Below are 288358 nucleotides of genomic sequence, written 5' to 3' on the forward strand. Positions count from 1 at the left end.
ACTCAGAGTTTAGCCTGTCTTAGAAAGATATCAAGTGCTCCCCTCCAACTCTCTTACCTACCGCTTCACCCTCCCCTTCCACGCCCATAAGATCAATGAGATTATGCACATAATAAAGGACTTGGGGCCCGGAGCTCAGGGCCAATGAATTCCCATGCTTGGGTTGGTCCCCTGGACCCATGCTGTAAATTCTGCTCTGTGTCTCCGCCTTTGTTTCCTTTTCTCGATCCCTCATCACCACTGGGACTAAAGGCTCCCATGTACAGGGTGGGGCTGGTACCCAACACAGACAGCCAAATCATGAGTCAACTCCCATTCACAATTGCCACGAAGAGAATTAAATACCTAGGAATACAACTTACAAGGGATGTGAAGGACCTCTTCAAGGAGAACTGCAAACCACTGCTCAAGGAAATAAGAGAGGACACAAACAAATGGAAAAATATTCCACGCTCACCAATAGGAAGAATCGACACTGTGAAAATGGCCAGACTGCCCAAAGTAATTTATAGATTCAGTGCTATCCTCATCAAGCTACCATTGACTTTCTTCACAGAATTAGGAAAAACGACTTTAAATTTCATATGAAATCAAAAAAGAGCCGAGATAGCCAAGATAATCATAAGTAAAAAGAATAAAGCTGGAGGCATCACACCACCTGACTTCAAACTATACTACAAGGCTACAGTAATCAAAAGAGCATGGTACTGGAACCAAAACAGACACATACACAAATGGAACAGAACAGAGGGCTTGGAAATAATGCCACAAGTCTACAACCATCTGATCTTTGACAAATCTGACAAAAACAAGCAATGGGGAAAGGATTCCCTATTAAATAAATGGTGTTAGGAAAACTGGCTAGCCATATGCAGAAAACTGAAACTGGACCCCTTCCTTACACCTTATATAAAAATTAACTCAAAATGGATTAAAGACTTAAATTAAATGTAAGACCTAAAACCATAAATACCCTAGAAGAAAACCTAGGCAATAACATTCAGGACACAGGCATGGGCAAAGACTTCATGACTCAAACACCAAAAGCAATGACAGCAAAAGCCAAAATTGACCAATGGGATTTAATTAAACTAAAGAGCTTCTGCACAGCAAAATAAACTTTTATCGGAGTGAACAGGTAACCTACAGAGTGGGAGAAAAATTTTGCAATTTATCCATCTGACAAATGGCTAATCTCCAGAATCTACAAGGAACTTAAACAAATTTACAAGAAAAAAACAACCCCATCAAAAAGTGGGAGAAGGATATGAACAGACACTTCTCAAAAGAAGACATTTATGGGGCCCAACAAACATATGAAAAAAAGCTCATCAACACTGGTCATTAGAGAAATGCAAATCAAAACCACATTGAGAGACCATCAGTTAGAATGGTGATCAGTGCCGGGCGTGGTGGCTCACGCCTATAATCCCAGCACTTTGGGAGGCTGAGGCGGGTGGATCACTAGGTAAAGAGATCGAGACCATCCTGGTCAACATGGTGAAACCCTATCTCTACTAAAAATACAAAAATTAGCTGGGCACGGTGGAGCATGCCTGTAATTCCAGCTACTCAGAAGTCTGAGGCAGGAGAATTGCCTGAACCCAGGAGGCGGAGGTTGCGGTGAGCCGAGATCGCGCCATTGCACTCCAGCCTGGGTAACAAGAGCGAAACTCCGTCTCAAAAAAAAAAAAAAAAAAAAAAGAATGGTGATCAGTTAGAATGGTGATCATTAAACAGTCAGGAAACAAATGCTGGAGAATACGTGGAGAAATAAAAACAAATGCTGGAGAATATGTGGAGAAATAGAAACAAATAAAAAAGTCAGGAAACAACAAATGCTGGAGAAGATGTGGAGAAATGGAACGCTTTTAAACTGTTGGTGGGAGTGTAAATTAGTTCAACCATTGTGGAAGACAGTGTGATGATTCCTCAAGGGATCTAGAACCAGAAATACCATTTGACCCAGCAATCCCATTACTGGATATAGACCCAAAGGATTATAAATCATTCTACTATAAAGATGCATGCACACATATGTTTATTGCAGCACTATTCGCAATAGCAAAGACTTGGAACCAACCCGAATGCTCATCAATGATAGACTGGATAAAGAAAATGTGGTACATATACACCATGGGATACTATGCAGCCGTAAAAAGGAATGAGTTCATGTCCTTTGTAAGGACATGGATGAAGCTGGAAACTATCATTTCCAGGAAACTAACACAGGAATGGAAAACCAAACACCGCATGTTCTCACTCATAAGTGGGAGTTGAACAATGAGAACACATGGACACAGGGAGGGGAACATCAGACACTGGGGCCTGTTGGCAGGGGGCTAGGGGAGGGATAGCGTTAGGAGAAATACCTAATGTAGATGACGGGTTGATGGGTGCAGCAAACCACCATGGCACGTGTATACCTATGTAACAAACCTGCACGTTCTGCACATGTATCCCAGAACTTAAAGTACAATAATAATAAAAAAGAATGAGATCATTTCTTTTGCTAGAACATGGTTGGAGCTGGAGGCCATTATCCTAGTCAAACTAACACAGAAAACCAAATACCACATGTTCTCACTTATAAGTGGGAGCTAAACACTGAGTACACATGGACACAGGGAAGGGAACAATAAATACCAAGGCCTACTTGAGGGTGAAGGGTGGGAAGAGGGTGAGGGTCTGAAAAACGGCCTGTTGAATACTGTGCTTATCACCTGGGTAAGGAAATAATCTGTACACCAAATGCCCGCAACATGCAATTTACCTGCACGTGTACCCCTGAACCTAAAATAAATGTTGGAAATAATAAATAATAAATAAAATCAGTGATAGGGAAACAGAAAAAAATTGCAGAGGACTTGAATAGACATTTCTCTAAAGATGCTATACAGATGGCCAATAAGTATGCGGAAAGATGCTCAACATTACTAATCAATAAAGAAATGCAAATAAAAACCACAATGAAGCCGGGCGTGGTGGCTCACGCCTGTAATCCAAGCACTTTGGAGGCCAAGGCGGGAGGATCACCTGAGGTCAGGAGTTCAAAACCAGCCTGACCAACATGGTGAAACCCGTCTTAAAAAACAAACAAACAAAAACCACAATGAAATATCACCTTGCACCATTAGCATGGCTATCAAAAAACAGAAAATAACAAGTGTTAGTGAGGATGTGGAGAAATTAGAGCCCTCATTCACTGTTAGTGGGATTGTAAAATAGTGTTTCTGCTATGGGAAACAGACGGAAGTTCCTCAAAAAACTAAAAATAGAATGATCCAGTAATTGCACTATTGGGTATATATTCAAAAAGATTGAAAGAGGAGTCTTGAAGAGATATTTACACACCCATGTTCATAGCAACATTATACACGATTCCAGGAGGTGGAAGCAACCCAAATGTTCATTGACAGATGAGTAAACAAAATGCGGTGTACACACACACATCCCCACACACACACACTCCCACACGCCCACACACGCCCACACACGCCCACACACACCCATACACAGACATACACACCCACACCCCCACACACCACACACCCCCCACACCCACACCCACACACACCCCCCCACACACACCCACACACAGACACACACCCACACACCCACACCCAGATACACACCCCCACACCCCCACACACCACACCCCCACCCACACCCACACCCACCCACCCACCCACACACACACACAGACACACACACCCACACACACCCACACACACCCCCACACACGCACACCCCCCCCACACCCACACACACAGAAATATTATTCACATGCTACAACGTGGATGAACATTGAGGACATTAAAATAAACTAGTAACAAAAACACAAATACTGTATGATTCCACTTATATGAAATACCTGAAGTAATTTAATTTATAGAGACAGAAAGTAGAATGTGGCTACCAGGGGCTGGGAAAAGGAGGGAAAGGTGAGTTGTTGTTTAATGGGTACAGAGTTTCAGAACTGCAAGATGAAAAAGTTTTGGAGAGCTGTTTCTCTGTTTTACAACAACGTAAAAAAAAATAAAACAGTACTGGACTGTAAAGTTAAAAATAGTTACACTGGTAAATTTAATGTCCTATATACATCTTTTTTTTTTTGAGATGGAGTTTCACTCTTGTCACCCATGCTGGAGTGCAATGGTGTGATCTTGGCTTACTGCAACCTCTGCCTCCTGGGTTCAAGCGATTCTCCTGCCTCAGCCTCCCCACATAGCTGGGATTACAGGCGTGCAGCACCATACCCGGCTAATTTTTGTACTTTTAGTAGAGATGGTGTTTCACCATGTTGGCCAGGCTCGTCTCAAACTGTTGACCTCAGCTGATCTGCCTGCCTCAGCCTCTCAAAGTGCTGGGATTGCAGGCATAAGCCACCATGCCTGGCCATATATACATCTATATTTTTTGACCACAATAAAAAAGAAAAATATCAATTGACCATATACATGAGAGGCTAATTCTCAGCTCTTAAAAAAAGACTGTTAAAAACAGTGTATACATTATACATAGAAAGACATTTAGAATAGTGACAGTAACTTGTAATTGATTGCCAATATTCTGGATCTTATATAGGATAGCAGATGTTTATTAAATAAATAATAAGAGGGTCAATGATGACAATGAGTTACAAAATAAGGGTTATGCTTAGTTCAAAATCTGTGTGATTGAAGTTCATTAAATTTTTTTTAAAAAAGAGGACTGGGTTGGTTCCAAGTCTTTCCTGTTGTGAACAGAACCATGGCAAGTGTATACCTATGTAACAAACCTGCACGTTCTGCACATGTACCCCAGAACTTAAAGAATAATAATAATAATAATAATAATAAAAGAGGACTGGGTGCAGTGGCTCACACCTGTAATCCTAGAACTTTGGGAGGCTGAGGTGGGAGAATCACCTGAGGCCAGGAGTTCAAGACCAGCTTGAGCAACATAGAAAGACCCTGTCAAAGAAAAAAGAAAAAAAAAGAAAGGAAGGAAATGAAAAAATATATACACTGATGCATTAGTGTAGTTATCTCTGACTGGAACCTTAAGGTAATTGTATCTCTTTATTATATTTTAAACCAGATTTTCTAATTTGTCTGCAACTGTATATTATATAATGAGGTAATAATGAAAGTCAATATCATAAGATTTAAGATAAAAAATACTCGATGTTAACAACAGGGAAGCCTTACTTTCTTAAATAAACAAAAGATGTGCTGGCCAATTATGTTCTTTTGTAACACTGATTCCATGTAGAATACAGCCAAAACATTTCTGTGAACAATGGATAAATTCTATTAGGTTTGACTCATTTCACCTATGCCAGGCCACTTTTGCAAAAATACTTGGAGAAAATGCCAAGTTGTTTTTCAAATATTATGCAAAAAGAAGGAAAGCGGTTTCCTCAACTACTAGGAAATTAGTATCAAGCCATTAGGCAAATCTTTTTCTTGATTGTAAGGTGTTATTTATATATAGAGGCATTTGAATGTACCTACTTTTTTAGGGAAAGGAGAAGTTCTAAATGTTATTTATTTTGAATAAAGGAGACCTGTGGATATAACTATAATAATTTAAAATTTCCAAATTTTTTTTTTTTTTTTTTTTTTTTTTTTTTTTTTTTGAGACGGAGTTTCGCTCGTTACCCAGGCTGGAGTGCAATGGCACGATCTCGGCTCACCGCAACCTCCGCCTCCTGGGTTCAGGCAATTCTCCCGCTTCAGCCTCCCAAGTAGCTGGGACTACAGACACGCGCCACCATGCCCAGCTAATTTTTGTATTTTTAGTAGAGACGGGGTTTCACCATGTTGACCAGGATGGTCTCTATCTCTTGACCTTGTGATCCACCCGCCTCGGCCTCCCAAAGTGCTGGGATTACAGGCGTGAGCCACCGCGCCCGGACAAAGGTTATTTTAAAACAGTGAAATTGTTCTGACATTGTATTCTCTTGTATTCCCCAGCATTTTCCCAAGCATTGTATTTTGATGTCACTGCTTGCATCAGTGGCTGTCCTTCTTTCCAGATTGTAAGCTCAGTAAGAGTAGGGATGATATTTGTCTTATTGGCACATAATAGGAAATTAATATTTAATGTAAGAATGTATAAATGGAGCACAGCGAGACTCTATCTCTACAAAAAAATTTTTAAAAAAATAGTCGGAGGCGCGCCGGGCGCAGTGGCTCACGCCTGTAATCTCAACACTTTGGGAGGCCGAGGTGGGCGGATCACCTGAGGTCGGGAGTTCAAGACCAGCCTGACCAACATGTTGAAACCCTGTCTTTAAAAAAAAAAAAAAAAAATAGTTGGAGGCTAGACATGGTGACTCATGCCTGTAATCCCAGCACTTTGGGAGGTCAAGGCAGGTGGATCACTTGAGCCCAGGAGTTTGAGATTAGCCTGGGCAACATGGCAAAACCTCATTTCTACAAAAAATTAAAAATTAGCCAAGCATGGTGGTACATGCCTGTAGTCCCAGCTACTTCAGAAGCTGAGGTAAAAGGATCACTTGAGCCCAGGAGGCAGAGGTTGCAGTGAGCCCAGATCACACCACTGCATTCTAGTTTGGGCAACAGAGCGAGACCCCATCTCCAAAAAAAAAAAAGTGTATAAATGAATTAATGGATGGAGAGCTCATTAAAGCGTAGGAGTTTTCATTTAAGACTTGAGGTATAGGGCTGGCCATGGTGGCTCACGCCTGTAATCCCAGCACTTTGGGAGGCCGAGGCAGTCAGATCACTTGAGGTCAGGAGTTCGAGACCAGCCTGGCCAACATGGTGAAACCCCATCTCTACTAAAAATACAAAAATTAGGCAGCGTGGTGGTGGGCGCCTGTAATCCCAGCTGTTTGAGAGGCTGAGGCAGGAGAATCGCTTGAACCTGGGAGGTGGAAGTTGCAGTGAGCTGAGAACATGCCACTGCACTCCAGCCTGGGCGACTGAGTGAGACTCTGTCTCAAAAAAAAAAAAAAAAAAAAAGATGTTTATGGTGAAATGTTTAAGTTTGTATTTGACACTAATCAGTTCCAATAAATGAAATACCAATCTAAGGATATACTACTAAAAGTACCTACCAGATGCAAGAATATCAAGAAAAGTGGCAGATAAACTATGATATTATAATCATAAAAATTCAGAGCTGGGAGGGATCTTAGAACATTGAAAAGCCAAATCCTGGCCGGGCATGGTGGCTCCTGCCTGTAATTCCAGCCCTTTGGGAGGCTGAGGCGGGCGGATCACCTGAGGCCAAAAAAATTAGCTGGGTGTGGTGGTGCATGCCTGTAATCCCAGCTACTCCAGAGGCTGAGGCAGGAGAATTGCTTGAACATGGGAGGTGGAGGTTGCAGTGAGCTGAGATCACACCATTGCACCCCAGCTTGGGCAACAAGAGCAAAACTTCAACTCAAAACAAAAAACAAAACAAAAAAATAAGAAAAATGAAATCCTTCATTGTGTAGATAAATATATTGAAGGCAATACAATTTATATAACTTATAAGATCACACAGTTATTGGCGGAACTAGACCCTGAGCCAGATCTCCTGATTTGCTGGTCAAATTCTCTTTCCTGTAGACTCAAAAAAAAAAAAAAAGATTGGCTATTACTTATATCCAGAAAAAGAAAAAAAGGATCAGCATATTCTTTGAACATGTTGGTCCAGATTTCTTCTTCAGCCACAAAGACCAACAAAAATGTGGGATTATGAATGGCATTTTAAAAGAAAAGGATGTAAGAGCCACACCTGGAACACTGTATATACAGTTCTGTCTCCTTACCTGAGAAAAGATACACTATAGCCAGAGGAGCCACAGGAGGAAATGAAACTGATCTGAGAACTGGAAGGATCCAGAATAGAATGACAGCATTCTGCTGTTTCAGTCGGAGATGTTCAAAGAAAATGCAGTAGTTGGGTCAGCACCGAAACCTTTTGAAGTTGTCACCTAGAAGAACATCAGACCCTTCCACAAAATAGCCCTGGATGCCATTGTCACATGTTCTACCATAAACTAAATGACCCTTAAGACTGATCGGGTCTTATAACTCGTATGACCTTATTTACACATGTCTTTGTCTTGTCATCACCAACTCTACTTTGTCCCCAGAAGTACCGCTTAAAGAGAGGCGGAAGTGAGAACCTAGCTGTTTTCGCTGGTGACCATTAGTGATGCTGCAGGTGTCAACAGGATGACAGCTGTCTGGAGACACTCTAGTATTGATCATTTCATTTCAAATCTTGGATTGGTACAGACGAGACACACCTTCCCCTTAATCATAACTATCAACTACTGATGCATTTTATTCATTTTCTCCTTTTGGCATACATGGCAGTTTTATGCCTATGAATATTTTCCTGTTGAAGTATATTTTGATTTATAATAACAATGGAGGAAACTTTTTTTTATAATAGCGTTAGAGCATTCAAAGGATGTTTTGTGCGTGCCAAAATAAACAAATGAATTATGCCCTTGTTTCACATCTTTTTTTTTTGAGACAGAGTCTTGCTCTGTTGCCAGGCTGGAGCACAGTGGCGCAGTCTTGGCTCATTGCAACCTCCGCCTCCCGGGTTCCAGCGATTCTTCCGCCTCAGCTTCCCAAGTATCTGGGACTACAGGCGCGTGCCAAATGCCTCGCTAATTTTTGTATTTTTAGTAGAGACAGGGTTTCACCGTGTTGGCCAGGATAGTCTTGATCTCTTGACCTCGTGATCCACCTGCCTCGGCCTCCCAAAGTGCTGGGATTACAGGCGTGAGCCACCACGCCCGGCCTTGTTTCACATCTTTAGTATGTTCTAATTTTTGTTTGAAGTTAACAGATTTCGGTCTTCAGCTTTCTTTTCTGTAAGTTTATTTCTTCTTTAATCTTCTCTTTCGTGTTTAGCTTTTGATATTCTCTTTTTCCAAAATTGTTTACATGCTAATATTCATTTTCACATTTATTTGCAAGCTTAAATGTTTTTACATTATTAATATGTACACTTTTTGTTAGATAGTGAAAACTGACTCAACTCTTCTACTAGTCAGCAGTTTTTCTAAAACAACTTTGCAAATATGAAAGTTAAAAGCTAAATAATAACACTAAACTGCTCATAATGATGATCTCTAAGGGAGAGGATTAAAGGGAACTTTCTCATTCAATACAAAATGGTCTGTCCAGGCAGTGGCTCATGTCTGTAATCCCAGCACTTTGGGAGGCCCAGGTGGGAGAATAGCTTGAAGCCAAGAGTTTGAGACCAGGCTGTTCAACATAGTGAGACCCCATCCCCACAAAAATTAAACAAACAAACAAACAAAACTATCTGGGCACACAGTGTGAACCTGTAATCCCAACTACTTGGGAGAATGAGGCAGGAGAATTGCCTGAGCCCAGGAGTTTAAGGTTGCAGTGAGGTATGATTATGCTGCTGTACTCCAACCTGGATGATAGAGCGAGACCCTGTCTCAAAACAATTTCTGCATTACTTAGTTTTTATACCAAACATCTATAACTTTTTATGGTAAAAAGCAATTATGATAAATTACTAGGGGTCTGCTTTTAACTTGAACTAGTATAACTCCTTCAGGCAATAAACTGAAAAAAGTTATTAATATTAAACATGAGATGTTCATCAATAGAAAGCTAACATCAATAAATACGCTTCTCAATGTAAACAGGTCTCTGAGGACGTCTCCCAAGATAGCAGAACACTGTTCGTTTCCTTGTAAGAGATAATTTGCTACACGAACACTAGGTCACTACAGAGAAGCATTTCTTTTTTCTTTTTGTTTTGTTTTTTTTGTGTGTGTGTGGATGTGCTTTTACACAATAGAGAAGCATTTTTAAGGGTGAGATTCACAGAACGTTAATTTTGCTGCTTGGCACTGGACACGCTAGAAAGAAGTGGTTTGGTAAATTTGGTAAAACATGGTCTAAACCAAGGTAAATGCGTTTGTATCACTAATACTTCTTAGGCTAATGCACTGACACACATTGTGACTGATAAGTTAAAGTGGGAATGGAGCGTAGTACGTAGGTTTTTCCAAACTCATTTGTTTCTCGTGCCCTAGTAACCTTTTTCCTCCCAGGACCACTGGTCCAAGGAGCACATTTTGGGAAACGCTGGTTTAGGGAGTTCAGGAAAGAGTTCTTTCCCTACTGAAGGATAAAGAAGGGTCCTCGCCTTCTCATTACAGGATTTATCCGTATCTGCTCACATCGCTTTTGAGCCAAATCTAAATTAATTAAAGAATGGATTTGTCAAATATGAAACTAACCTTACATTTTTTGAGTAAACAAAATTTGATTGTGATGATTTATCCTTTTTATGTATTGCTAGATTTGGCTTGTTAAAATCGTGTTCAGAATTTTTGCATTTTGACTGGGTGCAGTGGCTCACACTGGTAACCCTGCACTTTGGAGGCTGAAGTGGGAGGAACGCTTGAGTCCGGGAGTTCAAGATCAGCTTGGGCAACATAATGAGCCCCTCATCTCTGAAAACTAAACTAAAATAAAAATAACGTTTACAGTCTATGCTCATGGGAGAGATTGGCCTTTATGTTCCATTCTCGTAATATGTCGTCAGGTTTTGGTATTAAAGTTGCCCTGATCTCATAACTTGAGTTGTGAAATGTTTCATCTCCTCTCCGGTAGAGTCTGTGTAATCTTGGCATTAACTCTCCTTTGAATGTTTAGTTGAATTCACTGGCAAAAGTATTAGGGCCTGGAATTTTATTTTGTTGTATTTTATTTCATTGGAAACTTTTCCATTTTGGAGTTCATTTCTGTGAAAGGAATCAGACTCCATTCAGTATGAGGGGCAAAACCCCACAGTCTTGCCAGCAATAAATGGAGCTCTTAGTTGGTCACCAATGGGAAAAATGCAGAGCTCTGCCAGCTTGAGAATGAGGTTCTTGTTCAAAGCAAATGGTGGAGCATACCACCGTAGAGACACCAGTGACTGCACACCAGAGATGCCGATTCTGCCATTTAAATCCGGACAAGTTACTGGGGGGAAAAAACTGAACCACCATTAAAAATAGAAAACAGAGCCGGGCGTGGTGGCTCACACCTATAATCCCAGCACTTTGGGAGGCCGAGATGGGTGGATCATGAGGTCAAGAGATCGAGACCATCCTGGTCAACATGGTGAAACCCCGTCTCTACTAAAAATACAAAAAAATTAGCTGGGCATGGTGGCGTGTGCCTGTAATCCCAGCTACTCAGGAGGCTGAGGCAGGAGAATTGCCTGAACCCAGGAGGCGGAGGTTGAGGTGAGCCGAGATCACGCCATTGCACTCCAGCCTGGGTAACAAGAGAGAAACTCCGTCTCAAAAAAAAAAAAAAAAAAAGAAAAGAAAATAGAAAACAGAACTCAGAGTTGCTATATCACCTAAAACGTTCAGTTTTTTACCAGAAATTACTAGACATGCAAAAACCAGGACAGTATGATCCACATACAGGGGAAAAGCACTTCGTAACTGAGTGGGCTCAGATTTTGTTTTTATAGGCAAACACTTCAAAGCAGCTATTATAAATATGTTCAAATAATTTTTTTTTTTTGAGATGGAGTCTCGCTCTGTTGCCCGGCCTGGAATGTAGTGGTGCAGTTTTGACTCACTGCAACATTCACCTCCCAGGTTCGAGCAATTTTCCTGCCTCAGCCTCCCAAGTAGCTGGGACTACAAGTGCATACCACCATGCTGGGCTAATTTTTGTATTTTTAATAGAAACAGGGTTTTGCCATGTTGGCCAGGCTGGTCTTGAACTCCTGGCCTCAGGTGATCCACCCATCTCAGCCTCCCAAAGTGCTGCGATTATAGGTGTGAGCCACCTCACACAGCCAAAGAGAAAAATCTCAAAAGCAGCAAGAGAGGCCGGGCGTGGTGGCTCAGCCTGTAATCCAAGCACTTGGAGGCCAAGGCAGGCAGATCACCTGAGGTTGGGAGTTCAAGACCAGCCTGACCAACATGGTGAAACCCCGTCTTTAAAAAAAAAAAAAGCAGCAAGAGAAAAATGACTCATCACATTTAGGGAAATGATAGCTAATAGCCAACTTCTCATTAGAAGCAATGGAAGCCGGAAAGACATAGTCAAAGTGCTGTAAACAAAACAGTCTTTCAACTAAAAATTCTGTATCCAACAAAACCATTTTTTTAAAAAAAGGAAGTTAAAATAAACACATTACCAGATAAGCAAAAACTGAGAGAATATGTTGCTAGCAGATCAATATACTGCTGACAGATCTATCACAGATTGTGAAAATATATAAAAAAGCAAGATGGCTGGGCACGGTGGCTCACGCCTGTAATCCTAGCATTTTGGGAGGCCAAGGCAGATGGATCACCTGAGGTCATGAGTTCAAGCCCAGCCTGGCCAACATGGTGAAACCCTGTCTCTAATAAAAATACAAAATTAGCTGAGTGTGGTAGTGCATGCCTATATTTCAGCTACTTGGGAGGCTGGGGCAGGAGAATCACTTGAACCTGGGAGGCAGAGGTGTTACAGTGAGTTGAGATCATGCCATTGCACTCCAAGCTGGGCAACAAGAGTGAAACTCTGTCTCAAAAAAAAAAAAAAGCAAAATTCAATTATATGCTGTCCACCAAAAGACATACTATACATTCATAGGCATAAACAGGTTAAAATTAAAAGACAGAAAATAATATACTATGCACACAGTAATCATAAAAGAACTGAAGCGGCTATTTTAATGTCAGACAAAACAGGCTTTAGGACATATTAGAGACAAGGACATTTCATTGCTAGAGACAAATAGAGACATCTCATAATGAAAAAGGATCAATATATAAAAATAACAATTATAAATATATATGTATCTAACAAACCCCAAAATACATGAAGTAAAAAACCTGACACAATTAAAAAGAAAAACAGACAATCCACTTCACCCTCAGTATCTGGTGGCCAAGAGACGTGCCTCAAAGACCTTCACATACAAGGAACAATGTAATTGACCAAGATCCCAGCTAGTGCACTCTGAGATCAACTGCTTCATTTGCTTCCTGGCCATGCTTCCCCTAGGCTACTGTCAGCCAGTGACTGCATGTAGGTGGAATGCTAAAGCAGCCTCATACCTGGGAGGTACGGGGCTCTTTGGATGTCAAGAACTTTGACTCGAGGACAGCAGCTTTGCTGAAACTTTCTTATTCTGCATAGTAGTCTAGGGTGCTTCTACCCAACCTTGCTTCTCTCTCCTTCATTCAGGTTTAGGCTTGTATTGTAGTCTGATGACTTCTCCAGTTCCTTCTCTAATTTTTCTCATGATCATTTCACCTAATGAAATCTTTGTATACTTAATGTCATCTTGGTGTCTGCTTCTTAAAAGGTCCAGACTAACACAAATGTTTCCAGGAGTGATCTAAGGAAATAGGCAGTAAGATGGGAACTTGGCTCACTTAGGACTAGCTCACCTGCTGCCCAGCAAATGGAAAGGATGCTGTCCTCGTAGTGAAGTGGGGCATGGCAGAAGGCAGAGGCTCAGCTGCTAAAGATTTCACTAGTGGTAATGTGGATGCATCCGTTGAGGGGAGTGCTGATGGAAGGGTATGCTGTAGCAGGTACAATTTTTCAGGCCTTTCAAAAATATGGAGAAACAAGGCTTTCAAGGACAGTGGAGTTGGCTGATTGCTGCTAAGTTGTAGTGATACAACTACATAAGGATAATGAGAGACTGAGGACACTTAACAATTGGCCAGCATGGTGGCTCACACCTGTAATCTCGGCACTTTGGGGGGTCAAAGCAGGCAGATCCCCTGAGGTCAGGAGTTCAAGACCAGCCTGGCCAATATGGTGAAACCCTGTCTCTACTAAAAGTACAAAAAAAAAAAAAAAAATTAGGCGTCATGGCATGCACCTGTAATCCCAACTACTTGGGAGGCTGAGGCAGGAGAATAGCTTGAACCTTGTAGGTGGAGATTGCAGTGAGCCAAGATGGTGCCATTGCATTCCAGCCTGGGCAACACAGCGAAACTCCATCTTTTTTTTTTTTTTTTTTAAAGACAGGGTTTCACCATGTTGGCCAGGCTGGTCTTGAACTCCTGACCTCAGGTGATCCACCCGCCTCGGCCTCCCAAAGTGCTGAGATTACAGGCGTGAGCCACCACACCCGGCCATGAGACTCCATCTCAAACAAAAAAACGAAACAACGAATAAGTTAATTGTTTTTTTTTTTTTTTTTTTTTTGAGACGGAGTTTCGCTTGTTACCCAGGCTGGAGTGCAATGGTGCGATCTCAGCTCACCGCAACCTCCGCCTCCTGGGTTCAGGCAATTTTCCTGCCTCAGCCTCCTGAGTAGCTGGGATTACAGGCACGCGCCACCACGCCCAGCTAATTTTTTGTATTAGTAGAGACAGGGTTTCACCTTGTTGACCAGGATGGTCTCGATCTCTTGACCTCGTGATCCACCCGTCTCGGCCTCCCAAAGTGCTGGGATTACAGGCTTGAGCCACCATGCCCGGCCAAGTTAATTGTTAAGTGTGAGATTCAGAACCTGTGGGGTTACTTAGAAAGAGGCCCTTATCTCTTCCAGTAGAAGGGCAGGCACATTTGAGCAGCAGGCTGAAGACTTAATATTTGGAGTCTTAGAGCTCCATAGCTTTTGCATTGCTCAGCCAAAGCAGTAGTGAAGATCAGGTCTTAGTGATGAAAACCTGAGATCCGAAGATATGGGTGAAAAGCTTTTGAACAGTCTGGCCTCTGTAACCACTGTGCCCCTGGACCCTCTGGGCTTACAGAGGTAGCTTGTCTTTCTTTCCTTCTTTCTTTTTTTTTTTATTTTAGATGGAGTCTCGCTCTGTCGCCCAGGCTGGAGTGCACTGGCGCAATCTCAGCTCACTGCAACCTCTGCCTCCCAGGTTCAAGCAATACTCCTGCCTCAGCCTCCTGAGTAGCTGCGATTTTAGATGTGTGTCACCATGCCCAGCTAATTTTTATATTTTTACTTGAGATGGGATTTCACCATGTTGGCCAGGCTGGTCTCGAACTCCTGACCTCAGGTGATTCACCAACCTTGACCTCCCAAAGTGCTGGGAGTACAGGCGTGAGCCACTATGCCCGGCCCGTTATCTTTCTAAATAAGAGCTAACACTTGCCAGGTGCGATGGCTCACGCCTGTAATCCCAGCACTTTGGGAGGCCAAAGTGGGCAGATCATGAGGTCAAGAGACACAGAGACCATCCTGGCTAATGTGGTGAAACCGCGTCTCTACTAAAAATACAAAACTTAGCTGGGCGTGGTGGTGCATGCCTGGAGTCCCAGCTACTTGGGAGGCTGAGGCAGGAGAATCATTTGAACCTAGGAGGTGGAGGTTGCAGTGAGCCAAGATCACACCATTGCACTCCAGCCTGGGCAACAAGAGTGAGACACCATCTCAAAAAAAAGTAAGAGCTAACACTTTGGCTAATGCTCTGGCTGTGCTGGAAATAGGTGCCCTCCTCTGAAGCTGCCCTTACCCCTACCTCCTCTTCTGCCTACCAGGCTGATAACTGGGGCTGTCCTGGGCCTGATAAAGGAGAAAAGAGACTATGTACTTAGAAAAATCGCAAGACTTAGGAGGAGTAAGGGGAGTGTTCCTGGGATTAGCATTTGAGGGTGTTTAATCAACAATGTCAGAATGGAAGACTAGATAAGCAAGAATTCACTGATGTGGAGGCACTTTCTTCTTTTTTTTTTTTTTTTTTGAGACAGAGTTTCACTCTCGTTACCCAGGCTGGAGTGCAATGACGTGATCTCGGCTCACCGCAACCTCCGCCTCCTGGATTCAGGCAATTCTCCTGCCTCAGCCTCCCAAGTAGCTGGGATTACAGGCACGCGCCACCATGCCCAGCTGATTTTTTGTATTTTTAGTAGAGACAGGGTTTCACCATGTTGGTCAGGCTGGTCTTGAACTCTCGACCTGAGATGATCCACCCGCCTTGGCGTCCAAAGTGCTTGGATTAAAAACTTGAGCCACCACGCCCGGCCTGTGGAGGCACTTTCTCAGGACAAAGATTTTTTTTTTTTCTTTGACACAGAGTCTCTCTCTGTTGCCAGGTGCCAGGCTGGAGTGCAATGGCGTGATCTTGGCTCATTGCAACCTCTGCCTCCCGGGTTCAAGCAATTCTCCTGCCTCAGCCTCCCAAGTAGCTGGGACTACAGGGGTGCGCCACCACCCACAGCTATTTTTTGTATTTTTTAGTAGAGACAGGGTTTCACCATGTTGGCCAGGATGGTCTTGATCTCCTGACCTCATGATCCGCCCGCCTCAGCCTCCCAAAGTGCTGGGATTATAGGCGTGAGCCACCACGCCCGGCCAGGACAAAAGATTTAATATTCTACCAGGAACTCCAGGAGATGGGGCAAACTTGTTACAAGGATTTAAGAAGCCTGGAAAAAATAATGGCCAAGTCTCAGAGAGGTAGAAATACCTGGCTTGCCCTGACAAACCACAGAGGAAGGTGGGCATGCTGAAAATGGTATGTAAGCCAAGACGGCCGGTCAGAAAATTCTGTTCCTTTAGAAGGTCTAGAGGACACACTGCTGAAGCCGTCAGGAATGAGCTGGAAGAGAGGTACCACTGACCCTAAGAAATCTGGTGGTGGCTCTCCTCTGCAGGCCAGGGCTGATTTAAGAGAAGAGGTCACAGAGTTGGGTTCTTTTGACATCCACTGGAATGACGGGGCCCAAAGTAGTAGAAGTATGTGCCTTAAGAAACCGAATGGTGAAATAAGACTTTGTGTTGTTGTTAATGATGATAATGTCATTAAATCAGTTATTTGTTACACATTCTGAAAGTTGAATTAAAAATGAAATCTGGTCTTCCGGGGACGTTGCGTGCAGGCATTCAGAATGGTCCATCGTTTGACATACCGACGTAGGCTTTCCTACAATACCGCCTCTAACAAAACTAGGCTGTCCCGGACCCCTGGTAATAGAATTGTTTACCTTTATACCAAGAAGTTTGGGAAAGCACCAGAATCAGCATGTGGCGTGTGCCCAGGCAGGCTTCGAGGGCTTCGTGCTGTAAGACCTAAAGTTCTTATGAGATTGTCCAAGTCAAAGAAACATGTCAGCAGGGCTTATGGTGGTTCCATGTGTGCTAAATGTGTTCGTGACAGGATCAAGCGTGCTTTCCTTATCAAGGAGCAGAAAATCGTTGTGCAAGTGTTGAAGGCGCAAGCACAGAGTCAGAAAGCTAAATAAAAAATGAAACTTTGAGTAATAAAAATGAAAAGACTTGCAAAAAAAAAAAATGAAATCTGGAAAGAAAAATGGGAATAATCTCTACAGGAGGTGTTTAACTTTTGACCAGAGGTGATTAAGTTATTATTCATTTAAAAACAAGGGGTTCTTTTATTCTATTGTATTCTTATTATAATTTAATGTCATATTGAATTTATACTTTCTTGTATTCTACTTTATACACTTCTACTCTGGGGCTAGGAAAAATGCTGCTGAATGATGACCTAGAGCTTTTATTCAGAAGTTAATCAAGATGATTATGTTCTCTTGGCTAAAATAGCTTAAAATTTAAAATGCTATATTCCTTTAAAAAATTTTTAACCCTTTAACCTCTTTTCTGTCTTAAGATACAAAATATATCTGTGTATATTTACAGATATAGATATACAGATATACACATATATAAACATACATGTATATGAAATATATATATGCGTGTGTATATATATAGCACTTTGAGAGGATATGTGTATCTACACACACACACACACACACACACACACACACAAGTACAAAGGCCAGGCATCGTGGCTCACCTTTGATCCCAGAGCTTTGGGAGGATCACTTGATGCCAGGAGTTCAAAACCAGCCTGTGCAACATAGCAAGATCCTGTCTGTACAAAAAATAAAAAAAAAATTACTGAGCATGGTGGTGCATGCCTGTAGTCCTAGCTACTCAGGGGTCTGAGGCAGGAGGACTGCTTGAGACCAGGAGTTTGAGGTTACAATAAGCTATGATCACACTACTGCACTTCAGTCTGAGTAACAGAGTGAGACCCTGTCTGTTAAAAAAAAAAAAAAAAAAAAAAAGAAGAAAGGAAAAGACATAGGCTGGGTATAGTGGTTCACATCTGTAATCTCAGCACTCTGGGAGGCTGAGGTAGACAGATTGCTTGAGTCTAGGGGTTCGAGATCAGCCTAGGCAACATGGCAAAACCCCACCTCTACAAAAAATACAAAAATCAGCCAGGTGTGGAGGCACTCAACTGTAGTCCCAGCCACTTGCAATGCTGAGGTGGGAGGATCGCTTGAGTCCAGGAGGTGGAGGCTGCAGTGAGCTGACATCGAACTACTGCACCCCTGCCTGGGTGACATAGCAAGACCCCATCTCAAAAAAAAAGATATATATTAGATATATACATCGACATAGATGTAGATGTAGATACACACATAATAAATCTTATTTCTCTAGTTCCAATGACCTAACCAACTGAAGATCTTGCAGATTATCTCACGGGAGGCATCCAGGAATGAAACCAGTCTCTTCCACCACCCTGAAAAGAGAACTCGCTTAACTGACTCCCTCTTCATTTCATGGTCTTTCCAGTTACAGCAGGGTTTCTTAATCGGGGATCTTTGGAGTTCTCCATGAACGGGTTTCTTGAGGTCTCTGGACCCTTTCGAGTTTCTCAACAATCTGTCTTGTGCAAACGCAGCGTTTTCCTGGGGAGTCTGTTGCTTCTGTTTGTTTTTCAGTGTCTCTGACTAAAAATATTTCTGAAACACTAGAGTTCATCACTGGAAGCCTTAGGCCTCCTTGCCACCGGGAACAGCTATAATTTCATTCTGAAGGAAAACCGAACTAATCTTCTCTCCTAATGACCTGGGGAGAGTTTACTTCGAGACACCAAAGTAACTTTTAACATACCATGAACACTGAGCAAAAACCCAATCCACCTCATCTCATTTGGCTTCCAACGTCATTCGGCACCTCAGCCCATCATCTTGAGGAAAGTCAAACCTGCCATCCTTGGCCACCAGTTCAAATACAAACCAGTAGACGAAATGTAACTACTTCTCTGACAATGATGCCTCCAGCAGTCCCATCCTCTGCTTCTCCTCTTGACAATCACCGGCTCTGAGACTACGGTGAGGCAAAGTGGGCGCCCAGGATATGAAGGAGCTGCTCCTTTTTAAGGCCCGCCCAGCACTTGTACTTGCTCAACCCAAGAGTCGGAGCTTCCTCACTTTGCACCCTAGGCACATCCCTTGTCTCACCCTAATCCCAGCTCTATATCACCGACTATAATGCATCCATTATGACGTGATGGAAAGAGCGTGAGTCACAGGAGGAGGGAAGAGGTAGCAGTAGATTATTCGAAGAGACAGTAACCTACGAACTAGAGAAAATGAAGGACGTCACTGCAGAAAAGTGGGATAGCAAGGATTTAGTCTGGTGACAGGAAAATAAGTAAAGGGTCAGATATGGGTCTAGGTGAAAGGACAAAGCCAAACAGGTTAGAACATGGTGATAAAACACGGATTCTGGGGCCTGCTCTTATCAGATGCTGGTAGCTGGCGGGGCAAGACAACAGAATTCTTGACTTTATTTCAGCCTATTTTCAAAGAATCACATTAGCAAGTGTCCTGTTATGGGGAAGGGAGAGAAAAATCAGAAAATCTCTATAGAACTCAAATGTGTATGTTAATTTTTTCAATTCTGTGAAGGCTTCTTAAGAGATTTCTGAAGTTGGGCCAACTATAATTTAAGGACCCTTGAATGACTACTATCTTAGCTGAGAGAGGGTGTATGTTAACTTCGACAAATTAATAACCTACATTTGCATAATGTCTTACAGGTTACAAAGTTCTCTGATGCCATCTTTTTAAATCTCAGTCATTTCTCTATGCTTTTGCCCATTTCTGTTCCCATTTCCTAAAACTCTTTCTTGTAGGCTGGGTGTGGTGGCTCACACCTGTAATCCAAGCACTTTGGAGGCCAAGGCGGGCGGATCACCTGAGGTCGGGAGTTCAAGACCAGCCTGACCAACATGGTGAAACCCCGTCTTTATTTTTTATTTTTTTATTTTATTTTTTGACAGATAAACAGTTTTTTTATTCTTCTTCCTCCTCCTCCTCCTCCTCCTCCTCTTCCTCATCTTCCTTTTCCACTTTTTTCCGGCCAACTTTAGCGGGACCCTTTGCACCATCAAACTTTCCTTTCGACTTATAGTCAGCAACATCCTTCTCATACTTCTCCTTCAGCTTTGCCGCCTTAGTGATGTAAGGCTGCTTTTCGCTGTCATTTAGGTTATTCCACATCTCACCCAGCTTTTTTGCCACGTCTCCAATAGAGATGCCAGGGTTTGTGGATTTGATCTTGGGGCGGAATTCTGAGCAGAACAGGAAGAAGTCAGACAGTGGCCTTTTAGGGGCATTAGGATCCTTCTTGTTCTTGCCTCCCTTAGCTGGTCCATAATCCTTCATTTCCCGATCACAGCGCACTTTATCCGCCTTTGCCATTTCATCAAATTTAGATTGCTCTTTCCCGGACATTGTCTTCCACCTCTCAGAGCATTCCTTGGAAAATTCTGCAAAACTGACAGGGACCTCTGGGTTTTTCTTCTTATGTTCTTCTCTGCACGTCTGCACAAAGAAGGCATAAGCAGACATCTTGCCCTTTGGTTTCTTAGGGTCACCTTTAGCCATCCTGTATTGTTCGCTAGTCTGGGCAGTGCAGGGCACGACGCGCTGCTCAGCGCTCCCCAGCCTCACGCTAGCTGCCTCCACGAGAGCCCAACCCCGTCTTTAAAACGAACAAACAAACAAACAAACAAAAAACTCTTTCTTCTAGCCTTCTGGTTGACATCTATTTTTTTAAATCTCACTCTGTCCCCTAGGCTGGAGTGCAGTGGCGTGATCTTGACTCAATGCAACCTCTGCCTCCCAGGTTCAAGCCGTTCTCTCCCTCAGCCTCTCAAGAAGCTGGGATTACAGGCGCCTGCAACCACGCCCAGCTAATTTTTGTATTTTTAATTGAGATAGTGTTTCACCATCTTGGCCAGGCTGGTATTGAACTCCTCACCTTGTGATCCACCCACCTTGGCCTCCCAAAGTGCTAGGATTACAGGTGTCAGCCACCATGCCTTGCCAATACCTATTTTTTTTTATAAACAGCTTTATTAAGCTATAATTCACATACCATACAATTCACCAATTTAAATTGTACAATTAAATGGTTTTTACTGTATTCAAAGTTGTACAACTATTATGACAATTTTAAAACATTTCCTTCACCCCAAAAGAAATCCTGGACCCATTAGCAATCACTCTGCATTTCCCCCACTAACCTCCCTAGCCACAGGCAACCACAAATTTACATTGGATGGACTCTGTAGATTTGCCTATTCTAGACATTAACTTTCAATTTTTATTTGAAAATGTCCAGCCTGGTGTGGTGGCTCACACCTGTAAGCCCAGCACTTTGGGAGGCCAAGGTGGGAGGATCACTTGAGCCCAGAAGTTCAAGACCAGTCTGGGCAACATGGCAAAACCCTATCTCTACAAAAAATACAAAAATTACCCGGGCGTGGTGGCACACGCCTGTACTCCCAGCTACTCGGAAAGTGAGGTGGGAGGATCACTTTGGCGTGGGGAGGTCAATGCTGCAAGTGAGCCATGATCATGCCACTGCATTCCAGCCTGAGTAACAGCGTGAGACCGTTTCAAAAAGAAAAAAAAAGAAAGGGCCCTTGGGGACTAGGAATTTTTACTTATAGAACCCCTGACCCCTAAATAGTGGACATCTGTGATAAATCAGAGAGCTGTGACAGAAACAGGAGGGGAAGGGAAATAGTATTTATTTAACTACTGCGATGTGATAATGTGTATCATTATTTTTACAACCATCCTATGAGTCAGGTATCATTTACCAGTTGAAGAAACTGAGGTTTATAGAAATTACGTAACCTGGCCTGGTACGATGGCTCATGTCTATAATCCTAGCACTTTGGGAAGCTGAGGCGGGCAGATCGCTTGAGCTCGCGAGTTCGAGACCAGTTAGGGCAACGTGGTGAAACCCCATCTCTACCAAAAGTACAAAAATTAGCCGGGTGTGGTGGCTGGCGCCTGTAGTCCCAGCTACTTTGGGGGTCAGGCAGGAAGATTGCTTGAGCCCAGGAGGTGGCAGTTGCAGTGAGCCAAAATAGCACCACTGCATTATAGTCTGGATGACAGAATAAGACTTTGTCTCAAAAAAAAAAAGATATTATGTATGTAACCTGTCAAAGGCTATAGAGTTAGTAACAAAGCAAGATTATAAACCTTTGTTTTCTGACTACGGCTTATTCACCTTCTTTGCACCAGAACAGTGGTTCTCAAACTTGGGTGGCAATGAGAATCACGTGGAAGGCTTATAAAACACAGAATGTGGAGCTCTACACAGAGAGTTCCTGATTTACTAGTTCTGGGGTGGTGCTTAAGCGTTTGCATTCCCAGATGCTGCTGCGGCCGGTGTGAGACTGCCCTACGTCGAGCTGCCTAACAGTACCTGAGAATGTAATTGATTAAGGTCACAGAGCTGGATGTGACTGATTAAGGTCAGAGAGTTTTAACATCATCCAGTCGTCTTTTCAGAACAGTACTTATAATCTGACAAAGCAATTGCTGATTGCTAAAAGGTGGAAAGTAATTAGAAAGGTAATACAGAGAACAAAAATGCTTCGGATACATGATGAAGTGTGATCACATCTATTTTTCTGGCTAAGGAATGAGATAAACAGAGAATTAATCATAGTGCATGAAGCACCTGGAGTTAGGAGTTAGAACATTTCAGTTGGGTGCAAAATGTAGTGTTCCTCGTCTAGTTCAAAACTATGGCTACTTAAGGGAAGAAGGCAGGCAGACAAAGGGCTGTCAACAGCAATGTCTCTTATTGTTCTTTGGCTACAGCTGCAGTTGCATACTCATGCTGACTTCATCCCCAAATGTTAACTAGGCCAGAACTTGATCAGACTGAAATCTGTAAAAGGAAAAAAAAAATCACAGATACCAAGAAAATGTATTTCCTTGAATCTGTTCTAACTCTGAATTTTGTTAAAAACATTCGATTTTGTTTTTTTGTAGTGGGAGGGGAAGGACAGCTTGAAATCACTTAATTCAGAATCTGCAGTGTAATTGTTATGGTAGGCTCAAATGTGATTTGAACATCCCTAGCTATGGGATTTGGTGACCAAGCTCCCAAGAGAGGATGACACAGCACAGGGAATAGCACAGGCAGCTTGCCTTGCTTTATAGGGGGCAGCGACGTGAAAGTCCTTGTTGAGGTCACTGGAGCTGAGAGTACTCTTCATAATTTAAATGGACACGGGTAATTTCCTTATATGTAGGCAAGCCACCCCTAGGGATAGGAAAGAGAAAGAAAAATAGGGAGTACAGAGTGCAGATGTCTGTCCTCTGCTAATTAGGCCTTACCTTTATATAGAATGATTTGATTTTTTCAGAGCACTTTCATGTATATTAACTCATGCACAGAGGTCAAATATTGTTATTATTAAACAAAGTACAGAGAAGTGTGGAAAGTTAGCTCAGTTAATGAATTAGCTCAACCAGGTAACAGATGTATTAGGATTAGATGGAGATAGTCACTCCGGAATGCCAAGAAAACAAAACATTCAGAAATAAGCGTAGTAACCATATTAATACAATCAAGGGAACACTGCCTTTCCTTCCAAAGTGATGGAAATGAAGTTTACTTGTTGGTGTCTTCTTACTTCCATATTCATTCATTTGTTCATTCATTTATCATGTATTAAATATTTCCTACTTGCTTGTCATTCTGCTCAGTGGGCCTGGAGGATGTAGAAATGAGACATTATGTCTCTTCATTTATTACAGCCTTACAAGTTGCCAGAAACTGTTCTAGGTGTTAAGGATATAGTAATTAAAACAAAACAAAACAAAACAAAAAAACAAGAAATATGTAAGCCAGTGTGGAGTAAGTCAATTAAAATTAGCAAAGCAAAAGGAAGTAAGTCCTATAAGAAAAATGCCTTGATGGATAGAGGGAAGGGTAGATGACCCTTTTTTAATCCATCAATTAAAATTAACAAAGCAAAAGGAAATGTCTTATAAGAAAAATACCTTGATGGATAGAGGGATGGGTAGTTATGTTTTAAAGCAAGTATATATATATTACAACGTTAATGATAGAGTGTAGGTGGTGGGTATATTGGTGTTTGCTGTAAATTCTTTCAACTGTGCTCGAAAATTTTTATAATAAAATATTATGGAGGAAACACTATAGGAATGATAAAGAAGGTGGAGATTTGAGAAACGTTTATGAAAGACATGGCATTCTTTTTTTTTTTTTTTTTTAAGAGATAGGTTGTAATCTGTCATAAGATTAGAAAGAAAAAAAAAAAGAGGTTAGTAGAGGGGTGTGATGGCATGACCACTGCTTCAACCTTGAACTCCTGGGCTCAAGTGATCCTTCTGCCTCAGCCTCTGGTGTAGCTGGGACTACAGGTGTGCACCACCATGCCCAGCTAATTTTTGTACTTTTTGTGGAGGTGGGGGTCTCATTATGTTGCCCAGGTTGGTCTTGAACTCTTAGCCTCAAGTGATACTCACTCTTCTACCTCCCAAAATGTTGGGATTACAGGTGTGAGCCACCGCACTGGCCTTTGGCATTGTTTTATCCTCTTCTCCTTAACTACCTAATATCCCCTTGCTAACCCTTAGTTGTAGATCCAACTTCCAAATTCCAGTGGGATATAAAGAATTCTACAAAAGCCCATGAGGACGAAGAAATCTATCTAGTAGAGAAAAGACCTTTTGAAGAAGAGGCTAACTCTAGGACCAACCGAAACTCATCCACTCCATAGCTATTTGGCAAGACACCCCTTTAGGAAACTTTACCCAAATGCCTGCTTCTGGGTACCAGGTAGTGGCCACTCTCCCTATCTTTGTTTCCTGTCTGCTGCTACCGAGTTTGATGTCAGATGGTGACATAAAATACAGTCACCCCTAAACATACGCGGAGGGACCCATCCCAGGACAGCCTGCATTGTTACCAAACCCACGCACAAAGTCCCATAGTCAGCTCTGGGGCACCCGCATAAATGCTGTATTTTCCAACTGCCTTTGGTTCAGAAAAAAGCCGCATAAAAATGAACCTCACAGGTTGATACTGTTCAAGTATCAACTGCCATTTAAAAGTGAAAAAAAGTTTGTGTTTTCTGGTATCCTCTTTGTTTGTTTTTGTTTTTTTGACACCGGGTCTGGCTCTGTTGACCAGGCTAAAGTGCAGTGGAGTCATCACGGCTCATTGCAGCCTGGATTTCCCTGGCTTGAGAGAAAATTATTTTTTTAACATAATTTTCAATTTAAGATAATTTACTAAGTTTCTAAAGATAATGCTATTGACATCAATTCTGTTTTAGATTGTAGGCCCCATCAGCTCGTTGATACCGGTCCCAAGTTCACAGAAGAGCCTGGAAGTTACTAGGCGAGTTCTGCCTCTCTCAGGTGTCCCAGCAAAACTTCTCTTCCCAGTTTCAGCTCTTTCGAGACCTTTTCTCTTCAAACACTAATACAGGGCCTAGACTGTGCCAGCACTATTCTCAACACGTTACATATAATAATTCATTTAATTCTCACAAAAATCCTGAGATGTAATTGCCATTATTATTCCCATTTAACCGATGAGAACACTGAAGCACAGAGAGATTAAGTAACTTGCTCAGGGACCTGGATGTGAATGCAGAAATCTGGCTACAGAGGTGGAGTCTGACAGTGCCTTTCTAAGTCACTAATTGCCAATGTCTGGAAAACCGGTTCAATCGAAGATATTAATGATCAAAATGTCATTATGTTTTCAGATACTCTAACTCCACAGGAAGCTCAGTGTATGGGATTTGAGATACTGTGCTTTAGAAGGGCGCTGCTTTTCCAAGGGAGGGCACTTTTCAGAGAGCCCCTCAAATTGCCCTTCTCTAGAGTCGCACGAGGACAGGCCTGCTAAAAACGATGGCGCTGGGGGGTTTCCAAGACAGGAAATATCTAAAGCCAGCGGCTGACATATTATCTTGGCGAATGGGAGAAGGGAAAAAAAACCCTCATTTTCTGGATACACAAGTTTTTAGCCTGGATAATGGATAATGACTTTAACTCTGTTCCACCCTAATCTTCCAAGCTTGTTCAAATTTTGCTTCTCAGACCTGGGCGATTCCTTCTTATTTAATCTGCCTATTCATCTCTTCAAGCTTTTTATCCCTTCCCAAATAGGTGGTAGGTAGCATACCAAATTAAAACACAGAACACCCCGTTTCTTTCTCCCAGGGTCCGCCAGGGCGCGTCGGAGAAAGGGTTAACCCGCTGGGTGAGAGGGAGGGTCGGGCTCACACCTTTCGCAGCGACCTCGGGCGGCGGCGGCGGTGGCGGCGGGGCCCGGGAGGGGCGGAGGCTGGGGCCAGACGCCTCGCCGCCTCCGCCTCGGCGAATAGCAGCGCGCTGTCCGCCCGGATTGGAGCAGCAGCATCACGCTGACCTCCGCCTGGGATGTAAACCGGGCCGGCCGCTGCGGGCAAAGGAAGGCTCTCGGCTCCTCTGGGAGACCCAGCCCCATCACTGGGCTCCGAGCTGCTCGCAGGCGAGCGGCTGCGGCCTCGGCCCCGGCGGCGCCCAGCGGCGGCTGCGGGAAGCGGAGGGAGCCCGACGCGGGCGCGGGCGGGGAGCGTGCGTCCGTTCGCACAGGCAGCGGGAGGAGGGGCGGCGCGAACCATGGCCGGGGACAGCGAGCAGACCCTGCAGAACCACCAGCAGCCCAACGGCGGCGAGCCCTTCCTCATCGGCGTCAGCGGGGGAACGGCCAGCGGCAAGGTACGGCGGGGCCCCGAGCCGCGCTCCCCTCCCGGCTCCGGTTCCCGGGCGGCGCGTGTGGCCGGCGGCCGCGGGCCGTGTCAGTTGCCGCAGCCACCGCGTGGCCGGCGCGCCTCCGCTCCCGGCCGCGCTCCAGCGCCCAGTGCGCCCTGCGCGGCCCGGGGGCGCTGCGGCGGGGGAGGCCGGATACTCGGGCCGTTGAGGTTCCGGGGGTCCGCGCGCGATCGCGGGGCCGGAGCGCTTCCCTCGCTCTCCTCCCCCGGCGTTAGTAACTCGTGGCCCGGGTCCTGTGGGGGAAGGGCGGGGTGAGCGGGTGCTTATTGTTTTCCAAGTCCAGCGTTGGGGAGAGGGCTTTCCGCAGGACCCCTACGAACCCCTGATGGACGCCCCCTCCCGGTCTGGCACAGACAGGCTCGCCCCGCGGCGCAGCCCGGTGCCAAGGGCGGAGCGAGCCGGGAAGCGCGGCCGGGAGGCGAGGGTGGCGGGAACGCGCGAGGCGGCGTCCCGGGGAAGGGGAGCCCGGTTTGGGGCTGCACGCGAGGGCTGAGGATTACGGGGGTTTCCGGGTGAAAGCCTGAGGCGAATAGGTGCCGTGACATCCATGAAACGCGAATACGGGGGCTTCTGTTCTTGAAGGTTGTGAGAGGAGACGCGGTCGGCTGCAGTGAGAAAGTTGCGCTGGCTCCGTGCTTTCCGGCGTCCGAGACTGGGGTTCACGGAAGGGGTCCGACTCTCTGAGGAGCCGGTTTCCTTTGTTTTATCAGCGAGGCGAGGCGAGACGAGGGAAATGACTTCCTGGCTTTACCCGGGGCTGCTTCTGCAGGTGGAGGAGGGTGGGGTCCTCCCAGCGGCTCTTTCTTCGCTCCCTTAACAACCTTTGAGATGTGGCTGCTGGTTTCTCCCACCGTTGAACACCCTCCAAGTTCATCTGGAGCGCGGGTTCCTCGAGGGAGCCCGCGAGCCGGGCGCTGGTTTGCAGACGCAGGAGGATGCTTCCCGCGGCTGCTTGTCGCCATGAGGAAGGAGCCACGAGGTTTTCGCTCCAGAGCCGACCTGTCTGTAGCCCCTCCTCCATTTTGGTTTCACATTTTTTCCTCCAGGTCTGGACTGCTGTAGCGCAGAGAGCCCAGACTTGGCGGCTCACTGTGGAACTTCTTTATTGATTAAGTCAATCTTGTCTCTGCCTCCCAGGGTTAGGAATCGGCCTGCTTTAGGTCCGGAAGTTTATGTTCTGTGTGCTCCCTGGTTGAAGGCTTTTTTAAAAAAATTGTAATTTTTGAACGTGTTTTTTTTTTTTTTTTTTTTTTTTTTTTTTTTTTGTGAGACGGAGTTTCGCTCTTGTTACCCAGGCTGGAGTGCAATGGCGCGATCTCGGCTCACCGCAACCTCCGCCTCCTGGGTTCAGGCAGTTCTCCTGCCTCAGCCTCCTGAGTAGCTGGGATTACAGGCACGCGCCACCGTGCCCAGCTAATTTTTGTATTTTTAGTAGAGACGGGGTTTCACCGTGTTGACCAGGATGGTCTTGATCTCTTGACCTCGTGATCCACCCGCCTCGGCCTCCCAAAGTGCTGGGATTACAGGCGTGAGCCACCGCGCCCGGCGAACGTGTTCTTTACTGTCACTTATACTAGTAATTCAAAGCAAAAGCAGAACGTTAGCCCTTTCAGGAAGTTTTACCTGTTCTTTTAGAATTATTCTTGCCCTTCGCTTTGCCTTGGCATATTCCTGTTGCATTGGGAGCATTTTTTTTTTGTCCATGGCTGTTTTCCCAGCCCTCCTAGCACAGTGCCTGCCTGGCATGTAGTGGGGTCCAAATTTTAAGCTGAAGTCCAGTCCTCCTAGGTGGGGAGGAGGCTTAAACTTGCATAGGAGCTTTTAGACACAAAATGACCTTGGTAATCATCTAAATAATTTAGTTACCACGAGAGTGAAAACTGAGACCCTAAAAGGTGAATAACTTTATTCCTGTGTGTTTCTCAGTCGTCACCTGTTCTAACTTGATGATTAGTAGAAGCTTTTGGTGTTACTTGGGTAAAGTGTGGGATGGGAGGTAGTAGTCAGCCAATATGGGAGTAGCTAATTCTCTGCTGTCTCTATTTTTCGTCCGGAGGAAGAGTGCAGAAACTCCCAAGAAAGGAAGGGTCTGTTTTTTTGCCGTTTTCAAAGCATGTTGTACTTTTTTATTTATTAATTTAATTTTTTTGAGACAAGGTCTCGCATTTCCACCCAGCCCAGAGTAAGTGGCGAGGTCACGGCTCACTGCAGCCTCAGCCTCAGCCTGGAGTAACTGGGACTACAGGCTGGCACTACCACGACTGGCTAATTTTTTTTTTTTTTTGAGTCATAGTCTTGCTCTGTTGCCCAGGATGGAGTGCAGTGGTGTGATCTCAACTCACTGCAACCTCCGCCTCCTGGTTTCAAGCAATTCTCCTGCTTCAGCCTCCGTAGTAGCTGGGATTACAGGCGCGCGCCACCACGCCCAGCTAATTTTTGTATTTTTAATAGAGGCGGGGTTTCACCATGTTGGCCAGGATGGTCTTGATGTCTTGACCTCGTGATCCCCCGTCTCCACCTCCTAAAGTGCTGGGATTACAGGTGTAAGCCACAACACCCAGCCTTTTTTTTTTTTTTTTTTTTTTGATATAGGGTCTCAATCTGTTGCCCAAGCTGGAGTGCCGTGGTGCGGTCTTGGCTTACTGCACCTTCTGCCTTTCAGGCTCAAATGATCCTCCCACTTCAGCCTCCAGAGTAGCTGAGACTACAGGCATGCACCACTATGCCCAACTAATTTTTGTATTTTTTGTAGAGAAGGAGTTTTGCCATGTTGCTAGGCTGATCTTGAATGCTTAGACTCAAGTGATCCTCCTGCCTCTGCCTCCCTAAGTACTGGGATTACTGGTGTGAGACACCACCTGGGCTGGCTTTTTAATTTTTATCTTTTGTGGAAACTAAGTCACTATGTTGCCCAGGCTTGTTTGTACATTTTTGACATATGAGTGATTGATAGTTTGTTATCCTTTAAGATTATTGATGTTTTTGTCATTAAAAAAGTCCAAGACCGGGCCTGGTGGCTCACGCCTGTAATCCCAGCATTTTGGGAGACAGGAGGATTGCACGAGTCTGGGAGTTTGAGACCAACCTGGGCAACATAGAGGGACCCTGTTTGTATAAAATGAAAATTGTGGTGGGTTGAGAAAGTTATTTTGACCTTTGCTAAAAACCAGATTCTCAGCTTGGGCAACATTGTGAGACTCGTTCTCTACAAAAAAATGAAAAAATTATCCAGGTGCGGTGGTGCATGCCTAGAGGCTGAGGTGGAGGAATTCCTTGAGCATGGGAGGTTGAGGCTGCAGTGAGCTGTGATTGTGCCGCTGCACTCCAACTTGGGTGACACAGCAAAACTGTCTCAAACAAAAATGAGAAAAGATTATGGCTGGGTATGGTGGCTCACATCTAGTTCCAGCACTTTGGGAGGCCAAGACAGGAGGATGGCTTCAAAACCAGCCTGGGTAACAGAGAGACCCCGTTTCTACCAACAATAAAAATTAGCCATGCATGCTGGTTTGTGCCACCAGCTACTCAGGAGGCTGAGGCAGAAGGATGTCTTGAGCCTAGGACTTGGAGGCTGCAGTGAGCTTTGATGGTGTCACTGTACTCCAGACTGGGCAACATAGCAAGACCCCATCTCAAAACCAAACCCAACCAGATTCTCATATTCCCTCCTAAAGGACAGGTCTAGAGATAACACTAAAAGGGGGAAAAACCCAGGCTAAACTTTATCTGTATACATATCTGTGACTTTTAGGTGCCGTTCTGTTTCCTTTTCATCTTTGCCTGTTCCTTGTTCTTGTGACCTCTTCATTGGACAATTAAAATAGCCTCTGAATCTGCTCCTTTATACTGCTATCAGAGTGGTCTTCCTTAGGAATAGCTCTGGTTGTAGCATTTTCCTTTTCAGAAACCTTGGGTAACTAACTCCCCATTGCTCAGTACAGGTCAAAAACTTCAGCACAGTACAAATCCCCTTAGCCCCTGAACATGATCCCAGGCTATTTATTATTGTTATTATTTTATTTTATTTTTGAGATGGAGTCTTGCTTTATTCCAGGCTGCAGTGCAGTGGCATGATCTTGGCTCACTGCAACCTCTGCCTCCCGAGTTCAAGTGATTCCTCTGCCTCAGCCTCCCGAGTAGCTGGGACTACAGGCGCCTGACACCACGCCTGGCTAAGTTTTTGTATTTTAGTAGAGATGGGGTTTCACCATGTTGGCCAGGATGCCCAACCTCATGATCCGCCCGCCTCAGCCTCCCAAAGTGCTAGGATTACAGGCGTTTGCCACCGCGCTTGACCTATTATTTTTGTTTTATTTTTTGTTGAGATGGAGTCTCACTTTCACCCAGGCTGGAGTTCAGTGGTGCCATCTTGGCTTACTGAAACCTCCACCTCCTGAGTTGAAGCGATTCTCCTGCCTCAGCCTCTTGGATAGCTGGGATTACAGGCATGTGCCACCAGGTCTGGCTAAATTTTTTTGTAGTTTTAGTAGAGATGGGGGTTTCACTGTGTTGGCCAGGCTGGTCTTGAACTCCTGACCTCAGGTGATCTTCCTGCCTCGGTCTCCCAAAGTGTTGGGATTACAGGCATGAGCCGCTGTGCTTGGCCTTATTTTTCTATACAGCCAAGTGCACATGGACCATCTTACTGAACTGCCTTCACACAGTTTTGCAAAGTGGTCTTCTCTTTGGAATGGCCTTTAGTCCTTCCAAAGGCTCAGCTCTGTTAATACTTCTCCGGAAGGAGCTTTGTTACCCATTTCCTTAGTGAGAATTACTTTTTTCTAGGCTGGGCGTGGTGGCTCACGCCTATAATCCCAGCACTTTGGGAGGCCGAGGCGGGTGGGTCACGAGGTCAAGAGATCGAGACCATCCCGGTCAACAAGGTGAAACCCCATCTCTACTAAAAATACAAAAATTAGCCGGGCACGGTGGCATGTGCCTGTAATCCCAGCTACTCAGGAGGCTGAGGCAGGAGAATTGCCTGAACCCAGGATGCGGAGGTTGTGGTGAGCCGAGATCGCGCCATTGCACTCCAGCCTGGGTAACAAGAGCGAAACTCCGTCTCAAAAAAAAAAAAAAAGAGAATTACTTTTTTCTTTCTTCGGGTTCCACAGACTTACCATACCTTGCTTATTTTTTGACAGCTTCTTCCGTCAGCTTATGTGTTTACTGTTTATAAATTGTTGCCACATAAGGCTGGGGGAACTTCTGACTTAGTGATAAGACTGGGATTGGGATCTCGTTTTTTTTGTTGTTTTTTATTTTTGAGACAGTCTTGCTCTGTCACCCAGGCTGGAGTGCAAGGGCGCGACCTCAGCTTACTGCAATCTCTGCCTCCCAAGTTCAGGCTTCTCCTGCGTCAGCCTCCTGAGTAGCTGGGATTATAGATGCTCACTACAATGTCTGGCTGATTTTTGTATTTTTAGTAGAGATGGGGTTTCACCATGTTGGCTGGTCTTGAACTCCTGACCTCCCAAAGTGCTGGGATTACAGGCGTGAGCCACTGCACCTGGTGTTGTTTTTCTCCTTTTTAAAAATCTGTGCCTGTTTTGAATTTTCTCCACAAGCAGTGGCCTCTTCGTGTGAGTATTTTTAGGGAGGCTGGGCTGTGTGTAGTACAGGACGGGAGAGGAAAGGGGACTGCTACCTCAGGGCAGCTTGGCCATGAGTCAGCATCTGCTTTTGGAGTGCTTCAGAATGTGCTCAGGACCCATGCTGGCTCTCACTGTCCTGTTCCTGGAACCTCGCTTGCCATCCCCATCCAGCCAGATCACGTATTCCACACCTTCCCGTCAGGTGCTCCTGGAACTGTGGGGGCTGGTTTGGTCCTTCTGCTGTTTTTCTCAGAGCTGGCATTGTGTGTTTTCTGTCACCTCAAACTGCTGCCATGGCCGGGAAGGCCTGGTGTGATCTGGCCCTTCTGACCTCCTTCCCTTTCCCCCTTGCTCTGGCTAGCCCAGCCACACCCACTCTTGGCATGGCAGGTTTTCCCTCAGCCAAGGACGTCCGCACTTGGTGTCTGCTCTGCCTGAAACTCTCCTGCTGGTTCACTGAGCCATGCCTAGCATGATGTCTGGTAGAATGAAGAAGAAACCCTGGGTCCTGCTGCCTCCAGTAGTTCCTCTCCCGCTGCCTTTCCTCAGGCCGCATTTCTTCTTTGTTCCTTGAGTGTCTTTGAAGCATGGTTTCTGATGCTTGCTCTGTCGGGTCAGCTACCAGTTCACTACATAGCATTTGCTTTCATGTCATTTCTTTGTCAAGTCTTGCTTTTATGAGGTTCTGTGATGGAGACGGATTGTGTTTGGGAATGTCACTGCTGAAGACCTGAACTTTGTTGTTAGTGGGCGCTGTGCTGGTGCTGCTGGAACTCCTTAAGGTCTCTAAATCTTAGATTTGTATTTCAATTTTTAAAAATCAACAAAAAGGTCGGGCACGGTGGCTCACGCCTGTAATCCTAGCTCTTTGGGAGGCCGAGGTGGGTGGATCACCTGAGGTCAGGAGTTCAAGACCAGCCTGGCCATCATGGTGAAACCCCATCTTTAAAAAATAAAAATAAAAATAAAATAAAAAATCAACAAAAAAGGATTGAGGGTATACTCCTATTCTATGTGTCTATGCATATGTCTGTGTGCTGTCTTGTCCATTAAACCATTTTAATCATTAAGCTGATTTATCATGAGCATTTGATCCTTTCATCATATATATAAAATATGTAAGCATAACCCACATATAATTATGACATACAAAGTAGGAATAAAAAATGAGAAAAATGAAATGTTTAGAAACATAATTTCTTTAATGATATAAAATCTTTTGTTACTAAAATATTATTTGTGATTGAAGTTTGAAAGAGGTTTTATTTTTTATTATTTATTTATTTATTTTTAATATAGACGGGGTTTCACTGTGTTGGCCAGGATAGTCTTGATCTCTTGACCTTGTGATCTACCTGCCTCGGCCTCCCAAAGTGCTGGGATTACAGGCGTGAGCCACTGCGCCCGGCCGTAAGAGGTTTTATTTTTAAAAATCTTGTTTAATGTGGTGGCTCATGCCTGTAATCCAAGCACTTTGGAGGCCAAGGCAGGCGGATCACCTGAGGTCGGGAGTTCAAGACCAACCTGACTAACATGGTGAAACCCCGTCTTAAAAGAAAAAAAAAAAATCTTGTTTAATACTTGGTGATTCTTGGATGACCTTGGTGGCAGTAGTTTTGGTGATCGTTCATGATTGAAGGTTTTGTTCTAAATTTAGTCTTCTGAATTTTTATTTAATGGTTATCATGTTTGAAAAAGGTACCCCATGAAGAGATCCAAGTAGAAGAAAGTCATCGTTTTGCAGTACTTACTGAAGCATGATATTCCCATCCTCCAATTATGCTATGACTTTTCTTTAAAATGAGCTAGAAAATTTTCATTTTTTGTTGTCCATCAGTTATTTTTTGCAAACCAGGGTGCTACATTTAAAGTTTAACTAGTATATTCAAAACCCATTGGAAATCTTCATTTGAAATATTTTAAAATAGATTAAAAATATAATTTCTATTTGCAAGTTTTTACAAGTTTCTGTTTATGATTTTTATAGGTACACATTTTTTGACAACAAAGTTGCTTAACAATAGAAACATTTTCAAATATCTTTTCAAAATAATTTAAAATAAATATATATTTTTTTCAATCTTACCTAAAACTTTAATCCTGCACAAAATAGCAAATCAAAACTTTTTTTTTTTTTTTTTTTTTTTTTGAGATGGGTCTCACTTTGTTGGCCTAAGTACAGTGGTGCAATCATGGCTCACTGCAACCTCCGTCTCCCTGGCTCAAGCCATCCTTCCACCTCAGTCTCCCGAGTAGCCGGGACTACAGGTGGGTGCCACTGTGCCTGGCTAATTTTTGTATTTTTTGTAGAGACAGTTTCACCATGTTGCCCAGGCTGGTCTCTGACTCCTGAACTGAAACAATCCACCTGCGTTGGCCTCCCAACATGCTGGGATTACAGGCCTGGGCCACTTTGCCTGGCCCAAAACTTTTAAGAAGTGAAATATTTCCTTATGAGTAACTAATTGCAAAATTTACATGAAAATTCAGAGGAAAATACAGGACTTCTTAAATGGTGAAATGAAAGTTATATCAGTTGTTAGCTATTGACAAAAAATACATTCAGTTTACATGTATTAAAGAGTAAAAGTCTTGTAGACTTTTACTGAGAATTCATGTAGAGAAAGCCAAAGTATTTACAATCATAAAAGAACCATTAGTAGGCTGGGCAGTGGCTCACGCTGGTAATGCTCGCACTTTGGGAGGCTGAGAGTGGAAGATTGCTTGAGCCTAGCAGTTCAAGACCAGACTGCGCAGCATAGTGAGACTCCATCTCTACCAAAAAAAAATAGTAGAAACATTACCCGGTCTCTTGGTGGCATGCACTTGTAGTCCCAGCTACTTCAGCTACTTCAGAGGCTCAAGTGGGAGGATTGCCTGCACCCGGAGAGGTCAAGGCTGGAGTGAGGTTTGATCCCACCATTGCAATCCCACTTGGGCGATAGAGCAAGACCCTATCTCAGAAAGAAACAAAAAAAGTACCATTAGTAGACAATTTGATATAATAACCTGAAAAATAGGAAGAACCATGTAAAGCCCTCCAGCATTAGGCTTTCAGGCGTTACAAGCGGTGATTTGGTTAGGTACGGGGACAATGCTTCTAAATGTATGCTTGAGAATTTTGAACAATGAGAGAAGGTGACAACTCTGAAAAAATCAGTTTGCTTTGCCAACTCACTATTAGCAATACTCTTTCTGTAACATGGATTTTTTTCTTTTATTTGTTTTTAAAGCAGTTGTTTTTACTTGGTGTCTCCCTGTGAAAGAAACTACAGGAAAAGTGTCAGTATTTCTGTGAACATCCGCACTTAAACTTCAGTACTGTATGGGGCAGGTGACCAGCAAGCAGCACCTTTTCTTCCTGTCCCATGTGGTCTTTGGTAAGAATTTTGCCTGGTACATATATAGCAGAAACATAAGAATTTTGTGTGGGTTGTAGAGTTGTGCTTCCTTCTTTATTCAGCCCATAGGTATGCTACTTGGTCTAATATTTTTACCTTTTTTTTGTGGCTGGCTAGCAAGGAGCAGGGGCTGTTTTGTCATGTCAGCTAGCATGCTCTGCTTTCCTTGTCTGTCGTCTAGAAGTCCTGTTCTGTGTCTCTGGGATTGCTTTTCCTTGGGAGTGGAGATGAGCGCTGTCTTTGACCTTTGCAGGCTTCTAGTCTCCTAGGCTGTCTAGAGAAAGCTGGTGGTAGAATGGGCTGATAAGAGTGCTGATTTTGGACTATGGTCTAAAAGACATTTTTACATTCATAACCACTAAGAGAATTTGGAGAATCTTCATCCCATTTTGCACATGTGTATGTTTTTATATGTTATAAAACATTTTTTATATATTATAAAATACATAATTATGTATATGTTATATATATATACATGCATATATAAAAAAAGATATACATGTGCAAAATGGGATGAAGAATTCTCTGTAATTCTCTTATATATTATAAAATATAATATATAATTATATATTTATATGTAATTTACATATTTATAATTCATATGTGTTATATGTATATTTAATTAGTTATTATTATTATTATTCTTGATTTAATTAGTTATTATTATTATTTTTTTAGAGACTGTGTCTCACTGTGTTGCCCAGGCTGGCCTTGAATTCCTGGCCTCAAGCAGTCCTCCTGTCTTGGCCTCCCCAAGTGCTGGGACAACCGGCATGAGCCACTGCACTGGGCCCCATCACATATTTTTGAAGTCAGTTTTTTTCATTATAAGTAAAGTGTTGAAAAGGAAGTAATTTCTGATATATTGTAAATATACCCTTAAAAACAATTGTTTTATTATTTTTTTTAATGTATCTGATGGGTTCTAAATACTGTAATAATGTGACCATTGTCATACATTTTTTTTTTTATTTTTTCCCCCCGAGATGGAGTTTCACTCTTGTTACCCAGGCTGGAGTGCAATGGCACGATCTCGGCTCACCGCAGCCTCCGCCTCCTGGGTTCAGGCAATTCTCCTGCCTCAGCCTCCTGAGTAGCTGGGATTATAGCCATGCGCCACCATGCCCAGCTAATTTTTTGTATTTTTAGTAGAGACGGGGTTTCACCGTGTTGACCAGGATGGTCTCGATCTCTTGACCTCGTGATCCATCCGCCTCGGCCTCCCAAAGTGCTGGGATTACAGGCGTGAGCCACCGCGCCCGGTCCTGTCATACATTTTAAAACATATAGATGAACAAGATTTTGAGTCAGAAATGTTCATTTTTCTTTTTTCCTCAATCATATTTCAGTTCCACTTCCCTGCAAAACATTAATTTAATTAATTTATTTTTATGCTTGAAAACATTTTATTGGTCATTCTATTATACGTGACAAAAGTATACATTAAAATTTTATTTCGTGTTCTCATGAATCTAAGTATTTCTTTTGGATTGCATTACTGCTGTACTTATTAGTATAAAATTCCTCAAAACAAATGGATGTATTATACATTTTTTTTGAAGAAAGCATTTTGGTGAGATAGAGCCTTCCACCCCCAATTATTTCATGATTCTGTGGATAATTAGTATTTAATGCTAGAATAAGATTTTTCATTTGTATAATTGTCTAAGCTTTAAGGAATGCTGTTGACATAAATCAGTAGATGGCAATGCAAAGAATATTGTTATATCAAGGTCACTCAAGACCCAGTTTTTGCCTTTGAAATTATATGTCAAAATGCAGGGATTTTTATCAGTCAACTAGCTTGCCATTCATTTCCTCTAGTTTTGTAGAAAGCAGGAAAACCAGAAACCTCCAGACTTGTAAAAGGAACTCTTATTCAGTCATTAAGTCGTACATCTTCCAGTATCAGCACTAGTATTTTAGATCACCTTTTTGCATGGATTCAGGATGGGAGGGGTGATGGGCCTTTATTTTGCAAAGTGGGAGAAGCCTGATTGTGAAAGGGTCTCCTTGCCCTCATGTGGCTTGGGAAGCTTTTATGTACCCTAGTTTGAAGACAACGGATTTAGGTAGCTTGGTGTCTCAGTCTGTGTTGTGCTGCTATAGCAGAGTACCTGATAATGAACAGAAGTTTATTTCTCACAGTTCTGCAGGCTAAGAAGTCCAAAGCTGAGGGTCTGACACCTGGCCTTTTTGCTGTGTCATGGCCGTCCCAAGAGGAGAGGAGGGAGAGAGAAAGTGAGTGTCCTTGTGCATAAGAGGTTCAAACTCACCCTTTTATAAGGAACCCACCCCTGAGATAATGAATCTGCTCCACAATAGTGGTGTTAATCCAGCTCATGAGGGCGATGCCTCAGGGATCCAAACACCTCCCATCAGGCCCCACTTCCCAACACTGACACATTGGGCATCAAGTTTCCAACACGTGAACTTTGGAGGATACTTTCAAACCACAGCACTTGTGTTCCAGCCCACTGTTGCCACTTGTTAAGTACCTGTATATTCATCTACAGAAGAGGGTCCTTACAGCCTGTACCTTCTCACATTCTGTAACTAGCTTTGAGTATCCTGTAATTGTTACCACTGATCACACAAAGTACTTCTTGAATCTGAACCTGTGTAAGTGGTAGGCATTTGTAAGCTCTCTTTGGTGGGGCTCTGAAAGACTGACATACCCTGCCATTTGCCAACATTCTTCTCAACTGGATACCAGTTAGATTTCCTGAAGGTCTGGGGACCCTGTGTGACTTCCTGTCACTTTTAAGCCTTTGCAGATGCTGCTCTTTTGCTCTTTTTGGGTGTTCCTCTTCTGTGTTGCTAAAGCATCCTAAACAGTCCTAAGTTACAGAATTTTTGTGTCCCCTCCCTCTGTGGTCTTTGCTTGTTTAGTCTCTTCTCTAGACTAAGCTCTCAGGATCAGGGACTTTGTTTTACCTCACTATTGCATGGTCCAAAAACAGGAAGGATGAGTTTCTCAAATGTTGGTTGAATAACCAAATACTAAGGATTTTTTTTCAAACTCCTTGTATCATAGGAATCTCAACACGTCCAATATTGAACTCCTCATCTCACCCCTTAAACTTGCTGAGTCATCAGCCTTCACCATCTCAGTTGGTGACAACTACATCTTTCTAGTTGCTCAGGCCTGAAGCCTTGGGGTTATCCTTGACTAATCTTTCTTTCTTTTGTAGTCTCTCAGGCTGTCTAGAGAGAGCTTATGAAGAATGAGCTGGTAAGAGTGCTGACTTTGGACTGTGGTCTTCAAACATGTTGTATTCGTAATTGCTAAGTCACTTGGATCCGGTCCATTAAGAAATCCTGTAGGCCCCACCTTCACAACATACCTGCAGTCTGAGCACTTTTCCACTGCTTTGCTTCTGCCCTGTCCGGGTTGCCATCATCTTGGTTGCATCATTGCAGTTGTCTGCTGACCCATCTCCGTCTAACTTCTTTGTATACACATTCTATTCTCATAACAGCCACAGTGATCCTGTTAAAGGGAAAGTTGGATAGGCCGGGCATGGTGGCTCATGCCTGTAATCCCGGCACTTTGGGAGGCCAAGGAAGGTGGATCAGGAGGTTAGGACTTTGAGACCAGCTTGGCCAAGATGGTGAAACCCCGTCTGTACTAAAACTACAAAAATTAGCCAGGCATGATGGTGAGTGCCTGTAATTCTAAGCTATTTGGGAGACTGAGGCAGGAGAATCCCTTGAACCCGGGAGGCGGAGGTTGCAGTGAGCTGAGCTTGCGCCATTGCACTCTAGCCTGGAAAACAGAGCAAGACTCTGAAACCAAGACTCCAACTCAAAAAAAAAAAGTTGGATAATTCCCTGCTTTGATATAGCAATGGCTTCCCGTTTTACTCCTAGTAAATTAAGTCTGTAACAAGATCGGGAGGGCCCTACAGATGGGTCCTTTGCACTGGCTGTTCATTCTACCAGGGCATCTCTTGATATCAGTGTAATTAACCATCTTCCCTATTTCAAGTGTTGCTCAGCCTCATGACAACTCTATTTAAAATTGTACACGTTAGACACTCAGATATCTGTTGAATGTTTGAAGTATGAGTTACTTTGCTCAGTTACCACTTCTAATGCTAGTTTTAGCATTAAACCTGTTGCTGGGGGATGTAGAGAGCTGTCTGTTTGCTGTTCACATTTGTATTTCCTCTTGGGTTCCTATCACCTGAATAAGATTTGCTGGCACACTGGCAGTCACAGAGCTTGGTGTAAGTGTGCATGCTAGATGTCTTAGATGCCTATTTAGTGGTACATTAAAAAAAATCAGGCTGGGCGCAGTGGCTCATGCCTGTAATCCTAGCACTTTGGGAGGCTGAGGTGGGTGAATCACTTGAGGTCAGGAGTTCAAGACCAGCCTATATGGTGAAACCCCATCTCTACTAAAAATACAAAAATTAGCCAGGTGTGGTGGCAGGTGCCTATAGTCTCAGCTATTCGGGAGGCTGAGACAGGAGAACTGCTTGAACCTCCAGCGGAGGCTGCAGTGAGCTGAGATCACGCCACTACAATCCAGCCTGGGTAACACGGCAAGTCTTGGGGTCTGCGGCAGGGGGTCGGGGCGGGGGAAGGCTGGCCAACGAGCCTCTGGACAGCACAACTGCACAGAACTGGAATCACAGTACCGGCAAGTGACTTTTGCCCACTGCATAAGCATTGCCATGTGTATACCTCTGCACACAGTTTATTGTTTAATCCTAACACTTCTCTACACCAGACATTATCTCCTTTTCACAGATGTAGGAATAGGTTCTGAAGAAACAGATTAAAAGTGGCAGAGCAGGATGTTAACACAAGCCTGGCTGACTCCAACACCCACATGCTCCACTCCATCAAGCTGCCTGGGCTTAGCTCAACAAGGAAGCATTTTCTGAACAAACCAGGGGTTCTCAATCCTAACTTGAAGTGGAGACATTTTAAAGCTTCAATTCGATCACACCCCAAACACCTTAAATTCCACCAAGACCCAGCAAGCAGGGCCTCATGGCAGGCCTAGGACTGAGGTCTTCCTCGAAGATGCCTCCAAAACACAAGCTTTTCCACCTTAACAATGGATGTCTCCAGAAATAAAATGGCCAATCTGATGCCCACTTCAGCTTGTGTCCTCCCTCTGCAGTCAGACAAGGAGGGCTCACTCAGCTTGCATTTCCTTCCTGAGAGTATTTGCTACTCTTGTTCAAACACTATGTATCACTCAGTATTCTATTCCTTCTGCTCTCAAATGTTTTAGTTTCTCTACAAAAGGAGGTAGAGAAAAATGTAACCACTGACTAATGAAACAAGCCTATCTCATTTCAACAACAACAAAAAAAGCATTGAGTTAAACAAAATAGGTGACAGTTCCTTAAGAGCTTGACAATAAGAATTTAAAGTTAAAAGTAAGTCACTTTGATTTTTTTCTTTTTTCTTTTTTGATATGAAGTCTAGCTCTGTCACCCAGGCTGGAGTGCAGTAGCAGGATCTCAGCTCACTCGTGCTGGAGTGCAGATCTCTGCCTCTCAGTTTCAAGCAGTTCTCCTGCCTCAGCCTCCCGAGTAGCTGGGACAACAGGTGCATGCTACCATGCCTGTCTAATTTTTGTATTTGTAGTAGAGATGGGGTTTCACCATGTTGGCCAGGCTGGACTTGAACTCCCACTTCGAGTGATCCACCTGCCTTGGCCTCCTGAAGTGCCGGGATTACAGGCATGAGCCACTGTGCCTGGCCTGGCCAGCCTTTAAAAATGTTTTAAAATAGTTATTCACTGATTTTAATAGACAAATGAAAATATATTTATGGTGCGCACATTAATGTTTTGATGTATTTATACATTGTGAATGGTTAAATCAGGCTAATTAGCATATCTGTTACCTCACTTAGTCATTTTTTTGTGGTGAGAACACTTGAATTCTTTTCTTTTGGCAATTTTCAAGTAGTGTGGTGCAGTCAATCCCTTGAGCTTGTCCCTCCAGTGTATCTTTGGCCAATCTTGCTGTCCAGTTCTAGCCAGCACTGCTGCCTGGCACCTGTACCTGACAGGGTCCAGGAATGGAGGCGCTGATAGTGATAAGGAGCCTTTATAACTGACCATTGTGAGTTATTACGTCTTTGCTGAAAAGGCCCACAACTAGTCAGATATTAGGCACCTTCTTCCTGGGTCGACCTTTGAAGTTTCTAATTCTTGTGTTACCAGCTTGTTGTAGGCCTTAGCTATCTATACTTTTCTGTAGTTAAGTTGTGCCTTTTTCCCAAAAGAGTTAAAGTCTCTTCGTTTTGTAATAGGTAGTTAGGGGGAGAAAAAGCAGTTTATTAGCATCTTATAAAAAAAAAATTCTAATTACAAATGGAACACCTAGCAAAATGTATAAATTATTAATGTGTATGGTTCAATGAATTATCATATGATCAACATAGATTATTCCCAAAACCACAGAAAGCCCTCCCCACCCATCGCTACCTCTCCTATCAACTGTTTCTTGTTAACCTACTAGAGGCAAGGTAGTGTTTCACCATTACCTTTGTGACTCTAGTAACTTAACCTTGTACAGGAGATATATATATGTGTGTGTGTGTGTGTGTGTGTATATATATATAAAATGAACATAAAAATCTTCGTGAGTGGCTGGGTGCGGTGGCTCACACCTATAATCCCAGCACTTTGGGAGGCTGAGATGCGTGGATCACAAGGTCAAGAGATCGAGACCATCCTGGTCAAAAAGGTGAAACCCCGTCTCTACTAAAAATACAAAAATTAGCCGGGCACGGTGGCATGTGCCTGTAATCCCAGCTACTCAGGAGGCTGAGGCAGGAGAATTGCCTGAACCCAGGAGGCGGAGGTTGTGGTGAGCCGAGATCACGCCATTGCACTCCAGCCTGGGCAACAAGAGCAAAACTCCGTCTCAAAAAAAAAAAAAAAAAAAAAAAAATCTTGATGAGCCTAGCAAAACCCTACTATTTCTTTAATCCAGGTCACAAAGGGCACCTTTTTTTTGTTTTTTATTTTTTAATTCTTCACATGTCCTTGAATTAAAATTGCAGCTTTTGAAGCTTCCACTCCTTCCTGCTCCTGAAAGAGAAGGTTCATGTCTTTGTTCATTCAGTCATTCATTCAGTAAATATGTATTGATTACTTACAGTGTGTCAGACACCTGTGAGGTGCTGGGAACATAGCAGTGCATTAGAGAAAGGCCCTGACATCAGGGAGCTTGTATGTCTAGGTCTGACTCGTGTTAACCCAGCGCCCAATGTCATACCGGCCACATGGTAGGTATTTAAGTGTCTGCCAAACTGAATTAAGTAATACTCCTTTTACTGTTTCCTGTAGCCGCCATTCTCTTGTTAAGTTGTTTACACCTGACTTCTAGATTCCAGGATTCTGGAGTGTCCATTATCCCTCTTGTGTCCCCAGTCTTGTGCACAGGGAGGGCTTCAGTCTGATTGTTGAAGGTATGCTAAGTACCAAATAAATGCTGCGGTCATCGAGTGCTGTCGCCGGTCAGGAGGAGTCGGAAAGTGTTAATGACTATGCCAGAGCTTTTCTTGCTAAAGTCGCTCTCAGTCACATAGTCTCTACGTCCAGTTCAGGCTGTAGATCCTTTACCTCTGCTGTTCTGTAACGCGCGACGTGCCCCTGTGCTCTGGGAAGCTGTTCTTGGCTTCGCTGCTCTGGGCTCCTGGCTTTCTTCACTCGCACTATTCTTCTCAGTCATCTCTGGGCTCTTTTCTGCCTGTGGCCATGTCATGCCTCAGAATCCCTTTCTTGGTTCACTGGTTTTCTCCTTCTCCATATTCTGTATTCTCCATTTGTCAATGATTCGCAGGTTGGTTATTTCCTGCCTTGAGTCCTGTCCTGGGCTTCTTTCTTATTTATTCAGCAGTCACTGGGCATTTCCACATCATGTTCTTAACTGATGTTTATCCAGAATGAGACTCCTAACAGTACCCTGCCTCCTTCTGTTTCCAGCCACGGAGCTGCTGCTCTACCTGTATTTTCTCTCCACACAGATGCAGAAGACAGAAACCTTACAATCATCTCTGTTACTCCCGAGCTTCCACATTCTCCCACATCTATCCTGGTGCAGTCAATCTTACTTTCTTCCTTTCTGAATCTTCAGAAATTCTTCAGAATTCTTCAGAATCTTCCTTTCTGAATTTCTCTTGAAATCATTTCTCCTCCCAGTCTGCATCCGTCATTTCTCGCCTGTGTAACTCTCCACTGACTGATTTCCCAGCTGCCAATCTGGACCACCTCCAAAACATTCTCCACATTGCTGCTAGAGTGATCTTTTAAAAATGCAACTCCACTGCCGCCTGTCTGTCCCCTGCGTTCTTCAGTAACTCTTCTTTGCCTTCAGTCTTGCCGTCATCCTTTTCTCCCAGCTGAGCCATAGGAGGCTTAGTCCCCCCAGCCTTGCTTCCCGTCATTATCTCTCTGCCATTCGGGTCTTCCCCTCCCGGAGCTGTCAGCACTTCCAGTTCCCAGCCCTTGAGAGCTGACCTCCACATCTCTGCACGTGTTGCTGCTGCTGCTTCTGATCCGCCTCTTTTGTGTGGTCACTTTCCCTCATCCTTCAAAGACCCCTTCAGCTGGCACTTCCTCTAGGAAGTGTTCTGTCAGTTCACTGCCATCTGAATTGTGGTTTGCATCCGGTGTTTGTCTTCCTCTGATACCTTGTGTTGCTGTCTTCCCGGTACACTGAGTTTTAAGGTCACTGTCTTTATCTGTGTCCATTGTGCCTAGAATATTGTAGCTGCTTAAACGTGCTTGAGTGAATGTATTCAAGTCTGTTTTTTTCGAAACCATGATTGTGAGATTGGGTTACCTGGGAGTTCATCTGGGTCTTTTTTTGTTTCTCATTCTCATATCAGAATTTAAGATTTGAAAATTTAATCTCACATGTATAGTTCTGGGAAAAGTCATCTTTAAATGAACCCTACATTTGCAGCAAAAATTAGGGACATGATGGAGTTTCAAGAAGTCGTTAGGCCACAGGTTTTTTGAGGGATGGCACAGGCTTTTAACTTATTAGAAAGGCCAACTTTCGGTTGGGCTTGGTGGCCCATGCCTGTAATCCCAGCACTTTAGGAAGTCAGGGCAGGAGGATCGTTTGAGGCAAGGAGTTTGAGACCAGCCTGTGCAACATAGTAGGATCCCCATCTCTACAAAAAATAAGTAGTAAGCCAGGTGTGGTGGCATGCACCTGTAGTTCGAGCTACTCAGAAGACTGAGCTGGGAGGATCTGTGGAGCCCAGGAATTTGAGGGTGACAGTTGGAGAGACCCTATCTCTAAAAAAGAGAATAACCCTTATCATGTTTTGCCACTTTTTATTCTTAATCAGAAGTAACACATGTTCTTGTAAAATGTTGGTATGATACTAATGGAGTGCCTGCTGCACATCTTGATTCCACTGCCTTATTTTCTTATATCACCGATACCATCTGAAATAATTTTGCATGTGTTTATTGTTTATCTCTTTTCACTGCATTTCTTTTGGTAAGAGCTAATACTGCCCGAGCACCAACTATATACTGAGTGCTATTGTGAGTGTTTTATTTGTATTAATGCCTTTATTTCCTCTCACAGCCCCTTAAGGTAAGGTACTATAATTATCCCCAGTTTCAACATGGGGAGACTGCAGCAGCAAGGTGTTAAGTATCCACTGTGCTGTAGCAGAGTGCCAGGTAGGGCTGGCATTTAAACTCCTGGCTTCAGAGTCCAAAAAACCTACTCTGCTCTGTTGTGTCTCACTGCAAGCCTGAAGGGCACGTGTGCCTCCTCCTGCAGTGCCGGCACCTAGAACGGCTCCTTCCTGCTAGTTGGCATCCAGTGTGGATGAACACGAGGTATTCCAAGAGGAAGTAAAAATAAAATCTTTCAGCACCTGTGGTGCTGTGATAGAATAAGAAATACATATTTGATCTCTATCCCCTCATTCCTGGCATAGAGCTCCTAAAACCCTTGTGGATAGGGGCACTAGGGGAATCTCTTGTTCTAATATGTTTCTGGCACAGCACCTAAAACTTTTGTAATTTCCTGCGTGATAACAGAGCTCCTAAATCCCTTGGAATTTTCTGGGTGATAATAGAGCTCTTAAATCCCTTAGAATTTCCCAGGTAATAGGAGCATCTTTTGTTCTAACAAGGTAACTCTGGTGGGCTCCTGGATAGCCGGGATGGCGGTTGCCAGGGAAACAACCATGTGATTATGGTGTTAGAACTGGCATCTCTATGCCCCTGACCTCTGGGGAGGAGAGAGGGAGAGGGGGGTTTAAAGGTCGAGCTGATCACTAGTGTCAGCAATGTGATCAATGATGTATATGTAATGAAGTTTCCATAAAAACCCAAAAGGACAGTATTTGAATGAGCAGCCAGGTAGCAGAACAGGTAGAGTTTCCTGGAGGGTGACTGCCTCCAGAGGGTGTGGAAGCTTCGCACCCTCCCCACGTGGCTTGCCCTTTGCGTCTTTTTAATATGGCTGTTCCTCTGTTTCCTTTGTAATCTTTATAATAAATTATAAGTTGTTCCCTTTATAATAAGTGGGTAAACATAATAAATAAGTGTTTCTTTGAGTTCAGTGAGCCACGCTAGCAAATTAATTGAACCTAAGGAGGGGTCATGAGAACCCTGATTTAAAAGCCTTTGTTAGAAGCACAGGTCACAGCCTGGGACCTGGCATGGCATTTGAAGTGCGGGGCAATCTTGGGGACTGAGCCCTAAACCTATGGGATGTGGTGCTCTCTCCAGGTAGATCGTGTCAGAATTGAATTACAGGACACCCAGCTGGTATCTGCTGGCGAACTGAGTGATTGCTGGTGAGGAGAAATCCTCACATGTTTTGGTGACCAGAGTTGAATATTCTCTGCATAATAGAGGGTGGGAAAGGCACGTTTTTTTCCTGTATCTTCTCACTCTTCCTCAGAGGTTAGTTGCTATAATTTGTTTCCTCATAAAGCTTTTTCTTTTCAATTACAAATATATATGCACAGATGTAATACTTACAAAATGAATGTTACCTCTCTTGGGAAACAGACTTTTTTTCTTCGCAGCTCTTTAGAGAGCATGTCCCTTGAGATGTGACATTATTTTAGCTGTGTAACAATTAACTGGATCTGAGTTGTTTTTCATCAGCTAAGTATCAGTCTCCTGGAGACATGGGAAATACTTTATTCTCAGCAGCAGTATTGTGAAGGGGGGCGCCTCTGCAGACGGCAGCTGCCATCCATTTTCTGTTTGTTGATTGATTGAGACTCAATTTATTTATTTATTTATTTTGTTTTTTGAGACTCAATTTATGTTCGTTGATTGATTGATTGAGACTCAGGGTCTTGCTCTGTTGCCCAGGCTGGAGTGCATTGGCATGATCCCTGCTCACTGCAGCCTCAACCTGCTGGACTCAAGCAATCCTCCTGCCTCAGCCTCCTGAGTTGCTGGGACCATATTAGTGTGCCACCATACCCAGCTAATTTAAAAATTCTTTTAAATTCACCCAGGCTGATCTCAAACTCTGCACTCCAGTGATCCTCCAGCCTCGGCCCCACAAAGTGCTGTTGGGGTTACAGGTATGAGCCACAGCTCCCAGCATTCTTTGCATTCACACTGGATGTCATGCCTGCAAAGAAAGTTGACCAGGTACAGTGGCTCATGCTTGTAATTCCAGTGCTTTGGGAGGCCAAGGTAGGATGATCCCAGGAGTTCAGACCAACCTGAGCAACACAGTGAGACCTTGTCTCTACTGAAAATTAAAAATAAATAAATAGATAACAAATAATTAGCTGAGTGTGGCACCTGTAGCCTAGCAAGCTACACTGGAGACTGAGGTGGGAGGATCACTTGAGCCCAGTAGTTTGAGGTTACAGTGAGCTGTGATTGTGCCACTGTGCTTCTGCCTTGGCAGTAGAGTGAGACTTTGTTTTTAAAAAAGCAGCTTAACATTTTAAAATGTATTTAATGTCCCTGGGTTCCTACAAGTTCCTATGGGTATGGGATTTTGACTGTGGTCTTTTTCTAGTTTGTATAACTGTGCCGATAAGAAAAAAGAGACTGGAAGTTGGTCAAGTCTTATCTTTCCTTCCCTTCCCCTCCAGTGGTAGCAGACAGTTTCCCTGTAGGGCACGAGTTTTTAGATTAGCCTGGGATCCATGGATAGGCTTCAAAAGGGCTATCTGTCTTCTAAAACTACCCGTAGAATTTTGTTAAGTGTACATTTCACTGGGGAGAGTGTTTCATGCCAGATCCCAGGATGAGGATAAACGTGAGCCCTTTTTGATATAGGAATATTCTCGTCTAACTGGCAACAAGGATCCTGGAAGCTGACTTGATTTAGGGATTAGAACGTGTTTTTCCTTTTTATTCCTAGTTCCAGAAAATGATACCAGTGGGAATAAAATGAGAGAGGGCAGTTTGGACTGTTCCTCACTGAAGCACAGGGGTTCACATTCATCAGGTGGAGGTATGGGCTCAGCCTGTATACGGGGGCACCTGTTCAGTTTCAGTCTTACATTGTGGTATGACAGCAATGTCATGACTGCCTTTGCCCCCTTGTGAGCCTTGTGTCATGTAGAGCGGAGATATCTCACATCCTCGTTTAACTGGCCATTTTTGTTTTCAGATGCTGTGCTGTGAAGCGTCTGTGTGCATGTATGTTGTTAACGATTTAACATATAAATTACTACTTTGGTAAAAGTTAAAAGGCATATGTATAAGAAGACAAATTACACTCAGTGCTGCCACTTCCCCTGAAATGATATCGGGCAGTTACTTGCTATGTGTCAATTTTCCTCATCTGTAAAAGGGATACCAAAATAGTACCTGCCTGTGTGGTGAGAATTGTAAAGATTACATAAAATAATATAGAAAAGGCAACTGAAAAGTTTTCTGGTATATGGAAAATAGACAGTAACTGTTATCTCTTATGATGGTGGTGGTGGTGTTGATAATAATAATGACACTAGCAAGGCCTGTAATCAAAAATCAGTAGTCCTTCTTCACCCCATCCCATTTTTTAGAAACAACCACTTTTAAATCCTCTAGCTATTTCTTTTGTTTATCTCCATATTTCAAAAAAAATTACATTTACTCTACTGTTTTTTAATGTGCTTCACCCTCCAACCCTATGTTAATTAAGCTTCTGTATTGACTTTCTCTTTTAGAAGATCAGATCAGGTTTTTATTTTTTTCTAGAGACAGGATCTCACTATGTCACCCAGGCTGCAGTGCAGTGGCTGTTCACAGACACCATCATAGCACACTGCATCCTTGAACTTCTGGCCTCAAGCGATCCTCCTGCTTCATCCTCCAGAGTAGCTGGGACTACAGGCATATGCCACCATTCCTGACTTGAGGATTAGGGTTTGTTTGTTCGTTTGTTTTTGAGATTGAGTCTTGCTCTGTCAGACTGGAGTGCAGTAGCGTGCTCTCAGCTCACCATAACCTCTGCCTCCTGGGTTCAGGGTTTCACCATGTTGGCCAGGCTGGTCTTGAACTCCTAACCTCAAGTGATCCGCCCGCCTTGGCCTCCCAAAGTGCTGGGATTACAGGTGTGAGCCACTGAAGATTAGGTTTTAACTGACACCTCCATCTCTACATTTTTCTTCATCTTCTGATGTAATTATATCAAGTTTTGGTTAAATTGACATTTAGTGTTAACATAATGATCACATGAACATTTTAACTGCTAATCTGAGTTGAAAGAGTTGGGTGAAATATTGTTTATTGGCTTTAATTATGAGTGAAGTTAAAGGTTGTCATGTAGTTGTGGTTTATTTACGTTTATTTTATGACTTGCTCGTTTTCCTCAGGTGCTCAGTTTGTTGGTTTGTACAAGTAGCCTGGACTCTTAGAAAGTATTGGTGGAGGTTAAACTTCTTGAAGAAACGTTGAGCTTTTGCCCGACATGGTGACTCGTGCCTGTGATCCCGGCACTTTGGGAGGTCAGGGCAATAGCACTGCTTGAGGCCAGGAGTTTGAGACCAGCCTGGCCAATATGGTGAAACTCCATCTCTACTAAAATACAAAAATTAGCCAGGTGTGTTGGCATGTGTCTGTAATCCCAGCTATCGAGGAGGCTGAGGCAGGAGAATCGCTTGAACCCACTGAGGTGGAGGTTGCACTGACCTGGGGTGATGCCACTGCACTGTAGCCTGGGTGACAAAGTGAGACTCTGAAACCAACCAGAAAACACCAAAAAACCCCTGAGCTTTAGATACATAGATGAAGAGTTTGGAGTAGAAACGGATGATGACTATTTATCTGCGTCAGTTTTTGATGCTATCTACCCTTCGCGTCTTTATTCTTAGGTTGTCATCTGTGGGTAGAAAGCCCTAACTTTCTACCCATAGAAATAAGCTCACCACATTTCAGAAAATCTGGTGGGTCACAGGAAAGCACTCAGATGGGACAACCTAGTTGGATTTGGTACAAAATGAGCCAGATGTGAGAAAAGGCAAATTGCTGTGATTATGAAAGGTAAGAATGATGGAGCTGTGTGGTGGCTCAGGCCTGTAATCTCAATTTGGGAGGGTGAGGTGGGGAGGATTGCTTGAGGCCAGGAGTTTGAGATCAGCTTGGGCAACAAAGTGAAACCCCATTTCTTAAAAAAAAAAAAAAGGATATTAGGGAAGAGCAGAGATTTCTTAGAAGTGCACTTAACGAAAGGATTAGGCTGATCTAATAATGGAATGTCAGCACTGATTTAGTTTTACTTGGTACAGTTTACCTGGAGTTGGGGAGGGCCGAGCATAAGGACAAAGGGGGAGTTGTGGTTTTGTGGATCTCAGGTGTTTACCAACGAACCAGATGGAGGTGGTCAGGTGATGGAGGGCCTCTGCTCTGAGAGCCTAAATGAGAGGCAAAACATTGTCTGTGTAGCGCGTGGCACAACCCTGGGCTCTGATCTGGGAAGGAGTGGACTCAGTACCAAAGCAGATTTCTCTGTGGGGCTGCAGTTAATGAAATCGTCCTGAAGCAAGCCTGGTCTAGGGCGTTCTGGCCTCCAGGACTGAGAGGAACGGTGGCAGGGCAGTGGGCCAGAGGTGAAGCGAGATGAGGAAGGCCAAGGCTTTTCTCCCGAGAAAGCCAGAGCTAGGGCACTAACTATAGTTTTACACAATGCTGACTTCCAGCCTGCAGAGAGAAACATGAAATTTGTGCTTAAAACAGAGTTCCTTTTTCCATTTTTGGCTCTACACTTTTTGTGTTGGGAGTTAGGAACCAGTTTTGGAGCGTGATTGTAGTCAGGGAATCTGGAAAACCTGTGAGAATGGAAAAGCTCGTTTTAGAAAAGTCTGTCTCTTGGAATGAGCAGCAAAGGGTTTTCTTGCTCAGGGTAGTTTTCCTTTCTGTTCTTGGTGTGGTGCCTGACTCCACATTTTTTCACCCAGCTCTTAAACAGGTTTTGCTGAGTAGCTACAGGCAAATCATCTTGTCTGTAACTGAGGTGTAGTTAATAACACCTGTTATTCGGAGAGTGACTGGCTTGACAGATAAGAAAGAGTTTGAACTAGAGTGACCCAGAAATGGTATGAAATAGTGAGAAGAACCTGAGATTGCTACGTGTCCCAGAGAAGACACCTTCCTTATATCTAAGTTAAGGAGACTGAATTAAAACAGCCTATGTTGATTAAAAAAAATTTTTTTTTTTATTTTAAAATTTTTCTTAGAGACAAGGTCTTGCTCTATTGCTCAGGCTGGAGTACAGTGGCGTGATCACAGCTCTCTGCAGCCTTGAACTCCTGGGCTGAAACTGTCCTTCCATCTCAACCTCTCAACAGCTGTAGCTGGAACTACAGGGTGCATGCCACCACATTCGACTGATTTTTAAATTTCTTTGTAGATAATGGGTCTTGCTATGTTGCCTGGACTCCTGGGCTCAAGTGATCCTTCCACTTTGCCCTCCCAAAGTGCTGGGATTATGGTGTGAGCCATTGCACCCAGCCTGATCAGCCTGTGAAGTCCCCTCCAGGTCATACAAGGTGAATCTTGGGAAGGCAGACTGGAGATTCCGCTCCCCCTGTTATCTCTGTCTCATCTTGGAGCTGGCCCAGTGCACCTGGGTGTCTCTGAGATCATGTGCCCCTGGGGGCAGCAGTAGTGAGAAAGACGGTTGTGAAAGGCACATTGTCATGATGGTTTTTCTCTCTGTGGTTTTTCCTTCTTTCCTGGCTTCGCCCACAAACAGATTCTCAGCTTCTTGCCTTTGTCTTAGTTTCTTTTGAACATTTATTTGGAAGCTCTCATTTTGTGCCCATATCTTTTTTCCTGGATCTGGATGTGGTTCATAGGAGTGATCTCAGGCCAACCTGAGTACCTGGTGTAGATCGTCTGGCTGATTTGACATTCTGAAAGGCCTCCTCATCACCTGATGAGAATCAGAGTCAAGCTGATAAAGCTACTGTTGGCTGCTACTGTGCGTGCCACTCCCCTACGTCTGCAATATTTATTAAAAGGTAACCCTCTCAGGGCTCAAGGCTTGATGCCGCTTATGTTTTTTATTTCTTAAAAAGAAACAAAATGGGATCCATGTGCAGAACTTGCAGGTTTGCTACATAGGTGCATGTGTGCCATGGTGGTTTGCTGCACCTATTGACCCATCCTCTAAGTTCCCTCCCCTCATCCTCACCTCCAACAGGCCCTGGTGTGTGTTGTTTTCTCTCTGCATCCACTTGTTCTCGTGGTTCAACCTGCACTTATAAGTGAGAACATGTGGTATTTGATTTTCTGTTCCTGTGTTAGTTTGCTGAGGATAATGGCTTCCAGCTGTCCCTGCAAAGGACACGATCTCATTCCTTTTTGTGGCTGCATAGTATTCTATGGTGTATATGTACCACATTTTCTTTATCTAGTCTATCATTGATGGGCATTTGGGTTAGTTACATGTCTCTGCTATTGTAAATAGTGCTGCAGTGAACGTATGTGTGCTTTATAGTAGAATGATTTATAATCCTTTGGGTGTATATACAGTAGTGGAATTGCTGGGTCAAATGGTATTTCTTGTTCTAGATCCTTGAGGAATCACCTTACTGTCTTCTACAATGGTTGAACTAATTGCAACAAAAGGCAAAATTGACAAATGGGATCTAATTAAACTAAAGAGCTTCTGCACAGCAAAAGAAACTATCATCAGCATGAACAGGCAACCTACAGAATGGGAGAAAAATTTTGCAGTTTACCCATCTGACAAAGGTCTAATACCTAGAATTTACAAAGGAACTTAAACAAATTTACAAGATAAAAAAAACCATCAAAAAGTGGACAAAGGATATGAACAGACACTTCTTGAAAGAAGACATTTATGTGACCAACATATGAAAAAAAGCTCAACATCGCTGGTCATTAGAGAAACGCAAATCAAAACCACAGTGAGATACCATCTCATGCCAGTCAGAATGGCAATTATTAAAAAGTCAGGAAACAGTAAATGCTGGCGATGCTGTGGAGAAATCGGAATGCTTTTACATTGTTGGTAGGAATGTAAATCAGTGCTTATGGTTTTTAAAAGACTTCCAGAGCAGGGAACCCGTACATTTAGTCCCATAGAACACATCCCTTTACCTGCCTCTTAGCATTTCATCTATCCTTTATATATGTAATTCCTCCTGGAGTTGAGACAGGAGGTGGCTTGTTACGTGTGTAGAAAAGAGAAAGAATGGGTGGGTATGTGGACAAACAGCACCGGGAAATGGATGGCATTGGAAGTGCTGCCACAGCTCTGTGGAAATTACTTGGATATTACGGTTAGTGGATAGTCATACATCTCTCAAATATCAAAGAGTAGTCTTCCCGTAAGGGTTATTGTTCCCGAGTTTATCCCTCTCTTGGTGCCCTGGCTCTGGTTTGCCCCTTTGGTTGCTTGTCATGTGAATATCAAGGCCTGATTCTACCTCCGTGTGAGTTCCAAGGGGCTGCCTTCCAGCGGAGTTTTGCAGAATCATATGTGTCGTAGAGAACAGGTTTTAATGCTGGGCTGCTGTTAGGCTTTAGGGCTAATGCAGAGAGGCCCCAGAAAGAGCTGAACCTACTGGTGAGGTCTCTTACAAATCTAATTAGAGGTAGGGGAAATTTGGGTGCTGGGAAGAGCAGATCATCTCCATGATTTTAATGCCCACCTTTATTTGCAAAGTGAAAGGAGAAATATATTACCCTACTGCATTTCCTACCCTTCACATGTCAGCATATTTGATTTTTTTTGTTTTCATTTAAAAAAATGCCAAAAAATGTTAAATATGCCAAATATTTATTTTTTTAAAAAGTAGGCCAAGTATTATGTTTTTCTGCTAAATCTAGTAGGTTCTCTCTTACTCACCTTCTCTCCAACCAGGTGTTTAAAGAAAGAATCCTTTATCCAGAAGGGAATTTTAAACCTCAGGGTTAAGTTCTTCTGCTTGACCTCAGTGCTTCCCTCACTGAATGTCATCCTTAGCCAGAATGTATTTTTTTTTTTTTTTTTTTTTAAAGACAGGGTTTCACCATGTTGGCCAGGCTGGTCTTGAACTCCTGACCTCAGGTGATCCGCCTGCCTTGGCCTCCCAAAGTGCTGAGATTACAGGCGTGAGCCACCATGCCCGGCCTCTTTCTTTTATATATATATATCTATATATATATTTTTAATAATAGAGATGGGGTTTTACCATGTTGGCCAGGATGGTCTTGATCTCCTGACCTCGTGATCCACCCGCCTCAGCCTCCCAAAGTGCTGGGATTACAGGCGTGAGCCACCATGCCCGGCCTCTTTCTTATATATATATATATATTTTTTTAATAATAGAGACGAGGTTTCACCATGTTGACCAGGATGGTCTCGATCTCCTGACCTTGTGATCCACCCGCCTCAGCCTCCCAAAGTGCTGGCATTACAGGCGTGAGCCACCGCGCCCGGCCGCCAGAATGTATTTCATAGCGTACGTCCTCTTTACTCCTTCTGTCCTTTGATGCTTTATGACCCATGAAAATAATGAAAAGTATTTGTTTCGGCCCCTAGTATTACCAGGTTTAGGTACTATTGCTATCCTGCATCTTTTTCATTCTTATCTCTGCACTATAATTCTATTTCCTTCTTGACTATTTCACTACTGGAGACAAGTGAGTTATCTTCCCAGGAACTCGTAACTCGCTCTAAGTATAAGGCTGTGGATAGACACTCAAGGGCTTTTGGAATGTTGACTCGTGGGAGCAGCTGCATTTTGTTACTGGAGTATAAAGACTTCATCTTTTAAGGTTTCTTTCTGAACAGTTTTAGATTCTTGGATGCTGAATGTTCACCAGCTCTTCCAACTAGATCTGTGCAGTCAGAATTCCATGCTCTTTGGGAAGTCTGAGAAAGTTAAGGTGCCATTCCTGTCTCCTCATTTTGGGGTTCAGATTGTGAGACAAAATGCCTGTTGAGACTTCCTGGGAGCATAGGAAGCATTGGAGCAGTGGACTCTGAAGTGGCTTCAACAGGCACCTCAGAGCACAGCGGCAGGCTGAGAATGTCTGTGTGATCCCACACAAAAGGACTGTCTGGGCCTTGGAAGCCACTCCTGCTTGTGTGTTACCTCCTGCTGCTGGACGTGTGTGTGGCGTTAGGTGTTGCCACAGCATGGGGGGAAATGGAGAACAAATGGTGTCTGCTCCTTGGATATCAGTTAACCTCATTCAGATGATTCTAAGGTGTCCTACTGGGAAGTAAACCGATTTCCCTGGTTTCGCTGTAGAACCTGATTGCTCACATATGGCAGAGAACCGACACATAGCATAAGGCGCCAATTGCCAGCCTGACCAGGGGAGTAGGGAACTGGGTCCCACTTCCGTAGCGCCCCCAACCCTGTCTTCTAGAGTTAGACTGCGCGTTGCTAACTAGGCTTCCTTTTTTTTTTTCTTTTGGATCTCTTTAGATTAGAAAAAATCTGTGTTTGACTTTCCTATGTTTGTTCTGATTTCATTCAGTCCTTCACTCTGAAGCAGCTCCCCCACTCTCCCCACTTAGCGCCCGTCTAACTTCACCATATCTTTTCTAGTCCATAAATACTACCTTCCATCCTTTATTCTGGTCCTCGAACTCTTTCCTTTATGCTTCTGTTTTTCCTGCCAATCCCCAACTCATACAGAACCCTACTGTAGGAGAACATAACTGAGAAGCATTTAACTGCGTTTGAATAATTAAATAAATTCCCATACGAAGGTGCAGTTAATAATTTTCTGGATACTTTGTACACATGACACTGAAAAGAGGTACAGAGTCTATAAAATAGCTCACTGGGGGAAAATTACCATTGCTACATTTTCAGCCTTAAATCGTAAGGAGTGCAGATGGTTAGCCAGCCTGTGTTTCTCCCACCCACCTTCGTTTTAAACTGTCCTACCCTGGAGAGATGGATGCTTATAAAGTAAACGAAGAATACTTTCCTTTACCTCTCGGATGACATAGATTGTGATTGACAGGGTCCAGGTAGCTCTTAGTATGTGAAGGGGAGTTATAATGTGTTAGACTTTCTTGATTCATTCTGTAAACACCTATTCCTAGTTCTTGTCTGAATCTGCATTTATTTTGCAGCAAAGATGTCCCCAAATAAGGTGCTTATATATAGCAACAGATTCTACTTCCTTACATCTTGTTTCAGAACAGCTCACACAGTTTTTTAAACACATTTCAATGGGCGCAGAATCCATCGTGGTAGGAAGTAAAACTGATTTTACATGTATATTCGGTCACTTCCCAGTTTTTTCATTTTTTTTTCCTCGCAAGCTCCTTTTGTCCGGGCTGACTGAGACCCGCATAACATCTCAGCCAGCTGAGTTGGACATTTCTGGGGTTTTTGTTAGTGTCTAAATCTATGCAGAACAGTAGAACATATGTGCTACTTGAATCTTGCTGTGCATGAGCTGCTGGAAGTCACTGTCTGACTGGTGTGTAGAAGCTGGGGCTACCTGTGATGGGGAACATGAATATTTGAGAAGGGCAGGTGGATGGGTGGGGATGAGAGCCAGCCTGGCTCCATGGAGAACTGGAACCCTGTTTGCTTGTCCTGGCCAATGTGAAAACCTTGGGAAAAGTTGCAGAGTAGAGAAGTCAAAATACACTGAATCTGTTCTCTGTTTGGCCTTTTTATGCCCTGGTGCAAATTGACTAACCTGTGGTTTTTGATCGTCTCTGTCCAGTGGTTGGGAATCTGTCCTGTCTATAGCATCTGAGTGTTGTGAGAATAAAATGTGAAAATAGGTATGAGAAAATATTTATAAACCATAAAGAACTCCCCATAATAAAGTGATGTGTGTCTTCCAGTGTAGAAGGTTTTACCTTTTCTATATCTGTATATATAAAACACGTATTTATCACATATTATAAGACACACATGTCTGTACTTAGATGATAAAACTAAACCCCGGAAATGAAGGTGTCTTTCCAAGCTCACACAGCTAATCAGTGGCACATCCAGTACGTGAATCTTCTCTTTGAATTCTGGTGTTTACTAAGCTGACTGGGGCTCCTTGAAGCAGTAGCCAAATTATGGTACCAAGTACCATCTGATACATTAGTTTATTCAGCAAACATTAAGTGCCTGTTGTATCCCCAGTTCCTGGCATTTCAGGTGTTAGTTAGGTGAGTTTTGTTTGTCGTTAAAATTCTGCCGCCCCTCCCTCCCCCAATAAGTAACTAACTTTTTATGAGCTTCAGAGGCATTTAGCTTTAAAAAAAAAATCTTCCTTCCTTGCAGTGAGCCGAGATCTTGCCACTACACTCCAGCCTGGTGCCTGGCGACAGAGTGAGACTCTGTCTCAAAAAAAAAAAAAAAAAAATCTTCCTCCCTTTTTTTAACCACACTACCCTTGGTTCCTAGTCTAAAATTTTTAGTTGACATTCCTATGTGTATTTATCTTGCAATTGGCCAGAGGGTTATCTATTAGGGAAAGAGATTTTGAATGATTTCAGTAAGTGAACTAGGAGTTATGACCCCGATTATATTAAGTTGCTTATGTTTAGTTTTCCAGGAGATGATTTAATTGTTAACTTTCCTACATCAGTCTTGGGCTTATCTAGCGAGAGCTGGAAAGCTTTAATAGATAAGTTTATTGAAACACACTTCCAGAGTCAAATGTCACTCTTGGCAGCCACAAATGTCAACTGGGACAAGTATTCGGAGCCTGAGAATTAAGGATATGTGTTAACTATGGCCCTCCTAGGGCCCCAGGGTTTTTTTTTTTTTTTTCTTTTACAAACATGTTGACACAGATGAGACTTAGAAGGCAGGCATACATGTGCCTTGCCTTCATTCTCTGCAGAGAGAATGTTTTCAGGGGCTTGGGAGAGTTTTTGGACTCGGAGAGGACGCACAGTCACTAGAATCTTCACACCTGCCTTCTCAAGTGATCTTGAGTCAGCCACAGTCTAATGGGGTAGATGGTATTATTCACCCCTCCTTTGTCACGTATGAACATGACAAAACTAAGAGAGGAAGTACCTTCCCCAAGCATGTGCAGGTGGTCAGTGGCACATCCAGTACTTGAACCCTTTTCTCTCTGAATCATACTTTCAACTAAGCTGATCAGGGTCCACTGAAGAAGTGAGTGACTTATAGTACTAAGTACCGTCTGATACATTAATTTATTCAGCAAACATCTCTAGTACCTGGCCTTGCAAAGATGAGTCAGGCAGTAGACAGATAACTGACATAACCCAGACAGTGCAGTTGCATAAGTGGCATGATATGGAGTGCAGAGTACTTTGGGAACACCCATGAGGGAGCCACAGTTGCTTGGGGTGGCAAGTTGGAAGAGGCAAATGACAGGAGGTAATGACTGAGCTGGAGGGATGAACAGGAGTTAGCCAGATTGCAAAGGGGGTGCGGGCATGTGCAGGGTGGCATTTCCAGACAGAATCGGAGGGCTTGGAACAGCAATATGTGCTCACACTCGGTATGTAGCAGGAGCAAGAGGCAGGAACAGCAGTTTGAGGCCAGGTTGACAGCGCTGTGTGCCAAGCGAAGCGTTCGAATGATGTTCTGTTGCCGCTGTATACCTCATGTCCTTCCCCTGCAGCTCTAGCTGACATCTGTCATTCTACCCTACTCCCTTTCTCCCTTTTACCCCTTTCAATGTTTGCTTTAAGCTGTCAGTGTTTGCTGCACCCCATACAAGGTCAAATGACCCCACCAGCGCTGATCTGAATACTAGGAGAGATTTCTCTGTATCTGCTGGAGGGATTGAAAGAATTGGTACGGAAAGAGTTTTGTGGATCATGACATAAAATTACTACTTTGAGGAAGAGGAATAAGCATGGTAGTAGGATTGGAGAAAGGTTTTTTGTTTTTTTTTCCTTTCGGACATTACAAAAACTCATGGGTTCAGGATATACCAGTGGTGTGAATAAGGCGGATGTTTGAAGACCCCCCATCCCCGGCATGTATTGAGTTTATAGCCACTGTGCAAGATGCACCTTAAAGATTGATAGTTCATGCACTTTTTTTTTTTTGAGACTGAGTTTCACTCTTGTTACCCAGGCTGGAGTGCAATGGCGCGACCTCGGCTCATCGCAACCTCCGCCTCCTGGGTTCAGGCAATTCTCCTGCCTCAGCCTCCTGAGTAGCTGGGATTACAGGCGTGCGCCACCATGCCCAGCTAATTTTTTGTATTTTTAGTAGAGACGGGGTTTCACCATGTTGACCAGGATGGTCTCGATCTCTTGACCTCGTGATCCACCTGCCTCGGCCTCCCAAAGTGCTGGGATTACAGGCGTGAGCCACCGCGCCTGGCCGTTCATGCACTTTTATCCTGAGGTGTGAGGTATGAGACCTCTGTTATAGGGGAGAGAATGGAGGCTCAGAGAAGTTAAATAACCTGCCTGAAGTTGCTCAGCCAGTAAGATATGGAACCAAGGATTCGCATGTGGGCCTGCCAAGCTCTTCCTCCATGCCCAATGCCTCCCATGTGTGTAGGTGGGTCTGTCAGTACTGCCCTGGGCATCTGGCAGAGCAAACCCTACATTAGCTGGGTTTGCTGACAGGTGATCAGACAAGCAGCCAGCTGCTCTGATGGGCCTGGGAACTTGTCCCTGAAGAGAATGGCCAAGTCCAGGAAGGTTGTGCCGGGTCACGAAGCAGAAGTGTCTGGACATGTCATGCAGTCTGCTGAGCCAGCAGTGCCCACTTCATATCCCTTTCTGTAGGTCCCCTGTGTTGACTCCCTGCCTGGTACTCATCCCTTAGCCCAGGAGAGGCCCCATTGGAGGAGGGAGATTTTCAGCAACTTCTGGACCCCATGCCATAGGAACTTCCCGTTTCCAGTCTCTGAGATGTTTGCAGTGACCTGGCCCAGGGTCATTGCAAGAACGAAGATGGAATGCTGATGGGGCAAGGTTGACAGGGAAGCCAGGCATTCCAGCTGTGTTCAAAGCAGCCACAATTGATGTGGGAGCAGGTCCCATTTTATGTATTTATCATTCTGAGGCCTTCAAGAACTGTTTTGTTAGCCACATGAGTGTTGAAAGGGCTGCGTAAACCAGGAATCAAATTCTATGGATTGACATCTGCTGGATATATCCTCTGCTGGGATTGCTACAACATGTTTAATAACCGTGTGTTTTGAAGAATGTTAAAGATAAGACAGTTCACTGCGTTGCAACGTTTATGACACAGGGAGTGGAGGCCTGTAATTAAATTACATAAAAAGGCCATGCTTTCCAAGTGTACTTGGAACTTCTGGGGGCAGGTGTTCTGAGTGGGTGCATCGTCTCATTTTCCCCTGTGGAGGCGGCTGCTGGCAACCTGGGGATGGAGGTTGACACCCTTTGTTACCACTGAAGTTTCCGGATGTCTAGAGGAGGACTCTTTCCCCGGCTCACTCCACCCTCCAGTCCAGAGCTGTTGTCTCCTTCCTATGCTGGGAGACTCGCTTCCTATGCTGGTGTCTGAGTTGGTTAACCTTAACTGAACGTCTTAACTGAACTTTCCTTGTTATATGTATTCCAGCTCTCGGTGAAGTGACATTCTGCCCTCTGGGCCCAGATCCCTGAACCTTCCCCTGCATTTCAGACCGAAATAGCACCCTGTCAGAAAGATCAGTGGGGCTGAGCACTGTGGCTCACATCTGTAATCCCAGCACTTTGGGAGGCCAAGGAGGGTGGATCACTTTAGCCCAGGAGTTCGAGAAGATCCTAGGCAACATGGTAAAACTCTTGTCTTTGCAAAAAAAAGCCCACAAAAAATTAGCAGGGTGTGGTGGTGCACGCCTGTGGTCCCAGCTACTGAGCAGGGAGGAGTGCAGGGAAGCTGAGGTAGGAGAGGATCCACTTGAGCCCAGCAGGTCGAGGCTGAAGTAAGTCATTAGTGAGCCCCTGTCTCAAAAAAGATCAGTGGGTTGGAAGTGAAAGTCCCTTCCCAAACTCAACTCTGGGGAAGAAGCTTTTGCCTTCTCTGGCCCTCCCCTGCCCACTTTGTCCACCCTGCCTTGCCCATCACAGCAGGCCTCCTGTTCCACGGCAGTTCCCTCCCCGCTAGTCTCCTTGTGGGTGACCAGTCCTTACTCTTCTTTGGATTTTGTGTCAGGACTCACAGCTTGAAGAAGGCACAAGCCACCGTCATATGTTGCTATAGTTCAGACCTCTGGACGTTGCTCAATCCCCTATCCTTGCCTTAACTCCATGCACACAGTTACACTGTGGGGCAGATTTGAGATGCTCGGCTTGTGTTCCGCAGCTTGTTTTCAGGCTGTGTTGATCACACCCGCCTGCTGCCTTTCAGAATCACCTTCTTAGTTCCCCGCCCTGTGCAACCTTGTCTTGAAGGCCACACACCACACCTTTGGAGCTGCCCTCTTCCTTCCTGTTAAAGCCTTCCTTGCTTTTCCACTGTTGACCAAAGCAGAAGGGTCTATGACCTAGGAGTATAATCCATCTCCCTGCAGTTGTGTGTGATGTTTGTGCGGAATGAATTTTTTGTTTTTCTGAGACAGGGTCTGCACTGCCAGAATGCAGTGGAGCAATCGCAGCTCACTGCAGCTTCAACCCCTGAAGCTCAGGTGATTCTCCCACCTCAGCCTCCCACGTAGCTGGGACTACAGGTACACACCACCATACCTGGCTAGTTTTTTTGTATTTTTAGTAGAGACGGGGTTTTGCCATGTTGGGCAGGCTGGTCTGGAACTCCTGATTTCAAGTGATCCATCTGCTTCAGCCTCGCAAAGTTCTGGGATTACAGGTGTGAGCCACTGCACCCAGCCCCAGAATGAATTCTTAACCTTATCTCTTATCTATTTGCATTTTTTTTTTTGAGACAGAGACAGAGTTTCCCTCTTGTTGCTCAGGCTGGAGTGCAATGGTATGATCTTGGCTCATGGCAACCTCCGCCTGCCGGGTTCAAGCAATTCTCCTGCTTCAGACTCCCGACTAGCTGGGATTACAGGCATGTGCCATATTGCCAGCTAATTTTTGTATTTTTAGCCGAGATGGGGTTTCACCATGTTGGCTGGGCTGGTCTTGAACTCCTGACTTCAGGTGATCCCCCGGCGTCGGCCTTCCAAAGTGCTGGGATTACAGGCATGCGCCACTGTGCTCAGCCTATTCTCTATTCTTTTTTTTTTTTGAGACGGAGTTTTGCTCTTGTTACCCAGGCTGGAGTGCAATGGTGCGATCTCAGCTCACTGCAACCTCCGCCTCCCGGGTTCAAGCAATTCTCCTGCCTCAGCCTCCCAAGTAGCTGGGACTACAGGCGCGCGCCACCATGCCCAGCTAATTTTTGTATTTTTAGTAGAGATGTTGACCAGGATGGTCTCGATCTCTTGACCTCGTGATCCACCTGCCTCGGCCTCCCAAAGTACTGGGATTATAGGCGTGAGCCACCGCGCCCGGCCAGCCTGTTCTCTATTCTTGACTCCCTTGTTTCTGTTATAATCCTTCGAGCTGTGGTTGTCAACTCCAAGAGAGTAGGGACCAAATCTGCATGATTTGCCTAAAATAATTTATAACTTTACTGGGAGTAAGTTTAATGCTTGAAACTGCTTTGTTGAGAAAAAGAAAAGAAAGCAACTGTGTTATCTGTTCAGTCTGCTATAATAAAATAACTTAGCCTGGGTAATTTATAAACAACAGGAATTTATAGCTCACAATTCTGGAGTCTACGAAGCTCAAGTTCAAGGCACCAGTAGATTCAGTGTCTGGTGGGAGCCCATTCTCTGCTTTATAGTTAAAGCCTTTTATGATCTTCACATGGTAGAAACAGCAAAAGGGCTCCCCCAAGTCTCTTTGAAAAGGGAACTAATTCCATTCATGAGGGCTGAGCCTTTATGACCTAATCACTGGCTCCACCTCTTAATGCTATTTTCTTTTTCTTTTTTTTTTTTTTAAGTTGGAGCCTCGCTCTGTCTCCCAGGCTGGAGTGCAGTGGTGCAGTCTCGGCTCACTGCAACCTCTGCCTCCTGGGTTCAAGCAACTCTCCTGCCTCAGCCTCCTGAGTAGCTGGGACTATAGGCGCATGCCACCACGCCCAACTAATTTTTGTATTTTTAGTAGAGACAGGGTTTCATTACGTTGGCCAGGTTGGTCTTGAACTCCTGACCTTGTGATCCACCTGGCCTCTGCCTCCCAAAGTGCTGGGATTACAGGTGGGAGCCACCATGTCTGGCCAATGCTATTGTTTTGTGGATTAAGTTTCAACACAGGAATTTTAGGGGGACACAGGCATGCCAGCCTTAGCAGCAACTTGTCATATAATTTGTATTCTAAAAGCAGTAAAACTAAATAGCTCTGGTTTATTGACTGTTTACTACATGCCTATTAAGATTGGCATCCCCTACTTGGCCATTTTACAGATGAAGGAACTCAGGTTAAAGGAGGTTAACAACCTTGTCCAAGGTCAGATAGCACATCTGCGGTGGCTCACGCCTGTAATCCCAGTACTTTGGGAGGCCAAGGCGGGCAGATCACCTGAGGTCAGGAGTTGGAGACCAGCCTGGCCAACATGGTGAAACCCCATCTCTTAAAAAAAAAAAAATACTTGCCGATTTCATGATAACACTTTAGTAATTTCAGCAAATTGTGTTATCATTTTTAGTTAACTGATAATTAGCTGTCAGTCCTTGGAAGGTAGAAGGGGTTCTGATGGAAGCCCTCACCATTTTTTATTCTTTCATGACTTCCACTTGAACGTCCTTACTTATTGAAATAAAAACCCTAAATCCTCTCTTCACCCTTGGTAGAAGGGTGATAAATTATCCTTGCTAAATACTTGACTGAAACCATTAGTCGTCTGGTTTGGGTCTCATCAATCTCTTTGTTCATATGCACAGTCTCTCTTAATCTCTGTTTTCCCTTTCTTTAGAGAACCGAGTGTCAGATAATAAACTTCTCTGAAGCTAATTTCTTCACCCCTGCCCTGGAATGTCTCTTCATGCTGCATTTTAAACAAGTGAAGAGCAAAGTTGCTCTTGCTAAGGCAGCCAGGGTCAGAACAGGTGCTGCTCCCAGATCAGAAAACATCTGTAAGGTGTGGTCTGGCCCACTCTTGATGTGGGAACAGGGCAGAGGCGAATGGAGATGACGGGAGCCCCTTTGGTGTAAAAACCCTGTCCTCCTGGAACCTCAGGGTTAGCAGTGTTTCACATAGCCCGTCTGAAGTGCCAGTACTTGGGAAAACTTAAGAGAGAGATGTTTAGAAAGTATTTCAAGCACTGCTTCGTGTCCTTAAGAAACAGTAAATGGCCTGCTGCAGGCTGATCTGATGTCAGCTTTTGACTTCCGTATGGTACGTAGCACATCGGGTGGAGTGGTACATCAGCCAGCTGCAGCCCTGCCTCCACTGACGTTAGAGCCAGCCAGATGAGTTCTGGTTTCAGCTCACGGGTCTTATGTCATTGCCAAGGGACCTTTACAAGACACTTAACCCTTAGTTCCCTCTTGTAAATGACAATTTAAGAAAGTGCCTGACACACAGAGAGAGGCCGTCAACAAATGTTAGATACCTTCCCTTTCACTTCTTTTTTTATGGTTTCTGAAATCTGGAAAAGAAGCTTGTTAGATTTGTGTGCAGAAATAAATAATAGGACTTCCCCGTGTAGAAAAGAAAAACTTTATTTAATTTAGGGATTGTGACAGGCGTTTGGCTACTTAGAGATCATTCTGACTGTCTGGTTCTCACCTGTCCCCAGCCAGATGGGGAACATAGGAAGCATATTATGTGTGAGCCTGTGAGTCCAGAGAAAAGAGATAGACAGCTATTGTGATGTCCAGTCAGAGGACACTGTCTTCTCCAGTGCCAGGTGCCAGATGTGCTAAAGATCTACTTTGCAGATTCACCCTGAGAAGGATTTATACACTCGAGGGCTCTTCTCTGGAGACACACAGAAAATTAGCAAGGCAGAGAGGTTCAGAGTCAAGAAGTCTGCACAGAGTGGGCAGGTTGTGTGTTGGAGAATGAGCCATGTTGGCCATTTGTTGTGAATGGCGTGAGGAAAAACGCTTCAGAAACAGGCTTTCTGGATCTGCAGGCAACAGCATTTTCGATGTTCTTTTTTACTTCAGTTTTAGATTTGCAGCAGTATTATTTCCTGATTTTGTGAAGCAGATCTTCAGTGTTTCATCAGCAGCAATGCTGGGAACCTAATCCTCACCCATTTGTCTGGGAAAATGTGTTCCCAGTGCTGCACGGTGAGTGAGCTTTTCGATGGCAGTGTGTAAGTTGGGTACTGCCCGTAGGGCATTTTGTAAAGAAGGGAACATTCTTTTGAAACCAAGGACTTCTTAGAGATAAAGGGAGTTGTCATTGGAACCAGATGCTAAAAAACATGCTTGAAATTAGTTTTGATTTTACCTCAGTACAGTTGAGCCGGAATAACCCCCAGCAGGGTGTCCTAGCAATACAGAATATTAGTAGTAGACCCATGGAGATTATCTAGTGGTTCCTGATTGCGAGTTTACATACTGATTTGGTCTGTGATGAAAATTACATTCTCTGAAATTTATATAGAAAGCGTATATTATGTATCATTTATATAATGTCTTTGTTAAATATGGCAGTCGTCTTATGTGTTTTATAAAAAGTCATGTAGTTTTTAGTAGTTCCTGCCTTAGTTTTCTTTTTCTTTTGAGATGGAATTTTGCTTTACAATCTTGGCTCACTGCAACCTCTGCCTCTTGGGTTCGAGTGATTCTTCTCCCTCAGCTTCCCAAGTAGCTGGGACTACAGGCACCCACCACCATGCCTGGCTAATTTTTATATTTTTAGTAAAGACAGGGTTTCGCCGTGTTAGTCAGGCTGGTCTCGAACTCTTGACCTCAGGTGATCTGCCCGCCTTGGTCTCCCAAAGTGCTGGGATTATAGGCACTTTGGTGAGCCACCACGCCTGGCCGGGTCCTGCCTCGTTTTTCAGTATCCAGGTACATGACTCCACATATCAGAGTCCTAGATCTGCCACCTCTTTGTGCCTTCTTTGGCTTTTGTGGTGGTCACACCCGGGGTGCCAAATGAGACTAGATTTTTAAAAAATGACATTTCAGAAACAAACATTTTATTAATTATTTTTATAGGTACCAGTATATTGTGTGTGGGGTTCATTATGCTTGAGCTTTATTATTGGGTATATAAAAAGTAATTAGAATAGTATAAAGAAGAAAAAAATGACTGATACTTTCATGACCCAGACCTAATCATTAACTAACAGTTAACACTGTTATATTTCTTTCCAAACTTTTTAAAATATATGTATGGAACTTACATATATAAGTAAGGTTTTGGACAAAAAGGTTTTGGACAAAATTGAAATTTTAGTTTTATTTATTTTAATTTTAATTTTTTAGAGACAGTTTTATTCTTTCACTCAGACTGGAGTTCAACGGCATGATCATAGTTCACTGCAACCCTGAACTCCTGGACTTAAGTGATCCTTCTGCCTCAGCCTCCTGAGTGTGCAGGACTACAGGGATGAGCCACCATCCCTGGCTAATTTTTATTTTTTCTACTTTTTGTAGAGATGAGGGTCTCACTATATTGCCCAGATTCGTCTTGAACTCCTGGCCTCAGTTGATCCTCCATTCCCAAAGTATTGGGATTACAGGCGTGAGCCACCATGTCTGGCCAAAATTATTTTATACACACACACATACACACACACACACACACACACTCTTTTGATAACTTACCGTATCCTGGACATCTTCCATGTTACCAAATATTATTTTCATACCTGTCCTTTGGTAGCTGTCCACATCACATCATGTGTGTAGCTGTCCACATCACATCATGTGTGTAGCTGTCCACATCACATCATATGTGTAGCTGTACATATCACATCATATGTGTAGCTGTACACATCACATCATATGTGTAGTGGCACATATCACATCACATGTGTAGCTGTACATATCACATCATATGTGTAGCTGTCCACATCACATCACATGTGTAGTTGTCCACATCACATCACGTGTGTAGTTGTCCACATCACTTCATGTGTGTAGTTGTCCACATCACTTCATGTGTGTAGTTGTCCACATCACATCATGTGTGTAGCTGTCCACATCACATGTGTGTAGTTGTACATATCACATCATGTGTGTAGCTGTCCACATCACATCATGTGTGTAGCTGTCCACATCATGTGTGTAGCTGTCCACATCACATCATGTGTGTAGCTGTACATATCACATGTGTAGCTGTCCACATCACATCATGTGTGTAGTTGTACATATCACCTCATATGTGTAGCTCCACATCACATGTGTGTAGCTGTCCACATCACATGTGTGTAGCTGTCCACATCACATCATATGTGTAGTACATATCACATCATATGTGTAGCTGTCCACATCACATGTGTGTAGCTGTACATATCACATCATATGTGTAGCTGTCCACATCACATCATGTGTGTAGCTCCACATCACATCATATGTGTAGCTGTCCACATCACATCATGTGTGTAGTACATATCACATCATGTGTAGCTCCACATCACATCATGTGTGTAGCTGTACATATCACATCATGTGTGTAGCTGTCCACATCACATCATGTGTGTAGCTGTACGTATCACATCATGTGTGTAGCTCCACATCACATCATGTGTGTAGCTGTACGTATCACATCATGTGTGTAGCTGTCCACATCACATCATGTGTGTAGCTCCACATCACATGTGTAGCTGTCCACATCACATCATGTGTGTAGTTGTACATATCACATATGTGTAGCTCCACATCACATGCGTGTAGCTGTCAACATCACATCATGTGTGTAGTTGTACATATCACATATGTGTAGCTCCACATCACATCATGTGTGTAGCTGTCCACATCACATCATGTGTGTAGCTGTACATATCACATCATATGTGTAGCTGTCTACATCACATCACGTGTGTAGTTGTACATATCACATCACGTGTGTAGCTGTCCACATCACATCACATGTGTAGCTGTTCACATCACATCATATGTGTAGCTGTCCACATCACATCATCACATCATATGTGTAGCTGTCCACATCACATCATGTGTGTAGTATGACCAATGATGGGTCATCCCGTCACTGGTGACCATGTAGGTTGTTAATCCACTTTGTTCAATGACAGACATTTTCCTAAGTTAATTTTTTGTTCTTCTTTAATTATTTTCTTAGGAGAAATTCCTAGAAGTGGAATTGATTGGTTAAAAGGCCAGATGTTTTTTATATTCTTGCCAAACCGGTGTGCAGAATTCTTGGTGCTTGCTGTTGGCAGCACTGTGAGTAGTTTACCAGGTGCAGTGTGGTGCAGGGGCGAGGGGTGACGGTACTGAAAGGCCCTCCCACCCCCTGCAAAGCATGGCGAGTGCAGCAGCGAGATCTGGGTTCACTGAACACGGAACCAGGAAGACAGTCATTCCCAGCATCTTTGACATTGCTTTTTTTGTTGTTCTTTGCCAACTCAATTATATTTATTCCTTTTTAAAAAAATGTACAAAGATAGACTTCCTGTATTATATTGCCTTTTTAAACGTCTTTCCTGCACAAAAATAGAGCTACTGACAGACTGTCCATTCCATTTCAATAGGATGCTCTTTGAGCAAAGCAAAGCCGGTACCATGAGGAGAAAGTAAAGGAGGCCTGAGATACGCATGCCCCTGATCGTAGCCAAGCTCTCAGATGACAGAGCGCGGAAGAGCGTAGCCGGGGCCAGCCGGGGGGTGGGGTGCGGGCAGGCTAACTAGGATAACCACATTTGTAACGACCAATTACCCAATTACAGAAAAATACTCGCTCAATGAGACTTTGCTTTCATTAACAGTGACAGAACTCAGGCCAGTTCTTTTGATTCTAAAAAAGTGTGAGATCAAACCCGATGCTTACCACCTGCTTAGCAGAAAGATCTAATCCCCTTTCATGAACCAGTTATTTGGTGTGTGGCTGGAAACGAAGGAAGGGCTGCCTACAACTGAGTGCTGGGCTAGGTAGTATGGGGAATAGAGGAAGGAAGAAAGGGAGGGGCAGGGAGCAAAGGTACTTTCAGGGAGCAGTATTTTAAGTCTTCCTGGAAGAGGAAGTTAACTGGGAGATTGGAGTATATGCTGTGCTCTGAGCATATACCGGGAAGTAAATACCTCTTAGGAGGCTGGCTTGAAGTTGGCAATTAGTAATGCAAGCTATTGATTTTTTTTAAAAAGTATTTGTTAAGAGCGAATTGATTTCTATAAATGTGAGAATGGCTGTAGGACAAGGTCTCGCCTGCCCAATTGTGGTTTCAGGTGCTACTTTTCAGCACTTTGAACCTGGAGGACATCTTGGTTTTAGAGACTCTACCTGAAAAATGTGACTTAGGTTCAATGTACTTTTATTGAGGACTTAGCACTGGAATAAGTATACACAGATTAATAACATAAGATCCCTACCCTTGATGTATTCAGTTTAGTGGCAGTGAGAGGAATAATGAAATAAATAGATAAGTTTATTATTGTGGCAAAATATATATAACATAAAATTTATTTTCAGGTTTACAGTTCTGTGGCACACTCACATTGCTGTACAGCCATCAACCAGCATTTGTTTCTAAAGCTGTTTCCCTCTTCTCTAACTTAAATTCTGTATCTGTTAAACATTAACTCCCCCTCCTCCCCAGGCCCTGGCAACCACCATTCTACATTCTGACTCAGAATTAAGACTATTCTAGGTACTTTTTAGTTGAGCAGAATCACATGTATTTGCCTTTTTGTGATTGGCTAATTTTACTTAACATTATAATTCCTCAAGACTCATCATACTGTATTGCATGTCGGAATTGTCTTTTGAAGGCTACATATCATTGTATGTATATATCCATTCATTTATCATGGACATTGGGTTGCTTTCACCTTTTGACTATTGTGAATAACGCTGTTATGAGTGTACAAATACATGCATACCTTGGAGATACTGTGGGTTCAGTTGTAGACCATGGCAGTAAAGTGAATATTGTAATAAAGTGTCACACAATTTTTCTTTCCCAGTGCATATAAAAGTTATGTTTACACTGTACTGTAGTCAGTTGAGTATTGTAGCATTATGTCTAAAAAAATTGCAGACATTAATTTAAAAATGCTTTATTGCTAAAAATCATAGAGACCTTAATTTAAAAATGCTTTATTGCTAATGGTCATCTGAGCCTTCAGCAGGTCGTAATCTTTTTGCTGGTGGATTGTCTTGCCTCGATATTAATGCCAGCTGACTGATTATGGTGGTGGTTGCTGAAGGCTAGGGTGGCTGTTGCAATTTCTTAACATCAACAGTGGAGTTTGCCACGTTGATTGACTCTTCCTTTCATGAACGATTTCTCTGTTTCGTGTGATGCTGTTTGATGGTATTTTGCCCATGGTCAAACTTCTTTCAAAGTGGGTGTCAATTTTACCATTTGACCCAGCAATTTTAAAAAAAATTAAAAATTAAAACAAAATCCAAGTCAGTCCTCTTTAACCCTGCCCCTGCTTTATCAACTAAGTTTATGGAATATTCTAAATCCTTTGTAACCGTTTCAACAATACTCACAGCATCTTCAGCCGTAGATTCCATCTCAAGAAACTACTTTCATAAGAAGAAACTTGTTCATCCAGAAGAAGAAACTCTTTGGCCAGGCGCGATAGCTCATACCTGTAATCCCCGCACTTTGGGAGGCCAAGGCGGGCAGATCACCTGAGATTGGGAGTTTGAGACCAGCCTGACCAACATGGAGAAACCCCGTGTCTACTAAAAATACAAAATTAGCTGGGCATGGTAGTGCATGCCTGTAATCCCAGCCACTCGGGAGGCTGAGGCAGGAGAATTGCTTGAAGCTGGGAGGCAGAGGTTTCAATGAGCTGAGATCGTGCCTCCAACCTGGACAATGAGAACGAAACTCTGTCTCAAGAAAAAAAAAAAAAGAAGAAACTCTTTATCTATTCAAATTTTATGATGAGATTGCAACAATTCAGTCACATCTTCAGGTTCCACTTCTAATTCTAGTTCTCTTGCTATTTTCACTACATCTGTGGTGACTTACTCCACTGAAGTCTTGAATCCCTCAACATCATCCATGAGGCTTGGAATCTGCTTCTTCCAAATTCCTGTTAATGTTGATATTTTCACCTCCTCCCATGAATCACAAATGTTGTTAATGACACCTAGAATGGTGAATCCTTTCTAGAAGGTTTTCAGTTTACTTTGCCCAGATCCACCAGACGCATCACTATGGCAGCTGTAGCCTCAGGAATTGTATTTCTTTTCTTTTTTTTTTTGAGACAGAGTCTCACTCTGTTGCCAGGCTCCAGGCTGGAGTGCAATGGCACTATCTTGGCTCACTGCAACCTTCGCCTCCCGGGTTCAAGCAATTCTGCCTCAGCCTCCTGAGTAGCTGGGATTACAGGTGTATGCCACCACGCCCAGCTAATTTTTGTATTTTTAGTAGAGACGGGGCTTCACCATGTTCACCAGGATGGTCTCAATCTCTTGACCTTGTGATCCGCCCTCCTTGGCCTCCCAAAGTGCTGGGATTACAGGTGTGAGCCACTGCACCCGGCCACAAATTGTATTTCTTAAATAATAATTTGAAAGTCAGAATCACTCTTTGATCCATGGGCTGTAGAAGGGATGCTGTGTAGGCAGTCATGAGAACAGCAATCTCCTTGTACGTCTTCATCAGAGCTCTTGGGTGACTAGGTGCATTGCTGATGAGCAGCAATATTTTGAAAGGAGTCTTTTTTTCTGAGCAATAGGTCTCAGCAATGGGATTAAAATATTCAGTAAACCATACTAAAATGAGATGTGCTGCCATACTGGCTTTATTGTTTCATTTACAGAGCACAGGCAGAGTAGATGGATAGAGCATATAAGAGCCCTAGGATTTTTGGAATGGGAAATGAGCATTGGCTTCAATTTAAAGTCACCAGCTGCATTAGCCTCTCACGAGAGTCATCCTGTCCTTTGAAGCTTTGAAGTCAGGCATTGACTTCTCTAGCTGTGAAAGTCCTAGATGGCATCTTATTTAATAGAAGGCTATTTCTTCTGCATTGAAAATATCTGTAGTGTAACTACCTTCATCAATATTTTTTTTTTTTTTTTTTTTTTTTTGGAGACGGAGTTTCGCTCTTGTTACCCAGGCTAGAGTGCAATGGTGCGATCTCGGCTCACCGCAACCTCCGCCTCCTGGGTTCAGGCAATTCTCCTGCCTCAGCCTCCTGAGTAGCTGGGATTACAGGCACGCACCACCACGCCCAGCTAATTTTTTGTATTTTTAGTAGAGACGGGGTTTCACCATGTTGACCAGAATGGTCTCGATCTCTTGACCTCGTGATCCACCTGCCTCGGCCTCCCAAAGTGCTGGGATTACAGGTGTGAGCCACCGCGCCCGGCCTCATCAATATTTTTAGCTAGATCTTCTGGATAACTCGCTACAGCTTCTACATCAGCACTTGCTGTTTCATCTGGCACAATACGTTAGGGATACCGTTTCTTAATCAGCCTCATGTTCCAGCCTCTCTTAGCCTCAGACTTTTCTTGTGTGGCTTCCTCACCTCTCTCAGCCTTCATAGGATTGAAGAGAGTTATGGCCTTGCTCTGGATTAGGCTTTGGTTCAAGGAAATGTTGTGGCTGGTTTGATTTTCTATCCAGACCACCCAAACTTTCTCTGTATCAGTAATGAGGCTATTTTCCTTTCTTATCATTCATGTGTTCACTGCAGTGGTACTTTTAATTGCTTTCATGAACTTTTTCTTTGCAGTCACATCTTGGCTGACTCTTCGGCATAAGAGGCCTAGCTTTTGTCCTGTCTTGGCTTTCAACATGGCTTCCTCACTAAGCTTAGTTATTTCTAGCCATTGATTTAAAGTTAGAGACATGTGACTCTTTTACTTGAACACTTAGAGGCCATTGTAGGGTATTAATGGGCCTGACTTCAATATTGTTCTGTCTCAGGAAATAATAGGGAGGCCCAAGGAGAGGGAGACAGATGGTGGAAAGTCAGTGGAACAGTCAGAACATACACATTAATGGATTAAATTTGCTGTTTTATATGGGCGTGGTTGGTGGTACCCCAGAACAATAATAGTAATGTCAAAGATCACTGATCACAGATCACCTTAACATATATTATAATAATGAAAAAGTTTGAGATATTGTGAAAATTACCAACAAGTGAGCACATGCTGTTGGAAAAATGGTAGTAACGACTTGCTTCACGCAGGGTTGCCACAGACCTTCAATTTGTAAAAAAGCATAGTATCTGTGAAGCACAATAAAGTGAGGTATGCCTGTGTCTACTTGAGTTTCTACTTTCAGTTCTTTTGGGTTCATCCCCACAAATGGTACTGCTGGGTCATATGGTAATTCTACATTTAGTTTTTTGAGGAGTTCCTATATTGTTTTCCCCAGCGGCTATACCAGTTCATGTTTCCTGCCGACAGTGCAGAAGGATTCCTTCTCCTCGCATGCTTGCTAACGCTTGTTCTTCCCTGTTTCTTTCTTAAAAAAATAATTGCCATCCTAATGAGTATGAAAGAGAATCTCATCATGGGTTTTTTTTTTTTTCTTTTCTTTTTTGAGGAGATGCGGTCTTGCTCTGTCACAGGCTGGAGTGCAGTGTCGTGATCATAGCTCACTGCAGGCTTTAGCGATCCTCCACCTCAGCCTGGGGTTATAGTGCTGGGATTATAGGCATAAGCCACCACTAGCTAGTTTTTAGAAACTTTTTTGTGGGGGTCTTGCAATATTGCCCAAGCTATTCTTGAATTCTCAGCCTCAAGTAGTCCTCCTGCCTTGGCCTCCCAAAGCACAGGAATTGTATTATAGGTTGAGCCACTGTGCCCAGCAAAAGTTTTACATTTTGATGAAGTCCATCTTATCTATTTTTCCTTTTGTTGCCTGTGCTTTTGGTATTACATCTAAGAAATCATTGCCAAATCCAAAGTCATGGCTTTATTTTTATATTTTCTTCTAAGACTTAGAGTTTTAGCTCTTAAGTTTAGGTATTTGATATGTTTTGAGGTTTTTTTTTTTTTTTTTAATGTATAAGGTAAGGAAAGGTCCAACGTCATCTTTTTTTTGTTTTTGCATATGAATGTCCAGTTTTCCCAGTACCATTTGGACAGTAATTTTAATATGTGAATGAAGATACTTCTGCTCACAGGGATTTTTGAGCCTCAGTGTCTGGCTACGGGGTTCTGCTTTCATAAATAAGAGGAAGAGATTCAAGCCCCTCGCTCCATTATGGGTAGACAGCACACAGGGAGCTTCCCTGAGGGAACTTTGTGTTACTTTCTGTGTACTGTTTCCTAGAAATCTGTAGGAACCATTTCCAGTGACATGGAAGGAGGTTATCAAGGTAGGATTAGAAACATGTATTTATTGTGCTGCTTCACATTCTGTCTTCAGTTATATGTTATTATTTTACACAAGGCTTCATTGGACAAAAATTCCTTATTAGTCTTTTTTTTGAGAAAAACTTCAGCTCTGTCGCCCAGGCTGGAGTGCAATGGCGTGATCTTGACTCACTGCAACCTCCGCCTCCCGGGTTCAAGCCATTCTCCTGCCTCAGCCTCCCAAGTAGCTGGGTTTACAGGCATGTGCCACCATGCCTGGCTAATTTTTGTATTTTTAGTAGAGACAGAGTTTCACCATGTTGGCCAGGCTGGTCTTGACTGCCTGGCCTCAAGTGATGCCCGCCTCGGCCTCCCAAAGTGCTGGGATTACAGGCATGAGCCACCACGCCTGGCCCCTGTTGGTCTTCAGTATGGTGTGAATTGTGTGTGTGTGTGGGTGCGCATTTGCTTATTGTAGCTATTTCTCATGGTATGGAAGAAATATTTCACACTCTTAACAGGATACCCTGCATGAGGTGGGAAAATAAACCTTGTGTTTTAAAGAAAAGTAGTTTAGCAAATGGCCTTCATCTGTGATGTACTCCAGACTTGCTGCCACTTCTTGCTCTTCCAACTGTGCCACAGGCCTAATCCCTTGGCATGTGTGCAGCTGTAGGCTGGGGGGTTGAAAGCAGATCCTGTGTGTCTTTCCTGGTGAACTCCACAGGGACACAGCTGCAGGTCTTTCTGTAACGCTCTGTATATGCACAGGAAGTCCCTTATAACCCACCCCGTTAGATCTCGTTTCCTTTCCGTTATTGGCCTTCTGTGCTCCCTGGTTGTCAGCCTGGCCTGCCTTGTCAGGGTTCAAGGAGCTACTGGATTGGTGCCGTCTTGTGATCTGCCTTTGATGTGTTTGGGATCTTAGGAGTTGAAGGCAAAGAAAAGAAAGGAAGCACGAGCCTTCAAAGAGTAAGGAAGGCATGAAACTGAGAAGGTAACATAGGGAAGTTAAAAAAAAAAATCTTTGGATGAGGAAATTGTTTCTGAATATAACGTGATAAAAAGCATAATAGTTAATCAGTTGAACTGCATCAATAAAAGTTTCTTTGCAAAACACTACTTAAAAAGACAGTTGGCCGGGCGCGGTGCCTCACGCCTGTAATCCCAGCACTTTGGGAGGCTGAGGCGGGTAGATCATGAGGTCAGGAGTTTGAGACCAGCCTGGCCAACATAATGAAACCTGGTCTCTACTAAAAATACAAACATTAGCTGGGCATGGTGGTGCGTGCCTGTAGCCCCAGCTACTTGGGAGAATTGGTTGAACCCAGGAGGCAGAGGTTGCAGTGAGCTGAGACCGTGCCACTGCACTCCAGTGTGGGTGACAAAGTGAGACTTTGTCTCAAAAGAAAAAACAAACAAACAAACAAAAAACAAAAAAAGACAGTTAACTGGAAAGAATGTGTGATGCAAATGAGAAATGGCTAGTTTTCTTAATATATAAAGAGCTTTTATACGTCAGTAAGAGATAAAAGACCAGTAACTCAACAGAGAAGTGAGGTTAGGATATCAACAAACCAGTTTCAGAAAAACAGAAGCCTTTTAGGCATATACATAATCTTTTTTTTCTTTTTTGCTAGCTGCTCTAGGCAGTTTATTCTTTATTTATTTATTTATTTTGAGACAGAATTTCGCTCTTGTTGCCCAGGCTGGAGTGCAATGGCATGATCTTGGCTCACTGCAACCTCTGCATACTGGGTTCAAGCAATTCTCCTGCCTCAGCCTCCCAAGTAGCTAGGATTACAGGCATACACCACCATGCCTGGCTAATTTTGTATTTTTAGTAGAGACAAGGTTTCACCATGTTGGTCAGGCTGGTCTTGAACTCCTGAACTCAGGTGATCTGCCTGCCTCAGCCTCCCAAAGTGCTGGGATTACAGGCGTGAGCCACCGCGCCCGGCTGCCAGTTTTATTTTTTATTTTTATTTCTTTGAGACAGAGTCTTGCTCTTGTCCTGCAGACTGGAGTACAGTGGTGCGATCTTAGCTCACTGCAGACTCCACCTCCCAGGGTCAAGCAGTTCTGCCTCAGCCTCCCAATGCCCAGCTAATTTTTATATTACTACTTTTTTGTATTATCTACTTTTTTTGTATTGTCTAGTTTTGTATCTCTACTAAAAAGTAGAGACAGGATTTCTCCATGTTGGCCTGGCTCGTCTTGAACTTCTGGTCTCAGCTGATCTGCCCACATTGGCTTCTCAAAGTGCTGGGATTACAGGCGTAAGCCACTGTGCCTGGCCCTCTTTAAAGCATATAAAAGATGTTTACCCCCAATTAAAATAGGAAGGCAAATCATTACCAATACTTGCAATCCTCCGTAACCTTAATTTCATGCATCCCATTCTCTGAGGACAAACTTCTATATTATGAATTTACTTCTCTACTACCTTTATTGTAAAAACAAAAGAGACAGGGGTAGGTGGGAACTTGAATCTTGCCCTGGTAAGCGCTGATTCTCCGTGCTCCGTAATCACCTGGGGCTTTTCCTGGGCCACCCAGCCTGCTTCTTCAGGGAATGCTTTGTGATTTGATTGTTGATAGATGTTGTGCTGGACCCATGTTGACTCCATAAGGGATGGCACCATGTTTGAGAGACTGAAGAAAAGACCCGGAGATACCGAGAGACATGGGGTTGTTGGGGGGATTCACGTACAGAGCTGTTCAGTGACGGCGGGCTGGGCAGGAAGCTTGCTGCTGCCGTTTGTAAAAAACATGTATTTTCATTTAGTGTCCTCCACCTGGCAGCCTCCCAAAACAGATGTTCTCCATCCCCTGGAGATAGGCCAGGCGTTTGGATGTCTTTCACAGATGAAGAATGAATCTCCAGGTTGGCCACTCTTGGATTTCTCAGCTTGGAACTCCAAACCCACACTCTTCTTAGACCATAGGGTCATTCTCGGGGTGTGCTTCAGTTATAGCTGTCAGGTGCCTCTGCCATACAACAGAAAGGTCTTTTCTTACATGAGAATTCTTTTCTTCCATCTGTAGGGTGTTAAATGGAAGATTTTTTTTCTTTACCAAGGCATTGCAGCTGGTCGGGCATTCTCAGGGAGGGTGCTGTTCTTTGCCCTGGCATTTTCTTAGGTGGCCGTGGCAGGAACGGCAACTCTAAGGAAGTGGATGCGTTTTCCTGGAACATGATACATTATCACTAGTGTGTTGTTTTAATTGTGTATTGTGGTTTAATAATATGATAATGTAGTTTTATGCAGTTTTATAGAAGGGAGGAAAATGTGGGCATGAATTAATGATGAAGTTTTCAACTGAGTTACCAAAAAAAAAAAAAAGGAAAGAAATAAAAGGCTTCCAATGGACTTTCCTGGAAAGATTTGTGTAAATGAAAATTTGGTGGATCTTAAAGAAGAGAATAATTTTTATTGAACATGTAGTTTGTGCTAGGCACTATCTTATGCATGTAGCTTATTAACACTTAGGCCCATTTGTGGAATGGATATGGTTACCTGCTGTTTAAAACAAAGATGCATGCCAGTGTTCTAAGAGGTTGAGCTGCCTGAGATATCACTGGTGTGGTAGAGTCAGGAATCAAGCCAGGTCCTGTGTGCCCAGCCTGATTCTAAGGGACTATGTAGGGAAAGTCTCTGAAACCACGTTTTTCCCCTACTCTCACACCACAGCAGTTAACACAGAAGACTTCTGTGACCAACTGTGCTGAGAAGGGTGGATTTCCTCACACAGCAAGGCACAGACACCAGCTGAGTGTCTTCAGTTTACTTCCTACACTATTTACCTGGAGATAGTGTCAAATCCCACAGGTTGGAAGCTCTGTCTAAGACTGCCCCTGCCCCCTGCAGACATGAGTTGCAAACCTGAGCCTCTGGAACTTCTGACTGGCTTCAAGTTAAGCTTCCCATAACCCCCTCTTTGGATTAGATAAATTTGTCGGAATGGCTCACAGACCTCAGGGAAACGCTTGTGTTTACTGGTTTATTATAAAGGATATTTTGCAAAGGCCACAGAGATGCATAGGGCCAGGCATGGGGGAAGAGGTGAGGAGTTTCCAAGCCCTCCCTGGTGTGCCGCCCTCCAGGAACCTCCAGGTGCTCAACTCTCTGGAAGCTCCCTGCACCCAGTCCTCTTGGGTTTTTTGGAAGCGTTCCTTCCTACAGAGCTTAGCCCTCTCAGGGGAGGGTTTGAGACCCACAATCTGAAAGGTGGGGAAAGATTAGATTCCTGCCTCAGACCAGGGGAAAGGAAGGCAGGAAAGAGATTCTGTTTCCTGAGGCCTAACACACCCAACATTATCACAAAAGACTGTAACAAGGGCTGTGGGAGTTATGAACCAGGAACCGTGGTTGAAAACCATCATAAATCGTAACACCACAAGGACCCACATTTTGCCTTTTAGGACATTGTAGTAGGTGGGTAGTTTTTATCTGGCTTGCTTTTTGAAGTCCATCTTGCCCAGAAATTTACTGGGCGTTTCTATGGAAACACAAGACCTCTCTTAAATGGCACTTTCACACATCTGCAGCCTAATAATCGCTACTCATTTTGAAGATCCTGAAGCACACCACTTGATCTGGAAGTGACTTCTTAGTCACCAAGGAAACAGTAGATTGTGCTCAGGATAGTTTTCCTTTTAAGTTGAGTCTAGTAAGTATGATAAATTATCAACCAGGATATTTGGTGAGGTAGACACACCTATATTCCAGATAGCAACAGTTTACTATCAGAGCAAACAGAACACACCGGGAAAAATTCTGCAGGACAAATTTATAAAATGAAATGATACATTTTTATGGCCTATATCCTCTGCAAGGAGATAAAAACAGTGTATGTACAGGAGTATACATAAATAAAAGTTGAAGAAAGTACAACCTCTGTGATTTAAAAAAAAGAAATTGAATATACTCATTTAAAACGTGACAGGTATATTAGTTTTCTATGGCTACAGTAACAAATTACTATAATCTTGATGACTTAAAATGACAGAAATTCATTCTCTTACGGTGCTGGAGGCTGTAAGCCTGAAATTTAGGTGTGGGCAGCTTTGGCCCCCTCTGGAAGATCTGAGGGAGACCCATGCCTGCATCCTGTCTCCCAGCGTCTGCCGCCATTCCTTGCATCACCTCAGTCTCTGCTTTCACCTTTGCATGGCTTTCCCTCGTGTCTCTGTGTTTTCACCTTTTCTGTTTCTTAGAAGGACACGTGTCACTGGGTTTAGGGCCCACCCTACTTCAGGGTAATCTCATCTCAAGAGCCTTAACTTAATTGTGTCTATGAAGATCTTTTTTCCAAATAAGGTCACATTTTGAGGTTGGAGGGAGTTAGAACATGATTGTAATTTTAAGGGGCAACAATGTAACCCACTTACAGCTTGTCCTCTGGCTCCCCAAGATTTGTCCTGTGTGCAGAATGCATTCACCTCATTACAATTAATTATTATCACTGCTTTGTGAGGAAAAATTAAGAATTTTGAAAGGCGGGAGGCTAAATTTCTGGGATAAATAAAAAGACAAATGGCAGAAGATGGATGGTCGCTAATTTTTTTTTTTTAGATAAACATTTTGTTTTGAGATAGGAGTAGGTTCCCAAAGACTTGTAAGAAATAATGCAGAGAGATCCCAAGTTACAGAAGACACCAGAATGTTGACATTGATACAGTGAAGATACAGAACATTTCCATCACTGCTGCCATTTTGCTGTTTATTACCCACCCTGGATTTCCTGCCCCCAACCTTCCCTTACCTTAGTCCACTACGAATCTGTTCCACGATTTTATATAAATACAACCATACTGTATGTAACTTTTTGGAATTGCCCTATTTTACTCAGCACAGTTCTCTGGAGATTCATGCAGATTGTTTTGTGTATTAACAGTTGTTCCTTTTTATTGCTGAGTAATAGTCCGTTTTATGGATATACCATAGTTTATCCATTGGCCTAATGAAGGACATCTGGGTGGTTTCCAATTTTCAGCTCTAACAAAGCTTCTGTAAACATTTGTGTATATTTTTGTGTGACTGTGTTTCATTTCTGTGGGATGAGTGTCCAGGAATACAATTGCTGGATCATATGGTGGTTCTGTTGCATGTTTATTATTTTTTTAATATGCTTTTTTTTAAAGACCAGTTTTAGGTTCCCAGCAAAACTGAGCAAAAGATAGAGATTTCTCTGATTTCCCCTTGGCCCCACACATGTACAACCTCCCCCATTATCAACACCACCCATCAGAGAGGTACTTTGGTGACAATCATGAACCTACATTGTCACATCATCATTAACAAGTTCATAGCTGACATTAGCGTTCCCTCTTGCTGGTGTACATTTGGTGGGTTTGGACAAATGTATGATGACATGTTATCTACCATTTGTAGTATCTACAGAATAGTTTCACTGCCCTGAAAAATGCTCTGCACTCTGCCTGTTCATCCCTGCCTTCCCCCAACCCCTGGCAACCACTGATCTTTTTGTTGTCCTCATAGTTTTGCCTTTTTTTTTTTTTGAGACGGAGTTTCGCTCTTTGTTACCCAGGCTGGAGTGCAATGGCGCAATCTCGGCTCACCGCAACCTCCGCCTCCTGGGTTCAGGCAATTCTCCTGCCTCAGCCTCCTGAGTAGCTGGAATTACAGGCACCCGCCACCGTGCCCGGCTAATTTTTTTTGTATTTTTAGTAGAGACAGGGTTTCACCATGTTGACCAGGATGGTCTCTATCTCTTGACCTTGTGATCCACCCGCCTCGGCCTCCCAAAGTGCTGGGATTACAGGCATGAGCCACTGCGCCCGGCCAGTTTTGCCTTTTTTAGAATGTCATGACCTTTTCAGATTAGCTTCTTTCACTTAGCAGTATGCATTTAAGGTTTCTTAATGTTGTTCCATGGCTTGTTAGCTCATTTCTCTTTAGCACCGAGTCACATTCCATTGTCTGATATACTGTAATTTATTCATTCACCTACTGCAGTATGTCTTAGTTGCTTGCTCCAAGATTTGGCAGTCATGAATAAGGCTTCTCTAAATAGCATGTGCAGGTTTTTGTGTGAACCTAAATTTTAAACTCCTTTGGGTAAATACCAAGGAACATGGGTACTGGATTGTATAGTAAGACTGTTTGGTTTTATAGGAAACTGCCAAAGTCTTCCAAAGTGGCTACACCATTTTGCAGTCCCACCAGCAATGAGTGAGAGTTCCTGTTGCCCCTCATCCTTGTCAGCACTTGGTGTTGTCTGTGTTGTACATTTTGGCCATTCTAATAGGCATGTAGTGGTACCTTGTTCTGATCTTTTCATATGCTTATATGTCATCTGTATGTCTTTGGTGAAGTGTCTGTTAAGGTCTTTAGACCATTTTTTTGGTCAGGTTTAAGAGTTTGTGTTTTTATTTTTTGGTGTATTTTGGATAACAACCTCTTATCAGGCATGCCTTTTGCAAATATATTCTCCCGGTCTGTAGCGTGTTGTCATTCTCTTGGCTGGGTCTTTTGCAGAGCAGATCACCATGCCTGGCTTCAGGTTCATTTTTCTGGTCAGTGGATGTCCAGTTGCTTCAGCACCATTTCTTGAAAAGGCTGTCCTCTTCTATTGAATTGCTCTGCTTCTTGTCTTATCAGTTATTCATATTTGTGTGGGTCTGAAATAAGAGTTTGGCCCTTATCTACTGATAGTTGTGTCGGTTTCACAAATTAATAAAAGAAAATTATTGTATTCATAGGATGTTTGCTTTTTATTTTTTATTTATGATGATGATTATTTTTGTCAGTAGTAGATTAGCCCTGAAAATTTATGATGACTTCCAGTGTGATGAACTTATTCCTCTTTATCCAATAACATGATCTGTGTGGCTTTGAGAGTTCTTTTCTCTTTTTTGATTCTCGAAGGAGTTTTGAGGCCCCGGAGATGGTGGTGATGAATGATGAATTCAGCAAGACTTAGAAGGGAACAGTCAAGGGGTTTGAGACAGACAGTAGAGAACTTGAACCCCTTTCTTCAACTGCTACGAGAAATAAATAGTAAGTTTAGTTTTCAAAGACTGAAAGAGACTCTCAAAAAGGAAGGGAAGTGGACTCTTGGTGTTGCCTTCTCTTTCCTCCCCCTGTTGCTCTGTATTTGGGCATTAAATGTGGGTGCTGGAGAAGAAATGAAGAAATAAAAAAAATCTTGATAACTAGACAGTCCGATTTCTGATTTTACAGTTTGGATAAGGATTACTGGATGGAAGAGGTAGCTAAAATATATTTTGTACAACAAAGCACTGTTGTGCTGTTACATCCACATTAAATGTTTACTCATGTGTGGCCTTCAGTTTGGAAAGATTCCGTAGAGTATCCAACTGGCATTTTTGTGCTCTCTTGTTCTCTTCAGTTTTTTAAAAACGGAGGAAAGTCAGCTTTTGTTTTGTGTCTCATACCCAGAAGGACTCCAGTTCTTTCAGTCCAAAATTTCTGTAATAAGCATATTATCTTTGCTCAGTACACCAGTCCCTAGCAAGTGGGTGGGTTTTGGTGTGTCACCCAGGACAAGGGGCCCAGTTTGTTGTTTTTCTCTATCTCAATTTGCTCAGAGAGTAAAAGGGGAAAGAAATAGACCTAGCCTCACTTGCAGCCACAAGTCAGTCTAGTGAATCTTCCAGCGGGTCTCCTCTTTGCTTCCACCTCTTGGAGAGGGCTTATAAGCAGCAGTTCAGCAAAGTTAGCAACAAGCCTAGATCCATTCAGTTTTTTTGGTGCCTGTGTGTGTGTGTGTTTGTGTGTGAGATGCCTTTTGTGTTTGTCCTGTGGGGACAAATACAACATAGGATCCATAGAGTCCATATTCAGGCTTAGAATAAAGGCTGAAATTAATCACTGTTCTATGTGGAATGATTTTAATTCGGTTGTGAGGGATTCATTGCCCCTTGAATCTCAAGCATAGCCTTGTTTTGTCTTTGCTTGGTGGTAGCTGTTAACCAGGCCCTGGGTGAGCCTAGAACTTGGTCTCGCATGAGCCGTGTAGACACCTCTCTGCCTTTTTGTCTAAGATGATGTAGAAGGCCGGGTGTGGTGGCTCATGCCTGTAATCCCGGCACTTTGGGAGGCCAAGATGGGTAGATGACTCGAGGTCAGGAGTTCGAGACCAGCCTGGCCAACATGTTGAAACCCCATCTCTACTAAAAATACAAAAAATTTGCTGGGTGTGGTGGCCCGTGCCTGTAGTCCCAGCTACTTGTGATGCTGAGGCAGGAAATTTGCTTGAACCTGGGAAGCAGAGGTTGCAGTGAGCCAAGATTGCACCATTGCACTCCAGCCTGGGTGACAGAGTGAGACTCTGTTTCAATAAAATAATAATAAAAAAAAAGATGATGTAGAAGAACTTTATAAGTTCTCATTTTTGGCCAATTTGCCTTCCAGATTTTTCCCCTCATGTTTACCTGTATCTTTTACATGGTTATAGGTATTCTCTCTTGTCCTCATATACATTTGCTCAGGGTTTTTTTTTTTTTCCTATCTCAATTGATTTCACAGTAAGTTTATTACTTGGGAATAGGGTAGAAATGTTGATTCTTACTGTACTGCTTTTTAAAATGGGTTCACCAGTTCACAGCACAACGGCCAGCATGCATGTACCAGTTTTGATGTTGTGGTAAGGTTTTTTAAACAGTTAGTCTGCTTCTCTCTATCTCTCTCTCTCTCTCTGTCTCTCTGTCTCTGTCTCTCTCCCCCCAACCCCTCTTTCTCTCTTTCCCTCTCTCTCTCTTTCCCTCTCTCTCCTCTCTTTCCTTCTCTCTTCTCCCTCCCTCCCTTCCTCCCCCCTCCCTTCCTTCCTTTTTTTTTTTTCCAGAGTCTCGCTCTGTCTCCCAGGCTGGAGTGTAGTTGTGGGATTTCCAGGCTGGAATACAGTGGCGCAATCTCTGCTTGCTGCAACCTTCACCTTGTGGGTTCAAGCAATTCTCGTGCCTCAGCCTCGCGAGTAGCTGGGATTACAGGCATGCGCCACCACACCCAGCTAATTTTTTGTATTTTTAGTAGAGACGGGGTTTCACCATGTTGGCCAGGGTGGTCTCGATCTCCTGACCTCGTGATCTGCCTGCCTCGGCCTCCCAAAGTGCTGGGATTACTGGCGTGAGCCACCGCGCCCGGCCTGGTCCACTCATTTCTGTTCTCAAAAGCACCTATGTGAGCTTATGTTTCCTAGAGGATTAATCCCAGTCCCCTTAAGCATGGACTTAGACACCATTTTCCACCAAAGAATGAGTTACAGCAGATCAAAAGTGGCTTGTCTTTCTTTTAATAAAATATCAAAAACATTAACTTCTAAGGAAGCCAACGAACGTGGTTTGCAGAGCCCCCCGAGGAGTAAATTACAGAGACTTGCTGATAATGTTTTGTTCCTAGCGGTTCCTATATATTCAGTATACATATGTTGACACTACACCCCTGCTTGTAGGGTTATTGTGGCTCTTTTTCTATCAGAGCAGCATGTGTGGTGGCGAAGGGCCTGCGTCCTGAAGCCAGCCCGCCTGACTTTGAAGACAGGCTCATCTGTTTTTCAGACATTTGACTTTGGTCCGAGTCACTTAATCTGCTTCTCTGACTCAGCTTCTTCTTATGTAAAATAGGGATAATAAGAACAGTCGCTTCATAGAGTTGATTTGAGGATTAAACATAACTGAGTATGTGTAAAGCCCTTAGAATAGTCCCTGGGATATAGCATGTTCTGTGTTCTAACTATTATTATCATCACTCAGTTAATTGAACCACTTAATTTCCAAGTGCTGGTGAGTCTAAAAAGCAGAGCCAAACATGTAATTACATGAACCCAGAATTGAATTTTTAAAATGTCTTTTCTAGTAATAGAGCTTAATGAGATTGGCACATCAGGGAAAAGTCCTGGGAATTTGTGTATGTTGGTGACGGTTGATCAACCAGATTTCTCAGATGCAGTCTGCATCTGCATCTTCCTAGGCTGGACTACCTTTGCGGCACCAGGAGATGGATCAAGAATTAAAACCGGGAGCTTTTATTGTGGGGAATCTTTCATCTTCTACCGTTAAGAGGCTTTTGGGTTTCCCTCTCTGAGGTACTACTTTTTCTATGGAGAGCTTGGTCTGTGGGACAAACAGGTGTTGAAAGGAAGAAGAAATACCTCTGGGGTAAATAAACACCTGGAGGCTGGCAGGTGACAGAGCAGTGTCTGGGGACACTTGTTCAGGCGAATGTTCATCACCCTACCCTTTAAAACTCCATGGAAATGATGTGGCTGATAAGTTATTTGTGGTTCCTGTGATGATTAAAGCAGCCCGTTAGACCAGGACAGAGGATCTCCTCAGCTTTCAAGAGAACGTTTCTACCAAGAGCCACATACTAAGGTGTGCTGGTTATGTGGTTGTTGACATCAGTATTAGTATCACTTCTGTTGAAAGTGACACTAAAACAGGGTTTAAATAAAGTTTACCTCATTGTTTCAGAAAGTTTGTGTTGCTGTAACAAAATACCTGATGCTGTGCAATTTATGAAGAACACAAATTTATTTCTCACAATTCCAGAGGCCAGGAAGTCCAACATCAAGGTGCTGGCAGGGTTGGAGTCTGGTGAGGGCTGCTGTCTGCTTCCAAGGCTGCTCCTGGTTGCTGCATCCTCTGGAGGGGACAAATGCAGTGTCCTCACATGGCAGAAGAGCAGAGGAGAATGAATCCACTCTCTGAAGCCCTTTCATAAGGGCCCTCATCCCATCCACGAGGGCTTCGACCTCATAGCTTAATCACCTCCTAAAGGCCCGCCTTCTAATACAATAACATTGGCAGTTAAGTTTCAGCATTTCAGCCTGTGAATTTTGGGGGGACACATTCAGACCTTAGCACTCACTCTTAATGCCTCTCAGGTCTGATCATTTGAATCTTGGGCTTGTATTTAGCTGCTCTCACATCCTTAGCATGATAGCAGTGTTGCCAGGTGGCTGCTTGAGCTCCAGCTATCAGGTCTTCATTTGAGTCAACAGGAGGGAATGTCAGAAGAGGGAACAGTTGCATGGTCATGAGGAACTGCAAGGGAGGCTGAAAATGCAGTCTGTGTGCCCAGCTAAAATTCAAGGGCTGATGGCTTGAGCCCAGGAGTTTGAGGCTGCAGTAAGCTAAGATCGCATGACTTCAAAAAAGATTTCTGATAAATTTGGGAGACAGACATTTGGGAGACACCCCCCCTGCCGCCCCCCGCCTCAGGTGCCTGAGAATAAAAGCTTAATACCACTATTTGTCCTTGTGCTCCAAAAGCTCTTAGGTTATTTGATTGACCCATGGCAGCTTTTTGGTACTGGAGAGGCTTATTAGCAATTTAGTGAGTTTCTAATGTAGATCCTGTGTGTGTTGGGTGGGTGGGTGGTGGTGATTGTGTTGTAGCTAGGAGCATCTAGTCAGCAATGCATGGGTTTTGGGGCCATCATGACTTCAAAAATAAATGGCCTTGCAGATATTCCGGGGAAGCATTTGAGTGACACCTCTCTACTGGGCCAAATGGTCAGTTGGATTGGAAGTTCAGCCAGCAGGTTTGAACCTTGTTCTTAGTTTAAACCAGGGCAAATTACTGGTGCTTTGGCTTCCTAATGCCTGTAAATTAGAGCTTCTGAGCCACGTGGGAAGTAGCCCCTACCCGCAGAGGAGTGATGTAATGTCTGGGGGCTACGGTGGTTTTTTTCCTTTGAGATGGACACAGTATAAGCTGGTGGTGATGCTTACTTAATGACAGCTACTGCCAGGAGTGATTGACGTGATGCACACGACACACGTAGTCCCGGAGCCAAGGAGCTAGAGGGGTCTTCCTACTTGAGGAAGCCAAGCACGTGGTCTTCAGGTCCTCTTCTCTGCCGTGATCATCAGTGTGCGTCCCCTGGAGCTGATCGGCTCTGGTGTCTAAGTTTTCCTTCCTCTGAGCAGCCCTCGCTGTGATTCTGAAGCAGCATATCCAGAGTGTTACAACAGACATCTTGATGGGATTCAAAAATATTGGGTAGCATGGTTATCTGGTCTTCTTCTATAAGGTCGACTGTGAGATGTGCCAGCTCATTCCTGTAGGGACACACCCAGCCCGATGCCCTCCCGAGGGCTGAGCTGCTCTGAGCTGTCCAGGCTTGGGCTCTGTCAGGTTCTGAGCAATGAAGCATGGTGGGGGGTACATGACGAAGAGGCGACAGAGCTGATTGCCCTGCTTGTTTTCTTTTACTCATCCAGCGGTCTTGGAACAGGACAAGAGGATCTTCTGCATTAGATCCTGGAAGATACACACTAGAAATAGCACAGTAAGATTGGATCTAGGCTGTCAGAGCCACCTCCAGAGTGAGAGCGGTTTTAGAGAAATACCCTTTCTATGGCAATACAGGAACGTGTGCTGGCTCAGCAGCTGCCTTTTTGGAAACTGTCAGCTGAAGGGGCCTGTTGCTGAACTGTTCACTCCTACTGGGGCTTCCCAAATGGGAAGTCTCTGCGAAAGGAGTTCATGGTTCAGCGTGTCTAGTGGACTCTGGCTCCTAACAGCTGGATTCTTTTGAACACAATAAACATTTCTAGAACAGATTTTTTTGGTGGGCTTTTAGCTTCCTTTTAATAGGCACATCACTTGCCTGCCTTTAGTTCTATGAAGTTCAGCGTAAATGTTGACTTTGATGATGCAGTGGACTAAACAGTGTTATTTCTCATCAGTTTCCTCCCTGTCTCCTTCCGTTGTCATCATTCTCCAGAGGTAGAGTACATTTATGGAGAACATTGCGGGTGGATGCCAAAGCGGCTAAGTTCTGAAACAGTGAAAAGAACCGTGCAGTGGGAGTTAGACCTCTGGTTTGAGACTCAGTGTCGGGACTGAGCAAATCATTTAACTTGATCAATTTTTTTTTTCTTTTCTTTTCTTCTTCTTTCTTTTTTGAGGTGGAGTCTTGTTCTGTTGCTAGCCTGGAGTGCAGGGGAGTGATCTCAGCTCACTGCAGCTTCTGACCCCCCGCCCCAAGTCCAAATGATTCTCCTGCCTCAGCCTCCCGAGTAGTATCTAGGACTACCGGTACACACCACCATGCCCAGCTAATGTTTGTGTTTTTAGTGATACGGGGTTTCACCATATTGGCCAGGACGGTCTTGATCTCTTGATCTCGTGATCCGCCCGCTTCAGCCTTCCAGAGTGCTGGGATTACAGGTGTGAGCCACCTCACCTGCCCTTAACTTGATCAATTTTTTAAGCTTCAGTTTCCTCATTAGGAAAAAAGAAGACAATGTAATACCTTGTTGTAATGGAATTAAATGAGGTAATGTCTTCAGAATGCTATATAAGTAAAGAGATTGTGAATCACCTTCACAATTCTTCTTCCATAGAGTGTTTTTTTTTTTTTCCTTTCTAAAGATACCTTGTGTTGACCTTCGCTTAACTTTGTATTTGGACAACAGCCCACAGTCCTAGCAGACCTCTAACCCTCCCGACTCTAATTTGAGTAGTGTGTTAGAAGTGGCAGGGACAGAATATATTCTGGATTCATTGCACTAAATACGGAGATATTATACAAAATGAAGCTGAACTCATGCTTCAATGGCCAGTGTCAATTTGCCTGTGAGACAGCACCATGCAGCTGCAGCCACTAAGTGGCCAGGTGCTGGGGATGGACGACTGGAGTGGGAATCCCGGCTCCATCCAACTTCGCTTTGCCTCCGTGTTTGAATCAGTGGCGTGGGTATGATAACTCCCATCACATAAGCATGTAGTATGCAAATGAGATCATTTTAAAGTGCTGAGCCCCGTACCTAGCACATAGAAAGAAATGAGGCTTTTTGAACTGGCAACTAAGAAACCACTTTTCCATGGGGATTCAGAAATTGATCAACTCTTCAGGATTTTCAGAGCTTTGGGCACTCCCAATAATGAAGTCTGGCCAGATGTGGAATCTTTACAGGACTATAAGAATACATTTCCCAAGTGGAAACCAGGAAGCCTAGCATCCCATGTCAAAAACTTAGATGAAAATGGCTTGGATTTGCTCTCAAAAATGTTAATCTACGATCCAGCCAAAAGAATTTCTGGCAAAATGGCACTGAATCATCCATATTTTCATGATTTGGACAATCAGATTAAGAAGATGTAGCTTTCTGACAAAAAGTTTCCACATCTTATATCAAGAACAGATAGTTGTGTTTTTATTGTTAACTCTGTCTATTTTTGTCTTATATATTTCTCTGTTGTCAAACTTAAGCTGTACTTCATTTTCTAATTTCAAAAATATAACTTAAAATGTAAATATTCTATATGAATTTAAATATAATTCTGTATATGTGTTTAGGTCTCACTGTACCAATTATTTGTTACTATAATAAAACTATAATATTGATGTCAGGAAAAAAAAAAAAAGAAAGAAATGAGGCTTTTATTATAGTAATAATAATTTTTAATTGTGGTAAAATACACATAAAATTTACCATTGTAACGATCTTTAAGTGTACGTGTCAGTGGTGTTGAGTATATTCATGTTATTGGATGACCAAATTCCAGAACCCTTTCACTGTATAAAATAGAATAAAACAGAAACTCTGTCCATTCAACAACTCTTCATTTACCTCTCCCCTCAGCCCCTGGCAACCGCCATTTAACTTTCTGAATTTGACTGCATAGTGGAATCATATGGTTTTTGCCTTTTTGTGACTACTAATATAATTACTAAGTCTTAGCCTATTGAACAGTTGTACCCTTTCCCATTTTAGATTTTTGTAGGCTCAGGATTGCCTCCCTTCTCAAACCCTGGTTATTAGTGGATTCTTTCTCTTTCTTTTCTTTTTTTTTTCCTCTCTTGATTTTTAGAGATAGAGTCTTGCTCTCTTGCCCAGACTGGAGTGCAGTGGCATGATATGGCTCACTGCAACCTTGATCTTCAGGGCTCAAGCAGTTCTCCCGCCTTACTTAGCCTGCCACGTGCAGCTGGGACTACAGGCACAAACACCATGCCTGGGTAATTTTTGAAATTTTTTAGAGGTGGAGTCCCACAATGTTGCCCAGGCTGGTCTTGAACTACTGGGCTCAAGTGATCCTCCTGCCCAGCCTCTCAAGTCACTGGGATTACAGGTGCATGCCACTGTGCCCACTGAGTCCATGCCTAAGTGCCCAGCTCCTTATTCTTAAGGAGCAAGATGACACCTCAAAGCTCCATTTCATCCTTTTGAAGAGAGGGGCAGGATTGTGCAAAAGGAGAACACAGAAATTATAGTGAAAGAGATAGAGTGAGCATTAAGTAATCGAACAACCGTTTATTCAGGCAGAGTAGAGTCTCTTTGTGGAGCTTCTCCTTCCCTCCCTGCCTTCTTCCTCACCACGTAAAAATTCAAACCTGCACAACAGTAGAGAGGATGACAGAGCCAAACCCTGCGTACCTGTTAGCCAGATTCAACAGTTAGCTGAATTTTCGGGGGCCCATTTCTAACATGGCCCGGGAGGAAGAAAATGCCTGAAAAACCCAGATTGTCCTAGAGGCAGGTGTTTCTTTGCTTACTTGTGCAGTTTGATTTATCTCCTGCCTGATAAAGGGCTTCTTCTGCCTCGGGACTTCTCACCATCTCAGGTTGAGGTAAAACGCCAGGACTCTATGATTGTAGGCAAGTTACTTAACTCGGTTTCTTCGTGTATGATGCACGTGTGGCTTCTACAGTGGTCCTAGTGGGGCGTCTGGCACACGGCCTGCTGCCCTGTCAGCGGTGGTGGTGTGTTTGTGGAAGGGAAGGGTCACCAGCCAGGTCCTTGAAAACACGGGACTGAGACATGCCGGTGTGGATCAGCAAAATTAGGCACACTGTGTCATTGATGAAGGATTGGGACGAGCACTGATTTTCTAGACTTGCACCTACTGTTCGTTCATTATCGCATTTTACTGGCCATTGTACGGGTTCTCTCCTAGATTGTGCTGGGTTAAGGGAAACAGTTGTTTATTTGCAAAATTAGCTGGTGTAACTTTTTAATATGCTTTTTTGATGGTGATGGGATTGCTATTTACATTAAAAACATTTTATGGGTTTTAAGTGTAAATAAAAATATCACAATTTGAATAACTGGATAGATAATATACATGTGGCTTCATGAATCACTTTTTTGTTTTTCTTTGGAATTCTAGAAGGAATTCCATCTACTAATTAAGGCTATAGACTTTACCCTCCTAGAACTTTAGGATGTAAGAAACAGATAGATGCCTGGGAAGAAAAGGAAATTGCGGGCCTGTAGATGTTTAAAAACTTTCAGTTTATAATTGCATAGAGCCTTTGATCCCCCCTCCCACCCTGCCCCATCCATCTGTAGCACCCAGAGAGCCTTTGGTTTTGTTACAACATTTTCACTTTTGAGTCTAGTTTATCTTATGAAAGCTTTACCTTCCTGTGATATTTTGGGGCGTGAGAGGGTCTGTGGTCCCGAAGTCCAGAGTAGTTTTAAATGTTTTTCTGCATTAGTATGCAAAAGTGTCATGAAAGCAAAATGAATTGTTTGCAGATAATTGAGTCAAAATATTATTGTTCCTCCAAAGGTCCTTACTTGTATGTCACAACTTGAATAACAGGACCTAGTTTGCAAAACTGTTTAGTTTGCATTGACTTGTGCAACAGGAATGGCCAGTTTTCCTTATGCTCAGGGCAATCAAACACAACCTTATAAGAATTGTAACTTTAAAAGATTTCATGAATTTTTTTTGTTGTTGTTGTAAAATTCAGTTTGTGAAATAAGTTCAATAGTAAAACTTCTAAGATTGAGTCATCAAATGTTTAAATGTGCTATTTTCTTTTCTGTCTCTGCTTTTTTTAGGGGGGTAGATACAGTCTCACTGTGTCACCCAGCCTGGAATGCATGGGGTGATCTCAGCTCACTGCAACCTCCATGTCCTGGGGTCAAGCGATTTTCCTCCCTCAGCCTCCTAAGTAGCTGGGACTACAGGCATATGCCACCATGCCCGGCTAATTTTTGTATTTTTAGTAGAGGCAGGGTTTCACCGTGTTGGCCAGGCTGGTCTCGAACTCCTGACTGCAGGTGATCCATCCACCTTGGCCTCTTTTTATTTACTTATTTTTTTTTATTTTTATTTTACTTTAGGTGCATACTATATCTGACGTTTCTCCCATGTTATCCCTCTCCACCCTCCCCGCTGTCTCTCCCTTACCCACCCTCAGCTGCCCTCAGTGTGTGATGCTTCTCTCCCTGAGTCCACGTGTTCTCTCATCCACCTTGGCCTCTTAAAGTGCGGGATTATAAGCCTGAGCCAGCGTGCCTGGCCTAAATATGCTGTTTGTCATCTCTATTATTAGGTCAGCTGGGGTTTTTTGTTGTTGTTTTGAGATGGGATCTTGCCGTGTTGCCCAAGTTGGTCTCAAATTCCTGACCTCAAGCAGTCTATCCCCCTTAGCCTCCCAAAGTGCTGGGATTACAGGCGTGAGTCACTGCCTGGCAGGTCAACCAGTTTCATTAGAAGACTTGGGTTATGTCTTCTACAGTTTACATAATATAGATTTTTTTTAATTTTTAAATTAATCTTTGTATCAAATGAAAAAAGAAATCAGTTATTTGGTAAATAAACAACCCTTCACTACCTCATTCTGTTGAATGCACTTGTTTCATAACTTTCCTTTTACAAAGCATACGTGTTATTGAAAGAAAAAAGGGGCAGATAGGTGTATTACTATTTTTTTTCTTTTTTTAAGTTTTAGGATACCTGTGTTACTAACAACACACACAAAGCATGTAGGTTTGAGTTCATTTGGAATCGGCTTCTCCACTCTTAGTTGGGATACCCCTAAGTTGTTGTGGATGTCGGTGGCGATTGTGTTCCTTGTCACCGTATGTGGTGGCACACATTTGTGAACAGGCCACCTGGTTTACTGTAGGTGTGGAGAAGTCCATGGCTGTGAACTGGAGCAAAAGTAACCAAGAGAAGTAAGATTAACGCTGTGAGCGTAGCCTTCCTGCTAACTGGCAGAGCTTTCTGGCCATGGTTTTTGGTTCCATTGATATAAAGAGATGTGCAAGGACTGAGTGGTGCTCCATGGGTGTGCAGTCACCTTGTGATTCCAAGGCCCTGTGACCGCTCAGCACATCATCACTGGGCCCTCATTCATTCCACTTTCTGCTGCCACTTTTTTTTGTCTGTCTGTACTAGGACGCAGGCAGGATCCGTTAGCCCTACCTTCACGAGTGGCTTTGGAAAAAGCTCTTCGGGAGAAGGAGGTGGTGTGTGCTGCCCACCTGCCCTCACCATCACTGCAAATAGTTGAGAGTAGTAAGGTGTGTTAAGGGAAGGGAGGACGGAACTTTTGGGATCCCAAGACTTCTCTGTCACAGGCATGTCAGGCGGACTCTTCTCCCTTGGCCTTTTTTTTTTTTTAATTTAACTTTTAAGTTCAGGGTTTGTAACTTGTGTCATGGGAGTTTGTTGTACAGATGATTTCATCACTCATGTATTAAGCCTAGTTCCCATTAGTTATTCTTTGTGATCCTCTGCTTCCTCCCACCTGCCACCTCCAGCAGGCCCCAGTGTGTGGTGCTCCCCTCCCCGTGGCCATGCGTTCTCATCATTTAGCTCCCACTGATAAGTGAGAATGTGCAGTGTTTGGTTTTCTTTTCCTGCGTTAGTTTGCTAAGGATAGTGTCCTCCAGCTCCATCCATGTTCCTGCATAAGACACGATCTCGTTCTTTTTATGGCTTCATCCCTTAGCCCTTTAACTCATCGTGCACGGCAGCTGCCTTTGGATTCTCCTTCTGGAGCCCCTTCTTGAAGGTCGTGCATCAGCTTGCTTACTCTGGGGACTTCCTCTGCACCACACATGCCCTTTCTCTTACTCCTGGACGCTCTCTTCTCTCCTCACAGTCTTCCGTGTGTGCTAAGATCGTGCAGCTCCTGGGGCAGAATGAGGTGGACTATCGCCAGAAGCAAGTGGTCATCCTGAGTCAGGATAGCTTCTACCGTGTCCTCACCTCGGAGCAGAAGGCCAAAGCCCTGAAGGGCCAGTTCAACTTTGACCACCCGGGTGAGTCAGGCTGTTGAAGGGGTGTGTATGTGTATTGGGGTGGGGGGAGTATTTTTTTCTGCCATGAGGAAGTTGCATAACCTCTTGGAATCTTGTTTCCATCTAGAATGCAGGGACTTGATAACTACCTTGCAGTGTTATTGTGGGGCTTACGTGAAAGAAGGAATTTTCAAATGCTTCATGTAGCATTTGGCTCATTAAATACTGATTGAATCTGTATCTGAACCAGGGTGATTTTGTATGAGCCTGGGACTCAAGATGGGCCAGACATGAGGTTGAACTTAGAGAGCTGGTTCTTCTGCTGCTTCTGATCTGAGGCAGCCCCGTCAGACCCTCCTCCCCACGTGTACATCTGTGCTCAACCCACTCTCTGGCAGAGAGGGAGGTGGAGGGGCAGGGTGGCTGCCAGAATGGTTTTTGCTCTGCAGCCCCAGGTCAGCACATGCTCCTTTAGCTGGCTTCGGTTTCTTATCATTGTTAGAAGCAAACCTTGGCATGGTGGCTATTGTATGCCCTCCGCCAGTCATGGGTATGCTGTCCAGGTTAGCATGTGCCAATCCTGGGATGATACCAGCTAAACTTGGACAGGGGAGAGACCTGTCTGAAGTCAGGGGTGGGATGTCAAAGAAGAAACAGAAAGAAATCTGTTTGTTGGAACTCATTCATACGTCTCATTTTGAGATACAGGGAGCTTCCATTCTGCTTTGGGTAGAAATTCAGCTTTTTAGGGAGCCAGTGTGATTATCTTTAAAGTGTGATGTGCCCATGTACATGTTTATGACGATGCCCTGTGGATGATTATAGGAGATACTGTTTTAAAATTGAGAAACTTTTTAACGATTTGATATTTTTCAGATGCCTTTGACAATGAACTCATTCTCAAAACACTCAAAGAAATCACTGAAGGGAAAACAGTCCAGATCCCTGTGTATGACTTTGTCTCCCACTCCCGGTAAGTGCGCTGTTCTGGGCCAGGGATGGCACCCACGGCTCCCCAAAGCCTCCCTGGTCAGCACTGAGACCTCCTTCCTCACCTCTTGCACTTCAGACCTCTGTCCTACCCTTGCCCAATGCCATTGCAGCCAGTCAGTGGCGGGCGTGGTGGCAGCAGCGTGTGCTGTGGGATTGCACAGGTTGGGGAGTTCATCTGGGCGCTTCCTGGAACAGTCCTGTCATCACGATTCCTTAACTCTGAACGATGGGTTTGTTATTTGAGCTTGAGGGATGTGCATCTGATCCACATTCCAGTGGCTGTTGTTCCTGGAACAAGATGTAAGGGGAGGGGTAGAGGAAGGGAAGGAAGAAGAATGAATAAAACTGTTCTTCCTGCTCTCCTGGTTTACTTGGGATTGGACAATGTGGAGAGGCGTGAGGTCACCAGAGCCTGATCTCAGAATTAACCAAGTGCTCCAGAAAGCTTCTTCGTGGAAACATAGCAGTCCTTTCCAGTGAAGCCTGCATTTTAGTGCTCCTGATTAGGAATAGAGGAGCGGCCATGCTTCCACCTCACCCTGCTTCCTCCTGAGTGGTGGGAATGGGCTCCTAGAGGACTGCACTCCTGCTGGCCAGACCCCAAGCTCCTTCAGAGCTGCGCAGAGCGTCTCAGTCCTGAACGTAGAACACACATCTTCCCATGGGTCTGAGTTAGAGAGCGCGGTGAAGACTTGGTTGAAGGACGAAGATGAGAGAGAGAATGAGCATCCGTGTGTGTTCACTGAGGTGCAGAGGGGGCTATTCTGGTGCTTACCTCCATGCCTCACCAGAATCTTCTGAAACACTTCCTTCAATGGGCCAGGTTCTCCTGTGTAGGAGAGTCAGAGGTCAGGATGCTATCCTCACACCTCCGAGTGTCAGTCTGTTTTCTTAATCCAACCACTGCAGATCATGGAGGAATGAAGGGGTTTAGTATAATATTTGGAGCTTATACAAACATTGGGGCTGGGAAAGTGAAGACCTGGAAGTTTGTAGCGGGAGAATCAGACAAAGTAGTCCCCACTGACTCCAGCCTGAGGCACTGGAGCAGAAGCTGGGGTTCATGGAGAAGTCCAAGGAACCGCCATGTGTGGATTTGCAGCCAAATTCTGGGAGCTTGTGGACTGTTGGCAAAGTTTTCCCGTCTCATTATTATGATCTCCCAAATATTGTGGCTTTTGCTTCACGCTCACCTTCTAAGTTTCTCGTTGGTGCAATAAGCTGGAAGCACATAGGGAAGGAGGTTCTGAGAATTGCAGTTCTCCCTGGGGGAGGTAGTGGTGGGGTCACATTGACAAAAGACGTGTGAAGAATTAAAATGCAGCATGATGGCTAAGACAGGGCCTGCAGAAGAATGTAAAACAGGAAGAGCAGGCTGTCTGGAGGAGGTGATATTTAAGCTTTAGATAGGAAAGGATAAGTTGTTTGGAAAAGGGATTTCCAGGGTGCTGGGTAGGGAAGCATTTCAGGACTAGGCATGGATTAGCTTGGTGGGGGCCCTGCGGTGGAGAGGTGTGGAGGGACGGGCGTGGGTGTGGGGGAAGGTAGGCAGGCCTCAGGTCATGAGGGGCCATAGGCGGCTGGGCCAGACACACGGGCATTTGGCAGTAGGGAGCTACAGATGGCTCTGCTGTGGTAGTAGGAAGGACATTGTGGTGGCTGGAGGAGACAGGATCTGCAGTGCCATTTGTGAAGAAGCCTTTGGAATAGCCCCAGTGAGAGACTGATAAGGGCCTGAAAGAAGGCAGTGGGACTGAGCCTGGTTGACAGGAGCCAGGGCCTGACCAGTGCTGTCTAGGAATAGAGGAGGGAAGTTGAATACCTCATGCAGCATGAGTTCCATCAAGTTCATGTGCTAACAAAAGAAAATCCTGGTAGAATTCCCAATGCAGACATGTTTCACGTTTCCTCCTGATTTATCTCATATATTTTAAAACCTTATTCTTTAGTGGCTCAAAGCTTCTGTCTTGAGAAACTTTCCCTGATCACCCTAGACCATAGCCACCCCCTTCCCACTTCCCTGTAAATCTTAAGGGCCACTTAATTGGACATCAAGCCATTCTGGGTTAACTGATTCCATCGCACCCATAGGCATTTGGTACAAATAAAAATTTGTTGGGCTGAAATGAAGAAGACATTTATTTGTTGCAGTTACCCTCCTCTCAGCATCCTTTTCCCCATAAGCCAAATGAGATGGTTAGACTGGGTTGTCTCAAATGGTCTAATTGGCTAGCTTCTTTTTGGGACTTTTCAGCCAGACGCTAAATTCCCAAGTGGTATATTATGCCAGGTATGACTCCTTGCACATTTTGGACTAGTAGTTGCTCAATAAATTTGTTGTTGCTTTTTAAAAACTCTGAGCTGTTATGAAAGTTTTTCCTATGCAGACCTACACGTGGACTTGGGAAATGATTAACTGTAACTTCTTAAGGCACCACCAACAAATTAGGCAGCTAATTTTCTCTTTCCGACGGAAAACCAGTTTTCCTTTTTAGTATTTATCAACTAGGCATCGTAAAATGCTCCTAATACCTAGTGTCGGTACAGGTTGAACATCCCTAGTCCCAAAATCCAAAATCTAAAATGCTTCAAAATCTGAAAGTCTTTGAGTGCCAGTGTGATGTTCAAAGGAAATGCTCATTGGAGAATTTCAGATTTTGGATTTTCATTTTAGGGATGCTCATTGTAGATCCTCTCTTCTCCTGCCATATTAGGGATAATGCCCTAAATATAATGCAAATTTTCCAAAATCTGGAAAAAAATCCAAAATTCAAAAATCCTAAACACTTTGGGTCCTAAGCATTTTATATAAGGGTTACTCAGCCTGTATATGCAAACTTAGCACAGCCATTGTGTTCTCTGTCAGCGTGTTTTTTCAAGTGGAATCTCACACAGACATTCAGGTTATTTTTGGACAGAGCCCTCCCCACCCTCCTTGGCGTAGGGTGGTTACCTAGGGTGGCTCACTAGTTCACTTACCCACTGGTTCTGTTTTCTATCCATTTCCCTTCTGAATTTTTCCAGGCTGCCTTCTTATCCACAGTGGGCACACCATTTTCTGGCAGCTGACATTCCTCTAGACTGGTGCTTCTCCATCCTGGCTGCATGTTAGAAATATCTTGGGAGCTTCTAAATAGTATTGGAGTTCTACTTCCACTTCATACTCGTTAAATCAGAGCTCCTGGGGGGTAGGGTCCAGGTAGGGATATTTTTATAAGCATCCCAGATGGTTCTGATATGCATTTCAGCTATACCACAATTCTAGAGCATTTCCTAATCCTGGTCATTTTCTCCCGTCTTCCCTGCTCCATATTCTGCCAGTCGCTAGCTACCCCAACAGTGCCTGCCTGAAAACTCATACACAAGCCCAGTGGTCCAAGCTAAGAAGACATCAGGGAGTGTTTACGGGAAGGAGTTTGAGCGGCACCCCGTTTAGCTGGCCGCTGATGGAACTACTGTTTTAAGAGACTTTATTTTATTTGGTTTGCCAGTATGCTAGTCAGGGTAAGTGAAAACCTTGCAGTGATGATAGTTACTCTGTTTTCAGGGAATTTGGAGCAAGAGACAGTTGGTGACGTGTAAGGTGGGCATAGGACAGAATAAAAAACCAGAATACAGTGAAAGATGCAGCAGGGCAAAGCGGAACACTAGCAGGCCCATCTGTGAAAGCCCATCGCCTAACTGTTGAGCAGCGTCTCACCACTCTTGCTTTTTGAAGAGTCATGTTGGCCGGACTTGGTAGCCCATGCCTGTAATCCTAGCACTTTGGAAGGCTGAGGTGGGTGGGTGGCATGAGTCTAAGAGTTAGAGACCAGCCTGGGCAACTTGGTGAAACCCTGTTTCTGCTAAAAATACAAAAACTAGCCAGGTGTGGTGGTGGGCATCTGTAGTCCCAGATACTTAGGGTCTGAGGCGGGAGGATAGCTTCAGTCTGGGAAGTTGAGGCTGCAGTGAGCCAAGATCACATCACTGCACTCCAGCCTCCTGGATGACAAAGTGAGACCTTGTCTCAAAAAAAAAAAAAAGAAAAAGGAAAGCAAAATCATGTTTATAATTAGTGTCTGCCCTAGGCTTCCAAACCACGTGGGTTAGGTGAATGAGGTCATGCATATTCCCGCTTCGTTGATGAGGAAGAGCAGCCCTAGGGAGCTCAGAATTGACCTGTGGCCACTCTATTGGTTTGGGTGGGGTAGAGCCAGATCAGACAGACATCGGGATTCTGTATCCTCCTTCCCCAAACTTTTATTTCGCTCCTTCCCTTCCCTCTTCTGTCCTTTCCTCCCTCCTTTCAGTTGCCTCAGGACTGGAGGGGAGGGAGTGGGGTTGTTGAGAGAAAACTGTGAGTTTCTGTTTTTTAAAGTTCAGAGTGTTAGGTTCCATAAATGCCAGGCATGAGAGCATTCCTGGAGACGCCTTCAGAGAGAAAAAGAAATCACGTCTGCTTTTGTCTGCCTTTATTCTTCATTCAACAGCAGGGTGTTTTTAATTCCAAGGAGAAGGACGTCTGCCCTGTGTTTCTGTTTCATGGTGAAAGCTCAGAAGAAGTGGTCAAAGGAGACCTTTGTCCCAGCCGTGATCACCCTTGGCCCTTTGGTGGTGGTCTGAGGGCTGTGTAAGGCTGTGTTAGCTGAGTCTCTAGTCCCTGCTTGAAGTCTGTGGGGGCAAGGAGCCCAGAACCCAGCCCAGCCAGATGTTCTGGCCCTTGTTCTCTGTTCCTTGTTAGCCCCTGCCTGGCATGGCCCATTATCTGCTCTGTGCTTTGCAGGAAGGAGGAGACAGTTACTGTCTATCCCGCAGACGTGGTGCTCTTTGAAGGGATCCTGGCCTTCTACTCCCAGGAGGTACGAGACCTGTTCCAGATGAAGCTTTTTGTGGATACAGATGCGGACACCCGGCTCTCCCGCAGAGGTGCGTTCTAAAAGCTCCAGGTGGCCCTGTTGGCGGCCACCTTGAGGACAGGGGAGCTGGGAGCCTGTGACAGGACCCACCCCCGAGTCTGAAGCCCATGCCTTCCCTGACGCAGCTGTGTGTCGCATGGTCCAGTCCAGCTGCGTCAGTCCAGCCCCAGGATATCCTGCTGCCCAGACACTTGGTGACATTTGAGAAGGGATTAGTCACTTACTGTTTGGGATAATGAAAGGCTTGTGAGGTCACAGAGACCAAATAAGACGTGGACATCTGGTTTTGCTGGGAAAAGTTTGATTAAATGCTTAATGCCTTGCGATTTTTTTCACAAGACATCAAAATCAAGATGCTCTGACTTGGGGAACTGAGGACAGGACCCCCTGTGCCTGAAGTGCTGGGTAGCTCATCCCGTCAGCCTGCTTCTCTAGCCCTTCATTTTCGGCAGGTCTTATGGAGGCATTACCACTTTCTCCAGTCAGCTCAGGAGGGAAGTCAGCTGTGCCCTTCGGAAGCCCTACTGAGCGTGGGCCTGCCTGTGCTAAGGCCCTGTGCCTGTGTGCTGAAGACACAGCGGGTCCCCTTGGTAGACGAGCCCAGCCTGTGAACTGAGCTCTGCAGGGCACTGAGCAGAGTTTGCTTCCACCGGGAGAGATTGGAAGGCGTCATGGAGGAGGAGGGGTTGGGACTTAGATGTGGTAGGTGGGGTGACGACGTAGGCGACCCACGAAGGTACACAGTGCAGATGCAGACAGTGGCTTGTTCAGAGCGTGGAAGCAACCTGGAGTGTGCAGAGGGTTATACAGAGAGATACTAGAAAGCAGCCTGGAGTGTGGTTTTAGAGACCGAGACCTCCGGTCTGGCTCTGGGTGGGCAAGGGAGAGCTACTGTGAGGTTCTGAGCAAGGCAAGTGACGTGGCCACCGTTCTGTGTTGGACACTGGTTCTGACAGAGGACATGTCAGTGAAGCCTGCAGCTTTTACCACTCTTTGGAGACCGCTCTGCTGATCTAGACAAGAGGCAGGGCTGTGGTCCTTAGGTGGGTGGCAGAGGAAGCAGAATTGAGGTGAGAAGAGTATTAGCAGAGTTAGAGTCGATAGCATGGAGCAAGGGCAGTGGGTGGGGGTGACTGAATAGAGGAGTGAAAGGGGAGAAGCTTTGAGTCTCCGTTGTGTGAAAGAGGCAGGGAGACACAGGAAATGACAAGGTCAGTGCCTAGTTACAGGACACATTATTGACAGATTAAGATTTTTATAAACTCTGTCTGGGGTGGTGGCTCACGCCTGTAATCCCAGCACTTTGGGAGGCTGAGGCAGGTGGATCATGGGGTCAGGAGTTCAAGACCAGCCTGGCCAACATGGTGAAACCTTGTCTCTGCTAAAAATACAAAAGTTAGCCGGTGTGGTGGCGGGCACCTGTAATCTCAGCTACTCGGGAGGCTGAGGCAGAGAACTGCTTGAACCCGGGAGGCAGAGGTTGCAGTGAGCTGAAATCGCGCCACTGTACTCCAGCATGGGCGACAGAGCGAGACTCCATCTCAAAAAAAAAAAAGGTTTTATAAGCTCTATCCCGGAGCCCTCTGACTTGAAAGTCTGGATAATTTTTCTTTTAGGTTCATGAAATAGATCTGTAGTTTATCGCATTTAGCACTGTCATTGTAAGAACTGTATTAATTGGACCAGTAGAATCTACAGAAACAAGTCCTGAGTTTGGCCCTTCTAAGTAGTTATGGATAGTCAGTGGAAACTACATTCTGCTTCCAGGTGGGGCTGGGGTCAGTCAGTTTTGTGTGATGGGAAAAAGAATGGAATGGGCGGGGCCTTTTAGTTCCAGCAGAGCCCTCCCCAGACAGCTCTGTGACTGGGCTCATGTGACATCCCGGCTTGGGTTTCTTTACACAGGGGAGACAGGCCTGCTTTTAGTGTCACGACTCTGGCTGGGTAAGAGTTGCAATGTCTTTTTGGTTAGAGATTTGAACGCTGAGCCTAACAACCAACCCCTCAAGCATCTGCCCCAGGGCCTGGCTTGTCACTTTAATCCACAAACCCAGGCCCTACTTTGGTTATCTGCTCAGTGTCCATGTCAGCTTGTCACGTTAGAGAGGCAGTCTGATACATGGGCACAGATAAATTTTGGAGTTAGGTGAACTGGGCTGAGATCCTGGTTTTACCACTGACTAGATGTGTGTGTGACTTTGGGCAAGTTGTGTTTTAACCTCTTTGTATCTCATTTTCCTATTAGAACATGGTCTTATGATTTGTACCCCTGGGATAGTTGTGAAGATAAGAGGTAATGCAGGTAAAACGCCTGGTGGTGCATTAGTCAATAAATATCTATGTGGCCGATCAGAAATCTGCTTTGCTGAGATGCTGTTTGTTTTCTGAATTTTCTGACAAGACTGGTTAGGTCCTCCAAGGGGATCTGCTCGGGTCACGTCCTTAGGAGCTGGGGATGCCCGGGCTGATGCCATCACTAGTCCAGAAGTGGGACTCAGTCTCAGGGATGCAATGCTGCCGAGGGAGTCCTCGCAGCAGGGAATGCAAGACCCAGCACAGGAAATTAGAGAGAGCCAAGTTTTGAGTAGCGGTAGTGACCCTGGAAATAAAGTGCATCCTACTGTCTAATTCAAATAGATCATCACGGTGTGGGTTAAACAGAGCATTTTCCCTTCCTTTCTTGCCTGGGATTCTTGGGTGAAATGGGAGCGATTCCTGCGGTCGTGGTGGCCCTCTCTGGTGGTTTCTTAGGGCCAGCTCTGCCTCCCCGCCTTTCCCGATCAGGCTGCCTGGGCAGGGCTCTGCTTTCTCATTTCAGATCTGCTGACTTCACATGTCACCTACTGCCGAGTCACTCTCCTGATGGACTCATGGGACTTTTCTGTGTGCTGTTTCCACAGGTTCATTCTCTATCCACGCAGGACAAAAAACATGCTTGGCATGTGCTTTGTGGAGGGCGGGGGTGCTGGGGTAGGGAGACTGGTTAGTCAGAAGCAACTGTTGAGCTTGAACATTCCTGGAGACTTGAGTTAGCTCCATGATTTTTCCCGTCTGTCACACCCGCCTGGGCACGTGACCTTCACATTCCAAGCTGACCCTCATGTGGGAGGGATCTGTGTTCCAGTGAAGCGGCCCTGGAGACCACTTGCTTCCTGATGGAAACCCTTGTCCTTCTAGGAACTGGTTTCTGTCTCATTTGCCTTTACCGTCCCTCTGTGCTCTTTACTGCCACCCAACCCCGAATCAGGGACAGGAGGAAACAGGGCAGGGAGATTTAGGACGGCTGATACCCCATCTTCCTCGTGCAGCATTCACCTGGGATCAGGGCTGCACTGGGCCGTGAGGGATTCAGCCTGCTCTTTTACTATAGAGTAGCACGTTTCCTCATCGGACTTTTAAAAGTGATTGACTTCACCATTGAGGAATTGTCTTTATTTTGGGTCCTTCTAAGTTTCATTCCTAGCTTTTGGCTAACCAGAAAGAGCTTGTCTGGGTTTGGAAGGGCTGACAGGGAAGCCCCAGCAGGGAATATGGGCAGACTTGGAGCTTCCTGCCCTGTACCCTGTCCTCCAAACGGGCCTGTCCTGGCCCAGCAAACGTGCTGGGGTCAGAGCACTGATAGAGGGGCTGCTTTGGAGCCCTTAGGGTTTCCAGTTTGTGCCAAGACCTTGTTTTGACTCAGTCCTTGGTGCGGCCCTGTTTCCTGACTCTGCCTTTCGCTGCAGGGAACTGGCCAGCCCGCTGTTGTCCTTGGCTCAGGGAGGCCCAGTCTGCCTGAGGGGATAGTTCCATCGGAGGTTCTTGGGGAGCAGAGGTGGGCAAGGCCTTTTGATGTTGTGTGTTCCCAGCGTCTGGGCAGTATTCTGACCCTCTCCCCATTTGCTTTTCCAGCGTGGAAGCTGTAGGGAGACTCTCCCCTGTCTTCCTTGCTTCTCCCTCCTCATAGATATTGTTCCATGTGATCGCGCCCTGCTCTCCCTTCCCATGGGGCACCCCACCCTTCCAGCTGCCTGCAGGAGTCCTCCTGTCCTTTGCTGCCCCCGCTCAGCTGGGTCTGACCTGCTTACCTGAATTTAAGGCTCCCACCCTCCCACGGCGTTGAGCTGCTCTGTCAGGGAGGCTCCACCCTCCTAACGCCTCCTCAGATTCTGTTGTGATCGTGATCATAGAACATGTGCTAAGGCGCCAGCCACAGTGCTAAGGAGTTTTATGCGCATCTGTGTATTCCTGAAGAGTAACTGTATGAGGAAGGTACCATTATTGTCCCTGTTGTAAAGTTAGGGAACTTAAGATTCAAAGAAGTTGCAGCCAGGGGTCCAGGGTCACAGAGGTGGGAGTTACTGGCGTCAGGATTCAGGTCCAGGACAGTTTTCCCCATGGAGCCCATAGAGGTGGAACAGCAAGCAGCTTTTGGGCTACAGAGCAGATTCACTGTGACTTATCTCCCCCTCCTGCTTTCTGCACAATCAGCTTCCTCTCTCCAGTGACAAAACAGATGAAGCCACCAGGTCCGCAGAAGGAAGGGGGCCAAATGCCCAGGCTGTGGGCAGTAGAAGGACTATGTGACATGCACTGTGTGTGTGTGTGTGTGTGTGTGTGTGCGCGCGCGTGTGCATGTTTGCTGGGAGAAGGACAAAGCTTCCTCCAGTGCTAAAGCCTTCAGCAATTGTGTGAAAAGCATGTGTGGTAAAACAATCCCAGCATCAGGCATTTGTAGGACTTTAAGTAAAAGCTGGCCAAGCACGGGTGTGTTTGTTTTTTCACTAGCTCTGATACCCTTTTGATCTGGCTTCCTTTTTACTTTGGGCTTTATCTGGAGACGTGTGAAGAACTGGTGGCCGCGCTGACTGTGTGTTTTGGGCTATGCCGCTCTGCTTAGCCACGTGTGCCGGAGCTCTGGTGACTTCTGGGGGTGAGCCACGTGGCAGCTCCTCAGGGCTCCTCCTTGGCGAATCTCCCAGCAGATCTGCCACAGCAGCAGGTCGCCAGCGGGAGCCCAGGTCCAGCGTTGCAGGGGTGGGGAAAACCATTTCCTGGCTGGAGAAGGCTGCTGCCAGGCTGGGTGGGCAAGTCCTGACACATTAGCAACCAACTGTTTTACTGCCCATGGAAAAAACACTTCGTAAATCCAGGAGCTGTTACGAAAGTCAAATGGCAGTAGCGTTCGTGCCCAGCTTTCTGGAAATGTGGATTTCCTGATAGTTTTCTAGCCTTCTCATCTTACAGACTTCCTGTCAGCCTGGATCATAGCCATGACATCCCCTTCCTTCCCTGTCCTTTCTGTGTGCACCTGTGCTTGTGTGTATAAAGACAGAATTATTTAGACACATGGCTTTCAGAAGTTCATCACAGATACACCCCATGTTTGTGTACACTGAGTCCACCCCATGCTTGAGTCTGTTCATTGAGAAGTGGTTGGGAAGGAGCTGAGGCCACTGCAACTGATTGTAAATGGATGTGATAACATTTTGGGGTGAAAGACTTAGCAGCTCAGATGATAAGATTAGATTAAGGTAAGATTTAAGATGACATCTGCAAAGAGAGGTTCTTTTGATTAAGAGAATCTCCTTCCAAACTCCCTACTCATGGGGAAACTGAAGCTCATGTACAATGGCAGAACCAGGATGATCAGTCTTATTTCTATTTATTGACAGAAGACTATTTAATAAAGAGTGTTTGAGCTGCCTGTAATCCCAGCACTTCGGGAGGCTGAGGCAGGAGGATCACTTGAGCCCAAGAATTTGAGATTAGCCTGGGCAACAAAGCGGGACCCTGTCTCCACCCTCCCCAGAAAAAGTTAGTCCGTTGTGGTGGTGTGTGCCTGTAGTCCCAGCTGCTCGGGAGGCTGAGGTGGGAGGATTGCTTGCTTGCGCCCAGGAGGTTGAGGCTGTAGTAAGCTGACCGTACCACTGCGCTCCAGCCTGCGTGACAGAGACCTTGTCTCAAAAGAAAAAAAAAATTTTTAAAGCTGGGGGGTAAGAGTGGTAAAAGTCTTTGAATAAAACTGACCAGGAGGAAGAAGGTAGAAGGCAAGATGGTGAGTTTGTGTCAACCTGGGCTTCGTCTCAGCCCCAGCCCACCATTTTCTAGACCATGCTGTTCTTATCTTTCACCGAGTGATTTTTTTTTTTTTTTGGGGGCAAACCTCTGTGCTTGAGGTAGGCAGGAATGTGTCTAACCCTGGCTGGGTCCTCGGCCCGGCCTGAGCTCCAGGCTGCGGAGGGGGCGTGTGTGGGTGCTGGGAGCAGTGAGCTGATGTCTGAGCAGTGGCTCGCTTGACTTCTGATCACAGGCAGGTGCGTGCAGGGAGGCGGCGTGCAGCCCAGCCCACTCAGGGCCCAGATTTCTTCCTGTTAACAGCGAGCTCTCCAAGGCTGCCCTGCTTTTTTTTAAATTTGCACTGAAATTTTGTTTGGATCAAATGTTGCTTGAAACAAGAAAGCTGTTGGTCTCCATGGACAGCCTTTTGTTTCAGAGAGCATCGTGTCATCGCCACGTTTGACCATTGTAAGATGTCAGAACGGAAGTTGTCTTTTCCAGAGCTGCTGCTGATCCGCTCTTGGTCAAGCCACTCAGGAATCCAGCTTGAGAATCATCCGAGGAATCGTGGAGCCTGTGGGAGCTGGGTCCACACCACGACGGGCGAGTGTGTGCTGCTTCCTGCACTGTTTCTTGATTCTTGTTTTCCCTTCTCTTACAGTATTAAGGGACATCAGTGAGAGAGGCAGGGACCTGGAGCAGATTTTATCTCAGTACATTACGTTTGTCAAGCCGGCCTTTGAGGAGTTCTGCTTGCCAGTGAGTTGTGTTTTTGGTTTGTTTTTGTTGAATGTAGAATTTAAAATTTGATGATAAAAAGGTATGTAAGTTGATGGAGCTCCCCTGCCTGAATCTCACTCCTCTCTCTGAGGGATCCTATGTCCTGAAGTCCCAAGAGAGGGCAGCCCTCGACCCTTGTGTCCTGCCCCTGTGTTCGCCAGGAGCCCTGTCCTGCTGTTCTCTCTTTGGGTAGCCCTGTAGGGACCTGCCAGGCCTTAGGCAGGTCATTTAATTCTCAGCTAGTTCTCGACTTCTTGCTTGGTGGGATCATGGTGTGAGACTCTTCCTAAGGGAATATCATATCCAAGGAGAGTCCTCAGCCATTTGGATCTCTGAAAGGTCTGCAGTGGGTGAAGTATGGGTGCACTGGGGGCTGAGCCCCGAGGTGTTCCCTCCTGAGCCTTTCCTGCCATCACCGGTGAGCCCTGCTTTGAGCTTGTCTTTAGCTCCCATTTGGGGACTGTCAGGCCTTACTGGAATAAGCTTCCTTCCCTCCACCCTTGCAGACTCACCAGTCCTTCCTGTGGCAGCCAGGAATTCTCTAGCAAGGTGGCTTTCAGAGAAGGAAGGACAGAGAGAGAGTTTAGTGAATCAGCCCTCAGCCCAGGAAAGACAGGAAGGGACATGTTGAGGATTGCTTGCCTAAGCCCAGGAGGTTGAGGCTGCAAACGAGCTGCGACTGTGCTACTGCACCAGGGTTGGCTACCAGAGACAGGAGGTGTGATGTGGTGGGGCAGCAGAAAAAGACGCACTTAACTCAGGAGAAGCCTACTGAGTCATTGAGTCTTCTCCAGCGTGGCCAAACCATGGTGTGGTTCCTCAGTCATTTATAGTTAGGCTCTGAGAGCAGGAGGAAGGGAAGGAAGTGGTTGGGACTTAACCTGATCTTGGTTGAGATATACCGGGAAGGCTGGAATCTCTCTGACATTGAGGATAGATTGAGAGTAAGGCTGGGTATTAGAATTTCCCTATTTATTCTAATAATGAACTTTGTTCTTTTTCTTCTGGAAAAATGATCTCTACCTGTCTTTGTTTCTTTAAGGATGTTAGGTTTTACAGCAACCCATACTTGACTGGTTTTAGATGAGGGACAGGTGGACTTTCTGAACCAGCTGAGTATCGTTGATGCCCTATCCACTGTCCTGGAGACTGTTGGGTTACAAGAGTAGGTTACTGGGAAGAGCCAGAGGGGGCTGAGGAGCTGTGAACTTTTTTCCACCCATTTATCAATCTGAGGACCTCTCCTGCTGTTTTTAACTTAATAAGAACACAAAGCGAGTTTATTATTGGATATCAGTTATAGTTAACTGTCATTTTTCTGCTGTTTTACTTAGTAGTAACAAAGCTAAAAATTCTGCACAGACATTTTCTGGGTTATTTCTGCTTGTTGCCACTGTCCAGCCACTCTTTGCTCAGGGAAGATCAGCTCATTCCCCTGTAAGCCAGGAACTTGGACCTGATACCTATCTGCTCAGTTCAAGTTGGGTTTGGGGCTGACACTGCTGCCTTTCAGCAGCCCTAGGGTGGAAGCTGCACAGAGTAAGATGCCCACACGCTTGAGGTGTGATTTTTATGTCGTCTTATGCTAGACTTAGTTTACATATGCCAGGATGCAGTTATTTGCAGAATGGTTTACAAAATCTCAGCAAATTTGGAAGAACAAAAAAGAAAAAGAAAAAAGAAATACATCTCTTTGTGGCCTTTCTTTTTTAAAAAAATTATGTAATAGAACCTATGAACTGGTCATCAATGAAGATGACTTTTTCTGGTTTTACCCTGTGCTAGGAGTGAACAGTGTCATGTTTCAGAGTATGTGTAAAAGTCCGAGGTGAATCATTCTCCTTCCCCTTTTCAGTTTGGGTTTTTCTAGTTCATATTTTTCCTAGTGGAATAGAGGCAATTATGTGTTTGACTCCAAAGACCATGTTCTCTGCGTAGGTCGTAAGCTGAAACAGTGTCAAGCGTTAGAAATGGGAACTTGGCTGGGCACTGTGGCTCACACCTGTAATCCTGGCACTTTGGGAGGCCCAGGTGGGCAGATCGCTTGAGCCCAGGAGTTCAATACCAGCCTGGTCAACATGGCGATACCCCCTCTCTATAAAAAGTACAAAAATTAGCCAGGTGTGGTAGTGGGTGCCTGTAGTCCTAGCTCCTCAGGAGGCTGAGGTGGGATGATCTGAACCTAGGAGGTCAGGGCTTCAGTGAGCCGTGATTATGGTACTGCACTCCTGCCTGGGTGACAGAGTGAGACCATGTCTTTTAAAAAAAATGAAAAGAGAGTGAGAGAGAATTTCAATCAAAGCTAAATTTTTGTGATGTAGATAAAGTGGATAAAAATCCATGGCAGACAATTATAAATTGAATTATGAATTGGTTTTGGATTAACCACTCAGTCTGGACCATTTTCCTCACTGATACGTAAAGGTCTTCAATCCTTCTTTCTCATTCCTCATTCCCTGCTTATTTTTTCCATTCACATTTCAGCTAAACAAGGCACTTCCTTAGGTTTCCCCAAATTTCTGTTAATAGATACATTCACTGTGAAGCTGTAAACAACATTTGAAGCCTTAAAAGCTGCCCCTCTGGGCTCCTCAGTATGAAGGCTGCCCTTTCCCCATACTGCCTTGGAGAGGGGCTCTGGCCAGTTGTCTCTGAACTTGTGTTAATGCATATTAACTGTCTTTCTCCACAGACAAAGAAGTATGCTGATGTGATCATCCCTAGAGGCGCGGATAATCTCGGTGAGTCCCCGGAGGGTGTCATCCTGCAGTACATAATGTCTGCCCTTTGTTAGTCATTATTCGAGGCAGGATGTGGGGACCACACAGGGCTCTGCAGAGCTGGCCGCACTGCTTGTCTGTGATTGTGAGCAGGCAGAGCCTTTCCACCCACACGTCTTGCCCCGGGAACAGGCCAGTGGATGTAGGAACCCACGTGTTGTGGGGACAGACATGCACTTCTGCTTCTCTGGCAGAAAGAGAGGGCTGTAGATTACAACCTCTTTCTATCACTTCCTACTGATGACACTTGGATACTTTGCCTCTGAGGCCACCTTTTAGCAACAGCAGATTCCCTCCTTGATCTAATTTAGAATGACCTGCCATCATGGTAGCCCTTTCTAAAGGGAGCTTGTTGCTACTATTATTGTATTTATTTTTCATCTTATTTTATTTTACTTCAGAGACAAGGTCTTGCTATGCCACCCAGAAGTGCAGTAGCACAGTCACAGCTCGTTTGCAGCCTCCATCTCCTGGGCTCAAATGATTCTCCTGCCACAGCCTCCCAGTAGCTGGGACTGCAGGCGTGCACCACCATGCTCCGCTAATTAAAAAAATTTTTTTTTTGTAGGGATGGTTTCATTATGTTGCCTCTATGCAGGTCTAAAACTCCTACCTCAAGCAGCCCTCCCACCTCAGCATCCCAGAGTGTGGATTACAGGCGTGGGCCGTAGCACCTGGCCCCGCTGTTGTACTTTTTTGGCCTGTCTAGGAAGTATGAATGTCACTGGACTAGGCATAGTGTGGCAGAGCTGATCTGTGGGATAGCACCCTGTTTCCTTATTCTCTTTAGAATTTATTTAATTTTCCCTCCATTTAAAAAAGATTAATTTGTTGAGCTATTATTTGGGAAAAAGATATAAATATTTAACTGTGTACTTTTAAAGAACAAAGACATTCTTATTCATCACCACGGTACGGTCATTGAATTCAAGACACTTACCACTGATATGATCTCTTTTAACTTGGAGATGTTCCCTGTCTTTTTTTCTTTTTTTTGAGACAGAGTCTAGCTCTGACGCCAGGCACAAGGCTGGAGTGCAGTGTGATCTTGGCTCACTGCAACCTCCGCCTTCCAGGTTCAAGCATTCCTCCTGCCTGAGCCTCCTGAGTAGCTGGGACTACAGGCACGCGCCACCACACCCAGCTAATTTTTGTGTTTTAGTAGAGACGGGTTTTCACTATGTTGGCCAGGATGGTCTTGACCTCTTGACCTCATGATCCACCCGCCTCGGCCTCCCAAAGTGCTAGGATTACAGGTGTGACCCACCATGCCCAGCCCCTATCTTTTGTTTTTTAAGACAAATTTTAGAAGCGTACAGGCCCATTGTTTGGTAGAATTGTCCTCAATTTGGGTTGTCTTTTGTTTTCTTATGATTGGATTCATGAGCTTACACTATCTGAAGGAATTATCCCAGGAGAGATGTCTCGTGGTCTTTGCGTATCACATAAGAAAGCATTTGATGTTTATTCCACATTTGGCGATGTCAAGTTGACCTCTTGGTTGAAGTGCGTAATTTATTTCTTATGCTAATAAAAGATAGCTCTCTTCCTTCTATTTTTTGGAGGGAAAGAGGGCCTTCCATTGGGATGCTCTGCCTTAGGATGGAAAACGGGAAAGTTTCCTAGTGGAAAGATCTCATAACTAATTGATGATATCAGAAGCATGGCTGGTTACCACGTCTGCAGAATTTGGCCTGAGTGCTTCATCCAGTAGTGACTGATCATCTCCTGATAAGAAGCCCATTTATTAAGGGCTGACTCTGTGCTAGGCATTGTCTGTCTTACTCCTTAGAGCCCTCCTGTGAGGGAGGGGTATCATATTAGTCCAGGCAGAGGCACTGGGAAGTTGGGTGACTTGCCTGCAAGTGGCAGGGCCACTTCCCTGGAAGTCTTAAGTCTTCCACCTGTGGTTCCTGCGTGTCCTTCCCCCACACAGACTCCCACACTCACCCCTGCACCCGTGCCTGCACCCGTAACGCTCTGCCGGTCTCTGCCCCACAGTGGCCATCAACCTTATCGTGCAGCACATCCAGGACATCCTGAATGGAGGGCCCTCCAAACGGCAGACCAATGGCTGTCTCAACGGCTACACCCCTTCACGCAAGAGGCAGGCGTCGGAGTCCAGCAGCAGGCCGCATTGACCCATCTCCATCGGACCCCGGCCCCCATCTCCAGGAGACAGAGGAGGGTCAGGAGGCACTGCTCGTCTGTACATACTGTTTCCTATGACATTACTGTATTTAAGAAAACACCATGGAGATGAAATGCCTTTGATTTTTTTTTCTTTTTGTACTTTGGAACGACGAAATGAAACAGAACTTGACCCTGAGCTTAAATAACAAAACTGTGCCAACTACTACTGGTGATGCCTAATTATGAATCCAACGTGTAACCAGTTATAAATACATATATATAAAAGGATCTATTTTTGTGTAAATGTACAAATACTGTAAAGCTGTTTGCCATAAGTATTTTCAGGAGGGTCTGTACTTGAGTGTTTTAGGACTGCAGCTGGAATTCCACCAAGGGGAAATTGCCTGTTGTACCCGGGGCGGGCAGGCTCGGGCATCTGTGAGAGACAGGGAGGGTGGCTTAGGTCCCATTGCTCTTGAGTGCCCCGTGGAACTCAATGGGAATGGGGTTGAAACCCTTGATCGCCTCCTCTGTTACATACCACTCTTAGAGCTGGAGCTTAGTGCTATGTCAATGAGAGATACGCTTGTCTATTTTTTTTTTTTTTTTTTTTTTTTTGCGTTGAAATTAGGTAAAACCTCAACTCAAAACTCAAACTCAGGGAAGAGGCCCACTGAGGAGAACAATCTTCTGCATTTTCTCTTTGTCCTGCTCCCGCCCTCTTGCCTCTGGCTGTTTGGTAGCATGGTGACTCCTTCTCACCATCCTGCTTCTCTGTGTCTCCCAGAAGCCAGAGCTGCCTCTTTTCCTTCCCTGGAGGAGATTTTATGGGATCACTTCCTGATAGAAGATGAGAAGGAAGGGGCAGAATTGTGCCTGCTGTCATATCTGAAAAATCACTGGTTCTTTCAGCTTCCCAGGGACGTAACTGATCTGACTCCGTGGGCTTTTTTCCTGTATTGTGGAATACAGAGTGGCCCACTGCAGGCTGGGCTTGGGTGAGGGCTTCTGGTGACTGACACTGGCAGCAGCTCCTCACGGGGTGGCAGGGGAGCTCTGTCGGTGGACGGGTAGTCGTTTCTGTTTCCTGGAAGTTTGCAGTGAAGTGAGGACAGTAACTTTGGTCAGCGATTCTCACTAGCAGCATCATGGCCAGGAGGATTTACTTGCAATACCGCCTAGTGGCTGTGGCAGCTGCAGAGGATAAAAGGGGCTTGGAAAAGCAATTTTAAAGAAGTATTTAAAAGGACAGTATTTAAATCATAGGTACCTAAGTTGGAGTCTGAGGTTGAAATATTTGGGGTGGAAATTTCTAGCTTTCCTGAGAGCTGCTGCTTGGTGGCAAAGTTTTCTCTGAAAGTACGGATTCCTGACATTCCGGGTGGAGGGGAGCCCAAGTGAGCCCTGAAGGAGGCCTGATTATAGAGTCCTGAGCCTCAGTTTCTGACTGCAGAAGGGCCAGAGATTTTCATTTCAGTGTTGACCACCCTAGTGCTTGGGGGACTGTGCCCTTAACTATCCCACTGTGGCTGCCATTGCTAGAAACGTTTTGGAGAACCTTCTCTTTCCATTGCCCTCAGAGCCTCTTCGAGCCATTCAGGTAACTGGTCTCCGTTACCACCTGGTCACACCAAATTTTCCCTTCAGACTCAGCACCATCCAGTCTGATTTCCCTTTTCTGGGCTCAGTTTGGCTCTAAGTCTGTTTTGCTATTTCAGAAAAGTCAAACCTAGTCCTCACCAGAGCTTGTCACCCAGAGACGTTCGGGAGGCCACGCAGGCTCTGAAAGGAGCTCCTAGTCACAGCAGCCGCCTATTTGAACCAAGGGAAGCGTGCCAAGCTGCCTCCTTTGAAAGCCGGTGCTCACTGGGATGGCTGAATTCTGGAGTGTGTGTTCAGGGTCAGTCATTATTATCCTTGTAGTCATGCCTTGATCACTTCGAGATGAAGCAGGGATCGCAGGCCTAGGTTAGCATCCTGAGGACACAGGGGCCCTGGCCTTGGCGGCGCGGGCTATGCTCGGGTGAAGCCCACCCCTGTCTGGGAGGGAGCCTTGGGCTTCCAGTGCGCAGCGTGCTCAACTTTACTTGAAGCTCCCAGGTGCCAAACCATTCAGTGCCTTGGCCGTTTACCCCACTGCCTTGGAAGATGGACTCGTCTCATCTCTGAGCCTTTAGCCGCTTCCTCACCTACCTGTGGTCTCGGGACCAAGCCTCCGATATCTCTGAGGAGCCCACTCCTAGCTTGGAAACAGCTATAGGACTGCCCTGCCCCTTGTCAGATGATCACCAATTCTTGGTGGCTTGGCTAGGGACACTGAGCAGTGTCTGCTGGGGTCTGTGACACATGGTGTCTGGAGCAAGGAAGGGATGGAAGGCTCTACCCCTCTGTGGCAGCCCAGCATTTAGCCAACTCTGTATCTGAAATTGAGCTTTCTATGGAACAAACAATGGTCTTAGTTTTTTAAGAGCCTCTGGGTCTCTGATTCCATGGACAGTTGGGAGTAGCATTGTTAGACCAGAAACTATGACATTTGCCATGTGGGTACTTTGCTGTCCAGGGAGGAGGCACAGAGGAGCAGAGTGGGGTGATGTTGGTGGTATGTACCTGGGAGTCCCCTGGCTCCAGAGCCGTCCAGTGGTGCTCGGTTCTGTCTTCCTGCCCAGGTATCGTGTGTGGACCACGTGCTTAGGAAACAGAAGCATTACGTCGCAGGAAGGCCTGGCCTCACACTCCTTCACACTGATGGGACTTCTACAGACTCTCAGGCAGCCTGAGACCTCTATGAGCAGAGAGATGGGAATCTATGTCAGAAGGATACAGGCGTCCTTTGATTTGTAGTGGATAGAGGAGGCCCTTGCAAAGGCCGTGGGTTAAACCACAGGATGTCTGTGGGACAGGCCAGGGGAGGAGTGCGGAGACAGGGGAGACCCTTGCCGCAGAACTAGCCTAATTGTCCCTGCTTCTGGTCTTGGCCACTTGGCAATCATGGGGAAGTTGACACCCCGCCTCACTTGGGCTTGGAGCTGTATGCTTGTGGCCACACCCGGGCTGGGCTGCCAGAGTTGCATTAGGCTGCTGGGTTATGCACATCTCGGAGCCGTCGGGCTGGGAGCCTGCTTGGTTTGTATATAACTTCCCTTGCTAACCTCCTGCACTTTCCTTGACTTAGCAACCTTGACCTGCACTAGCCCCCACGGCTATTGGAGGGAAGTAGCCTCTTGCAGGGAAATATTTTCCTCTGCCCTGGAATCTCCTATGTGCCTGTTAAAGATTCCAGGGCCAAGAACTGGGCAGGCTGAGGAGCAGCTAGGAAGGTGGGTTCTGGCGTTCAGGACTGCTTCCTCACTGCTCAGGGCGGGCTGGGGGAAGCATTCAGACAAAACGAGGAAGGGAACTGGCTGGCAGAGGCGTAAGTGGATGCATCCGGAGCCCAGTCCCTTTCCATCTTTTGTCTCTGGGCCTTCTGCCGCCCTCCTCGTACCGGGGACTGGCATTCCAGATCAGCTTTGCTGTGGTCTTAGAGGCAGGGAGTGCCTACCCCGTCCTGCCTCCTGCCGCAGGAGCAGGGTGAGGAGCTAAATACAGACTTAGGCTTTCCCCTGCCCGCCTTTTAAGACGCTTGCTCCTCTGCCTTTTCTTTTTACCGCCCCACCTTTATTGTTAGTGGTTACGAAATGACCACTTTATGTACTTTGCTGTAAATAAAGACGAACAAAAAGGATCTGGCTCTCGCCTTCTGTGTGGTGCTTGGCCCAGAGCAGCGACAGAGTCCTGGCCATGAGGCTGGAGTGGCTCAGGAAGGGCCATGCTGTGCATGTGCGGTGTAGATGTGGTCACTGGGCCTGCTGGCACGAAGCCTTAAGATCCTGGGGTGTATGTGGGGCGGACCCCAGGCCTCACCTGCGCTCAGATACCAGTTCAGGTGAGCCGACTTGCAGTTTGTCAAGTGCAAAGCTGGGGCCAAGGTTTCTGGGAGCCTTTGGTTCTTAGGACATTCAGGTGCTGTGCTCCCCGATGCCATCCGGTTATCCGGCCTCTGTCCCCATTGCCTTCCTCAGGCTGGTGACCCAGCTCCTCCCATGCTCAAACAAACCCTTTTGAAGTCTAAACTTTTTTGAGGGAGGTGGGTGGAAAATGAGGAACGTTTACATTGTAACAACGCAAACACTTGCAGGTTACACACAGGGCACACTGTGTACTCTGCAGTGAATGAATGTGCGTGTATGTTCATCCCTGTTTGTCAAAGACCTAGGACACCCACCAAAGGTAGGAAAATGATTGGCTTTTGGTAGGGTGTGGTGGCTCATGCCTATAATCCCAGCACTTTGAGAGGCCAGGGCAGGAGAACTTCTTGAGGCCAGGAGTTCAAGACTACCCTGGGTAACAGCGCGAAACCCCATCTCTACTAAACAAAAATTAGCCAGGTGTGGTGGTGTATGCCTGTAATCCTAGCTATTCGGGAGGCTGAAGCATGAGAATCGCTTGAACCCAGGAGGCAGAAATTGCAGTGAGCCGAGGTCATACCATTGCACTCCAGCTTAGGCAACAGAACAAGACTGTCTCAAAAAAAAAAATAAATAAAAGGAAAAAAATGGGCTTTTCTGCTCTTTGTAGCACCCTAGCCCCTATCAGCTTGCCACCTTAGCTTCTCGTTTATCGCTTCTTCCTCTGCCTACCAGGCACCCAGTGATTGTCATTAATGAGCAGAGCCATTCTCTTTCCAGCCACTGGCTCCACTCTGACAGGTGCAACCCCGTCTGTGAATTTAGCAGGTTTTTAACAGGATCTGCTCTCAGAAGGTAGCTGTGTTTTAAACAACACTCAGGTGCCCCTGCAAGAGCTGGAGTGAGCATCGTTGTCAACTTCTGGCAGATGAAGACATCGTGAGTCACAGTAAGTGGCTTTCCTGGTGTCACACAGGCAGTGGTCCTGCAAGCCGGAGCTTAGCTGTGGTCCAGCCTCCCTCTGCACTGCCCACAACCTCGCCTGTCCCAGGCCGACCACTTCTGGACTTTGATGCTTTGCTTGGGATGCCACTTGGTTCTCACAGTGCATTTCTGCACCTCTTGTAGTTGGAGGGGACCGCGGTGCAGGCCAGTAATGCCCGAGTTGATTTATTTTGTCTCCCCAGCCTGTGTCACAACATCCTCTGAGCCATCCTTCAGCTCCACAGCTAGGAGGAGACGCCTATTTGACTAGTGCTGCTTTAATCGACCCATTAATTAGGGCAGCTTAAAAGAAACCTGTTAGGACTTGCTGAAAGGGTTTAAATAAGAGGTGGAGAAGGAGACGTGGGATGTGGGAAAGTGCTTTGAGAGCACGGGGAGAGATGGATTTCTGTCATTTGGTGCTGGCGGTATGTTTAGATTTCTATTTCAGAGCAGACTAATCAGATTACTTTCTAAATCCAGAGTGAAGTAAAACTACTTGCTAGATTTTGGACTTTGTGTGTGTGTGTGCATATATATATATATGCTTATTTTTTTTTGTTAACTAAAAATAACAAAATGCCAAGTGAAAAAATTTGAGTTAGGACTAAACTTAAGATACCTATTCTCAATTAAATGAATGGAGGTGAGGGGAAGGAGAGTATGAAGTCGTACCTTAGAGCCAAATCCATGCTTCACATTGCCTTCTCATGCTGAGGATGTGTCTGGACTGGATCCGATGGTGCCTAGAATGGAAACGGCGCAGGGTTTAATGCAGTGATTGCTGAATTCTGACTGTCCTGGCCCAGGAAAAGCCACCATAGCCTCTGCTAAATAGCTCACATGTCATGATGGAGTTCTATTCTGAAAAGCCCAGGAGTTTTTCACCCTGGGTAACTGTAGTTGTGGATGTTCTCAATCTTTCTCTTTATGAGGGCATAAACTTTCTCTTCTGTTTCTGAAAGTTTCAACCCGCATTGTAATATTCACATTCGACGTGTCCAGCTCTCGTTACACCTTCATTTTATCCTTGAAACAGTCCGCGAAGTACGTAAGGAATGTGGTTATGCTCCAGTTTTACTGAGAAGGAAACAGATTTTAACCCAAAGCAACTGCTGGGAAGTAGGGCAAGCTGTGCTGGTCAGGTTGGCTGATGTGTGCCTGCCACCTGCCGGCGGGATTCAGATCGCAATAGGAAGGTGGTTTTGGGTTGCTGAACACGTGCTTGCTTGGATACCATGGTTTGTAAGAGAGTTGTTGGAGTATCCCTAGAAGTCTCTGTTGTTTTTTTTTTTTTCTGGAAAAAACATGTTTTTTAAGAGATGTGGGCAGATTTTGCTGTTCCCCAGATGAGTCTTGAACTCCTAGGCTCAAGGGATGGGATCCACCTGCCTCAGCCTCCTGAGTAGCTGGGACTATAGGCATGCACCACAGCACCTGGGGTTTGGAAAATTTGTATTAAAGTCTTCACTAGGGGAGATGAAAGCTGACCCTCTTAATTTCTCTATTGCTACAATCTGTTGTGGTTCCACAAGCTGGCCATCATAATCAGTGGGTGGGCTTGTTTCAAAACTTTAGTGGGATCCATTCCTGAGAATTCTAGGGAAGGAATCTTTTTTTCTTTTTTTTAAGACAGGGTCTTGCTGTGTTGCCCAGGCTAGAGTGCGGCATGGTCATGGCTCATCTCCCAGCCTCAAGCGATTCTCCCACCTCAGCCTCCTGAGTACCTGCAACTACAGGTGTGCACCACCATGCCAAGTTATTATTATTTTTTTTGTAGAGATGGGGTTTCGCCATGTTGGGGAGGGAATCTTTTATAACAAACTGTACAGGTGAATCAGATGCACAGGCAGGGTTGGAAACTAGGAACCTTGTGTATTTAACCATATAGACAATTAAAATCTGTGGTATTCCTTGTGTTGGGGATTCCATTTCTCCCAGAAGTGTCCTGTGTGTTGCTCAAGGACCTCCCCTCTCTGCATGGAGACTGGAAAGAGGGCTTTGAGGCTGCCCTCAAGCCCATTCAAAGCCAGCACTGTTCTCTAAGGTGGTGAGACCCCAGGAGGCTCTGGGCTGGAATTTTCCTGAGAATGTTCCTTAAGATGTCTGCTGGAGCTGGGTGCTTTTAGAAGTTAACGAGCCCAGCGGCCTTCAAACATGTTTTTGCCTCGGAGCCCTTCAGGAAATCTTACCTGAAGTTTCAGTGTGGAAACCAGAGGAAAGCAAGGCTGTGTGGTTGAAACTGGCAAGGGGGGTCAGGAGCCTCCCCTTAGCCTCTCCTTTGAGATTGGAAATCATTTAAACCCAGGCTTCTATTTCATCAAATAGACCCAGAAGAAAAGCAGCCGGGTCAAGATCCCATTGTTGGGCTCTAGGTCTGCAGTGGATTTGATTAGGGCTTTACAGAGAACTGAGCGCTGTTTACAAATTACATTTGGTTAGTTGATGTCATCTGAGCTTTGTAAAAGCCATTCCAGCTTCTGCTCAAGGATTTCAGTGTTGGCTGGCCTCAGCCAAGTGGGGAGGTGGCTTGTACGGGGAAATAGCTCTGGAGTTAAATAGACCTGGCTTAAAAACTTGGCTCCCGCACTTAATAGCTGTCTGGTCTTGGGGAGGCTGTTTGGCTTCAGTGTCTGCATCCATAACCCAGGACTGACCTCCCTGCTTTGTCTGGATCATTGAATGAGACTTCATAGGTAGAGTGGCAGGACTGTGTCTGGGCGCAAGAGCTGCCCAGTGAGTGGTGGCTGATTCTGCGCTTCTATCTATCCCTGGTGCTTGGGTTGTGGGTGAGGCTGTGTGGCCCGCAGATCCGGGAACGGCCGGCTGGCTTGGGAAATAATACCTAAACTATACTTCTCCGCAGCCACTGCTAGAGCCCTGCCCCCGGGCTAAACTCAGCTGTTGCAGAGAAGGTTTTAGTGAAACCAAAGCAGGATATTTTGATGCGGACATCAGATGGGTTTTAGAGCTTAGCCTACCCCAGAGCTCTGTGTCTCGCAGGCTGAGATGCACCTATTTCTGGGCCTTTTGCCAATCCCGATGCCCACTTTGGGGTAAGGCTGTGAGATGGAAGTTGGGTTCAGGGATGGCATAAGGAAGGATATCTATTGCACATGTTACTTCGTCATTTTAAATGGATCCTACAATTTAATGAAGTGTGTTTCACCATTTCTTCAAAATGGTGAAAGTCAAAAAGTCCTGGCATCAAAACGAAGGGGTCAGATATTGTGTCCTCTGATTCTTCAGCTGAAGGGGCTGCCTAAGGGGTCAGACAAGCCGAGAGACACTTGGCATCTTTAGTGGGACAGACTACATCATGCCTGGAATCCCTTCAGGCCCAGGGTCCCCCTCTACTCAGGATGTTCCAGTACCCTGGTTGATTAAAATGCCCCATCTTTCTCAGTTGGGGTTGATACACATATATTTTGCGGGGGAGTGCCATGAACCCCTCTAGCAGGCTACAGAAGGACCTCCTTCTCAGAATAATGTTTTTACATACATGAAATAACACTCCAAAAATATGAAAGGGAACAAATTGCAATACAGTTACCAAAACATAAAGACAAATCTGGGATATAGTAAGATATGTGTTGCTTTATTAACACATCAAATAACAAGATCCAGTAGCAGTTCTAATATCTACCAAAATTGTGTGTAGTGATACAGCTGAGTGATATTTTGCAATTCTGTAGCAATAACGTGTTACGAAAATAACTGATTTCTGTTGCTGACAAATAAATACAGCCAGTATTTCTATGATGCCTACAAATTGCCTCCAAAATGGAAGGAAATGCTAAATTTTGGCTAGAGGCTAGTGAAAGATAGACGTCATTTTTCAAGTGCATGCATTACCTGAATTCTGCTTGGTGCTTCTGCCCTTTATCCTCAGATTATGAACCCCTGGTCCAGATCCAAATCATCCCGGTCACCTGGAGACTAAGGCAGACTGAAAGTTTTCCTCTTGACCCTGTGTGTGGAATGAGCTGAGCCTGTCAGCGGTGCTGGGCTTCTTGTGAGATAGTTGTAATGGCTCTGGGCTGTAGAAACAAAATGAGCTTCACAAATTTAAAATGTTCTTGGAACCACATTCAAAAGTGAAAGACAGGACTGGGTGCAGTGGCTCATGCTGTGATCAGTGCTTTGGGAGGCCCAGGTGGGAGGACAGTTTCAGGCCAGGAGTTTGAGACCAGCTTGGGCAACACAGTAAGACTCCTGACGTGGTGGCACACACCTGGAGGCCTAGCCACTTGGGTGGCTGATGTGGGACCATCACTTGAGCCCAAGAGTTTGAGATTGTGGGAGCTATGATCACACCGCTGCACTCCTGCCTGGGTGACAGTGAGACCCTGTCACACACACACAAAAACAAAACAAAAAACCTAAAACAGGTGAAATTTATGTTTGCATTATATTTTATTATTTATATAAACTATCCAAAATACTATTGTTTTAACATGTAATTAATATAACATTATTCCTGAGATTTTTGCATGCTGGTTTTTTGTACAGAGTCTTTGCTGTGTCTGTTTTGCATTCACAGCACATCTCAGTTTGGACTAGCCACATGTCAAGGGCTCGGTGGCTACATGGCTAGGGGCCATGTCATTGGGCAGCACAGGTCAGTATAGTTAGAATTATATCATGTCAGGGCTGGGCAAGGCTGCAGTTGAATCCTATTCTTTTACCGAGGGGAAATTGGGGTTCAGAGAGAGAAGGTGGTTTGTCTAAGGTCATGGTTAGCTAGTTAGAGAGCAAGGCTCTGGTTAGGCCGTGGTCTAGTGGAGGTTCGACCATCACCCTGCCTTTTGGTAAAGGTTATATTTTTCTAGCCCTAAGGCTGATGGAAGGCCTGAGTCAGGAGAAGCCCAGGCTTTTGAGGTGCTGTCTCTGAAAGCCCAGTGATGAATGATGCCAGGACGACAGCTAACCTGATGTGAGGAGAGGAAAGCCTGGAGCATGAAAGGCTTCAGGGGATTTAGTGATGGGAGACGGGGTCACCTCATAGCAGGAGGAATAAATGCTGGTTAAGGAATGGATGAAGATAAAGTGATTCTTTCTCAAAGAAATCCAGGGTGGAGAGAAGTAAACAGAAAGTTGCCAGAAAGAAATATGGTAAACTGGCAAAATATTTGCAATGATATTGAATAGATGGGAACACATTAAGGTCCATTTATTCCACAGAGGTCAACAGGAGACTATTATAAAACAGAAGGTGAAAATGACTGGTAATCAAAGGAAAAGAGGAGGAAATAGCAGAATGCTCTGCTTCTTACCTAAGAACAGACAAGAAAAGACACCAGGGATGCGTCTTTTCCTCGCACCTCCGTCATCTGCCCCGAGGCGCCACCCTGAGAGCTTGCGCATTCATGGGTGTGTGTGGTGAGTGGGCTTCCCTTTTGCACTGGCTACTTCTCGAGAGCCGGAAGCATGTTGGGATCCTCTTGGTGTCCCCAGCACGTGGGATGGCAGGTTCCTGCTGCAGAGCCGGTGCTTGGCAAGCATCTGAAAGACAAATGGGAATAAAGGAGCGAGTGACTGAGGGGAGCTGTTCTGCAGCACGGGACGGGCAGAGGCAGGGCCCTTGCTCTACTCTCAATGCCCCACTCTTTCCTGGGGACATGTAGATGCCTCGCTTCTGTGAGTCCTCTTCTCTGAGAAATGAGAGCATCATCCCTGCCCTCCTCAATTTAGTGGTTTAGAAGACCATGTGAAATCATCAATATAAAATGAATTAGAAGCAAAATATATATAACACAAACATAAAGTGTGTGATTTATTTTTAGTACAAAGTGCAACTGGGCCAAAGTGGCATTAAGAATTGATCAAATTCAGCTTAGACCAATGTATTTGTAAGGAAACCAAGATGTCCACACAAAGCCAGAAAGCAGATTAGAGCAGGTGAGAACAGCAAAGTGGATTCAAGGAATCAAAGTCTGTGTCAGCCAGGCTTGGGGCAATGTCTGAGAGCTGGCAGGCAGCATGAAGGCAATGCCATTCAAGGTGTCAGCTTGTCATAAGACCCAGGCACTCCAGTGTCAGAGAAGTAGCTCCACCATACCAAAACAAGTGGCCTAGGTAAGGCAGAAGCTGACTTTTCTCACAGAAGTCTAGCGTTTGAAGTCCAGACCTAATACGGTGGTTTCATCATATCATAAGGGACTCAGGCTCCCGTTCCTATCATCAGCACTTGGTTGATGTTTTCAAAATCACTTTATGGTCTAAAAAGGCTGCCGGAGTTACGGTCAGCAGATCTTCATTCCGTACAGAAGGAAGACGAGATGAAGGACATGCCTTATTCCTGTTGAGGAAGACTTTCCAGAAACACCGCATAGCACTTCTGCTTACATCTCATTGACCAGAACCTAGTCCAGCTCTACAACTACCGGCTAGGGAGATTGGGAAATGTGATCCTTTCAGTTGACTGCATTTCTACCCTAAATAAAATAAGAAATGTGCAAAGATAATATGAGCAAAAAGAAACAAGCATGACAAGCACTCAGTCAATGACCTCTGTTAATATAATTTTATTTTTAAAAAATAGTTTTATTGAAGTATAAATGGCACAACATAAACTACACATATTTAAAGTGTTTAATTTGATAAATTTGATATCTGTATTCACCGTGACACCATCACCATATTCAAGATAGTGAACATATTCATCGCCTCCTAAAGTTTTCTCATGCCCCTTCGCAATCCTCCCTCCTACTCCAGGGAACCACACATCTACCTTCTCGCTAGAGATTACTTTGTGTTTTATAGAATTTTTTTTTCACTCAGCACAATTTTGTGATTCATCCGTGTTGTGTGTATCAAAGTTTTGCTCATTGTTTTCAAGGAAGGTTGTTTGTTTTCTTACTGAGTTTTTTTTTTTTTTTTCTCATTAAGAGAGATGGGGTCTTGCCATGTTGGCCAGGCTGGTTTTGAACTCCTGGCCTCAAGTGATCCTCCTGCCTCAGCCTCCTAAAGTGCTGGGATTACAGATATGAGCCACCATGCCTTGCCTTCCTTACTAAGTTTTGAGAGTTCTTTATGTATTCTGGATACAAGTCATTTTCAGATTTATACTTTGCAAGTATTTTCTCTTATTCTGTGGCTTGCCTTTCTTTTCTTAAATGACACTGTCTTTTAAAAAGCTCATGTTTTAAATTTTGGTGGAGTCTGACTTATCAGTTTTGCTTTTGGTGTCATAACTAATACATATTTGCATAATCTAATGTCACTTTTTTTTTTTTTTTTGAGATGGAATCTCACTTTGTTGCCTAGGCTGGAGTGCGGTGGCATGATCTCAGGTCACTGTAACCTCTACCTCCTAGGTTCAAGCAGTTCTCCTACCTCAGCCTCCTGAGTAGCTGGGATCACAGGCACCCACCACCACAACCAATTTTTGTAGTTTTAGTAAAAATGGAGTTTCACTGTGTTGGCTAGGCTGGTCTTGACCTCCTGACCTCAAGTGATCTGCTTGCCTTGGCCTATCGAAGTGCTGGGATTACAGGTGTGAGCCACTGCTCCCAGCTACAAAAATGTTTCTCTTGTGTTGTCTTCTAAAAGTTTTATAGTTTTAGGTGGGTTCTTCGTCTTCTTCTTTTTTTTTTTTTTCATTCTGTCACCCAGGCTGGAGTACAGTGGCATAATTATGGCTCACTGCAGCCTTCACCTCCTGGGCTCAAGTGATTCTCCTGGCTCAGCCTCTGACTAGCTGGGACTGCTGCTGGGCACCACAACTCCTGGCTGAATTTTCAATTTTTTGTAGAGACAAGGTCTTGCTATGTTGTCTAGGCTGGTCTCAAATTCCTGAGCTAAAGCAATCCTTCTGCCTCAGCCTCCCAAAGTGCTGGGATTACTGGCCTGAAACATTGCACCTGGTAAGTTAATTTTTTTAGCTGGTGTGAGGTATAGATGGAAGTCCATTATTTTACATGTGATATCCACGTGTTTTAGCACTGTAGTTGAAAACACTGTGTTCTTTCTCTATTGAATTGCCTTTATACCTTTGTGAAAAAAATCATTTGTCCATATATGTGGGTTGATTTCTAGACTCTGTTCCATTGATTTGTCTATCTTGACATCTATGCTACACTGTCTTAATTACTGTAGCTTGAAATCTGGTAGTGTCAGCTCTCCAAGTTTATTTCTTTGTCAAATTGTTTTGGCTGTTCTGAGTCCTTTGTATTTCTATATAAATTTTAAAGAATCAGCTTGTCAATTTCTACAAAAAATGCTGGGACTTTAATTGGGATGGTGTTGAATCCATAAATCAATTTGAGGACAGCTGACATTTTAACAGTGTTATGTCTTTTGATTTATGAACAAGGTATATCTGTCCATTTATTTTGGGGTCTTTAAAAGTGTCTCTCAGCAATGTTTTATTGTTTTCAATGTATAAGTCTTATATCTTTGATCAGATGTATCCCTATGTATTTTATATTTTATGATGCTATTGTAAATAATATTTTTAAAAGTCCAACTTATAATTGTTTGTTACTAGTATATAAAAATACAATTGATTTTTATACATTGGGGTCTTTTATTCTGCAATCTTGCTAAATTCACTATTTTTAGAGTGGTGTCAGAAGAGAGCAAAGAGCGAACAGTGGTTCAGCCTTCCACGTTTAAAAGAAGTTCTTGAGATTTTTATATTCACTTTTATCCTCTTTTTAGGTCTGAAAATTACTCCTTATATTTTTCTTACTTTAGTGGCCATCTTTTAAAATTGACATGCATAGTTGAAAAAATCTGAATTTAATCAGTATTTCTTGCTTCTTCCCAAACAATATGAAAGCTTTGGAAGCTTACTCTGACCACTCTGCTGTCTTACATGTTATTGATATTAAGCATTATCGTTCACCTTGCTTTTATATTCCTGAAATCAGTTACTATTACTGTTTTATCCTGTCAGTGCTCATTTAGATTTTCCCAGATTATTACTAATGACTTTGTTCACTATTTTATTTGGCATTGTCAATCTTGCCTATGGATTCAGTTTTCCTCATAATGTACATTTTTTCATAATGCTTTGGTGGAAGTATTAGTGGGACACTTTTTGTTGGAAAATGCCTTTATTTTACCCTCATTCTTGAGTTATAATTTAGCTGTTTCTCTCAACGTTTTGAATCAATTTGTCTTTTGATTTCTCTTTTAAAAAGACTTCTTGATGTTTTGCAATTTTTTATGATGTGTTGAGATGTGGATTTATTTTTATTTATCCTACGTAGGCTTTGTGCTTCCTGAAGGCAAGATCTACGTGTTTCATCTATTCTAGAACATGTATAGCTGTTATCTCTTCTAATGTGGCCTTCTCACCTTCCTCTCTATTCTCTATCTTTTGATCGGTGGTTCCATGTACATAGGACCCTTTCTTCTTTCCTCTAAGTCTCTTACTCGCTTATTTTAATCTTTTTTTTTTTTTTTTAGAGAGGGTCTCACTCTGTTTCCCAGGCCAAAATGCAGTAGAGTGGTCACGGTTTGCTGCAGCCTCAACCTCCTGGGCTCAAGTGATCCTCCTACCTGGGCCTCCTGAGTAGCTGGGACCAGAGGCGTAAGCCACCACCCTTGGTTAATTTTTGTATTTTTTCTAGAGATGAGGTTCACTCTGTTGCCCAGGCTGGTCTCAAATTCCTGGACTAAAGTGATTCACCTGTCTTGTCCTCCCAAAGTGGTGGGATTGTAGGCATGTGCTACTGTGCCCTGCCTTATTTTTAATCTTTTCATCTCTCAAGCTACATTTTAGCTAAGTTCCTTAGATCATTTCCAATCTAGTTACTCTCTCTTCAGCCATGTTTACTTTGCTGTTTAAAACTTAGAGTTTTTTTTTTTTTTTTTTTTATCCCCTATTTCTTGGAGTCTTTGTTTATTTCTTTTCATTTTTTTTTCGATCTTGTCTTGTCGTTTTATTTTTATTTTTATTTTTTTATTTTATTTTATTTTATTTTTTTTATTGCATTTTAGGTTTTGGGGTACATGTGAAAAACTTGCAAGGTTGTTGCATAGGTACATATGTGGCAGTGTGATTTGCTGCCTTCCTCCCCTTCACCTATATCTGGCATTTCTCCCCATGCTATCCCTCCCCAACTCCCCACCCCCCTCTATCCCCCCCTCTCCCCGCCAACAGACCCCAGTGTATAGTGCTCCCCTCCCTGTGTCCATGTGTTCTCATTGTTCAACACCCACCTATGAGTGAGAACATGTGGTGTTTGATTTTCTGTTCTTGTGTCAGTTTGCTGAGAATGATGGTTTCCAGATTCATCCATGTCCCTACAAAGGACGCGAACTCATAGTTTTTGATGGCTGCATAATATTCCATGGTGTATATGTGCCACATTTTTCCTGTCCAGTCTATCATCGATGGGCATTTGGGTTGGTTCCAGGTCTTTGCTATTGTAAACTGTGCTGCAATGAACATTCGTGTGCATGTGTCCTTATAGTAGAACGATTTATAATCCTTTGGATATATACCCAGTAATGGGATTGCTGGGTCAAATGGAATTTCTATTTCTAGGTCCTTGAGGAATTGCCACACTGTTTTCCACAATGGTTGAACTAATTTACACTCCCACCAACAGTGTAAAAGTGTTCCTATTTCTCCACATCCTCTCCAGCATCTGTTGTCTCCAGATTTTTTAATGATCGCCATTCTAACTGGCGTGAGATGGTATCTCAACGTAGTTTTGATTTGCATTTCCCTAATGACCAGTGATGATGAGCATTTTTTCATATGTTTGTTGGCCTCATGTATGTCTTCTTTTGTAAAGTACCTGTTCATATCCTTTGCCCATTTTTGAATGGGCTTGTTTGTTTTTTTCTTGTAAATCTTTTTTAGCTCGTTGTAAATTCTGGATATCAGCCCTTTGTCTGACGGGTAGGCTGCAAAAATTTTTTCCTATTCTGTTGGTTGCCGATTCACTCTATTGACTGTTTCTTTTGCCGTGCAGAAGCTGTGGAGTTTGATCAGGTCCCATTTGTCTATTTTGGCTTTTGTTGCCAATGCTTTTGGTGTTTTGGTCATAAAGTCCTTGCCTACACCTATGTCCTGAATGGTTTTGCCTAGGTTTTCTTCTAGGGTTTTTATGGTGTTAGGTCTTATGTTTAAGTCTTTAATCCATCTGGAGTCAATTTTAGTGTAAGGTGTCAGGGAGGGGTCAAGTTTCTGCTTTCTGTATATGGCTAGCCAGTTTTCCCAACACCACTTATTGAACAGGGATTCCTTTCCCCATTGCTTGTTTTTGTCAGGTTTGTCAAAGATCGGGTGGTTGTATATATGTTGTGTCACCTCCGATGCCTCTGTTCTGTTCCATTGATCTATATCTCTGTTTTGGTACCAGTACCATGCTGTTTTGATTACTGTAGCCTTGTAGTATAGTTTGATGTCGGGAACTTACAGTTTTAAATTTCAATGACCATATTTTTAGCTTTTAGAAAAATCATGTCATTATAGTCCAAATCTACTTGTTGATTTTTGATTGTGTTTCATACTAATGTTTTAAATTGGTATTCTTGGCCCATGTCTAATGTCATTTTCTTATATGTTCAGCTATGCATTAAGCAGGACTTCATTATTATTATCATTATTTTGTATTTTATCTAGAACTTCTAGGTATTTTGTAGCAGGAAGGTTTTCTGGTTATCTGAACCATGATAATGAAAAAAAAAGTGTCTCACTGGTTTTTTTCAAACTTTCTCCTCCAGAGAAATTCTATTTTGTCTACAGTGTTAAATGTTTCTTGGACTTCTAAAACTTCCATGTTCTGTGTATGTGAAGCATGCTGGGATGCCTGGGGGTTGGAGTGTTTTTACTTTGTATTAAATTGTTGGCTCCTTTAAGGTCAGGAACTGTGAAATGTGTTTTTCCTGTATCTCATGTGTCCCTGTAGGGGACTTGCCACGTAGTCAATGCCTGAGAAACAGTTGGCTGGTTTCCTTATTTGACTTTTGCTTTAGAGCCAGACACCTGGCTAGCGGAGATGCATAGGTATTTTTAAAGAGTTCCATTGATGATCGCTTCTCGGCCTTTTGGCTAAGATCAAGTGAAGAGTTCCGTTGATACCTGAGTCGTTCCTGACCAGAAGGTGGACTGTGGTGTGGGCAAGGCAGAGCCTCCTCAAGGGCTTTGGAAACTCAGCTCCTTCTGTGGTCTGTTATTCTTAAAACTGACCACTAGAGGGTGAGAGTGAGCCACAGCCCAGCGCAGTCTTGTTTTAACCTTCAGAACAGCTGGAGGACAGTCAATTCAAACACAGTAGAGAGTACTTATCATGTGCCAGGTACTGTGCCAAGCCCTCCCTGCCTCGCAGGACCTCATAAATGGCCAGTGGCCCCTCTCACGTATAGACACAACTCTTGTACAAGGCAGAATGGAATGTGCACAAACAGGTACAAATCCAACTGCTAGATATAAGTGGTCTCAAGAAGGAGGACCTGTTGGTATCTTCCTATAGAACTCAAGATTGGTCAGTCTGTGAGAAGGAAACCTACAGGACCCGCACCATCCACCCCTCCGTCTCAGTCTCACCCTCCTCTTCATGCACCTGCTTCATGTGCACATGGCTTATTGTTGCCCGCTAGAGCCCGCCCAGGCTTTGCAGTACACTGTTTGCAAGACCGTGGACTAACCACTCTCTAATCTCTTTATTTAGGGATGATAATACCAAGTCCTTTCTACCTCATAGGGTTGTGCCAGATTTAAGTCAAGTAAAAAGATCAAAGTACTTTTGAAAATGCATAAGTGCCATATATTTATGAAGCTTTACAATAATTGTTAATGCGAATTTTCCTAAAATGCTTTCAGAGCCTAGGAAGTTTGGGCTCACCACGGGCATTTACTGAGTTAACTAGAATGTAAATCTTCAGAAGAGGAGACCCACAGTAAGCCGAGGTATGCCAGGCAGGTTCAGACAAATCTCAGAGCCAGGAGACAGCAGTGTCATTGCAGTGTTGGGCTGAACAACATTGTGCTCTGACACTCTCTGGGGAGGTGTCAGCCTAGCATCCAATAAGGGTGACCCTGTGGGAGGGTTATGCTCCAGCCTGTGGAGAGGGGCACTTCGTTTTCCCAAGCAGGAACCCTGAGGAAGAGGAGATTAAGAATGGGTGGAGCATGGTGCTGTTCTAACCCCTGAGATAAGCTCCCAAGAAGAAAAGCTACTGTCACTTTTCAGGACCAGTGAAAGAACTGAATGGCAGAGAGGGCTTTGGCATCCTCTCTCAAGCTTGAGGAAAGGATACTGACCCCTTCTCAAGCTGATGGGAGACTTAAAGTGCTTGTTGATGCTCCATGGGGTGAGAGGAGAGGAGGAAAAACAGGAAGTGTCAGTCACCATGCTTATCACCTGCTGCACCGAAGAACACCACTGAGATCTGCAGGCCCATTTTCTTTCAGAGTCTGTTTTTAAAAAAAATACTGATTGATCACAACCAGTGTTTTTAAAACTTCAGTTATCCCTGGCCGGGCGCGGTGGCTCACGCCTGTAATCCCAGCACTTTGGGAGGCCGAGGCGGGTGGATCACGAGGTCAAGAGATCGAGACCATCCTGGTCAACATGGTGAAACCCCGTCTCTACTAAAAATACAAAAAATTAGCTGGGCGTGGTGGCGCGTGCCTGTAATCCCAGCTACTCAGGAGGCTGAGGCAGGAGAATTGCCTGAACCCAGGAGGCGGAGGTTGCGGTGAGCCGAGATCGCGCCATTGCACTCCAGCCTGGGTGACAAGAGCGAAACTCCGTCTCAAAAAAAACAAAAAACAAAAAACACTTCAGTTATCTCTTCCCCATAAATTAACAGGAAGAAAAAAAACGAAAAAAAGAAAAAAAACCACTTCAGTTAAGGTGAGCTTTCCATGCACACACATTGTTGTGTGTGTGTGTGTGTATGTGTGTGTGTCAGGGGGCTGCTGGGGTGGGAATGGCGACCAAAGAAAGGCTATTTTAGAAGAGCATTTCCTCTGAGAGGCTTTTAACTTGTTCTCTGACTTCTGTTTTATGTTAGAGATTTATTTGATCATGCAGTCAACAGCAGCACCATCTGATTTGCTAATAGACATTTTGTTATTTTTTGTTTTTCAGCTTTTATTTTAGAATCGGGTAACATGCAGGTTTGTTACAAAGGTATATTGTTTGATGCTGAGGTTTGGAGTATGACTGAATCCATCACCCAGGTAGACAGCGTAGACCCCAGTGGGTAGTTTTTCAGCCCCTGTGCTCCTGCCTGCGTCCCTCCTCTAGTATTCCCCAGTGTCTGTCGTTACCATTTTTATGTCCACGTATATGCAATGTTTAGCTCCCACTTATAAGTGAGAACATGCGGTATTTGATTTTCTGTTCCTGTGTTACTTCACTTAGGATAATGGCCTCTAGCTGCATCTATGTTGATGCAAAGGACATGATTTTGTTCTTTTTTATGGCTGTGTAGTAATCCATGGTGCATATATACTTCATTTTCTTTATTGAGTCCACTGTTGATGGACCCCTGGGTTGATACCATGTTTCTGCTATTGTGAATAGTGCTGTAGTGAACATATGGGTGCATGTATCCTTTTAGTAGAATGATTTATTATCCTTTGGGCATATATCCAGTAATGGGATTGCTGGGACAAGGTAGTTCAGTCTAATTTCTTTGAGAAATCTACAAATTGCTCTATACAGTGGCTGGACTAATTTACATTCTTGCCAACAGCATATAAGTGTTCCCTTTTCTCCACGGCCTTGCTAACATCTGTTTTTTTTTGGTTTTTTAACACCAGTCACTCTCACAGGTGAGAGATGGTATCTCATTGTGGTTTTGATTTGCATTTCTCTGATGACTAGCGATGTTGAGCATTTTGTCATGTTTGTTGGCTGCTTGTATGCCTTCTTTTTAGGAGTATTTGTCCATGTCCTTTGTCCATTTTTAATGAGGTTATTTGCTTTTTGCTTGTTGATTTAAGTTTTATATAGATTTTGGATATTAGACCTTTGTTGGGTGCAAGTCTGTGAATATTTTCTCCCATTTTGAAGGTTGTCTGTTTACTTCCTTGATAGTTTCTGTTGTTGTGCAGAAGCTCTTTAGTTTAATTAGGTCCCACTTGTCAATTTTTGTTTTTATTGCAGTTGCTTTTGAGGTCTTAGTCATAAATTCTTTGCCGAGGCCAATATTGAGAAGGGTATTTCCTAGGCTTTCTTCTAGGATTCCTATAGCTTGAGGTGTTAGATTTAAGTCTTTAATCCATATTGAGTTATTTTTCATATATGGTGATAGGTAGGGGTCCAATTTCATTCTTTTGCCTGTGAATAGCCAGTCATCCTAGCACCATTTATTGACTTGGGAGTCTTTTCTCCATCGTTTATTTTTGTGGCGTGTGCTAATAGACATTTGGTAATCCGGAACTTGGATATGACTTTTGGCTACGCTTAGATGTGGAGCTTTTTCTCTTGGTTGCACTTGTGTGTGTGTGAGTATAAGGAGAAAGGACTAAGACATGGTCACCTCTGTTTGCTGCTGTAGCAGCAAGGAGAATCTGGCAGAGGTAGACTGTGTGTGTGTGTTTGAGCGTGTGTGAGTGTTGGCCATGACACATTGACACATCCTGTCCCACGTGCTTGTCATTCTCCAATGTGCTAGGCTTCAAAACTTCACCAGGGGGCGCAATTGCAATTTCTCCCATTCATTTCATTCGTCAACCATTTATCTAGTTAGCCTCTGCCGTGTGCCTGTCACTGAAATGCATAGTTTTGTTTTAAACCTCATTTGAATCCTGTGAGGTAGATTATATTACCCTCTTTCCGTAAACAGAGTTGAGCTTTAGGGGAGGTTAAGTAAATCACACTGTCAGCAGCACGTGGAGAAGCCGGAATTTGAAGCATGTTTTTCTGCCTGCAGAATGTAAACCCGACGCCCTTACACCCCGCTGCCTCCCTCATGTCATGCTATCTCAGACCGAGTTTTGCTCTCCAACCCTCTCCCTCCTGGATATCCTTACGTGCTCAGCTCCCCACTGAGCTAGTCCCTGAAAGTCCCTGTTCACCTGACCAGCAAGTGATCACCTCAGCCCTTAGCCTGGGTTTGTGTTTTCTTATAACATCCCCATTTGGGACCTTGTCATTCTAATTTGCATTTTATTTAATTTATTATTATTGTTTTTGAGATAGAGTCTCACTCTTTTGTCCACGCTGGAGTGCAGAGATGCGACCTCGGCTCACTGCAGCCTCTGCCTCCTGGGTTCAAGCAATTCTCCTGCCTCAGCCTCCTGAGTAGTTGGGATTAAAGATGCTTACCACCATGCCCAGCTAATTTTTGCATTTTTAGTAGAGACGGGGTTTCGCCATGTTGCCAGGCTGATCTTGAACTCCTAGACTCAGATGATTCTCCTGCCTCGGCTTCCCAAAGTACTGGGATTACAGGTGTGAGCCATCACACCCAGCCAATATCTGCATTTTAAAGGCACTTTTCCAACTTAGATGCTGTGGAAGCATCCACACTTCATTTTACCTGGCCCTGTGGCTTGGCCTAAGTCTCCCTTAAGGTGGCCGTTCCCTAAACTTCAGGGTAGCTTTTGAGAGGAGGGATGCTGCCTCAGAGAGGGACAAGCCTTTAACTTATTTTCAATTAGCAATACAGCACCCCAGTCAGGACTGTCTGGTGAGGAGAGCAGGACCTCGCTGGAGGCCACTTGAGAGAGTTAGGGGTCCATCTTGACCTGAGTGACAGGACAGAGGAAAGAAGACTTCCTGAGAGGAGAGTGGTCAGCAAAGGCTGGGACCATGGAATTCCGTTTGAAGATATGGCTAAAGTATGGGGTAAAGGCAGCAGCAGATGGGCTGAGGCTTTTGTGACTTAGGGCTTCAAAGAAGCCCAAGCTAATCATTTCCTCAGCAAAATTTGTGCTTAGTTTTTGCTTTCGTATCAGAACACGAGCCAGGGAGTGGGGTAGAGGGGTGGGAGTGAGTCTTGAGTCTCATTATCCAGTTGAAAATCTGAAGTCTTCCTTTTTTTGGTAATGACTATAGAGTTTTCTTCGTATTTCACAGATTGAAACCCCTAACTTTGAGAATATGGCCAAACCTATTCAAAGATACTGCCCAGGGCTATTGATTTGCTGTCTCCAAAAGGACATTCTTGTCATTAAATCATATTTTCCTAAAGATGGGATGTGGCAAACCTTGTTGACTGCAGCCTGGGGCATAGCCAGCTCCCGAGCACAGGAAGGGACTTTCACACTGGACACAGGTGCTCCCTGACGTGTTTACAGGAGTCCTGTTTAGAGCTAGCACCCATCTCCCACAAGCCCCCAAGAAGACTCAAGGAGAACAGCACAGAATGGGATGCAGTTGGGGAAAACAATCCTGCACAGACCCAATCAGACTGCAGGCAGCCATCCACCTATTACTGTGCCCGCTACAGATCCTGGCCACAGACCTGGATGCAGACCTCAACTCCAGAAACGACGCTATGGAGTTAAAAGTCAGGATGGTGCTTACTGTGGGGTGGGGGGGGAAGGGTTGGAGAGGGGCCTGGGAGGGGCTTCAGAATAGTAAGATTCTGTTACTTGTCCTGGGTGGTAGTTACTGGGTGTGTTCTCTTTGTGATACTCTCTCAAGCTGTACACTTAGGATTTGTGATCTTTTCTGTAAAGTTTTTCAATAAAAGACATTTATTTTTAAAGCATCCAAGTTTCACTTCTTACTAATTGTATAATCTTGGGCAAGTCACTTAAGCTCTCCAAGCCTCAGTTTCTTCATCCCACACGATGGGGCCATGATAATGCCTGCCTCGCAGTGTGGTTAGGAATACGCGAGAATGCCTACAGGCTCTGACTGCGGGCTTGGCACGTTGCTCAGTAAACACTAGTCATGTCTGCTGTAGCGTCTGTTGCTCAGGCCACACTAGACGACTCCCTGCATGGACCTACTGTGCGTCCATGTCTTTTCGCATCTCCAGTTCTCTGCTCATTCAGTGCCCTAATCTTCTCCCCCGGGACACCCTGAACCCCAAATCTCATTGAGGGCACACACTGAAGACTCTTTTCCTCACCCTGGGTTTATCCTTTAGCCTCTGTTTAGCCTGTGTCCCTGCAGCCCTTGATGAACAATCCACTGGACCCGTAGCTTGTCCCACCAGACTGGGAGCACAGCCCTCTGTAGTGAACACCTTGGTACTGCAGGGATACTCACGGGCATCTCTGTGGGATACATGGTGTGGTTCCCTGAATGGGAGGATATGAGGGTTGTTCCTTTGTTCCACCATCTTACAGTAAAGTGCCATGCTGTGTTTTCACTACTGGGAAAATGTCATTTGGAAAATACACAGCAAGTGTTAGATGGTGCATCTGGCCTGCCATCTTGACGGGAGAGGGGTGAGGAACCAGGGGTGGATTGTGGCTGGGGCTGGGCCCTGCTTGGACTTGGTGCATCCAGTGTAGAGATCCCAGGCCAGGGTCTGCGAGCTGCTTCCAGAGCGGGCTCAGGTCTTATGAACAGGACACCCTCCACCTGGTGCATTTATCCTCCTTTCCCACTTCTGGGCCCTGGGCTTCCCTTTTTGTTTCTGGGGACAATACCCTGCTGCCTTCATGATACATCCTGAATCCAACCACTTCTCAACATTTCCACTGCTTACCCTTTGGTACAAGCCACTGTATGTGCCGGATGACGTTCTATAATAGTTCATAACTGGACCAGGCTGCCTGTTCTCCCCATCACAGCCACAGCCATATTTAAAATACGTAAATTAGATCAAGTCACTCACTGGTTCTATAATCCCCCAGTTTCTGACACACTGAAGAATAAAGCCCAGTCTTTCTTGTGATCAACTATGCACGCCCCATCACTCCTGCTAACTCCACGTCCTCACCTCCTACCCTTCCTCTTGCTGTTTTTCAGCCACAATACCTTACTTGACAGGACTTGGCTGGTCCTTGATGACTGCATTGCTCCCTTCTTGGGAACTTTGCACTGCCTGTTCCCTCTGCCTGGAATGTTCTTCCCCTGATAGTCACACTTGCTCACTGTATTGGGTCTCTGCTGGATGTGACACTCACAGCAGCCATCCTTGACTGCTCCATCCCTTAACCCTGATTTAGATTTTCATTGAATTCCTCTATGTTTTAGGCTCTGTGGACTTACTTTTCACTATGGATAGTTCTTCTGGGTCTGTCTCCTTGCCAGAATGTCAGCTTTTGTGGGCAGGGACTCACGTTTCTTCCTCCTGCGTCCCGAGGGTCTAGAAGGTGGTCTAGCACAGTGCGCTGCTTGGTAGATGTTTACTGAATGGATAAGAGAATGCAGTAAGATGGTGAAGTGAAGAGTGTCAGCATGACCCCTTGGTTGAGACAGTTGCTGTTCCATACCTCTGCCTCCAGCTGCAGCAAAGTCACTTGCTTCTTAGCTAGGTCCTGGTGTTCCCCAGACTAGTGGTGAGAGCCTGGACTCAACTAATTGGCTTCAGATCCCAGCTCTGCAGCTTATTAGGTGTGTGGGCTTAGGTAAGTTCCTTCATTTCTTTGGACCTTAGTGCCCTCTTCTGTAACAAGTAACAGCCACAAGTGTGCCTAGTCTTGTACGTGTATATTGGAGATGAAAATGGCATAGTCTGTTATACCTGGCAGGGCTTGGAGCAGTGATGCAGAGGGCCAGCTGTCCTGTGTCAGGGTTTGACCTTCTACTGGCAGGTAGAGTTGCTACCTGGGTCTGGACTGTGATTTTTGTCGGGGGATCCCTGAACTATTTTCATTCCTGTGTGGCACAGACTGTGCTTTACTGCTTGAGCTCTTTCTCCAATTGCCACAGCTCACCCCACAGCCTAGGGCTTTGCAGGGCCAGAAGGCCTGTGATGCCTTCTGCCTTCACATGTGCGTTCAGCAGAGAAATATCAGGAAGCCCCCTTGGCCCCAAATCTAATCCATGTTCTTCGATCTAGTTCTACTAATAAGACTGATTGTTTAAAAAAACATACTCTGCTTCCATTTAGTCTTTTTTTAAAGTCATATTTCTCCTCTTAGAACTCAGGAGGAGAAGACAGAGTATTATTTATTGGGCTCCTATATGCATAAGCTTATTTGACTTTCATAACAACTCTGTGAAGCAGCCAGGCATTGGTTGCCTTCCTATTTTGCAGGTGAGTCAACTGAGGCGTAGAGATGACATGTCCTGCATAAGGTCACCCATACAAGTGGCCGAACTGGGAGTCACACCTGAATCACCAAGCACCAAACCCAGAGCCTCTCCGTTTTACTATGGGTGTGTAAGGGTGTGTGTGGGGGCATGATCCGATCATCACTTAGGTCAGGGGAGGGCATCAGTGGAGGCCACGATCAGCAATCAGTCTTGGAGCTGGCAGGGGTGTAATAGTCAAAGGCACTGGATCTAAGACGTGGGAGTCCAAGGCCTGTATGGGGAGGTGTGCGGTGGGGCTGGGGTGGAGGAGAGTGGCACAGCGTCAGAGATGCAGCAGAAAGGGCAGGAGGGAGACCTCCCAGACTGCCCTAGGGGAGAGCTGAGGGAGCCCATTAGCCCGAGCCCTGGCCTAAGTGGGAGCCGCAGCTGAGGCTATTGCCAGAGAGAAGACAGGCAGGGAGTCCTGAAAGCTGTGAGTCCTTCCCGCTGCAGTAGAAAGGAAGAGAGGAGCAGCCTAGGGGGAAAGACCTGAGTAGGAAACAGAAAAATAGCTCTTGGGGAAGCAAAAATGTTTCCAGGTCTAGGGAAGGCTGCCCGTTTCTCTCAAGCACGTCTCTGCCGCCACCCCCCCTTGGTACCGTTGCCCCCAGTGGGGCAACATGAAGGTGGCTATTAAGATGCAAATGTGACCCAGGAGTGCAGACACATTAAAACTCTACAACCAGCTGTTAGGCTGAACTGGCCTTAGTTGGCCTGCTTAGCTTCAGTGAGCTCCGCATCCCCGGGCAGGGCTTGGGGAAGCGATGCCCAGAGGGCCAGCTGTCCTGTGTCAGGGTCCGGCCTTCTGATTCGCAGGTGGAGTTGCTACCTGTGACTCCCGTTAGGGACACCTGAACGATTGTGATTCCTGCATGGGCGCAGGCTGCTTGACCTCTTTCTCCAATGGCTGCAGCTACAGCTGAGGCTGGGCCTTTGGGGGGCGAGGAGGGAAAGTGACGGAGCAGCTTCAGCACAGGTGTCAGAGGAAGCCTCAGTTCTCTGGGCTTCTTAACTCAAAGCTTTATCAGGAGGCCATACATACAGAGGTAAAGAGCTGGCCTCTCCTAGATGAATACAAATAGCTCTCCCTCCTCCTATAAGAGGTGATAAGGCATACAATTTTAGGAGAATCCTGGCTGGGTCTTTTGCTAGCTGTGTGACACTTAAGAAAGTTCCTTAAAGCTCTCTTATCCACAGATTCCTCGTTTGTAAAAATCTGCCTAAAAAATATCTACCTTTTATGGTTATTGCAAGCTTAGCAACCCATTGCAGCAAGAAACAAATGTTTTCCTCCCTGTATCTTACCTTCTGTCCCCTCATGCTGTTCCGTGATGCTGCAACCTTCTGCATACATCATTCCCTCGGGTTAAAAAATAGCCTCCAGAAGACCTATACAAAAAATGTGAATATATATTTACCGAATCAATGTTTCAGAGGAACAACACTGGCAAGTGAGTATCCTCTGATCCCAGCCCTGGGGAAGAGTTTGTCATATTTAATTAGACACAGGGAGTGGGTCCAGGGAGAAAGTGACAAAGGCAGGGTAAGCACCGAACAGACCACGAACACGGGGTTCCCTTGAGAGAAGCGGCAACAAGGAGAGGAAGGCCAGGGGATGAGCTGGGGTGCTGGAGGAAAGGAGGCAGGCCAGGGCAGGGTGGCTCATGGCTGCTGGCCCACTGACGGAACCCATGATGGGGGCCCGTAGAGGCTCAGACTGATCTGCTATGCTGACCAGCCAGAGCTCACAGCCATTGTCTCGATGGAGGTTTCACCAGAAAGCCTTCTTTGGCCTTTGGGAATCCTGGGCCTGGGTCTGGTGGTTAGGCTGCAAAGCAATCTCCCAACACCTGTGCCCAGAGGGCTGCTGTGTGCCCTCTGCCCACAGTCGCTGGCATAAATGGGGCCTGCCCCATATACACACAGATGAACAAGATACATCTTTCTCCCCTGACCCAGGAGTTCTCAGCTGACTGCCATTCACCAACTCCCAGTTCCCTGCCCACCCAACAGGACTGGGCATCTGACCCCAGCCAACCTCACCTCCTGCCTTGGTCCCAGTGAGTAACTTTGTCTCCTGCAATGTACTGCTCAGAGTAATGAAATAGGCATAATAAAACCCTTAATATTTAAAGCTCAGGAGCTGTGGCCCATACCATCTTGAGCTAAAAATAATTCATCCTGGAGAAGGCCTGGCTGACTCCATTTCCTCTGCTTTGAGCTGCCTGGCTTGTTGAAGCTTTTCTTTGTGAGTGGACTGGAGGCTGCAGTTGACTGATCTCTTAGAGAGAGAAGCCTTCATTAATTTGCCTAAGGTAAATTCAACAAAAAATGTTGAGGTCTGGCCAGGCATGGTGGCTCATACCTGTAATCCTAGCACTTTGAGAAGCCTAGGTGAGCAGATCACCTGAGGTCTGGAGTTCAACACCAGCCTGATCAACATGGAGAAACCATCTCTGCCAAAAATACAAAATTAGCCGGGCATGGTTGCACATGCCTGTAATCCCAGCTACTCAGGAGACGGAGGCAGGAGAATCACTTGAACTTGAACACAGGAGGTGGAGGTTGCAGGGAGCCGAGATCACGCTATTGCACTCCAGCCTTGGCAACAAGAGTGAAACTCCATCTCAAAAAAAGAAATGCTGAGGTCCTACCATGAACCAGCAGGGCAGGGATTTTAGTCTGTTCTGTTCACTGCGACAGCCCCGGTGCTTAACATGGTGCTGGTACATAGTTGGGGTCAATAACACAGGCTGTCTCATGCATCAAGCCTCACAGTAACCCGTGAAGCATGTGTATCAGTCTCGTTTACAGATTACAAACCAAGGCTTCCAGAGGTGAAGTGACTTCCCCAGGGTCATTCAAGAAGCGGGCAAGCTGGGAGGCGAGGGCTTGTGTATTCACTCTTAGGTCGCCTGGATTAATGGGGACAGTTTTTCTACGCTGTACCATGTGAGAAGAATGGAGGGTTGGGTGGGCAGTCTCACTGTGTGCCATCTCATGGGCCTGCCAACATGTCATCCTAGACGGACAGCTATTTTTCTGTGACTATTAGCTGTTTCTCGTGCATGGTTATGACATTTAATGGGTCATTTGTGGGGAACAAAAATGGAGGGCGGGGGGCAGCAAAATTGGGGCTACATTGTCCTTCCATTGCTTTGTTTTTAGCCTCTGGAGGAGAAGGGCCGTTAGTTTCATTTAAAAGTGGATCCACCTACACAGGGCCAGGTGTACCGGGAATGTTCTGTAAGATGGAGTTGCTTTCCCCTTGATTTTGCCTCATCTCAAGATCTAAAGCTGTCACAGGGGAAAGATGCCAGGTCCTGCCTCGGAACCAACAAGTTCTAGCTGTGTTGGGTGTTTTAGAACGAAGAGTCATGGCCTCTGGTGTGTGGGCCGTGGGAAAGGCAGCTGCAAGGATCTGAGTCATCAAGACCAGCGGTTCTCCAGGTGCGTCCTGGGAACATGCTAGAAACGCAAAGGCGCAGGCCCCATCCAGACTCGCTGAATCAGAAACTCTGGGAGGAGCCTTGCAATCAGTGCTTTAACAGATCCTCCAGGTGATTCTGATGCACGCTCAAGTCTGAGAACAACTGATCTCGACCAAGGTTTGTCAGCGGCAGTGCTACTGATGCTTTGGACCAGATAATTCTTTGTTGTGGTGAGTGGCCTGCACATTGTAGGATATTAGCAGCATCTCTGGCCTCTACCCACTAGATACCAGTAGTATCTGCCTTCCAATTGTAACAACCAAAACTGTCTACAGACATTGCCTAATGTCTGCCTGTGGGTCAAAATCATCCCTTGCTAACAGACTAAAATCCCTGCAAGGATCCCTTACTTCTCGAAATACAGTCCATGGTCCAGCTGCCTCATCTAGGAACTTGTTAGAAGTGAAGACTCTTGAGGTCCACTCCAAATCTACTGAATCCGAATCTGCATTTTAACAAGATCCTCAGGTGATTCGGATACAGTTAGAATTCACAAGTGCTGACCTACATCAGCTTCTTCAGCTGGCCCCTCCCCACAGTTTCTGATTCAGCGAGTCTGGATGGGGCCTGCGCCTTTGCGTTTCTAGCATGTTCCCAGGACGCACCTGGAGAACCGCTGGTCTTGATGACTCAGATCCTTGTAGCTCCAGCATGCCTTACTCTCCCACTTCCACGAACCGGAGTTTGCAAAGGAGGAGATGGCTTTCCACAGGGCAGATGACTTGCCCAAGGTCACGTCTCCTGTCTCCTGAACAGGCAAGTCTGTGTTCCTTTACGGGGGTTGTTTCTGAAATTAGGAGAACTGCCTGTGTGGGTCCCGAGGCGAAGGTTTGCAGAGGGCTTTGCGGTAGGGACCAGAGGAGGCAGGAGCCAGCGCTTTTACACACTGTGGAAATGGCAGTCTCTGTAGTTGCCAATACATACAGTAGTTTTGAGGAGAATGGTCAGTTATTTTGTAGAATACCCTCAATTGGGATTTATCTGATTTTTTCCCTCATAATTAGAGTAGCGTATGGATTTTTGGGAGGAAGACCAGAGGGGCAAAGTGCTATTTTCATCATATCATAGGTCACATCATGGGTCAATCTTTATATTTTCCCCCAAGTAATTGATTACATTTTCTTGAAAATAAAGTGGTCAGGTACCTTAGCAGCTAGCCTCCAGCACAGTAACTTTACTTTGCCTTGTTGAATGCAAAGTAAGTCTTCTACAATAAAGTGCTTTTGAACTGTCCCAGAACTTCCTGCTTAGAGTCTCTTATGGCGCAGAAAAACCAGCCAGGCAATGTTAGAGCTGAGGTTTGATGCAAAGTCCCACCTTTCCTTTATTAATGGGGAGCCACCCGCTCAGCACTTCTCCTTTTACGGTTCCCATTCCTGATCATCGCACCCACCTAGTCAGGTTGACAGCAGGCTCCTGGAGAACACAGACTGCAGCCACTGATTCCAGGATAAAGGCCGTGAGAGGGATGCCAAACCGTCGTATGAGGGAGGCGCGGAGTGGTGCATTCTGACCAGGTTACCTTTCTTTTTTTTGAGGCAGAGTTTTGCTCTTGTCCATACTGGAGTATAATGCTATTATCTCGGCTCACCACAACCTTCGCCTCACCACAACCTTCGCCTCCCAGGTTCAAGCAATTCTCCTGCCTCAGCCTCCCTCCCGAGTAGCTGGGATTACAGGCACCTGCCACCACGCCCAGCTAATTTTTATATTTTTAGTAGAGACAGGGTTTTGCCATGTTGGCTAGGCTGGCCTTGAACTCCTGACCTCAGGTGATCCACTCGTCTCAGCCTCCCAAAGTGCTGGGACTACAGGTGTGAGCCATTGAGTCCAGCCCTGACCAGGTTTCTTCAGGTACTTTGGTCAAAATCTCATTTCAGGTGTGGCATTAACTGCTTGGGGAACTCTCTCTGTTAGAACAGATTGTTTGACAATATGATGAATTTCGAAGTACTCCAACAGCTACTCCTTTTTTTTTTTTTTACATTCAAATTCAGGAAATAAGCTACTTCTTACAATACCCTCTCATGCATACCTGCAAGACAGACAGACAGACGCACACACACACACACGCACACACACACACACACACACACAGATGTCTCCCCTACTGGCCTGCCAGATTTTGCAAAATTTCCTTTTTTTGAATTAACTGCACTGAGTTAAGGTAGTAAAAGTCTCTGCTAAAGTGCAAATGTTGTGTAAACCCAGGGTATTATATTTCTACTCCTGTTGTAACAAATTACCACAAACTTAGGAACTTACAGTTACACAAATTTGTTATCATACAGTCTAGAGGTCAGAAGTCTGAAATGGGTCTTACGGGCTATAATCAAGATGTTTGGCAGGGATGTGTTCCTTCTGGAGGCTCTGGGAAGAACTGAGTTTTTTTGCCTTTCCTAGCTTCTGGAGGCTGCCTTCATCTTCAGGTGCGTGACTCTTAATTGTGTGATTCTGCTTCCATCATCACATCTTCCCTTTGGCTTTGATGCTTCTACTTCTCTCTTATAAGGACCCGTGTGATTACATTGACCCACACAGTGAAACTGGGGTCATCTCCCATCTCCAGATCCTTAACCACATCTACAAAGTGCCATTGTAACACACTTTGACACAGTAGGATATTCATAGGTTTCAGGCATTGGGATGTGGATATTTTTTGGAGGAGGCAGGAGTATTATTTGGCCTACCATACTTAATTCACTCTTGCATTAAATGCAGATAATGATAACTATTATTAAATACTAAGCTCTGAGTACTGAAATAGATGTTACATGTCATTTGTTTGGCACAGGCTCTGGCACATAGCGCTAAGCACTGGTTAACTTATTAGTGGGGAGAAGGACTGAGCAGGTTGAGAATATGGGAGTTGCCTAGGGCAGGAGGGATTCAAATGGGGTGTTGCTCTGAACAGGTGCTGGGTGACATTGGTGGGAAAGTAAGTACTAGAGTTGTGTAAGTGACACCAAAAGGAGGGAAGTGAGAGACTGCTGAAAAGAAGCGTCGTTTTCTGAGCTGTTTTGACTGTAACATATTTTCTCGTCTCCCTCAGCTCTTGATTGAGGATAGCTGGTCTCTAATGTCCCTGAAAATCGCCCCTCCGCTCAGTTGCCCTTGCTCTGCACTCCTCCGTGGCCCCATTTAAGTCTTGCTCTTCTTCAAGGTCTGGCTCAAGCACTACCTCCTCCCAGAAGCTTTTACTAGTCATTTAGTAATCGTGGGCGTTTCCGCTCCTCTGCTGCCAGCAGTGCTCATTTCGAAGACGCTGGTGTGCAGTGCCCTAGTCTAGTTTTTCCAGGTAGATAATAAAACGCTTTGTTGTACTATGTTACTTGCAGTGCAATCTCAGAAACGGAACTCCACTCCCCCTGCGATTCCACCATCGACCTATGAATTCTCTTTCTGCTTAAAAGCCCCTCCTTTGCCCACTTCCTAAGCATGTAACATTTTGTTGTTGTTGGCAAAAAACATTATTTTCCTTTAAAATGTACAACCGAAAAAGCTCAGCCTGGAAGAGGAGGGAGACAGGGGTATACCAGGGAGCCCATTTCAGGGTAGGGACCTGTGCATCTGATCTCTCTACCCATATCTTTGTAAAGGAGGGGAGGTCTATAAGCCAGAAATTTCAGAAGGGAAGGGAAATAATGCTGTGCTGGTGCTTTTCCTGGAAGGGGTCATCCTTTGAATATAGACCACCACCTCCATCGGATGACATCAGAATCACAGACCGGCAGAGCCCTTGGAAATCACATAACACACCCATCCCCATCACACACATGGACACACTGAGGCTCAGATAGGGAAGGGTACACACTTTGGGCACACCCCAAATCAGAGAGGCGAGGTCAGGACCAGCCACCTGAGCTGCTGTAGCGGGGGACTGTGGCTCCAGGCCTGGATATGCACAGCAGAGCATGAGAAACATCAGTCCTGTGAATGACCTCGTGGAGAGAAATGGCTGTGATCGTCAGGGAGCAGCCACTACCAGGGGCGCCTGACCTCGGCAAAAGGTGGCTACGCAAACGCCAGAAACTGGCTAAGGGTCACGAGCTTCCAGACTGTTTTCAGCACCGAACGGTGGCGGTCTCTGCCAGCTCAGCTTCTTGGGGTCTCTCGGGTGAGGCTGCTATTGCTTGAGGGCCGGGAGAGGCCGGCAGCACCCGAGTCAGGCTTGGCCTCTGCGCTCCGTCTCGCCCCACCTCTGTCTTCAGCAGGGCCGGGGCAGCGCCGCGTTTCTGGCCTTGGGGCGGCGGCCGCCTCCCGAGCAGGACGGACGGTTCCGAGTCGCTTCTCCCTCCGGCCGAGAGGGGGCGCTCCTTGCTCTGAAGTCCCCGCAGGCTGCCGCGCGGGACCCTGTGTCAGGACCACGGCCTCGCAGTGCGCGTGCCCAGAACAGCCGGTGCCGGAAGGGGACGGGCCGGCAGCCGCTTCTGTTCCAGGCTGGGACTCGGTCGGGTGGAGAACGCGGGCGCGACGAGGGATGAAGCGAGGAGCGCAGTGGAAGCGTTTTCGGGACTGTGAGGTCCTCGGAGGAGGACACTCGAGCGAGCGGGGGCCGCGGGAGTTTTCTGGCTGAAGTCGAGGGAGCGGCGGGGCTGGGTCGGTGGTTGTCCGAGGCCCACGGGGTGGAAACGCCGCGCGCAGCGCTGGGGCGGCACGTGGGTGCCCAGGACGCAGGAGGAACCCCGGCCGGGCTCAGGGGCGGGAACATCTGAGCTTGAAACTCGTCACTTATTTAGCCCGCATTCCTTGTCTCTGGTAAACCCGCAGAACAAAGTCTTCATGATTCATTCATTCTTTTTTTTTTTTCAGACAGAGTCTCACTCTGTCACCCAGGCTGGAGTGCAGTGGCGCGATCTCGGCTCATCGCAACCTCCGCCTCCTGGGTTCAGGCAATTCTCCTGCCTCAGCCTCCTGAGTAGCTGGGATTACAGGCACGTGCCACCATGCCCAGCTAATTTTTTGTATTTTTAGTAGAGACGGGGTTTCAACATTTTGGCCAGGCTGGTCTCGAACTCCTGACCTCGCGATCCACCAGCCTCGGCCTCCCAAAGTGCTGGGATTACAGGCGTGAGCCACCGCGCCCGGCTATTCTTTCTTCTTAACAAAAACACAAGGTGATTCGCATGCTGAGGCAGATTTGGGAAAACGCTGGCATAATTAATGGAATCAGGCCTCCAGAGTTCCAGTTCCAGTTCTACCTTTCAGGAACACATGACCTTGGGGAAGTGGCCCCCTTTCTTCCGTCTGCATTTTTCTTGTGTGTATTACTGCAATTACTTTTCACCAACCTAATAAAATGAGAGTATTGGGCTAGATGGTCACAAAGGGTCCTTTGAGTCTTGAGCCTTTCTGTCTATGAAACCCACTTAGTGTCAAGGCCCCATTCTCAGGCCTGCTTACTCCCCTCTTATCCCTGTTGGAGATGGGAGAGGACAGAGCTGTTTTTCAGACATCTTAAGTTAAGCCCAGGCTCTCTGCCGAGGATGAAGTTCTCTGATTACAGAGCAATTTGTTCAGGAGACACTGAAGATAATTAGCAAGAGAAGAGTCAGTGCGTCTTGAATGGAGTTTTTCTAATACCTTAGGCATTCATCAGTCAATTCCATGAGCACTACACTGGCTGGTCAGGTCTTCAACGTGGGGCACTAAATGTAGGCTCTTCACAGGCACTAGAGAAGCACGTGCAAGAAGACACATGTAGTTTCACTTGGGGGTGCTTGATGCCCAAGAGGAATGACTGCCATGTCGTTTAATTCTCTTTTCACTTAATATTCATTTGGGGAAACATTTTTGAGTGCTTGGGACACAGCAGATACTGTCAGTAGCAAAAGTGACTATGCCACCTTCCCTCCCCTCAGGAGACTTTTAACACAGTGAAAGAGACAGACTGATCAAAACTGCACTGCAAAGCAGAATGCAAAATGTAGTAAGCGGGACACCTGCAAGGTGCTATGGGGGTTAAGGTGAGCTCTGATTTGGTTGGGGTCATGCTGACTCCAGAATGATGACTGGGTATGCCATCAGCAGGATGGGATGAGAAGACACTTGGGGTGGGGGGGATAGTGTAAGCAAAATCGCAAAAGAGGGACAGTCTGGGGCAAAAGAGAAAGTGGGTGATGGTCGATTTGCCTAGATCACAGCACTCTATACACTACAAAATAGAATTAGAAACATACATCAGGTTCAGCTTGTTTGAAAAGATGTTGGACTTAATTTACTGTCAGTGAGGAGACATTTGGGGTTTCTTTTTGGCATAGGAGTAGCATAATGTGCGTTCTGTATGTGGAGTTGCACATTAACAAAATGCAAATGAGAGGAATGCACTCCCATCTTGTTCTTCTGAAATGAAACCAAGAAGCTATACAAAAGGAAAATAAGGATTGCAGAGTTTCATGCTCTCCATAGTTCTGGGAAAAGTAAGACCTGGCAATGCCAAGCTCCGTGCCAGTTTCTAGAGTCTCCATTGATTCCCTGGGCTGGTGGAATCAGAGAGGTGAGACAAGAAGCTGTTTTCCCCAAATGACTCAGCTGCCAGGTGTTACATGCATCTGGTTTAGGAAAAACAACCACATGGAGATCTGTTTGTTACTCAGAGTTCCCTCTAGGTGGCCAGAAACATCCCTAAAGTAGTTAAATGAAAGAAAAGGAGGTCAGAAAAAGCATTCACAAGTACTGAGCTGCTTAGCCCGGTATGTGGCTGTTTGAAAAGTTTTCTGGAAGCATATTTGGTGAGAGAAAAGCCTAATCCTTCAGGTCTCTGTCTGCTGAGGGTCTGGTGAAGATTCTGGGAAGTGGGAGTAAGTGACATTCACATTGATTAAAATAAAAGTGAGACGGTGATAAAACTAAACGTTTACTAATAGGTAGTCCTTGGTGTTATGGATGTGCTTATCTGGTTGCAATTCCCTCTGTATTGCTTGTCATGGAGAAAAATGATACAAGGACACAAAGACTGAAGAGGGGTATGCTTAGAATCGGGCGGGAGAAATTGTAATACCGATACCCATCCACTGAGTCTTGGTGGCTCTGTGAAATGCCTCATTTCTGGATGCTCCAGAACTGGCTGACACAGTCTGCTCTGGTGAACACATGGATATGAGGTGCCTGGAGGCTTCAGCGACACTTATGAAATGTCATTCTAGGGCTGGTTAACTCCAAAGGTGACAGGGAGTGTAAGTTAAAATTGCTCACATCAATAGGCAGGCACATGAAACATGCCTGTACTCCTAGCTACTTGGGAGAAGGCTTAAGCTCAGGAGTTGAAGACTAGTTTGGGCAAGATAGCAAGACTGGTCTTTAAAAAAAAAAAAAGTTAAATCACGAGGCTAGCTAGAGTTCATTTAAACTAGTGATTTTTAAAAACTTTGATAAGGGCAGATGGTTGTTATCAGAACTACTTGGGGCACTTATAAAACTTTTGACTACGGAAGAATTGAAACATGTAGAATAAACGAGTGATGTCACTGAAAATGACTAAGTAGGGAACTTCAAAAATCTGTTTCCATTAAAGCAGTGATTTAACTGGCAAAAACTGTCAGAATCAAATTTCTCAGAATTCTGGAATCCAGTGAAAGTTACAACAGGTAGGCAAATCTAGTTGAATGAATGAAGAAAGAAGCTGCTGAATTTTGGTAAGAGAGTACTGGGTTGTTTTAACTCACCAAGCCCTACTCAGTTCTGCAGCAGCTGTGGAGACAGTGATCTATATTCCTGGAAAAGGTTGCTGGTACTAACAGGGGCAACGCTCTTATTCTTATTTTCAAAGAATTATGGTTGTGTGTTTTAAGCTGTCTGGTGGCTCCCTGAAAGATAGGCTCAGGGCTTGCCTTTGTTTCTCTCGACTTGGATCTTTCTCAGGGCTGAAGCGGCTGGTTGAAAGCATTTAAAAGCTGCTGCCACCTGTGGCAAGGGATAAATGTCAGGGCGAGCAGTAGATGGGAAATCCTGGGAAGGAAAAGGTGGCTAGGGAAGGAGATACATGGGGAAGTAAGGGCTTTGAAAAGCTCCTGTAAACACTGGGGAATCTAGAAGGCCTCCGCATGCTCAGGATTGGACACATGCCTGCGGAAGACCTGAGGAAACCCCAGGCTTTCACTTCTGGCTGACCTGCAGGTTCCCTGAAAGCAGGAAGTGGAGGCTAAGGCAGAATCATAAATGGCCTGTGTTTGAAGAAGTGCCCCATCACAGAACCAATATACAAAGACTGGGAGGATAGTTTTTCATTTTCCTTTTTCTTTTTTTGGAGATGGAGTTTTGCTCTTGTTGTCCAAGCTGCAGTGCACTGGTGTGATCTTGCTCACTGCAACCTCTGCCTCCCGGGTTCAAGTGATTCTCCTGCCTCAGCCTCCTGAGTAGCTGAGATTACAGGTGCGTACCACCAAGCCTGGCTATTTTTTATTTTTATTTTTGTATTAGAAACAGGGTTTCATCATGTTAGCCAGGCTGGTCTCAAACCCCTAACCTCATGTGATCCACCTGCCTTGGCCTCCCAAAGTGCTGGGATTGCAGGTGTGAGCCACTGTGCCCAGCCTCATTTTTCCTTTTTCTTTGACTCCAGGTGTTTAAGGACATCTCTGTCATCTCACTAGCTTACCACTAAACTAACAGAACAGAGACTTCAGTGGCCATGCACGACGAAGAATACAGTCTTTACACACACACTGCACGATAAACGCTATGGTATATAAATCCATCACCCTGCCCCCACAATTAGCAACATTTGGCCATTCTTGTTTCATCCATCCTGTGACCCACTGCCCATACTCCACTTGGCTTTATTGTTATCTTTTTACAGTTTATTAAAAGGTAATCTTTATAAATATTGAAGATAAGTATTGCCATTTAATAAATGTATATAAAATACATATAATTTTTCACTAGTCAGTTTTGACAAATGAATATGTATGCTTCCGTAGCCCACATTTCTACCAGGATACAGAACTTTTCCGTCTTCTCAGAAGGTTTCCTCATGACCTTCCCAGTAAATCCCCTAGGATTTATTGTTTTCACACTGCCTATATTCCAATCCGTTGCCTCATTGCCCCTCCCCACTGGGACTGTCAATTACTGCCTAAGGGAGCCACTGTTATTGGTGGGAGCATGGGAGGCCTCTTATGTATCTGCCTGGCCAATCCACTGTTCCATGTAACAGAGTAAATACTCATGGAAGCTTTGGGGGAAGAAAACCAGAGGTGAGTAGTGCCCCTAACAGATGGGGCGCTTCCTAGATTACGTCACTGTAGAGTGTGAGTGGTGGTGATGGGAATGGCAGCAAGGGGCTTCTGAATGAGGAAGACTCGATGGAATGTTTGGCAGAAGCTTTCACAGTGGTTTAATTCCTCAAGCCTCTGCATATGCCAGTCGCTTGTCCTGTACCACCAGATCTTATCAGGTTGCGTCTTATACATTCTTTAAGACAGCTCAGCTAGACGCCTGGATTAGACTAGATATCCTCCTTTTTACTCCCACTTTGCATTTCTATTATGATGCCACATCATATTAAAGCCGAACATGTCAGTGCCCTGGTGTAGATGTAAACTTTTTGCAGTCAGGCTTGGGGGCTTACTTATCTGTGGATTTTCAGCCTCTAGGATGTTTATATGTAGTAAGCACAGAATTCATGTTTTGAAAGTAGATTCTTGTTGCGAATGTGTCACAGGAATCTATTTTCAAAGCATGTATTCTGTTTCAAAACATGTATTCCTTTCACCTTACACCTCAGTGCCTGGCCACTTTGTGGGCTAACACTTCTCCCTGTCTATCGGACAGCTGTGTTGCAGGAGCGTGTCACTGACCACAGTGACACGGGTCCAAGGGAGCCGGACCTGACTATGGGTCTGAATCAGTTTGACGAGGTTTGGGATGTGAGTGCCGAAAATAGCTATTTTTTTTTTTTTTTAAGAATAACCATTTATTAAAGTAGATACAGAACACTTGTTTAGCCAAATTTTAATACTGCTTTACATGTTTGCTGTTTGTGAAACAATTCTTATATACAAATTTCAACTGCTAACAGATTTAATATTCAGTGTCAAACACACAGTTGATAATCTTGAGGAGAAAATACATCAAGGCATATATACAATTATAGAAGTTCTTATTGTGCATGTAGCATAGAAGTACACTTTATTACTTTTAACGTATTCTAGAAGACATTCAGATGAAGGCAAATAGATTCAGACTGGTTGATAAATGTTCTGGTGCTTTGAGGTTTTTCATTTTCTTTTTTGTGATAAGGAAATCCAAAATTACTAATATTGAATTTCTCATCGTACATTCATCTGAAGACAGTAAAACAGCTTGTAAAGGAAGATTGTAGATTGGTTAATTTCGGTGTTTTATAGTGGCTTATCGTTGATTGACTGCTCGGATACCTGCTAGAGAAGGAAAAAAAATTGGAGAAAATTCCTCCCGTTATTTAAATCTGGTAAAGAAATAAAAAGAAAAGAAACAAACATAGTTGCAAAGCCATGATGCCCAAAATAGCTAATTTTGAAGCCTGATACACTCTACTGAAATATAAGCTCCTTAAAGGAAGGAGCAATCTTACTTACTTTTGTACCTTCTGCAAAGTGCCAAGCATGTCAGAAGCACCACCAAGGCTGGCACTACCCCATCCAAGGCCAGCTGGGCTCACAGTGCTCCGCCCTGAAGGAGACCTCATGGTTTCCCATCTTCTCCCCCACACAAACCATCCTCCCGGGGAATATGTCTGTGTAAGCCCCAGCTTGGGGCATGCTTCTGCCGGTCAGTGAGGAACCTGGTCCCTTGGGCTGATAAAGGATCTCATTCCATTTATCAAAGAGGGACCTTTCTTCACCTTCCATTGTGATTCCTTTTGAAAAGTTCCTGGCTTCCTCTTCCACCCTGTAGCAGGGAGCTGGCTGCCAGGAGAAGTCTGAGCAGGCTTGAGGAGACTGGCTGAGTAGGGTAAATAGAAGGTTGTGGGGAAATTATTTTTGGTCGCTTATGATTGAGAGGTGTCTTAGCCTGAATTTCTTAGGAAAAAGAACCTGAAGCAAAGCTTATGAGCTCATGCTCTAAAGGGGTACAAGGGTGCAATTCCAGGGATGTGAGTGAGAGAAGAGGGGAAATGAGATGGGAATGAGGAAAAGCAAATACAAAGAGCTGTGCTACCAAACTGGCTACAGTTTAACCATTCAGAAGCCCAGCTATTGTTCCATCAGATGGTAGGTCTCAGGAGAGATTGAACAGAAACACTGTGTTTGGGAACAGTCTGTCCGGCGGAGGAGGGGAAAACAGATCCACTGTCTCCTCCCTGTCTTCCTACTCGGATCAGCCTAGGTTCTTCCCCATGGGGCCTTTAGGTTGTGTTACCTGGACCCTCTGGGCAGCCACTGGGGGAGGCAGAACTCATAAGGTAGACCGTGGTGAGCTAGTGGCACGCCCTCCCTGCCTGCCTGTAGCGGAAGCCTCAGGGGCCCTCCAGTGTGCGTTGCTAGGAGGTTGCGGGGAGGCTCCAGGTTGTGGGGGAGTTCCATGAGTCCTGCAGTATGGGAGATTGGATGCACGAAGCGTGACGTCTGACACGTGAGACATGAGGTGTCCTGCCACATTGTGTCTTGAGTGACATGAGAGACTGGAAGCAGCTGCAGGGGAAAACCCAGCTGGCTGTGCAGGTGAAGCACTACAATAACGTGGCCTCTGCTACGAAGATAATATGGAGGCTCCATGAATCTTTCTCCAACCAGCCAAACCCTCCTTTCTCTGGCCTATAAGAATGTGGTAGTGCCGGGTGAGCCTTCTGGAAGATCACCAGTAACACTGAGCAGGAATAAGTGGCCAAGCTCATCTCAGGACTCGTACAAACTAGATCCTCCATAAGAAGTATGAGCATAGAGGGTGTGGTGGCTAGTAGGAGACAGAAAGACAGAAAGAAAGGGAAACCTGGGGACAGTGGCTTATGCCTGTACTCCAAGCACTTTGGGAGGCCCAGGTGGGAGGATCAGTTGAGGCCAGGAGTTCAAGGCTACAGTAAGCTATGATTCACCACTGCTTTACAGCCTAGGTGACAGAGCCAGACCCTGCCTCTAAATATGAATGAATGAATTAAAAAGCAAATAAATGAATAAAGCTATAAAAGAAAAAAGAGGAGCAAGGCCTGAGTCCCTCAGAACGAAGGGTGCCGTTGTGCTCTGCCATTTGCATGTAACTTGTGAGCTCCCACAAGGCCGGGGCCATTTTCAAGTCCTGGCACTGAGTGTAGTGTCTGGCATACATTAGGAACTGTGCAAATGAAATGGGCAAGGGACAAAGTGACTCTACCTAGGAAAAAGCCTTCCACAGCATCTAAGCAGCGTAAATGACCTCGGTGCAGATGGAGACCAGCCTTGCTTTCCAGAGCCATGAAGGGAAGGCTCGTCCCAGTGATGGTGGCTGCCTGTGCGAAGTTGTGATTTAAAGAATTTTATAGCCCCGTTTTCAGATGTTCACTCACCGTTTACTGCTCTGCTGCTAATAAACATCTTGTCATAAATGATAAATGGGGCAACTGGAGGGGGATGTGGGAACCATGTTTAAAGAGCCTTGCGTTCTGCAGAATACCAACCCTGCCTGTGGATTAGAGAGCCCCAAATTTAATTTTAGAAATCTGTCTTTGTTGTTGATGTGACTGAAATCCAAGAGAGGCAAACCTTGTAACTTTGTTGGAAACCCCCAAAGGGAGGGGCCCCAGGGATTGCAGGGAGCTGTCCAGGGTCCTGTGTCTGGGGAGAGGATGGCAGCGGCCTCTGGACACTGCGGGATATCCTTCCAGAGTTTGTGGTAAGGACACATTTCCCAAGGGTCCCAAACTGAGACGCCACAGTCCTCAGTGCCCAGCTGTGTGGTCAGAATATGAGTTGAGACAACTGGGGAAAGAAAGCTTGGTCCTCATGGTGCAGTGAGAGATGCTTCAGGCAATGATAAATATTTCTTCTAGTGCCCATGCTTTTGCTTTGCAGAGATGGTGCCACATGCCACCACCCTGTGGGCTCAGTCTTCTGTTGACACCCTCTTAGCCCTTCTTCAAGTGCCCCTCCTTCCCCTTCCTCCTCTCTTTTCCTCCCCTCCTCATGTCCTTCTCATCCTTCTCCTTTCCTTTCTACCACACCCACGCTTCACACCTGCTACACAGTGGAAGGCTGAAATGGGAGAAGGGCCAGGATACCGAGGCCACTTGCAGGTGGGCATTGTGTTGTTTAGGTTTGGAGGAAAGGAAGCATCCACAGGAAAGTGAAAAGCTTCAAAGTACTGGCAGCTGGGAAGAGGCCAGTTTGGGCTTGCCAATTTTGAATTCAGGCAGCTGGTAAACTGCCTGTTGCCCATAACACTGGCATTTCAAGAGTAATGAGGAAATACAGAGAGATGTCAGTTCACTTTATCTTAGAATGGCAGTAGGCCTCAATTCTTTGAACTGAGGGTTTCATTTAAAAATGAGAAGAGATGTATTTTATTCTGATGTTCACATCCAAGATGAAAAGAGAATGCTCCATGTTCTCAGCAGGAACTCAGCGCTTCAGGTGGCAGAATTCTTTGGTTCAGGAAACCTCTCAGCATCCTTGTGTGTAGGGTTAAGACTTGTCTGAGTCTAGAGAGACCAGTCAGGTTGTACAGTTAGAACTCAGGGGCCTGGCTTCTTTCTTCGAGTCACTCATGTAGCAACATGTGGCTTCTGGGCAGGGTCAGCACACTTCCAGAGGTGGAGGCCAAGGTTTTAGCCATCCTCTAGCATGGGGGGAAGTGACATGTGGCAAAAACTTGGAGGAGGGAAGAGAAGCTAAAGACTCGTCCCTCCTGCACCTAAAATGTTCACACAATTCAACTAATAGCAAATTTAGCTGGGTTAAAAAACATCCTTCTTTTGAAATCTAAATATTCCTAGGAAGGACTAAGACTCATGCTGAATTGTAGATTTCTTTAGCATTTTTTATGCAGAGAAGGTGAGGCTCTGGGAACTCCTTCCAGGGGGAATGACCTAGGGGATGCAGGGAGGGAGGCACCTGCTTTCCTCTGGCACCAAGACTTTTTTTTTTTTTTTTTTTTTTTTTTGAGACGGAGTTTTTGCTCTTGATACCCAGGCTGGAGCGCAATGGCGCGATCTCGGCTCACCGCAACCTCCGCCTCCTGGGTTCAGGCAATTCTCCTGCCTCAGCCTCCTGAGTAGCTGGGATTACAGGCACGCGCCACCGTGCCCAGCTAATTTTTTGTATTAGTAGAGACGGGGTTTCACCATGTTGACCAGGATGGTCTCGATCTCTTGACCTCGTGATCCACCCGCCTCGGCCTCCCAAAGTGCTGGGATTACAGGCTTGAGCCACTGCGCCCGGCCACCAAGACTTTTTGAGATGCTGGCAAGCTCTAGGTCCTACCTTGACTCCAGAGGCAGGCTGAAATTTCCATAGCTCTAGAGCCACAGGAAATAACAATTGTTGGCAGCCTCCAGCTTTCCCTTTTAATGTTTTGGCAACATGGTGTAAGAACACAGGCTTTTAAATCACAAACATGTTCAGATCTCAGCTTCCCTGCTTCATAGGTGGGAAAGTTACTCATCTTTGTCTGTCAAATAAGAAAGATGTGACCCCCAATGTGTTGTGGGATTCAGTGAAGTAGCATGCTGTAAACAGAAGACACACAGTAGGTCCATGTCAAGGTTACATTCTCAGCAGATAAAGAAATCAAAACCTCTATCAAAAATGATCATTTTCTTCTCTCCAAGCTGATGGTTCTTATTTATGTCTTACATCTTATTGATTTGTCTAGAGGTTTATAAACAAAATAATAAACCATGATAGAAATAATGGGAATCTTTGTTTGGGGCCTCTAGTATTTTACAGCTAAAAATAATGTCAGTTGGAAAGAGAAGCTCTTTATCATATTGAAAAATGACTCATCTATTCTCACTTTTAAAAATGTTTATTTAGAATGCATTTGAATTTTATTAAATGCCCTATTGAAACAATCAGATGCTTCATTGTTGTTGAGATGGAGTCTTGCTCTGTTGCCCAGACTGAAGTGCAGTGGTACAATCTCGGCTCACTGCAACCTCTGCCTCCGGGGTTCAAGCGATTCTGGTGCCTCACCCTCCTGAGTAGCTGGGATTACAGGCATGCACCACCATGCCCAGCTTATTTTTCTATTTTTCTTAGAGACAAGGTTTCACCATGTTGGCCAGGCTGGTCTCAAACACCTGACCTCAAGTGCTCTGCCCACCTCAGCCTCCCAAAGTGCTGGAATTACAGATGTGAGCCACCGTATCCGGCCAGTCATATACTTCTGTCATATACAGTTATGTGCTGCAAAACAATGTTTCAGTCAAGGACAGACCACATATACTATAGTGGTCTCATAAAATTATTATATTTTAGCTGTCCTTTTTCTGTGTTTAGGTATGTTTAGAACACAAATATCTACCATTGTGTTATGGTTGCCTATAACATTTAGTATAGTAATATGCCGTACAAGTTTGTAGCCTAGGAGCATCAGGCTATACCATATAGCCAAAGTGTGTAGTAGGCTCTATCATCTAAGTTTGTCTAAGTACACTCTATGATGTTTGCATAATGATGAGATCACCTGATGATACATTTCTTTTTTTGTTTGTTTTAGACGAAGTCTCACTGTGTTGCCCAGGCTGGAGTGCAATGTCATCTTGGCTCGTTGCAACCTCTGCCTCCTGGGTTCAAGTGATTCTCCCACCTCAGCCTCCCAAGTAGCTGGGACTAAAGGCACATGCCACCACGCCTAGCTAATTTTTGTATTTTTAGTAGAGATGGGGTTTTGACATGTTGACCAGGCTGGTCTTGAACTCCTGACCTCAAGTGATCTGCCCACCTCAGCCTCCCAAAGTGTTGGGATTACAAGTGTGAGCCACTGTGCCTGACCCCTAATGATACATTTCTCAGAATGTATCCCTGTCATTAAGTGATATGTGACTGATAAGTGGTGATAAGGTATATTCATAGATTTCTTAGTGTTGGACTAACCTTATATTTATGGGATAAACTTTGCTGTATCACTGGAGATTATTTTTTAATGTCCCAAACCCATTCCTAATATTTTAGCTTGTTCTTCTGTCTCCATTCTTTTAGTCCAAACTCTACATAGTGGCCAGACTTATCTTTCTAAAGCGTCAGTCAGATCAAGTCATTCCCCTGCTTAAACACCGTTGATGATTTACCATTGTAATGGGAATAAAATAGAACTTCCTATCACAGCCTGTAAGATCTTTTATTCTAACTTCCACCCAACTCTTTCCACACTCCCCCTGGTTCCATCCAATGGCATTGGCTTTGAACATGCCTGCCGTACTCTATACAGAACAATGTTGGTCTCCCAGATTTTTTCTGGACTATGACTTTCTCATTATTCATAACCCAACTCACATGTCACTTTCTTAGAGGGGCTTTTCCTGAACTTTCTAGTTAGGCAGCTTTGTAATATCTCTAGATGACATTATTCTATCTTATTTTCTTGGAGTTTTCCCATACCTGAACTTACATTACTTTGTTTATGCCCTGATTGCCTGTCTCCTCCCACTAGGATGTATGTGCTTTGACAGCATGGATATCTGGTCTATCTGGCTCACTGCTTCTCAGAACTGTTGCCTAGTGAATGATGGGTGCTTAATAAATATATTCACAAATGACATTGGCCTATTATATTCCCTTTTTATTTTTGGTCCTTTGTCTGGCTTTCCAGTAACTTCAAAGTCTTAATTGGATGTCTTATCCTTTTCTGTGCCTGGGATCAGCTTACATGGCACAGGACCCTCAGAGTGGAACGGAACCTTGTGGATTAGTTTCCTGACTTATTCAGTGCATGAAGCCTCCTGTCCCATCTTAGAAGATGACTGTCCAACCTCTGAAGATTTTTCTAGGAGCTGGCATGTGTACAGAATTGTTCTACTTCCAGTTTTAGCCCTAAGATCTTCTCTTTACTTTTCTGGGGGAAAATGATTGCAATGGGACGCCTGATGACTTTTTGAGACCAAGGGTATGAAGATACAAAGAGAGCCATAGGCAGATGTCTAACTGAAGTGACCTCTTATCCACCATAAATGTCTTTGGGCCATGGGAGGAAGCCCTGGTCATTGGTGGCCAACCTTCCCCAGACTGAATGAAGTCCCTATAGTATGCCTTTTGTTTAGTTTGGAGGTTCTTGTTCTAAAAATGTAGGTATATACTGTACTTTTCTTTTTTTCTTTCTGTTCTGCTTTTATTAAGTCTTTCTTCCTTTCTCTCAAAAACATTTTGCTATTTATCCATGGCCTTTTGGGGTCCTGGGGACAATAGGAAGTAAACCAGAACAACAAAAATAATCTAGGTGACTACCCACCTCTGCGAAGGAATTTCCCATTTGGTGGCATAATTCTTCTTGATGTCTCTGTTTTGGTTTTTCTCTTGATCGCAAGCCCCTGGGTGAGGGCTGGTGGCTTATTTGTCTTTGGATGCTCAGCGTCTGTCAGCAGACTGTGGATCACCAGTGACATCATATGTGTGTGGCACACCAGGAAAAATCACAGTCTCCTGAGTCATTTGAACTAAGGTTTGGACCTTGAAGCTGTTACCTTCTGCTTGTGTGATCTTGGGTGTGTTGCTTTAATATTTCATAAGCTTTAGGGTTTTTTTTTTTCATGCAAATGGAGATCATAAAACCTACCTTACAGGCTTGTAAGGAGGATTAACCAAATAATGGTTTGTAAAGCGCCTGCACTTAGTAGGTGCCCCATGACCCACAGTCACTAATATTAATCTTTCATGTCCTCCCAAGACCTCCAAGCAGGCTCAGTTCATTTATCCTGGCTAATTATCGTCAGGAAGGAGGCCTCCCAACCTCCTGGTTGGGCGTAATTACCCAAGTGAAGTCACCCAGGGAGGGGAGCTGCCATCTGCTCTGAGGCCTCCCAGTCTGGGCCTCCCCTCCCACTTCTGGAGCCCAGGAACAGATGTGGGAGGCTGAGCAGGCAATACTTCTGTTGCTGTGGTTAGCAGCTGAATTTCTGGAATCTCTGCTAACAGCTCAAATCAGAAAGCTAGAACGGCTGTTTATTTCCCTGGGGCCTGCCAGGGCTTTATACATGTGTGTGGGAAGCCCCTTTTCTTGTTCTTCCTCCCCTCATCATCACCTTTTTTTTTTTTTAATTATTGAAATTTTCTGTCAATGGTGATATAGGAAAGGACAGAGGTAGAGGGTGACATCGAGGGTGCAGGAGGGTGGGACCCAGCAAGACAATCTCTGGGGCCTAACATCCTTTGTCTCCAGGAGATCCAAGGTGTAGACAAAGCAGCAGTAACCAGGGAATCAGGAGGTCTGGAGTTGGGAATCAGCATTTTTGTTAATGCATCTGGGGCTGTGGCAAGTCACTTTGTATATCTGGGGCTCAGCATCCTCATACCTGTGATAAGGGGTGGACCTAATTCCAAGATCTTTCTGTAAAGATCCAAGTTCTCTTTCTGTATTTCTGGATCTCTTTCCGTAAAGGTTCATGTTCTTTTTCTGTATTTGTGAATCTCTTCCTACATTATCCCAACAATGGGACAGTATCCCTGAGCGTATGCTCCATTCCCTGGACTGGCCTCTGGTTACTGAATCTTCTGTGATGTGTTAGATGATGGAAGTTGTCACATAAACTTATTTTCATTTTTCTAGGGACCCTCCTTGGAAGGAGAGAGATATAGTATTTTCAAACATACAAGATAGGTTTCCTAATGTTGGAAATTCAAACAATGTACAGAGCATCGAGGGAGACTGTGGGTGTGTGACAGATGGAGCCAGGGCTGGAGGGGCGTGGTGAGAAGCGTGAAGCCCTGCCAGCCATCCCTTAGATCTTCCACAACGACTATGTTCAGGCACACGTGTGCCCACTTGTGGCCTGAATGATGCTTTGTTCTAACACAATGGCTGTCACTCATTGAGTACCTGTTGTGTATGTACCAGACGTGGCCCCGGCTACTCTCTAATCCTCATAGGAACCCTGCAAGGAAGGAGTTACAGTATTTATCACTCACAGCTTCAGATATTCTCAACTACCCCAGAGGTCCATGTGCTGCAGCAACCTGCAATGTGGAGTTTGCTCCATTTGTTGAGAGGCTGGATGCAGAGGGAAGTTACCTGCCTGGTGAGGGAGGCTTGCTCACTGCTCAATGCCTGTACCCCGACCCCTCAGAAGTCATGACTCTTGAAATAATAGTTTAGTTCTTTGGTGGAAAATGGCCTCTGAAAAAAAGTCAGTTACTAGTGTTGAGAATGTAGGTGAAAAGAAAATAATGAGGGCCAAGAAGGTGGATCAGAAAATAGAAATTTGAGATAAAAACTTGGAAGGTCAGATTTAGCAGTGGCTCAGGTTCATAATGCTCACCACATTTTCTTTATAGAAATGAGACAAAGTGATTAAAAGCTGCTGTAAGGAATGTTCCAGACTGTGCAAATGATAACCTTTGACTATCATGTGGAAGGCACTCAAAATGCAGGTTACGTGGAGTGTGGGTCACAAAGACCAATGAGCCCCCAAACCCCGTTCTCAAGGAGTTTACGTCTAGCAGAGGCACAGACAAATAAATGACCAAATATTCTAAAAAATTCTATGAGATAAATACCCATGACTGGGATGCTTAAAGGGCTATGAGAATTCACAGGATTCATTTCTAACTCAGATCATTCAGGAAGGCCTCTTGGAGGAGGAGTTACTAAGTTGGATTTTATAAGGTTGGTAGGATTTAGACGGGAGGAGGGCATTTTAGGCAAAGGGACTAGCACGAGACAAGACCTGCTTGTTGGATGGTCTGGATATGGATGGCACATGGTAGACAGACCAGTTTGGCTTGAGTGTAGAATTCATGGAAGTATTATGAAACAGATGCCTAGAGGAATAGGTGCTCTGGTTTACAGGAAGGCCTCGAGTGCCAGCCTAGGGAGTTTGAGTGGGCTACGTTATGCCTTAAAAACAAATAAGTCTAAAACGTCAGAGGCTGAAATCAACAAAGCTCAATTTTTGCTCATGCTACAAGTCCATCTCAAGTCAGCAGGAAGCCTGCTTCCTGTCCTCCTCACTGCAGGGTCATGCTGATGGAGCTCTCACCTTCTGAAATGTACTTTGAGACAGTTGTGGGGAGAAGACATGGACATTTGCACATCAGTAGTTAAAGGCTTCCACTTAAAAGTAGCAGCATGTTGGACCGGGCGCGGTGGCTCACGCCTGTAATCCCAGCACTTTGGGAGGCCGAGGCGGGTGGATCACGAGGTCAAGAGTTCGAGACCAGCCTGGCCAACATGGTGAAATCCCGTGTCTACTAAAAATACAAAAATTAGCCAGGCATGGTGGTGTGTGCCTGTAATCTCAGCTACTCAGGAGGCTGAGATGTGAGAATCAATTGAACCTGAGAGATGGAGGTCTGCAGTGAGCAGAAATCATGCCACTGCACTCCAACCTGGGTGACAGAGCAAAATTCCATCTCAAAAAAAAAAAGTAGTGTGTCATTTCCATTCATATTTTATTGGTCAAGGTTAGTGATATGGTCACGGGAAGGGGAGGAAAAGACATTCCCACCATGGGCCTGGAATGAAGAGGACTGGAATACAGGTGAAAATCACTGACTGCCACAAATAGAGAGGGTGTGGGTGGGCTTGTTAGCTTTTGTGTCTGACAGTGACATGACCCCTTGAGCTCCCTGCTTCCTAGGTACATTATCGTCCACACTGAACGCGCTGAAATGGCCTCCTGTTGTTCTCCCAGGGATCAGGTCTTATTCATCTTTGCTCTTCAGTGGTCCACAGATTGTGTGCTTAAGTGGGATTTGTAATATAGATAAATGAATTTATTTTTTGAAGGATGGAGTAGAGAGAGGAAAGACTGGAGCCTGAGGAAGTTATTATATTTCTCCTGGTTAAGTTTGAAGAAAGAAAAACACTCCCCACAGAGCTATTTTGACCTTTTTGTTGGGAAACATTTTGTCACTCAAATGCTAATAATTAGAAATAAAGCAATCAGTGCTAATAATTAGAAGTAAGGCCAAACACTTACTTCCCGGAAACATAAGAGAACTGCTTGTTCCTCTTGCAGTGCTCTTCCCTAAGGGGCCTGTGCCCAATTTCCCCATGGAGTGAAACATTTGGGAATTGCTCCAATCTAGTTTGGTGTGTTGGGAGTGCTGGCCTTTTTCCTGTCCCTGGTCTGATGGGTACATGAGTCTGGTAGCTTCTGGCTACAGAAGGATTGATTTGGTCAGCTTCGGCAGTGACAATTGAGAAGATCAAAGTGTCTTTTGAAAACAGCATTGCTACTGACAGCCCCAAGGTTGATTAGATTGTGACTGGATTAGAGGCCCCAGTGCAATTAGCTGCTTCTCTAGCTTCCCCTCCTATGGCAGGCAGAGGCTGCCATGCAGGGCCAGATGCAGGCAGAAGTATAAATCCCCTCTGTCTTGTAGGGGGTGGTAATTTGATTTCTGTCTAGTTGAAGGGCCTGCTTGGGCTGCCTGTGTCACAGTCTGTGTTACTGTCTCTTTCTGGCAGCCCCAGCAGTGTTCTAATGGTTCCCCCTGCCATAGAGAAGCTTTGGTTAAGAGCATGGTGGGGCAGTGCAATCTGGAGTTGGGGTCCAGGTTGGAGGGGAAGATGGCAGGAAGGGATGAAAGGGGAAAGAAGGCTGAAGAGAGCCCAGCTCATTCCAGAGGGGCTGTTAACCTCTGTACCTGAGATTCCTGCACAAAGTCTACTAGATAAAAAACCTCAAAGATGTTGAATTTGCATTGGGGAGAAGAAAAGACAATATATATATATATTTTTGGTAGAGTTGTGAGCGGTAGAAGTCACACACCTCAGGAGTAAGGGGCTCCTCGCTCTAGTCTTACCTCTGCTTCTTACTAGCTGTCTAGTCCTAGGAGAGTCGTTTCACATCCTGACATGTGTTTTCATCATCTGTAAGAGCAGACAGTTGGACTAGATGAGCTCTGAAGTCCTTTTGAGGCTACATTCCGTGAGTCTGTTTGGTAAGTATTTGTAGGGCCTGTAATGCCTATTTAAAATTTTATAAGGCTGGGCGTGGTGGTTCACACCTGTAATCCCAGCACTTTGGGAGGCTAAGGTGGGTGGATCACTTGAGATTAGGAGTTTGAGACAAGCCTGGCCAACATGGTGAAACTCTGTCTCTACTAAAAATACAAAATAAAAACAAGCCAGTCATGGTGGCGCATGCCTGTAGTCCCAGCTACTCAGGAGGCTGAGGTGGGAGGATCACTGGAACCCAGGAGGTCAAGACTGCAGTGAGCCAAGATTGCTCCATTGCACTCCAGCTCAGGTGACAGAGTGAGGCTCCATCTCAAACAAAATTAAAAATAGATAAAATTTTATAAGTTATAAACAGACAGACACATTTGGAATCAGTTTATCGGTTAAAAGTTAACCAATAAATTTAAGGCTCAGTTTCCCCACCTATAAAGTGGTAATAAATATAGTACCTATTTCATAGAGTTATTGAGAAATTTAAATTAGGTAATATATAGAAAGTACTTACATAGGCTCGTTCCGGAGTGAATGTTTATAATAGCTATTGTTGTTGTTATGGGACTGTCCACATATATGCCCATTTCACCAAATGACTAGTAGAAAAATATACATTGAATTGTTACTGAATATGTGTAGTGTGCCCAGTATGCTGGCGGGTCGAGGGGAATGCAGTATGTAAGAGCTACTCTATTCTTGCTGGGCTGAAAAGATTTAAAAATCTGAAACTCTTAAATAGCACCGAGAGGCTGTGTATACTCCACGAATAGGATCAGTAATGTAGAAGTTCAGAGAGGAGAATTTGGAGAGGGCTTCCCAGAAGTAGCGAGACTTGATGGATAAGCAGATTTGAGGGGGGAGCATAGAAGGGACACTTTGGAGAAAGGCAATGACATGAATGGAGTGAACGTGGCAGGTGAATGCAGTCCTTTCTTGTTGGGGTCCGTGAGATCGGCACGTCTGCCAGGGATCTCTTGACCAGCAAGAGGGTCCTAATACCTGGAAGAGAGAGTGCGCAGAAGAAAAGAGAGATAGAGAAAGAAATGGGTCTGGCGGTCTGATAAAAGCTATGCTCAGATCAGCGATTTATTCTTTGTGTACAGTTGCTTATATACGTTTTTTCATACAGTGACTGACGTAGGTCCCATTACAAAAGTTTTATCAGGAGGGAACAGAAAATTACAAAGTAAGTATGGGAGGGGGTAGCATACAGGTTAAGCTAAAGATCACTAAACCCAAAACAAACAAAAGATTCTAATCCTATTAAGATTCTTATCCTCTTATCAATGACTACAGTTACAGTAAATAACATCAAGGTGAGCAATAATTTGAGGAGTAGCATTTTGAGCACTTCGTGTTTGATTATATTCAATGTAAAAGAGTAATTTGAGAGGGAGTATATTTTTTATAAAAGGGTACTTCCTGTGTGATTATAATCAATATAAAAGAGTACATTGTAAGGGAGTATATTTTTTATAAAAGAGTACTTCCTGTGTTATTATATAAAATATAAAAGAGTACTTTGAGAGGGAGTATATTTTTTATAAAAGAGTACTTCCTTTGTGACTATATTCAATATAAAAGAGTACTTTGAGAGGGAGTATATTTTTAATAAAAGAGTACTTCCCTTGTGATTATATTCAGTATGAAAGAGTACTTTGAGAGGGAGTATATATATATATATATATATATAATTTTTTTTAAGACGGGGTTTCACCATGTTGGTCAGGCTGGTCTTGAACTCCCGACCTCAGGTGATCTGCCCACCTTGGCCTTCAAAGTGCTTGGACTACAGACCTGAGCCACCACGTCTGCCCGGGAGTATATATTTTATAAAAGAGTACTTCCAGTGTGATTATATTCAAAATAAAAGAGTAATTTGAGAGGCAGTATATTTTTTATAAAAGAGTAATTCGTGTGTGATTATATTCAATATAAAAGAGTACTTAGTGAGGAAGTATATTTTTTATAAAAGAGAATTTCCTGTGTGATTATACTCAATTTAAAAGAGTACTTTGAAAGGGAGTATATTTCTTATTCAAGAGGATTTCCTGTGTGATTATATTCAATATAAAAGAGTACTTCCAGTGTGATTATTCAATATAAAAGAGTACTTTGAGAGGGAGTACATTTTTTATAAAAGAGTACTTCCTGTGTGAGTATATTCAATATAAAAGAGTACTTCCAGTGTGATTATATCCAATATAAAACAGTACTTTGAGAGGGAGTATATTTTTTATAAAAGAGTACTTCCTGTGTGATTATATTCAATATAAAAGAGTATTTTGAGAGGGAGTATATTTTTTTATAAAAGAGTACTTCCTGGGTGACTATATTCAATATAAAAGAGTACTTCCAGAGTGATTATAATCAACATAAAAGAGTAGTGTGAGAGGGAGTATATTTTTTATAAAAGAGTACATCCAGTGTGATTATAGTCAATATAAAAGAGTACATTGAGAGGGAGTATATTTTTAATAAAAGAGTACTTCCTGTGTGATTATGTTCATTATAAAAGGGCACTTTGAGAAGGAGTATATTTATATGAAAGAGTAATTCCTGTGTGATAATATTCAATATAAAAGGGTTCTTTGAGAGGGAGTATATTTTTAATAAAAGAGTACTTTCCGAGTGATTATATTCAATATAAAAGAGTACATCAAGTGTGATTATATTCAATATAAAAGAGTACCTTGAGAGGGAGTATATTTTTTATCAAAGAGTACTTCTAGTGTGATTATATTCAATATAAAAGGGTATTTTGAGAGGGAGTATATTTTTTATAAAAGAGTACATCCAGTGTGATTATGTTCAATATAAAAGAGTACATTGAGAGGGAGTATATTTTTTATAAAAGAGTACTTCCTGTGTGATTATGTTCAATAGAAAAGAGTACGTTGAGATGGAGTATATTTTTTATAAAAGAGTACTTCCTGTGTGAATATATTCAGTATAAAATGGTACTTCCACTGTGATTATATTCAATATAAAAGAGTACTTTGAGATGGAGTATATTTTTTATAAAAGAGTACTTCCTGTGTGATTATATTCAATATAAAAGAGTACCTTGAGAGGGAGTATATTTTTTATAAAAGAGTACTTCTTGTGTAATTATACTGAATATAAAAGAGTACTTTGAGAGGGAGTATATTTTTTATAAAAGAGTACTTGCTATGTGATTATGTTCAATATAAAAGAGTACATTGAGAGAGAGTATATTTTTTATAAAAGAGTACTTCCTGTGTGATTATGTTCAATATAAAAGAGTACTTTGAGATGGAGTATATTTTTTATAAAAGAGTATTTCCTTTGTGATTATATTCAATATAAAAGAGTACTTCCTGTGTGATTTTATTCAATATAAAAGAGTACCTTGAGAGGGAGTAAATATTTTAAAAAAGAGTACTTAGTGTTTGATTATATTCAGTATAAAAGAGTACTTTGAGATGGAGTATATTTTTTTATCAAAGAGTACTTCCTGTGTGATTATATTCAGTATAAAAGAGTACTTCCACTGTGATTATATTCAATATAAAAGAGTACCTTGAGAGGGAGAATATTTTTTTTAAAGAGTACTTAGTGTTTGACTATACTCAGTATAAAAGAGTACTTTGAGATGGAGTATATTTTTTATAAAAAAGTACTGCCTGTGAGATTATATTCAATATAAAAGAGTACTTTGAGAGGGAGTATATTTTTTATAAAGGGTATTTCCCATGGGATTATATTCAATAAAAAAGAGTAGTTTGAGAGGGAGTATATTTTTTATAAAAGAGTACGTCCTGTGTGATTATATTCAATATAAAAGAGTATTTTTAGAGGGAGTATATATTTTAAAAAAGAGTACTTCCTGCGTGATTATATTCAATATAAAAGAGTACTTTGAGAGGGAGTATATTTTTAAAAAAAGAGTACTTCCACTGTGATTATATTCAATATAAAAGAGTACCTTGAGAGGGAATATATTTTTTATAAAAGAGTACTTCCTGTGGGATTATATTCAATATAAAGGAATAATGTGAGAGGGAGTACATTTTTTCTAAAAAAGTACTTGTGTTTGATTATATTCAGTATAAAAGAGTACTTACTGTGTGATTATATTCAATATAAAATAGTACTTCCACTGTGATTATATTCAATATAAAAGAGTACCTTGAGAGGGAGTATATTTTTAATAAAAGAGTACTTCCTCTGTGATTACATTCAATATAAAGGAGTACCTTGAGAGGGAGGATATTTTTTATAAACGAGTACTGCCTGTGTGATTTTATTCAATATAAAAGAGTACTTTGAGAGGGAGTATATTTTTGATAAAAGAGTACTTCCTATGTGATTATGTTCAATATAAAAGAGTACACTGAGAGGGAGTATATTTTTTATAAAAGAGTAATTCCTGTGTGATTATGTTCAATATTAAAGAGTATTTTGAGAGGGAGTATATTTTTTATAAAAGAGTACTTCCTGTGAGATAATACTCAATATAAAAGAGTACTTCCAGTGCGATTATATTCAATATAAAAGACTGCTATGAGAGGGAGTATATTTTTTATAAAAGAGTACTTTGTGTGTGATTATATTCAATATAATAGAGTACTATGAGAGGGAGTATATTTTTTATAAAAGAGTACTTCCTGTGTGATTATATTTCGTATAAAAGAGTACTTCCAGTGTGAATATATTCCGTATAAAAGAGGAATTCGAGAGGGAGTATATTTTTGATAAAAGAGTACTTCCTGTGTGATTATATTCAATATAAAAGAGTACTTGGAGAGGGAGTATATTTTTTATAAAACAGTACTTCCTGTGTGATTATATTCAATATAAAAGAGTATTTTGAGAGGGAGTATATTTTTTATAAAAGAGTACTTCGAGAGGGAGTATATATTTTATAAAAGAGTTTTCCTGTGTGATTATATTCAGTATAAAGGAGTACTTCCAGTGTGATTATATTCCATATAAAAGAGGAGTTCGAGAGGGAGTATATTTTTTATAAAAGAGTACTTCCTGTGTGATTATATTCAATATAAAAGGGTACTTTGAGAGGCAGTATATTTTTTATAAAAGAGTAATTCGTGTGTGATTATATTCAAAATAAAAGAGTACTTAGTGAGGAAGTATATTTTTTATAAAAGAGAATTTCCTGTGTGATTATACTCAATTTAAAAGAGTACTTTGAAAGGGAGTATATTTCTTATTCAAGAGGATTTCCTGTGTGATTATATTCAATATAAAAGAGTATTTCCAGTGTGATTATATTCAATATAAAAGAGTACTTTGAGAGGGAGTACATTATTTATAAAAGAGTACTTCCTGTGTGAGTATATTCAATATAAAAGAGTACTTCCAGTGTGATTATATCCAATATAAAACAGTACTTTGAGAGGGAGTATATTTTTTATAAAAGAGTACATCCAGTGTGATTATGTTCAATATAAAAGAGTACATTGAGAGGGAGTATATTTTTTTATAAAAGAGTACTTCTTGTGTGATTATGTTCAATAGAAAAGAGTACGTTGAGATGGAGTATATTTTTTATAAAAGAGTACTTCCTGTGTGATTATATTCAGTATAAAGGAGTACTTCGAGAGGGAGTATATATTTTATAAAAGAGTACTTCCTGGGTGATTATATTCAATATAAAAGACTATTTTGAGAGGGAGTATATTTTTTTATAAAAGAGTACTTCCTGGGTGACTATATTCAATATAAAAGAGTACTTCCAGAGTGATTATAATCAACATAAAAGAGTAGTGTGAGAGGGAGTATATTTTTTATAAAAGAGTACATCCAGTGTGATTATAGTCAATATAAAAGAGTACATTGAGAGGGAGTATATTTTTAATAAAAGAGTACTTCCTGTGTGATTATATTCATTATAAAAGGGCACTTTGAGAAGGAGTATATTTATATGAAAGAGTAATTCCTGTGTGATAATATTCAATATAAAAGGGTTCTTTGACAGGGAGTATATTTTTAATAAAAGAGTACTTTCCGAGTGATTATATTCAATATAAAAGAGTAGATCAAGTGTGATTATATTCAATATAAAAGAGTACTTTGAGAGGGAGTATATTTTTTATCAAAGAGTACTTCTAGTGTGATTATATTCAATATAAAAGGGTATTTTGAGAGGGAGCATATTTTTTATAAAAGAGTACATCCAGTGTGATTATGTTCAATATAAAAGAGTACATTGAGAGGGAGTATATTTTTTATAAAAGAGTAGTTCCTGTGTGATTATGTTCAATAGAAAAGAATACGTTGAGATGGAGTATATTTTTTATAAAAGAGTACTTCCTGTGTGAATATATTCAGTATAAAATGGTATTTCCACTGTGATTATATTCAATATAAAAGAGTACTTTGAGATGGAGTATATTTTTTATAAAAGAGTACTTCCTGTGTGATTATATTCAATATAAAAGAGTACCTTGAGAGGGAGTATATTTTTTATAAAAGAGTACTTCTTGTGTAATTATACTGAATATAAAAGAGTACTTTAAGAGGGAGTATATTTTTTATAAAAGAGTACTTGCTATGTGATTATGTTCAATATAAAAGAGTACATTGAGAGAGAGTATATTTTTTATAAAAGAGTACTTCCGGTGTGATTATGTTCAATATAAAAGAGTACTTTGAGATGGAGTATATTTTTTATAAAAGAGTATTTCCTTTGTGATTATATTCAATATAAAAGAGTACTTCCTGTGTGATTTTATTCAATATAAAAGAGTACCTTGAGAGGGAGTAAATATTTTAAAAAAGAGTACTTAGTGTTTGATTATATTCAGTTTAAAAGAGTACTTTGAGATGGAGTATATTTTTTTATCAAAGAGTACTTCCTGTGTGATTATATTCAGTATAAAAGAGTACTTCCACTGTGATTATATTCAATATAAAAGAGTACCTTGAGAGGGAGAATTTTTTTTTAAAGAGTACTTAGTGTTTGACTATATTCAGTATAAAAGAGTACTTTGAGATGGAGTATATTTTTTATAAAAAAGTACTGCCTGTGAGATTATATTCAATATAAAAGAGTACTTTGAGAGGGAATGTATTTTTTATAAAGGGTATTTCCCATGGGATTATATTCAATAAAAAAGAGTACTTTGAGAGGGAGTATATTTTTGATAAAAGAGTACGTCCTGTGTGATTATATTCAATATAAAAGAGTATTTTTAGAGGGAGTATATATTTTAAAAAAGAGTACTTCCTGCGTGATTATATTCAATATAAAAGAGTACTTTGAGAGGGAGTATATTTTTTAAAAAAGAGTACTTCCACTGTGATTATATTCAATATAAAACAGTACCTTGAGAGGGAATATATTTTTTATAAAAGAGTACTTCCTGCGGGATTATATTCAATATAAAGGAATAATTTGAGAGGGAGTACATTTTTTCTAAAAAAGTACTTGTGTTTGATTATATTCAGTATAAAAGAGTACTTACTGTGTGATTATATTCAATATAAAATAGTACTTCCACTGTGATTATATTCAATATAAAAGAGTACCTTGCGAGGGAGTATATTTTTAATAAAAGAGTACTTCCTCTGTGATTACATTCAATATAAAGGAGTACCTTGAGAGGGAGTATATTTTTTATAAACGAGTACTGCCTGTGTGATTTTATTCAATATAAAAGAGTACTTTGAGAGGGAGTATATTTTTGATAAAAGAGTACTTCCTATGTGATTATGTTCAATATAAAAGAGTACACTGAGAGGGAGTATATTTTTTATAAAAGAGTAATTCCTGTGTGATTATGTTCAATATTAAAGAGTATTTTGAGAGGGAGTATATTTTTTATAAAAGAGTACTTCCTGTGAGATTATACTCAATATAACAGAGTACTTCCAGTGCGATTATATTCAATATAAAAGAGTGCTATGAGAGGGAGTATATTTTTTATAAAAGAGTACTTTGTGTGTGATTATATTCAATATAAACCAGTATATCCGGTGTGATTATATTCAATATAAAAGAGTACTTTGAGAGGGAGTATATTTTTATAAAAGACTACTTCCTGTGTGATTATATTCAATATAATAGAGTACTTTGAGAGGGAGTATATTTTTTATAAAAGAGTACTTCCTGTGTGATTATATTTAGTATAAAAGAGTACTTCCAGTGTGATTATATTCCGTATAAAAGAGGAATTCGAGAGGGAGTATCAAATAGTACTTTGAGAGGGAGTACATTTTTTATAAAACAGTACTTCCTGTGTGATTATATTCAATATAAAAGAGTACTTGGAGAGGGAGTATATTTTTTATAAAACAGTACTTCCTGTGTGATTATATTCAATATAAAAGAGTAATTTGAGAGGGAGTATATTTTTTATAAAAGAGTACATCGAGAGGGAGTATATATTTTATAAAAGAGTTCTTCCTGTGTGATTATATTCAGTATAAAGGAGTACTTCCAGTGTTATTATATTCCATATTAAAGAGGACTTCGAGAGGGAGTATATTTTTTATAAAAGAGTACTTCCTGTGTGATTATATTCAATATAAAAGGGTACTTTGAGAGGCAGTATATTTTTTATAAAAGAGTAATTCGTGTGTGATTATATTCAATATAAAAGAGTACTTAGTGAGGAAGTATATTTTTTATAAAAGAGAATTTCCTGTGTGATTATACTCAATTTAAAAGAGTACTTTGAAAGGGAGTATATTTCTTATTCAAGAGGATTTCCTGTGTGATTATATTCAATATAAAAGAGTACTTGGAGAGGGAGTACATTTTTTATAAAAGAGTACTTCCTGTGTGATTATATTCAATATAAAAGAGTATTTTGAGAGGGAGTATATTTTTTTATAAAAGAGTACTTCCTGGGTGACTATATTCAATATAAAAGAGTAATTCCAGAGTGATTATAATCAACATTAAAGAGTAGTGTGAGAGGGAGTATATTTTTTATAAAAGAGTACATCCAGTGTGATTATAGTCAACATAAAAGAGTACATTGAGAGGGAGTATATTTTTAATAAAAGAGTACTTCCTGTGTGATTATATTCATTATAAAAGGGCACTTTGAGAAGGAGTATATTTATATGAAAGAGTAATTCCTGTGTGATAATATTCAATATAAAAGGGTTCTTTGAGAGGGAGTATATTTTTAATAAAAGAGTACTTTACGAGTGATTATATTCAATATAAAAGAGTACATCAAGTGTGATTATATTCAATATAAAAGAGTACTTTGAGAGGGAGTATATTTTTTATCAAAGAGTACTTCTAGTGTGATTATATTCAATATAAAAGGGTATTTTGAGAGGGAGTATATTTTTTATAAAAAAGTACATCCAGTGTGATTATGTTCAGTATAAAAGAGTACATTGAGAGGGAGTATATTTTTTATAAAAGAGTACTTCCTGTGTGATTATGTTCAATAGAAAAGAGTACGTTGAGATGGAGTATATTTTTTATAAAAGAGTACTTCCTGTGTGAATATATTCAGTATAAAATGGTACTTCCACTGTGATTATATTCAATATAAAAGAGTACTTTGAGATGGAGTATATTTTTTATAAAAGAGTACTTCCTGTGTGACTATATTCAATATAAAAGAGTACCTTGAGAGGGAGTATATTTTTTATAAAAGAGTACTTCTTGTGTAATTATACTGAATATAAAAGAGTACTTTGAGAGGGAGTATATTTTTTATAAAAGAGTACTTGCTATGTGATTATGTTCAATATAAAAGAGTACATTGAGAGAGAGTATATTTTTTATAAAAGAGTACTTCCTGTGTGATTATGTTCAATATAAAAGAGTACTTTGAGATGGAGTATATTTTTTATAAAAGAGTAATTCCTTTGTGATTATATTCAATATAAAAGAGTACTTCCTGTGTGATTTTATTCAATATAAAAGAGTACCTTGAGAGGGAGTAAATATTTTAAAAAAGGGTACATAGTGTTTGACTATATTCAGCATAAAAGAGTACTTTGAGATGGAGTATATTTTTTATCAAAGAGTACTTCCTGTGTGATTATATTCAGTATAAAAGAGTACTTCCACTGTGATTATATTCAATATAAAAGAGTACCTTGAGAGGGAGAATATTTTTTTTAAAGAGTACTTAGTGTTTGACCATATTCAGTATAAAAGAGTACTTTGAGATGGAGTATATTTTTTATAAAAAAGTACGGCCTGTGAGATTATATTCAATATAAAAGAGTACTTTGAGAGGGAGTATATTTTTTATAAAGGGTATTTCCCATGGGATTATATTCAATAAAAAAGACTACTTTGAGAGGGAGTACATTTTTGATAAAAGAGTACATCCTGTGTGATTATATTCAATATAAAAGAGTATTTTTAGAGGGAGTATATATTTTAAAAAAGAGTACTTCCTGCGTGATTATATTCAATATAAAAGAGTACTTTGAGAGGGAGTATATTTTTAAAAAAAGAGTACTTCCACTGTGATTATATTCAATATAAAAGAGTACCTTGAGAGGGAATATATTTTTAATAAAAGAGTACTTCCTGCGGGATTATATTCAATATAAAGGAATAATTTGAGAGGGAGTACATTTTTTCTAAAAAAGTACTTGTGTTTGATTATATTCAGTATAAAAGAGTACTTACTGTGTGATTATATTCAATATAAAATAGTACTTCCACTGTGATTATATTCAATATAAAAGAGTACCTTGAGAGGGAGTATATTTTTAATAAAAGAGTACTTCCTCTGTGATTACATTCAACATAAAGGAGTACCTTGAGAGGGAGTATATTTTTTATAAACGAGTACTGCCTGTGTGATTTTATTCAATATAAAAGAGTACTTTGAGAGGGAGTATATTTTTGATAAAAGAGTACTTCCTATGTGATTATGTTCAATATAAAAGAGTACACTGAGAGGGAGTATATTTTTTATAAAAGAGTAATTCCTGTGTGATTATGTTCAATATTAAAGAGTATTTTGAGAGGGAGTATATTTTTTATAAAAGAGTACTTCCTGTGAGATTATACTCAATATAAAAGAGTACTTCCAGTGTGATTATATTCAATATAAAAGAGTGCTATGAGAGGGAGTATATTTTTTATAAAGGAGTACTTTGTGTGTGATTATATTCAATATAAACCAGTATATCCGGTGTGATTATATTCAATATAAAAGAGTACTTTGAGAGGGAGTATATTTTTTATAAAGGGTATTTCCCATGGGATTATATTCAATAAAAAAGACTACTTTGAGAGCGAGTACATTTTTGATAAAAGAGTACGTCCTGTGTGATTATATTCAATATAAAAGAGTATTTTTAGAGGGAGTATATATTTTAAAAAAGAGTACTTCCTGCGTGATTATATTCAATATAAAAGAGTACTTTGAGAGGGAGTATATTTTTTAAAAAAGAGTACTTCCACTGTGATTATATTCAATATAAAAGAGTACCTTGAGAGGGAATATATTTTTTATAAAAGAGTACTTCCTGCGGGATTATATTCAATATAAAGGAATAATTTGAGAGGGAGTACATTTTTTCTAAAAAAGTACTTGTGTTTGATTATATTCAGTATAAAAGAGTACTTACTGTGTGATTATATTCAATATAAAATAGTACTTCCACTGTGATTATATTCAATATAAAAGAGTACCTTGAGAGGGAGTATATTTTTAATAAAAGAGTACTTCCTCTGTGATTACATTCAACATAAAGGAGTACCTTGAGAGGGAGTATATTTTTTATAAACGAGTACTGCCTGTGTGATTTTATTCAATATAAAAGAGTACTTTGAGAGGGAGTATATTTTTGATAAAAGAGTACTTCCTATGTGATTATGTTCAATATAAAAGAGTACACTGAGAGGGAGTATATTTTTTATAAAAGAGTAATTCCTGTGTGATTATGTTCAATATTAAAGAGTATTTTGAGAGGGAGTATATTTTTTATAAAAGAGTACTTCCTGTGAGATTATACTCAATATAAAAGAGTAATTCCAGTGTGATTATATTCAATATAAAAGAGTGCTATGAGAGGGAGTATATTTTTTATAAAAGAGTACTTTGTGTGTGATTATATTCAATATAAACCAGTATATCCGGTGTGATTATATTCAATATAAAAGAGTACTTTGAGAGGGAGTATATTTTTTATAAAAGAGTACTTCCTGTGTGATTATATTCAATATAATAGAGTACTTTGAGAGGGAGTATATTTTTTATAAAAGAGTACTTCCTGTGTGATTATATTTAGTATAAAAGAGTACTTCCAGTGTGATTATATTCCGTATAAAAGAGGAATTCAAGAGGGAGTATATTTTTTATAAAAGAGTACTTCCTGTGTGATTATATTCAATATAAAATAGTACTTTGAGAGGGAGTACATTTTTTATAAAACAGTACTTCCTGTGTGATTATATTCAATATAAAAGAGTACTTGGAGAGGGAGTATATTTTTTATAAAACAGTACTTCCTGTGTGATTATATTCAATATAAAAGAGTATTTTGAGAGGGAGTATATTGTTTATAAAAGAGTACTTTGAGAGGGAGTATATATTTTATAAAAGAGTTCTTCCTGTGTGATTATATTCAGTATAAATGAGTACTTCCAGTGTGATTATATTCCATATAAAAGAGGACTTCGAGAGGGAGTATATTTTTTATAAAAGAGTACTTCCTGTGTGATTATATTCAATATAAAAGGGTACTTTGAGAGGCAGTATATTTTTTATAAAAGAGTAATTCGTGTGTGATTATATTCAATATAAAAGAGTACTTAGTGAGGAAGTATATTTTTTATAAAAGAGAATTTCCTGTGTGATTATACTCAATTTAAAAGAGTACTTTGAAAGGGAGTATATTTCTTATTCAAGAGGATTTCCTGTGTGATTATATTCAATATAAAAGAGTACTTGGAGAGGGAGTACATTTTTTATAAAAGAGTACTTCCTGTGTGAGTATATTCAATATAAAAGAGTACTTCCAGTGTGATTATATCCAATATAAAACAGTACTTTGAGAGGGAGTATATTTTTTTATAAAAGAGTACTTCCTGGGTGACTATATTCAATATAAAAGAGTATTTTGAGAGGGAGTATATTTTTTTATAAAAGAGTACTTCCTGGGTGACTATATTCAATATAAAAGAGTACTTCCAGAGTGATTATAATCAACATAAAAGAGTAGTGTGAGAGGGAGTATATTTTTTATAAAAGAGTACATCCAGTGTGATTATAGTCAATATAAAAGAGTACATTGAGAGGGAGTATATTTTTAATAAAAGAGTACTTCCTGTGTGATTATATTCATTATAAAAGGGCACTTTGAGAAGGAGTATATTTATATGAAAGAGTAATTCCTGTGTGATAATATTCAATATAAAAGGGTTCTTTGAGAGGGAGTATATTTTTAATAAAAGAGTACTTTCCGAGTGATTATATTCAATATAAAAGAGTACATCAAGTGTGATTATATTCAATATAAAAGAGTACATTGAGAGGGAGCATATTTTTTATCAAAGAGTACTTCTAGTGTGATTATATTCAATATAAAAGGGTATTTTGAGAGGGAGTATATTTTTTATAAAAGAGTACATCCAGTGTGATTTTGTTCAATATAAAAGAGTACATTGAGAGGGAGTATATTTTTTATAAAAGAGTAGTTCCTGTGTGATTATGTTCAATAGAAAAGAGTACGTTGATATGGAGTATATTTTTTATAAAAGAGTACTTCCTGTGTGAATATATTCAGTATAAAATGGTACTTCCACTGTGATTATATTCAATATAAAAGAGTATTTTGAGATGGAGTATATTTTTTATAAAAGAGTACTTCCTGTGTGATTATATTCAATATAAAAGAGTACCTTGAGAGGGAGTATATTTTTTATAATAGAGTACTTCTTGTGTAATTATACTGAATATAAAAGAGTACTTTGAGAGGGAGTATATTTTTTATAAAAGAGTACTTGCTATGTGATTATGTTCAATATAAAAGAGTACATTGAGAGAGAGTATATTTTTTATAAAAGAGTACTTCCTGTGTGATTATGTTCAATATAAAAGAGTACTTTGAGATGGAGTATATTTTTTATAAAAGAGTATTTCCTTTGTGATTATATTCAATATAAAAGAGTACTTCCTGTGTGATTTTATTCAATATAAAAGAGTACCTTGAGAGGGAGTAAATATTTTAAAAAAGAGTACTTAGTGTTTGATTATATTCAGTATAAAAGAGTACTTTGAGATGGAGTATATTTTTTATCAAAGAGTACTTCCTGTGTGATCATATTCAGTATAAAAGAGTACTTCCACTGTGATTATATTCAATATAAAAGAGTACCTTGAGAGGGAGAATATTTTTTTTAAAGAGTACTTAGTGTTTGACTATATTCAGTATAAAAGAGTACTTTGAGATGGAGTATATTTTTTATAAAAAAGTACTGCCTGTGAGATTATATTCAATATAAAAGAGTACTTTGAGAGGGAGTATATTTTTTATAAAGGGTATTTCCCATGGGATTATATTCAATGAAAAAGAGTACTTTGAGAGGGAGTATATTTTTTATAAAAGAGTACGTCCTGTGTGACTATATTCAATATAAAAGAGTATTTTTAGAGGGAGTATATATTTTAAAAAAGAGTACTTCCTGCGTGATTATATTCAATATAAAAGAGTACTTTGAGAGGGAGTATATTTTTTAAAAAAGAGTACTTCCACTGTGATTATATTCAATATAAAAGAGTACCTTGAGAGGGAATATATTTTTTATAAAAGAGTACTTCCTGCGGGATTATATTCAATATAAAGGAATAATGTGAGAGGGAGTACATTTTTTCTAAAAAAGTACTTGTGTTTGATTATATTCAGTATAAAAGAGTACTTACTGTGTGATTATATTCAATATAAAATAGTACTTCCACTGTGATTATATTCAATATAAAAGAGTACCTTGAGAGGGAGTATATTTTTAATAAAAGAGTACTTCCTCTGTGATTACATTCAATATAAAGGAGTACCTTGAGAGGGAGTATATTTTTTATAAACGAGTACTGCCTGTGTGATTTTATTCAATATAAAAGAGTACTTTGAGAGGGAGTATATTTTTGATAAAAGAGAACTTCCTATGTGATTATGTTCAATATAAAAGAGTACACTGAGAGCGAGTATATTTTTTATAAAAGAGTAATTCCTGTGTGATTATGTTCAATATTAAAGAGTATTTTGAGAGGGAGTATATTTTTTATAAAAGAGTACTTCCTGTGAGATTATACTCAATATAAAAGAGTACTTCCAGTGCGATTATATTCAATATAAAAGAGTGCTATGAGAGGGAGTATATTTTTTATAAAAGAGTACTTTGTGTGTGATTATATTCAATATTAACCAGTATATCCGGTGTGATTATATTCAATATAAAAGAGTACTTTGAGAGGGAGTATATTTTTTATGAAAGACTACTTCCTGTGTGATTATATTCAATATAATAGAGTACTTTGAGAGGGAGTATATTTTTTATAAAAGAGTACTTCCTGTGTGATTATATTTAGTATAAAAGAGTACTTCCAGTGTGATTATATTCCGTATAAAAGAGGAATTCCAGATGGAGTATATTTTTTATAAAAGAGTACTTCCTGTGTGATTATATTCAATATAACATAGTACTTTGAGAGGGAGTACATTTTTTATAAAACAGCACTTCCTGTGTGATTATATTCAATATAAAAGAGTACTTGGAGAGGGAGTATATTTTTTATAAAAGAGTACTTCCTGTGTGATTATATTCAATATAAAAGAGTATTTTGAGAGGGAGTATATTGTTTATAAAAGAGTACTTCGAGAGGGAGTATATATTTTATAAAAGAGTTCTTCCTGTGTGATTATATTCAGTATAAAGGAGTACTTCCAGTGTGATTATATTCCATATAAAAGAGGACTTCGAGAGGGAGTATATTTTTTATAAAAGAGTACTTCCTGTGTGATTATATTCAAGATAAAAGGGTACTTTGAGAGGCAGTATATTTTTTATAAAAGAGTAATTCGTGTGTGATTATATTCAATATAAAAGAGTACTTAGTGAGGAAGTATATTTTTTATAAAAGAGAATTTCCTGTGTGATTATACTCAATTTAAAAGAGTACTTTGAAAGGGAGTATATTTCTTATTCAAGAGGATTTCCTGTGTGATTATATTCAATATAAAAGAGTACTTGGAGAGGGAGTACATTTTTTATAAAAGAGTACTTCCTGTGTGATTATATTCAATATAAAAGAGTATTTTGAGAGGGAGTATATTTTTTTATAAAAGAGTACTTCCTGGGTGACTATATTCAATATAAAAGAGTAATTCCAGAGTGATTATAATCAACATTAAAGAGTAGTGTGAGAGGGAGTATATTTTTTATAAAAGAGTACATCCAGTGTGATTATAGTCAACATAAAAGAGTACATTGAGAGGGAGTATATTTTTAATAAAAGAGTACTTCCTGTGTGATTATATTCATTATAAAAGGGCACTTTGAGAAGGAGTATATTTATATGAAAGAGTAATTCCTGTGTGATAATATTCAATATAAAAGGGTTCTTTGAGAGGGAGTATATTTTTAATAAAAGAGTACTTTACGAGTGATTATATTCAATATAAAAGAGTACATCAAGTGTGATTATATTCAATATAAAAGAGTACTTTGAGAGGGAGTATATTTTTTATCAAAGAGTACTTCTAGTGTGATTATATTCAATATAAAAGGGTATTTTGAGAGGGAGTATATTTTTTATAAAAAAGTACATCCAGTGTGATTATGTTCAGTATAAAAGAGTACATTGAGAGGGAGTATATTTTTTATAAAAGAGTACTTCCTGTGTGATTATGTTCAATAGAAAAGAGTACGTTGAGATGGAGTATATTTTTTATAAAAGAGTACTTCCTGTGTGAATATATTCAGTATAAAATGGTACTTCCACTGTGATTATATTCAATATAAAAGAGTACTTTGAGATGGAGTATATTTTTTATAAAAGAGTACTTCCTGTGTGACTATATTCAATATAAAAGAGTACCTTGAGAGGGAGTATATTTTTTATAAAAGAGTACTTCTTGTGTAATTATACTGAATATAAAAGAATACTTTGAGAGGGAGTATATTTTTTATAAAAGAGTACTTGCTATGTGATTATGTTCAATATAAAAGAGTACATTGAGAGAGAGTATATTTTTTATAAAAGAGTACTTCCTGTGTGATTATGTTCAATATAAAAGAGTACTTTGAGATGGAGTATATTTTTTATAAAAGAGTAATTCCTTTGTGATTATATTCAATATAAAAGAGTACTTCCTGTGTGATTTTATTCAATATAAAAGAGTACCTTGAGAGGGAGTAAATATTTTAAAAAAGGGTACATAGTGTTTGACTATATTCAGTATAAAAGAGTACTTTGAGATGGAGTATATTTTTTATCAAAGACTACTTCCTGTGTGATTATATTCAGTATAAAAGAGTACTTCCACTGTGATTATATTCAATATAAAAGAGTACCTTGAGAGGGAGAATATTTTTTTTAAAGAGTACTTAGTGTTTGACCATATTCAGTATAAAAGAGTACTTTGAGATGGAGTATATTTTTTATAAAAAAGTACGGCCTGTGAGATTATATTCAATATAAAAGAGTACTTTGAGAGGGAGTATATTTTTTATAAAGGGTATTTCCCATGGGATTATATTCAATAAAAAAGACTACTTTGAGAGGGAGTACATTTTTGATAAAAGAGTACATCCTGTGTGATTATATTCAATATAAAAGAGTATTTTTAGAGGGAGTATATATTTTAAAAAAGAGTACTTCCTGCGTGATTATATTCAATATAAAAGAGTACTTTGAGAGGGAGTATATTTTTAAAAAAAGAGTACTTCCACTGTGATTATATTCAATATAAAAGAGTACCTTGAGAGGGAATATATTTTTAATAAAAGAGTACTTCCTGCGGGATTATATTCAATATAAAGGAATAATTTGAGAGGGAGTACATTTTTTCTAAAAAAGTACTTGTGTTTGATTATATTCAGTATAAAAGAGTACTTACTGTGTGATTATATTCAATATAAAATAGTACTTCCACTGTGATTATATTCAATATAAAAGAGTACCTTGAGAGGGAGTATATTTTTAATAAAAGAGTACTTCCTCTGTGATTACATTCAACATAAAGGAGTACCTTGAGAGGGAGTATATTTTTTATAAACGAGTACTGCCTGTGTGATTTTATTCAATATAAAAGAGTACTTTGAGAGGGAGTATATTTTTGATAAAAGAGTACTTCCTATGTGATTATGTTCAATATAAAAGAGTACACTGAGAGGGAGTATATTTTTTATAAAAGAGTAATTCCTGTGTGATTATGTTCAATATTAAAGAGTATTTTGAGAGGGAGTATATTTTTTATAAAAGAGTACTTCCTGTGAGATTATACTCAATATAAAAGAGTACTTCCAGTGTGATTATATTCAATATAAAAGAGTGCTATGAGAGGGAGTATATTTTTTATAAAGGAGTACTTTGTGTGTGATTATATTCAATATAAACCAGTATATCCGGTGTGATTATATTCAATATAAAAGAGTACTTTGAGAGGGAGTATATTTTTTATAAAGGGTATTTCCCATGGGATTATATTCAATAAAAAAGACTACTTTGAGAGCGAGTACATTTTTGATAAAAGAGTACGTCCTGTGTGATTATATTCAATATAAAAGAGTATTTTTAGAGGGAGTATATATTTTAAAAAAGAGTACTTCCTGCGTGATTATATTCAATATAAAAGAGTACTTTGAGAGGGAGTATATTTTTTAAAAAAGAGTACTTCCACTGTGATTATATTCAATATAAAAGAGTACCTTGAGAGGGAATATATTTTTTATAAAAGAGTACTTCCTGCGGGATTATATTCAATATAAAGGAATAATTTGAGAGGGAGTACATTTTTTCTAAAAAAGTACTTGTGTTTGATTATATTCAGTATAAAAGAGTACTTACTGTGTGATTATATTCAATATAAAATAGTACTTCCACTGTGATTATATTCAATTTAAAAGAGTACCTTGAGAGGGAGTATATTTTTAATAAAAGAGTACTTCCTCTGTGATTACATTCAATATAAAGGAGTACCTTGAGAGGGAGTATATTTTTTATAAACGAGTACTGCCTGTGTGATTTTATTCAATATAAAAGAGTACTTTGAGAGGGAGTATATTTTTGATAAAAGAGTACTTCCTATGTGATTATGTTCAATATAAAAGAGTACACTGAGAGGGAGTATATTTTTTATAAAAGAGTAATTCCTGTGTGATTATGTTCAATATTAAAGAGTATTTTGAGAGGGAGTATATTTTTTATAAAAGAGTACTTCCTGTGAGATTATACTCAATATAAAAGAGTACTTCCAATGCGATTATATTCAATATAAAAGAGTGCTATGAGAGGGAGTATATTTTTTATAAAACAGTACTTTGTGTGTGATTATATTCAATATAAACCAGTATATCCGGTGTGATAAAATTCAATATGAAAGAGTAATTTGAGAGGGAGTATATTTTTAATAAAAGACTACTTCCTGTGTGATTATATTCAATAAAATAGAGTACTTTGAGAGGGAGTATATTTTTTATAAAAGAGTACTTCCTGTGTTATTATATTTAGTATAAAAGAGTACTTCCAGTGTGATTATATTCCGTATAAAATAGGAATTCCAGATGGAGTATATTTTTTATAAAAGAGTACTTCCTGTGTGATTATATTCAATATAAAATAGTACTTTGAGAGGGAGTACATTTTTTATAAAACAGTACTTCCTGTGTGATTATATTCAATATAAAAGAGTACTTGGAGAGGGAGTATATTTTTTATAAAAGAGTACTTCCTGTGTGATTATATTCAATATAAAAGAGTATTTTGAGAGGGAGTATATTTTTTATAAAAGAGTTCTTCGAGAGGGAGTATATATTTTATAAAAGAGTTCTTCCTGTGTGATTATATTCAGTATAAAGGAGTACTTCCAGTGTGATTATATTCCATATAAAAGAGGACTTCGAGAGGGAGTATATTTTTTATAAAAGAGTACTTCCTGTGTGATTATATTCAAGATAAAAGGGTACTTTGAGAGGCAGTATATTTTTTATAAAAGAGTAATTCGTGTGTGATTATATTCAATATAAAAGAGTACTTAGTGAGGAAGTATATTTTTTATAAAAGAGAATTTCCTGTGTGATTATACTCAATTTAAAAGAGTGCTTTGAAAGGGAGTATATTTCTTATTCAAGAGGATTTCCTGTGTGATTATATTCAATATAAAAGAGTACTTCCAGTGTGATTATATTCAATATAAAAGAGTACTTTGAGAGGGAGTACATTTTTTATAAAAGAGTACTTCCTGTGTGAGTATATTCAGTATAAAAGAGTACTTCCAGTGTGATTATATACAATATAAAACAGTACTTTGAGAGGGAGTATATTTTTTATAAAAGAGTACTTCCTGTGTGATTATATTCAATATAAAAGAGTATTTTGAGAGGGAGTATATTTTTTTATAAAAGAGTACTTCCTGGGTGACTATATTCAATATAAAAGAGTACTTCCAGAGTGATTATAATCAACATAAAAGAGTAGTGTGAGAGGGAGTATATTTTTTATAAAAGAGTACATCCAGTGTGATTATAGTCAATAGAAAAGAGTACATTGAGAGGGAGTATATTTTTAATAAAAGAGTACGTCCTGTGTGATTATGTTCATTATAAAAGGGCACTTTGAGAAGGAGTATATTTATATGAAAGAGTAATTCCTGTGTGATAATATTCAATATAAAAGGGTTATTTGAGAGGGAGTATATTTTTAATAAAAGAGTACTTTCCGAGTGATTATATTCAATATAAAAGAGTACATCAAGTGTGATTATATTCAATATAAAAGAGTACTTTGAGAGGGAGTATATTTTTTATCAAAGAGTACTTCTAGTGTGATTATATTCAATATAAAAGGGTATTTTGAGAGGGAGTATATTTTTTATAAAAGAGTACATCCAGTGTGATTATGTTCAATATAAAAGAGTACATTGAGAGGGAGTATATTTTTTATAAACGAGTACTTCCTGTGTGATTATGTTCAATAGAAAAGAGTACGTTGAGATGGAGTATACTTTTTATAAAAGAGTACTTCCTGTGTGAATATATTCAGTATAAAATGGTACTTCCACTGTGATTATATTCAATATAAAAGAGTACTTTGAGATGGAGTATATTTTTTATAAAAGAGTACTTCCTGTGTGATTATATTCAATATAAAAGAGTACCTTGAGAGGGAGTATATTTTTTATAAAAGAGTACTTCTTGTGTAATTATACTGAATATAAAAGAGTACTTTGAGAGGGAGTATATTTTTTATAAAAGAGTACTTGCTATGTGATTATGTTCAACATAAAAGAGTACATTGAGAGAGAGTATATTTTTTATAAAAGAGTACTTCCTGTGTGATTATGTTCAATATAAAAGAGTACTTTGAGATGGAGTATAATTTTTATAAAAGAGTATTTCCTTTGTGATTATATTCAATATAAAAGAGTACTTCCTGTGTGATTTTATTCAATATAAAAGAGTACCTTGAGAGGGAGTAAATATTTTAAAAAAGGGTACTTAGTGTTTGACTGTATTCAGTATAAAAGAGTACTTTGAGATGGAGTATATTTTTTATCAAAGAGTACTTCCTGTGTGATTATATTCAGTATAAAAGAGTACTTCCACTGTGATTATATTCAATATAAAAGAGTACCTTGAGAGGGAGGATATTTTTTTTAAAGAGTACTTAGTGTTTGACTATATTCAGTATAAAAGAGTACTTTGAGATGGAGTATATTTTTTATAAAAAAGTACTGCCTGTGAGATTATATTCAATATAAAAGAGTACTTTGAGAGGGAGTATATTTTTTATAAAGGGTATTTCCCATGGGATTATATTCAATAAAAAAGAGTACTTTGAGAGGGAGTACATTTTTTATAAAAGAGTACGTCCTGTGTGATTATATTCAATATAAAAGAGTATTTTTAGAGGGAGTATATATTTTAAAAAAGAGTACTTCCTGCGTGATTATATTCAATATAAAAGAGTACTTTGAGAGGGAGTATATTTTTTAAAAAAGAGTACTTCCACTGTGATTATATTCAATATAAAAGAGTACCTTGAGAGGGAATATATTTTTTATAAAAGAGTACTTCCTGCGGGATTATATTCAATATAAAGGAATAATTTGAGAGGGAGTACATTTTTTCTAAAAAAGTACTTGTGTTTGATTATATTCAGTATAAAAGAGTACTTACTGTGTGATTATATTCAATATAAAATAGTACTTCCACTGTGATTATATTCAATTTAAAAGAGTACCTTGAGAGGGAGTATATTTTTAATAAAAGAGTACTTCCTCTGTGATTACATTCAATATAAAGGAGTACCTTGAGAGGGAGTATATTTTTTATAAACGAGTACTGCCTGTGTGATTTTATTCAATATAAAAGAGTACTTAGAGAGGGAGTATATTTTTGATAAAAGAGTACTTCCTATGTGATTATGTGCAATATAAAAGAGTACACTGAGAGGGAGTATATTTTTTATAAAAGAGTAATTCCTGTGTGATTATGTTCAATATTAAAGAGTATTTTGAGAGGGAGTATATTTTTTATAAAAGAGTACTTCCTGTGAGATTATACTCAATATAAAAGAGTACTTCCAATGCGATTATATTCAATATAAAAGAGTGCTATGAGAGGGAGTATATTTTTTATAAAACAGTACTTTGTGTGTGATTATATTCAATATAAACCAGTATATCCGGTGTGATAATATTCAATATGAAAGAGTACTTTGAGAGGGAGTATATTTTTAATAAAAGAGTACTTCCTGTGTGATTATATTCAATATAATAGAGTACTTTGAGAGGGAGTATATTTTTTATAAAAGAGTACTTCCTGTGTGATTATATTTAGTATAAAAGAGTACTTCCATTGTGATTATATTCCGTATAAAAGAGGAATTCGAGAGGGAGTATATTTTTTATAAAAGAGTACTTCCTGTGTGATTATATTCAATATAAAATAGTAGGTTGAGAGGGAGTACATTTTTTATAAAACAGTACTTCCGGTGTGATTATATTCAATATAAAAGAGTACTTGGAGAGGGAGTATATTTTTTATAAAAGAGTACTTCCTGTGTGATTATATTCAATATAAAAGAGTATTTTGAGAGGGAGTATATTTTTTATAAAAGAGTACTTCGAGAGGGAGTATATATTTTATAAAAGAGTTCTTCCTGTGTGATTATATTCAGTATAAAGGAGTACTTCCAGTGTGATTATATTCCATATAAAAGAGGACTTCGAGAGGGAGTATATTTTTTATAAAAGAGTACTTCCTGTGTGATTATATTCAAGATAAAAGGGTACTTTGAGAGGCAGTGTATTTTTTATAAAAGAGTAATTCGTGTGTGATTATATTCAATATAAAAGAGTACTTAGTGAGGAAGTATATTTTTTATAAAAGAGAATTTCCTGTGTGATTATACTCAATTTAAAAGAGTGCTTTGAAAGGGAGTATATTTCTTATTCAAGAGGATTTCCTGTGTGATTATATTCAATATAAAAGAGTACTTCCAGTGTGATTATATTCAATATAAAAGAGTACTTTGAGAGGGAGTACATTTTTTATAAAAGAGTACTTCCTGTGTGAGTATATTCAGTATAAAAGAGTACTTCCAGTGTGATTATATCCAATATAAAACAGTACTTTGAGAGGGAGTATATTTTTTATAAAAGAGTACTTCCTGTGTGATTATATTCAATATAAAAGAGTATTTTGAGAGGGAGTATATTTTTTTATAAAAGAGTACTTCCTGGGTGACTATATTCAATATAAAAGAGTACTTCCAGAGTGATTATAATCAACATAAAAGAGTAGTGTGAGAGGGAGTATATTTTTTATAAAAGAGTACATCCAGTGTGATTATAGTCAATATAAAAGAGTACATTGAGAGGGAGTATATTTTTAATAAAAGAGTACTTCCTGTGTGATTATGTTCATTATAAAAGTGCACTTTGAGAAGGAGTATATTTATATGAAAGAGTAATTCCTGTGTGATAATATTCAATATAAAAGGGTTCTTTGAGAGGGAGTATATTTTTAATAAAAGAGTACTTTCCGAGTGATTATAATCAATATAAAAGAGTACATCAAGTGTGATTATATTCAATATAAAAGAGTACTTTGAGAGGGAGTATATTTTTTATCAAAGAGTACTTCTAGTGTGATTATATTCAATATAAAAGGGTATTTTGAGAGGGAGTATATTTTTTATAAAAGAGTACATCCAGTGTGATTATGTTCAATATAAAAGAGTACATTGAGAGGGAGTATATTTTTTATAAACGAGTACTTCCTGTGTGATTATGTTCAATAGAAAAGAGTACGTTGAGATGGAGTATACTTTTTATAAAAGAGTACTTCCTGTGTGAATATATTCAGTATAAAATGGTACTTCCACTGTGATTATATTCAATATAAAAGAGTACTTTGAGATGGAGTATATTTTTTATAAAAGAGTACTTCCTGTGTGATTATATTCAATATAAAAGAGTACCTTGAGAGGGAGTATATTTTTTATAAAAGAGTACTTCTTGTGTAATTATACTGAATATAAAAGAGTACTTTGAGAGGGAGTATATTTTTTATAAAAGAGTACTTGCTATGTGATTATGTTCAACATAAAAGAGTACATTGAGAGAGAGTATATTTTTTATAAAAGAGTACTTCCTGTGTGATTATGTTCAATATAAAAGAGTACTTTGAGATGGAGTATAATTTTTATAAAAGAGTATTTCCTTTGTGATTATATTCAATATAAAAGAGTACTTCCTGTGTGATTTTATTCAATATAAAAGAGTACCTTGAGAGGGAGTAAATATTTTAAAAAAGGGTACTTAGTGTTTGACTGTATTCAGTATAAAAGAGTACTTTGAGATGGAGTATATTTTTTATCAAAGAGTACTTCCTGTGTGATTATATTCAGTATAAAAGAGTACTTCCACTGTGATTATATTCAATATAAAAGAGTACCTTGAGAGGGAGGATATTTTTTTTAAAGAGTACTTAGTGTTTGACTATATTCAGTATAAAAGAGTACTTTGAGATGGAGTATATTTTTTATAAAAAAGTACTGCCTGTGAGATTATATTCAATATAAAAGAGTACTTTGAGAGGGAGTATATTTTTTATAAAGGGTATTTCCCATGGGATTATATTCAATAAAAAAGAGTACTTTGAGAGGGAGTACATTTTTTATAAAAGAGTACGTCCTGTGTGATTATATTCAATATAAAAGAGTATTTTTAGAGGGAGTATATATTTTAAAAAAGAGTACTTCCTGCGTGATTATATTCAATATAAAAGAGTACTTTGAGAGGGAGTATATTTTTTAAAAAAGAGTACTTCCACTGTGATTATATTCAATATAAAAGAGTACCTTGAGAGGGAATATATTTTTTATAAAAGAGTACTTCCTGCGGGATTATATTCAATATAAAGGAATAATTTGAGAGGGAGTACATTTTTTCTAAAAAAGTACTTGTGTTTGATTATATTCAGTATAAAAGAGTACTTACTGTGTGATTATATTCAATATAAAATAGTACTTCCACTGTGATTATATTCAATTTAAAAGAGTACCTTGAGAGGGAGTATATTTTTAATAAAAGAGTACTTCCTCTGTGATTACATTCAATATAAAGGAGTACCTTGAGAGGGAGTATATTTTTTATAAACGAGTACTGCCTGTGTGATTTTATTCAATATAAAAGAGTACTTTGAGAGGGAGTATATTTTTGATAAAAGAGTACTTCCTATGTGATTATGTTCAATATAAAAGAGTACACTGAGAGGGAGTATATTTTTTATAAAAGAGTAATTCCTGTGTGATTATGTTCAATATTAAAGAGTATTTTGAGAGGGAGTATATTTTTTATAAAAGAGTACTTCCTGTGAGATTATACTCAATATAAAAGAGTACTTCCAATGCGATTATATTCAATATAAAAGAGTGCTATGAGAGGGAGTATATTTTTTATAAAACAGTACTTTGTGTGTGATTATATTCAATATAAACCAGTATATCCGGTGTGATAAAATTCAATATGAAAGAGTAATTTGAGAGGGAGTATATTTTTAATAAAAGACTACTTCCTGTGTGATTATATTCAATAAAATAGAGTACTTTGAGAGGGAGTATATTTTTTATAAAAGAGTACTTCCTGTGTTATTATATTTAGTATAAAAGAGTACTTCCAGTGTGATTATATTCCGTATAAAATAGGAATTCCAGATGGAGTATATTTTTTATAAAAGAGTACTTCCTGTGTGATTATATTCAATATAAAATAGTACTTTGAGAGGGAGTACATTTTTTATAAAACAGTACTTCCTGTGTGATTATATTCAATATAAAAGAGTACTTGGAGAGGGAGTATATTTTTTATAAAAGAGTACTTCCTGTGTGATTATATTCAATATAAAAGAGTATTTTGAGAGGGAGTATATTTTTTATAAAAGAGTTCTTCGAGAGGGAGTATATATTTTATAAAAGAGTTCTTCCTGTGTGATTATATTCAGTATAAAGGAGTACTTCCAGTGTGATTATATTCCATATAAAAGAGGACTTCGAGAGGGAGTATATTTTTTATAAAAGAGTACTTCCTGTGTGATTATATTCAAGATAAAAGGGTACTTTGAGAGGCAGTATATTTTTTATAAAAGAGTAATTCGTGTGTGATTATATTCAATATAAAAGAGTACTTAGTGAGGAAGTATATTTTTTATAAAAGAGAATTTCCTGTGTGATTATACTCAATTTAAAAGAGTGCTTTGAAAGGGAGTATATTTCTTATTCAAGAGGATTTCCTGTGTGATTATATTCAATATAAAAGAGTACTTCCAGTGTGATTATATTCAATATAAAAGAGTACTTTGAGAGGGAGTACATTTTTTATAAAAGAGTACTTCCTGTGTGAGTATATTCAGTATAAAAGAGTACTTCCAGTGTGATTATATCCAATATAAAACAGTACTTTGAGAGGGAGTATATTTTTTATAAAAGAGTACTTCCTGTGTGATTATATTCAATATAAAAGAGTATTTTGAGAGGGAGTATATTTTTTTATAAAAGAGTACTTCCTGGGTGACTATATTCAATATAAAAGAGTACTTCCAGAGTGATTATAATCAACATAAAAGAGTAGTGTGAGAGGGAGTATATTTTTTATAAAAGAGTACATCCAGTGTGATTATAGTCAATATAAAAGAGTACATTGAGAGGGAGTATATTTTTAATAAAAGAGTACTTCCTGTGTGATTATGTTCATTATAAAAGTGCACTTTGAGAAGGAGTATATTTATATGAAAGAGTAATTCCTGTGTGATAATATTCAATATAAAAGGGTTCTTTGAGAGGGAGTATATTTTTAATAAAAGAGTACTTTCCGAGTGATTATAATCAATATAAAAGAGTACATCAAGTGTGATTATATTCAATATAAAAGAGTACTTTGAGAGGGAGTATATTTTTTATCAAAGAGTACTTCTAGTGTGATTATATTCAATATAAAAGGGTATTTTGAGAGGGAGTATATTTTTTATAAAAGAGTACATCCAGTGTGATTATGTTCAATATAAAAGAGTACATTGAGAGGGAGTTTATTTTTTATAAACGAGTACTTCCTGTGTGATTATGTTCAATAGAAAAGAGTACGTTGAGATGGAGTATACTTTTTATAAAAGAGTACTTCCTGTGTGAATATATTCAGTATAAAATGGTACTTCCACTGTGATTATATTCAATATAAAAGAGTACTTTGAGATGGAGTATATTTTTTATAAAAGAGTACTTCCTGTGTGATTATATTCAATATAAAAGAGTACCTTGAGAGGGAGTATATTTTTTATAAAAGAGTACTTCTTGTGTAATTATACTGAATATAAAAGAGTACTTTGAGAGGGAGTATATTTTTTATAAAAGAGTACTTGCTATGTGATTATGTTCAATATAAAAGAGTACATTGAGAGAGAGAATATTTTTTATAAAAGAGTACTTCCTGTGTGATTATGTTCAATATAAAAGAGTACTTTGAGATGGAGTATATTTTTTATAAAAGAGTATTTCCTTTGTGATTATATTCAATATAAAAGAGTACTTCCTGTGTGATTTTATTCAATATAAAAGAGTACCTTGAGAGGGAGTAAATATTTTAAAAAAGGGTACTTAGTGTTTGACTATATTCAGTATAAAAGAGTACTTTGAGATGGAGTATATTTTTTATCAAAGAGTACTTCCTGTGTGATTATATTCAGTATAAAAGAGTACTTCCACTGTGATTATATTCAATATAAAAGAGTACCTTGAGAGGGAGAATATTTTTTTTAAAGAGTACTTAGTGTTTGACTATATTCAGTATAAAAGAGTACTTTGAGATGGAGTATATTTTTTATAAAAAAGTACTGCCTGTGAGATTATATTCAATATAAAAGAGTACTGTGAGAGGGAGTATATTTTTTATAAAGGGTATTTCCCATGGGATTATATTCAATAAAAAAGAGTACTTTGAGAGGGAGTACATTTTTTATAAAAGAGTACGTCCTGTGTGATTATATTCAATATAAAAGAGTATTTTTAGAGGGAGTATATATTTTAAAAAAGAGTACTTCCTGCGTGATTATATTCAATATAAAAGAGTACTTTGAGAGGGAGTATATTTTTTAAAAAAGAGTACTTCCACTGTGATTATATTCAATATAAAAGAGTACCTTGAGAGGGAATATATTTTTTATAAAAGAGTACTTCCTGCGGGATTATATTCAATATAAAGGAATAATTTGAGAGGGAGTACATTTTTTCTAAAAAAGTACTTGTGTTTGATTATATTCAGTATAAAAGAGTACCTACTTTGTGATTATATTCAATATAAAATAGTACTTCCACTGTGATTATATTCAATATAAAAGAGTACCTTGAGAGGGAGTATATTTTTAATAAAAGAGTACTTCCTCTGTGATTACATTCAATATAAAGGAGTACCTTGAGAGGGAGTATATTTTTTATAAACGAGTACTGCCTGTGTGATTTTATTCAATATAAAAGAGTACTTTGAGAGGGAGTATATTTTTGATAAAAGAGTACTTCCTATGTGATTATGTTCAATATAAAAGAGTACACTGAGAGGGAGTATATTTTTTATAAAAGAGTAATTCCTGTGTGATTATGTTCAATATTAAAGAGTATTTTGAGAGGGAGTATATTTTTTGCAAAAGAGTAATTCCTGTGAGATTATACTCAATATAAAAGAGTACTTCCAGTGCGATTATATTCAATATAAAAGAGTGCTATGAGAGGGAGTATATTTTTTAAAAAAGAGTACTTTGTGTGTGATTATATTCAATATAAACCAGTATATCCGGTGTGATAATATTCAATATAAAAGAGTACTTTGAGAGGGAGTATATTTTTTATAAAAGACTACTTCCTGTGTGATTATATTCAATATAATAGAGTACTTTGAGAGGGAGTATATTTTTTATAAAAGAGTACTTCCTGTGTGATTATATTTAGTATAAAAGAGTACTTCCATTGTGATTATATTCCGTATAAAAGAGGAATTCGAGAGGGAGTATATATTTTATAAAAGAGTACTTCCTGTGTGATTATATTCAATATAAAATAGTAGGTTGAGAGGGAGTACATTTTTTATAAAACAGTACTTCCTGTGTGATTATATTCAATATAAAAGAGTACTTGGGGAGGGAGTATATTTTTTATAAAACAGTACTTCCTGTGTGATTATATTCAATATAAAAGAGTATTTTGAGAGGGAGTATATTTTTTATAAAAGAGTACTTCGAGAGGGAGTATATATTTTATAAAAGAGTTCTTCCTGTGTGATTATATTCAGTATAAAGGAGTACTTCCAGTGTGATTATATTCCACATAAAAGAGGACTTCGAGAGGGAGTATATTTTTTATAAAAGAGTACTTCCTGTGTGATTATATTCAAGATAAAAGGGTACTTTGAGAGGCAGTATATTTTTTATAAAAGAGTAATTCGTGTGTGATTATATTCAATATAAAAGAGTACTTAGTGAGGAAGTATATTTTTTATAAAAGAGAATTTCCTGTGTGATTATACTCAATTTAAAAGAGTACTTTGAAAGGGAGTATATTTCTTATTCAAGAGGATTTCCTGTGTGATTATATTCAATATAAAAGAGTACTTTGAGAGGGAGTACATTTTTTATAAAAGAGTACTTCCTGTGTGAGTATATTCAATATAAAAGAGTACTTCCAGTGTGATTATATCCAATATAAAACAGTACTTTGAGAGGGAGTATATTTTTTATAAAAGAGTACTTCCTGTGTGATTATATTCAATATAAAAGAGTATTTTGAGAGGGAGTATATTTTTTTATAAAAGAGTACTTCCTGGGTGACTATATTCAATATAAAAGAGTACTTCGAGAGTGATTATAATCAACATAAAAGAGTAGTGTGAGAGGGAGTATATTTTTTATAAAAGAGTACATCCAGTGTGATTATAGTCAATATAAAAGAGTACATTGAGAGGGAGTATATTTTTAATAAAAGAGTACTTCCTGTGTGATTATATTCATTATAAAAGGGCACTTTGAGAAGGAGTATATTTATATGAAAGAGTAATTCCTGTGTGATAATATTCAATATAAAAGGGTTCTTTGAGAGGGAGTATATTTTTAATAAAAGAGTACTTTCCGAGTGATTATATTCAATATAAAAGAGTACATCAAGTGTGATTATATTCAATATAAAAGAGTACATTGAGAGGGAGCATATTTTTTATCAAAGAGTACTTCTAGTGTGATTATATTCAATATAAAAGGGTATTTTGAGAGGGAGTATATTTTTTATAAAAGAGTACATCCAGTGTGATTTTGTTCAATATAAAAGAGTACATTGAGAGGGAGTATATTTTTTATAAAAGAGTAGTTCCTGTGTGATTATGTTCAATAGAAAAGAGTACGTTGAGATGGAGTATATTTTTTATAAAAGAGTACTTCCTGTGTGAATATATTCAGTATAAAATGGTACTTCCACTGTGATTATATTCAATATAAAAGAGTACATTGAGATGGAGTATATTTTTTATAAAAGAGTACTTCCTGTGTGATTATATTCAATATAAAAGAGTACCTTGAGAGGGAGTATATTTTTTATAAAAGAGTACTTTTTGTGTAATTATACTGAATATAAAAGAGTACCTTGAGAGGGAGTAAATATTTTAAAAAAGAGTACTTAGTGTTTGATTATATTCAGTATAAAAGAGTACTTTGAGATGGAGTATATTTTTTATCAAAGAGTACTTCCTGTGTGATTATGTTCAATATAAAAGAGTACTTTGAGATGGAGTATATTTTTTATAAAAGAGTATTTCCTTTGTGATTATATTCAATATAAAAGAGTACTTCCTGTGTGATTTTATTCAATATAAAAGAGTACCTTGAGAGGGAGTAAATATTTTAAAAAAGAGTACTTAGTGTTTGATTATATTCAGTATAAAAGAGTACTTTGAGATGGAGTATATTTTTTATCAAAGAGTTCTTCCTGTGTGATTATATTCAGTATAAAAGAGTACTTCCACTGTGATTATATTCAATATAAAAGAGTACCTTGAGAGGGAGTATATTTTTAATAAAAGAGTACTTCCTCTGTGATTACATTCAACATAAAGGAGTACCTTGAGAGGGAGTATATTTTTTATAAACGAGTACTGCCTGTGTGATTTTATTCAATATAAAAGAGTACTTTGAGAGGGAGTATATTTTTGATAAAAGAGTACTTCCTATGTGATTATGTTCAATATAAAAGAGTACACTGAGAGGGAGTATATTTTTTATAAAAGAGTAATTCCTGTGTGATTATGTTCAATATTAAAGAGTATTTTGAGAGGGAGTATATTTTTTATAAAAGAGTACTTCCTGTGAGATTATACTCAATATAAAAGAGTAATTCCAGTGTGATTATATTCAATATAAAAGAGTGCTATGAGAGGGAGTATATTTTTTATAAAAGAGTACTTTGTGTGTGATTATATTCAATATAAACCAGTATATCCGGTGTGATTATATTCAATATAAAAGAGTACTTTGAGAGGGAGTATATTTTTTATAAAAGAGTACTTCCTGTGTGATTATATTCAATATAATAGAGTACTTTGAGAGGGAATATATTTTTTATAAAAGAGTACTTCCTGTGTGATTATATTTAGTATAAAAGAGTACTTCCAGTGTGATTATATTCCGTATAAAAGAGGAATTCAAGAGGGAGTATATTTTTTATAAAAGAGTACTTCCTGTGTGATTATATTCAATATAAAATAGTACTTTGAGAGGGAGTACATTTTTTATAAAACAGTACTTCCTGTGTGATTATATTCAATATAAAAGAGTACTTGGAGAGGGAGTATATTTTTTATAAAACAGTACTTCCTGTGTGATTATATTCAATATAAAAGAGTATTTTGAGAGGGAGTATATTGTTTATAAAAGAGTACTTTGAGAGGGAGTATATATTTTATAAAAGAGTTCTTCCTGTGTGATTATATTCAGTATAAATGAGTACTTCCAGTGTGATTATATTCCATATAAAAGAGGACTTCGAGAGGGAGTATATTTTTTATAAAAGAGTACTTCCTGTGTGATTATATTCAATATAAAAGGGTACTTTGAGAGGCAGTATATTTTTTATAAAAGAGTAATTCGTGTGTGATTATATTCAATATAAAAGAGTACTTAGTGAGGAAGTATATTTTTTATAAAAGAGAATTTCCTGTGTGATTATACTCAATTTAAAAGAGTACTTTGAAAGGGAGTATATTTCTTATTCAAGAGGATTTCCTGTGTGATTATATTCAATATAAAAGAGTACTTGGAGAGGGAGTACATTTTTTATAAAAGAGTACTTCCTGTGTGAGTATATTCAATATAAAAGAGTACTTCCAGTGTGATTATATCCAATATAAAACAGTACTTTGAGAGGGAGTATATTTTTTTATAAAAGAGTACTTCCTGGGTGACTATATTCAATATAAAAGAGTATTTTGAGAGGGAGTATATTTTTTTATAAAAGAGTACTTCCTGGGTGACTATATTCAATATAAAAGAGTACTTCCAGAGTGATTATAATCAACATAAAAGAGTAGTGTGAGAGGGAGTATATTTTTTATAAAAGAGTACATCCAGTGTGATTATAGTCAATATAAAAGAGTACATTGAGAGGGAGTATATTTTTAATAAAAGAGTACTTCCTGTGTGATTATATTCATTATAAAAGGGCACTTTGAGAAGGAGTATATTTATATGAAAGAGTAATTCCTGTGTGATAATATTCAATATAAAAGGGTTCTTTGAGAGGGAGTATATTTTTAATAAAAGAGTACTTTCCGAGTGATTATATTCAATATAAAAGAGTACATCAAGTGTGATTATATTCAATATAAAAGAGTACATTGAGAGGGAGCATATTTTTTATCAAAGAGTACTTCTAGTGTGATTATATTCAATATAAAAGGGTATTTTGAGAGGGAGTATATTTTTTATAAAAGAGTACATCCAGTGTGATTTTGTTCAATATAAAAGAGTACATTGAGAGGGAGTATATTTTTTATAAAAGAGTAGTTCCTGTGTGATTATGTTCAATAGAAAAGAGTACGTTGATATGGAGTATATTTTTTATAAAAGAGTACTTCCTGTGTGAATATATTCAGTATAAAATGGTACTTCCACTGTGATTATATTCAATATAAAAGAGTATTTTGAGATGGAGTATATTTTTTATAAAAGAGTACTTCCTGTGTGATTATATTCAATATAAAAGAGTACCTTGAGAGGGAGTATATTTTTTATAATAGAGTACTTCTTGTGTAATTATACTGAATATAAAAGAGTACTTTGAGAGGGAGTATATTTTTTATAAAAGAGTACTTGCTATGTGATTATGTTCAATATAAAAGAGTACATTGAGAGAGAGTATATTTTTTATAAAAGAGTACTTCCTGTGTGATTATGTTCAATATAAAAGAGTACTTTGAGATGGAGTATATTTTTTATAAAAGAGTATTTCCTTTGTGATTATATTCAATATAAAAGAGTACTTCCTGTGTGATTTTATTCAATATAAAAGAGTACCTTGAGAGGGAGTAAATATTTTAAAAAAGAGTACTTAGTGTTTGATTATATTCAGTATAAAAGAGTACTTTGAGATGGAGTATATTTTTTATCAAAGAGTACTTCCTGTGTGATCATATTCAGTATAAAAGAGTACTTCCACTGTGATTATATTCAATATAAAAGAGTACCTTGAGAGGGAGAATATTTTTTTTAAAGAGTACTTAGTGTTTGACTATATTCAGTATAAAAGAGTACTTTGAGATGGAGTATATTTTTTATAAAAAAGTACTGCCTGTGAGATTATATTAAATATAAAAGAGTACTTTGAGAGGGAGTATATTTTTTATAAAGGGTATTTCCCATGGGATTATATTCAATGAAAAAGAGTACTTTGAGAGGGAGTATATTTTTTATAAAAGAGTACGTCCTGTGTGACTATATTCAATATAAAAGAGTATTTTTAGAGGGAGTATATATTTTAAAAAAGAGTACTTCCTGCGTGATTATATTCAATATAAAAGAGTACTTTGAGAGGGAGTATATTTTTTAAAAAAGAGTACTTCCACTGTGATTATATTCAATATAAAAGAGTACCTTGAGAGGGAATATATTTTTTATAAAAGAGTACTTCCTGCGGGATTATATTCAATATAAAGGAATAATGTGAGAGGGAGTACATTTTTTCTAAAAAAGTACTTGTGTTTGATTATATTCAGTATAAAAGAGTACTTACTGTGTGATTATATTCAATATAAAATAGTACTTCCACTGTGATTATATTCAATATAAAAGAGTACCTTGAGAGGGAGTATATTTTTAATAAAAGAGTACTTCCTCTGTGATTACATTCAATATAAAGGAGTACCTTGAGAGGGAGTATATTTTTTATAAACGAGTACTGCCTGTGTGATTTTATTCAATATAAAAGAGTACTTTGAGAGGGAGTATATTTTTGATAAAAGAGAACTTCCTATGTGATTATGTTCAATATAAAAGAGTACACTGAGAGCGAGTATATTTTTTATAAAAGAGTAATTCCTGTGTGATTATGTTCAATATTAAAGAGTATTTTGAGAGGGAGTATATTTTTTATAAAAGAGTACTTCCTGTGAGATTATACTCAATATAAAAGAGTACTTCCAGTGCGATTATATTCAATATAAAAGAGTGCTATGAGAGGGAGTATATTTTTTATAAAAGAGTACTTTGTGTGTGATTATATTCAATATTAACCAGTATATCCGGTGTGATTATATTCAATATAAAAGAGTACTTTGAGAGGGAGTATATTTTTTATGAAAGACTACTTCCTGTGTGATTATATTCAATATAATAGAGTACTTTGAGAGGGAGTATATTTTTTATAAAAGAGTACTTCCTGTGTGATTATATTTAGTATAAAAGAGTACTTCCAGTGTGATTATATTCCGTATAAAAGAGGAATTCCAGATGGAGTATATTTTTTATAAAAGAGTACTTCCTGTGTGATTATATTCAATATAACATAGTACTTTGAGAGGGAGTACATTTTTTATAAAACAGCACTTCCTGTGTGATTATATTCAATATAAAAGAGTACTTGGAGAGGGAGTATATTTTTTATAAAAGAGTACTTCCTGTGTGATTATATTCAATATAAAAGAGTATTTTGAGAGGGAGTATATTGTTTATAAAAGAGTACTTCGAGAGGGAGTATATATTTTATAAAAGAGTTCTTCCTGTGTGATTATATTCAGTATAAAGGAGTACTTCCAGTGTGATTATATTCCATATAAAAGAGGACTTCGAGAGGGAGTATATTTTTTATAAAAGAGTACTTCCTGTGTGATTATATTCAAGATAAAAGGGTACTTTGAGAGGCAGTATATTTTTTATAAAAGAGTAATTCGTGTGTGATTATATTCAATATAAAAGAGTACTTAGTGAGGAAGTATATTTTTTATAAAAGAGAATTTCCTGTGTGATTATACTCAATTTAAAAGAGTACTTTGAAAGGGAGTATATTTCTTATTCAAGAGGATTTCCTGTGTGATTATATTCAATATAAAAGAGTACTTGGAGAGGGAGTACATTTTTTATAAAAGAGTACTTCCTGTGTGATTATATTCAATATAAAAGAGTATTTTGAGAGGGAGTATATTTTTTTATAAAAGAGTACTTCCTGGGTGACTATATTCAATATAAAAGAGTAATTCCAGAGTGATTATAATCAACATTAAAGAGTAGTGTGAGAGGGAGTATATTTTTTATAAAAGAGTACATCCAGTGTGATTATAGTCAACATAAAAGAGTACATTGAGAGGGAGTATATTTTTAATAAAAGAGTACTTCCTGTGTGATTATATTCATTATAAAAGGGCACTTTGAGAAGGAGTATATTTATATGAAAGAGTAATTCCTGTGTGATAATATTCAATATAAAAGGGTTCTTTGAGAGGGAGTATATTTTTAATAAAAGAGTACTTTACGAGTGATTATATTCAATATAAAAGAGTACATCAAGTGTGATTATATTCAATATAAAAGAGTACTTTGAGAGGGAGTATATTTTTTATCAAAGAGTACTTCTAGTGTGATTATATTCAATATAAAAGGGTATTTTGAGAGGGAGTATATTTTTTATAAAAAAGTACATCCAGTGTGATTATGTTCAGTATAAAAGAGTACATTGAGAGGGAGTATATTTTTTATAAAAGAGTACTTCCTGTGTGATTATGTTCAATAGAAAAGAGTACGTTGAGATGGAGTATATTTTTTATAAAAGAGTACTTCCTGTGTGAATATATTCAGTATAAAATGGTACTTCCACTGTGATTATATTCAATATAAAAGAGTACTTTGAGATGGAGTATATTTTTTATAAAAGAGTACTTCCTGTGTGACTATATTCAATATAAAAGAGTACCTTGAGAGGGAGTATATTTTTTATAAAAGAGTACTTCTTGTGTAATTATACTGAATATAAAAGAATACTTTGAGAGGGAGTATATTTTTTATAAAAGAGTACTTGCTATGTGATTATGTTCAATATAAAAGAGTACATTGAGAGAGAGTATATTTTTTATAAAAGAGTACTTCCTGTGTGATTATGTTCAATATAAAAGAGTACTTTGAGATGGAGTATATTTTTTATAAAAGAGTAATTCCTTTGTGATTATATTCAATATAAAAGAGTACTTCCTGTGTGATTTTATTCAATATAAAAGAGTACCTTGAGAGGGAGTAAATATTTTAAAAAAGGGTACATAGTGTTTGACTATATTCAGTATAAAAGAGTACTTTGAGATGGAGTATATTTTTTATCAAAGAGTACTTCCTGTGTGATTATATTCAGTATAAAAGAGTACTTCCACTGTGATTATATTCAATATAAAAGAGTACCTTGAGAGGGAGAATATTTTTTTTAAAGAGTACTTAGTGTTTGACCATATTCAGTATAAAAGAGTACTTTGAGATGGAGTATATTTTTTATAAAAAAGTACGGCCTGTGAGATTATATTCAATATAAAAGAGTACTTTGAGAGGGAGTATATTTTTTATAAAGGGTATTTCCCATGGGATTATATTCAATAAAAAAGACTACTTTGAGAGGGAGTACATTTTTGATAAAAGAGTACATCCTGTGTGATTATATTCAATATAAAAGAGTATTTTTAGAGGGAGTATATATTTTAAAAAAGAGTACTTCCTGCGTGATTATATTCAATATAAAAGAGTACTTTGAGAGGGAGTATATTTTTAAAAAAAGAGTACTTCCACTGTGATTATAGTCAATATAAAAGAGTACCTTGAGAGGGAATATATTTTTAATAAAAGAGTACTTCCTGCGGGATTATATTCAATATAAAGGAATAATTTGAGAGGGAGTACATTTTTTCTAAAAAAGTACTTGTGTTTGATTATATTCAGTATAAAAGAGTACTTACTGTGTGATTATATTCAATATAAAATAGTACTTCCACTGTGATTATATTCAATATAAAAGAGTACCTTGAGAGGGAGTATATTTTTAATAAAAGAGTACTTCCTCTGTGATTACATTCAACATAAAGGAGTACCTTGAGAGGGAGTATATTTTTTATAAACGAGTACTGCCTGTGTGATTTTATTCAATATAAAAGAGTACTTTGAGAGGGAGTATATTTTTGATAAAAGAGTACTTCCTATGTGATTATGTTCAATATAAAAGAGTACACTGAGAGGGAGTATATTTTTTATAAAAGAGTAATTCCTGTGTGATTATGTTCAATATTAAAGAGTATTTTGAGAGGGAGTATATTTTTTATAAAAGAGTACTTCCTGTGAGATTATACTCAATATAAAAGAGTACTTCCAGTGTGATTATATTCAATATAAAAGAGTGCTATGAGAGGGAGTATATTTTTTATAAAGGAGTACTTTGTGTGTGATTATATTCAATATAAACCAGTATATCCGGTGTGATTATATTCAATATAAAAGAGTACTTTGAGAGGGAGTATATTTTTTATAAAGGGTATTTCCCATGGGATTATATTCAATAAAAAAGACTACTTTGAGAGCGAGTACATTTTTGATAAAAGAGTACGTCCTGTGTGATTATATTCAATATAAAAGAGTATTTTTAGAGGGAGTATATATTTTAAAAAAGAGTACTTCCTGCGTGATTATATTCAATATAAAAGAGTACTTTGAGAGGGAGTATATTTTTTAAAAAAGAGTACTTCCACTGTGATTATATTCAATATAAAAGAGTACCTTGAGAGGGAATATATTTTTTATAAAAGAGTACTTCCTGCGGGATTATATTCAATATAAAGGAATAATGTGAGAGGGAGTACATTTTTTCTAAAAAAGTACTTGTGTTTGATTATATTCAGTATAAAAGAGTACTTACTGTGTGATTATATTCAATATAAAATAGTACTTCCACTGTGATTATATTCAATATAAAAGAGTACCTTGAGAGGGAGTATATTTTTAATAAAAGAGTACTTCCTCTGTGATTACATTCAACATAAAGGAGTACCTTGAGAGGGAGTATATTTTTTATAAACGAGTACTGCCTGTGTGATTTTATTCAATATAAAAGAGTACTTTGAGAGGGAGTATATTTTTGATAAAAGAGAACTTCCTATGTGATTATGTTCAATATAAAAGAGTACACTGAGAGCGAGTATATTTTTTATAAAAGAGTAATTCCTGTGTGATTATGTTCAATATTAAAGAGTATTTTGAGAGGGAGTATATTTTTTATAAAAGAGTACTTCCTGTGAGATTATACTCAATATAAAAGAGTACTTCCAGTGCGATTATATTCAATATAAAAGAGTGCTATGAGAGGGAGTATATTTTTTATAAAAGAGTACTTTGTGTGTGATTATATTCAATATTAACCAGTATATCCGGTGTGATTATATTCAATATAAAAGAGTACTTTGAGAGGGAGTATATTTTTTATGAAAGACTACTTCCTGTGTGATTATATTCAATATAATAGAGTACTTTGAGAGGGAGTATATTTTTTATAAAAGAGTACTTCCTGTGTGATTATATTTAGTATAAAAGAGTACTTCCAGTGTGATTATATTCCGTATAAAAGAGGAATTCCAGATGGAGTATATTTTTTATAAAAGAGTACTTCCTGTGTGATTATATTCAATATAACATAGTACTTTGAGAGGGAGTACATTTTTTATAAAACAGTACTTCCTGTGTGATTATATTCAATATAAAAGAGTACTTGGAGAGGGAGTATATTTTTTATAAAAGAGTACTTCCTGTGTGATTATATTCAATATAAAAGAGTATTTTGAGAGGGAGTATATTGTTTATAAAAGAGTACTTCGAGAGGGAGTATATATTTTATAAAAGAGTTCTTCCTGTGTGATTATATTCAGTATAAAGGAGTACTTCCAGTGTGATTATATTCCATATAAAAGAGGACTTCGAGAGGGAGTATATTTTTTATAAAAGAGTACTTCCTGTGTGATTATATTCAAGATAAAAGGGTACTTTGAGAGGCAGTATATTTTTTATAAAAGAGTAATTCGTGTGTGATTATATTCAATATAAAAGAGTACTTAGTGAGGAAGTATATTTTTTATAAAAGAGAATTTCCTGTGTGATTATACTCAATTTAAAAGAGTACTTTGAAAGGGAGTATATTTCTTATTCAAGAGGATTTCCTGTGTGATTATATTCAATATAAAAGAGTACTTCCAGTGTGATTATATTCAATATAAAAGAGTACTTTGAGAGGGAGTACATTTTTTATAAAAGAGTACTTCCTGTGTGAGTATATTCAGTATAAAAGAGTACTTCCAGTGTGATTATATCCAATATAAAACAGTACTTTGAGAGGGAGTATATTTTTTATAAAAGAGTACTTCCTGTGTGATTATATTCAATATAAAAGAGTATTTTGAGAGGGAGTATATTTTTTTATAAAAGAGTACTTCCTGGGTGACTATATTCAATATAAAAGAGTACTTCCAGAGTGATTATAATCAACATAAAAGAGTAGTGTGAGAGGGAGTATATTTTTTATAAAAGAGTACATCCAGTGTGATTATAGTCAATAGAAAAGAGTACCTTGAGAGGGATTATATTTTTAATAAAAGAGTACTTCCTGTGTGATTATGTTCATTATAAAAGGGCACTTTGAGAAGGAGTATATTTATATGAAAGAGTAATTCCTGTGTGATAATATTCAATATAAAAGGGTTCTTTGAGAGGGAGTATATTTTTAATAAAAGAGTACTTTCCGAGTGATTATATTCAATATAAAAGAGTACATCAAGTGTGATTATATTCAATATAAAAGAGTACTTTGAGAGGGAGTATATTTTTTATCAAAGAGTACTTCTAGTGTGATTATATTCAATATAAAAGGGTATTTTGAGAGGGAGTATATTTTTTATAAAAGAGTACATCCAGTGTGATTATGTTCAATATAAAAGAGTACATTGAGAGGGAGTATATTTTTTATAAACGAGTACTTCCTGTGTGATTATGTTCAATAGAAAAGAGTACGTTGAGATGGAGTATTTTTTTTATAAAAGAGTACTTCCTGTGTGAATATATTCAGTATAAAATGGTACTTCCACTGTGATTATATTCAATATAAAAGAGTACTTTGAGATGGAGTATATTTTTTATAAAAGAGTACTTCCTGTGTGATTATATTCAATATAAAAGAGTACCTTGAGAGGGAGTATATTTTTTATAAAAGAGTACTTCTTGTGTAATTATACTGAATATAAAAGAGTACTTTGAGAGGGAGTATATTTTTTATAAAAGAGTACTTGCTATGTGATTATGTTCAATATAAAAGAGTACATTGAGAGAGAGTATATTTTTTATAAAAGAGTACTTCCTGTGTGATTATGTTCAATATAAAAGAGTACTTTGAGATGGAGTATATTTTTTATAAAAGAGTATTTCCTTTGTGATTATATTCAATATAAAAGAGTACTTCCTGTGTGATTTTATTCAATATAAAAGAGTACCTTGAGAGGGAGTAAATATTTTAAAAAAGGGTACTTAGTGTTTGACTGTATTCAGTATAAAAGAGTACTTTGAGATGGAGTATATTTTTTATCAAAGAGTACTTCCTGTGTGATTATATTCAGTATAAAAGAGTACTTCCACTGTGATTATATTCAATATAAAAGAGTACCTTGAGAGGGAGAATATTTTTTTAAAAGAGTACTTAGTGTTTGACTATATTCAGTATAAAAGAGTACTTTGAGATGGAGTATATTTTTTATAAAAAAGTACTGCCTGTGAGATTATATTCAATATAAAAGAGTACTTTGAGAGGGAGTATATTTTTTATAAAGGGTATTTCCCATGGGATTATATTCAATAAAAAAGAGTACTTTGAGAGGGAGTAAATTTTTTATAAAAGAGTACGTCCTGTGTGATTATATTCAATATAAAAGAGTATTTTTAGAGGGAGTATATATTTTAAAAAAGAGTACTTCCTGCGTGATTATATTCAATATAAAAGAGTACTTTGAGAGGGAGTATATTTTTTAAAAAAGAGTACTTCCACTGTGATTATATTCAATATAAAAGAGTACCTTGAGAGGGAATATATTTTTTATAAAAGAGTACTTCCTGCGGGATTATATTCAATATAAAGGAATAATTTGAGAGGGAGTACATTTTTTCTAAAAAAGTACTTGTGTTTGATTATATTCAGTATAAAAGAGTACTTACTGTGTGATTATATTCAATATAAAATAGTACTTCCACTGTGATTATATTCAATATAAAAGAGTACCTTGAGAGGGAGTATATTTTTAATAAAAGAGTACTTCCTCTGTGATTACATTCAATATAAAGGAGTACCTTGAGAGGGAGTATATTTTTTATAAACGAGTACTGCCTGTGTGATTTTATTCAATATAAAAGAGTACTTAGAGAGGGAGTATATTTTTGATAAAAGAGTACTTCCTATGTGATTATGTGCAATATAAAAGAGTACACTGAGAGGGAGTATATTTTTTATAAAAGAGTAATTCCTGTGTGATTATGTTCAATATTAAAGAGTATTTTGAGAGGGAGTATATTTTTTATAAAAGAGTACTTCCTGTGAGATTATACTCAATATAAAAGAGTACTTCCAATGCGATTATATTCAATATAAAAGAGTGCTATGAGAGGGAGTATATTTTTTATAAAACAGTACTTTGTGTGTGATTATATTCAATATAAACCAGTATATCCGGTGTGATAATATTCAATATGAAAGAGTACTTTGAGAGGGAGTATATTTTTAATAAAAGAGTACTTCCTGTGTGATTATATTCAATATAATAGAGTACTTTGAGAGGGAGTATATTTTTTATAAAAGAGTACTTCCTGTGTGATTATATTTAGTATAAAAGAGTACTTCCATTGTGATTATATTCCGTATAAAAGAGGAATTCGAGAGGGAGTATATTTTTTATAAAAGAGTACTTCCTGTGTGATTATATTCAATATAAAATAGTAGGTTGAGAGGGAGTACATTTTTTATAAAACAGTACTTCCGGTGTGATTATATTCAATATAAAAGAGTACTTGGAGAGGGAGTATATTTTTTATAAAAGAGTACTTCCTGTGTGATTATATTCAATATAAAAGAGTATTTTGAGAGGGAGTATATTTTTTATAAAAGAGTACTTCGAGAGGGAGTATATATTTTATAAAAGAGTTCTTCCTGTGTGATTATATTCAGTATAAAGGAGTACTTCCAGTGTGATTATATTCCATATAAAAGAGGACTTCGAGAGGGAGTATATTTTTTATAAAAGAGTACTTCCTGTGTGATTATATTCAAGATAAAAGGGTACTTTGAGAGGCAGTGTATTTTTTATAAAAGAGTAATTCGTGTGTGATTATATTCAATATAAAAGAGTACTTAGTGAGGAAGTATATTTTTTATAAAAGAGAATTTCCTGTGTGATTATACTCAATTTAAAAGAGTACTTTGAAAGGGAGTATATTTCTTAATCAAGAGGATTTCCTGTGTGATTATATTCAATATAAAAGAGTACTTGGAGAGGGAGTACATTTTTTATAAAAGAGTACTTCCTGTGTGAGTATATTCAATATAAAAGAGTACTTCCAGTGTGATTATATCCAATATAAAACAGTACTTTGAGAGGGAGTATATTTTTTTATAAAAGAGTACTTCCTGTGTGATTATATTCAATATAAAAGAGTATTTTGAGAGGGAGTATATTTTTTTTTAAAAGAGTACTTCCTGGGTGACTATATTCAATATAAAAGAGTACTTCCAGAGTGATTATAATCAACATAAAAGAGTAGTGTGAGAGGGAGTATATTTTTTATAAACGAGTACATCCAGTGTGATTATAGTCAATATAAAAGAGTACATTGAGAGGGAGTATATTTTTAATAAAAGAGTACTTCCTGTGTGATTATGTTCATTATAAAAGGGCACTTTGAGAAGGAGTATATTTATATGAAAGAGTAATTCCTGTGTGATAATATTCAATATAAAAGGGTTATTAGAGAGGGAGTATATTTTTAATAAAAGAGTACTTTCCGAGTGATTATATTCAATATAAAAGAGTACATCAAGTGTGATTATATTCAATATAAAAGAGTACGAGAGGGAGCATATTTTTTATCAAAGAGTACTTCTAGTGTGATTATATTCAATATAAAAGGGTATTTTGAGAGGGGAGTATATTTTTTATAAAAGAGTACATCCAGTGTGATTTTGTTCAATATAAAAGAGTACATTGAGAGGGAGTATATTTTTTATAAAAGAGTAGTTCCTGTGTGATTATGTTCAATAGAAAAGAGTACGTTGAGATGGAGTATATTTTTTATAAAGGAGTACTTCCTGTGTGAATATATTCAGTATAAAATGGTACTTCCACTGTGATTATATTCAATATAAAAGAGTATTTTGAGATGGAGTATATTTTTTATAAAAGAGTACTTCCTGTGTGATTATATTCAATATAAAAGAGTACCTTGAGAGGGAGTATATTTTTTATAAAAGAGTACTTCTTGTGTAATTATACTGAATATAAAAGAGTACTTTGAGAGGGAGTATATTTTTTATAAAAGAGTACTTGCTATGTGATTATGTTCAATATAAAAGAGTACATTGAGAGAGAGTATATTTTTTATAAAAGAGTACTTCCTGTGTGATTATGTTCAATATAAAAGAGTACTTTGAGATGGAGTATATTTTTTATAAAAGAGTATTTCCTTTGTGATTATATTCAATATAAAAGAGTACTTCCTGTGTGATTTTATTCAATATAAAAGAGTACCTTGAGAGGGAGTAAATATTTAAAAAAAAGAGTACTTAGTGTTTGATTATATTCAGTATAAAAGAGTACTTTGAGATGGAGTATATTTTTTATCAAAGAGTACTTCCTGTGTGATCATATTCAGTATAAAAGAGTACTTCCACTGTGATTATATTCAATATAAAAGAGTACCTTGAGAGGGAGAATATTTTTTTTAAAGAGTACTTAGTGTTTGACTATATTCAGTATAAAAGAGTACTTTGAGATGGAGTATATTTTTTATAAAAAAGTACGGCCTGTGAGATTATATTCAATATAAAAGAGTACTTTGAGAGGGAGTATATTTTTTATAAAGGGTATTTCCCATGGGATTATATTCAATGAAAAAGAGTACTTTGAGAGGGAGTATATTTTTTATAAAAGAGTACGTCCTGTGTGAGTATATTCAATATAAAAGAGTATTTTTAGAGGGAGTATATATTTTAAAAAGAGTACTTCCTGCGTGATTATATTCAATATAAAAGAGTACTTTGATAGGGAGTATATTTTTTAAAAAAGAGTACTTCCACTGTGATTATATTCAATATAAAAGAGTACCTTGAGAGGGAATATATTTTTTATAAAAGAGTACTTCCTGCGGGATTATATTCAATATAAAGGAATAATGTGAGAGGGAGTACATTTTTTCTAAAAAAGTACTTGTGTTTGATTATATTCAGTATAAAAGAGTACTTACTGTGTGATTATATTCAATATAAAATAGTACTTCCACTGTGATTATATTCAATATAAAAGAGTACCTTGAGAGGGAGTATATTTTTAATAAAAGAGTACTTCCTCTGTGATTACATTCAACATAAAGGAGTACCTTGAGAGGGAGTATATTTTTTATAAACGAGTACTGCCTGTGTGATTTTATTCAATATAAAAGAGTACTTTGAGAGGGAGTATATTTTTGATAAAAGAGAACTTCCTATGTGATTATGTTCAATACAAAAGAGTACACTGAGAGCGAGTATATTTTTTATAAAAGAGTAATTCCTGTGTGATTATGTTCAATATTAAAGAGTATTTTGAGAGGGAGTATATTTTTTATAAAAGAGTACTTCCTGTGAGATTATACTCAATATAAAAGAGTACTTCCAGTGCGATTATATTCAATATAAAAGAGTGCTATGAGAGGGAGTATATTTTTTATAAAAGAGTACTTTGTGTGTGATTATATTCAATATTAACCAGTATATCCGGTGTGATTATATTCAATATAAAAGAGTACTTTGAGAGGGAGTATATTTTTTATGAAAGACTACTTCCTGTGTGATTATATTCAATATAATAGAGTACTTTGAGAGGGAGTATATTTTTTATAAAAGAGTACTTCCTGTGTGATTATATTTAGTATAAAAGAGTACTTCCAGTGTGATTATATTCCGTATAAAAGAGGAATTCCAGATGGAGTATATTTTTTATAAAAGAGTACTTCCTGTGTGATTATATTCAATATAACATAGTACTTTGAGAGGGAGTACATTTTTTATAAAACAGTACTTCCTGTGTGATTATATTCAATATAAAAGAGTACTTGGAGAGGGAGTATATTTTTTATAAAAGAGTACTTCCTGTGTGATTATATTCAATATAAAAGAGTATTTTGAGAGGGAGTATATTGTTTATAAAAGAGTACTTCGAGAGGGAGTATATATTTTATAAAAGAGTTCTTCCTGTGTGATTATATTCAGTATAAAGGAGTACTTCCAGTGTGATTATATTCCATATAAAAGAGGACTTCGAGAGGGAGTATATTTTTTATAAAAGAGTACTTCCTGTGTGATTATATTCAAGATAAAAGGGTACTTTGAGAGGCAGTATATTTTTTATAAAAGAGTAATTCGTGTGTGATTATATTCAATATAAAAGAGTACTTAGTGAGGAAGTATATTTTTTATAAAAGAGAATTTCCTGTGTGATTATACTCAATTTAAAAGAGTACTTTGAAAGGGAGTATATTTCTTATTCAAGAGGATTTCCTGTGTGATTATATTCAATATAAAAGAGTACTTCCAGTGTGATTATATTCAATATAAAAGAGTACTTTGAGAGGGAGTACATTTTTTATAAAAGAGTACTTCCTGTGTGAGTATATTCAGTATAAAAGAGTACTTCCAGTGTGATTATATCCAATATAAAACAGTACTTTGAGAGGGAGTATATTTTTTATAAAAGAGTACTTCCTGTGTGATTATATTCAATATAAAAGAGTATTTTGAGAGGGAGTATATTTTTTTATAAAAGAGTACTTCCTGGGTGACTATATTCAATATAAAAGAGTACTTCCAGAGTGATTATAATCAACATAAAAGAGTAGTGTGAGAGGGAGTATATTTTTTATAAAAGAGTACATCCAGTGTGATTATAGTCAATAGAAAAGAGTACCTTGAGAGGGATTATATTTTTAATAAAAGAGTACTTCCTGTGTGATTATGTTCATTATAAAAGGGCACTTTGAGAAGGAGTATATTTATATGAAAGAGTAATTCCTGTGTGATAATATTCAATATAAAAGGGTTCTTTGAGAGGGAGTATATTTTTAATAAAAGAGTACTTTCCGAGTGATTATATTCAATATAAAAGAGTACATCAAGTGTGATTATATTCAATATAAAAGAGTACTTTGAGAGGGAGTATATTTTTTATCAAAGAGTACTTCTAGTGTGATTATATTCAATATAAAAGGGTATTTTGAGAGGGAGTATATTTTTTATAAAAGAGTACATCCAGTGTGATTATGTTCAATATAAAAGAGTACATTGAGAGGGAGTATATTTTTTATAAACGAGTACTTCCTGTGTGATTATGTTCAATAGAAAAGAGTACGTTGAGATGGAGTATTTTTTTTATAAAAGAGTACTTCCTGTGTGAATATATTCAGTATAAAATGGTACTTCCACTGTGATTATATTCAATATAAAAGAGTACTTTGAGATGGAGTATATTTTTTATAAAAGAGTACTTCCTGTGTGATTATATTCAATATAAAAGAGTACCTTGAGAGGGAGTATATTTTTTATAAAAGAGTACTTCTTGTGTAATTATACTGAATATAAAAGAGTACTTTGAGAGGGAGTATATTTTTTATAAAAGAGTACTTGCTATGTGATTATGTTCAATATAAAAGAGTACATTGAGAGAGAGTATATTTTTTATAAAAGAGTACTTCCTGTGTGATTATGTTCAATATAAAAGAGTACTTTGAGATGGAGTATATTTTTTATAAAAGAGTATTTCCTTTGTGATTATATTCAATATAAAAGAGTACTTCCTGTGTGATTTTATTCAATATAAAAGAGTACCTTGAGAGGGAGTAAATATTTTAAAAAAGGGTACTTAGTGTTTGACTGTATTCAGTATAAAAGAGTACTTTGAGATGGAGTATATTTTTTATCAAAGAGTACTTCCTGTGTGATTATATTCAGTATAAAAGAGTACTTCCACTGTGATTATATTCAATATAAAAGAGTACCTTGAGAGGGAGAATATTTTTTTAAAAGAGTACTTAGTGTTTGACTATATTCAGTATAAAAGAGTACTTTGAGATGGAGTATATTTTTTATAAAAAAGTACTGCCTGTGAGATTATATTCAATATAAAAGAGTACTTTGAGAGGGAGTATATTTTTTATAAAGGGTATTTCCCATGGGATTATATTCAATAAAAAAGAGTACTTTGAGAGGGAGTAAATTTTTTATAAAAGAGTACGTCCTGTGTGATTATATTCAATATAAAAGAGTATTTTTAGAGGGAGTATATATTTTAAAAAAGAGTACTTCCTGCGTGATTATATTCAATATAAAAGAGTACTTTGAGAGGGAGTATATTTTTTAAAAAAGAGTACTTCCACTGTGATTATATTCAATATAAAAGAGTACCTTGAGAGGGAATATATTTTTTATAAAAGAGTACTTCCTGCGGGATTATATTCAATATAAAGGAATAATTTGAGAGGGAGTACATTTTTTCTAAAAAAGTACTTGTGTTTGATTATATTCAGTATAAAAGAGTACTTACTGTGTGATTATATTCAATATAAAATAGTACTTCCACTGTGATTATATTCAATATAAAAGAGTACCTTGAGAGGGAGTATATTTTTAATAAAAGAGTACTTCCTCTGTGATTACATTCAATATAAAGGAGTACCTTGAGAGGGAGTATATTTTTTATAAACGAGTACTGCCTGTGTGATTTTATTCAATATAAAAGAGTACTTAGAGAGGGAGTATATTTTTGATAAAAGAGTACTTCCTATGTGATTATGTGCAATATAAAAGAGTACACTGAGAGGGAGTATATTTTTTATAAAAGAGTAATTCCTGTGTGATTATGTTCAATATTAAAGAGTATTTTGAGAGGGAGTATATTTTTTATAAAAGAGTACTTCCTGTGAGATTATACTCAATATAAAAGAGTACTTCCAATGCGATTATATTCAATATAAAAGAGTGCTATGAGAGGGAGTATATTTTTTATAAAACAGTACGTTGTGTGTGATTATATTCAATATAAACCAGTATATCCGGTGTGATAATATTCAATATGAAAGAGTACTTTGAGAGGGAGTATATTTTTAATAAAAGAGTACTTCCTGTGTGATTATATTCAATATAATAGAGTACTTTGAGAGGGAGTATATTTTTTATAAAAGAGTACTTCCTGTGTGATTATATTTAGTATAAAAGAGTACTTCCATTGTGATTATATTCCGTATAAAAGAGGAATTCGAGAGGGAGTATATTTTTTATAAAAGAGTACTTCCTGTGTGATTATATTCAATATAAAATAGTAGGTTGAGAGGGAGTACATTTTTTATAAAACAGTACTTCCGGTGTGATTATATTCAATATAAAAGAGTACTTGGAGAGGGAGTATATTTTTTATAAAAGAGTACTTCCTGTGTGATTATATTCAATATAAAAGAGTATTTTGAGAGGGAGTATATTTTTTATAAAAGAGTACTTCGAGAGGGAGTATATATTTTATAAAAGAGTTCTTCCTGTGTGATTATATTCAGTATAAAGGAGTACTTCCAGTGTGATTATATTCCATATAAAAGAGGACTTCGAGAGGGAGTATATTTTTTATAAAAGAGTACTTCCTGTGTGATTATATTCAAGATAAAAGGGTACTTTGAGAGGCAGTGTATTTTTTATAAAAGAGTAATTCGTGTGTGATTATATTCAATATAAAAGAGTACTTAGTGAGGAAGTATATTTTTTATAAAAGAGAATTTCCTGTGTGATTATACTCAATTTAAAAGAGTACTTTGAAAGGGAGTATATTTCTTAATCAAGAGGATTTCCTGTGTGATTATATTCAATATAAAAGAGTACTTGGAGAGGGAGTACATTTTTTATAAAAGAGTACTTCCTGTGTGAGTATATTCAATATAAAAGAGTACTTCCAGTGTGATTATATCCAATATAAAACAGTACTTTGAGAGGGAGTATATTTTTTTATAAAAGAGTACTTCCTGTGTGATTATATTCAATATAAAAGAGTATTTTGAGAGGGAGTATATTTTTTTTTAAAAGAGTACTTCCTGGGTGACTATATTCAATATAAAAGAGTACTTCCAGAGTGATTATAATCAACATAAAAGAGTAGTGTGAGAGGGAGTATATTTTTTATAAACGAGTACATCCAGTGTGATTATAGTCAATATAAAAGAGTACATTGAGAGGGAGTATATTTTTAATAAAAGAGTACTTCCTGTGTGATTATGTTCATTATAAAAGGGCACTTTGAGAAGGAGTATATTTATATGAAAGAGTAATTCCTGTGTGATAATATTCAATATAAAAGGGTTATTAGAGAGGGAGTATATTTTTAATAAAAGAGTACTTTCCGAGTGATTATATTCAATATAAAAGAGTACATCAAGTGTGATTATATTCAATATAAAAGAGTACATTGAGAGGGAGCATATTTTTTATCAAAGAGTACTTCTAGTGTGATTATATTCAATATAAAAGGGTATTTTGAGAGGGAGTATATTTTTTATAAAAGAGTACATCCAGTGTGATTTTGTTCAATATAAAAGAGTACATTGAGAGGGAGTATATTTTTTATAAAAGAGTAGTTCCTGTGTGATTATGTTCAATAGAAAAGAGTACGTTGAGATGGAGTATATTTTTTATAAAGGAGTACTTCCTGTGTGAATATATTCAGTATAAAATGGTACTTCCACTGTGATTATATTCAATATAAAAGAGTATTTTGAGATGGAGTATATTTTTTATAAAAGAGTACTTCCTGTGTGATTATATTCAATATAAAAGAGTACCTTGAGAGGGAGTATATTTTTTATAAAAGAGTACTTCTTGTGTAATTATACTGAATATAAAAGAGTACTTTGAGAGGGAGTATATTTTTTATAAAAGAGTACTTGCTATGTGATTATGTTCAATATAAAAGAGTACATTGAGAGAGAGTATATTTTTTATAAAAGAGTACTTCCTGTGTGATTATGTTCAATATAAAAGAGTACTTTGAGATGGAGTATATTTTTTATAAAAGAGTATTTCCTTTGTGATTATATTCAATATAAAAGAGTACTTCCTGTGTGATTTTATTCAATATAAAAGAGTACCTTGAGAGGGAGTAAATATTTAAAAAAAGAGTACTTAGTGTTTGATTATATTCAGTATAAAAGAGTACTTTGAGATGGAGTATATTTTTTATCAAAGAGTACTTCCTGTGTGATCATATTCAGTATAAAAGAGTACTTCCACTGTGATTATATTCAATATAAAAGAGTACCTTGAGAGGGAGAATATTTTTTTTAAAGAGTACTTAGTGTTTGACTATATTCAGTATAAAAGAGTACTTTGAGATGGAGTATATTTTTTATAAAAAAGTACGGCCTGTGAGATTATATTCAATATAAAAGAGTACTTTGAGAGGGAGTATATTTTTTATAAAGGGTATTTCCCATGGGATTATATTCAATGAAAAAGAGTACTTTGAGAGGGAGTATATTTTTTATAAAAGAGTACGTCCTGTGTGAGTATATTCAATATAAAAGAGTATTTTTAGAGGGAGTATATATTTTAAAAAGAGTACTTCCTGCGTGATTATATTCAATATAAAAGAGTACTTTGATAGGGAGTATATTTTTAAAAAAAGAGTACTTCCACTGTGATTATATTCAATATAAAAGAGTACCTTGAGAGGGAATATATTTTTTATAAAAGAGTACTTCCTGCGGGATTATATTCAATATAAAGGAATAATGTGAGAGGGAGTACATTTTTTCTAAAAAAGTACTTGTGTTTGATTATATTCAGTATAAAAGAGTACTTACTGTGTGATTATATTCAATATAAAATAGTACTTCCACTGTGATTATATTCAATATAAAAGAGTACCTTGAGAGGGAGTATATTTTTAATAAAAGAGTACTTCCTCTGTGATTACATTCAACATAAAGGAGTACCTTGAGAGGGAGTATATTTTTTATAAACGAGTACTGCCTGTGTGATTTTATTCAATATAAAAGAGTACTTTGAGAGGGAGTATATTTTTGATAAAAGAGAACTTCCTATGTGATTATGTTCAATATAAAAGAGTACACTGAGAGCGAGTATATTTTTTATAAAAGAGTAATTCCTGTGTGATTATGTTCAATATTAAAGAGTATTTTGAGAGGGAGTATATTTTTTATAAAAGAGTACTTCCTGTGAGATTATACTCAATATAAAAGAGTACTTCCAGTGCGATTATATTCAATATAAAAGAGTGCTATGAGAGGGAGTATATTTTTTATAAAAGAGTACTTTGTGTGTGATTATATTCAATATTAACCAGTATATCCGGTGTGATTATATTCAATATAAAAGAGTACTTTGAGAGGGAGTATATTTTTTATGAAAGACTACTTCCTGTGTGATTATATTCAATATAATAGAGTACTTTGAGAGGGAGTATATTTTTTATAAAAGAGTACTTCCTGTGTGATTATATTTAGTATAAAAGAGTACTTCCAGTGTGATTATATTCCGTATAAAAGAGGAATTCCAGATGGAGTATATTTTTTATAAAAGAGTACTTCCTGTGTGATTATATTCAATATAACATAGTACTTTGAGAGGGAGTACATTTTTTATAAAACAGTACTTCCTGTGTGATTATATTCAATATAAAAGAGTACTTGGAGAGGGAGTATATTTTTTATAAAAGAGTACTTCCTGTGTGATTATATTCAATATAAAAGAGTATTTTGAGAGGGAGTATATTGTTTATAAAAGAGTACTTCGAGAGGGAGTATATATTTTATAAAAGAGTTCTTCCTGTGTGATTATATTCAGTATAAAGGAGTACTTCCAGTGTGATTATATTCCATATAAAAGAGGACTTCGAGAGGGAGTATATTTTTTATAAAAGAGTACTTCCTGTGTGATTATATTCAAGATAAAAGGGTACTTTGAGAGGCAGTATATTTTTTATAAAAGAGTAATTCGTGTGTGATTATATTCAATATAAAAGAGTACTTAGTGAGGAAGTATATTTTTTATAAAAGAGAATTTCCTGTGTGATTATACTCAATTTAAAAGAGTACTTTGAAAGGGAGTATATTTCTTATTCAAGAGGATTTCCTGTGTGATTATATTCAATATAAAAGAGTACTTCCAGTGTGATTATATTCAATATAAAAGAGTACTTTGAGAGGGAGTACATTTTTTATAAAAGAGTACTTCCTGTGTGAGTATATTCAGTATAAAAGAGTACTTCCAGTGTGATTATATCCAATATAAAACAGTACTTTGAGAGGGAGTATATTTTTTATAAAAGAGTACTTCCTGTGTGATTATATTCAATATAAAAGAGTATTTTGAGAGGGAGTATATTTTTTTATAAAAGAGTACTTCCTGGGTGACTATATTCAATATAAAAGAGTACTTCCAGAGTGATTATAATCAACATAAAAGAGTAGTGTGAGAGGGAGTATATTTTTTATAAAAGAGTACATCCAGTGTGATTATAGTCAATAGAAAAGAGTACCTTGAGAGGGATTATATTTTTAATAAAAGAGTACTTCCTGTGTGATTATGTTCATTATAAAAGGGCACTTTGAGAAGGAGTATATTTATATGAAAGAGTAATTCCTGTGTGATAATATTCAATATAAAAGGGTTCTTTGAGAGGGAGTATATTTTTAATAAAAGAGTACTTTCCGAGTGATTATATTCAATATAAAAGAGTACATCAAGTGTGATTATATTCAATATAAAAGAGTACTTTGAGAGGGAGTATATTTTTTATCAAAGAGTACTTCTAGTGTGATTATATTCAATATAAAAGGGTATTTTGAGAGGGAGTATATTTTTTATAAAAGAGTACATCCAGTGTGATTATGTTCAATATAAAAGAGTACATTGAGAGGGAGTATATTTTTTATAAACGAGTACTTCCTGTGTGATTATGTTCAATAGAAAAGAGTACGTTGAGATGGAGTATTTTTTTTATAAAAGAGTACTTCCTGTGTGAATATATTCAGTATAAAATGGTACTTCCACTGTGATTATATTCAATATAAAAGAGTACTTTGAGATGGAGTATATTTTTTATAAAAGAGTACTTCCTGTGTGATTATATTCAATATAAAAGAGTACCTTGAGAGGGAGTATATTTTTTATAAAAGAGTACTTCTTGTGTAATTATACTGAATATAAAAGAGTACTTTGAGAGGGAGTATATTTTTTATAAAAGAGTACTTGCTATGTGATTATGTTCAATATAAAAGAGTACATTGAGAGAGAGTATATTTTTTATAAAAGAGTACTTCCTGTGTGATTATGTTCAATATAAAAGAGTACTTTGAGATGGAGTATATTTTTTATAAAAGAGTATTTCCTTTGTGATTATATTCAATATAAAAGAGTACTTCCTGTGTGATTTTATTCAATATAAAAGAGTACCTTGAGAGGGAGTAAATATTTTAAAAAAGGGTACTTAGTGTTTGACTGTATTCAGTATAAAAGAGTACTTTGAGATGGAGTATATTTTTTATCAAAGAGTACTTCCTGTGTGATTATATTCAGTATAAAAGAGTACTTCCACTGTGATTATATTCAATATAAAAGAGTACCTTGAGAGGGAGAATATTTTTTTAAAAGAGTACTTAGTGTTTGACTATATTCAGTATAAAAGAGTACTTTGAGATGGAGTATATTTTTTATAAAAAAGTACTGCCTGTGAGATTATATTCAATATAAAAGAGTACTTTGAGAGGGAGTATATTTTTTGTAAAGGGTATTTCCCATGGGACTATATTCAATAAAAAAGAGTACTTTGAGAGGGAGTAAATTTTTTATAAAAGAGTAAGTCCTGTGTGATTATATTCAATATAAAAGAGTATTTTTAGAGGGAGTATATATTTTAAAAAAGAGTACTTCCTGCGTGATTATATTCAATATAAAAGAGTACTTTGAGAGGGAGTATATTTTTTAAAAAAGAGTACTTCCACTGTGATTATATTCAATATAAAAGAGTACCTTGAGAGGGAATATATTTTTTATAAAAGAGTACTTCCTGCGGGATTATATTCAATATAAAGGAATAATTTGAGAGGGAGTACATTTTTTCTAAAAAAGTACTTGTGTTTGATTATATTCAGTATAAAAGAGTACTTACTGTGTGATTATATTCAATATAAAATAGTACTTCCACTGTGATTATATTCAATATAAAAGAGTACCTTGAGAGGGAGTATATTTTTAATAAAAGAGTACTTCCTCTGTGATTACATTCAATATAAAGGAGTACCTTGAGAGGGAGTATATTTTTTATAAACGAGTACTGCCTGTGTGATTTTATTCAATATAAAAGAGTACTTAGAGAGGGAGTATATTTTTGATAAAAGAGTACTTCCTATGTGATTATGTGCAATATAAAAGAGTACACTGAGAGGGAGTATATTTTTTATAAAAGAGTAATTCCTGTGTGATTATGTTCAATATTAAAGAGTATTTTGAGAGGGAGTATATTTTTTATAAAAGAGTACTTCCTGTGAGATTATACTCAATATAAAAGAGTACTTCCAATGCGATTATATTCAATATAAAAGAGTGCTATGAGAGGGAGTATATTTTTTATAAAACAGTACTTTGTGTGTGATTATATTCAATATAAACCAGTATATCCGGTGTGATAATATTCAATATGAAAGAGTACTTTGAGAGGGAGTATATTTTTAATAAAAGAGTACTTCCTGTGTGATTATATTCAATATAATAGAGTACTTTGAGAGGGAGTATATTTTTTATAAAAGAGTACTTCCTGTGTGATTATATTTAGTATAAAAGAGTACTTCCATTGTGATTATATTCCGTATAAAAGAGGAATTCGAGAGGGAGTATATTTTTTATAAAAGAGTACTTCCTGTGTGATTATATTCAATATAAAATAGTAGGTTGAGAGGGAGTACATTTTTTATAAAACAGTACTTCCGGTGTGATTATATTCAATATAAAAGAGTACTTGGAGAGGGAGTATATTTTTTATAAAAGAGTACTTCCTGTGTGATTATATTCAATATAAAAGAGTATTTTGAGAGGGAGTATATTTTTTATAAAAGAGTACTTCGAGAGGGAGTATATATTTTATAAAAGAGTTCTTCCTGTGTGATTATATTCAGTATAAAGGAGTACTTCCAGTGTGATTATATTCCATATAAAAGAGGACTTCGAGAGGGAGTATATTTTTTATAAAAGAGTACTTCCTGTGTGATTATATTCAAGATAAAAGGGTACTTTGAGAGGCAGTGTATTTTTTATAAAAGAGTAATTCGTGTGTGATTATATTCAATATAAAAGAGTACTTAGTGAGGAAGTATATTTTTTATAAAAGAGAATTTCCTGTGTGATTATACTCAATTTAAAAGAGTACTTTGAAAGGGAGTATATTTCTTAATCAAGAGGATTTCCTGTGTGATTATATTCAATATAAAAGAGTACTTGGAGAGGGAGTACATTTTTTATAAAAGAGTACTTCCTGTGTGAGTATATTCAATATAAAAGAGTACTTCCAGTGTGATTATATCCAATATAAAACAGTACTTTGAGAGGGAGTATATTTTTTTATAAAAGAGTACTTCCTGTGTGATTATATTCAATATAAAAGAGTATTTTGAGAGGGAGTATATTTTTTTTTAAAAGAGTACTTCCTGGGTGACTATATTCAATATAAAAGAGTACTTCCAGAGTGATTATAATCAACATAAAAGAGTAGTGTGAGAGGGAGTATATTTTTTATAAACGAGTACATCCAGTGTGATTATAGTCAATATAAAAGAGTACATTGAGAGGGAGTATATTTTTAATAAAAGAGTACTTCCTGTGTGATTATGTTCATTATAAAAGGGCACTTTGAGAAGGAGTATATTTATATGAAAGAGTAATTCCTGTGTGATAATATTCAATATAAAAGGGTTATTAGAGAGGGAGTATATTTTTAATAAAAGAGTACTTTCCGAGTGATTATATTCAATATAAAAGAGTACATCAAGTGTGATTATATTCAATATAAAAGAGTACATTGAGAGGGAGCATATTTTTTATCAAAGAGTACTTCTAGTGTGATTATATTCAATATAAAAGAGTACTTTGAGAGGGAGTATATTTTTTATAAAAGAGTACTTCGAGAGGGAGTATATATTTTATAAAAGAGTTCTTCCTGTGTGATTATATTCAGTATAAAGGAGTACTTCCAGTGTGATTATATTCCATATAAAAGAGGACTTCGAGAGGGAGTATATTTTTTATAAAAGAGTACTTCCTGTGTGATTATATTCAAGATAAAAGGGTACTTTGAGAGGCAGTGTATTTTTTATAAAAGAGTAATTCGTGTGTGATTATATTCAATATAAAAGAGTACTTAGTGAGGAAGTATATTTTTTATAAAAGAGAATTTCCTGTGTGATTATACTCAATTTAAAAGAGTACTTTGAAAGGGAGTATATTTCTTAATCAAGAGGATTTCCTGTGTGATTATATTCAGTATAAAAGAGTACTTTGAGATGGAGTATATTTTTTATAAAAGAGTACTTCCTGTGTGAGTATATTCAATATAAAAGAGTACTTCCAGTGTGATTATATTCAATATAAAAGAGTACCTTGAGAGGGAGGATATTTTTTTTAAAGAGTACTTAGTGTTTGACTATATTCAGTATAAAAGAGTACTTTGAGATGGAGTATATTTTTTATAAAAAAGTACTGCCTGTGAGATTATATTCAATATAAAAGAGTACTTTGAGAGGGAGTATATTTTTTATAAAGGGTATTTCCCATGGGATTATATTCAATAAAAAAGAGTACTTTGAGAGGGAGTACATTTTTTATAAAAGAGTACGTCCTGTGTGATTATATTCAATATAAAAGAGTATTTTTAGAGGGAGTATATATTTTAAAAAAGAGTACTTCCTGCGTGATTATATTCAATATAAAAGAGTACTTTGAGAGGGAGTATATTTTTTAAAAAAGAGTACTTCCACTGTGATTATATTCAATATAAAAGAGTACCTTGAGAGGGAATATATTTTTTATAAAAGAGTACTTCCTGCGGGATTATATTCAATATAAAGGAATAATTTGAGAGGGAGTACATTTTTTCTAAAAAAGTACTTGTGTTTGATTATATTCAGTATAAAAGAGTACTTACTGTGTGATTATATTCAATATAAAATAGTACTTCCACTGTGATTATATTCAATTTAAAAGAGTACTTTGAGAGGGAGTATATTTTTAATAAAAGAGTACTTCCTCTGTGATTACATTCAATATAAAGGAGTACCTTGAGAGGGAGTATATTTTTTATAAACGAGTACTGCCTGTGTGATTTTATTCAATATAAAAGAGTACTTTGAGAGGGAGTATATTTTTGATAAAAGAGTACTTCCTATGTGATTATGTTCAATATAAAAGAGTACACTGAGAGGGAGTATATTTTTTATAAAAGAGTAATTCCTGTGTGATTATGTTCAATATTAAAGAGTATTTTGAGAGGGAGTATATTTTTTATAAAAGAGTACTTCCTGTGAGATTATACTCAATATAAAAGAGTACTTCCAATGCGATTATATTCAATATAAAAGAGTGCTATGAGAGGGAGTATATTTTTTATAAAACAGTACTTTGTGTGTGATTATATTCAATATAAACCAGTATATCCGGTGTGATAAAATTCAATATGAAAGAGTAATTTGAGAGGGAGTATATTTTTAATAAAAGACTACTTCCTGTGTGATTATATTCAATAAAATAGAGTACTTTGAGAGGGAGTATATTTTTTATAAAAGAGTACTTCCTGTGTTATTATATTTAGTATAAAAGAGTACTTCCAGTGTGATTATATTCCGTATAAAATAGGAATTCCAGATGGAGTATATTTTTTATAAAAGAGTACTTCCTGTGTGATTATATTCAATATAAAATAGTACTTTGAGAGGGAGTACATTTTTTATAAAACAGTACTTCCTGTGTGATTATATTCAATATAAAAGAGTACTTGGAGAGGGAGTATATTTTTTATAAAAGAGTACTTCCTGTGTGATTATATTCAATATAAAAGAGTATTTTGAGAGGGAGTATATTTTTTATAAAAGAGTTCTTCGAGAGGGAGTATATATTTTATAAAAGAGTTCTTCCTGTGTGATTATATTCAGTATAAAGGAGTACTTCCAGTGTGATTATATTCCATATAAAAGAGGACTTCGAGAGGGAGTATATTTTTTATAAAAGAGTACTTCCTGTGTGATTATATTCAAGATAAAAGGGTACTTTGAGAGGCAGTATATTTTTTATAAAAGAGTAATTCGTGTGTGATTATATTCAATATAAAAGAGTACTTAGTGAGGAAGTATATTTTTTATAAAAGAGAATTTCCTGTGTGATTATACTCAATTTAAAAGAGTGCTTTGAAAGGGAGTATATTTCTTATTCAAGAGGATTTCCTGTGTGATTATATTCAATATAAAAGAGTACTTCCAGTGTGATTATATTCAATATAAAAGAGTACTTTGAGAGGGAGTACATTTTTTATAAAAGAGTACTTCCTGTGTGAGTATATTCAGTATAAAAGAGTACTTCCAGTGTGATTATATCCAATATAAAACAGTACTTTGAGAGGGAGTATATTTTTTATAAAAGAGTACTTCCTGTGTGATTATATTCAATATAAAATAGTATTTTGAGAGGGAGTATATTTTTTTATAAAAGAGTACTTCCTGGGTGACTATATTCAATATAAAAGAGTACTTCCAGAGTGATTATAATCAACATAAAAGAGTAGTGTGAGAGGGAGTATATTTTTTATAAAAGAGTACATCCAGTGTGATTATAGTCAATATAAAAGAGTACATTGAGAGGGAGTATATTTTTAATAAAAGAGTACTTCCTGTGTGATTATGTTCATTATAAAAGTGCACTTTGAGAAGGAGTATATTTATATGAAAGAGTAATTCCTGTGTGATAATATTCAATATAAAAGGGTTCTTTGAGAGGGAGTATATTTTTAATAAAAGAGTACTTTCCGAGTGATTATAATCAATATAAAAGAGTACATCAAGTGTGATTATATTCAATATAAAAGAGTACTTTGAGAGGGAGTATATTTTTTATCAAAGAGTACTTCTAGTGTGATTATATTCAATATAAAAGGGTATTTTGAGAGGGAGTATATTTTTTATAAAAGAGTACATCCAGTGTGATTATGTTCAATATAAAAGAGTACATTGAGAGGGAGTTTATTTTTTATAAACGAGTACTTCCTGTGTGATTATGTTCAATAGAAAAGAGTACGTTGAGATGGAGTATACTTTTTATAAAAGAGTACTTCCTGTGTGAATATATTCAGTATAAAATGGTACTTCCACTGTGATTATATTCAATATAAAAGAGTACTTTGAGATGGAGTATATTTTTTATAAAAGAGTACTTCCTGTGTGATTATATTCAATATAAAAGAGTACCTTGAGAGGGAGTATATTTTTTATAAAAGAGTACTTCTTGTGTAATTATACTGAATATAAAAGAGTACTTTGAGAGGGAGTATATTTTTTATAAAAGAGTACTTGCTATGTGATTATGTTCAATATAAAAGAGTACATTGAGAGAGAGAATATTTTTTATAAAAGAGTACTTCCTGTGTGATTATGTTCAATATAAAAGAGTACTTTGAGATGGAGTATATTTTTTATAAAAGAGTATTTCCTTTGTGATTATATTCAATATAAAAGAGTACTTCCTGTGTGATTTTATTCAATATAAAAGAGTACCTTGAGAGGGAGTAAATATTTTAAAAAAGGGTACTTAGTGTTTGACTATATTCAGTATAAAAGAGTACTTTGAGATGGAGTATATTTTTTATCAAAGAGTACTTCCTGTGTGATTATATTCAGTATAAAAGAGTACTTCCACTGTGATTATATTCAATATAAAAGAGTACCTTGAGAGGGAGAATATTTTTTTTAAAGAGTACTTAGTGTTTGACTATATTCAGTATAAAAGAGTACTTTGAGATGGAGTATATTTTTTATAAAAAAGTACTGCCTGTGAGATTATATTCAATATAAAAGAGTACTGTGAGAGGGAGTATATTTTTTATAAAGGGTATTTCCCATGGGATTATATTCAATAAAAAAGAGTACTTTGAGAGGGAGTACATTTTTTATAAAAGAGTACGTCCTGTGTGATTATATTCAATATAAAAGAGTATTTTTAGAGGGAGTATATATTTTAAAAAAGAGTACTTCCTGCGTGATTATATTCAATATAAAAGAGTACTTTGAGAGGGAGTATATTTTTTAAAAAAGAGTACTTCCACTGTGATTATATTCAATATAAAAGAGTACCTTGAGAGGGAATATATTTTTTATAAAAGAGTACTTCCTGCGGGATTATATTCAATATAAAGGAATAATTTGAGAGGGAGTACATTTTTTCTAAAAAAGTACTTGTGTTTGATTATATTCAGTATAAAAGAGTACCTACTTTGTGATTATATTCAATATAAAATAGTACTTCCACTGTGATTATATTCAATATAAAAGAGTACCTTGAGAGGGAGTATATTTTTAATAAAAGAGTACTTCCTCTGTGATTACATTCAATATAAAGGAGTACCTTGAGAGGGAGTATATTTTTTATAAACGAGTACTGCCTGTGTGATTTTATTCAATATAAAAGAGTACTTTGAGAGGGAGTATATTTTTGATAAAAGAGTACTTCCTATGTGATTATGTTCAATATAAAAGAGTACACTGAGAGGGAGTATATTTTTTATAAAAGAGTAATTCCTGTGTGATTATGTTCAATATTAAAGAGTATTTTGAGAGGGAGTATATTTTTTGCAAAAGAGTAATTCCTGTGAGATTATACTCAATATAAAAGAGTACTTCCAGTGCGATTATATTCAATATAAAAGAGTGCTATGAGAGGGAGTATATTTTTTAAAAAAGAGTACTTTGTGTGTGATTATATTCAATATAAACCAGTATATCCGGTGTGATAATATTCAATATAAAAGAGTACTTTGAGAGGGAGTATATTTTTTATAAAAGACTACTTCCTGTGTGATTATATTCAATATAATAGAGTACTTTGAGAGGGAGTATATTTTTTATAAAAGAGTACTTCCTGTGTGATTATATTTAGTATAAAAGAGTACTTCCATTGTGATTATATTCCGTATAAAAGAGGAATTCGAGAGGGAGTATATATTTTATAAAAGAGTACTTCCTGTGTGATTATATTCAATATAAAATAGTAGGTTGAGAGGGAGTACATTTTTTATAAAACAGTACTTCCTGTGTGATTATATTCAATATAAAAGAGTACTTGGGGAGGGAGTATATTTTTTATAAAACAGTACTTCCTGTGTGATTATATTCAATATAAAAGAGTATTTTGAGAGGGAGTATATTTTTTATAAAAGAGTACTTCGAGAGGGAGTATATATTTTATAAAAGAGTTCTTCCTGTGTGATTATATTCAGTATAAAGGAGTACTTCCAGTGTGATTATATTCCACATAAAAGAGGACTTCGAGAGGGAGTATATTTTTTATAAAAGAGTACTTCCTGTGTGATTATATTCAAGATAAAAGGGTACTTTGAGAGGCAGTATATTTTTTATAAAAGAGTAATTCGTGTGTGATTATATTCAATATAAAAGAGTACTTAGTGAGGAAGTATATTTTTTATAAAAGAGAATTTCCTGTGTGATTATACTCAATTTAAAAGAGTACTTTGAAAGGGAGTATATTTCTTATTCAAGAGGATTTCCTGTGTGATTATATTCAATATAAAAGAGTACTTTGAGAGGGAGTACATTTTTTATAAAAGAGTACTTCCTGTGTGAGTATATTCAATATAAAAGAGTACTTCCAGTGTGATTATATCCAATATAAAACAGTACTTTGAGAGGGAGTATATTTTTTATAAAAGAGTACTTCCTGTGTGATTATATTCAATATAAAAGAGTATTTTGAGAGGGAGTATATTTTTTTATAAAAGAGTACTTCCTGGGTGACTATATTCAATATAAAAGAGTACTTCGAGAGTGATTATAATCAACATAAAAGAGTAGTGTGAGAGGGAGTATATTTTTTATAAAAGAGTACATCCAGTGTGATTATAGTCAATATAAAAGAGTACATTGAGAGGGAGTATATTTTTAATAAAAGAGTACTTCCTGTGTGATTATATTCATTATAAAAGGGCACTTTGAGAAGGAGTATATTTATATGAAAGAGTAATTCCTGTGTGATAATATTCAATATAAAAGGGTTCTTTGAGAGGGAGTATATTTTTAATAAAAGAGTACTTTCCGAGTGATTATATTCAATATAAAAGAGTACATCAAGTGTGATTATATTCAATATAAAAGAGTACATTGATAGGGAGTATATTTTTTATCAAAGAGTACTTCTAGTGTGATTATATTCAATATAAAAGGGAATTTTGAGAGGGAGTATATTTTTTATAAAAGAGTACATCCAGTGTGATTTTGTTCAATATAAAAGAGTACATTGAGAGGGAGTATATTTTTTATAAAAGAGTAGTTCCTGTGTGATTATGTTCAATAGAAAAGAGTACGTTGAGATGGAGTATATTTTTTATAAAAGAGTACTTCCTGTGTGAATATATTCAGTATAAAATGGTACTTCCACTGTGATTATATTCAATATAAAAGAGTACATTGAGATGGAGTATATTTTTTATAAAAGAGTACTTCCTGTGTGATTATATTCAATATAAAAGAGTACCTTGAGAGGGAGTATATTTTTTATAAAAGAGTACTTTTTGTGTAATTATACTGAATATAAAAGAGTACCTTGAGAGGGAGTAAATATTTTAAAAAAGAGTACTTAGTGTTTGATTATATTCAGTATAAAAGAGTACTTTGAGATGGAGTATATTTTTTATCAAAGAGTACTTCCTGTGTGATTATGTTCAATATAAAAGAGTACTTTGAGATGGAGTATATTTTTTATAAAAGAGTATTTCCTTTGTGATTATATTCAATATAAAAGAGTACTTCCTGTGTGATTTTATTCAATATAAAAGAGTACCTTGAGAGGGAGTAAATATTTTAAAAAAGAGTACTTAGTGTTTGATTATATTCAGTATAAAAGAGTACTTTGAGATGGAGTATATTTTTTATCAAAGAGTACTTCCTGTGTGATTATATTCAGTATAAAAGAGTACTTCCACTGTGATTATATTCAATATAAAAGAGTACCTTGAGAGGGAGAATATTTTTTTTAAAGAGTACTTAGTGTTTGACTATATTCAGTATAAAAGAGTACTTTGAGATGGAGTATATTTTTTATAAAACAGTAGTGCCTGTGAGATTATATTCAATATAAAAGAGTACTTTGAGAGGGAGTATATTTTTTATAAAGGGTATTTCCCATGGGATTATATTCAATAAAAAAGAGTACTTTGAGAGGGAGTATATTTTTTATAAAAGAGTACGTCCTGTGTGATTATATTCAATATAAAAGAGTATTTTTAGAGGGAGTATATATTTTAAAAAAGAGTACTTCCTGCGTGATTATATTCAATATAAAAGAGTACTTTGAGAGGGAGTATATTTTTTAAAAAAGAGTACTTCCACTGTGATTATATTCAATATAAAAGAGTACCTTGAGAGGAAATATATTTTTTATAAAAGAGTACTTCCTGCGGGATTATATTCAATATAAAGGAATAATGTGAGAGGGAGTACATTTTTTCTAAAAAAGTACTTGTGTTTGATTATATTCAGTATAAAAGAGTACTTACTGTGAGATTATATTCAATATAAAATAGTACTTCCACTGTGATTATATTCAATATAAAAGAGTACCTTGAGAGGGAGTATATTTTTAATAAAAGAGTACTTCCTCTGTGATTACATTCAATATAAAGGAGTACCTTGAGAGGGAGTATATTTTTTATAAACGAGTACTGCCTGTGTGATTTTATTCAATATAAAAGAGTACTTTGAGAGGGAGTATATTTTTGATAAAAGAGTACTTCCTATGTGATTATGTTCAATATAAAAGAGTACACTGAGAGGGAGTACATTTTTTATAAAAGAGTAATTCCTGTGTGATTATGTTCAATATTAAAGAGTATGTTGAGAGGGAGTATATTTTTTATAAAAGAGTACTTCCTGTGAGATTATACTCAATATAAAAGAGTACTTCCAATGCGATTATATTCAATATAAAAGAGTGCTATGAGAGGGAGTATATTTTTTATAAAAGAGGACTTTGTGTGTGATTATATTCAATATAAACCAGTATATCCGGTGTGATAATATTCAATATAAAAGAGTACTTTGAGAGGGAGTATATTTTTAATAAAAGACTATTTCCTGTGTGATTATATTCAATATAATAGAGTACTTTGAGAGGGAGTATATTTTTTATAAAAGAGTACTTCCTGTGTGATTATATTTAGTATAAAAGAGTACTTCCAGTGTGATTATATTCCGTATAAAAGAGGAATTCCAGATGGAGTATATTTTTTATAAAAGAGTACTTCCTGTGTGATTATATTCAATATAAAATAGTACTTTGAGAGGGAGTACATTTTTTATAAAACAGTACTTCCTGTGTGATTATATTCAATATAAAAGAGTACTTGGAGAGGGAGTATATTTTTTATAAAAGAGTACTTCCTGTGTGATTATATTCAATATAAAAGAGTATTTTGAGAGGGAGTATATTTTTTATAAAAGAGTACTTCGAGAGGGAGTATATATTTTATAAAAGAGTTCTTCCTGTGTGATTATATTCAGTATAAAGGAGTACTTCCAGTGTGATTATATTCCATATAAAAGAGGACTTCGAGAGGGAGTATATTTTTTATAAAAGAGTACTTCCTGTGTGATTATATTCAAGATAAAAGGGTACTTTGAGAGGCAGTATATTTTTTATAAAAGAGTAATTCGTGTGTGATTATATTCAATATAAAAGAGTACTTAGTGAGGAAGTATATTTTTTATAAAAGAGAATTTCCTGTGTGATTATACTCAATTTAAAAGAGTACTTTGAAAGGGAGTATATTTCTTATTCAAGAGGATTTCCTGTGTGATTATATTCAATATAAAAGAGTACTTTGAGAGGGAGTACATTTTTTATTAAAGAGTACTTCCTGTGTGAGTATATTCAATATAAAAGAGTATTTTGAGAGGGAGTATATTTTTTTATAAAAGATTACTTCCTGGGTGACTATATTCAATATAAAAGAGTACTTCCAGAGTGATTATAATCAACATAAAAGAGTAGTGTGAGAGGGAGTATATTTTTTATAAAAGAGTACATCCAGTGTGATTATAGTCAATATAAAAGAGTACATTGAGAGGGAGTATATTTTTATGAAAAGAGTACTTCCTGTGTGATTATGTTCATTATAAAAGGGCACTTTGAGAAGGAGTATATTTATATGAAAGAGTAATTCCTGTGTGATAATATTCAATATAAAAGGGTTCTTTGAGAGGGAGTATATTTTTAATAAAAGAGTACTTTCCGAGTGATTATATTCAATATAAAAGAGTACATCAAGTGTGATTATATTCAATATAAAAGAGTACTTTGAGAGGGAGTATATTTTTTATCAAAGAGTACTTCTAGTGTGATTATATTCAATATAAAAGGGTATTTTGAGAGGGAGTATATTTTTTATAAAAGAGTACATCCAGTGTGATTATGTTCAATATAAAAGAGTATATTGAGAGGGAGTACATTTTTTATAAAAGAGTACTTCCTGTGTGATTATGTTCAATAGAAAAGAGTACGTTGAGATGGAGTATTTTTTTTATAAAAGAGTACTTCCTGTGTGAATATATTCAGTATAAAATGGTACTTCCACTGTGATTATATTCAATATAAAAGAGTACTTTGAGATGGAGTATATTTTTTATAAAAGAGTACTTCCTGTGTGATTATATTCAATATAAAAGAGTACCTTGAGAGGGAGTATATTTTTTATAAAAGAGTACTTCTTGTGTAATTATACTGAATATAAAAGAGTACTTTGAGAGGGAGTATATTTTTTATAAAAGAGTACTTGCTATGTGATTATGTTCAATATAAAAGAGTACATTGAGAGAGAGTATATTTTTTATAAAAGAGTAATTCCTGTGTGATTATGTTCAATATAAAAGAGTACCTTGAGAGGGAGTAAATATTTTAAAAAAGAGTACTTAGTGTTTGATTATATTCAGTATAAAAGAGTACTTTGAGATGGAGTATATTTTTTATCAAAGAGTACTTCCTGTTTGATTATATTCAGTATAAAAGAGTACTTCCACTGTGATTATATTCAATATAAAAGAGTACCTTGAGAGGGAGAATGCTTTTTTTAAAGAGTACTTAATGTTTGACTATATTCAGTATAAAAGAGTTCTTTGAGAGGGAGTATATTTTTTATAAAAAAGTACTGCCTGTGAGATTATATTCAATATAAAAGAGTACTTTGAGAGGGAGTATATTTTTTATAAAGGGTATTTCCCATGGGATTATATTCAATAAAAAAGAGTACTTTGAGAGGGAGTATATTTTTTATAAAAGAGTACGTCCTGTGTGATTATATTCAATATAAAAGAGTATTTTTAGAGGGAGTATATATTTTAAAAAAGAGTACTTCCTGCGTGATTATATTCAATATAAAAGAGTACTTTGAGAGGGAGAATATTTTTTAAAAAAGAGTACTTCCACTGTGATTATATTCAATATAAAAGAGTACCTTGAGAGGGAATATATTTTTTATAAAAGAGTACTTCCTGCGGGATTATATTCAATATAAAGGAATAATGTGAGAGGGAGTACATTTTTTCTAAAAAAGTACTTGTGTTTGATTATATTCAGTGTAAAAGAGTACTTGCTGTGTGATTATATTCAATATAAAATAGTACTTCCACTGTGATTATATTCAATATAAAAGAGTACCTTGAGAGGGAGTATATTTTTAATAAAAGAGTACTTCCTCTGTGATTACATTCAATATAAAGGAGTACCTTGAGAGGGAGTATATTTTTTATAAACGAGTACTGCCTGTGTGATTTTATTCAGTATAAAAGAGTACTTTGAGAGGGAGTATATTTTTGATAAAAGAGTACTTCCTATGTGATTATGTTCAATATAAAAGAGTACACTGAGAGGGAGTATATTTTTTATAAAAGAGTAATTCCTGTGTGATTATGTTCAATATTAAAGAGTATTTTGAGAGGGAGTATATTTTTTATAAAAGAGTACTTCCTGTGAGATTATACTCAATATAAAAGAGTACTTCCAATGCGATTATATTCAATATAAAAGAGTGCTATGAGAGGGAGTATATTTTTTATAAAAGAGTACTTTGTGTGTGATTATATTCAACATAAACCAGTATATCCGGTGTGATAATATTCAATATAAAAGAGTACTTTGAGAGGGAGTATATTTTTAATAAAAGACTATTTCCTGTGTGATTATATTCAATATAATAGAGTACTTTGAGAGGGAGTATATTTTTTATAAAAGAGTACTTCCTGTGTGATTATATTTAGTATAAAAGAGTACTTCCAGTGTGATTATATTCCGTATAAAAGAGGAATTCCAGATGGAGTATATTTTTTATAAAAGAGTACTTCCTGTGTGATTATATTCAATATAAAATAGTACTTTGAGAGGGAGTACATTTTTTATAAAACAGTACTTCCTGTGTGATTATATTCAATATAAAAGAGTACTTGGAGAGGGAGTATATTTTTTATAAAACAGTACTTCCTGTGTGATTATATTCAATATAAAAGAGTATTTTGAGAGGGAGTATATTTTTTATAAAAGAGTACTTCGAGAGGGAGTATATATTTTATAAAAGAGTTCTTCCTGTGTGATTATATTCAGTATAAAGGAGTACTTCCAGTGTGATTATATTCCATATAAAAGAGGACTTCGAGAGGGAGTATATTTTTTATAAAAGAGTACTTCCTGTGTGATTATATTCAAGATAAAAGGGTACTTTGAGAGGCAGTATATTTTTTATAAAAGAGTAATTCGTGTGTGATTATATTCAATATAAAAGAGTACTTAGTGAGGAAGTATATTTTTTATAAAAGAGAATTTCCTGTGTGATTATACTCAATTTAAAAGAGTACTTTGAAAGGGAGTATATTTCTTATTCAAGAGGATTTCCTGTGTGATTATATTCAATATAAAAGAGTACTTTGAGAGGGAGTACATTTTTTATTAAAGAGTACTTCCTGTGTGAGTATATTCAATATAAAAGAGTATTTTGAGAGGGAGTATATTTTTTTTATAAAAGATTACTTCCTGGGTGACTATATTCAATATAAAAGAGTACTTCCAGAGTGATTATAATCAACATAAAAGAGTAGTGTGAGAGGGAGTATATTTTTTATAAAAGAGTACATCCAGTGTGATTATAGTCAATATAAAAGAGTACATTGAGAGGGAGTATATTTTTATTAAAAGAGTACTTCCTGTGTGATTATGTTCATTATAAAAGGGCACTTTGAGAAGGAGTATATTTATATGAAAGAGTAATTCCTGTGTGGTAATATTCAATATAAAAGGGTTCTTTGAGAGGGAGTATATTTTTAATAAAAGAGTACTTTCCGAGTGATTATATTCAATATAAAAGAGTACATCAAGTGTGATTATATTCAATATAAAAGAGTACTTTGAGAGGGAGTATATTTTTTATCAAAGAGTACTTCTAGTGTGATTATATTCAATATAAAAGGGTATTTTGAGAGGGAGTATATTTTTTATAAAAGAGTACATCCAGTGTGATTATGTTCAATATAAAAGAGTATATTGAGAGGGAGTACATTTTTTATAAAAGAGTACTTCCTGTGTGATTATGTTCAATAGAAAAGAGTACGTTGAGATGGAGTATTTTTTTTATAAAAGAGTACTTCCTGTGTGAATATATTCAGTATAAAATGGTACTTCCACTGTGATTATATTCAATATAAAAGAGTACATTGAGATGGAGTATATTTTTTATAAAAGAGTACTTCCTGTGTGATTATATTCAATATAAAAGAGTACCTTGAGAGGGAGTATATTTTTTATAAAAGAGTACTTCTTGTGTAATTATACTGAATATAAAAGAGTACTTTGAGAGGGAGTATATTTTTTATAAAAGAGTACTTGCTATGTGATTATGTTCAATATAAAAGAGTACATTGAGAGAGAGTATATTTTTTATAAAAGAGTAATTCCTGTGTGATTATGTTCAATATAAAAGAGTACCTTGAGAGGGAGTAAATATTTTAAAAAAGAGTACTTAGTGTTTGATTATATTCAGTATAAAAGAGTACTTTGAGATGGAGTATATTTTTTATCAAAGAGTACTTCCTGTTTGATTATATTCAGTATAAAAGAGTACTTCCACTGTGATTATATTCAATATAAAAGAGTACCTTGAGAGGGAGAATGCTTTTTTTAAAGAGTACTTAGTGTTTGACTATATTCAGTATAAAAGAGTACTTTGAGATGGAGTATATTTTTTATAAAAAAGTACTGCCTGTGAGATTATATTCAATATAAAAGAGTACTTTGAGAGGGAGTATATTTTTTATAAAGGGTATTTCCCATGGGATTATATTCAATAAAAAAGAGTACTTTGAGAGGGAGTATATTTTTTATAAAAGAGTACGTCCTGTGTGATTATATTCAATATAAAAGAGTATTTTTAGAGGGAGTATATATTTTAAAAAAGAGTACTTCCTGCGTGATTATATTCAATATAAAAGAGTACTTTGAGAGGGAGAATATTTTTTAAAAAAGAGTACTTCCACTGTGATTATATTCAATATAAAAGAGTACCTTGAGAGGGAATATATTTTTTATAAAAGAGTACTTCCTGCGGGATTATATTCAATATAAAGGAATAATGTGAGAGGGAGTACATTTTTTCTAAAAAAGTACTTGTGTTTGATTATATTCAGTGTAAAAGAGTACTTACTGTGTGATTATATTCAATATAAAATAGTACTTCCACTGTGATTATATTCAATATAAAAGAGTACCTTGAGAGGGAGTATATTTTTAATAAAAGAGTACTTCCTCTGTGATTACATTCAATATAAAGGAGTACCTTGAGAGGGAGTATATTTTTTATAAACGAGTACTGCCTGTGTGATTTTATTCAGTATAAAAGAGTACTTTGAGAGGGAGTATATTTTTGATAAAAGAGTACTTCCTATGTGATTATGTTCAATATAAAAGAGTACACTGAGAGGGAGTATATTTTTTATAAAAGAGTAATTCCTGTGTGATTATGTTCAATATTAAAGAGTATTTTGAGAGGGAGTATATTTTTTATAAAAGAGTACTTCCTGTGAGATTATACTCAATATAAAAGAGTACTTCCAATGCGATTATATTCAATATAAAAGAGTGCTATGAGAGGGAGTATATTTTTTATAAAAGAGGACTTTGTGTGTGATTATATTCAATATAAACCAGTATATCCGGTGTGATAATATTCAATATAAAAGAGTACTTTGAGAGGGAGTATATTTTTAATAAAAGACTATTTCCTGTGTGATTATATTCAATATAATAGAGTACTTTGAGAGGGAGTATATTTTTTATAAAAGAGTACTTCCTGTGTGATTATATTTAGTATAAAAGAGTACTTCCAGTGTGATTATATTCCGTATAAAAGAGGAATTCCAGATGGAGTATATTTTTTATAAAAGAGTACTTCCTGTGTGATTATATTCAATATAAAATAGTAGGTTGAGAGGGAGTACATTTTTTATAAAACAGTACTTCCTGTGTGATTATATTCAATATAAAAGAGTACTTGGAGAGGGAGTATATTTTTTATAAAGCAGTACTTCCTGTTTGATTATATTCAATATAAAAGAGTATTTTGAGAGGGAGTATATTTTTTATAAAAGAGTACTTCGAGAGGGAGTATATATTTTATAAAAGAGTTCTTCCTGTGTGATTATATTCAGTATAAAGGAGTACTTCCAGTGTGATTATATTCCATATAAAAGAGGACTTCGAGAGGGAGTATATTTTTTATAAAAGAGTACTTCCTGTGTGATTATATTCAAGATAAAAGGGTACTTTGAGAGGCAGTATATTTTTTATAAAAGAGTAATTCGTGTGTGATTATATTCAATATAAAAGAGTACTTAGTGAGGAAGTATATTTTTTATAAAAGAGAATTTCCTGTGTGATTATACTCAATTTAAAAGAGTACTTTGAAAGGGAGTATATTTCTTATTCAAGAGGATTTCCTGTGTGATTATATTCAATATAAAAGAGTACTTTGAGAGGGAGTACATTTTTTATTAAAGAGTACTTCCTGTGTGAGTATATTCAATATAAAAGAGTATTTTGAGAGGGAGTATATTTTTTTATAAAAGATTACTTCCTGGGTGACTATATTCAATATAAAAGAGTACTTCCAGAGTGATTATAATCAACATAAAAGAGTAGTGTGAGAGGGAGTATATTTTTTATAAAAGAGTACATCCAGTGTGATTATAGTCAATATAAAAGAGTACATTGAGAGGGAGTATATTTTTATTAAAAGAGTACTTCCTGTGTGATTATGTTCATTATAAAAGGGCACTTTGAGAAGGAGTATATTTATATGAAAGAGTAATTCCTGTGTGATAATATTCAATATAAAAGGGTTCTTTGAGAGGGAGTATATTTTTAATAAAAGAGTACTTTCCGAGTGATTATATTCAATATAAAAGAGTACATCAAGTGTGATTATATTCAATATAAAAGAGTACTTTGAGAGGGAGTATATTTTTTATCAAAGAGTACTTCTAGTGTGATTATATTCAATATAAAAGGGTATTTTGAGAGGGAGTATATTTTTTATAAAAGAGTACATCCAGTGTGATTATGTTCAATATAAAAGAGTATATTGAGAGGGAGTACATTTTTTATAAAAGAGTACTTCCTGTGTGATTATGTTCAATAGAAAAGAGTACGTTGAGATGGAGTATTTTTTTTATAAAAGAGTACTTCCTGTGTGAATATATTCAGTATAAAATGGTACTTCCACTGTGATTATATTCAATATAAAAGAGTACTTTGAGAGGGAGTATATTTTTTATAAAAGACTACTTCCTGTGTGATTATATTCAATATAATAGAGTACTTTGAGAGGGAGTATATTTTTAATAAAAGAGTACTTCCTGTGTGATTATATTTAGTATAAAAGAGTACTTCCAGTGTGATTATATTCCGTATAAAAGAGGAATTCCAGATGGAGTATATTTTTTATAAAAGAGTACTTCCTGTGTGATTATATTCAATATAACATAGTACTTTGAGAGGGAGTACATTTTTTATAAAACAGTACTTCCTGTGTGATTATATTCAATATAAAAGAGTACTTGGAGAGGGAGTATATTTTTTATAAAAGAGTACTTCCTGTGTGATTATATTCAATATAAAAGAGTATTTTGAGAGGGAGTATATTGTTTATAAAAGAGTACTTCGAGAGGGAGTATATATTTTATAAAAGAGTTCTTCCTGTGTGATTATATTCAGTATAAAGGAGTACTTCCAGTGTGATTATATTCCATATAAAAGAGGACTTCGAGAGGGAGTATATTTTTTATAAAAGAGTACTTCCTGTGTGATTATGTTCAATATAAAAGAGTACTTTGAGATGGAGTATATTTTTTATAAAAGAGTATTTCCTTTGTGATTATATTCAATATAAAAGAGTACTTCCTGTGTGATTTTATTCAATATAAAAGAGTACCTTGAGAGGGAGTAAATATTTTAAAAAAGGGTACTTAGTGTTTGACTATATTCAGTATAAAAGAGTACTTTGAGATGGAGTATATTTTTTATCAAAGAGTACTTCCTGTGTGATTATATTCAGTATAAAAGAGTACTTCCACTGTGATTATATTCAATATAAAAGAGTACCTTGAGAGGGAGAATATTTTTTTTAAAGAGTACTTAGTGTTTGACTATATTCAGTATAAAAGAGTACTTTGAGATGGAGTATATTTTTTATAAAAAAGTACTGCCTGTGAGATTATATTCAATATAAAAGAGTACTGTGAGAGGGAGTATATTTTTTATAAAGGGTATTTCCCATGGGATTATATTCAATAAAAAAGAGTACTTTGAGAGGGAGTACATTTTTTATAAAAGAGTACATCCTGTGTGATTATATTCAATATAAAAGAGTATTTTTAGAGGGAGTATATATTTTAAAAAAGAGTACTTCCTGCGTGATTATATTCAATATAAAAGAGTACTTTGAGAGGGAGTATATTTTTTAAAAAAGAGTACTTCCACTGTGATTATATTCAATATAAAAGAGTACCTTGAGAGGGAATATATTTTTAATAAAAGAGTACTTCCTGCGGGATTATATTCAATATAAAGGAATAATTTGAGAGGGAGTACATTTTTTCTAAAAAAGTACTTGTGTTTGATTATATTCAGTATAAAAGAGTACCTACTTTGTGATTATATTCAATATAAAATAGTACTTCCACTGTGATTATATTCAATATAAAAGAGTACCTTGAGAGGGAGTATATTTTTAATAAAAGAGTACTTCCTCTGTGATTACATTCAATATAAAGGAGTACCTTGAGAGGGAGTATATTTTTTATAAACGAGTACTGCCTGTGTGATTTTATTCAATATAAAAGAGTACTTTGAGAGGGAGTATATTTTTGATAAAAGAGTACTTCCTATGTGATTATGTTCAATATAAAAGAGTACACTGAGAGGGAGTATATTTTTTATAAAAGAGTAATTCCTGTGTGATTATGTTCAATATTAAAGAGTATTTTGAGAGGGAGTATATTTTTTGCAAAAGAGTAATTCCTGTGAGATTATACTCAATATAAAAGAGTACTTCCAGTGCGATTATATTCAATATAAAAGAGTGCTATGAGAGGGAGTATATTTTTTAAAAAAGAGTACTTTGTGTGTGATTATATTCAATATAAACCAGTATATCCGGTGTGATAATATTCAATATAAAAGAGTACTTTGAGAGGGAGTATATTTTTTATAAAAGACTACTTCCTGTGTGATTATATTCAATATAATAGAGTACTTTGAGAGGGAGTATATTTTTTATAAAAGAGTACTTCCTGTGTGATTATATTTAGTATAAAAGAGTACTTCCATTGTGATTATATTCCGTATAAAAGAGGAATTCGAGAGGGAGTATATATTTTATAAAAGAGTACTTCCTGTGTGATTATATTCAATATAAAATAGTAGGTTGAGAGGGAGTACATTTTTTATAAAACAGTACTTCCTGTGTGATTATATTCAATATAAAAGAGTACTTGGAGAGGGAGTATATTTTTTATAAAACAGTACTTCCTGTGTGATTATATTCAATATAAAAGAGTATTTTGAGAGGGAGTATATTTTTTATAAAAGAGTACTTCGAGAGGGAGTATATATTTTATAAAAGAGTTCTTCCTGTGTGATTATATTCAGTATAAAGGAGTACTTCCAGTGTGATTATATTCCACATAAAAGAGGACTTCGAGAGGGAGTATATTTTTTATAAAAGAGTACTTCCTGTGTGATTATATTCAAGATAAAAGGGTACTTTGAGAGGCAGTATATTTTTTATAAAAGAGTAATTCGTGTGTGATTATATTCAATATAAAAGAGTACTTAGTGAGGAAGTATATTTTTTATAAAAGAGAATTTCCTGTGTGATTATACTCAATTTAAAAGAGTACTTTGAAAGGGAGTATATTTCTTATTCAAGAGGATTTCCTGTGTGATTATATTCAATATAAAAGAGTACTTTGAGAGGGAGTACATTTTCTATAAAAGAGTACTTCCTGTGTGAGTATATTCAATATAAAAGAGTACTTCCAGTGTGATTATATCCAATATAAAACAGTACTTTGAGAGGGAGTATATTTTTTATAAAAGAGTACTTCCTGTGTGATTATATTCAATATAAAAGAGTATTTTGAGAGGGAGTATATTTTTTTATAAAAGAGTACTTCCTGGGTGACTATATTCAATATAAAAGAGTACTTCGAGAGTGATTATAATCAACATAAAAGAGTAGTGTGAGAGGGAGTATATTTTTTATAAAAGAGTACATCCAGTGTGATTATAGTCAATATAAAAGAGTACATTGAGAGGGAGTATATTTTTAATAAAAGAGTACTTCCTGTGTGATTATATTCATTATAAAAGGGCACTTTGAGAAGGAGTATATTTATATGAAAGAGTAATTCCTGTGTGATAATATTCAATATAAAAGGGTTCTTTGAGAGGGAGTATATTTTTAATAAAAGAGTACTTTCCGAGTGATTATATTCAATATAAAAGAGTACATCAAGTGTGATTATATTCAATATAAAAGAGTACATTGATAGGGAGTATATTTTTTATCAAAGAGTACTTCTAGTGTGATTATATTCAATATAAAAGGGAATTTTGAGAGGGAGTATATTTTTTATAAAAGAGTACATCCAGTGTGATTTTGTTCAATATAAAAGAGTACATTGAGAGGGAGTATATTTTTTATAAAAGAGTAGTTCCTGTGTGATTATGTTCAATAGAAAAGAGTACGTTGAGATGGAGTATATTTTTTATAAAAGAGTACTTCCTGTGTGAATATATTCAGTATAAAATGGTACTTCCACTGTGATTATATTCAATATAAAAGAGTACATTGAGATGGAGTATATTTTTTATAAAAGAGTACTTCCTGTGTGATTATATTCAATATAAAAGAGTACCTTGAGAGGGAGTATATTTTTTATAAAAGAGTACTTTTTGTGTAATTATACTGAATATAAAAGAGTACCTTGAGAGGGAGTAAATATTTTAAAAAAGAGTACTTAGTGTTTGATTATATTCAGTATAAAAGAGTACTTTGAGATGGAGTATATTTTTTATCAAAGAGTACTTCCTGTGTGATTATGTTCAATATAAAAGAGTACTTTGAGATGGAGTATATTTTTTATAAAAGAGTATTTCCTTTGTGATTATATTCAATATAAAAGAGTACTTCCTGTGTGATTTTATTCAATATAAAAGAGTACATTGAGAGGGAGTAAATATTTTAAAAAAGAGTACTTAGTGTTTGATTATATTCAGTATAAAAGAGTACTTTGAGATGGAGTATATTTTTTATCAAAGAGTACTTCCTGTGTGATTATATTCAGTATAAAAGAGTACTTCCACTGTGATTATATTCAATATAAAAGAGTACCTTGAGAGGGAGAATATTTTTTTTAAAGAGTACTTAGTGTTTGACTATATTCAGTATAAAAGAGTACTTTGAGATGGAGTATATTTTTTATAAGAAAGTACTGCCTGTGAGATTATATTCAATATAAAAGAGTACTTTGAGAGGGAGTATATTTTTTATAAAGGGTATTTCCCATGGGATTATATTCAATAAAAAAGAGTACTTTGAGAGGGAGTATATTTTTTATAAAAGAGTACGTCCTGTGTGATTATATTCAATATAAAAGAGTATTTTTAGAGGGAGTATATATTTTAAAAAAGAGTACTTCCTGCGTGATTATATTCAATATAAAAGAGTACTTTGAGAGGGAGAATATTTTTTAAAAAAGAGTACTTCCACTGTGATTATATTCAATATAAAAGAGTACCTTGAGAGGGAATATATTTTTTATAAAAGAGTACTTCCTGCGGGATTATATTCAATATAAAGGAATAATGTGAGAGGGAGTACATTTTTTCTAAAAAAGTACTTGTGTTTGATTATATTCAGTATAAAAGAGTACTTACTGTGTGATTATATTCAATATAAAATAGTACTTCCACTGTGATTATATTCAATATAAAAGAGTAGCTTGAGAGGGAGTATATTTTTAATAAAAGAGTACTTCCTCTGTGATTACATTCAATATAAAGGAGTACCTTGAGAGGGAGTATATTTTTTATAAACGAGTACTGCCTGTGTGATTTTATTCAATATAAAAGAGTACTTTGAGAGGGAGTATATTTTTGATAAAAGAGTACTTCCTATGTGATTATGTTCAATATAAAAGAGTACACTGAGAGGGAGTATATTTTTTATAAAAGAGTAATTCCTGTGTGATTATGTTCAATATTAAAGAGTATTTTGAGAGGGAGTATATTTTTTATAAAAGAGTACTTCCTGTGAGATTATACTCAATATAAAAGAGTACTTCCAATGCGATTATATTCAATATAAAAGAGTGCTATGAGAGGGAGTATATTTTTTATAAAAGAGGACTTTGTGTGTGATTATATTCAATATAAACCAGTATATCCGGTGTGATAATATTCAATATAAAAGAGTACTTTGAGAGGGAGTATATTTTTAATAAAAGACTATTTCCTGTGTGATTATATTCAATATAATAGAGTACTTTGAGAGGGAGTATATTTTTTATAAAAGAGTACTTCCTGTGTGATTATATTTAGTATAAAAGAGTACTTCCAGTGTGATTATATTCCGTATAAAAGAGGAATTCCAGATGGAGTATATTTTTTATAAAAGAGTACTTCCTGTGTGATTATATTCAATATAAAATAGTACTTTGAGAGGGAGTACATTTTTTATAAAACAGTACTTCCTGTGTGATTATATTCAATATAAAAGAGTACTTGGAGAGGGAGTATATTTTTTATAAAAGAGTACTTCCTGTGTGATTATATTCAATATAAAAGAGTATTTTGAGAGGGAGTATATTTTTTATAAAAGAGTACTTCGAGAGGGAGTATATATTTTATAAAAGAGTTCTTCCTGTGTGATTATATTCAGTATAAAGGAGTACTTCCAGTGTGATTATATTCCATATAAAAGAGGACTTCGAGAGGGAGTATATTTTTTATAAAAGAGTACTTCCTGTGTGATTATATTCAAGATAAAAGGGTACTTTGAGAGGCAGTATATTTTTTATAAAAGAGTAATTCGTGTGTGATTATATTCAATATAAAAGAGTACTTAGTGAGGAAGTATATTTTTTATAAAAGAGAATTTCCTGTGTGATTATACTCAATTTAAAAGAGTACTTTGAAAGGGAGTATATTTCTTATTCAAGAGGATTTCCTGTGTGATTATGTTCAATATAAAAGAGTACTTTGAGAGGGAGTACATTTTTTATTAAAGAGTACTTCCTGTGTGAGTATATTCAATATAAAAGAGTATTTTGAGAGGGAGTATATTTTTTTTTAAAAGAGTACTTCCTGGGTGACTATATTCAATATAAAAGAGTACTTCCAGAGTGATTATAATCAACATAAAAGAGTAGTGTGAGAGGGAGTATATTTTTTATAAACGAGTACATCCAGTGTGATTATAGTCAATATAAAAGAGTACATTGAGAGGGAGTATATTTTTAATAAAAGAGTACTTCCTGTGTGATTATGTTCATTATAAAAGGGCACTTTGAGAAGGAGTATATTTATATGAAAGAGTAATTCCTGTGTGATAATATTCAATATAAAAGGGTTATTAGAGAGGGAGTATATTTTTAATAAAAGAGTACTTTCCGAGTGATTATATTCAATATAAAAGAGTACATCAAGTGTGATTATATTCAATATAAAAGAGTACATTGAGAGGGAGCATATTTTTTATCAAAGAGTACTTCTAGTGTGATTATATTCAATATAAAAGGGTATTTTGAGAGGGAGTATATTTTTTATAAAAGAGTACATCCAGTGTGATTTTGTTCAATATAAAAGAGTACATTGAGAGGGAGTATATTTTTTATAAAAGAGTAGTTCCTGTGTGATTATGTTCAATAGAAAAGAGTACGTTGAGATGGAGTATATTTTTTATAAAGGAGTACTTCCTGTGTGAATATATTCAGTATAAAATGGTACTTCCACTGTGATTATATTCAATATAAAAGAGTATTTTGAGATGGAGTATATTTTTTATAAAAGAGTACTTCCTGTGTGATTATATTCAATATAAAAGAGTACCTTGAGAGGGAGTATATTTTTTATAAAAGAGTACTTCTTGTGTAATTATACTGAATATAAAAGAGTACTTTGAGAGGGAGTATATTTTTTATAAAAGAGTACTTGCTATGTGATTATGTTCAATATAAAGAGTACATTGAGAGAGAGTATATTTTTTATAAAAGAGTACTTCCTGTGTGATTATGTTCAATATAAAAGAGTACTTTGAGATGGAGTATATTTTTTATAAAAGAGTATTTCCTTTGTGATTATATTCAATATAAAAGAGTACTTCCTGTGTGATTTTATTCAATATAAAAGAGTACCTTGAGAGGGAGTAAATATTTTAAAAAAGAGTACTTAGTGTTTGATTATATTCAGTATAAAAGAGTACTTTGAGATGGAGTATTTTTTTTATCAAAGAGTACTTCCTGTGTGATCATATTCAGTATAAAAGAGTACTTCCACTGTGATTATATTCAATATAAAAGAGTACCTTGAGAGGGAGAATATTTTTTTTAAAGAGTACTTAGTGTTTGACTATATTCAGTATAAAAGAGTACTTTGAGATGGAGTATATTTTTTATAAAAAAGTACGGCCTGTGAGATTATATTCAATATAAAAGAGTACTTTGAGAGGGAGTATATTTTTTATAAAGGGTATTTCCCATGGGATTATATTCAATGAAAAAGAGTACTTTGAGAGGGAGTATATTTTTTATAAAAGAGTACGTCCTGTGTGACTATATTCAATATAAAAGAGTATTTTTAGAGGGAGTATATATTTTAAAAAGAGTACTTCCTGCGTGATTATATTCAATATAAAAGAGTACTTTGATAGGGAGTATATTTTTTAAAAAAGAGTACTTCCACTGTGATTATATTCAATATAAAAGAGTACCTTGAGAGGGAATATATTTTTTATAAAAGAGTACTTCCTGCGGGATTATATTCAATATAAAGGAATAATGTGAGAGGGAGTACATTTTTTCTAAAAAAGTACTTGTGTTTGATTATATTCAGTATAAAAGAGTACTTACTGTGTGATTATATTCAATATAAAATAGTACTTCCACTGTGATTATATTCAATATAAAAGAGTACCTTGAGAGGGTGTATATTTTTAATAAAAGAGTACTTCCTCTGTGATTACATTCAATATAAAGGAGTACCTTGAGAGGGAGTATATTTTTTATAAACGAGTACTGCCTGTGTGATTTTATTCAATATAAAAGAGTACTTTGAGAGGGAGTATATTTTTGATAAAAGAGTACTTCCTATGTGATTATGTTCAATATAAAAGAGTACACTGAGAGGGAGTATATTTTTTATAAAAGAGTAATTCCTGTGTGATTATGTTCAATATTAAAGAGTATTTTGAGAGGGAGTATATTTTTTTATAAAAGAGTACTTCCTGTGAGATTATACTCAATATAAAAGAGTACTTCCAGTGCGATTATATTCAATATAAAAGAGTGCTATGAGAGGGAGTATATTTTTTATAAAAGAGTACTTTGTGTGTGATTATATTCAATATAAACCAGTATATCCGGTGTGATTATATTCAATATAAAAGAGTACTTTGAGAGGGAGTATATTTTTTATAAAAGACTACTTCCTGTGTGATTATATTCAATATAATAGAGTACTTTGAGAGGGAGTATATTTTTTATAAAAGAGTACTTCCTGTGTGATTATATTTAGTATAAAAGAGTACTTCCAGTGTGATTATATTCCGTATAAAAGAGGAATTCCAGATGGAGTATATTTTTTATAAAAGAGTACTTCCTGTGTGATTATATTCAATATAACATAGTACTTTGAGAGGGAGTACATTTTTTATAAAACAGTACTTCCTGTGTGATTATATTCAATATAAAAGAGTACTTGGAGAGGGAGTATATTTTTTATAAAAGAGTACTTCCTGTGTGATTATATTCAATATAAAAGAGTATTTTGAGAGGGAGTATATTGTTTATAAAAGAGTACTTCGAGAGGGAGTATATATTTTATAAAAGAGTTCTTCCTGTGTGATTATATTCAGTATAAAGGAGTACTTCCAGTGTGATTATATTCCATATAAAAGAGGACTTCGAGAGGGAGTATATTTTTTATAAAAGAGTACTTCCTGTGTGATTATATTCAAGATAAAAGGGTACTTTGAGAGGCAGTATATTTTTTATAAAAGAGCAATTCGTGTGTGATTATATTCAATATAAAAGAGTACTTAGTGAGGAAGTATATTTTTTATAAAAGAGAATTTCCTGTGTGATTATACTCAATTTAAAAGAGTACTTTGAAAGGGAGTATATTTCTTATTCAAGAGGATTTCCTGTGTGATTATATTCAATATAAAAGAGTACTTCCAGTGTGATTATATTCAATATAAAAGAGTACTTTGAGAGGGAGTACATTTTTTATAAAAGAGTACTTCCTGTGTGAGTATATTCAGTAAAAAAGAGTACTTCCAGTGTGATTATATACAATATAAAACAGTACTTTGAGAGGGAGTATATTTTTTATAAAAGAGTACTTCCTGTGTGATTATATTCAATATAAAAGAGTATTTTGAGAGGGAGTATATTTTTTTATAAAAGAGTACTTCCTGGGTGACTATATTCAATATAAAAGAGTACTTCCAGAGTGATTATAATCAACATAAAAGAGTAGTGTGAGAGGGAGTATATTTTTTATAAAAGAGTACATCCAGTGTGATTATAGTCAATATAAAAGAGTACATTGAGAGGGAGTATATTTTTAATAAAAGAGTACGTCCTGTGTGATTATGTTCATTATAAAAGGGCACTTTGAGAAGGAGTATATTTATATGAAAGAGTAATTCCTGTGTGATAATATTCAATATAAAAGGGTTCTTTGAGAGGGAGTATATTTTTAATAAAAGAGTACTTTCCGAGTGATTATATTCAATATAAAAGAGTACATCAAGTGTGATTATATTCAATATAAAAGAGTACTTTGAGAGGGAGTATATTTTTTATCAAAGAGTACTTCTAGTGTGATTATATTCAATATAAAAGGGTATTTTGAGAGGGAGTATATTTTTTATAAAAGAGTACATCCAGTGTGATTATGTTCAATATAAAAGAGTATATTGAGAGGGAGTACATTTTTTATAAAAGAGTACTTCCTGTGTGATTATGTTCAATAGAAAAGAGTACGTTGAGATGGAGTATTTTTTTTATAAAAGAGTACTTCCTGTGTGAATATATTCAGTATAAAATGGTACTTCCACTGTGATTATATTCAATATAAAAGAGTACTTTGAGATGGAGTATATTTTTTATAAAAGAGTACTTCCTGTGTGATTATATTCAATATAAAAGAGTACCTTGAGAGGGAGTATATTTTTTATAAAAGAGTACTTCTTGTGTAATTATACTGAATATAAAAGAGTACTTTGAGAGGGAGTATATTTTTTATAAAAGAGTACTTGCTATGTGATTATGTTCAACATAAAAGAGTACATTGAGAGAGAGTATATTTTTTATAAAAGAGTACTTCCTGTGTGATTATGTTCAATATAAAAGAGTACTTTGAGATGGAGTATAATTTTTATAAAAGAGTATTTCCTTTGTGATTATATTCAATATAAAAGAGTACTTCCTGTGTGATTTTATTCAATATAAAAGAGTACCTTGAGAGGGAGTAAATATTTTAAAAAAGGGTACTTAGTGTTTGACTGTATTCAGTATAAAAGAGTACTTTGAGATGGAGTATATTTTTTATCAAAGAGTACTTCCTGTGTGATTATATTCAGTATAAAAGAGTACTTCCACTGTGATTATATTCAATATAAAAGAGTACCTTGAGAGGGAGGATATTTTTTTTAAAGAGTACTTAGTGTTTGACTATATTCAGTATAAAAGAGTACTTTGAGATGGAGTATATTTTTTATAAAAAAGTACTGCCTGTGAGATTATATTCAATATAAAAGAGTACTTTGAGAGGGAGTATATTTTTTATAAAGGGTATTTCCCATGGGATTATATTCAATAAAAAAGAGTACTTTGAGAGGGAGTACATTTTTTATAAAAGAGTACGTCCTGTGTGATTATATTCAATATAAAAGAGTATTTTTAGAGGGAGTATATATTTTAAAAAAGAGTACTTCCTGCGTGATTATATTCAATATAAAAGAGTACTTTGAGAGGGAGTATATTTTTTAAAAAAGAGTACTTCCACTGTGATTATATTCAATATAAAAGAGTACCTTGAGAGGGAATATATTTTTTATAAAAGAGTACTTCCTGCGGGATTATATTCAATATAAAGGAATAATTTGAGAGGGAGTACATTTTTTCTAAAAAAGTACTTGTGTTTGATTATATTCAGTATAAAAGAGTACTTACTGTGTGATTATATTCAATATAAAATAGTACTTCCACTGTGATTATATTCAATTTAAAAGAGTACCTTGAGAGGGAGTATATTTTTAATAAAAGAGTACTTCCTCTGTGATTACATTCAATATAAAGGAGTACCTTGAGAGGGAGTATATTTTTTATAAACGAGTACTGCCTGTGTGATTTTATTCAATATAAAAGAGTACTTTGAGAGGGAGTATATTTTTGATAAAAGAGTACTTCCTATGTGATTATGTTCAATATAAAAGAGTACACTGAGAGGGAGTATATTTTTTATAAAAGAGTAATTCCTGTGTGATTATGTTCAATATTAAAGAGTATTTTGAGAGGGAGTATATTTTTTATAAAAGAGTACTTCCTGTGAGATTATACTCAATATAAAAGAGTACTTCCAATGCGATTATATTCAATATAAAAGAGTGCTATGAGAGGGAGTATATTTTTTATAAAACAGTACTTTGTGTGTGATTATATTCAATATAAACCAGTATATCCGGTGTGATAAAATTCAATATGAAAGAGTAATTTGAGAGGGAGTATATTTTTAATAAAAGACTACTTCCTGTGTGATTATATTCAATAAAATAGAGTACTTTGAGAGGGAGTATATTTTTTATAAAAGAGTACTTCCTGTGTTATTATATTTAGTATAAAAGAGTACTTCCAGTGTGATTATATTCCGTATAAAATAGGAATTCCAGATGGAGTATATTTTTTATAAAAGAGTACTTCCTGTGTGATTATATTCAATATAAAATAGTACTTTGAGAGGGAGTACATTTTTTATAAAACAGTACTTCCTGTGTGATTATATTCAATATAAAAGAGTACTTGGAGAGGGAGTATATTTTTTATAAAAGAGTACTTCCTGTGTGATTATATTCAATATAAAAGAGTATTTTGAGAGGGAGTATATTTTTTATAAAAGAGTTCTTCGAGAGGGAGTATATATTTTATAAAAGAGTTCTTCCTGTGTGATTATATTCAGTATAAAGGAGTACTTCCAGTGTGATTATATTCCATATAAAAGAGGACTTCGAGAGGGAGTATATTTTTTATAAAAGAGTACTTCCTGTGTGATTATATTCAAGATAAAAGGGTACTTTGAGAGGCAGTATATTTTTTATAAAAGAGTAATTCGTGTGTGATTATATTCAATATAAAAGAGTACTTAGTGAGGAAGTATATTTTTTATAAAAGAGAATTTCCTGTGTGATTATACTCAATTTAAAAGAGTGCTTTGAAAGGGAGTATATTTCTTATTCAAGAGGATTTCCTGTGTGATTATATTCAATATAAAAGAGTACTTCCAGTGTGATTATATTCAATATAAAAGAGTACTTTGAGAGGGAGTACATTTTTTATAAAAGAGTACTTCCTGTGTGAGTATATTCAGTATAAAAGAGTACTTCCAGTGTGATTATATACAATATAAAACAGTACTTTGAGAGGGAGTATATTTTTTATAAAAGAGTACTTCCTGTGTGATTATATTCAATATAAAAGAGTATTTTGAGAGGGAGTATATTTTTTTATAAAAGAGTACTTCCTGGGTGACTATATTCAATATAAAAGAGTACTTCCAGAGTGATTATAATCAACATAAAAGAGTAGTGTGAGAGGGAGTATATTTTTTATAAAAGAGTACATCCAGTGTGATTATAGTCAATAGAAAAGAGTACATTGAGAGGGAGTATATTTTTAATAAAAGAGTACGTCCTGTGTGATTATGTTCATTATAAAAGGGCACTTTGAGAAGGAGTATATTTATATGAAAGAGTAATTCCTGTGTGATAATATTCAATATAAAAGGGTTATTTGAGAGGGAGTATATTTTTAATAAAAGAGTACTTTCCGAGTGATTATATTCAATATAAAAGAGTACATCAAGTGTGATTATATTCAATATAAAAGAGTACTTTGAGAGGGAGTATATTTTTTATCAAAGAGTACTTCTAGTGTGATTATATTCAATATAAAAGGGTATTTTGAGAGGGAGTATATTTTTTATAAAAGAGTACATCCAGTGTGATTATGTTCAATATAAAAGAGTACATTGAGAGGGAGTATATTTTTTATAAACGAGTACTTCCTGTGTGATTATGTTCAATAGAAAAGAGTACGTTGAGATGGAGTATACTTTTTATAAAAGAGTACTTCCTGTGTGAATATATTCAGTATAAAATGGTACTTCCACTGTGATTATATTCAATATAAAAGAGTACTTTGAGATGGAGTATATTTTTTATAAAAGAGTACTTCCTGTGTGATTATATTCAATATAAAAGAGTACCTTGAGAGGGAGTATATTTTTTATAAAAGAGTACTTCTTGTGTAATTATACTGAATATAAAAGAGTACTTTGAGAGGGAGTATATTTTTTATAAAAGAGTACTTGCTATGTGATTATGTTCAATATAAAAGAGTACATTGAGAGAGAGAATATTTTTTATAAAAGAGTACTTCCTGTGTGATTATGTTCAATATAAAAGAGTACTTTGAGATGGAGTATATTTTTTATAAAAGAGTATTTCCTTTGTGATTATATTCAATATAAAAGAGTACTTCCTGTGTGATTTTATTCAATATAAAAGAGTACCTTGAGAGGGAGTAAATATTTTAAAAAAGGGTACTTAGTGTTTGACTATATTCAGTATAAAAGAGTACTTTGAGATGGAGTATATTTTTTATCAAAGAGTACTTCCTGTGTGATTATATTCAGTATAAAAGAGTACTTCCACTGTGATTATATTCAATATAAAAGAGTACCTTGAGAGGGAGAATATTTTTTTTAAAGAGTACTTAGTGTTTGACTATATTCAGTATAAAAGAGTACTTTGAGATGGAGTATATTTTTTATAAAAAAGTACTGCCTGTGAGATTATATTCAATATAAAAGAGTACTGTGAGAGGGAGTATATTTTTTATAAAGGGTATTTCCCATGGGATTATATTCAATAAAAAAGAGTACTTTGAGAGGGAGTACATTTTTTATAAAAGAGTACGTCCTGTGTGATTATATTCAATATAAAAGAGTATTTTTAGAGGGAGTATATATTTTAAAAAAGAGTACTTCCTGCGTGATTATATTCAATATAAAAGAGTACTTTGAGAGGGAGTATATTTTTTAAAAAAGAGTACTTCCACTGTGATTATATTCAATATAAAAGAGTACCTTGAGAGGGAATATATTTTTTATAAAAGAGTACTTCCTGCGGGATTATATTCAATATAAAGGAATAATTTGAGAGGGAGTACATTTTTTCTAAAAAAGTACTTGTGTTTGATTATATTCAGTATAAAAGAGTACCTACTTTGTGATTATATTCAATATAAAATAGTACTTCCACTGTGATTATATTCAATATAAAAGAGTACCTTGAGAGGGAGTATATTTTTAATAAAAGAGTACTTCCTCTGTGATTACATTCAATATAAAGGAGTACCTTGAGAGGGAGTATATTTTTTATAAACGAGTACTGCCTGTGTGATTTTATTCAATATAAAAGAGTACTTTGAGAGGGAGTATATTTTTGATAAAAGAGTACTTCCTATGTGATTATGTTCAATATAAAAGAGTACACTGAGAGGGAGTATATTTTTTATAAAAGAGTAATTCCTGTGTGATTATGTTCAATATTAAAGAGTATTTTGAGAGGGAGTATATTTTTTGCAAAAGAGTAATTCCTGTGAGATTATACTCAATATAAAAGAGTACTTCCAGTGCGATTATATTCAATATAAAAGAGTGCTATGAGAGGGAGTATATTTTTTAAAAAAGAGTACTTTGTGTGTGATTATATTCAATATAAACCAGTATATCCGGTGTGATAATATTCAATATAAAAGAGTACTTTGAGAGGGAGTATATTTTTTATAAAAGACTACTTCCTGTGTGATTATATTCAATATAATAGAGTACTTTGAGAGGGAGTATATTTTTTATAAAAGAGTACTTCCTGTGTGATTATATTTAGTATAAAAGAGTACTTCCATTGTGATTATATTCCGTATAAAAGAGGAATTCGAGAGGGAGTATATATTTTATAAAAGAGTACTTCCTGTGTGATTATATTCAATATAAAATAGTAGGTTGAGAGGGAGTACATTTTTTATAAAACAGTACTTCCTGTGTGATTATATTCAATATAAAAGAGTACTTGGGGAGGGAGTATATTTTTTATAAAACAGTACTTCCTGTGTGATTATATTCAATATAAAAGAGTATTTTGAGAGGGAGTATATTTTTTATAAAAGAGTACTTCGAGAGGGAGTATATATTTTATAAAAGAGTTCTTCCTGTGTGATTATATTCAGTATAAAGGAGTACTTCCAGTGTGATTATATTCCACATAAAAGAGGACTTCGAGAGGGAGTATATTTTTTATAAAAGAGTACTTCCTGTGTGATTATATTCAAGATAAAAGGGTACTTTGAGAGGCAGTATATTTTTTATAAAAGAGTAATTCGTGTGTGATTATATTCAATATAAAAGAGTACTTAGTGAGGAAGTATATTTTTTATAAAAGAGAATTTCCTGTGTGATTATACTCAATTTAAAAGAGTACTTTGAAAGGGAGTATATTTCTTATTCAAGAGGATTTCCTGTGTGATTATATTCAATATAAAAGAGTACTTTGAGAGGGAGTACATTTTTTATAAAAGAGTACTTCCTGTGTGAGTATATTCAATATAAAAGAGTACTTCCAGTGTGATTATATCCAATATAAAACAGTACTTTGAGAGGGAGTATATTTTTTATAAAAGAGTACTTCCTGTGTGATTATATTCAATATAAAAGAGTATTTTGAGAGGGAGTATATTTTTTTATAAAAGAGTACTTCCTGGGTGACTATATTCAATATAAAAGAGTACTTCGAGAGTGATTATAATCAACATAAAAGAGTAGTGTGAGAGGGAGTATATTTTTTATAAAAGAGTACATCCAGTGTGATTATAGTCAATATAAAAGAGTACATTGAGAGGGAGTATATTTTTAATAAAAGAGTACTTCCTGTGTGATTATATTCATTATAAAAGGGCACTTTGAGAAGGAGTATATTTATATGAAAGAGTAATTCCTGTGTGATAATATTCAATATAAAAGGGTTCTTTGAGAGGGAGTATATTTTTAATAAAAGAGTACTTTCCGAGTGATTATATTCAATATAAAAGAGTACATCAAGTGTGATTATATTCAATATAAAAGAGTACATTGATAGGGAGTATATTTTTTATCAAAGAGTACTTCTAGTGTGATTATATTCAATATAAAAGGGAATTTTGAGAGGGAGTATATTTTTTATAAAAGAGTACATCCAGTGTGATTTTGTTCAATATAAAAGAGTACATTGAGAGGGAGTATATTTTTTATAAAAGAGTAGTTCCTGTGTGATTATGTTCAATAGAAAAGAGTACGTTGAGATGGAGTATATTTTTTATAAAAGAGTACTTCCTGTGTGAATATATTCAGTATAAAATGGTACTTCCACTGTGATTATATTCAATATAAAAGAGTACATTGAGATGGAGTATATTTTTTATAAAAGAGTACTTCCTGTGTGATTATATTCAATATAAAAGAGTACCTTGAGAGGGAGTATATTTTTTATAAAAGAGTACTTTTTGTGTAATTATACTGAATATAAAAGAGTACCTTGAGAGGGAGTAAATATTTTAAAAAAGAGTACTTAGTGTTTGATTATATTCAGTATAAAAGAGTACTTTGAGATGGAGTATATTTTTTATCAAAGAGTACTTCCTGTGTGATTATGTTCAATATAAAAGAGTACTTTGAGATGGAGTATATTTTTTATAAAAGAGTATTTCCTTTGTGATTATATTCAATATAAAAGAGTACTTCCTGTGTGATTTTATTCAATATAAAAGAGTACCTTGAGAGGGAGTAAATATTTTAAAAAAGAGTACTTAGTGTTTGATTATATTCAGTATAAAAGAGTACTTTGAGATGGAGTATATTTTTTATCAAAGAGTACTTCCTGTGTGATTATATTCAGTATAAAAGAGTACTTCCACTGTGATTATATTCAATATAAAAGAGTACCTTGAGAGGGAGAATATTTTTTTTAAAGAGTACTTAGTGTTTGACTATATTCAGTATAAAAGAGTACTTTGAGATGGAGTATATTTTTTATAAAACAGTAGTGCCTGTGAGATTATATTCAATATAAAAGAGTACTTTGAGAGGGAGTATATTTTTTATAAAGGGTATTTCCCATGGGATTATATTCAATAAAAAAGAGTACTTTGAGAGGGAGTATATTTTTTATAAAAGAGTACGTCCTGTGTGATTATATTCAATATAAAAGAGTATTTTTAGAGGGAGTATATATTTTAAAAAAGAGTACTTCCTGCGTGATTATATTCAATATAAAAGAGTACTTTGAGAGGGAGTATATTTTTTAAAAAAGAGTACTTCCACTGTGATTATATTCAATATAAAAGAGTACCTTGAGAGGAAATATATTTTTTATAAAAGAGTACTTCCTGCGGGATTATATTCAATATAAAGGAATAATGTGAGAGGGAGTACATTTTTTCTAAAAAAGTACTTGTGTTTGATTATATTCAGTATAAAAGAGTACTTACTGTGTGATTATATTCAATATAAAATAGTACTTCCACTGTGATTATATTCAATATAAAAGAGTACCTTGAGAGGGAGTATATTTTTAATAAAAGAGTACTTCCTCTGTGATTACATTCAATATAAAGGAGTACCTTGAGAGGGAGTATATTTTTTATAAACGAGTACTGCCTGTGTGATTTTATTCAATATAAAAGAGTACTTTGAGAGGGAGTATATTTTTGATAAAAGAGTACTTCCTATGTGATTATGTTCAATATAAAAGAGTACACTGAGAGGGAGTACATTTTTTATAAAAGAGTAATTCCTGTGTGATTATGTTCAATATTAAAGAGTATGTTGAGAGGGAGTATATTTTTTATAAAAGAGTACTTCCTGTGAGATTATACTCAATATAAAAGAGTACTTCCAATGCGATTATATTCAATATAAAAGAGTGCTATGAGAGGGAGTATATTTTTTATAAAAGAGGACTTTGTGTGTGATTATATTCAATATAAACCAGTATATCCGGTGTGATAATATTCAATATAAAAGAGTACTTTGAGAGGGAGTATATTTTTAATAAAAGACTATTTCCTGTGTGATTATATTCAATAAAATAGAGTACTTTGAGAGGGAGTATATTTTTTATAAAAGAGTACTTCCTGTGTGATTATATTTAGTATAAAAGAGTACTTCCAGTGTGATTATATTCCGTATAAAAGAGGAATTCCAGATGGAGTATATTTTTTATAAAAGAGTACTTCCTGTGTGATTATATTCAATATAAAATAGTACTTTGAGAGGGAGTACATTTTTTATAAAACAGTACTTCCTGTGTGATTATATTCAATATAAAAGAGTACTTGGAGAGGGAGTATATTTTTTATAAAAGAGTACTTCCTGTGTGATTATATTCAATATAAAAGAGTATTTTGAGAGGGAGTATATTTTTTATAAAAGAGTACTTCGAGAGGGAGTATATATTTTATAAAAGAGTTCTTCCTGTGTGATTATATTCAGTATAAAGGAGTACTTCCAGTGTGATTATATTCCATATAAAAGAGGACTTCGAGAGGGAGTATATTTTTTATAAAAGAGTACTTCCTGTGTGATTATATTCAAGATAAAAGGGTACTTTGAGAGGCAGTATATTTTTTATAAAAGAGTAATTCGTGTGTGATTATATTCAATATAAAAGAGTACTTAGTGAGGAAGTATATTTTTTATAAAAGAGAATTTCCTGTGTGATTATACTCAATTTAAAAGAGTACTTTGAAAGGGAGTATATTTCTTATTCAAGAGGATTTCCTGTGTGATTATATTCAATATAAAAGAGTACTTTGAGAGGGAGTACATTTTTTATTAAAGAGTACTTCCTGTGTGAGTATATTCAATATAAAAGAGTATTTTGAGAGGGAGTATATTTTTTTATAAAAGATTACTTCCTGGGTGACTATATTCAATATAAAAGAGTACTTCCAGAGTGATTATAATCAACATAAAAGAGTAGTGTGAGAGGGAGTATATTTTTTATAAAAGAGTACATCCAGTGTGATTATAGTCAATATAAAAGAGTACATTGAGAGGGAGTATATTTTTATGAAAAGAGTACTTCCTGTGTGATTATGTTCATTATAAAAGGGCACTTTGAGAAGGAGTATATTTATATGAAAGAGTAATTCCTGTGTGATAATATTCAATATAAAAGAGTTCTTTGAGAGGGAGTATATTTTTAATAAAAGAGTACTTTCCGAGTGATTATATTCAATATAAAAGAGTACATCAAGTGTGATTATATTCAATATAAAAGAGTACTTTGAGAGGGAGTATATTTTTTATCAAAGAGTACTTCTAGTGTGATTATATTCAATATAAAAGGGTATTTTGAGAGGGAGTATATTTTTTATAAAAGAGTACATCCAGTGTGATTATGTTCAATATAAAAGAGTATATTGAGAGGGAGTACATTTTTTATAAAAGAGTACTTCCTGTGTGATTATGTTCAATAGAAAAGAGTACGTTGAGATGGAGTATTTTTTTTATAAAAGAGTACTTCCTGTGTGAATATATTCAGTATAAAATGGTACTTCCACTGTGATTATATTCAATATAAAAGAGTACTTTGAGATGGAGTATATTTTTTATAAAAGAGTACTTCCTGTGTGATTATATTCAATATAAAAGAGTACCTTGAGAGGGAGTATATTTTTTATAAAAGAGTACTTCTTGTGTAATTATACTGAATATAAAAGAGTACTTTGAGAGGGAGTATATTTTTTATAAAAGAGTACTTGCTATGTGATTATGTTCAATATAAAAGAGTACATTGAGAGAGAGTATATTTTTTATAAAAGAGTAATTCCTGTGTGATTATGTTCAATATAAAAGAGTACCTTGAGAGGGAGTAAATATTTTAAAAAATAGTACTTAGTGTTTGATTATATTCAGTATAAAAGAGTACTTTGAGATGGAGTATATTTTTTATCAAAGAGTACTTCCTGTGTGATTATGTTCAATATAAAAGAGTACTTTGAGATGGAGTATATTTTTTATAAAAGAGTACTTCCTGTGTGATTATATTCAATATAAAAGAGTACCTTGAGAGGGAGTATATTTTTTATAAAAGAGTACTTCTTGTGTAATTATACTGAATATAAAAGAGTACTTTGAGAGGGAGTATATTTTTTATAAAAGAGTACTTGCTATGTGATTATGTTCAATATAAAAGAGTACATTGAGAGAGAGTATATTTTTTATAAAAGAGTAATTCCTGTGTGATTATGTTCAATATAAAAGAGTACCTTGAGAGGGAGTAAATATTTTAAAAAAGAGTACTTAGTGTTTGATTATATTCAGTATAAAAGAGTACTTTGAGATGGAGTATATTTTTTATCAAAGAGTACTTCCTGTGTGATTATGTTCAATATAAAAGAGTACTTTGAGATGGAGTATATTTTTTATAAAAGAGTATTTCCTTTGTGATTATATTCTATATAAAAGAGTACTTCCTGTGTGATTTTATTCAATATAAAAGAGTACATTGAGAGGGAGTAAATATTTTAAAAAAGAGTACTTAGTGTTTGATTATATTCAGTATAAAAGAGTACTTTGAGATGGAGTATATTTTTTATCAAAGAGTACTTCCTGTGTGATTATGTTCAATATAAAAGAGTACTTTGAGATGGAGTATATTTTTTATAAAAGAGTACTTCCTGTGTGATTATATTCAATATAAAAGAGTACCTTGAGAGGGAGTATATTTTTTATAAAAGAGTACTTCTTGTGTAATTATACTGAATATAAAAGAGTACTTTGAGAGGGAGTATATTTTTTATAAAAGAGTACTTGCTATGTGATTATGTTCAATATAAAAGAGTACATTGAGAGAGAGTATATTTTTTATAAAAGAGTAATTCCTGTGTGATTATGTTCAATATAAAAGAGTACCTTGAGAGGGAGTAAATATTTTAAAAAAGAGTACTTAGTGTTTGATTATATTCAGTATAAAAGAGTACTTTGAGATGGAGTATATTTTTTATCAAAGAGTACTTCCTGTGTGATTATGTTCAATATAAAAGAGTACTTTGAGATGGAGTATATTTTTTATAAAAGAGTATTTCCTTTGTGATTATATTCAATATAAAAGAGTACTTCCTGTGTGATTTTATTCAATATAAAAGAGTACATTGAGAGGGAGTAAATATTTTAAAAAAGAGTACTTAGTGTTTGATTATATTCAGTATAAAAGAGTACTTTGAGATGGAGTATATTTTTTATCAAAGAGTACTTCCTGTGTGATTATATTCAGTATAAAAGAGTACTTCCACTGTGATTATATTCAATATAAAAGAGTACCTTGAGAGGGAGAATATTTTTTTTAAAGAGTACTTAGTGTTTGACTATATTCAGTATAAAAGAGTACTTTGAGATGGAGTATATTTTTTATAAGAAAGTACTGCCTGTGAGATTATATTCAATATAAAAGAGTACTTTGAGAGGGAGTATATTTTTTATAAAGGGTATTTCCCATGGGATTATATTCAATAAAAAAGAGTACTTTGAGAGGGAGTATATTTTTTAATAAAAGAGTACGTCCTGTGTGATTATATTCAATATAAAAGAGTATTTTTAGAGGGAGTATATATTTTAAAAAAGAGTACTTCCTGCGTGATTATATTCAATATAAAAGAGTACTTTGAGAGGGAGAATATTTTTTAAAAAAGAGTACTTCCACTGTGATTATATTCAATATAAAAGAGTACCTTGAGAGGGAATATATTTTTTATAAAAGAGTACTTCCTGCGGGATTATATTCAATATAAAGGAATAATGTGAGAGGGAGTACATTTTTTCTAAAAAAGTACTTGTGTTTGATTATATTCAGTGTAAAAGAGTACTTGCTGTGTGATTATATTCAATATAAAATAGTACTTCCACTGTGATTATATTCAATATAAAAGAGTACCTTGAGAGGGAGTATATTTTTAATAAAAGAGTACTTCCTCTGTGATTACATTCAATATAAAGGAGTACCTTGAGAGGGAGTATATTTTTTATAAACGAGTACTGCCTGTGTGATTTTATTCAGTATAAAAGAGTACTTTGAGAGGGAGTATATTTTTGATAAAAGAGTACTTCCTATGTGATTATGTTCAATATAAAAGAGTACACTGAGAGGGAGTATATTTTTTATAAAAGAGTAATTCCTGTGTGATTATGTTCAATATTAAAGAGTATTTTGAGAGGGAGTATATTTTTTATAAAAGAGTACTTCCTGTGAGATTATACTCAATATAAAAGAGTACTTCCAATGCGATTATATTCAATATAAAAGAGTGCTATGAGAGGGAGTATATTTTTTATAAAAGAGTACTTTGTGTGTGATTATATTCAACATAAACCAGTATATCCGGTGTGATAATATTCAATATAAAAGAGTACTTTGAGAGGGAGTATATTTTTAATAAAAGACTATTTCCTGTGTGATTATATTCAATATAATAGAGTACTTTGAGAGGGAGTATATTTTTTATAAAAGAGTACTTCCTGTGTGATTATATTTAGTATAAAAGAGTACTTCCAGTGTGATTATATTCCGTATAAAATAGGAATTCCAGATGGAGTATATTTTTTATAAAAGAGTACTTCCTGTGTGATTATATTCAATATAAAATAGTACTTTGAGAGGGAGTACATTTTTTATAAAACAGTACTTCCTGTGTGATTATATTCAATATAAAAGAGTACTTGGAGAGGGAGTATATTTTTTATAAAACAGTACTTCCTGTGTGATTATATTCAATATAAAAGAGTATTTTGAGAGGGAGTATATTTTTTATAAAAGAGTACTTCGAGAGGGAGTATATATTTTATAAAAGAGTTCTTCCTGTGTGATTATATTCAGTATAAAGGAGTACTTCCAGTGTGATTATATTCCATATGAAAGAGGACTTCGAGAGGGAGTATATTTTTTATAAAAGAGTACTTCCTGTGTGATTATATTCAAGATAAAAGGGTACTTTGAGAGGCAGTATATTTTTTATAAAAGAGTAATTCGTGTGTGATTATATTCAATATAAAAGAGTACTTAGTGAGGAAGTATATTTTTTATAAAAGAGAATTTCCTGTGTGATTATACTCAATTTAAAAGAGTACTTTGAAAGGGAGTATATTTCTTATTCAAGAGGATTTCCTGTGTGATTATATTCAATATAAAAGAGTACTTTGAGAGGGAGTACATTTTTTATTAAAGAGTACTTCCTGTGTGAGTATATTCAATATAAAAGAGTATTTTGAGAGGGAGTATATTTTTTTATAAAAGATTACTTCCTGGGTGACTATATTCAATATAAAAGAGTACTTCCAGAGTGATTATAATCAACATAAAAGAGTAGTGTGAGAGGGAGTATATTTTTTATAAAAGAGTACATCCAGTGTGATTATAGTCAATATAAAAGAGTACATTGAGAGGGAGTATATTTTTATTAAAAGAGTACTTCCTGTGTGATTATGTTCATTATAAAAGGGCACTTTGAGAAGGAGTATATTTATATGAAAGAGTAATTCCTGTGTGGTAATATTCAATATAAAAGGGTTCTTTGAGAGGGAGTATATTTTTAATAAAAGAGTACTTTCCGAGTGATTATATTCAATATAAAAGAGTACATCAAGTGTGATTATATTCAATATAAAAGAGTACTTTGAGAGGGAGTATATTTTTTATCAAAGAGTACTTCTAGTGTGATTATATTCAATATAAAAGGGTATTTTGAGAGGGAGTATATTTTTTATAAAAGAGTACATCCAGTGTGATTATGTTCAATATAAAAGAGTATATTGAGAGGGAGTACATTTTTTATAAAAGAGTACTTCCTGTGTGATTATGTTCAATAGAAAAGAGTACGTTGAGATGGAGTATTTTTTTTATAAAAGAGTACTTCCTGTGTGAATATATTCAGTATAAAATGGTACTTCCACTGTGATTATATTCAATATAAAAGAGTACATTGAGATGGAGTATATTTTTTATAAAAGAGTACTTCCTGTGTGATTATATTCAATATAAAAGAGTACCTTGAGAGGGAGTATATTTTTTATAAAAGAGTACTTCTTGTGTAATTATACTGAATATAAAAGAGTACTTTGAGAGGGAGTATATTTTTTATAAAAGAGTACTTGCTATGTGATTATGTTCAATATAAAAGAGTACATTGAGAGAGAGTATATTTTTTATAAAAGAGTAATTCCTGTGTGATTATGTTCAATATAAAAGAGTACCTTGAGAGGGAGTAAATATTTTAAAAAAGAGTACTTAGTGTTTGATTATATTCAGTATAAAAGAGTACTTTGAGATGGAGTATATTTTTTATCAAAGAGTACTTCCTGTTTGATTATATTCAGTATAAAAGAGTACTTCCACTGTGATTATATTCAATATAAAAGAGTACCTTGAGAGGGAGAATGCTTTTTTTAAAGAGTACTTAGTGTTTGACTATATTCAGTATAAAAGAGTACTTTGAGATGGAGTATATTTTTTATAAAAAAGTACTGCCTGTGAGATTATATTCAATATAAAAGAGTACTTTGAGAGGGAGTATATTTTTTATAAAGGGTATTTCCCATGGGATTATATTCAATAAAAAAGAGTACTTTGAGAGGGAGTATATTTTTTATAAAAGAGTACGTCCTGTGTGATTATATTCAATATAAAAGAGTATTTTTAGAGGGAGTATATATTTTAAAAAAGAGTACTTCCTGCGTGATTATATTCAATATAAAAGAGTACTTTGAGAGGGAGAATATTTTTTAAAAAAGAGTACTTCCACTGTGATTATATTCAATATAAAAGAGTACCTTGAGAGGGAATATATTTTTTATAAAAGAGTACTTCCTGCGGGATTATATTCAATATAAAGGAATAATGTGAGAGGGAGTACATTTTTTCTAAAAAAGTACTTGTGTTTGATTATATTCAGTGTAAAAGAGTACTTACTGTGTGATTATATTCAATATAAAATAGTACTTCCACTGTGATTATATTCAATATAAAAGAGTACCTTGAGAGGGAGTATATTTTTAATAAAAGAGTACTTCCTCTGTGATTACATTCAATATAAAGGAGTACCTTGAGAGGGAGTATATTTTTTATAAACGAGTACTGCCTGTGTGATTTTATTCAGTATAAAAGAGTACTTTGAGAGGGAGTATATTTTTGATAAAAGAGTACTTCCTATGTGATTATGTTCAATATAAAAGAGTACACTGAGAGGGAGTATATTTTTTATAAAAGAGTAATTCCTGTGTGATTATGTTCAATATTAAAGAGTATTTTGAGAGGGAGTATATTTTTTATAAAAGAGTACTTCCTGTGAGATTATACTCAATATAAAAGAGTACTTCCAATGCGATTATATTCAATATAAAAGAGTGCTATGAGAGGGAGTATATTTTTTATAAAAGAGTACTTTGTGTGTGATTATATTCAATATAAACCAGTATATCCGGTGTGATAATATTCAATATAAAAGAGTACTTTGAGAGGGAGTATATTTTTAATAAAAGACTATTTCCTGTGTGATTATATTCAATATAATAGAGTACTTTGAGAGGGAGTATATTTTTTATAAAAGAGTACTTCCTGTGTGATTATATTTAGTATAAAAGAGAACTTCCAGTGTGATTATATTCCGTATAAAAGAGGAATTCCAGATGGAGTATATTTTTTATAAAAGAGTACTTCCTGTGTGATTATATTCAATATAAAATAGTAGGTTGAGAGGGAGTACATTTTTTATAAAACAGTACTTCCTGTGTGATTATATTCAATATAAAAGAGTACTTGGAGAGGGAGTATATTTTTTATAAAACAGTACTTCCTGTGTGATTATATTCAATATAAAAGAGTATTTTGAGAGGGAGTATATTTTTTATAAAAGAGTACTTCGAGAGGGAGTATATATTTTATAAAAGAGTTCTTCCTGTGTGATTATATTCAGTATAAAGGAGTACTTCCAGTGTGATTATATTCCATATAAAAGAGGACTTCGAGAGGGAGTATATTTTTTATAAAAGAGTACTTCCTGTGTGATTATATTCAAGATAAAAGGGTACTTTGAGAGGCAGTATATTTTTTATAAAAGAGTAATTCGTGTGTGATTATATTCAATATAAAAGAGTACTTAGTGAGGAAGTATATTTTTTATAAAAGAGAATTTCCTGTGTGATTATACTCAATTTAAAAGAGTACTTTGAAAGGGAGTATATTTCTTATTCAAGAGGATTTCCTGTGTGATTATATTCAATATAAAAGAGTACTTTGAGAGGGAGTACATTTTTTATTAAAGAGTACTTCCTGTGTGAGTATATTCAATATAAAAGAGTATTTTGAGAGGGAGTATATTTTTTTATAAAAGATTACTTCCTGGGTGACTATATTCAATATAAAAGAGTACTTCCAGAGTGATTATAATCAACATAAAAGAGTAGTGTGAGAGGGAGTATATTTTTTATAAAAGAGTACATCCAGTGTGATTATAGTCAATATAAAAGAGTACATTGAGAGGGAGTATATTTTTATTAAAAGAGTACTTCCTGTGTGATTATGTTCATTATAAAAGGGCACTTTGAGAAGGAGTATATTTATATGAAAGAGTAATTCCTGTGTGGTAATATTCAATATAAAAGGGTTCTTTGAGAGGGAGTATATTTTTAATAAAAGAGTACTTTCCGAGTGATTATATTCAATATAAAAGAGTACATCAAGTGTGATTATATTCAATATAAAAGAGTACTTTGAGAGGGAGTATATTTTTTATCAAAGAGTACTTCTAGTGTGATTATATTCAATATAAAAGGGTATTTTGAGAGGGAGTATATTTTTTATAAAAGAGTACATCCAGTGTGATTATGTTCAATATAAAAGAGTATATTGAGAGGGAGTACATTTTTTATAAAAGAGTACTTCCTGTGTGATTATGTTCAATAGAAAAGAGTACGTTGAGATGGAGTATTTTTTTTATAAAAGAGTACTTCCTGTGTGAATATATTCAGTATAAAATGGTACTTCCACTGTGATTATATTCAATATAAAAGAGTACTTTGAGAGGGAGTATATTTTTTATAAAAGACTACTTCCTGTGTGATTATATTCAATATAATAGAGTACTTTGAGAGGGAGTATATTTTTTATAAAAGAGTACTTCCTGTGTGATTATATTTAGTATAAAAGAGTACTTCCAGTGTGATTATATTCCGTATAAAAGAGGAATTCCAGATGGAGTATATTTTTTATAAAAGAGTACTTCCTGTGTGATTATATTCAATATAACATAGTACTTTGAGAGGGAGTACATTTTTTATAAAACAGTACTTCCTGTGTGATTATATTCAATATAAAAGAGTACTTGGAGAGGGAGTATATTTTTTATAAAAGAGTACTTCCTGTGTGATTATATTCAATATAAAAGAGTATTTTGAGAGGGAGTATATTGTTTATAAAAGAGTACTTCGAGAGGGAGTATATATTTTATAAAAGAGTTCTTCCTGTGTGATTATATTCAGTATAAAGGAGTACTTCCAGTGTGATTATATTCCATATAAAAGAGGACTTCGAGAGGGAGTATATTTTTTATAAAAGAGTACTTCCTGTGTGATTATGTTCAATATAAAAGAGTACTTTGAGATGGAGTATATTTTTTATAAAAGAGTATTTCCTTTGTGATTATATTCAATATAAAAGAGTACTTCCTGTGTGATTTTATTCAATATAAAAGAGTACCTTGAGAGGGAGTAAATATTTTAAAAAAGGGTACTTAGTGTTTGACTATATTCAGTATAAAAGAGTACTTTGAGATGGAGTATATTTTTTATCAAAGAGTACTTCCTGTGTGATTATATTCAGTATAAAAGAGTACTTCCACTGTGATTATATTCAATATAAAAGAGTACCTTGAGAGGGAGAATATTTTTTTTAAAGAGTACTTAGTGTTTGACTATATTCAGTATAAAAGAGTACTTTGAGATGGAGTATATTTTTTATAAAAAAGTACTGCCTGTGAGATTATATTCAATATAAAAGAGTACTGTGAGAGGGAGTATATTTTTTATAAAGGGTATTTCCCATGGGATTATATTCAATAAAAAAGAGTACTTTGAGAGGGAGTACATTTTTTATAAAAGAGTACGTCCTGTGTGATTATATTCAATATAAAAGAGTATTTTTAGAGGGAGTATATATTTTAAAAAAGAGTACTTCCTGCGTGATTATATTCAATATAAAAGAGTACTTTGAGAGGGAGTATATTTTTTAAAAAAGAGTACTTCCACTGTGATTATATTCAATATAAAAGAGTACCTTGAGAGGGAATATATTTTTTATAAAAGAGTACTTCCTGCGGGATTATATTCAATATAAAGGAATAATTTGAGAGGGAGTACATTTTTTCTAAAAAAGTACTTGTGTTTGATTATATTCAGTATAAAAGAGTACCTACTTTGTGATTATATTCAATATAAAATAGTACTTCCACTGTGATTATATTCAATATAAAAGAGTACCTTGAGAGGGAGTATATTTTTAATAAAAGAGTACTTCCTCTGTGATTACATTCAATATAAAGGAGTACCTTGAGAGGGAGTATATTTTTTATAAACGAGTACTGCCTGTGTGATTTTATTCAATATAAAAGAGTACTTTGAGAGGGAGTATATTTTTGATAAAAGAGTACTTCCTATGTGATTATGTTCAATATAAAAGAGTACACTGAGAGGGAGTATATTTTTTATAAAAGAGTAATTCCTGTGTGATTATGTTCAATATTAAAGAGTATTTTGAGAGGGAGTATATTTTTTGCAAAAGAGTAATTCCTGTGAGATTATACTCAATATAAAAGAGTACTTCCAGTGCGATTATATTCAATATAAAAGAGTGCTATGAGAGGGAGTATATTTTTTAAAAAAGAGTACTTTGTGTGTGATTATATTCAATATAAACCAGTATATCCGGTGTGATAATATTCAATATAAAAGAGTACTTTGAGAGGGAGTATATTTTTTATAAAAGACTACTTCCTGTGTGATTATATTCAATATAATAGAGTACTTTGAGAGGGAGTATATTTTTTATAAAAGAGTACTTCCTGTGTGATTATATTTAGTATAAAAGAGTACTTCCATTGTGATTATATTCCGTATAAAAGAGGAATTCGAGAGGGAGTATATATTTTATAAAAGAGTACTTCCTGTGTGATTATATTCAATATAAAATAGTAGGTTGAGAGGGAGTACATTTTTTATAAAACAGTACTTCCTGTGTGATTATATTCAATATAAAAGAGTACTTGGGGAGGGAGTATATTTTTTATAAAACAGTACTTCCTGTGTGATTATATTCAATATAAAAGAGTATTTTGAGAGGGAGTATATTTTTTATAAAAGAGTACTTCGAGAGGGAGTATATATTTTATAAAAGAGTTCTTCCTGTGTGATTATATTCAGTATAAAGGAGTACTTCCAGTGTGATTATATTCCACATAAAAGAGGACTTCGAGAGGGAGTATATTTTTTATAAAAGAGTACTTCCTGTGTGATTATATTCAAGATAAAAGGGTACTTTGAGAGGCAGTATATTTTTTATAAAAGAGTAATTCGTGTGTGATTATATTCAATATAAAAGAGTACTTAGTGAGGAAGTATATTTTTTATAAAAGAGAATTTCCTGTGTGATTATACTCAATTTAAAAGAGTACTTTGAAAGGGAGTATATTTCTTATTCAAGAGGATTTCCTGTGTGATTATATTCAATATAAAAGAGTACTTTGAGAGGGAGTACATTTTTTATAAAAGAGTACTTCCTGTGTGAGTATATTCAATATAAAAGAGTACTTCCAGTGTGATTATATCCAATATAAAACAGTACTTTGAGAGGGAGTATATTTTTTATAAAAGAGTACTTCCTGTGTGATTATATTCAATATAAAAGAGTATTTTGAGAGGGAGTATATTTTTTTATAAAAGAGTACTTCCTGGGTGACTATATTCAATATAAAAGAGTACTTCGAGAGTGATTATAATCAACATAAAAGAGTAGTGTGAGAGGGAGTATATTTTTTATAAAAGAGTACATCCAGTGTGATTATAGTCAATATAAAAGAGTACATTGAGAGGGAGTATATTTTTAATAAAAGAGTACTTCCTGTGTGATTATATTCATTATAAAAGGGCACTTTGAGAAGGAGTATATTTATATGAAAGAGTAATTCCTGTGTGATAATATTCAATATAAAAGGGTTCTTTGAGAGGGAGTATATTTTTAATAAAAGAGTACTTTCCGAGTGATTATATTCAATATAAAAGAGTACATCAAGTGTGATTATATTCAATATAAAAGAGTACATTGATAGGGAGTATATTTTTTATCAAAGAGTACTTCTAGTGTGATTATATTCAATATAAAAGGGAATTTTGAGAGGGAGTATATTTTTTATAAAAGAGTACATCCAGTGTGATTTTGTTCAATATAAAAGAGTACATTGAGAGGGAGTATATTTTTTATAAAAGAGTAGTTCCTGTGTGATTATGTTCAATAGAAAAGAGTACGTTGAGATGGAGAATATTTTTTATAAAAGAGTACTTCCTGTGTGAATATATTCAGTATAAAATGGTACTTCCACTGTGATTATATTCAATATAAAAGAGTACATTGAGATGGAGTATATTTTTTATAAAAGAGTACTTCCTGTGTGATTATATTCAATATAAAAGAGTACCTTGAGAGGGAGTATATTTTTTATAAAAGAGTACTTTTTGTGTAATTATACTGAATATAAAAGAGTACCTTGAGAGGGAGTAAATATTTTAAAAAAGAGTACTTAGTGTTTGATTATATTCAGTATAAAAGAGTACTTTGAGATGGAGTATATTTTTTATCAAAGAGTACTTCCTGTGTGATTATGTTCAATATAAAAGAGTACTTTGAGATGGAGTATATTTTTTATAAAAGAGTATTTCCTTTGTGATTATATTCAATATAAAAGAGTACTTCCTGTGTGATTTTATTCAATATAAAAGAGTACATTGAGAGGGAGTAAATATTTTAAAAAAGAGTACTTAGTGTTTGATTATATTCAGTATAAAAGAGTACTTTGAGATGGAGTATATTTTTTATCAAAGAGTACTTCCTGTGTGATTATATTCAGTATAAAAGAGTACTTCCACTGTGATTATATTCAATATAAAAGAGTACCTTGAGAGGGAGAATATTTTTTTTAAAGAGTACTTAGTGTTTGACTATATTCAGTATAAAAGAGTACTTTGAGATGGAGTATATTTTTTATAAGAAAGTACTGCCTGTGAGATTATATTCAATATAAAAGAGTACTTTGAGAGGGAGTATATTTTTTATAAAGGGTATTTCCCATGGGATTATATTCAATAAAAAAGAGTACTTTGAGAGGGAGTATATTTTTTATAAAAGAGTACGTCCTGTGTGATTATATTCAATATAAAAGAGTATTTTTAGAGGGAGTATATATTTTAAAAAAGAGTACTTCCTGCGTGATTATATTCAATATAAAAGAGTACTTTGAGAGGGAGAATATTTTTTAAAAAAGAGTACTTCCACTGTGATTATATTCAATATAAAAGAGTACCTTGAGAGGGAATATATTTTTTATAAAAGAGTACTTCCTGCGGGATTATATTCAATATAAAGGAATAATGTGAGAGGGAGTACATTTTTTCTAAAAAAGTACTTGTGTTTGATTATATTCAGTATAAAAGAGTACTTACTGTGTGATTATATTCAATATAAAATAGTACTTCCACTGTGATTATATTCAATATAAAAGAGTAGCTTGAGAGGGAGTATATTTTTAATAAAAGAGTACTTCCTCTGTGATTACATTCAATATAAAGGAGTACCTTGAGAGGGAGTATATTTTTTATAAACGAGTACTGCCTGTGTGATTTTATTCAGTATAAAAGAGTACTTTGAGAGGGAGTATATTTTTGATAAAAGAGTACTTCCTATGTGATTATGTTCAATATAAAAGAGTACACTGAGAGGGAGTATATTTTTTATAAAAGAGTAATTCCTGTGTGATTATGTTCAATATTAAAGAGTATTTTGAGAGGGAGTATATTTTTTATAAAAGAGTACTTCCTGTGAGATTATACTCAATATAAAAGAGTACTTCCAATGCGATTATATTCAATATAAAAGAGTGCTATGAGAGGGAGTATATTTTTTATAAAAGAGGACTTTGTGTGTGATTATATTCAATATAAACCAGTATATCCGGTGTGATAATATTCAATATAAAAGAGTACTTTGAGAGGGAGTATATTTTTAATAAAAGACTATTTCCTGTGTGATTATATTCAATATAATAGAGTACTTTGAGAGGGAGTATATTTTTTATAAAAGAGTACTTCCTGTGTGATTATATTTAGTATAAAAGAGTACTTCCAGTGTGATTATATTCCGTATAAAAGAGGAATTCCAGATGGAGTATATTTTTTATAAAAGAGTACTTCCTGTGTGATTATATTCAATATAAAATAGTAGGTTGAGAGGGAGTACATTTTTTATAAAACAGTACTTCCTGTGTGATTATATTCAATATAAAAGAGTACTTGGAGAGGGAGTATATTTTTTATAAAACAGTACTTCCTGTGTGATTATATTCAATATAAAAGAGTATTTTGAGAGGGAGTATATTTTTTATAAAAGAGTACTTCGAGAGGGAGTATATATTTTATAAAAGAGTTCTTCCTGTGTGATTATATTCAGTATAAAGGAGTACTTCCAGTGTGATTATATTCCATATAAAAGAGGACTTCGAGAGGGAGTATATTTTTTATAAAAGAGTACTTCCTGTGTGATTATATTCAAGATAAAAGGGTACTTTGAGAGGCAGTATATTTTTTATAAAAGAGTAATTCGTGTGTGATTATATTCAATATAAAAGAGTACTTAGTGAGGAAGTATATTTTTTATAAAAGAGAATTTCCTGTGTGATTATACTCAATTTAAAAGAGTACTTTGAAAGGGAGTATATTTCTTATTCAAGAGGATTTCCTGTGTGATTATATTCAATATAAAAGAGTACTTTGAGAGGGAGTACATTTTTTATTAAAGAGTACTTCCTGTGTGAGTATATTCAATATAAAAGAGTATTTTGAGAGGGAGTATATTTTTTTATAAAAGATTACTTCCTGGGTGACTATATTCAATATAAAAGAGTACTTCCAGAGTGATTATAATCAACATAAAAGAGTAGTGTGAGAGGGAGTATATTTTTTATAAAAGAGTACATCCAGTGTGATTATAGTCAATATAAAAGAGTACATTGAGAGGGAGTATATTTTTATTAAAAGAGTACTTCCTGTGTGATTATGTTCATTATAAAAGGGCACTTTGAGAAGGAGTATATTTATATGAAAGAGTAATTCCTGTGTGGTAATATTCAATATAAAAGGGTTCTTTGAGAGGGAGTATATTTTTAATAAAAGAGTACTTTCCGAGTGATTATATTCAATATAAAAGAGTACATCAAGTGTGATTATATTCAATATAAAAGAGTACTTTGAGAGGGAGTATATTTTTTATCAAAGAGTACTTCTAGTGTGATTATATTCAATATAAAAGGGTATTTTGAGAGGGAGTATATTTTTTATAAAAGAGTACATCCAGTGTGATTATGTTCAATATAAAAGAGTATATTGAGAGGGAGTACATTTTTTATAAAAGAGTACTTCCTGTGTGATTATGTTCAATAGAAAAGAGTACGTTGAGATGGAGTATTTTTTTTATAAAAGAGTACTTCCTGTGTGAATATATTCAGTATAAAATGGTACTTCCACTGTGATTATATTCAATATAAAAGAGTACTTTGAGAGGGAGTATATTTTTTATAAAAGACTACTTCCTGTGTGATTATATTCAATATAATAGAGTACTTTGAGAGGGAGTATATTTTTTATAAAAGAGTACTTCCTGTGTGATTATATTTAGTATAAAAGAGTACTTCCAGTGTGATTATATTCCGTATAAAAGAGGAATTCCAGATGGAGTATATTTTTTATAAAAGAGTACTTCCTGTGTGATTATATTCAATATAACATAGTACTTTGAGAGGGAGTACATTTTTTATAAAACAGTACTTCCTGTGTGATTATATTCAATATAAAAGAGTACTTGGAGAGGGAGTATATTTTTTATAAAAGAGTACTTCCTGTGTGATTATATTCAATATAAAAGAGTATTTTGAGAGGGAGTATATTGTTTATAAAAGAGTACTTCGAGAGGGAGTATATATTTTATAAAAGAGTTCTTCCTGTGTGATTATATTCAGTATAAAGGAGTACTTCCAGTGTGATTATATTCCATATAAAAGAGGACTTCGAGAGGGAGTATATTTTTTATAAAAGAGTACTTCCTGTGTGATTATGTTCAATATAAAAGAGTACTTTGAGATGGAGTATATTTTTTATAAAAGAGTATTTCCTTTGTGATTATATTCAATATAAAAGAGTACTTCCTGTGTGATTTTATTCAATATAAAAGAGTACCTTGAGAGGGAGTAAATATTTTAAAAAAGGGTACTTAGTGTTTGACTATATTCAGTATAAAAGAGTACTTTGAGATGGAGTATATTTTTTATCAAAGAGTACTTCCTGTGTGATTATATTCAGTATAAAAGAGTACTTCCACTGTGATTATATTCAATATAAAAGAGTACCTTGAGAGGGAGAATATTTTTTTTAAAGAGTACTTAGTGTTTGACTATATTCAGTATAAAAGAGTACTTTGAGATGGAGTATATTTTTTATAAAAAAGTACTGCCTGTGAGATTATATTCAATATAAAAGAGTACTGTGAGAGGGAGTATATTTTTTATAAAGGGTATTTCCCATGGGATTATATTCAATAAAAAAGAGTACTTTGAGAGGGAGTACATTTTTTATAAAAGAGTACGTCCTGTGTGATTATATTCAATATAAAAGAGTATTTTTAGAGGGAGTATATATTTTAAAAAAGAGTACTTCCTGCGTGATTATATTCAATATAAAAGAGTACTTTGAGAGGGAGTATATTTTTAAAAAAGAGTACTTCCACTGTGATTATATTCAATATAAAAGAGTACCTTGAGAGGGAATATATTTTTTATAAAAGAGTACTTCCTGCGGGATTATATTCAATATAAAGGAATAATTTGAGAGGGAGTACATTTTTTCTAAAAAAGTACTTGTGTTTGATTATATTCAGTATAAAAGAGTACCTACTTTGTGATTATATTCAATATAAAATAGTACTTCCACTGTGATTATATTCAATATAAAAGAGTACCTTGAGAGGGACTATATTTTTAATAAAAGAGTACTTCCTCTGTGATTACATTCAATATAAAGGAGTACCTTGAGAGGGAGTATATTTTTTATAAACGAGTACTGCCTGTGTGATTTTATTCAATATAAAAGAGTACTTTGAGAGGGAGTATATTTTTGATAAAAGAGTACTTCCTATGTGATTATGTTCAATATAAAAGAGTACACTGAGAGGGAGTATATTTTTTATAAAAGAGTAATTCCTGTGTGATTATGTTCAATATTAAAGAGTATTTTGAGAGGGAGTATATTTTTTGCAAAAGAGTAATTCCTGTGAGATTATACTCAATATAAAAGAGTACTTCCAGTGCGATTATATTCAATATAAAAGAGTGCTATGAGAGGGAGTATATTTTTTAAAAAAGAGTACTTTGTGTGTGATTATATTCAATATAAACCAGTATATCCGGTGTGATAATATTCAATATAAAAGAGTACTTTGAGAGGGAGTATATTTTTTATAAAAGACTACTTCCTGTGTGATTATATTCAATATAATAGAGTACTTTGAGAGGGAGTATATTTTTTATAAAAGAGTACTTCCTGTGTGATTATATTTAGTATAAAAGAGTACTTCCATTGTGATTATATTCCGTATAAAAGAGGAATTCGAGAGGGAGTATATATTTTATAAAAGAGTACTTCCTGTGTGATTATATTCAATATAAAATAGTAGGTTGAGAGGGAGTACATTTTTTATAAAACAGTACTTCCTGTGTGATTATATTCAATATAAAAGAGTACTTTGGGAGGGAGTATATTTTTTATAAAACAGTACTTCCTGTGTGATTATATTCAATATAAAAGAGTATTTTGAGAGGGAGTATATTTTTTATAAAAGAGTACTTCGAGAGGGAGTATATATTTTATAAAAGAGTTCTTCCTGTGTGATTATATTCAGTATAAAGGAGTACTTCCAGTGTGATTATATTCCACATAAAAGAGGACTTCGAGAGGGAGTATATTTTTTATAAAAGAGTACTTCCTGTGTGATTATATTCAAGATAAAAGGGTACTTTGAGAGGCAGTATATTTTTTATAAAAGAGTAATTCGTGTGTGATTATATTCAATATAAAAGAGTACTTAGTGAGGAAGTATATTTTTTATAAAAGAGAATTTCCTGTGTGATTATACTCAATTTAAAAGAGTACTTTGAAAGGGAGTATATTTCTTATTCAAGAGGATTTCCTGTGTGATTATATTCAATATAAAAGAGTACTTTGAGAGGGAGTACATTTTTTATAAAAGAGTACTTCCTGTGTGAGTATATTCAATATAAAAGAGTACTTCCAGTGTGATTATATCCAATATAAAACAGTACTTTGAGAGGGAGTATATTTTTTATAAAAGAGTACTTCCTGTGTGATTATATTCAATATAAAAGAGTATTTTGAGAGGGAGTATATTTTTTTATAAAAGAGTACTTCCTGGGTGACTATATTCAATATAAAAGAGTACTTCGAGAGTGATTATAATCAACATAAAAGAGTAGTGTGAGAGGGAGTATATTTTTTATAAAAGAGTACATCCAGTGTGATTATAGTCAATATAAAAGAGTACATTGAGAGGGAGTATATTTTTAATAAAAGAGTACTTCCTGTGTGATTATATTCATTATAAAAGGGCACTTTGAGAAGGAGTATATTTATATGAAAGAGTAATTCCTGTGTGATAATATTCAATATAAAAGGGTTCTTTGAGAGGGAGTATATTTTTAATAAAAGAGTACTTTCCGAGTGATTATATTCAATATAAAAGAGTACATCAAGTGTGATTATATTCAATATAAAAGAGTACATTGATAGGGAGTATATTTTTTATCAAAGAGTACTTCTAGTGTGATTATATTCAATATAAAAGGGAATTTTGAGAGGGAGTATATTTTTTATAAAAGAGTACATCCAGTGTGATTTTGTTCAATATAAAAGAGTACATTGAGAGGGAGTATATTTTTTATAAAAGAGTAGTTCCTGTGTGATTATGTTCAATAGAAAAGAGTACGTTGAGATGGAGTATATTTTTTATAAAAGAGTACTTCCTGTGTGAATATATTCAGTATAAAATGGTACTTCCACTGTGATTATATTCAATATAAAAGAGTACATTGAGATGGAGTATATTTTTTATAAAAGAGTACTTCCTGTGTGATTATATTCAATATAAAAGAGTACCTTGAGAGGGAGTATATTTTTTATAAAAGAGTACTTTTTGTGTAATTATACTGAATATAAAAGAGTACCTTGAGAGGGAGTAAATATTTTAAAAAAGAGTACTTAGTGTTTGATTATATTCAGTATAAAAGAGTACTTTGAGATGGAGTATATTTTTTATCAAAGAGTACTTCCTGTGTGATTATGTTCAATATAAAAGAGTACTTTGAGATGGAGTATATTTTTTATAAAAGAGTATTTCCTTTGTGATTATATTCAATATAAAAGAGTACTTCCTGTGTGATTTTATTCAATATAAAAGAGTACATTGAGAGGGAGTAAATATTTTAAAAAAGAGTACTTAGTGTTTGATTATATTCAGTATAAAAGAGTACTTTGAGATGGAGTATATTTTTTATCAAAGAGTACTTCCTGTGTGATTATATTCAGTATAAAAGAGTACTTCCACTGTGATTATATTCAATATAAAAGAGTACCTTGAGAGGGAGAATATTTTTTTTAAAGAGTACTTAGTGTTTGACTATATTCAGTATAAAAGAGTACTTTGAGATGGAGTATATTTTTTATAAGAAAGTACTGCCTGTGAGATTATATTCAATATAAAAGAGTACTTTGAGAGGGAGTATATTTTTTATAAAGGGTATTTCCCATGGGATTATATTCAATAAAAAAGAGTACTTTGAGAGGGAGTATATTTTTTATAAAAGAGTACGTCCTGTGTGATTATATTCAATATAAAAGAGTATTTTTAGAGGGAGTATATATTTTAAAAAAGAGTACTTCCTGCGTGATTATATTCAATATAAAAGAGTACTTTGAGAGGGAGAATATTTTTTAAAAAAGAGTACTTCCACTGTGATTATATTCAATATAAAAGAGTACCTTGAGAGGGAATATATTTTTTATAAAAGAGTACTTCCTGCGGGATTATATTCAATATAAAGGAATAATGTGAGAGGGAGTACATTTTTTCTAAAAAAGTACTTGTGTTTGATTATATTCAGTATAAAAGAGTACTTACTGTGTGATTATATTCAATATAAAATAGTACTTCCACTGTGATTATATTCAATATAAAAGAGTAGCTTGAGAGGGAGTATATTTTTAATAAAAGAGTACTTCCTCTGTGATTACATTCAATATAAAGGAGTACCTTGAGAGGGAGTATATTTTTTATAAACGAGTACTGCCTGTGTGATTTTATTCAATATAAAAGAGTACTTTGAGAGGGAGTATATTTTTGATAAAAGAGTACTTCCTATGTGATTATGTTCAATATAAAAGAGTACACTGAGAGGGAGTATATTTTTTATAAAAGAGTAATTCCTGTGTGATTATGTTCAATATTAAAGAGTATGTTGAGAGGGAGTATATTTTTTATAAAAGAGTACTTCCTGTGAGATTATACTCAATATAAAAGAGTACTTCCAATGCGATTATATTCAATATAAAAGAGTGCTATGAGAGGGAGTATATTTTTTATAAAAGAGGACTTTGTGTGTGATTATATTCAATATAAACCAGTATATCCGGTGTGATAATATTCAATATAAAAGAGTACTTTGAGAGGGAGTATATTTTTAATAAAAGACTATTTCCTGTGTGATTATATTCAATATAATAGAGTACTTTGAGAGGGAGTATATTTTTTATAAAAGAGTACTTCCTGTGTGATTATATTTAGTATAAAAGAGTACTTCCAGTGTGATTATATTCCGTATAAAAGAGGAATTCCAGATGGAGTATATTTTTTATAAAAGAGTACTTCCTGTGTGATTATATTCAATATAAAATAGTACTTTGAGAGGGAGTACATTTTTTATAAAACAGTACTTCCTGTGTGATTATATTCAATATAAAAGAGTACTTGGAGAGGGAGTATATTTTTTATAAAAGAGTACTTCCTGTGTGATTATATTCAATATAAAAGAGTATTTTGAGAGGGAGTATATTTTTTATAAAAGAGTACTTCGAGAGGGAGTATATATTTTATAAAAGAGTTCTTCCTGTGTGATTATATTCAGTATAAAGGAGTACTTCCAGTGTGATTATATTCCATATAAAAGAGGACTTCGAGAGGGAGTATATTTTTTATAAAAGAGTACTTCCTGTGTGATTATATTCAAGATAAAAGGGTACTTTGAGAGGCAGTATATTTTTTATAAAAGAGTAATTCGTGTGTGATTATATTCAATATAAAAGAGTACTTAGTGAGGAAGTATATTTTTTATAAAAGAGAATTTCCTGTGTGATTATACTCAATTTAAAAGAGTACTTTGAAAGGGAGTATATTTCTTATTCAAGAGGATTTCCTGTGTGATTATGTTCAATATAAAAGAGTACTTTGAGAGGGAGTACATTTTTTATTAAAGAGTACTTCCTGTGTGAGTATATTCAATATAAAAGAGTATTTTGAGAGGGAGTATATTTTTTTATAAAAGATTACTTCCTGGGTGACTATATTCAATATAAAAGAGTACTTCCAGAGTGATTATAATCAACATAAAAGAGTAGTGTGAGAGGGAGTATATTTTTTATAAAAGAGTACATCCAGTGTGATTATAGTCAATATAAAAGAGTACATTGAGAGGGAGTATATTTTTATTAAAAGAGTACTTCCTGTGTGATTATGTTCATTATAAAAGGGCACTTTGAGAAGGAGTATATTTATATGAAAGAGTAATTCCTGTGTGGTAATATTCAATATAAAAGGGTTCTTTGAGAGGGAGTATATTTTTAATAAAAGAGTACTTTCTGAGTGATTATATTCAATATAAAAGAGTACATCAAGTGTGATTATATTCAATATAAAAGAGTACTTTGAGAGGGAGTATATTTTTTATCAAAGAGTACTTCTAGTGTGATTATATTCAATATAAAAGGGTATTTTGAGAGGGAGTATATTTTTTATAAAAGAGTACATCCAGTGTGATTATGTTCAATATAAAAGAGTATATTGAGAGGGAGTACATTTTTTATAAAAGAGTACTTCCTGTGTGATTATGTTCAATAGAAAAGAGTACGTTGAGATGGAGTATTTTTTTTATAAAAGAGTACTTCCTGTGTGAATATATTCAGTATAAAATGGTACTTCCACTGTGATTATATTCAATATAAAAGAGTACTTTGAGATGGAGTATATTTTTTATAAAAGAGTACTTCCTGTGTGATTATATTCAATATAAAAGAGTACCTTGAGAGGGAGTATATTTTTTATAAAAGAGTACTTCTTGTGTAATTATACTGAATATAAAAGTGTACTTTGAGAGGGAGTATATTTTTTATAAAAGAGTACTTGCTATGTGATTATGTTCAATATAAAAGAGTACATTGAGAGAGAGTATATTTTTTATAAAAGAGTAATTCCTGTGTGATTATGTTCAATATAAAAGAGTACCTTGAGAGGGAGTAAATATTTTAAAAAAGAGTACTTAGTGTTTGATTATATTCAGTATAAAAGAGTACTTTGAGATGGAGTATATTTTTTATCAAAGAGTACTTCCTGTGTGATCATATTCAGTATAAAAGAGTACTTCCACTGTGATTATATTCAATATAAAAGAGTACCTTGAGAGGGAGAATATTTTTTTTAAAGAGTACTTAGTGTTTGACTATATTCAGTATAAAAGAGTACTTTGAGATGGAGTATATTTTTTATAAAAAAGTACTGCCTGTGAGATTATATTCAATATAAAAGAGTACTTTGAGAGGGAGTATATTTTTTATAAAGGGTATTTCCCATGGGATTATATTCAATGAAAAAGAGTACTTTGAGAGGGAGTATATTTTTTATAAAAGAGTATGTCCTGTGTGATTATATTCAATATAAAAGAGTATTTTTAGAGGGAGTATATATTTTAAAAAAGAGTACTTCCTGCGTGATTATATTCAATATAAAAGAGTACTTTGAGAGGGAGAATATTTTTTAAAAAAGAGTACTTCCACTGTGATTATATTCAATATAAAAGAGTACCTTGAGAGGGAATATATTTTTTATAAAAGAGTACTTCCTGCGGGATTATATTCAATATAAAGGAATAATGTGAGAGGGAGTACATTCTTTCTAAAAAAGTACTTGTGTTTGATTATATTCAGTATAAAAGAGTACTTACTGTGTGATTATATTCAATATAAAATAGTACTTCCACTGTGATTATATTCAATATAAAAGAGTACCTTGAGAGGGAGTATATTTTTAATAAAAGAGTACTTCCTCTGTGATTACATTCAATATAAAGGAGTACCTTGAGAGGGAGTATATTTTTTATAAACGAGTACTGCCTGTGTGATTTTATTCAATATAAAAGAGTACTTTGAGAGGGAGTATATTTTTGATAAAAGAGTACTTCCTATGTGATTATGTTCAATATAAAAGAGTACACTGAGAGGGAGTATATTTTTTATAAAAGAGTAATTCCTGTGTGATTATGTTCAATATTAAAGAGTATTTTGAGAGGGAGTATATTTTTTATAAAAGAGTACTTCCTGTGAGATTATACTCAATATAAAAGAGTACTTCCAATGCGATTATATTCAATATAAAAGAGTGCTATGAGAGGGAGTATATTTTTTATAAAAGAGGACTTTGTGTGTGATTATATTCAATATAAACCAGTATATCCGGTGTGATAATATTCAATATAAAAGAGTACTTTGAGAGGGAGTATATTTTTAATAAAAGACTATTTCCTGTGTGATTATATTCAATATAATAGAGTACTTTGAGAGGGAGTATATTTTTTATAAAAGAGTACTTCCTGTGTGATTATATTTAGTATAAAAGAGTACTTCCAGTGTGATTATATTCCGTATAAAAGAGGAATTCCAGATGGAGTATATTTTTTATAAAAGAGTACTTCCTGTGTGATTATATTCAATATAAAATAGTACTTTGAGAGGGAGTACATTTTTTATAAAACAGTACTTCCTGTGTGATTATATTCAATATAAAAGAGTACTTGGAGAGGGAGTATATTTTTTATAAAACAGTACTTCCTGTGTGATTATATTCAATATAAAAGAGTATTTTGAGAGGGAGTATATTTTTTATAAAAGAGTACTTAGAGAGGGAGTATATATTTTATAAAAGAGTTCTTCCTGTGTGATTATATTCAGTATAAAGGAGTACTTCCAGTGTGATTATATTCCATATAAAAGAGGACTTCGAGAGGGAGTATATTTTTTATAAAAGAGTACTTCCTGTGTGATTATATTCAAGATAAAAGGGTACTTTGAGAGGCAGTATATTTTTTATAAAAGAGTAATTCGTGTGTGATTATATTCAATATAAAAGAGTACTTAGTGAGGAAGTATATTTTTTATAAAAGAGAATTTCCTGTGTGATTATACTCAATTTAAAAGAGTACTTTGAAAGGGAGTATATTTCTTATTCAAGAGGATTTCCTGTGTGATTATATTCAATATAAAAGAGTACTTTGAGAGGGAGTACATTTTTTATTAAAGAGTACTTCCTGTGTGAGTATATTCAATATAAAAGAGTATTTTGAGAGGGAGTATATTTTTTTATAAAAGATTACTTCCTGGGTGACTATATTCAATATAAAAGAGTACTTCCAGAGTGATTATAATCAACATAAAAGAGTAGTGTGAGAGGGAGTATATTTTTTATAAAAGAGTACATCCAGTGTGATTATAGTCAATATAAAAGAGTACATTGAGAGGGAGTATATTTTTATTAAAAGAGTACTTCCTGTGGGATTATGTTCATTATAAAAGGGCACTTTGAGAAGGAGTATATTTATATGAAAGAGTAATTCCTGTGTGATAATATTCAATATAAAAGGGTTCTTTGAGAGGGAGTATATTTTTAATAAAAGAGTACTTTCCGAGTGATTATATTCAATATAAAAGAGTACATCAAGTGTGATTATATTCAATATAAAAGAGTACTTTGAGAGGGAGTATATTTTTTATCAAAGAGTACTTCTAGTGTGATTATATTCAATATAAAAGGGTATTTTGAGAGGGAGTATATTTTTTATAAAAGAGTACATCCAGTGTGATTATGTTCAATATAAAAGAGTATATTGAGAGGGAGTACATTTTTTATAAAAGAGTACTTCCTGTGTGATTATGTTCAATAGAAAAGAGTACGTTGAGATGGAGTATTTTTTTTTATAAAAGAGTACTTCCTGTGTGAATATATTCAGTATAAAATGGTACTTCCACTGTGATTATATTCAATATAAAAGAGTACTTTGAGATGGAGTATATTTTTTATAAAAGAGTACTTCCTGTGTGATTATATTCAATATAAAAGAGTACCTTGAGAGGGAGTATATTTTTTATAAAAGAGTACTTCTTGTGTAATTATACTGAATATAAAAGAGTACTTTGAGAGGGAGTATATTTTTTATAAAAGAGTACTTGCTATGTGATTATGTTCAATATAAAAGAGTACATTGAGAGAGAGTATATTTTTTATAAAAGAGTAATTCCTGTGTGATTATGTTCAATATAAAAGAGTACCTTGAGAGGGAGTAAATATTTTAAAAAAGAGTACTTAGTGTTTGATTATATTCAGTATAAAAGAGTACTTTGAGATGGAGTATATTTTTTATCAAAGAGTACTTCCTGTGTGATCATATTCAGTATAAAAGAGTACTTCCACTGTGATTATATTCAATATAAAAGAGTACCTTGAGAGGGAGAATGCTTTTTTTAAAGAGTACTTAGTGTTTGACTATATTCAGTATAAAAGAGTTCTTTGAGATGGAGTATATTTTTTATAAAAAAGTACTGCCTGTGAGATTATATTCAATATAAAAGAGTACTTTGAGAGGGAGTATATTTTTTATAAAGGGTATTTCCCATGGGATTATATTCAATAAAAAAGAGTACTTTGAGAGGGAGTATATTTTTTATAAAAGAGTACGTCCTGTGTGATTATATTCAATATAAAAGAGTATTTTTAGAGGGAGTATATATTTTAAAAAAGAGTACTTCCTGCGTGATTATATTCAATATAAAAGAGTACTTTGAGAGGGAGTATATTTTTTAAAAAAGAGTACTTCCACTGTGATTATATTCAATATAAAAGAGTACCTTGAGAGGAAATATATTTTTTATAAAAGAGTACTTCCTGCGGGATTATATTCAATATAAAGGAATAATGTGAGAGGGAGTACATTTTTTCTAAAAAAGTACTTGTGTTTGATTATATTCAGTATAAAAGAGTACTTACTGTGTGATTATATTCAATATAAAATAGTACTTCCACTGTGATTATATTCAATATAAAAGAGTACCTTGAGAGGGAGTATATTTTTAATAAAAGAGTACTTCCTCTGTGATTACATTCAATATAAAGGAGTACCTTGAGAGGGAGTATATTTTTTATAAACGAGTACTGCCTGTGTGATTTTATTCAATATAAAAGAGTACTTTGAGAGGGAGTATATTTTTGATAAAAGAGTACTTCCTATGTGATTATGTTCAATATAAAAGAGTACACTGAGAGGGAGTATATTTTTTATAAAAGAGTAATTCCTGTGTGATTATGTTCAATATTAAAGAGTATTTTGAGAGGGAGTATATTTTTTATAAAAGAGTACTTCCTGTGAGATTATACTCAATATAAAAGAGTACTTCCAATGCGATTATATTCAATATAAAAGAGTGCTATGAGAGGGAGTATATTTTTTATAAAAGAGGACATTGTGTGTGATTATATTCAATATAAACCAGTATATCCGGTGTGATAATATTCAATATAAAAGAGTACTTTGAGAGGGAGTATATTTTTAATAAAAGACTATTTCCTGTGTGATTATATTCAATATAATAGAGTACTTTGAGAGGGAGTATATTTTTTATAAAAGAGTACTTCCTGTGTGATTATATTTAGTATAAAAGAGTACTTCCAGTGTGATTATATTCCGTATAAAAGAGGAATTCCAGATGGAGTATATTTTTTATAAAAGAGTACTTCCTGTGTGATTATATTCAATATAAAATAGTACTTTGAGAGGGAGTACATTTTTTATAAAACAGTACTTCCTGTGTGATTATATTCAATATAAAAGAGTACTTGGAGAGGGAGTATATTTTTTATAAAACAGTACTTCCTGTGTGATTATATTCAATATAAAAGAGTATTTTGAGAGGGAGTATATTTTTTATAAAAGAGTACTTCGAGAGGGAGTATATATTTTATAAAAGAGTTCTTCCTGTGTGATTATATTCAGTATAAAGGAGTACTTCCAGTGTGATTATATTCCATATAAAAGAGGACTTCGAGAGGGAGTATATTTTTTATAAAAGAGTACTTCCTGTGTGATTATATTCAAGATAAAAAGGTACTTTGAGAGGCAGTATATTTTTTATAAAAGAGTAATTCGTGTGTGATTATATTCAATATAAAAGAGTACTTAGTGAGGAAGTATATTTTTTATAAAAGAGAATTTCCTGTGTGATTATACTCAATTTAAAAGAGTACTTTGAAAGGGAGTATATTTCTTATTCAAGAGGATTTCCTGTGTGATTATATTCAATATAAAAGAGTACTTTGAGAGGGAGTACATTTTTTATTAAAGAGTACTTCCTGTGTGAGTATATTCAATATAAAAGAGTATTTTGAGAGGGAGTATATTTTTTTATAAAAGATTACTTCCTGGGTGACTATATTCAATATAAAAGAGTACTTCCAGAGTGATTATAATCAACATAAAAGAGTAGTGTGAGAGGGAGTATATTTTTTATAAAAGAGTACATCCAGTGTGATTATAGTCAATATAAAAGAGTACATTGAGAGGGAGTATATTTTTATGAAAAGAGTACTTCCTGTGTGATTATGTTCATTATAAAAGGGCACTTTGAGAAGGAGTATATTTATATGAAAGAGTAATTCCTGTGTGATAATATTCAATATAAAAGGGTTCTTTGAGAGGGAGTATATTTTTAATAAAAGAGTACTTTCCGAGTGATTATATTCAATATAAAAGAGTACATCAAGTGTGATTATATTCAATATAAAAGAGTACTTTGAGAGGGAGTATATTTTTTATCAAAGAGTACTTCTAGTGTGATTATATTCAATATAAAAGGGTATTTTGAGAGGGAGTATATTTTTTATAAAAGAGTACATCCAGTGTGATTATGTTCAATATAAAAGAGTATATTGAGAGGGAGTACATTTTTTATAAAAGAGTACTTCCTGTGTGATTATGTTCAATAGAAAAGAGTACGTTGAGATGGAGTATTTTTTTTATAAAAGAGTACTTCCTGTGTGAATATATTCAGTATAAAATGGTACTTCCACTGTGATTATATTCAATATAAAAGAGTACTTTGAGATGGAGTATATTTTTTATAGAAGAGTACTTCCTGTGTGATTATATTCAATATAAAAGAGTACCTTGAGAGGGAGTATATTTTTTATAAAAGAGTACTTCTTGTGTAATTATACTGAATATAAAAGAGTACTTTGAGAGGGAGTATATTTTTTATAAAAGAGTACTTGCTATGTGATTATGTTCAATATAAAAGAGTACATTGAGAGAGAGTATATTTTTTATAAAAGAGTAATTCCTGTGTGATTATGTTCAATATAAAAGAGTACCTTGAGAGGGAGTAAATATTTTAAAAAAGAGTACTTAGTGTTTGATTATATTCAGTATAAAAGAGTACTTTGAGATGGAGTATATTTTTTATCAAAGAGTACTTCCTGTGTGATTATGTTCAATATAAAAGAGTACTTTGAGATGGAGTATATTTTTTATAAAAGAGTATTTCTTTTGTGATTATATTCAATATAAAAGAGTACTTCCTGTGTGATTTTATTCAATATAAAAGAGTACCTTGAGAGGGAGTAAATATTTTAAAAAAGAGTACTTAGTGTTTGATTATATTCAGTATAAAAGAGTACTTTGAGATGGAGTATATTTTTTATCAAAGAGTACTTCCTGTGTGATTTTATTCAGTATAAAAGAGTACTTCCACTGTGATTATATTCAATATAAAAGAGTACCTTGAGAGGGAGAATATTTTTTTTAAAGAGTACTTAGTGTTTGACTATATTCAGTATAAAAGAGTACTTTGAGATGGAGTATATTTTTTATAAAAAAGAAGTGCCTGTGAGATTATATTCAATATAAAATAGTACTTTGAGAGGGAGTATATTTTTTATAAAGGGTATTTCCCATGGGATTATATTCAATAAAAAAGAGTACTTTGAGAGGGAGTATATTTTTTATAAAAGAGTACGTCCTGTGTGATTATATTCAATATAAAAGAGTATTTTTAGAGGGAGTATATATTTTAAAAAAGAGTACTTCCTGCGTGATTATATTCAATATAAAAGAGTACTTTGAGAGGGAGTATATTTTTTAAAAAAGAGTACTTCCACTGTGATTATATTCAATATAAAAGAGTACCTTGAGAGGGAATATATTTTTTATAAAAGAGTACTTCCTGCGGGATTATATTCAATATAAAGGAATAATGTGAGAGGGAGTACATTTTTTCTAAAAAAGTACTTGTGTTTGATTATATTCAGTATAAAAGAGTACTTACTGTGTGATTATATTCAATATAAAATAGTACTTCCACTGTGATTATATTCAATATAAAAGAGTACCTTGAGAGGGAGTATATTTTTAATAAAAGAGTACTTCCTCTGTGATTACATTCAATATAAAGGAGTACCTTGAGAGGGAGTATATTTTTTATAAACGAGTACTGCCTGTGTGATTTTATTCAATATAAAAGAGTACTTTGAGAGGGAGTATATTTTTGATAAAAGAGTACTTCCTATGTGATTATGTTCAATATAAAAGAGTACACTGAGAGGGAGTACATTTTTTATAAAAGAGTAATTCCTGTGTGATTATGTTCAATATTAAAGAGTATTTTGAGAGGGAGTATATTTTTTATAAAAGAGTACTTCCTGTGAGATTATACTCAATATAAAAGAGTACTTCCAATGCGATTATATTCAATATAAAAGAGTGCTTTGAGAGGGAGTATATTTTTTATAAAAGAGGACTTTGTGTGTGATTATATTCAATATAAACCAGTATATCCGGTGTGATAATATTCAATATAAAAGAGTACTTTGAGAGGGAGTATATTTTTAATAAAAGACTATTTCCTGTGTGATTATATTCAATATAATAGAGTACTTTGAGAGGGAGTATATTTTTTATAAAAGAGTACTTCCTGTGTGATTATATTTAGTATAAAAGAGTACTTCCAGTGTGATTATATTCCGTATAAAAGAGGAATTCCAGATGGAGTATATTTTTTATAAAAGAGTACTTCCTGTGTGATTATATTCAATATAAATTAGTACTTTGAGAGGGAGTACATTTTTTATAAAACAGTACTTCCTGTGTGATTATATTCAATATAAAAGAGTACTTGGAGAGGGAGTATATTTTTTATAAAACAGTACTTCCTGTGTGATTATATTCAATATAAAAGAGTATTTTGAGAGGGAGTATATTTTTTATAAAAGAGTACTTCGAGAGGGAGTATATATTTGAAAAAGAGTTCTTCCTGTGTGATTATATTCAGTATAAAGGAGTACTTCCAGTGTGATTATATTCCATATAAAAGAGGACTTCGAGAGGGAGTATATTTTTTATAAAAGAGTACTTCCTGTGTGATTATATTCAAGATAAAAGGGTACTTTGAGAGGCAGTATATTTTTTATAAAAGAGTAATTCGTGTGTGATTATATTCAATATAAAAGAGTACTTAGTGAGGAAGTATATTTTTTATAAAAGAGAATTTCCTGTGTGATTATACTCAATTTAAAAGAGTACTTTGAAAGGGAGTATATTTCTTATTCAAGAGGATTTCCTGTGTGATTATATTCAATATAAAAGAGTACTTTGAGAGGGAGTACATTTTTTATTAAAGAGTACTTCCTGTGTGAGTATATTCAATATAAAAGAGTATTTTGAGAGGGAGTATATTTTTTTATAAAAGATTACTTCCTGGGTGACTATATTCAATATAAAAGAGTACTTCCAGAGTGATTATAATCAACATAAAAGAGTAGTGTGAGAGGGAGTATATTTTTTATAAAAGAGTACATCCAGTGTGATTATAGTCAATATAAAAGAGTACATTGAGAGGGAGTATATTTTTATGAAAAGAGTACTTCCTGTGGGATTATGTTCATTATAAAAGGGCACTTTGAGAAGGAGTATATTTATATGAAAGAGTAATTCCTGTGTGATAATATTCAATATAAAAGGGTTCTTTGAGAGGGAGTATATTTTTAATAAAAGAGTACTTTCCGAGTGATTATATTCAATATAAAAGAGTACATCAAGTGTGATTATATTCAATATAAAAGAGTACTTTGAGAGGGAGTATATTTTTTATCAAAGAGTACTTCTAGTGTGATTATATTCAATATAAAAGGGTATTTTGAGAGGGAGTATATTTTTTATAAAAGAGTACATCCAGTGTGATTATGTTCAATATAAAAGAGTATATTGAGAGGGAGTACATTTTTTATAAAAGAGTACTTCCTGTGTGATTATGTTCAATAGAAAAGAGTACGTTGAGATGGAGTATTTTTTTTATAAAAGAGTACTTCCTGTGTGAATATATTCAGTATAAAATGGTACTTCCACTGTGATTATATTCAATATAAAAGAGTACTTTGAGATGGAGTATATTTTTTATAAAAGAGTACTTCCTGTGTGATTATATTCAATATAAAAGAGTACCTTGAGAGGGAGTATATTTTTTATAAAAGAGTACTTCTTGTGTAATTATACTGAATATAAAAGAGTACTTTGAGAGGGAGTATATTTTTTATAAAAGAGTACTTGCTATGTGATTATGTTCAATATAAAAGAGTACATTGAGAGAGAGTATATTTTTTATAAAAGAGTAATTCCTGTGTGATTATGTTCAATATAAAAGAGTACCTTGAGAGGGAGTAAATATTTTAAAAAAGAGTACTTAGTGTTTGATTATATTCAGTATAAAAGAGTACTTTGAGATGGAGTATATTTTTTATCAAAGAGTACTTCCTGTGTGATCATATTCAGTATAAAAGAGTACTTCCACTGTGATTATATTCAATATAAAAGAGTACCTTGAGAGGGAGAATATTTTTTTTAAAGAGTAGTTAGTGTTTGACTATATTCAGTATAAAAGAGTACTTTGAGATGGAGTATATTTTTTATAAAAAAGTACTGCCTGTGAGATTATATTCAATATAAAAGAGTACTTTGAGAGGGAGTATATTTTTTATAAAGGGTATTTCCCATGGGATTATATTCAATAAAAAAGAGTACTTTGAGAGGGAGTATATTTTTTATAAAAGAGTACGTCCTGTGTGATTATATTCAATATAAAAGAGTATTTTTAGAGGGAGTATATATTTTAAAAAAGAGTACTTCCTGCGTGATTATATTCAATATAAAAGAGTACTTTGAGAGGGAGTATATTTTTTAAAAAAGAGTACTTCCACTGTGATTATATTCAATATAAAAGAGTACCTTGAGAGGGAATATATTTTTTATAAAAGAGTACTTCCTGCGGGATTATATTCAATATAAAGGAATAATGTGAGAGGGAGTACATTTTTTCTAAAAAAGTACTTGTGTTTGATTATATTCAGTATAAAAGAGTACTTACTGTGTGATTATATTCAATATAAAATAGTACTTCCACTGTGATTATATTCAATATAAAAGAGTACCTTGAGAGGGAGTATATTTTTAATAAAAGAGTACTTCCTCTGTGATTACATTCAATATAAAGGAGTACCTTGAGAGGGAGTATATTTTTTATAAACGAGTACTGCCTGTGTGATTTTATTCAATATAAAAGAGTACTTTGAGAGGGAGTATATTTTTGATAAAAGAGTACTTCCTATGTGATTATGTTCAATATAAAAGAGTACACTGAGAGGGAGTATATTTTTTATAAAAGAGTAATTCCTGTGTGATTATGTTCAATATTAAAGAGTATTTTGAGAGGGAGTATATTTTTTATAAAAGAGTACTTCCTGTGAGATTATACTCAATATAAAAGAGTACTTCCAATGCGATTATATTCAATATAAAAGAGTGCTATGAGAGGGAGTATATTTTTTATAAAAGAGGACATTGTGTGTGATTATATTCAATA

At 37.4% G+C, this 288358-nt stretch overlaps 3 protein-coding genes across 4 annotated transcripts; 2 read left to right on the forward strand and 1 right to left on the reverse strand.

Annotated features, from left to right (window-relative positions):
* The first annotated feature begins 16768 nt into the window (after nt 1–16768).
* LOC105728504 (large ribosomal subunit protein eL34-like) lies at nt 16769–17203 on the forward strand. Its single transcript, XM_064370624.1, has one exon. It carries the CDS (start codon nt 16818–16820, stop codon nt 17169–17171), a length of 354 nt encoding a protein of 117 aa, XP_064226694.1. The 5' UTR covers nt 16769–16817; the 3' UTR covers nt 17172–17203.
* A 2842-nt stretch (nt 17204–20045) lies between these two features.
* Nucleotides 20046–20669, reverse strand: LOC105728515 (high mobility group protein B3-like). The gene has a single exon (XM_064370643.1). The coding sequence runs from the start codon at nt 20637–20639 to the stop codon at nt 20046–20048; it is 594 nt and encodes a 197-aa protein (XP_064226713.1). The 5' UTR covers nt 20640–20669.
* A 6035-nt stretch (nt 20670–26704) lies between these two features.
* UCK2 (uridine-cytidine kinase 2) lies at nt 26705–125654 on the forward strand. 2 transcript variants are annotated; one of them, XM_021676187.2, is made up of 7 exons: nt 26705–26810; nt 94444–94603; nt 95459–95555; nt 100341–100483; nt 107174–107271; nt 109985–110033; nt 112074–125654. In XM_021676187.2, the coding sequence occupies exons 1-7, from the start codon at nt 26712–26714 to the stop codon at nt 112211–112213; spliced, it is 786 nt and encodes a 261-aa protein (XP_021531862.1). In that variant the 5' UTR covers nt 26705–26711; the 3' UTR covers nt 112214–125654. The 2 variants fall into 2 exon arrangements, with proteins under 2 accessions (XP_021531862.1, XP_012324331.1); XM_012468908.3 differs by lacking the exon at nt 26705–26810 and adding an exon at nt 35503–35838.
* The last annotated feature ends 162704 nt before the right edge of the window (nt 125655–288358 follow it).

This window comes from Aotus nancymaae, unplaced genomic scaffold, assembly GCF_030222135.1.
Source record: "Aotus nancymaae isolate 86718 unplaced genomic scaffold, 86718_ANA_hifiasm-v0.15.2.pri h1tg000108l, whole genome shotgun sequence".
Taxonomy (NCBI): Eukaryota; Metazoa; Chordata; class Mammalia; order Primates; family Aotidae; genus Aotus; species Aotus nancymaae.

Coding starts and splice junctions, on each gene's coding strand:
- LOC105728504 (XM_064370624.1), top strand. CDS start 16,818: ATGGTCCATCGTTTGACATACCGACGTAGGCTTTCCTACAATACCGCC.
- LOC105728515 (XM_064370643.1), bottom strand. CDS start 20,639: ATGGCTAAAGGTGACCCTAAGAAACCAAAGGGCAAGATGTCTGCTTAT.
- UCK2 (XM_021676187.2), top strand. CDS start 26,712: ATGGCCGGGGACAGCGAGCAGACCCTGCAGAACCACCAGCAGCCCAAC. Junction 26,811..94,443: donor GGGGAACGGCCAGCGGCAAG/GTACGGCGGGGC, acceptor CTCTCCTCACAG/TCTTCCGTGTGTGCTAAGAT. Junction 100,484..107,173: donor CACCCGGCTCTCCCGCAGAG/GTGCGTTCTAAA, acceptor CTTCTCTTACAG/TATTAAGGGACATCAGTGAG.